The 261,284-nt window shown below is 42.9% G+C and overlaps 5 protein-coding genes, 2 long non-coding RNA genes, 7 other non-coding genes and 2 pseudogenes across 48 annotated transcripts; 8 read left to right on the forward strand and 8 right to left on the reverse strand.

Annotated features, from left to right (window-relative positions):
* Positions 1-3,431: 3,431 nt before the first annotated feature.
* On the reverse strand, positions 3,432-8,529 carry RAB42 (RAB42, member RAS oncogene family). The gene is made up of 2 exons (XM_015093644.4): positions 8,252-8,529; positions 3,432-7,607 (listed from the first exon to the last, which is right to left on the reverse strand). The coding sequence occupies exons 1-2, from the start codon at positions 8,488-8,490 to the stop codon at positions 7,184-7,186; spliced, it is 663 nt and encodes a 220-aa protein (XP_014949130.2). The 5' UTR covers positions 8,491-8,529; the 3' UTR covers positions 3,432-7,183.
* A 5,528-nt stretch (positions 8,530-14,057) lies between these two features.
* On the forward strand, positions 14,058-16,906 carry LOC101102543 (uncharacterized). Its single transcript, XR_001034198.4, has 6 exons — positions 14,058-14,362; positions 14,802-14,846; positions 15,412-15,487; positions 15,771-15,855; positions 16,185-16,233; positions 16,795-16,906. It is a non-coding gene; the product is annotated as an uncharacterized LOC101102543 (long non-coding RNA).
* LOC114113387 (small nucleolar RNA SNORA16B/SNORA16A family) lies at positions 14,928-15,062 on the forward strand. The gene has a single exon (XR_003588424.1). It is a non-coding gene; the product is annotated as a small nucleolar RNA SNORA16B/SNORA16A family (small nucleolar RNA).
* LOC114113394 (small nucleolar RNA SNORA44) lies at positions 15,535-15,665 on the forward strand. Its single transcript, XR_003588431.1, has one exon. It is a non-coding gene; the product is annotated as a small nucleolar RNA SNORA44 (small nucleolar RNA).
* LOC114113403 (small nucleolar RNA SNORA61) lies at positions 15,883-16,008 on the forward strand. The gene has a single exon (XR_003588439.1). It is a non-coding gene; the product is annotated as a small nucleolar RNA SNORA61 (small nucleolar RNA).
* On the forward strand, positions 16,649-16,722 carry LOC114113420 (small nucleolar RNA SNORD99). The gene has a single exon (XR_003588455.1). It is a non-coding gene; the product is annotated as a small nucleolar RNA SNORD99 (small nucleolar RNA).
* A 1,396-nt stretch (positions 16,907-18,302) lies between the features above and the next one.
* Positions 18,303-40,232, reverse strand: TRNAU1AP (tRNA selenocysteine 1 associated protein 1). 5 transcript variants are annotated; one of them, XM_004005063.5, is made up of 9 exons: positions 40,108-40,232; positions 39,375-39,472; positions 33,294-33,393; positions 32,630-32,682; positions 30,227-30,358; positions 28,615-28,734; positions 25,556-25,718; positions 25,319-25,352; positions 18,303-18,578 (listed from the first exon to the last, which is right to left on the reverse strand). In XM_004005063.5, the coding sequence occupies exons 1-9, from the start codon at positions 40,132-40,134 to the stop codon at positions 18,442-18,444; spliced, it is 864 nt and encodes a 287-aa protein (XP_004005112.2). In that variant the 5' UTR covers positions 40,135-40,232; the 3' UTR covers positions 18,303-18,441. The 5 variants fall into 5 exon arrangements, with proteins under 5 accessions (XP_004005112.2, XP_027821218.2, XP_060266596.1 ...); XM_027965417.2 differs by lacking the exon at positions 28,615-28,734; XM_060410613.1 differs by having other exon boundaries at positions 18,303-25,352.
* A 3,914-nt stretch (positions 40,233-44,146) lies between these two features.
* On the reverse strand, positions 44,147-75,498 carry RCC1 (regulator of chromosome condensation 1). 17 transcript variants are annotated; one of them, XM_060410628.1, is made up of 14 exons: positions 75,459-75,498; positions 74,654-74,690; positions 63,421-73,801; positions 58,492-58,642; positions 52,949-53,030; positions 52,304-52,411; positions 50,872-51,059; positions 50,514-50,693; positions 49,605-49,701; positions 49,369-49,491; positions 48,068-48,223; positions 47,650-47,769; positions 47,291-47,443; positions 44,147-46,129 (listed from the first exon to the last, which is right to left on the reverse strand). In XM_060410628.1, exons 5-14 carry the CDS (start codon positions 53,019-53,021, stop codon positions 45,951-45,953), a joined length of 1,377 nt encoding a protein of 458 aa, XP_060266611.1. In that variant the 5' UTR covers positions 53,022-53,030; positions 58,492-58,642; positions 63,421-73,801; positions 74,654-74,690; positions 75,459-75,498; the 3' UTR covers positions 44,147-45,950. The 17 variants fall into 17 exon arrangements, with proteins under 17 accessions (XP_060266611.1, XP_042100991.1, XP_060266614.1 ...); XM_042245057.2 differs by having other exon boundaries at positions 75,406-75,498; XM_060410631.1 differs by lacking the exon at positions 52,304-52,411 and having other exon boundaries at positions 75,406-75,498.
* Positions 59,178-59,250, reverse strand: TRNAG-UCC (transfer RNA glycine (anticodon UCC)). The gene has a single exon. It is a non-coding gene; the product is annotated as a tRNA-Gly (tRNA).
* Positions 73,879-74,082, reverse strand: LOC114113367 (small nucleolar RNA SNORA73 family). The gene has a single exon (XR_003588408.1). It is a non-coding gene; the product is annotated as a small nucleolar RNA SNORA73 family (small nucleolar RNA).
* On the reverse strand, positions 74,771-74,974 carry LOC114113368 (small nucleolar RNA SNORA73 family). The gene has a single exon (XR_003588409.1). It is a non-coding gene; the product is annotated as a small nucleolar RNA SNORA73 family (small nucleolar RNA).
* A 177-nt stretch (positions 75,499-75,675) lies between the features above and the next one.
* On the forward strand, positions 75,676-97,246 carry LOC121818836 (uncharacterized). Its single transcript, XR_006058984.2, has 3 exons — positions 75,676-75,719; positions 79,302-79,352; positions 89,818-97,246. It is a non-coding gene; the product is annotated as an uncharacterized LOC121818836 (long non-coding RNA).
* On the reverse strand, positions 80,318-185,739 carry PHACTR4 (phosphatase and actin regulator 4). Of its 13 annotated transcripts, none has more exons than XM_060410624.1 (16): positions 185,680-185,739; positions 161,647-161,700; positions 157,100-157,204; positions 115,115-115,142; positions 114,047-114,217; positions 112,951-113,031; positions 107,861-108,025; positions 106,756-107,151; positions 102,593-103,187; positions 101,052-101,239; positions 100,125-100,278; positions 90,385-90,440; positions 89,876-89,937; positions 88,439-88,576; positions 87,781-87,857; positions 80,318-82,599 (listed from the first exon to the last, which is right to left on the reverse strand). In XM_060410624.1, exons 3-16 carry the CDS (start codon positions 157,199-157,201, stop codon positions 82,584-82,586), a joined length of 2,229 nt encoding a protein of 742 aa, XP_060266607.1. In that variant the 5' UTR covers positions 157,202-157,204; positions 161,647-161,700; positions 185,680-185,739; the 3' UTR covers positions 80,318-82,583. The 13 variants fall into 13 exon arrangements, with proteins under 13 accessions (XP_060266607.1, XP_060266606.1, XP_042101003.1 ...); XM_060410623.1 differs by having other exon boundaries at positions 185,623-185,739; XM_042245069.1 differs by lacking the exon at positions 157,100-157,204 and adding an exon at positions 173,468-173,642 and having other exon boundaries at positions 115,119-115,142; positions 185,623-185,739.
* A 12,673-nt stretch (positions 185,740-198,412) lies between these two features.
* LOC101110400 (large ribosomal subunit protein eL20-like) lies at positions 198,413-199,008 on the forward strand (annotated as a pseudogene).
* A 16,910-nt stretch (positions 199,009-215,918) lies between these two features.
* Positions 215,919-216,028, forward strand: LOC114113413 (small nucleolar RNA SNORA40; annotated as a pseudogene).
* A 5,509-nt stretch (positions 216,029-221,537) lies between these two features.
* Positions 221,538-227,590, reverse strand: MED18 (mediator complex subunit 18). 3 transcript variants are annotated; one of them, XM_015093651.4, is made up of 3 exons: positions 227,443-227,590; positions 226,513-226,591; positions 221,538-223,546 (listed from the first exon to the last, which is right to left on the reverse strand). In XM_015093651.4, the coding sequence occupies exons 2-3, from the start codon at positions 226,583-226,585 to the stop codon at positions 222,993-222,995; spliced, it is 627 nt and encodes a 208-aa protein (XP_014949137.1). In that variant the 5' UTR covers positions 226,586-226,591; positions 227,443-227,590; the 3' UTR covers positions 221,538-222,992. The 3 variants fall into 3 exon arrangements, with proteins under 3 accessions (XP_014949137.1, XP_004005118.1, XP_012006137.1); XM_004005069.6 differs by having other exon boundaries at positions 226,513-226,656; XM_012150747.5 differs by having other exon boundaries at positions 226,513-226,656; positions 227,432-227,590.
* Between the last annotated feature and the right edge of the window lie 33,694 nt (positions 227,591-261,284).

The following is a 261,284-nucleotide window of genomic DNA, read 5'->3' on the forward strand; positions in this document are numbered from 1 at the left end:
GCCTGGCAGAGACCTTTGTGGATCATGAAGTTTCCAGGAGCTTCAGGGAGCGTGGCTGCCCACCCAGGGGCCACCAGCATGGACACATCCCCCTTGCCATGCTTTGGGTCTCTGCCTTCTGAGACTTGGTCTGTGGTGGGACCCTGCTTTTCACTCCCTCCCACCTTGAGTTTGGCCCCATGACCCCTCTCTTTACAGCTTATAGATCTCCTGAGTGAGCAGCTTAAAGTCTGTGCCGGATGTCACCGTTGCTTTTGCCTGAGGTCTCAACATAATAAACACCCAAAGAGGCAGCCAGCTTCTCGCCTTCCTCCATCACTTGTCGCTCAGTCATCACTCTTGTGGCCTCCCACCAGGCAGAGGATGTTGAAGGGTTGTGCTTTCTCCAGAATCTCCTGATGCTGCTGGGGGACACTCAAAGGATGTTCTGTTGGTGATTACCAAGCTACAAAAAGCCTTCCACCAAGTTCCTGCAGTAGGAGCGAGTCACTGGCCTCGGCAGCCAAGAAGGAATCCAGAATTAGTTTTGAATCTTCCATTGAGGACAGCAGAGGGTAGGGAATCCAGGCAGTTTAATGGCAAGAGCTGGGCTGAATCAGAAGACCTCAGTTCTTGATCAGCTGCGTGACAGGTGAGTGCATTCCTCCAGCTGAGACATCTTGTCCTGTGTGCTTCCTGAGAGGCTTGTTCATCCAGTAAGTGTTTATCAACTGTGCCCCTGCCTATGCCAGCCATAGCCAACGGTGATGAATGAACACAGGGAGCGTTCCTTCCACCAAGGGAAAGGGAACCTGCCTCTGTGACGAGAACAACAAAGCAGAGGTTCCCAGGGTCAGGGGAGAGCGTCTGAGCAGCTGAGCTGTAATCTAAGGGATCCATGGGAAGGCAGGGCCACTTTAAAGGAGAGAGCGCTGCACATTTGCCAACCACAGTGCAGTGTGAAGTGAGATGGGCCAGGTCATGTGGTGTCTTGTAGGCCTCAGAAAAGTGGGCTTTACCCAGAAAGCAGGAACCATTGAAGGATTTTAGGCAGAAAATGGTCAGATTGGTATTTTGAAAAGATCACTCTGGCCAGACAGTGGAGGGGATAAGAAAACATTTGTAGAAGCAGAGGTTCATAAGAATGTTGTTGCCTGGACTGAGGTGGCTGTAACAAAGTGGAGAGAAGGGAGATTTGACAGCTGTTTTAAGTGGTGCACGCGTGGGCCTTGGTGACTGGACGTGGGGAGAGAGGTGTCACCAGGTATCTATAAGGGATCTCCTAACTCGGTGTCTGGGGCAGCTTAGCCTGGGTGCAAGGCCTTCCACCGCACTAGCTAAGTAACCAGGCCCGTCTGATTCCCAGAGCCCTGCACACTGCGCACACAGATGACTTCACACGTGCTGAGCAGCCCAGGGAGTGGGGAGCAGGGCTGACGAATTTGAGAGCTCCAGAGAGAACTTGGGTGCCACGTGCTGTGCCGAGCACCTTCTGTGAATAGGCTTGTTTCCCCAACAAGCATGAAGAAAGTGTTAAGCACTTTGCAATAATCTCATTTAACCCCATTGTTCAATGAGGCAACTGAACTTTAGAGAGTTTAAGTAATCTGCTCAAGATCACACAAGTGGTGGTGATGGTGCTAAGGTTTCAACCAGGTCCCTCTTGACTCCAGAACCTGCTCCCCTGACTGTGCCCTAAACTCTCTCCCCAAGTCCTAGTGGGGGACAGAGAGGGGAGCGACAGCACATGCAAAGGCCTGGAGGTGTGAAGAAGTCACCTTGTCAGCGTGGCTGAAGCATAAGGTGCTATGTCAGGAGAGAATGGTCAGAGGTGAGCAGAGTAAGCCTGGGGGTGGACAGCCCTCAGGCCTAGTGGTGGGGTCCAGTGCCCGTGTTTGGAGTCTGCCATGTGTGTGTCTTACAGGGGTTTGGGAGGGTGTGGGGAGTCCAGCTGGCTGACCCTGAGCTTCCCACCCCTCTTCAGCCTGAGCATCATCTCTGTCAGCTGTGGAGCATTTTAGGGCTGTGGGAAAGATCCCATCTGACAAGATTCTGATGCTAGTGAAAGTCGCTCAGTCGTGCCTGACTCTGCGACCCCATGGACTTGTCCAGAATCCTGGAGAATACTGTTCCCTTCTCTAGGGGATCTTCCCGACCCAGAGATTGAACCCAGGTCTCCCACATTACAGGCAGATTCTTCACCAGCTGAGCCACCAGGGAAGCCCTCTGATGATAACTTCAGGCATATAAACAAAAAGTTTGAATCAACCAAAAGGCAGCTGTAGGGGGTGGTCACAAAAATGGGTGAGTTTTGAGGACCTAGAAGGCACCATTTGGGATCAAGCAGCCATCCTGGAGAGGGTCCCTCCTGCATGGGGTCAAGCAGGGAGGAGGAGGGCAGCACTGGACTGAGGTGTCACAGTTCCCTATAGTTGGGAAAGTTCCCCACAGTCCCCCAGTTTTTTAGTCCTTTGTTTTCCAGGTAAAGGCCCCTTCCCTTCCTCTTTGTTTAAAAAAAATCTGGCTGTGCTGGGTCTTTGTTGAGGCACATGGGCTTCTCTAGATGTGCCACGCGGGCTTAGTTGCCCGTGGCCTGTGGGATCTTAGTTTCCCAGCCAGGGATCGAATCCTGCTTTGGAAGGCAGATTCTTAATCACGGGACCACCAGGGGAGTTCCACCCCTTCCCTTTCTGATGGGTGGACTCTCCCCTCAAGGGTGGGTGGTACAGAAGGCAGAGCAGGGGCTGAGCCCAGGACCTTTCCTGGCCAGCTAGACCCCTAGGCTCTGCCTCCACAAAACTCTCAAGAGAAGGCCACCTCCACTGCTTGGGTGATGCCCTTGGCAAAGATGCCCTCCCTGCAGGCCCCATGTACTGACCCCTTTCTGCCCTCTGCTGACCTGAGTCCCAGAGCACTCAGGTCTATGCAGGCTGTGGTGTGAGGCTTACCTCTCTCAACGCTGGGACTCCTGCGGGACACGTCCCTGCCAGGGGTCCTAGAGAGATCCTCCCATATCTGTCACCCACCAGGGCCAGGATCTAAGAATAACTTTCATAGAGAAAAGAGGAAAACAGGATGGGCTTGGTGCTATTTGTTGAAGCTGAGTTATGAGTACAAGAAGTTCTTCACACTACTTGATACTAGTTTCTTTATTCTTGGTTATGTTTCATATTTTCCCGAATGGTTTTTGAAAGCCCAGTGTTCCCCTGCCGGAGAGCTTCCTCAAGGGAATCAGCCCGGTCTTGAAGAGCTGCCCTCTAGTGGGCCAAAAAGGTACAGCAGAGCCTGAAATCTGCCAAGAGGAGAGCCGTTCCAGTAAGTGCCCTGAAGGCTCAGGGAAAGAAATAGGTTAGGTTGGACTAAGCTTTGGTGGGTGAACGGAGTTTTGTCAGAGATGGAGGAGGGACATTCCAAGCAAGGGAATCACACACGAAAGACCCAGAGGGGGCTTGTTGGCCGAAGTAAGCTAACATTTATTAAGTGTTAAGTAACCTAACACTTAATCCATGTCATAATTAATCCTCTAACAAAACTGTGAGGTTAAGAATCATTCTCATTTTACCATGAAGAAACTGAGGCTCAGAGGTAGAGGAAAGATCTCCCCAGAAGGCTCCAGTTCCAGCCTGTGCAGAGTGGGTCGGACAAACCTTCCCTCTTCATCCGCCAGGTTTCAGTGGGTCCCAGAATAGGCAGGGTCTTCAGAAAGGGTCTCCTGGGTGGCAGACCTTCGGTTCTGTTCCTTCTGAAGGGCACAGGGGATTCAGGCCTGGGCTGCAAGGTTTTCAGATGAGGAAGCAACTCATGGAAAGGCTTGGAGGCCAAGTAGCCTGTGGGTAGCCCAACCCATCTCTCTGCAAGGGATCAGGACCTTTAAGAACTTTGTTAGCATCTGGAATTCTTATTTCCCTAAAGTATGTACTTCGGCAGTCTCTGTTCCCTAATAGTCACAAGAGCAAAACCCTTAGGGGAAGAAGCGGGCTTCCACCTTCTGAACTCCTAGTGCCTAGTGAGGAGCACTGCCTTTGAGTTGTTATTTGATCCTTTCTAGAACTTGTTAGTATTGTCCCCATCTTACAGATGAGTCCACTGAGGCTTAGATGAAATGAGTTCCCCAGGGTCCCACAATTGTATATAGCAGAGCTAAGATTCAAACCCAGGTTTGACCAAAAGCCTGCCCTATTTTTGGCAGCTGGGATAATGCAATGGTTAAGAGGAGGCCATATTATTCTGAGTGTTGCAGGCTGATCAGATAACACAAGGAGGGAGGAAAGTGCTAGGGTCTTCCAAGCAAAGGGAACAGCATGTGCAAACCCCAGGGCTGTAGGTGGTTGGGAAGCTGGGCAAAGCAGGCAAAGCAGGTGGAGATGCCGTAGGACCAGATTAGATTGGACTTGGGGGAAAGGGTTTGGATTTTACCCTGCAGGCAATGGGGAGCCAGGGAAGGATTCTAGGAGAGAAGCAGCCAGGTCAAATCTGTATTTTAAAAAGATCCCCTGGGGCAATGTGGATGCTAAGTCACACCCAACAGGTCTGAGACCCTCAAGATGGGTGATACAATCTGCACTAAGATTGGGGCTGGGGTTGCTGCACTGAGATAGCAACGGCAAACTGCCTGGCAAATGGTACTTAGGAAGTGCCCAGTCAGAGCTGGACACTGTTCGTTCTGCCTAGATCTCTGCTTTTAGCTTGGTTCTTCCTCCTCATCTAGGTTCTCAAATCAAAGGCCATCTCCTGAGAGAGGCCTTCCTGACCATGTGCTCTAAAGGAGCCGCCATCACCCTCAGGCCTGTCTCCCAGACCTGTGGTCTTTACAGCACTTAGAGCTAGGACTCATTTAGTCCCACTTACTAGTCTTTTCTCTTCCACGAGAATGTCAGCCCGAGAACTGCTTTTCTGTCCTGTTCACTGCTGTATCCCTGGAGCCCAGATCAGAATAGATGCTCATTTTAAGACATTTTTGATGAAGGAATGATAATAACTCTAAAGTAAATAATTTCCCTCTCCTGCCTACCCTTTCTTATCTGCGAAATGAGGATAGTCATGCCAACCTTGCAAGATGTTCAGAAGAATGAGTGATGTTTTAAAAAGAGAAGGCAGGGAGGAAGTAGAGCGCAGAGAGGGCCCTCCTGGCCCAGGTGCCATGGCGAGGAAGCTAAAAATCACCCCAAGTAAAAACTTCCCAAAACCCCTAGGAAAGAGGGGTTTTCAGTGACAGGTTACTGAGGAGGAATCTGAGACTCAATGAGGTAGAGTAACTGGCCCCAGGTCACAAAGTGAGTAAGGTGGCTGTGCTATTTTTGCTATGGCAACTGCCCTGCCCTGCCCATGCCCGCTGGCACAATGAGACCTCCCAGATATCCCCTTTACACCTGCTCTGTTGCCTGTTCAGTTGCCATGTCCAATTCATTGCGACCCCATGGACTGCAGCACATCAGGCTTCCCTGTCCGTCACTGTCTCCCGGAGCTTGCCCAAGTTCGTGTCCATTGAGTCAGTGATACCATCCAGCCATCTCACCCTCTGTCACCCTCTTCTGCCTTCAGTGACGTGTAAAGATTCCTCTCTCCATAAAGCCTTCCTTCATTGCCACTGGATATTTTGTGCCTAGCAGCTTCTGTGGCAGGTTAAGTTCCCCAGCAGCCAGATTCTGAGAACAAAATCAGTGTGCAGACTTTTATTTTTTTTAGTATTTGTTTGGCTGCACCGGGTCTTAGTTGCAGCAGGCAGGATCTTCAGTCTTCATTGCAGCATGTGAGATCTTTAGTTCCAGCATGAGGGTAATTGTTCCCTGAGCAGGGATTGAACCCAGGCCCCCTGCACTGGGCACCCAGTCTTGGCCCCTGGACCATGAAAGAAGTCCCCTAGACTTTTATATATAATTTTTTTTCCACGCCATGCAGACTGTGGGATCTCAGTTCCCCAACCAGGGATTGAACCTGGGCTCTTGGCTTTGAGATCACAGAATATTAACCACTGGACCACCAGGGAATTCCAAGGGTGCAGACTTCCCCCCCCCGCCTTGTATTTTTGTGCAGACCTTTATTAGGAAATTCTTTCTTAAAAAAAATATTTACTTGGCTGCACCAAGTCTTAACTGTGGCACTCAGGATCTTCGATCTTTATTGCAGCATGTGGGATCTAGTTCCCTGAGCAGGGATCGAAACCAGAAGCTCAGAAGCTCAGAAGCTCAACGTCTTAGCCACTGAACCACCAGGGAAGTCCCTATTAGGAGATTCTTGAGATCAATACCTACTTGTGGGGGAGGAAGGGAAGAAAGCAGGATTGAGCAGGAGGATTTAGCTGTGATGCTGTCCTAACAGTGGCCTCGACCCCATGGAGAATGATGAAGATGGGGGTTTCCTTCAGAGTTGAGGCAAGAAGGCCAGGTCTTTGAACACTCCCCACCCCCCCCCACCCCTAAACAGAGCTGATACATTGATGCTGGACTGTGGGCTGCCCCAGATGAGCAGGCAGTTCCCAGAGAGAGCAGCCTGGGCTTCGCCACCTCATAGCACTTCCAGCAGCTAGGAGCTTTGATGGGGAGGAGGGTATGGGTTCTTCAGCCCTGAGGGGAGATTTTGGTGGCTAACCAACACTGTCCACCATGCGCCCAGCCAGAGAGCTGTTCATATTCATCCCTCTCTGATCCGTGGCCTTGGAGTAGGAGCACTGGGCAGCAATCCGAGTTTTAGGACGCACTTTCTCATCCAAGCCTGAAGACCTGGCTCAGCCTGAAAGCCCCTGCCCCCCTCCTCGCCTGTGTAGCAGCGTCCACACGCTGAGCAGCTCGGCGTCTGAGCCCAGGGACACTACCTGAAATGGCCGCATCCTAGCTAAGAGAGGAAAGACCAGCAGTGACGACAGTTCTTGCTATTCGATTCTCACCGTGTGGGAGGCTCTGGCTCTGGCTGAGCACAGCGCATCCATGATCTCAGTCATGCCCACAACCCCCCGTGAGTGGGGTCTCTTATGAGCGCCTCTGCCCACAGAGCAAACAGGCTCCAGGACAGGAAGCTGCACACCTGGCCTCTTAGACCTTTCTGGTGGAAAAGGGGCTGAGCTCTGAGACCCCAAAATCCAGGAGGCATGACTGTGCCAGGATATGGTTTGTAATAACTGTCTGAATAGATTCTGCCATTTGGCCTCCAGAGAGATACGAACACTCCCCACCCCACCAGCACTGCTTTAACCCTTTCCCTCCTAGAGTCAGCACCTGCACGGGCCCGGGTGCTGCATTCTGCTGGGCTGCCTGGAGACCTGGGTGTTCTGGATGAGCCGCACACCCCCCCAGTCCTCCTCCAGTTTGATGGCCCCCTGCCACAAGGCCTGCTGGATGGTGTTGGCAAGGGTGTCGAAGGCCAGGTCCACATTGCAGTTACTTTTGGTGGAGGTCTCCATAAAGCCCATGCCCAAGGAGGCAGCCAGCTCCTCCGCCTCCTGGGTTGAGACACAACGGGCACTCTGCAGGTCACTCTTGTGGCCAACCAGCAGGAAGATCGCCTTGTCCGGGCCCTGAGTGGCCATGACCTCCTGATGCCAGTCTCGAATGTGTTCAAAGGACTTCCTGTTTGTCACATCAAAGACCAGCAGGACACCCACCACATTCCGGTAAAAGGACCTGGTGATGCACCTAATGGTGAAGGGAGTAAGGTGGGAGAGGGTTATGCCTTCAACACACCCGGTCCTGCGTCCTCCTCCATCCAGGGACTGCCTCACACCCCCATTTCAGCTCATTTCACACCACTCTCTGCTTCGCTTTTCCCTGGTCTGTGTCTCTCCCAAGTTACTGTGTGTCCTCAGTCAGGGAGCAGGTTGATTCCCATACTCTCCTGACCATTCCTGGAGAAAACCTGATGTTTTCCTGACCGCAGGTTTCACCATTTCTCTCCCTGGCAAACTCCTACGCATCCGTCACAGCCAACACAAATTTCTCTTCTTTCCACCTCTCCCTGACACCTCCCTCTGTGCTTCTGTGGGCCCTCTCAGCAAGCACCCAGGTCATTCATCCCTCTAGGTTTCAATGTCGAATATTCCACCGGCCGGGCCAGGTCTCAGGCATCCAGCTCAGGGGCTCAGTCCCCCAGCTGTTATTTGTAGGATGAATGACTCAAGCGTGAAGGACCCGGGCCCAGGGCAGGGACCCCCAGATCTCTACTTGGGCCACTGAGGGCGGCGACTCTGAAGGATCCCCATGGTCACCCCGCCCCAACCAGAGACCCCTCACCCCAAACCCTTCTCGTCCCTCCCCCGGCGCACCTTCCACCCACCGCGCACCTGAAGCGCTCCTGGCCCGCCGTGTCCCAGAGCTGCAGCTTGACGCGCGGCCCAGCCTGAAGCTGCACAGTGCGGGTGTAGAACTCGACGCCCACCGTGGGCGCCGACTCGAGCTCCAGCTCGGGCTCGGGGATCCCGGGCGCGCCCCTCATGTAGCACCGCAGCAGCGATGTCTTGCCCACGGCCGCGTCCCCCAGCAGCGCGATCCGAAACTGGTAGCGGCAGACCCCCGCCTCCATGGCCAGCGTCTCGCCTCCCGAGGCCGGGCGGCCAACTGTGCGACCCCGCCCCCGCCCCGCAGCCACGCCCCCGCCCCGTCTCTGGGCCCCGCCCCCTGCCTCCAGGCGGCCCCAGAAACGCCCAGACCTGGGCCTGGAGAACCTGGGGCGTCTTCAGCAACGCCGAACCGGACGCCGAGGAAGCCACCCGGCCCGGTGGAAACATCTGGACAGGTCACTTACTCGCTCCGAGCCTCAGTTTTCTCCTCTGTAAAACGGAGATAGTAATCTACTTCAAGGAAGAAGAGATTAAACTAGATAATGTGGGGAGGAGGGCTACTGAGGACCGATCACCACACCCAACGTGCACTGGCCTGAGGCTAACAGCGCCAGAGCAACCACTTCGTTCACTCTTTGGGGTGGTTTCCCTCTGCAGCCCCAACTCTCTTTTAGTCCCCCCATTGCGCCCATGCTGCTGGACCTGGAGAAAGTTGACGGTTTATAGATGCACTTTTCTCACCCAGATGCCCCTTCCCTGGAGCCCTACTGGCCCTGGCCTAGCGCTTCCGGCTCAGTGTTCAGGTTCAACGGTTCAGCAGGCCCCACTGCTTCCCCGCTGCCTGCCTGTACTGGGCCCCATGGTCCAGAGAGAGACTTGGACACAGTCAGGTAGACGGGACAGGGTAGTCAGATAACTGCAATTCCAGGCTTTTGGACTGGACAGCTAATGTTTATGAGGTGAGATGGTCAGTTTCTTATGCTTTGGGACAGCAACCCTCTGAGAAGGCTATAGTGTGCCCATTTTAGGGCTGAGGAGACCGAGGCTCAGATGTGTGGCTTGTCACACAACTGACATGTGTGGCTTACGCTTGATGCCACAGAAGGGGACTGGAAAGCAAGTTCCCAAAGGACCAGGACAAAGTGGGTTAGGGGCAAGGGTAAGGCAGATACTCCGGCATCCAAGAGCTCCACTCTTTCCAGTCTGGTCTTGAGAACACCCAGGACATCAAGACTCAAGGTTGGTCCCAAATAGCTTGTCTGCTGGTTTAATCCCACTAACCCACCGTGGGTGGATGCTGCAGTTTAACAGGTTGGCAGTAGGAAACAGTTCTCACTAAGGCAAACCATCGTATCATCACATTTCCTCCTTACACAACCTTGTGAGTGGAGGTTAGTCTGCCTGGCTTTTTACAGATGAGTAACAAAGTTAAGTAAGCAGCCCAAGATCACCCAGCACAGAAGACAGAGTAGCGGCCGAATTTGTTTCTGGCTGGACAATCTGGGGACCTGGGAAGGCCCAGGTTTCCTAAATAAATCAGTGAGAAGCCATTTTGTTAAGCCTCCTAGTAATTCTGCCCTTCAGTCACTGCACTAGCCTGAAGGGGCCCAAGTCTCTGCTCACCCCGACTCCAGGAGAGAAAGGAAAATTAGGTAGGGTGTGTGTGTTGGAGGAATCCTCCCTGCCAGTTCTGTCCAAACCAGGAGAGTCTGCCCCAGTGCCACCTGCCCCTCTGAGGTTTCCATTAGGATGTTCTCATCACCTTGCCCTGTTCAACTGGAAAAACAATTTCTGCATCAGGCCTGTGCAGAACGGTCTCCCCCCATTCCACCCTCTCCCTTCTTTACCCACCACTGTTGATCCAGCCACGCGGAACATCTTTCCTCTTATCAGCCCAATGCCAAGAATACTCCCCTTCTGTTCTTCAAAGGGTAACTAACCCCAATTTTAGGCCTCAGGTTAGATCTATGTCTTCAAGAAGCCCCTCATTGACTGGGTAGTGAGGTCACAGGCCCTTTTGTCCTTTGTGATGTCTGTCTCCCTTCTAGGCTCAGGCCCCTTGAGGAGAAGGACCAGTGGCTGTATCCTCAGTGCTTGGCTAGTAAATATTTATGGTTGTATGAATGAATAAAAGTAGATGTGCTATTCATTTATTCATTCACTCATTATTCACTCAAATACCACAACAGAGTTGGACTCAGGGAGCCATGGGGTCAGAAAAGACCTCTTGGAAAAGCTGAAGCTGAAGCTGGATCTCCAAGAATAGTGGGAGCTGGGGAGGTAAGCGAGGAAGGGTACTCAGGCAGGGGCAGTGGGTGAAGGCAGAGAGGCATGGAACGGCTTGAAAGGGAGTTTGAAACCGGACATCCCAGAAGCCTTTGTAGTCAGCATGTGGGCAGAGTGCACTGTCAGCATCAGACTCCTGACCTTCCTCTCCTAGAAGTGCCTGCTGTGGGCTGGAGTCACATGTCTGCCCCTGACTGCACCTGGCACTGGAATCCAGTTGTCAGCTGACTTTGTCATAGACTGCCTATGTGACTCCCCAAGGGGCGAGTCGTTTCTCCTCCCCAGCCCTGCTTCCCTTCTGCAAAGTGAGACAAATCATGGCGTCCACCTCACAGGGTAGTTCTGGGGTAACTGTGTGTCACTGCTGCTGCTGCTGCTGCTAAGTCACTTCAGTCGTGTCCGACTCTGTCCGACCCCACAAATGGCAGCCTACTAGGCTCCTCTGTCTCTGGGATTCTCCAGGCAAGAACACTGGAGTGGGTTGCCATTTCCTTCTCCAATGCATGAAAGTGAAAAGTGAAAGTGAAGTCGTTCAGTCGTGCCCGACTCTTAGCGACCCCATGGACTGCAGCCTTCCAGGTTCCTCCGTCCATGGGATTTTCCAGGCAAGAGAATTAGAGTGGGGTGCCATCGCCTTCTCCACTGTGTGTCACAGCAGGTGCATATTTGCATTAGACAGATCTTAGTGTTTTCTTCTTCCTTTGTTTTATTTTGTAATGAATGAATCTTCTTATTGGAATATACTTGCTTGACAATGTTGTGTTTCTGCTGTAGAGCACAGCGCATCAGCTCTGTGCACACATCTATCCCCGCCTCCCCATCTCACCCTTTAGGTCATCACAGAGCAACCGTCTGAGCTCCCTGTGCTACACAGCAGGTTCCCAGTGGCTCTCAGATCTCAGTTTTATTTCTTTAATTTTTAAAATTTATTTATTTATTGGCTGCTCTGGGTCTTTGTTGCTGCTTGGGCATTCTCTGGTTTCTGGGAGCGGGGGCTACTCTTCATTGCAGTGTGCGGGCTTCTCATTGGAGTGGCTTCTCTTGTTGTTCACCATGGGTGCTAGGACATGTGGACTTCAGCGGTTGTGCCACGGGGGATGCCACTAGCATCTAGCTGCCACTAGCTGCTCTGCTGCGTGTGGGATCCTCCTAGACCAGGGATCAGGTAATGAAAGCAAAGAGGAGGAGGAGCCAAATCACCTGTGGCTTCAGAGGCCACTGTAAGGGCTGAGCTTTATTCCAAATGTGTTGAGAAGTCAGTGATTGTGAGGCAAGTGAATTACATGATCTGAACTTTCTCTTGCTTACTTTTTTGTTTTTAGCATCTTTCTTAAAATGTAATTGATACAGAGTAAACTGCACATATTAAAAATGTACAATATTCATTTGACATAAGCGTACATCCTCAAAGCCACAACTGAGATAATGAATATCTATTATTCTCAAACGTTTCTCCATGTCCTTCTTTAATTCTTGTCTCCTGACCTCCTCTCCCAGACAACCATCAATCTGCTTTCTGCCACTAAAGATTCGTTTGTATTTTCTAGAATTTTTATCATACAGCATATAGTCTGGCTTCTTTCACTCAACATGATATATTTCACTGGATTAATATACCACAATTTGTTTATCCAATCCCTGTTGAAGGACATCTGTGTCATGTTCAGTCTTTGGCTATTAGAAATACAACTGCTATGAACATTCATATTCAAGTCTTTGTGTGGATGTATGCTTTTCATTTCTCGTGGGAAATACCTCGTACGGCAACCGTTGGGTCAGATAGTAGGTGCATTTTTACTTATTTAAAAACTGCAAAATCGTTTTCCAAAGTGGTTGCACCATTTTACAGTCCTGAATATTGTATGAAATTTCCACGTGCTCTACTTTTCCGTCATTGCTTGATATTGTCAATCATTGTAACTTTTAGCCCTTCCACGTGTTTGTAGTGTTTTGATATTGAGTGTCATTCATGTGTTTATTTGCCATCTGTTTATCTTCTCTGGTGAGGTGTCTTTCAAATTTTGTGCCCCCCCCCCTTTTCCCCCTTTTAAAAAATGGAGTGATTTTACTTTTTACTGTTGAGTTTTAAGAGCCATTTATTTACTTATAGGTTTCTCATTGCGGTGACTTAGCTTGCTGCACAGCACAGGTTCCAGCTCAGGCTTCAGTAGCTGCAGCACATGGGTTCCATAGGTGTGGCTCACACAGGTTTCAGAGCCCAGGCTCAGTAGTTGTGGCCCACAGGCCTAGCTTTCCAGCGTCATGGGGGATCGTCCTGGACCAGGGACGGAATCCGTGCTCCCCGCACTGGCAGGCAGATTCCTAACCACTGGACCACCAGGGTAGTTCCTTCAGCGTTCTTTCTGTTCTAGATGCAAGGCCCCTATTCAGGGCATGTTTTGCAACTCTCCCAATTTATCTCTTATTAAAATATATTTGAAATTAAAAAAAAATTTATTTGGCTGCCTGAATCTTGGGCTTCTCAGGTGGCTCAGTGCTAAAGAACCCATTTGCCAATGCAGGAGATGCAGGAGACAGGGGTTCAACCCTGGAGGAGCAAATAGCAACCCACTCTAGTATTCGTGCCTGGAAAACCCCATGGACAGAGGAGCCTGGGTCAGAGCTGGCTGAGTGTGGACGCCTGGGTATTAGCTGCCACAGGTGGGATCTTTAGTTGCAGCATGTGGGATCTAGTTCCTTGACCAGGGATGGAAACTGGGGCCCCTGCATTGAGACCTCAGAGTCCCACTAATTTTTGTTGTTGTTGTTGTTGATGCTTATTCATTCTATGGATAAAACCTGTACATGGTCCAGTGATTATACGAGTGTGGGCGTATGAGGTGAACTTCCACATTTCAGGTCTTAACTCGCTTGCTATCTGCGTAAGCCATTTCTGTTTTCTCATCTGTGAAAGAGGCATAATTGTAATTCCCATACACAGGGTTATTTTTAAAACTAGCTGAGATAATCGAGCATAATGTACTTAGTAAGCACTCGGTAGTTTTTTTTTTTTTTTTTAATCTATTAGCCGAAGAGAGAAGCCCAAACAAAGAATGCATTCTTCTGATGAATTCTGTAATCAGTCACCTCTTCCTTTCGGAAAGGAAGCCCGCCCTCAGATCCCTCCGCCGAAGTCCTGCTCAGTCTTTGTTCCTCGACGTGCTCTCAGGCGGTCTGAACCAAAGCCCTGGCTCAGCTCACTGGGTTAAAGGTTAACTTCCCGATTTTGAAAGTCGGTGATATTTATGAGCTCCGTCCTGGGTTACTGGATGTTCACTGAGTGCTGAATGATGGCGGAGGAATCTCTTCGGATCCTGAAGAAACCACTTACACAAGCTTCCTCCAACCAAGTGAAAACGGTCTCACACAGCACACGATTGGGACTGCGAATCAGACACCCGGCCGCTCGCCAGAGGCGAACGAACTACAACTCCCCTCCTTCCGCGCGGCGCGCTGCGCCAATCGTCAGGCACAGCTGCGAGGGGCGGGGCCTATATAAACCCCGTCCCGGCTCAGAAGCGTCCTTTTACCCGGCAGCCGCGCGTCGGTCGTGTAGTGTGTCTTGGGTTCTCTGTCTGCGGTGGTCCACTCCCATCCTCCGCCATACCCGGCCTTAGCCTGGCTGCCACGGGGGCCGCACCTGCCGGGGCTGCCTCTAGAGGCGGCGGGATGTTGAGCACGGCATGGAGGATCCAGGCCTACTGGCCTAGTCGGGCCGAGATCTGGAAGGCCGCGTGGTTCTCAGGCGCAGTGGAAGAAGCCGGACCCTGTATGGGCCACGCCCTGCTCCTGCCGCGGCCCTCGCGGCCGTGTTCTCCGGTGTGACGGGTGAGTAACTGGGGCAGTTACTCATGGGCAGTCGGGTGTACGGCGTTTCTGGGACTGAAGTGGCTTAAGTTAGGGTAGACCACGTGCTGGGGTCAGCCAGACCTTGAATAGGCCTGTGACAGTTGCTCCGTGACCGTGGGCATGTTAACTTGCCTACCTTCTCCTAAATTATCTGGCTGCACAACATGATAAGGAAGTCACCCTGATGGGTATAAGGACAAGGTCTTCTGGAGGACGGGCTATAGTCATTCAGATCCTATTTCGAATCCCAAGGTTGTCACTTTCTCCACTGATACAGAACTTTGGCAAGTAAGCAGTCTAAATCTGATGTAAGACGGGGTTGATAAAACGATCCTGTGAAGATAAAATGAGACAAACCACTGGCACATAGTAAAAGAAGGTGGTGATCACAACCTATAGGATGTCTGTTCTCTTTTAGTTTCCAGAATGTTCCAGTAGATGAGTCCTGACGCACAGGATTTAGGTGAGTCTGAGGGCTGCAGTGTTGGGTCTGCCCTGTGACCTAGATCCCCGCGGGCCACCACCCCCAACCCCCTCCCCGCGCCATGGCCCTTATCGAAGCTGCAGCTGCTTCCATATAGCTGCTGTGGTCAAAAAGGAGCCCAAAGTGACAGTTTTCCTTGACGGTCGCCGTTCTGTTTGCTGTAACTGATCTGCAACATTTCAGGAAAAGACAGTTCCCATTGTACTTGGCATTTCTCAGGTACAACCAGAGACCTTTATTGGAACTGACAACGTTTTCAGAGGCCACCAGAAATGTTCCATTGATGGGTTCTAACATGCAAGAATAAGGCTTTTGAGAAGTGGCTTGCAGAGGCCAAGAACCAGTATGGAGATGCAGATATGGGTGGGTTAGATACCTATGCTGGGGAAATCCCGGGGCAAGTGGTGCAGATTGTGGCCGTGCTTTGGGTCTTTACCCTGAAAAGCTTAAGGCATCAGTCCAAAGGCGAGTCAAAAACCTTGGTTCTGAAAACCAGATGAATGGAACAAATAGGTCATTCAGGACAATGCCGTTCTCATTTTAGTTGCGCCAGAAGATTCTAGGATTGACCTTCCTGGTGAGTGAAAAGGACAGTGATGGAACACAAGCCTCAGGACCTGGTAGGTTCTCTAAAGATGTAGCTTGGGAGCCACCTGGTGGGTCAGTACAGCATGTTTCCAAGGGCTGTGGCTTGTCGTGGCCATGGGATCTCCAACTGCATGCGAGAGCAACGTGGAGAGACTTTGACAGCACAGGTTAGCATAATACCTGCAGCTGCCACTCGCCTCTCCTATAATCTCTCAGGATTTTGGCTGGAAGTCTTCCACTTGAATCCGTGTGTTTCCATCAAAAATCACATTCTGTGTAGAGGATTTTGGTTAGAGCTTCCACACTCTTTTGCAGGTTGCCCCATTTTTTAACTGGCAGTGCCTGATACTGAAGTAACTGAAAATACCAGCTTGTTGCTGGAGCCGTGCTTTAGAATAAGGTAAAGTTGGGTATTGGAGACAGCCTGACCCTCCAGTTCCCTTTCCCATCGGATCTAAACCCTGGTCCTGGTGGTCGTAAGAGGAGGAATAGTAGTACTGAAACTGGGCTCGTAGTGTGTGCTGTATAGCATGTGGGCTAGTTTCAGACAAGGTTGAATTCTCTTGGAACTTGTTTTCTCCACCCCTTAAAATGGGATAATCTTGGGCTTAAGGGGAGACTATGTGAAACTGGCAGTTGGTATAGTAAATGCTGGCTAATATTTTTGTATTTGGGAGGGATATACCAATAGCTTTCTTGCCTCCTGATTGATATTTTTCTCCCCCTAAGACCTGTTGCCAGTAAAGCTATCTTCATCTGTGTGGATCTACAGAGTTGGGTGAGTTGAATGGCTAACTGAAGCTTTATCACAACTTCCCATTTGTACTTAGCTTGTTGAGACTCTAAGCAGTGTGGCCAATAGCTAGATACTCAGTGTGTAAAAGTCCTGTATTTATAATGTATCATTTACGTCTGGCTTTCCTTGGAAGCTGTATTTATTGGCTATTCATAACCAGATGACAAAAAATGTTTGTGACTCGGGACTGCTAGACTTTGCCTGCACTAAGGCCAAGAGCACATCCAGAGTACAGTGTAGCAGCTCGAAGTCTTCACGTTAACACTTGAGGGCTGACTGCTGCTTAATGCTCAGTGGTTTTGGGTGACCATGGAGTCACCCACCCCTGCTTTGAGAGGGGGAGACGACTGGGAAGAAACAGGCAGTTCTGTCTAGCTTGATATTTTTTCACGCTGTGACTGGTCTAGGATGACACCTAATCTGAGTGGACATCTGTGGATGATAAATGCGGATATGGGACTGAGACCAGCTCTTAGGAAAACCTGGAGGGGCACTGATTCATTACGGCGTTAACTAACACACTGGCTTATACTTCCTTTTCAGGAGAGAAAAAGGCAAATGAAGACAAGGGGGCGCTTTCAGGTGGAAACCGGTTTTGTTTTTGGTGATGCTGCTACCTGGCATATAAATGACCAATAAAAGACTCACAGATGGATGTTTGTGTCCGTCTCCTGATTTCAATTTATTGCTTATTCTCATTTAAATATTGCATAAGACCCAGGATGAATTAAGAGTCTCAATCTCTGAAGATTGATTTCAGAAAGTGATAAAATGGATCAGTTTATAACTGCAATTATATTCCTCTTGCTGAGTGAGAATTCAGGCTGAGCCCAAGACTGCTGCTTAATGATCTTTGAAGGGTACATACTTTGCCACCCCTCAGGTCTACACAAAACTAGGGAAGTGATTCTTGGCATAATTCCAGGCATTTCAGGAGGGCCCTGGTAAATGGGATTTCCTATTTGGAAAATACATCAAGATCTGGTTTGGTGATGGTTGATAATCTCATTGGCTAGCTTTCTGAATTACCATTTCCTATATGTAAATAAGACTCATGCATTTAGTTTAATATAGTTTATGCACTTACTTTAGTTTTAACATTTTCTTAAGAGGTGGGATTGGCACATACATGGCACCATCTTGTACCTGAAACAGTCTAGGCCTTTTTGGTCTAGAATAAGCTGGCTGGGAACTGGTTTGCTCAGACAGTAAAGCATCCGCCTACAGTGCCAGAGACCTGGGTTTGATCCCTGAGTCAGGAAGATCCCTTGGAGACGGAAATGGCAACCCACTCCAGTATTCTGGCCTGTAGCCTACCAGGCTCCTCAGTCTCAGTCCATGGGGTCCCTAAGAGCTGGACAGGACTGAGCGACTTAACACTTCTACCTTCGCAGGTGGCACAGTGGTAAGAGAATCTGCCTGCTAATACCAGAGGTGCTTTGATGTCTGGGTGGGGCAAATCCCGAAAGAGGAAATGGCAATCTGTTCCTGTACTGCCTGAATTTTCATGGACAGAGAAGCATGAACACTTTGACTGTTCAATTGAAAACTGAAATTGGAAGTCGCCTGTGGACTGGCCTGCCAGGCCCCACTGTCTATGGGATTTCCCAGGCAAGAGTACTGGAGTGGGTTGCCATTTTGTTCTCTTAGATCTTCGCAACCCAGGGATCGAACCCGGGTCTCCAGCATTGCAGGCAGTCACTTTACTGTCTGAGCCACCATTCAACCATACAATGGGCCCTGAAATTTACCCCCCAATTCAAATAATGAATTCCTAGACACCAGGTTTGAAGCAAATTTTTAGGGGGAAAGGAAACCTGAAAAGTAACTGCCCACCATGTGACACTATCCCAGCAGGTAACCACAACCTTAAATGTGAAACTTCCTAAGAAGTTGGCTTAGTAACTTAGGACCCACCTTTGTTCTTAATCATTATATCCAGGAGTGTAGGTGACATTATCTGGATAAATGAGATTACTGTTCAAAGATGAACCTCATTCAACCCTCTTCTAACTGGTCTCTGGGTTTTCAAACTCAAATGAAGGCAGCAGTGTTAGAGGAAAAATATAATTGCAGGAACAGCTGATTACTAAAATCTTTATGAAACATTTCAAAAAAGTCTTGCGGCAACTTTAAAAAAGGAGTCTCTTCTCTCCGCACAAGTCCATTCTGGCTTGTCCCTTGTCCTGGCTATATCATGGCAGGGATCTCTGAAGACACTGTGTCCAGAGGCTGCCAATGACAGTCCATCAGCGCATCGTACAGCTCCTCGCTCTGCCCCATGAACTCCTTGTTGGCCTCGGTCACATCCAGCTGCGGCATGGGGTCTGGAAGAGAAGCAAGGGTGGCTTCAGGGGCGCAGCACTCAGCAGACACGGGACTCGGTGCCCTTCTCCCCTCTTCCTTGCTGGGGCTGCCAGCCCTGCTGCCTCTGCAGGGTTTGTGAGGATGAGAGCAGGGCAGGGGACAGTCCACCCTCAAACAGCACAGGGTCCATTTGCTTGTGGAGGCTTTCAGGAGTAAATGCTACAGCACCCCATGATTCATCCATGGCTGGCTGAATCCAAGGAGGTGAAGGAATGGAAGGTAGAGAAGGCTGACTACAGGTTACATGTGGATTTATGACTGAGGCTGCGCAGGAGGCCCTAAGCCCTAGTTAATCAAGAAAAGAAAGTAGAAAGTGAAGTCATGTCCGACTCTTTGTGATCCCATGGACTGTAGCCTGCCAGGCTCCTCCGTGGGATCTCCCAGGCAAGAACACTGGAGTGGGTTGCCATTTCCTTCTCCAGGGGATCTTCCCGACCCAGGGATCGAACCCAGGTCTCCCGCACTGCAGGGAGACTCCTATGGGATTACTTGGTGGCTCCAATGGTAAAGTTAATCAAGGGTCTAACTCTAACTTTACAGAATGTAACATGTAATTAGTACTCAAGTAGTTTTGGCTGTCATTCCATGTTTATTAAACACTACACATACCTGTAACTGTCACATGTCTCAGACTTTCTGGTGTGGTCCTTTTCTGAAATTTGGGTTTGGGAAACCTGATCAAGATTACTAAATCAAGAACAATGAATGTCTAATGAAAGAGCTAGAGTCAAGTACACAAGCTGAAACACCAAGTTCTGTATTGAAAAAAAAAATTTTTTTTCTTGATTGCAATAGTGGTATTTGTTCACCAGAAATCATGACAAAATACCTAACAGCTTCCTTTTAAACCCCTAACAAGTAAACTATTCTTAGAAGGGAGTATTACTGAGCACTGAAAATGAACCTCGGTTGCATCCAACTTGGATGAATCTCACAAATAAAATACTGAATGAAAGAAGCAAGACAGTATACACAGCACAGCATTAAAATTCAAAAACAGGCAAAACTAAACCCTGCTATTTAGGGGTGTATAGCTATGTGATAAACCTATAAAGAGAAGGAAGTTTTGTCACTACAAAACTCAGAACAGTAGGGACTTCCCTGGTGGTCCAGTGGGTAAGACTGCACTCCCAAGCCTTTGATTGTGTAGATTACAACAAACAGGAAAATTCTTCAAGAGATGGGAATACCAGACCACCTGACCTGCCTGAGAAATCTGTATGCAGGTTCAGGAAGCAAGAGTTAGAACTGGACATGGAGCAGACTGGTTCCAAATTGGGAAAGAAGTACGTCAAGGCTGTATATTGTCACCCTGCTTATTTAACTTCTAAAGCACAAGCTGGAATCAAGATTGCCGGGACAAATATCGATAACCTCAGATATGCAGATGACACCACCCTTATGGCAGAAAGTGAAGAGGAACTAAAAAGCCTCTTGATGAAAATGAAAGAGGAGAGTGAAAAAGTTGGCTTAAAACACAACAATCAAGAAACTAAGAGCATGGCATCTGGTCCCATCACTTCATGGCAAATAGATGGGGAAACAATGGAAGCAGTGACAGACTTTCTTTTCTGGGCTCCAAAATCACTGCAGATGGTGACTGCAGCCAGGAAATCAAAAGACGCTTGCTCCTTGGAAGAAAGGCTATGACCAACCTACACAATCTATTAAAAGGCAGAGACATTACTTTGCTGACAAAGGCCCATCTAGTCAAAGCTATGGTTTTTCCAGTATGGCTCAGATGGTAAAGCGTCTGTCTACAATGCGGGAGACCTGGGTTCAATCCCTGGGTTGGGAAGATCCCCTGGAGAAGGAAATGGCAATCCACTCCAGTACTATTGCCTGGAAAATCCTGTGGACAGAGGAGCCTGGTAGGCTACAGTCCATGGGGTCACAAAGAGTCGGACACAACTGAGCGAATTCACTATGTATGGATGTGAGAGTTGGACTATAAAGAAAGCTGAACACCGAAGAATTGATGCTTTTAAACTGTGGTGCTGGAGAAGACTCAAGACTCCTTTGGACTGCAAGGAGATCAAACCAGTCAGTCCTAAAGGAAATCAGTCCTGAACATTCACTGGAAGGACTGATGCTGAAGCTCTAATACTTCAGCCACCTGATGCGAAGAACTGCCTCACTGGAAAAGACCCTGATGCTGGGCAAGACTGAAGGCAGGAGAAGGGGACAACAGAGGATGAGATGGTTGGATGGCATCACCAACTCAATGGACACGAGTTTGAGCAAGCTCTGGGAGTTGGTGAAGGACAGAGAAGCCTGGCATGCTGCAGTCTGTGGGGTCACAAAGAGTTGGACACAACTGAGCGACTGAACTGAACTCCCAATGCAGGGGGCCCTGGTTCGATCCCTGGTCAGGGAACCAGATTCCACATGGCACAACTAAAGACTGTGCATGCTGCAACTGCCACCACTAAAAGCTGGTGCAGCCAAATAAATAAGACCCCATGAACTGCAGCACCCCAGGCTTCCCTGTCCTTCACCATCCCCCTCAGATTGCTCAAGCTCATGTCCATTGAGTTGGTGATGCCAACCAACCATCTCATCCTCGGCTGCCCACTTCTGCTCTCAATATTTCCCAGCATCAGGGTCTTTTTCAATGTGTTGGCTCTTATTAGGTGGCTAAAGTACTGGAGCTTCAACATCAGTCCTTCCAATGAGTATTTAGGGCTGATTTCCTTTAGGACTGACTGGTTTGATTTCCTGGCTGTCTAAGGGACTCTCAATAGTCTTATCCAGCACCATAGTTTGAAAATATCAATTCTTTGGCATTCTGCCTTCTTTATGGTCCAACTCTCACATTCGTCCATGACTACTGGAAAAACCATGGCTTTGACTATATAGACCTTTGTCAGCAAAGTGCCACCTTTGCTTTTTAACACACTGCGTAGGTTTGTCATAGCTTTCCTTCCAAGAAGCAATCATCTAATTTCATGGCTGTGGTCACCATCCGCAGTGATTTTAGAGCCAAAGAGGAAATCTGTCACTGATTCCTTTTTCCCCTTCTATTTGCCATGAAGTGGCAATCTGCTATCAAAGCCACTATGATAGCCAAAATGACAAATTGTAACTGTTGGTGAGGATGTGGAGAAACGGAAATGCTCCAAGCATTTTTGGACAGGTCTGGCCATTTCTCAAATGGTTAAACAGAGTTTACTATATGATCCAGCAATACACTCCCAGGTATACAGTGAAGAGTACTGAAAAGTTGTCCCTGAAAACTTTTCTACGTCCACACAAAAACTTACACACGTATGTTCATAACATTATTTATAACAATGAAAGTGGACACAATCCGAATGTCCATCAACTAAATGGATATCCAGAGAATGGAATATTATTCAGCCATAAAAAGAAAGGAATGACACATGATATAACAGAGGAATCGGAAGTCAAGTCACAGAGGTCATTCACCAAAGACCACATCTCATACATGACTCCATTTATTTAGAATGTTCAGGATACATAAATCCAAAGGAGGTGAGTGGTTGCCAGGGACAGGATATTGGAGTGACTGCTAGTGGTTTCACGGTATTCTTCACTGGAATTAAACAGGGGTAATGGCTGCACAACTTTGTGGCTATTTTTATTTTATTTATTTTTTTTTTTTGTGGCTATTTTTAAAAACTACTGTACACTTTAAAAGGGTGAATTTTATGTTATGTGAGTTACACCCTCCAAAATAAAAACCAAAAAACCTAGCCGAATTCTTACTGTACATCCTATTGTATTTCAGGAATTTTTTCATTGAGAAATCTTTCTATATCAATATTCTTAGAAAAAGACATGATTTAATAAAACAAAAAATCTAATTAAAATCTTACCAATATTTAATAAATCTATCATTAGATATTGATCTGTATTGATATCACTGTGGGATAAAATCTTTCAGGTGAAATTGATTTCATGCATATGAACATTTTAAGAATTCTTTGTAGAAAGATAGTATATTTTAATTTGTATTTAAGTACTAGTATTAGCAGTATGATGGTTACATTTTGTGTCAGCTTGGTCAGGGTAGTGGTGACCAGTTGTTTGGTGAAACACTAGTCTAGATATTCTGTAGATGTGATTCACATCTACAAATCAGTTGACTTTAAGTAAAGGTGATTATTCTCAATAATGTGGGTGGGCCTTAGCCAATCAATTAAAGGCCTTAAACTGAGGATTCTCAAAGTAGGCATTCTACCTCTAGGTGCTAATATAGAAATCCTGCCTGAGCCTCCAGCTTGCTGAAGCACATCACAGAGCAATCGGCTCTATTGCTCTGGAGAATCTTGACTAACACAAATAGTATATGCTTAAATTATTTTCTCTTGTGGTTTATAGGCCATTTGAGCTTCTTTTGTAAACTGTTTCCAACTTTCTCAGGTACTCGATAGAATCAGCCAGTTGGTGCTGAATCAACCAATCAGAGGTGAATCTTTTCACATAAGTACTGTGCCCATTCCTGCAACCAGAGGAATCTCTCTTGTAATTCTAATCTAAATTATGAGTTGAAGTTTTGAGCATGTACAGCAGCTCCATATGGGAACTCTAGGAAAGCAGAGCATGACCTGTCTGGCCACTCCATTCAGTGTTGGTAATGGCATATGGGAACAGATTAGCAAAAGGCTCCAGCAAGGGCAAGCATTTTTGCTGCTGCTGTGTTTTGTTTTGGGTGTTTCTGGCCGAGCCACACAGCTCTAGGGATCTCAGTTGACCAGGGACTGAACCCGGGCCATGGTGGTGAAGCACCCGGCACTGGACCGCCAGGGAATTCCCAAGGACAGGTATTTGGGTGTGTAGAAGTGTATGGACGCATGGACAGTATAGCACCCTTCCTCACTTGGATGACAGGGCCTGGAAGATGGCCTGCTGAACCCAAGGTACAGATGAAGAATGACAATCCCTCCTGGGCCCTGTCTCTGTGTGGCGATTAGGTTAAAATGGGAGGCATTAGAGACTTCCCTGGTGGTCCAGTGGTTAGGACTCTATGCTTTCACTGCCAAAGGTGTGGGCTCAATCCCCGATTGGGGAACTAAGATCTGACCACCAAAAAAAAAAAAAAGAGGGAGGCATTATAACTGTGGTAAAGAGCCTGAAGTCTAGGGCAAGACTGCAGGATTCTAAGACAGTCTACCTCTTGCTACGATGTTGCAACTAAGCTGACCTTGAACACAAAATTTAATTTGTTTCCTCTCCTGTAAAATCAAGATAATTATGGTACTTACCTCAAAACCATTGTGAACACCAAGTGAGTTAATACCTGTATACGTGCTTAGTGTATACTCACATAGTGAAACTTGTTGGCTGTTAACTATTTAAGCTTCAGTTTTCTTTTCTGTAGAATGGGATTTATAAAAATACCTATTCATCGAAGTGTTGATAGGCAGCAGTGCCTGCAAAACTATTATAGCAGTGTTGGCTGTAATAACAGATGATGAAGAAATAAAAAACTCTAAGGAGTCACACACAAATATGGTTATAATCAGGATAATTTCTCTAAAAAGGAGGCAAAAAAGGGCAAGAGACTAAAGCTAGAAAGACAGGGACTCCAGGTTGAGCCTTGCTCCTAACTCACTGTGTGATGAGAAGACCACGTGGACCTCCAGCTCACCATCCCTCTACTGGAGCTGTGTCTGCCCAGCCCACCCCTACGCTCGCTGCTGCCAGAATCAGATGACAACACAGTCAGTGTAGTGCTTTAAAACGCTATGAAGTTTGTTCCATGGCTACGGATGATGTTTCCTTTAAAGGATATTTTGCTTACAGATGACATTTTCCCTATGACCTTCTCTTGAAGAATAATTCTTAAAACAGACTTAAGTTTTTAAACTTGGAGTCTTTCTGTACCTTAAAATAAAGCTTTATTTGCTTAGAAATCGATGTTTATTTTACTTCTTTAAACCTTAAACCTAACATTCTGTTCAGAAATATGTTGAAAAAAATTTTTTAAAAATTTTTAATAATTTTTTCAAACCTTAGACTCCTTTAAAAGTATAAATATCTCATTTGAAAAAATATTTGTCTGAAGGTCAGCAATTACTTTGGTTTTACTTTTTCTCTGTTAAATTCAATTAAAAAATCACAACAAATTTTTAATTTTAAATAAGCAATAATGGCTATTACCATGTAGCAAAACCGGGAGGTGATTTTAGTTTCTTCCTTATACTTTACTGTATTTGCCAAACTTTCAATCATAACTATTACTTGAAAGTGAGGAAAATAGGTAATTTAAGATACATGGGGGGAGCTCCTTGGCAGTCCAGTGGTTAAGAATCTGCCTTCTAATGTAGGGGTCTCTGGTTCAGTCCCTGGTCAGGGAACTAGGATTCCGTATGCTGCAGGGCTCCTAAGCCCGCAGGTGACAAACAGCAAGCCTGCACGCTCCAGAGCCTGTGCCCTGCAACTAGAGAAAGACTGCTGGGCTCAGCAACAAAGACTCAGCGTAGCCCATAAAAAGTATGGAAAAAAATTAAAACGTGAAATTAAAAATTATTTTACAGGAATCTGACAACCTGTGCAACAAATATAAGGCAATGGAGTCTTTGGTTCAGACCTACATCTTGGGGTAGACCACCGCAAGTCCAGGGAACCTCGGGAGCCCTCCTCCGTCTGTTGCTCCCTGGCGTGATTTGGGATCCGCACTCCCCACTCAGGTAACATTCACATCTTACACTGAGTGAAGGGAGTCCTTTCTTACCTTCCAATGCATCATCTCCGACTTCTTCATACGTCTGCCAAGAGACCAGAGAGGTGGGTGAGAAGCACGGTGAAAGCCTGGCCCGTGACTAGGATGGCTTGTTTTTAACAAGAGGAATTCCCTCTTCATCTTTCCCTGTCTTTCTGAAGCGCAAGCTCCTGTCCTTAACCACCCCACCCTGGAGACTCACCCAAGTCTCTAGAGGATGTGGGGCCAGACTGGCCAAGTCATGGTTACCTGCATGGTGCTCTGGGTGTAGCCGTACTGGGGATAACTGTAGCTGTAGCTGCCTGTGTTCTGGTCATAGCCCCACTGGGCGTAGTAGTTCTGGTACTGCTGGTAATACTGGTTGTAGCTGTAACTGTACATTTGACTATATTCCACTGGCTTCACACGGCTCCTTAAAGGAAGAAGGAAAAATAAACAAACAAATGAGCAAACATTTCCATAACACTATATGACCGGGACTGTTCTAAGTGCTTTACACAGACTAACTCATTTAATCCCCACAATGGTGCTATACAGTAAATATATAATTAATCCTATTTCACAGATGAGAAAACTGAGGTACAGAGAGATTACATCATTTGTCCAAAGTCACATAGTGAGTAAGAGATTCAAACCCAGGCAGTCTGATCCCAGAACCCAGCTTTAAAGATAGGAGCTTTGGGGAATTCCCTGGTGGTCCAGTGTTTGGGACTCTGCACTTTAAGTTCCATGGGCCCAGGTTCAATCCCTGATCGGGGCACTGGGATCCTGTGGGCCACACAGCATGGCCAAATTAAAAAAAAAAAAAAGGCACTTCCAATGGTTAGGTTTGTCTCCCTTACAAACTTTATTAGTACTGACTTTTCCCCTTCTCAAGATCTTGGAGGGCTGTTCTTCTGCCAGCCACAAAGGCTCAGATTAACATGGCCTGGATAATCTGGATTTAGAATGATCCAAGGAGCATTTTCAAATTACAAAATATCTTATCACCTTTTCCCTGCAAAAAACATAAGGTAAGTGTTTCAGGAGCCTGGAACTGTAGTCAGAGACATCATTTGTGGAGTAGGTACTTGGGATTTGTGCCCATTCTTTTTTACATATGGTCTCCTTCTTTAAGTCCCGTACTGTTCTACGACAGAACTATTATTTATTATTTCCTCTGTAAATATGAGAACATAGCCTCTGAACGGTTAAGTGATTCACCCAAGACTACACAGAGGACTGGAGCCAAACTTTAACTCCAAGGCTTGCACCCCAACCACAACACGGTTCATTAGGCACCTGCCCTGCAGACTCAAGTCTCCTATCTGTCTCCCCCTTCCTGCATTCACCAACCAGGGCTGAGGCCCAAGGTCAACAGAAAGCTTTCTTCTCTGATTCCACAGCTACCCCAGTCACTGCTAACCAAAGACAGAATGTCAAGCCTGCAAAAGATCCACTGCTTTCAAAACCTTAAAAAACCACAGGTGATGAGCTCTTCCCAGGTTCCTCGTGTGCTCAGTGTTGGCTTGGTGAGGACTCAGCCTGAGCAGTTAGGCCGCATCTGACTGCCTTAGCATCACCTCCCGATTGGGCGGCTCGATGAAGTCTGATGGCAGAGATTTCCTCTCCCTGCCCACTGCCAGGCTGAAAACTGCTCATGTTTGCCTCTGTGACCCTACCCTCCTGACCCAGGCATCCAAGGAGTCTACCACCCTCACGACATGCTCAGGTCACTGAAGGCACAGGGTCTGGGTCTACACATTTCTGTTTCTCCACACTTGGCTTACAAGTCTGACTCTCCAAGGAAACAGATTACTCAATTCTTAGTGCATGAGGGCACCTCCCCAGAGGCAGGCATCAATGCTGACAACAATGCTCAATGAAGAAACAGATGTAACAATATAACGGCTCTGCAGAAGGGACTTTGTTTTTCTTGTTTATAGCTACAACTTCAAAGTCTAGGGCGGGGATGTGGTTGCAGGGACTCAGTTATCATTGACTGAATAAATGATGACACAGCAGAAACCACCAAAAGAGTAAACATCTGAAGAACTGCCAGACAGAATATGCAATCAAAAGAATATTCCGCAGCTATTAAAAATGTTGTAATGATGACAATTATGCAACTATATGGCAAAGTGAGTGTGTATACTGAGTAAACTGGGGAAGAAGAGTGAACATTGTTACTGTAATTAAAAATGAAGAAGCAACGAATCTACCACATGTAAACTGACCCGTAAGCACGCGGTGTGTGTGCGTCTACATCAATATCTACGTTTATACAGAACAGAAGCTTATGGAAAAGCCTGAAAAGGAACCCAGAACTTATAAGCAGTCATCTAGAGTAATAAGGAACTTCTTTCTTTTCAATGTTTTCTTTAATGTTTTTACATATACTGTAGAGTTTAGAACAAATAACATTTGGAGGGGAGAATCGCTGAGGCTAAACTGCAAAGAGCCTCCAAATTTTTTGCTGTCTTAAAAAACACGGCCATTTGGAAGTTCTGCCCAAAGAGTGTAACCACTTATATACTTTAACACGAAGTTTCTCAGCCTTTGTAAAATTGACTTTTGGGTGGCAGAGGAGAGCATTCTTTGTTCCGGGAGCTGTCCTGTGCACTGCAGGATGTTTAGTAGCATACCTGGCCTGTGCTCATTAGATTCCAGAGGCTCCCCTCTCTCAGTATGGGATGTGACAATCAAATTTATCTTTAGGTGTTGCCAATGTCCTCAAGTTGAGAACCACTGCTTGGGCCAAAGGATGGAGAATTCTATGCAGAGAAAAACTGTCTTATATCTGAGTATAAAACATGCTTGGATATGCACGGGATGAAGGGTTTTCTGCCCAGAGTGACAGGTACAATAGTGATATATATAATATTCTATCCTGCTTATATCATTATTTTTCTTTTGGCCACAAGGCGTGGCTTGTGGCAATTTCCTGTATCATATTCCCTACATCATTAATTCTTAGCCACTCCCATAGCAAGGGGCACTCATAAGAGGTTTGTATGTTTCAACAGCAGCTCTACTGGGCAAAGAGCACACAAACTAAGTTTGCAGAGCCCAGCTGCTTTTCCAGCATCGCTATGGCGATTCTGAACGTGCCTGCCTCCCCGAGTCATAGCTCTCTCCTCAGCTGTAAGCTTCTGCAGGGGCAACAGTGATGCTGGCTCATCTCCAGCACCCAGCCTGGCAAATACTGGGCACTCATTACTTGTGGCCTGCACTGAGTCTCCTGGCAGCCTCCCAATCAGCAAGCGGATGCCCTGATTATCAGCAACCGACAAGGCATGTCTCGGTTCCCACGCCAGCGCAGGACTCACGCTTTGGGGATGGCCACGCTCAGCCGCACTGGTTTAGACCCCAGTCCTATGGCTCCCTGGCACTCTGTCAGGGCTCGCTTCTGTTCCAGCTCATCTGTGAATTTCACAAAACCATAACCCCTGCAGGAAAAAGACACACACGCACTATTTAGATCACAAATGTGATGCAGGTAAAACCAAAGAACGGAAAAGAAGCTGAGAAGGGAGAGAGCACCCATCAAACCACATGGGCAGGCCTGAGCGCCCCATGAAACAGAGGGTTGTCACAGAGCAGTGTGAGACCCCAGCACTGGAGGATCCCACTTTCAGTTCACCAGCCTCCTCCATGCCATCCTGATGTGGCTTCTCCCTAAACAGGAGCTTCCTTCCCAATCTACTGGGAAGTATTATTATTATTATTATAGTAGACGCAATAGTAGTAACAGTCACAGAAGGCCAAATATTTACGGAGCCTGCCCTGCATGCCAGGTGCTACCCAAGGCACTGGGACTCAGCAGTCACAAGCAGACAAGGTTCCTGCTTTCCTGAACTCATATCCCACTTGGGGATAAATGAATGACAGTTAACATTTAATGACCATTCATTATTTCCCAGGCACTATGCTGAGTATTTTCCCAGTTATCTCAATAAACTGTCCAACAACTTGAAGGGATTATCCACATCTTATTGAAGGCAAAACCAAACTTCAAAGACATTTAATGACTTGCCCGAAGTCATACCAGAAGCAGAATTCAAAGTCCAAGCCCATAACTACTACTCAGATCAAAAAGGAATCTTTCCTGCCATGTATGGTATGATCTCACTTATGTGTGGAATCTAAAGTATGATATAAATGAACTTATTTACAAAACAGAGACTCACAGACACAGGAAACATGGTTATCAAAGGTGCAAGAGGGTAGAAAAGGGCTAAATTAGGAGGAGTTTGAGATTAGCAGATATAAACTACTACAGATAAATGAGGTCCTACTGTATAGCATGCTGCTGCTAAGTTGCTTCAGTCATGTCCGACTCTGTGCGACCCCAGAGACAGCAGCCCACTAGGCTCCTCTGTCCCTAGGATTCTCCAGGCAAGAATACTGGAGTGGGTTGCCATTTCCTTCTCCAATGCATGAAAGTGAAGTCGCTCAGTCGTTGCCGACTCTTAGCGACCCCATGGACTGTAGCCTACCAGGCTCCTCCATCCATGGGATTTTCCAGGCAAGAGTACTGGAATGGGTTGCATATGGAACCATATATATTCAATATCCTGTAATAAATGATAACGGAGAAAAAAAATATATATATAAACCCTTAAGGTCTTTCCACTTTTAAAGTAAAAATAATACATAAAAAAGGAAATACCTATAAAGCATTCTCTATTGATTTAATACATCATTTCATCCTCACACCAACTCCCATAAGATGCAGATACCATTCCACAGATGAGGAAACAGGCGCAGAGGTTCAGGTAACTTGTCTGCTGCATAATCCCTGGGCAGTACTGAGGCTGGGATTTGCACCAGGCGGTTTGGCTCCAGAGCCTGAGCCTTCACCACCTCGTTATCACACCCTCAGCTATGAGATGCATGCTGCAGCCAACAGGGTAGGCATCAAGAAGAGTAAGGCCTTACTTAGACACGCCTGTCTGGTCCAAAACCACCTTGCCTCCCCGGCAGGAGGGGTAGACTTTGACGAAGAACTCATACAGCATGCCATCGTCCACATCTGGGGTCAGATCCCCCACAAAGAGGGAGTATTCAGGGCTGAGAAGAGAGAACGAGATTCAGACACAAAGGAGAAAACTTCTGTTCTTGTGAGCTCTCTTGGCCCATTCTAGGTAAACCTCTTCTGTGCCGCGTCAGAGAACACCACATCTGATGGGTCCTTAACCTAGTCCTAATTTGTTTCCTCTGGCAGTCCTGGCAGAAGAGTTTCGGAAGGAGTCTCCTGCCCCAAGCCCCTCACCCACTGAATAAAGCCTATCTGGCTTCCAGCTTCACATGCGTGCAGACCAGGGGCCAAGTCAGAGATGCTCAAAAGATAAAGCCAGAGATCCTGCAGTCACTGCGTACTTTTAATCCAAACGGTGAAAAGCACAGGAGCATGAGAACTGAACCTTCTCCCCTGGAGATGGGCTAACATGAAATCCCTCAGCTTTCAGGACAGGGCCAGCAAAATCTTCTGTGAGGCCGCACAGTAGCTATTGGAGGCTCTGGGGCACCTCTCATTTCTGTTGTCTTTTGTCTGTTTCCACAATCCTTAAAAAATGCAAGGGGGGCCAGGGGGCCTTCCCTGGTGGCCCAGTAGTTAAGTCACTTAAGTAGTTAAGGTAGTCCACTTTCATTGCAGGGGGCATAGAATCGATTCCTGGTCAGGAAGCTAAGACCCCACAAGCAGAGCAGCATGGCCAAGTAAACAAATGAATAGTTTAAAATATAGAGCAAATTTCCTGGCGGTCCAGTGGTTATGACTCTGTACTCTTACTGCCGACGGCCTGGGTTTAATCCTGGTTGGGTAACTAGGATCCTGCAAACCGTGAGGCACCGCCAAAAAAAGAAAGTAAAAAAACATTTTTAGCTTTCAGGTAATGACAAAATTAGGTCAGTTTGCCAACCCCCGTAATGGAACAATAAACTCATTATTATTTTATTTCGGGTATGATACATATTCCTTGCCTAAGATCAGAATATATAAAAGGACAAAGAAAAATAAAATACCAATAACCCAACTCAAAGGGAATCACCATGAACACCTTGATATGCATTTTTGTTGTTTTGCTTTAGCTTCTTCCTTTGAATTTATAAAAACTGGATACAACTCATTTATTTTGTTTCCAGCATTTTTTTCACTTACAGGATCTCACCAACATCTTGACATGTGAGTATTCTGCTACAACATGACACCTGAACGGATTCACAATATTCCAAAAAATGGACATATTGTAACTCAACAATATGTCCCACTTTCCTATTATTAGATTACTTGGATTTTCCCCCAATTTTGCCCATTATATGTAGTATCTCAATGAACATTTTCTTTTTTAAAAAAACTTTTACTGTAGTTGATACACAATGCTGTGCTAACTTCAGGTGTACAGCAAAGTGAATCAGTTTATACAGACACACATATGCATTCTTCAATATTCTTTTCCCATATAAGCCATTACAGGGTCTCAAGTAGGGCTCCCTATGCTATACAGTAGGTCCTAATTAGTTACCTATTTCATATACACTAGTGTGTACAAGTCACTCCCAACTTCCCAATTTATTCACTGCGTCCCCTTATCCCCTGGTAACCATGATTTTGTTTTCTACATCTGTGGCTCTATTTCTGTTTTATAAGTAAGTTCTTTTTTATGATTCCACATATAAGTGATATTACACGATATCAAGGCTAATCTTTACACATGCGTGCTAGGTCACTTCAGTCGTGTCTGACTCTGTGTGATTCTATGGACTGTGTAGCCCACCAGGCTTCTCTGTCCATGGGATTCTCCAGGCAAGAATATTGGAGTGGGTTGCCACGCCCTCCTCCAGATCTTCCCAACCCAGGGATCAAACCTACGTCTCTTATGTCTCCTGCATTGGCAGGCAGGTTCCTTACCACTAGTGCCACTTAGGAATAATCTTTACACATATCCATGAATAAATACTGAAAAGCAGAATTATGGGTTCAAAGGGTATAAATCTATCTAAAGCTTTTGATACATTGTTCTCCAGCTTTCAAAGCAATCTGAAATGCTTGATACATTTATGTTGCTACAGCAATTCTTACTGAATGAAATGTCATTACCATGGGCAGTCACGGGACTAGGAGAGGGAGCAAATACAGAGAAGACAGGGGCCTTGACATGAGCAAACTGGAAGCATCCCCAACAGGGATGGGAGGGCTTGGCCTTCAGGAGGGAAGCAAACTGGGGCCAAACTCAGCTCCCCATCCTCCTCTCTGGAAGTGACCAGCACAGTGAACACATCTTGTCTCTATTTAGACATTTCCCAGGACTTGAAGCTACCTGGTGGCTACTCTCTACTTACCTGTTATCTGGCTGTTTCCCATAAGTGGCGTAATTCAGTTTAAAACGCTTTGCCTGAAAATTTAAAAAGAAACAAACTAAAACAGAGAAAGGTGTTTCAAGAATCAACAATTTTTGGAAAAAAACTGAAATAAATTACCTTGGCCAAAACATCTCCCCCTCTCTAAGCCTCAGCCTTTTCTCTTGTTTAAAAGGAGGGGGATGCACGGATGACCGCTAAGGGCACTGCCAGCTCCATGGTTCTATGAGCCCAGGTGTGCCAGCGTGGTGCAGCTGTAAGCTAAGTAACTGTGGGAAGAGCAGAATGCAACTCTCTTGAAACGTGTCCTCACAGCTGCCAGCCTGTTCTACTTTGTCAATCAAGCAAGAGGTCTAGAGGTTCAAGTCTTCTGTGAAGGGAGGCAGCAGTGCAGAGCGGAAAGGGCACGGGTTTTAGAGGCAACCAATCTTCGGTCTGCATCCTGGCTCTGCCACTTACTATCTGTGTTGCCTTGGGCAAGTTATTCCATCTCCCTGAGCTTCAGTTTCCTGGTCTGTCAAAGATAACAATGTCTACTGTTTAGGGTTGTTATAGGATTAAATAAAATATATGGTAGGGATTCAACAAATGACAGTTATCCATGGTAACAAAAATGGCAACATTATCATTATCTAAGTGTGCTTACAGGTGTGGCTCCTGGAAGGGGCTTCCCGTTGATTTTATGCAAACACTTCTCAGCTGTGGCCAAATCTGCGAATTCTACAAAGCAGTAGCCAGCCGGGATCCTGGAGAGAAAACAGAAAAAGGGAATGGTTAAAGATCTGATACCCAGGACTTTGACAGTGATTGTGTGGCTAAGACTCTGAGCTCCCAATGCAGGGGACCTGGGTTCCATCCCTGGTCAGAGAGCTAGATCCTATATGCCACAACTAAGTATTTGTATGCAGCAACTGAAACCAGGTACAGCCAAATAAATAAATATTTTTAAAAAAGGAGGGGTATGGGAAAGTTCAAGAGGGAGGAGAGATAGGATATATGTTTAATTATGGTTGATTCAAGTTGTTGTACGGCAGAAACCAACACAACACTGTAAAGCAATTTTCCTCCTATTAAAAAATTAGAAAAAAGAGTAATTCAAGCTTTCACACACAGACAGACACACACGCACACACAAGATGTGATACCTAGATGAGAGACTGAGTCTGAGCTGGAGGGCAGGAAAAAATGTTTTTCTCATGACAGCCCATATTATTTTTGTTCCATGCTATACTCCAGTTCAGAATTTATAGACCTGAGTATAAGTACTGCCAATCCAGGCCAGTACCAGACTCATTTAGTAAGTCATTTATTCATGTACTGTATCGCCTATGAAGAACTCTTGCCAAAGAGGTTTCCTGGGACTTCCCTGGTGGTCCAGGGGCTAAGACTCCAAGCTCCCAAGCAGGGGGCGTGGGTTCCATCCCTAGTCAGGGAACTAGATCCCACCTGCCGCAACTAAGAGTTCGAATGCCACAACTAAAGATCCTGCACAATTGAAGACTGAAGATCTCGTGTGCCCTAACTAAGTCCTGGCACAGCCGAAAAAAAATATTCCTATGCAACCCAAGCAAACTTTCAGATCTAATGTCCAGCTTACAGGAAATCTTAGGAACAGAACAAATAAAACACTATGACAAGGAAACAAATAAATCAAGAATGTAGGACCAGAATCCAGAATGTAGAACCTAATGTAAGACAATCTTACCTCTTCAAAAAGTCGTCATTCTGAGAAAAGAAAGAAGTGGGCATTTCTACATTAAAAAGAGACAAATGCAATACAGGATCTGATCTCTGACTGGATCCTAATTCATTAAAAAACAATACTCAAATATTTAGAATGTCATAATCCCTATAATTTACTTCCATCTGGTTCAGCAAAAAGAAAACATCAATCTACTTAAATCTCTACAGACACTTGGATAAGGAGAATATAGCAACATATTAACAATTTTTGAAATTAGGTGGTGGTTACATGAGCGTACATTGTACTCTTTGTAAATTTAAATTTTTCGTAATTTATAGTTTTTTTGATAAACTACCACCAGCCAGGCAGATAGAGTTGAAGAACATGGCACCTGACCTTAAGAAACTTAAAATCTAGTTGGACAAAGTAAATCCACGGACCAGACCTAATTGTGGGGATATGTGTGAGATTCTTGGTGGTCTACTTTTAAAGCATTACTAAGGGACAGAAGGGACTTTATTTTTCTGGGCTCCAAAAATCACTGCAAATGGTGACTGTAGCCATGAAAGTAAAAGACGCTTACTCCTTGGAAGGAAAGTTACGACCAACCTAGACAGCATATTAAAAAGCACAGACATTAATTTGTCAACAAAGGTCCATCTAGTCAAGGCTATGGTTTTTCCAGTAGTCATGTATGGACGTGAAAGTTAGACTATAAAGAAAGCTGAGTGCCGAAAAATTGATGCTTTTGAACTGTGGTGTTAGACAAGACTTTGGAGAGTCCCTTGAACTTCAAGGAGATGCAACCAGTCCATCCTAAAGGAGATTGGTCCTGGGTGTTCATTGGAAGCACTGATGTTGAAGCTGAAACTCCAATACTCTGGCCACCTGATGCAGAGAGCTGACTCATTTGAAAAGATCCTGATGCTGGGAAAGATTGAGGGCAGGAGGAGAAGGGGATGACAGAGGATGAGATGGCTGGATGGCATCACAGACTCAATGGACATGGGTTTGGGTCAACTCCGAGAGTTGGTGATGGACAGGGAGGCCTGGCATGCTGCGGTTCATGGGGTCGCAAAGAGTCAGACACGACTGAGAGACTGAACTGAAATGAAGGGACATAAGTAGGTAGATGTGGCTAGATCCTCTGATATTCCTTCCTTCTAAGAGATTTATACTGAAAACAGTTTTCCTTAACAGCATTCTTAAATCTATCACCAGTGAAAGAAATCAGACTTTTCTGGAACTATGATACTCAATTCAAATAACCTTATGGACACCAAGCCAAAAGGTATGGGCAAGGGAAGTACCAGAGCCCAGGGATCTAAGAACACAGTCTATGAGCTCCATAAATGTTACTGCTTAGAAGAACGGTGGGGCAAATCTGTGTTTTCTGTCTTGTGTGTGCTAGAATTTAAGCCAATGTAAAGACCACCACCAGTAAGAGCTGACTGTTACTGAGCAGTCACTACAGGCCAAGCACTGTGCTCGCCAATTCACATGCACCACCTCATCTAATTCTCACAGAAAAACTCCATGAGGGAAGCAAACTACTGCTCCCATTTAGATACGGAGACTGAGACTCAGGATTATACAAGATGCCTTAAACTACACAGCTGGTATTTGCCAACGGCTGGACTTGAGTTCAGGATAATCTGACTATATTCCTTCCCCAGCAGTTTATTATGAAAAATTCCGAACATAATAATTAAAAGAGCTGCCACAGCAAACACCTTTATATATATATATATATACACACACACACCCCTACCACTTTTAAAAAAATATTTACTTAAAAAAAAAAATTTACTTTACCAAGTGATAATCCATCCATCCACATCCTTACCCATTTATCATCCTTTTCTGTTTTTGTTGATTTTTTTTAAATAATGAAAGTATAACATTTACAGGAGATGGAAAATACAGGTATCATCCTTATTTTCTGATACATTTCAAAGTAAGTTGCAGATATTGGTACATTTTTCTCAATTATTTTAACATGCTTATTATTAACTAGAGTTCAATTACTGTGTACAGTTTTTTCCTTTTAAGTTACACGCAATGAAATGCACAAATTCTGCTAGATGCTGAGTTATTTCCACCACAGATTAATTTTGTGTATTTTAGAACTGACTCAGTGGAAAGATCTTGATGCTGGCAAAGAATAAAGGCAAAAGGAAAAGAGGGTGGCACAGGATAAGATGGCTAGATAGCATCACCAACTCAAACAACATGAACTTAACCAAATTCTGGAAATTGTATGCCATATACTGTATACGTATACCATACATATACATAAACTGTATGTGTATGTATACCAGTCATATACTATATGACTATACAAGTATTCATATATTTACCTATTCAGATACCTGGACTGCAGTTTGGGGCCAACATGCTATGGGGCTTCCCAGGTGGCACAGTGGTAAAGAATCCACCTGCCAATGCAGGAGATGCAAGAGATGCAGGTTCAATCCTGGGCCCGGAAGATCCCCTCAAGTAGGAAATGGCAACCCACTCCTGTATTCTTGTCGGGAAAATACCGTAGGCTGAGAAGCCACCAAGAGCTGGACACAACTGAGGGACTGAGCTCGTAGGCATGCACGCGCACGCACACACCACACAAGATGTGCTATACGTATTCAAGTCCTTTTCATGGTAGTTACACACTTTCATTTCTCTTGAGTAAATACCTAGGACTAGACTTGCTAAGGAAAAGGCAGTGGCACCCCACTCCAGTACTCTTGCCTGGAAAATCCCATGGATGGAGGAGCCTGGTGGGTTGCAGTCCATAGGGTCGCTAAGAGTCGGACACGACTGAGTGACTTCCCTTTCACTTTTCATTTTCATGCATTGGAGAAAGGAAATGGCAACCCACTCCAGTGTTCTTGCCTGGAGAATCCCAGGGATGGGGGAGCCTGGTGGGCTGCAGTCTATGGGGTCGCACAGAGTCGGACACGACTGAAGGGACTTAGCAGCAGCAGCAGCAGCAGCAGAGTTGCTAAGGCAGATGTATTGAAGATGTATGGACTTTCCTGGTGGTCCAGTGGTTAAGAATCCACCTACCGATGCAGGGGACACGGGTTCCATCCCTGTTCAGGGAAGATCCCACGTGCCTCAGAGCAATTAAGCCCATGTGCCACAACTACTGAAACCCACTTGAGCAGAGCCCCTGCTCTGCAACGAGAAGCCACTGCAATGAGAAGCCTGCGCGCTAGAGAGCAGCCCCCACCCACAGCAACTAGAGAAAGCCCGTGCTCAGCAACAAAGACCCAGCGCAGCCAAATATCAAGGTTTTTTTTTTTTTTTTGAAAGGAAAAAAATTAAAAAGATACTGCCAGATACTTGTCCCCAGTGGTTGTAACATTTTCTAGTCCCACCAGTGATGGAAGAGATGTGGTTACTCCACATGCAACTGTATTCTTTTTCTTCTTTGCTGAATTAAAAAAATTGTTGTTAAGGATTACATTACATGGAAAAGGTTATGGCAACTCACTCTAGTATTCTTCCCTGGAGAATCCCACAGACAGAGGAGACTGGTGGGCTAGTCCATGGGATTGTAGAGTCAGGCACGGCTGAGCACACACAGTTACATAAAATGTTATCATTTTAACCATTTTTTAACTGTACAGTTCTGTGGTATTAAGTATTTTGCAACCAATCACTACATTCTTAAGCACTATGCTTTACTGTGCATTACTTTTTCTTGGGTCTTACTCTTTCCCTGTATTTTGTTCCTTGTTTTAAATTCACATTTATTTATCTTACAGTATTCTCATAAAGCACTTCAAAGTCTTTGTCATATGAGGCAGAGTGCACATGTAATATGTATGTCGGTGCCACCATAAAAAACAGCTAGGGTTTAGTAATCAGTGGTGGCTATTTCTTGTTTAGTCGCTAAGTCATGTCCTACTCTTTTGTGACCCCATGGATTATAGCTCCCCAGGCTCTTTTGTTCATGGGATTTCCCAGGCATATGGGAGTTGGTTGCCATTTCCTATTCCAGGGGATATTCCTGACCCGGGGATTGAAGCCAAGTCTCCTGCATTGGCAGGAAGATTCTTTACCACCCAGTCATCAGGGAAGCCCAATGGCAGGAAAGGATGATTCCAATTCTTAATAAAGATTAAAATGTGAGAACCTATGTCAGTGTTTTGGAAAGTATTACAGAATGTATTTTCATGCCAGTAGCTGATTTATCAGGGTTTTCTGTCTATAAGAAAGTACCTGTTTACCAAACAGCCAAAGACTAGGCCGCACTTCATATCTCCCATCATTTTTCAACTGACTGATGCTTTAGCAAGCTGCTTTAGTACTCCGCACAGAGTAGATACTCACTAAACACTGTCTTTTTTTTTTTCTCTATGTGAAAGTATTCTTCACATTTTGTTTTGTGTAAGTATTTACTGTCTCATTCCTCTATTAGAATGTAGTAAAATCCATGAGAAGAGGGACTATTTCTGGGTTATTTCAGCCATGTGTCCAGGAAATCTAGAACAGTAGCACATAGGTAGTGTTTCACATGAGAGTTAAGGGTACTCATGAACTTGGAGAACACAGCTGAATTAGAGTCCTGGCTTCTCATTTAAAAGCTGTGTATATTTAAGACAGCTATTAAGCTTCTTTAATAACAATACTTAGCTCAGAGGTTTTTGTGATTTTAAAGTGCTTATTACCTAGCAGATCATAATCTATTTATATTTACCAAGCATATACCATATGCCAGACATTGTGGTAAACCTTGACCATGAATTAATGGCACTTAATCCTCACCAGGGCTCTATGAGGTAGGTGCTTTCATTATGCCTATTTTTACAGACAAGAGGGAGAGATTAAGTCAATTGCTCAAAGTCACACAGAGCACACAAGAGCTTTCAAACCCAGACTGGCTCAAGTCATCTGTACACCACCAAATGTTAACATCATTATGGCAACTATTACTAGGGGTCAAAGCCCTGACCCTCCACGATGTTAACCTTCTCTTGAATGACACACGCAGCGCGATCTATAAAGCAGAACGAGGACTAAAGTAAGAGGACAAACCCAGTGAGGCGGTTTCGGATAATTTTGACGCTCATCACTGTCTCCCCCATGGTAGCAAAGGCTCTGGAGATGAAGTTCTCATCCATGTAGGGCTCCAGCTGCGTAAACACAAGAGCAGAGCGGGTCGGGCCACATCCAGACTCCTCGTTTTCCGGATCCGGAGCCCCTCCGCCCTCAGCCCGGGGTGGGCTGCACGCTGCTGGCGGGCGGGAGTGGGGTTGGGGGTGTGGGGGAAGAGGTTTCCATGCGCAGAATGACCTGAACCCCCGCGTTCCCCGTCCCTCGCCTTCTTTAAATGTGCTCCTTTGTCGAAGCCGCCCCCCTGGGATGGAGGAATCCATCCCTCCAGTCCCAGAACCAGGGGCGCTCTTCAACCCTTAGGATTCCTCCCATTCTATCCGCCCCCAAACCCTCTTTTCCCCTCCGCGAACCCAGGCGGGGCCCCCAAGACCCCTCCCCCTCCGAGTCAGCCCCCTTCACCAACACGCTGGGACTCACTTGGGCGTCACCTAAGAGAACTGCCCCTCTCCAAGCACTTTGAGGACCCGTCCCCTCAGTCTTGGCCCCCCGGCACCTAAATACCTGGGACTCGCGCCAGCGTCGCCTAAAAGAACTCCCCTCCCCATTCACGTCCACCCTGTTGGAGATTCGAGGGCCCTCCCCACTCGGCCCCTTTCTTCCTCGCGACGCTAACATTCCTGCGCCACAGACCCGGGAAGCCGCCCTCACTCACGTCGCCCATCCACAGGCTGGCCGCCATGCCCGCGGCCCCGCAGGGACTCTGTGGGCCCCCGGAGCTGGCGCGGACGCGGGAGCCGCGGAACCGGGAGCCGCGGAACCGGGACCTCCACGGAGCATGCGCCTCAACCGCCTTCTGCGCATGCTCCGCAGCTCGGCGCACCGGACCGCGCCCGCGTGCCGCTCCGGGTCTTTCCGGCTCCCGGCGGGCAGGTCCCAAGACTGGAGCCCGCGGGAGGGGGCGGGGCAGACCCTGCCCTGCGCTGGGCTGTGGGTGGAGCTGGTGCCTAGCTTTCTCGGGTTTCTATTTAAACTCACACGTACAGATAAAATTACAGAATTTTACGCTCCTTGTGAAAAAAAAAAAGCAAATATAAAAACTTTTTTTTTTCCCTTCAAGTAAAAGATCTCCTTTGGGAGTCTGGGCGATTCAGTTCCACTCACTCAGGCAAATTACTGACTGGTCCGCTCCAGCTACCCCTTCACACTGCATTTCCCAGTTTGCAAGAGATTTCTGTTGACTGCTGCGCTGGGATTCTTCCATCATTCCCTGGGGAGCAGGGAGGGCAGAATTACAGCGAGTGTAAATTGGGGCAACTGTGTCATCTCAAACCAATCAGTCTCAAGTCTTGTCACTTTCTGGCGTCTCACTTCTACACTAATCCAAACCACCAGTTCTAACCTGTCCCCAAACAGTGACCTGCCACAGAAGGCTCTCAGCAAACACCATTTCTAGATAATCCTGACAATTTGACTTCTAATCTGAGTGTCCCAGGCCTTCACCTCAGTTTAATACCCATTTCCTAGAATGTGAAACTTCTATGAGAATTGTCATCTCCAGGTGTGAAAATCACTCCAAGTGCTTGAGGACCCATTTCTGAGGCTCCTTCTGGGCTGATGGGCCACTTCAGCCCTTCCTTGACAGTATACAAATCCCAAACTTGGGGTGTTTGGACCCAAAGACAAGCACTGGTGGATCCAGCCTTAGATCCAATCACAAGTTGCCAAATTTCCAGTTTTATTCTGTTCACTTCCACAGTAGTGTAGTGTTTAGGTGCTCTGACTATAGATTTGAACAAATAGAGCCCAAATCCCAGCCCTCCTCACTATTTTGGGAAACAGCAGCACTTGGTTCCCCTGCTGGCTCAGTGGTAAGGAATCCACTGGCCAGTGCAGGAGACACAGGTTCCATCTGTATATGCGGAAGATTCCCTGGAGAAGGAAATGGCAACCCTCTCCAGTGTTCTTGCCTGGGAAATAACCACGGAAGGAGGAACCTGGCGGGCTATAGTCCAAAGGGTCGAAGAGTCAAACTCGAGTTAGCAACTAACCACAACAACAAATAGCAGTGCTTACCTTGTGGCAACCCACTCCAGTACTCTTGCCTGGAAAATCCCACGGACTGAGGAGCCTGGTAGGCTATAGTCTATGGGGTCGCAAAGAGTCGGACCCGACTTGAGACTTCACTTCACTTCACCTTGTGCCATGTTTTGCTTGGGCAAGCAGTGTGGCATGTGGGATCTCAATTCCCAGACCAGGGATCAGACCCATGGCCCCTGCATTGGAATCGTCTTCACCACTGGCCCACCCGCGAAGTCCCAAACTGTGTTTGTTGTGAGGAGAAAATGACAAGTTGGAAAAACATTTGGCCTAATGCCTGGCTTCTAATAAGTCCTCCAACACGGCAGTTGGAGGCCTTTGAATTATAACTGATAAATAGTACTATCTGCCAAACCCTGTGCTTTTTGCTTACTATTTTTAAATTTCATTTTACATGTGGAAAATTTTTACATATTCATTTTTAATTTAGAATGTTAAGTTTTATCAGATAGGATTCCTTCTTTGCTGTTTCTAATCAAATTTCCACGAGAATGTTGGGGATATGTTAGACATCTTTGTTGGCAAAGTAATGTCTCTGCTTTTTAATATGCTGTCTAGGTTGGTCATAGCTTTTCTTCCAAGGAGCAAGTGTCTTTTAATTTCACCAACAAAGGTCCATATAGTTAAAACTCTGGTTTTTCCAGTAGTCATGTATGGATGAGTTGGACCATAAGGCTAAGTGCCGAAGAATCAATGCTTTTGAACTGTGGTGCTGGAGAAGACTCTTAAGAGTCCCTTGGACGGCAAGATCAAACCAGTCAGTCCTAAAGGAAATCAGTCCTGAATATTCATTGCAAGGACTGATGCACCTGATGCAAAGAACTGACTCATTGGAAAAGACCGTGATGCTAGGAAAGCTTGAAGGCAGAAGGGGACAGAGGATGAGATGGTTGGATGGCATCAAGGACTTGATGGACATGAATTTGAGCAAGCTCCAGGGGTTGGTAATAGACAGGGAAGCCTGGTGTGCTGCAGTCCATACGGTTGCAGTCAGACACAACTGAGCGACTGAACTGAGACAACGGAAAAAAAATTAATTTTATGTCAAATAGACAGCTGTCCCTTACCCTACCTATCCCTTATCCCAACCTTTTCCCTAAAATATGTGTATTTCTGAATAATGTACTTTCAAAGATGATTTGATTTTTGATTGTCCTGGGTCCTCAGTGCTGCGCCGGCTTTCCTCTAGTTGCGGAGTGGAGGCTACGCTCTAGTTGCAGCACACAGGCTTCTCCCTGTGGCAGCTTCTCTTGCTGTGGAGCACAGGCCCTACCTGGGGCACGAGGGCTTCAGTAGTTGGGGCCACTAGACTCTAGAGCACAGGCCTGATAGTTGTGGTGGGGGCTTAGTTGCTCTGCAATATGAGGGATCAAACCGGTGTCTCCTGCATTGGCAGGCAGGTTCTTTACCACTGAGCCACCAGGGAAGCCCTCAATAATATAATTTCTATTCATTTGTAGTTTCAGATATTTCAGGGACGTCCCCTCAGACATACACTTTTCTGTCTTCTGATTACAATTTGTTAAACCATTGAACAGCTACATTATTATGACTGTAAATAGTATTTACAGCTGAGCCATATGTGGTGATTATATTTGTTTTGGGGTAACCAATCCAGGTTGGAGGAGGATAGGGGAAAAGGTAAAACTTAAGAGTACTTGACATGTTTGAACGTAAAAAAGGAGATTCAAAAAAAAAAAAGAGAGATTGACACTTCCGATAGACTATGACATTGAATTATTGAACAATATTTATACCAAAAAAGTGAGCATGTGAAAAACAAGGCAATTATGAACCACGAGGAGTTTTGAAATGTGCAACAGTTGTAATAGCAAAGGCTTGTGGGGCCTTTACTTTGTGCCTGATACTTTTCTAATATACATAAAGCACCTACAGAGAGCTTTATAACTGTTACATACAATACATATCAGGGCTTCCCTGATAGCTCAGTTGATAAAGCATCCACCTGCAATGCAGGATACCCCAGCTCAATTCCTGGGTTGGGAAGATCTGATGCAGAAGGGATAGGCTACCCACTCCAGTATTCTTGGGCTTCCCTTGTGGCTCAGCTGATAAAGAATCCACCTGCAATGTGGGAAAACTGGGTTTGATCCCTGGGTTGGGAAGATCCCCTGGAGAAGGGAAAGGCTACCCACTCCAGTATTCTGGCCTGGAGAATCCCATAGACTGTATTGCCTGTGGGGTTGCAAAGAGTCGGAGACTGAGTGACTTCCACTACAATACAAGGAAAAGAAAGGCAGCTAGATCTCCAATTAGTCTCTTGAACTCCCAGGGACATTTTCCTGAGGGACAGCAATTCCAACTTCACAAGGCTGATGTGAGGATGAAATGAGCTCTTATTGTATGCAACGTGCTCAGTACAGTGCCTGGCCCATTTAAGTCTCAACCCACAAGAGTTGTTTTTAAGGAGAGAGTACTTTCAATCTGCTGTATGTCAAAAGGGAAAGCTTCAATAAATCTAATGGACTTTTCTGGGGGGCAGGGGAGGGAAGAGCAGACACACTCTGCCTCTTTACAATGAAAATATTAAAGTCGAAAGTTGTGATTTTTTCCCTTCTAAGAAGTCAATTTCTAATCAGGATAGGACCTGCATTGAAACTAAAAGTTTGAGGAAAAAACAATCACAGAAAACATTTTAAGTTATTTCATATCATATTCATTTTTCCAAGAATAGCTGACATCAAGAATCCTCCTGGTATTAATAAAACTTCCCTGCTGTACATATATAGATTTCCTATATTAGCATTGTCCACTGTGACTTTCTGCAATTATAGAAATGTTCTATAAATTTTGGTATTTGCATAGCCCCCAAACCATAGGCACTAGCTGCTTTTGACTACTGAGGACTTGCAATGTGGCTAGTAAAATTGAGGAAGTTCATTTTACACTTTTACAAATTTAAATTAAATCTAAATAGCCACAAGTAGCTACTGACCACCATACTGGACAGGTCAGCTTTATGTGATTTGGTTGCTCAAATGCCTGTGAAAATCTACATCATTATGCATAAGTTGTTACTGTGCAATTAATCATTTTTATTCAGTTACACTAGCTTTTGAAATGATACATCATTAAACTTAGTGTATTTCTAGAGATGTATTGTACTCAAAAATCTTGGTTTCAAATTAGGATATTAAAAAGATCCATTCCATGTCTCACATACTGTACAATATAATTTTGTAAAAATCCAGTGATTCTTGAAACATAAATATCTAACAAAAACCAATCGACTCATTTTGATTTGTCTAGAACAGACATTGTTCCATACAAAAAACAAAAACAAAACAACAAATAACAAAAAATGAACAGCTGGCACATACCAGGACTTCTTGACATCACTGAAGTCCTAGTCTTCCCCAGGTCTACAGGCATGGGGTCATTCTGCCCTTCCCAACACAGCAGGTGCTCCCTTAAAAAAGCAGGGAGTGTGTAGAAAATAAGTGGCCTGTTTTATAAAACTCTAAATTTATTCAAAGTATTAAAAGACTTCACTCTCCCCTCCAAAATACTTTACATTAAAAAAAAAAGAAAATCAAAACCCTTTCCTGTTTTTTCAGCCACTGTACAAGCTGCTGTTTCCCTTTCTGGGGACCAGACTCTACTCCTCCAACCCTCTTCCCCTCCCTCCTTTCACTCTCAATATTGCTGTTTGTTTATAAAGCCCTCCTTTCCCTTTCCCCGAAAGTCCTGCCCTGCAGGCACAGCTGCCTTTCCGGATTTCAGGCCCTTGGCTGCAGGTGAGGCAGGATGAATGGGGGAGACTACAGACAAGGCCTGAAGGACAGAATGCTTTGTGCTTCTGGGAGAAAGGCGGATTAGCTTTTTTCTTGATCAAGCGGAGGAGCCCTGTTTTTCTTCTTGCCCCATGGGCACCTGTTCAGGGCCAAATATTTGGCCTGGGGTTGCCCACGGCTGGGTAGCCCTGCCCCTTCTCCAGTTTCCCCCAGGCATAAGTCCATGACAGCTGGGTCTGACGACTGTACCATGTGTCCGCCTGTGGGTTGTGAAGGACGGGAAGAGTGGCACAGGACTAGAGCGGGGCTTGATGGAGCCCGACTTCTCAGCGTATATGGGCACCAAACACGCAGGGGAGGAAGTTTTGGTTTTGGAGAGGCAAAACCAGGGTCAGCCAGTACCATGGGAAGTAGGGATGAGGGGGAAGGTCTGACCATATGGCTGTGGGATGAGCAATGTTCCTTCTGATAAAAACCCCTCCCCTCTCTTCCATCTATCCCACCCTCATCCTGTAAGTCCCAGGATGATTCCAGAAAAGAAGGGGACACAAAAGGGAGAAGGGTTCTGTTCTGCTGATGAGGAAAAGGCAGGAGGTGACAGAGTACTCAGGGCTGGGAGAGGCCTGCTGGAACACGTAGTCATCACGGCTTCCCTGTTCCAAGAGGGAGGTTGTGGGGGCCAGGAACCAGGCCCTCAGAGGCTTCACCAGCTCTGTTCCTTGTCCTTGACTAGTAAGACTGTGTGCTGGCCCCCGCTGGACACAGTTAAGACCACACGGTTCTCCAGCTGTTTGCCTGTCATCTCCACGGGGCTCCAGGCGTCTTCGTCCTGTCCCGTGCCCAGTTGGTAGTTGGTGCCCATGCCCCAGGCAAAAACACGACCTACAGGGGAGAGAAACAAGGGAGATCCTGTCTCGAGGATCCCCAGCCCCAGCTTTCTGCAGGGTGAGAAGCCTGGCACATGGGGGTACCTTCTGGGGTTGGCCTGAGGCAGCCTGGCAATGTCCCAGCCTCCGGGGAGTTCAGAGAAGCTAGGAGGAGGCTAGGAGATGATAGACAAAAAAGAGCTTTGTCAACCAGAGACCGCAGCCCTTATGCATTGACAAAGACTTCTCCCTGCTCCCAGGCAGAGCTTTCAAGGCCTGACAATGACTGGTGGGTCATTCCCCAAACCCCTACATCACCTCCATTCCCTGAACCACCTGCCTTTGAGACTATTCTGGATGTTCTCCTTTTCTTACCATCAAGGACTAAACCTTCAAGGTGCAGTACACCCCACTTCCTCAGGAACTCTTTCCAGACAGTCCCGGATCAAGCACCTCTGCCAGCCTGCTTTCTCAAGGCCTCCAAGTCTGCTCCCTCAGGCTTTGGCGACCACTTGTCCACACCATCCTCTGCTGTGCCTGCCAGGACCCCAACTACTGAGCTTTCTTTCTCCTGATGATATTTTAAGTACAACTCCCTGGGAAGCCGGCAGTTACTAGTTTGTATAAAAAAGGGTCACCGAGGTATAAATGTAAAGGCATGCCTGTGTTAGGAGTCTGGAGACCAGGGTTTCAGTCCTTCTCCCTGTCCTTCCCTGTGTGTTCAGCTGTATCTGACTCTTCGTGACTCCATGGACTGTGACCGCCAGGCTCCTCTGTCCATGGGATTTTCCAGGCAAGAATACTGGAGTACATTGCCATTTCCTCCTCCAGGGGATCTTCCCAACCCAGGGATCAAACCCACGACTCCTGTATCTCCTGCACTGGCAGGTAGATTCTTTATCACTGGGCCACCTGGGAAGCCTTGCCTATCTGGGCCTCAGTAATTGATATATCCCCTTGGCTCAAACACATTAAAATAATTTTAATGATGTGTTTACCCACTTTATGTCATCGAAGCCAGAACTTCTAACAATCAGGACAAAAATAACGTCATCACAAATACTGCTCTCCACATCTCAGTTCCACAGAATGGTGGGCAACAGAACCTGCTAGGCACTCTGGTAAGAATCATGACCCCCAGACCCCAACTGGACTGACTGTGGGCAGTCCCACTCACCATCCTTGGTCACAGCATACCCTACGGAGGCACCACAAGCCACTGAGGAGACCGTGGGCAGCCTGGAAATCAGGGTGGGTACGCTCTTCTCCTCAGCACCTTCCCCAAGGCCCAGCCGCCCATACTCAGCCCGGCCCAGGCTGTATGCTTTTCCTGTGGGAGGAAGGAGAAAGACGAAGAATAGCAGGCCCCCACTGAACTCCCAGGTGCTGGCAGGTGGGGTGACCCTCATGGACCCACAGTTAGCCCAATCCATGGAGCAGGCCCAGGTTTCAAGCACTGTTGTTTACAGAGTAGGGCCAGGCCTGTGTCCAGGGAACACTCCACCCCCACCCCAGAGATAGGTCTAGACCCCCTACCTTCTGAATCCATGCAGACTGTGTGGTGCTGGCCCCCAGAGAAGCCTACCCAGGACTTGGTGGAGTTCTTGAAGGATGTTAGGTTCTGAGGTATAAAACAGGATTCTGTGCCTTGGGTTCCTGGGAGGGGCGGGGGGAAGGTCAGGATGGGGCTGTCAGGGGTGACACTGTCCAAGGAATTGCCTTCTTCATCCCTTCCCTCATCATATCCACTCATCACAACTACAGAAAGCCGCAGTGCAGCAACGAAGACTCAGCACAACCAAAAATAAATAAAGAAATATTCAAAACAACAACAACTGAGGCTCTGAGAGGTTAGGTGAGCCCCGTACAGAGGGGGCACAATGAATGAGTGGTGGAGGCAGGACTGCAACCCAAGTCGCTCTGGGCTACGCTGGATGATGGGCTTGGGGCTCACCAAGTTGATGGTAGTTGGAGAGGCCGAAGCCATATACATGGCCCTCGGAGGAGATGGCGAAGGTGAAGTAGGCACCGCAGAAGGCATCCTGGAATCTGACATGGCCCCGGCTTCCCCTGGATTTCAGCATCACACACTTGGGGACCAGGAGTCGTTCTGCAGGCAGAGAGAAGGTCAGGGCCAGCGGCACACACACGGCCTCTCCTCTCTGCCCCACTGTGTCTCCTTTACTGCTGAAGCCCTCACAGGGAGCCTACGCAGGGACTCTTTTCCGTAGAATACAGAAGAGGAGACTGAGGCAAACAGAGGCCAGGTGCCTCACTCAGACCCCCAAGCCACAGAGGCAGCATTTATACGGAACTTGCTGTGTGTCAGACAGCCTTCTATATGAACTCTGTTCACTTCACAACAACCCAGTGAGGCAGGTAGTTTAGAGATGAGGAAACTGTCTGGGGGCCCATGGCCAGGAAGGGGTAGAGCCAAGATTCAACTCTGAGGTAGTCTGGGGATTCCTTAACTATCACTGCAGGTCCACCCGATGCAAGCCTGAACACAAGAGAATCCCTTCTGCCTTTGACCTTCAGCAGGGGGTGGCTTGCCAACTTGTCCCACCACAGGAACCTAAGCTACCTACTGTCAGGGAAATTAAAATGGAGGTAGTCTTGTTCAGGCTTCAGAAGCAGGAGAGCAGGCCTCTGACTGACATCTGACCTTGCCTGGACCCTGCTTGGACTACATGCCTACTTGTGAACACACCAACTGTTACCAGTAAGTCAAGTGGCACTTAAGAAAGGGAGTGGGTCTTGGAATTTCTTAAGCCCCTGGAAGTCTAGCCAACGCCCTGAGGTCAGATGAAATCTTATGACACACAGGTGAAACCAACAGCATTTTGTTTGTGTGTGATGAGTGGTTTCTTTTGTTAACAAATCCTTTGAACCTAAACTGAAACTAAATCATCAAAACACCTACCAAGGGGCTTCCCTGGTGGCTCAGTGGTAAAGAATCTGCCTGCCAGTACAGGAAGCTTGGATTCAAAAGATCCCACAGGCTGTAAGCTCATGAGCCACAACTATTGAGCCTGTGGTCTAGAGCCTGGGAGCCACTGAGCCCATGAGCTATGACTACTGAAGCCTGTGTGCCCTAGACCCTGTGCTCTGCAACGAGAGAAGCCACTGTAATGAGAAGCTGGGTACCACGACTAGAGAGTGGCCCCCGCTTGCCACAAGTAGAGAAAAGCCCATGTGGCAATCAAGACCTAGCACAGACAAAAATAAATTAAAAACAAACAAACAAACACCTACCAAGGCCCTGACGGCCACCACGATTGGCAAATAATTCAGGTACGCGGCCCAGTTGGCCCTGCTCCCCGGAGCCCAAAGTATAGAGGTCGCCATCAACTGTCAGCATCACCAAGTGGTCGTTTCCTGAGGGTGAGAGGAAAGCAGGGGATGCAGGGCTTGTCTGTAAGGCCCAAGGCTGGGCCAGACCCAGAAAAAGGTCCTCCCAACTCCTGCCCAGAGTGAGAACCCAGACTCACCTGAGGCCACCTTCATGACGGGCATACTCAGCTGCACCTGCACGGGCACCATGCTCTTTTTCATGGGTTCCAAGAGCCCGATCACACCATTATTGTCCTGGAAGGGAGGGGCGGGTCAGTTTTCAGCCAGCTCTGCCTGTCTCATACCAGCCAGATCCAGCTTTGTAGGCACCCCCAGAGCTATGTGGTGAAGGGCACTGGTGCCAGGTGAGGATAGAGAGGTGGACAGGAGCCAGGCCACACAGTGAAATACTCATGAGTGAAATCATATGTGCTCTGTGATTTGCATTAAAATATAATAAAGGAGTTGGGGAATGGAAGGAAGTAAAAGTCGAACAAGTTTGGTCATAAGCTGATAATTGTTCAGGCAAGTAAATAAAAGTTCAAAATAGCATTCTGATTACTCTTACATGTTTGAAATTCTCCATCAAAAAGTGTTAAAAGAGCTCCAATGAGGAAATATCAGATTCCTTTATTTCTGACATTTCAAAATAAACTGAATAACAAAGTGCCAAAACAATTTTAATGCTGAATCTGCTATTTAAACCACACTCTCCAGTCTTGAAAATTCTGAGATATGCCTAGGAGAAGTGTGGAAGGAGACTGGGATGGGGAGGGGGGAGGTTAAAAGGGAGGAGATGGGTCAGCAGGCTTCTTGGCTCAGCCGAGACCAAAGGTATCCCTGAGCCACTCCTTTTCCATGACACACAAAATCATAACATCAGATTCACAGGGGCAGTCAGTAGTGTGCACAGGCCTGATGAAGAACCAGAAATCTGGGTCTGGGTCCAAGCTCTTCCCAGGGTCTCAATCTCTCCACAAGTACAACATGGGCATGGAGATGGGGCCCCACCAGCTGTACTTAATTCTGCTCACAGCTCCACAGCCATCCTCCAGACCCAGTCTTACCCGGAAGGAGCCCCAGAGGAAGACACGGCCATCCTCGGTGAGGGCTGCTGTGTGACTGTCTCCTGCTGACACCTGTACCACCTTCTCTTGCAGGTCCACTTTCCCAGGGACCATCTCTGAGCCCTCCACTGATGTATCCCTTCCCAGAGCACCCTCGTCATTGCAGCCGAAGGAGTAGACCTGTGCAGAGGATGCCCCCCGTTAGTGCGAGGTCTGTCCTCTCAGTATGTTCTAGTCTAGGCCACTCCCTGCTTATCTAGCCAGCTTCATCTCTACAGGGTAGTGCATATGGTTCAGAGCTCCTTCCCCAAGGACCCCAGTCCCAGGTCCTGTCCCATCTGGTGCCACCCTGACCTACCTGGCCACTTTTGCTTAGGCACACAGTGTGCATGCCCCCAGCCTCAGCCTGCACGATGTCTTCTGGAATGGACACTAGGGCCGGCTTCTTCCTCTCCATCACATTCTCGCCCAGCCCCAGCTGGCCCACGTCGCCCTGGCCCAGTGTCAGCACCATACCTGGTTCTGTGCCGTGGGACCTATGGGAGACTGAGGGGTAAAGAAGATAGCCCCTGAGCGTGCAGGATGACAAGAGAGAGGAGAGGTCGCTGCGCAGGCTGTGGGATAACACAGACCTGGGTTCAAATCCGTGCCCAGCCACAAAACATTAGTCAGACCTCTCCAAGCCTAAACATCATCATCTGTGAAACGAGGGTAAGAGAAGTACCTATCTCATACAATGTTTGTGAAGATTAAAAACTGAGCACATTAGGGACTTCCCTGGTGGTCCAGTGGTTAAGACTTTGCCTTCCAATAGAGGGGTGTGTAGGTTCAATCCCTGGAGGGGGAACTAAGATCCAACGTGCCTCATACCCAAAAATCCAAAACACAAAACAAGCAATGCTGAAACTAATTCAATGAAGACTTTAAAATATGACTCACATGAAAAGAATTTTAATTTTAAATTAAAAACCAAAAAACTCCAGCACATTTTTTTTTTTAAAATCTGTATTTACTTATTTATTTGGCTATGCTCAGTCCTAGTGCAACACGCAGGCTCCTTAGTTATGGCCTGTGGGATCTAGTTCCCTGATCAGGAATGGAGCACGGAGTCTTAGCCACTGGACTACCAGGAAAGTGCCCACCTAAGCACATTATTAATGTGAGTGGAAGGAAATGGCAATAATATACTTGATACAGAGAAGAAAATTCAGGTGGGGAGGAGAAATGGGGCACAAGATAGCTTTTCTGATTGGGTGTTCTTGGTCAGGAACCAACTAACAGAGAGGGCATAACAACATCTAACACTGCTTATTCTATGAATGTTAAATTGACTTGCAGCCCCCCACATTATGCTATAGGTCTTCCATTTCAGGCTCCCATTGTATAGAAAAGGAGAACAGAGCCTCAGAGAGTGTCATAAGAGCTAATAACGAGTAAAGTTTGCAGCGAAACCAAATCGAGGAGGCCTACACGGTCAGAGCATAGTCCCTAGTCTCCATCCTCAGGCTGTGACTTAACCACTGGACATGGGCACACTGACCCCCTCTCCACTTCTTTTGGGGAGCAGATACGCAGCCGAAGAGGAAAGGGAGGAGTAAGAGACCGCACAGGCATTTGCAAAGAGGTAAGCGCCAATCAGAGTGCTGCGCTAGGCCATCTGCTGGGCAATGGGGGGTGGGGCCGCCAAGGCCCCGGAGAGCCAATGGCGTCCAGCCCCTCCCCCCGGGGGTGTGGCCACGGCTGCCAGGACTGCTGCGGCTGCGCAGAGGGCACTCTGGGCAGGCAGCCACCTGGTCGGGCCTTCTGGTCAGGAGGGCACAGCCCACAGGCACCTTGGCAGGAGCGGGCGCCTGGAACACGGCGGGAGGCAACGGCCCTCACTGCCTGGTTACGAGGGTCTGCAAAAGACAGACACTGTCTGAGTGTGGGTCCACACTCCCCCCACCCTCCCAGACTGGGGGGGCTCTCCTCCCTGACTCCCTCTAGGGTCCCCGCAGGGAGGAGACCAAACGCACTTCTCTCAAGTGCTAACCAGGAAATGAGCTCATTTTCCCCATGGCAGCCCGGTGAGGTTGCCCGTTTTATGAACGGGGTAGTCTAAGTTCAGTGAGGTTAGCGATCTGCCACAGCTATACAGCTAGAAAGTGGCAGAGCGAGGATGTGAACCAGTCTGGAGGTCAATGGTCTTAACTAGGCATTACTGCCTAGGGCAAAGCCGTAGGGTCTAGTTTTTCACCTGTATCTGAGGGCTTTTAAGCAAGTCTCTGCCCCTTTATCATTCCCAGAGGGTGGGAATCAGTGAGCTACAGGAGACCCTCCAGCTGGGTGGAGTTCCTGGGCTTCCTGGCCCCTTGGCTTCAAATCTCAGGGAGGAAGGAGCCTGGTACCAGATTCTGGGGATGCCAAGAGGCCATCCATACTGAGGGCCAACTTACCTTTCACCTTCTTGCTTTTGGGGAGGGCATCTTCTGGGGGAGACCTTCTCTTAGCTACACGCTTGGGTGGCATCTTCCTGTCCTGAAAAACCCAGGCAAAGACTCCATGTCAGAAATGGCTCTATTCAGGCAATATTTATCAAACACCCTAAAAAAAGTGAAAAGAAATGCCTAGCAATTCCACTTCTCGGAATTTACCTGAGAAGAACCAAATAATAAATAAACCCAAAGATTAAGTTCCACTAATATTCTCTACTGTATTCTTCGTAACATTAAAAAAACAAAAACAACAAAAAATGGAGCAACCCATGTACTTAGGAGTAGGGGATTGGCTAAACAATACGTGGCATACTGATAATAAAACAGTATGAAGCCATTAAAAGTGATGTTTTCAGAGATTTATTTACTGAATCATTGCCAAGTAACATAAGCAGATTGAAAAACAGGCCATCATCCTACTTGTGGAAAAGAAAAAGCATACATATATAAAAATATGTGGAAGGAAATACATTCAATATTAATAATGGTAACCTCCGGCAAATGTGATTATGGACAAATTTTACTTCTTTATATCTTAATCTAAGATACAAACAGCATGACATGTATTTTTAAATTTTATTATTAAAAAATTAATGTAAAGTAATTAACCTCCAATTAAAATAAATAAATTTATATTTAAAAATTAAAAATAAATAATTAAAACACTGAAGAACATTCAATGAACATCACAACTACTCCCAACCCCAACATAACCATAGTAACTCTGGTGATACATTACTGTTATAATCAGACCACACAAACACACATTCACAGTTATTTTCATTAAATAAAACCAAACCACACCATTTTCTCAACCTCAGTCCAGTCGTTAGGAATCTACCTACCAATGCAGGGGACACAGGTTCGATCCCCGGTCCGGGAAGACTCCACATGCTGTGAGGCAACTAAGCCATGCGCCACAACTACTCTGCCTGTATGCCCTACAGCCCACACTCACAACGAGAAGCCACTGCAATAAGCCCATGCAGCGCAACAGCGTAGCCCAGACTCACTGCAACTAGAGAAAGCCTGTAAGCAGTAATGAAAACCCAGCATAGCCAAAATTTAAATAAATTAAAAAAAAAAACCATTTTGTGCCCTTTGATCCAAAATGCCACCACTCCTAGGAGGAATCTGGCTTTCCTTTAAACCCATCCAACAAGAGATAAACACTGTATATACACTCATACTAACAGAAACACCCGGTATTACAAAGCGGGAAAGGAAATCACCTCTGGGTGACATGAAGGGTTGTGGCAGCTCGCACGATCCAGGGCAGCTGAGCCGTCAGTGCTGACTGCCTCCTTACTTCAACTAACTGCTGTTGCCTTCTCAAGGCCACTGAGAACAGACACTCTGCCCTAGTGTCTCAATTTCAACCCAGCCCAAATTGGGTCAAAAGCCCTTTTTCCTCCACATAAGCAGTTTCTGAAATAAACCTTTATTGAGCCCTGGTTTTTAAGGTTATGAAAGACGGCTGTCTAAGCCTTAAGGCTCCCAAACTCTGTGATCCCTCTGGAATAGAGAGCAGGGCCCAGGCAATTTGCAGCTATCCAGATGCAAAAGCGGTAGAGCAAGTAGTGGTTAAGAGGAGCCAGGCTATGTACTCAGCTACTTTCTGGCTGTTTGACCTTGGACAAAGTTACTTAGTCTCTTCACCATTCAGTTTCCTCCTCAGTAAAATGGGGATAGTAATTACTCAAAATCGCTATGGATGGTGAGTGCTGCCATGAAATAAAAGATCCTGATGCTGAGAAAGATTGAAAGTAAAAGGAGAAGGGGGTGGCAGAGGATGAGATGGTTAGATAGCATCACTGACTCAGTTCAATTCAGTCGCTCAGCTGTGTCCAACTCTTTACAACCCCATGGACTGCAGCACGCCAGGCTTCCCTGTCTATCACCAACTCCTGGAGCTTACTCAAACTCACGTCCATCAAGTCAGTGATGCCATCCAACCAACCATCTCACCCTCTGTCATCCCCTTCTCCTCCCGCATACAATCTTTCCCAGTGTACAGTCTTTCCCAGCACCAGGGTCTTTTCAAATGAGTCAGCTCTTCACATCAGGTGGCCAAAGTATTAAGAGTTTCAGCTTTAACATCAGTCCTCCCAATGAATATTCAGGACTGATTTCCTTTAGGATGGACTGGCTGGATCTCCTTGCAGTCTAAGGGACTCTCAAGAGTCATCTCCAACACCACAGTTCAAAAGTATCAACTCTTCGGCGATCAGCTTTCTTTACAGTCCAACTCTCAATCCATATGTGACTACTGGAAAAACCATAGCCTTGACTAGACGGACCTTTGTTGGCAAAGTAATGTCTCTGCTTTTTAATATGCTGTCTAGGTTGGTCATAACTTTTCTTCCAAGGAGTGTCTTTTAATTTCATGGCTGCAGTCACCATCTGCAATGATTTTGGAGCCCCCAAAAATAAAGTCTGCCACTGTTTCCACATCTATTTGCCATGAAGTGATGGGACCAAATGCCATGATCTTAGTTTTTCTGAATGTTGAGCTTTAAGCCAACTTTTTCACTCTCCTCTTTCACTTTCATCAAGAGGTTCTTTAGTTCTTCTTCGCTTTCTGCCATAAGGGTGGTGTCACTGACTCAAAGGACATGAATTTCAGCAAAGTCCAAGAGATAGTGGAGGACAGAGGAGCCTGGCGTGCTGCAGTCCATGGGGCTGCAAAGAGACATGACTGAGCAACTGAACAACAATAGTATCTACACATTGTTATGACTATGACTAAATGAGCTAATACTGTAAAAGTAATTACAGGGTGGTTTGATCTCTAGGTCAGGAAGATCACCTGGAGGACAGCGTGGCAACCCACTCCAGTATTCTGGCCTGGAGAATCCCATGGACAGAGGAGCCTGGCAGGCTACAGTCCATAGGGTCGCAAAGAGTCAGACATGACTGAAGCGACTTAGCATGCACACATACAATTACACGGTAGGGTAAGGGCTCAATAAATCAATGCTGGTGTTTAAACATCTAGGGTCTGTTCCAGGTAATGCTTAGGCACAGCTAATCTAATCTAACCACCTTTCCTCCATTTTATAGAAAAGGGATAAAGACTTTAACCAAGGCTATAAATGGCAAGAGAATTCTAAGAACCCTTCTCTGGAGCCTCTCTAGCTCCCTGTTCCGAGGTATATGTACATGAGGTCAACGGCCTGGAACCTCCAGGCACATTTCTGCTGGCTGACCTGGGGGAGGAGAACAAAGTGCCGAAGACAAGGAAGCAGCCAAAGGCCTAGAATGCCCCACGGCTGTGTGGGCTGAGCCTCTGCAGGCTGAGCTTCTACAGGCTGAGACTGGCCCAGTTTTGACTTTGTTGAGGTGGCAGTTCTGTGTTTCACCCAACTTTTATTCTCCCAGGGTGGCACTCCTCCCCTCCAACCAGCCTCTGAGACCCCTCTTCCCTCACTAGAAATGCGCCTTCACTGGGATCAGTTCAGTTGCGCAGTTGTGTCCAACTCTTTGTGACCCCATGGACTGCAGCATGCCAGGCTTCCCTGTCCATCACCAACTCCCAGAGCTTACTCAAACTCATGTCCATCGAGTCAGTGATGCCATCCAACCATCTCATTCTTTGTCATCCCCTTCTCCTGCCCTCAGTCTTTCCTAGCATGAGGGTCTTTTCCAACAAGTCAGTTCTTTGCATCAGGGATAAGAGCTGTGGTTTGCTCAACCCTGCTTGTGCGACCATGTTTGGCCTCTCTGGCTGTTCTAGCCTCTCTGAATTGTGTGTATCCTCATGTAAAGGGATGTAATGACCACTTCGAGGGCCGCTGTCCAGACGGAATGAAATGTCTGTGAAGGGTTTTACAGTGCCAAGCACATGGTACGTAGCAGCATGGACTCAATCCTTCCATGAATGCTTATTACCACTGCTTGGCTCTGGACCAGGGGTAGCAAGGAAAAAGGCAACTAACCTTCTCCCTGCTCTCATGGAGCTTACAGACAGAAATACATACACACGCAGAGAGAGTATTATTACAGATAGTGTGGTGTGATGAATAGGCAAGGTGATATAGTAGGAATATGCTAGGGACACAACAATGTAAATGTATTTAATGCCACTGAACCATGTACAGTTAAAAAAGGCTACAATGGTAAATTTTGTTATGTATAGTTTATCACACACACAAAAAAAGAGAGTAACTGGGATAGGGGAGGAGATATAGGTCAGATAGGTGACATCTGGGCTAAGACTTGAAATACTACGCAGAGAAAGCCAGCAGGGGAAGGCCTGGACAAAAGCATGTGACGTGCTCAGGAACCTGGGGAGGCCAGCAGGGCTGCAGCTGGACAGTGATGGATCAGAGGCACATGGGGAGCAGGGGCTGGGTCGTACAAGGCCTAGTAGGGAAAACAGACAAGCCTTAAGAAGACTATCTCATTAACAATTGTTCTGGAAGGGAATGGAAGAGGAGGCAATTGCAAGCATCCAAATGAGAGAAGCTGGTGACATGATTTGGTCTGAGGCAACAAAGAAAAATACACAATTTAGGAGATAGGCTTGCTTTGCCAGTGGATTAGATGTAGGGAATGAGGGTGGGGGAGGAACCAGATTGACTATTTCATCCTAAAAAATCCAGGGGATCCTGGGCAGGGCCCCTTTAATCCCCCTATGAACTTGGTCCAACACAAGGACTCCTAGCCTTTGGCGTAAGTAACTAGGTAGATGGTAGACTTCCACTTACCAAGAAGACTGGGGGACAAACAGGGAGGAGAGACTGAGTGGTTTTTGTCAAGTGTGAAGTGTGCAGGAACCGATCAAGAAGGGGTATTAAGGTGGCAGAGCTGGATGGGTTAAGGAGTGTGGGATACACCAGGGACCCATTCGTTCCAGTAAACAGCTCATAACCCTTGGCCAGGTTGGCACTGGTTCACTGGGTCTGGGGCCCTGTCCCGCCAAAGGCATATTTCCCCGTCAGCTCATCAGAATGACCTGCAGCTGTCAGCTCTGCTGGGGAGGGAGACTGAGAAGGAGCTCGGAAAAGTACTCACAACAAGAAGCGGAAAACACAAACAAACAGGAAACAGAATGGTATCAGCACATCGGTGCTGCTATTGGGTTGATCTATGGGAAAGGCCTGGAGTGGAGATCAGAAAAACAAAGGCTATAGGAGGTATGCAGTGTCCTGGATCATTAACTCAAAAAAAATGATTCGACCACTCATGATCTTTTCAAAAAGACCTCCAGGGTCTGGTACTGACACAACTTCTGGGTTCATCTTATCGGTCACACCCTCCCTTCTCACACTCTTAGACTGCTCACTCTTCTCTCCATACCAGTGCATCTCCATCCCACACCAGCCCTATCCTACTGCAAGAACTTCTATCCAAAGTCGCCTCCATTGGTACACTACCTCGGATCCCTCTCTCAATCCTAAAGGAATCATCCTCTCCAAGAAATGAGGACAGAGTTTGGATCATAATTATTTAACCAATCTGCTCCTTCAGATGAGTCTCTTTGGGGCACTGGCCACACCTACCTTCTAACAACCTTTAACTTCTCACAACAAGCTGAAGACAGCTCTGTCACTCTTATTTAACAGGTGAGGGAACTGGGGCGCAGAGAAGTAGATTTACTTGCTTAAGTTGGCACAGCCGGAAAGGAGAGCCAGGAATGGAATCCAGGTATATCTGAAAATTAAAAGCAAAAGAACGGTTGGCTAAAGGCGGGTCATGATCCAGGCAGCGATCACGGCAGCCTGGACAGGGCTCCCCAGGATCCCCTGTGAACCTGGCCAAAGGCAAGGAGCAGAGGGTGGGAGCCTGCTGAAAGGGACAAAACGGTGGGTGAGCACCAAGGGGAGACACGGAAGCAGTGAGGGCCTGGGAGAGTGGGCCGGAAGGGCAACAGATCTGCTGAAGCACGCGTGGAAGGACCACAAGCACAGCTCCAAGCCACGGTACAGAGCGCACTGGCTTTTAAGTCCAGCCCACCTGAGTCCCCTTTGAACTTGAGAGTCTTCATCTCTCAAAGGGAGGACTCCAGGCACTGCAGTGTCTATGAACCATCCCGGAGGCAATGCGGGGAATGAGAGGGCACCTTCTAAAAGGTGGAGCCCTGCACCCATGACCCACATGCATGTTTTCTACCGCACAAATCAGCCCTTTGGACAGACTTCGTCTCTAACCACTCTAGGTTTTATTTATTTATTTTAATTTCTCTTAGTTCCTTGACCAGGGATTGAACCTGTGTCCTCTACAGTGGAAATGTGGTGTCTTAACCACTGGACCACCAGGGAAGTCCCTGGGTGTGTTTTCTTAAGTAGACATCGAGAGTCTGGGCTGGGTATAGGTCCTAGTCTTTTGTCACCACCCCTCACTCCCCAACAGACAAACACAGCTTCCATCTTCAAGGAGTTCAGTCTGGAAGAAAACTGAGATACAATCTCAATAAGTCAGATACAGAGTCAACTTCCACTAACAGGCTCCTAAGGTGAAGAACTGATGCTTTCCAATTATGGTGCTGAAGAAGACCCTCGAGAGTCCTGTGGACTGCAAGGAAATCAAACCAGTCAATCCTAAAGGAGATCAACCCTGAATATTCATTGGAAGGACTGATGCTGAAGCTGAAGCTCCGATACTTTGGGCACCGATACAAAGAGCCAGCTCACTGGAAAAGACTCTTGGGAGAGACTGGGAAAGACTGAAGGCAAAAGGAGAAGGGGGCAGCAGGGGATGAGATGGTTAGAGAGCAACACCAACACAATGGAAATGAATGTGAGCAACCTCTGGGAGATGGCAGAGGACAGAGGAGCTTGGCATGCTGCAATCCATGGAGTTACAGAGTCGGACATGACTTAGCGACTGAACAACAACATGTGCCAGTCAATCCTGGAATACTCGCATCCTGCCCTCAGAGGTGTGATCATCCTGGTATTCTCAGGGGAAGGGGGCCCAGGCCACACAGAAGTGGGGTGACAGCCCAGGTCTGCTGACCACGCCCCACCAGGACCAGAGCATCCCCCATCCCCACGTCTCCCTGGGCCTGTTTTTCCATTTGGTAGACTAGACAGTCTACCAGGGCCCTCGTGTTCCTGCTATGACCCCCTGTGACCTCATCTCTGCAAAGGGAGACAGAGCCCTCTCCAACCACAGCAGCTGTCCCCACCCAGCCACCCCAGTGTCAGGAGGCAAACACTTGCCAGACAGATGCAAGGGCTGAAGAATCTCTTTGTGAGGGAAGGGAGGAGAGAGGCTCTGTTTGTCTGTCAACAAACACTGGGGGAGCAACTCCTTCCTGCCTGATGTCAGGCATTGAGCTGGTACACCTCACCCAAGAGCTCCTTACCAGGATCCCCCATCAATACAGAGGGGGTGGTGGTGGTTTAAGTCGCTAAGTCGTGTCAGACTCTTGGTGACCCCATGGACTGTAGCCTGCCAGACTCCTCTGTCCATGGGATTTTCCAGGCAAGAATACTGGAGTGGGTTGCCGTTTCCTTCTCCAGGGGATCTTGCCCATCCAGGGATCAAACCTGGGTCTCCTCCATCACAGGCAGATTCTTAACCAACGGAGCTACCAAGGAAGCCCAAAAATACAGAGGGGAGCCTAGGCTTAAGTGCATTCATTTTCCCCAGCAGAATGAGGCTACACCTTACCCCAGGTGTTAGAACCACAGCTTTACAGGATATTAGTAACTCTCTTATCTTCATCTTACAGGTAAGGACAAGGCCCAGGGGGATTAGATGGATGGCCCAGGGGTAGCCAACTAGGCAGTTGCAAAGCTGAACAGGATTCCTGTTCTTGGGATGGCTTCCCAACAAGAGCATGGAGAAATCCTAGTTTACCTTTCCAGACTCCACTCTGATGCCCTTCTTGGGTAAAACTGTCTCTGCCTTCTCCGCCCCACCCAGCACTTGCTCTCCAGACCTTTGGAGACCCAGCCCCTGCTCGATCATCTTGCTCTTCCTCTCCTGGTACCCTGTGTGCCAATCAGACTTAAACACCGTGGTACCTCTGATGACAACACTCACCCACACCTTCCTGCATTTGCACGTGCTGTGTTCCCTGCCTGGATCGCCAGAAACCCTCCACCCTCGGTCAGCCTGAATAACTCCTCTGTTCTTTCAAAACCCTGGCCAAGAGTCACCTCGGCTGGAAAGCCATCACTCATCCTCCTGCCCAGGCTTGGGTGAACATCCGAGATCCCCACCCACACTCCCTACACTCGACTTCTGCTATAGGCACTCAAGTCACACTTGGAGCACCTTGGTTAATATCCGCCAGGAGTAGCGAGCGTCCCGGCTCCATGGGCACACCTTGGGGATCACCCTGGACAGTAATTGTGGCCCCACATGGGCCTCCCCAGGGGAGGCAGGGAGCTCGATCAAGGCCACCCGGGGCCCTTTCACCATTTTCCCCAGCCCTGCACGCGCGGCACGGAGGAGACTGCCAGCGATTAATCTGCTGACAGATGAGTTGATGTGGAGTTCCCGGCACACCTCTCCTACTGGTCAACAGTCGTGGCGGTGCCTGTTGACGCTGAGATTTCACTCCCTACGCAGACCCTCGGCAGCCTACTCTCGAGCTCCTCGAGCCGACCCTTGCCGGGCGGGATTCCCACCCCGCTCCGCAAACCGCACTCTCCAAACCAGTGCTGGACTTTTAAAAATCACTTTCCCGCTCCGGAAATGCTGCACCGCCGGGGCGGCCGCCCCGGTCCGGGAGGCGCGCGGCTCTACGCATCGCGGGCGCCGAGGTCACCGCGGCCGCGCGCAAAACCCCAGCCGGCCGCGCTCGGGCCGTTTGAATCTCCCGCCCCCGCGGGCGGCGCGGGCCGGGCACGCGAGGCGCGGCGGCGGAGGGGCCGCGCGGCCCTCTCTCCGGCGAGGCGGGGCCCGGGCGGGCGGGCTGGCTCCCCGGCGCCCCACGGGGCCGCAGACCCGCGCGCCCGCACCCGCGCCTCCCAGCCGCGCTGGCTTCACGTGGGGCCGGCGCCGCGCCACACGGACGCGCGCGGGCAACCGCCCCGGCCCGTCGCCGCCCGCCGGCGCTCCCGGGCTGCGCCCGCCCCGCGCGCCGCCCTCCGCCCAGACCCTCCGTGCGTGAGTGGCGCGACCTACCTCGCTGCAGGTCTGCCACAAGGAACTCCTCCGCTCGCCCGCCCGGCCGCGAACTGCCCCAGAGCATGCGCTCTGCGGGCCTCCGGCCCCGACCCCGGGCCAGAAAAGAAAACAAAGAGCCCGGCGCCCCCTGGCGGCCGCCCCGGGAGGTGCCGGTGGCGCGACCCGGCTAGGGCGCTCGCCACCAGGCTCTTTCCGCACCGGCCCGGGGTTACAGAACGGGTGTGTGTCTTGAAGGCCCTAAATTGGAACGAGTGGACTGACAACCAGAAAGACTGCTTGAAATCAGGGTTTGCCTGGGGAAAAAATATGGTATGGAAGGGACTGTACGGATAAAAGAGACACTGATCGTCCCTGCTCTCAAGGGGCTTTCCGTCAGAGAAAGATGAGAAGTCAGACTGTCAGCAACTACTCAGGGCTGTGACAAGGGCTGTTGTGACAAGGGTGCGCACAGGGTCATCTAGCTCAGCCGGGACTTAAGGAAGGTTTTCCAGGTTAAGCCCAAGAGGGTAGGGCATCCTAGGAGAATCATCCTTGCGAGGACAGGGAGCGATAAAAGCCTCTGGTGGGTTGGGGAAACTGCCCAAGTCCGACTGGGGGCACAGGGTGCCGTGGGAGGGACTTAGCGGTTTAGTCTAAGGAGACCGCCTCTATCCTGGGGAAATGGGGAACTCTGGAAGGGATCTGAGCACATGAGTGACAGATTTTTGTTTAGAGAATAGGCTTTGGTGGAGGGGAAACCAAGAGTGAGGCAGGGAGGCCAGATAAGAAAGAAGAGGCTGTGAACTGAGGTTGGGAGCTAGCTAGGTAAGCTAGCTGCCTACCCTTCTCTTGTTAACATGCTCCTTGTTCAGGATGGATTCAGGCAGTTCTTCAGTATTTCAAGTTTCCTGTGGTCACCTTTCAGGCCTTTTCATTGTGTCTGGGGGTCTCCCAGGTCAAAGGAGTGACCTCTGCAGAAGGGTGTTTTCTCCATTTCATGTACTCTTGACTCTGAAAGTCATGCTATCATTCCTGAACTCTAGATGGACACTTTTGATGAGTGTTTGAAGTAAAAGTGTTAGTCGCTCAGTTGTGTCCAACTCTTGGTGACCCCATGAACTGTAGTCCACCAGGCTCCTCTGTCCCTGGGATTTCTCAGGCAAGAATACTGGAGTGGGTTGCCATTTCCTCCTCCAGGGTATCTTCCCAACCCAGGGATTGAACCCAGGTCTCCTACATTGCAGGCAGATGATTTATTTTTTTTTACCATCTGAACCACCAGGGAAGCTCCGGATGAGTCTTTACCAGCTGAATTTCTTCCATACTGAGTCCACCCCAAAGCACGCCCCATTTTCAAGGTTTCTTACCTCCTCAAGTTTACTTCTGCCTCCATCACGGACTCCCCTTTTGGATGATATGCTGTGAAATTCCTCCAAGTTTTAGCCCTGGGATCTCTGTCTCTGCTGTCTTCCTCCAAGATCTTATTCATTCACATAGCTTGATGTAATTATAAAGATAAGTATTGTTACCTATTTTGTAAAACCTCTAACTTGAACTTCAGACACACATCCATCCATTTGTTCCTCACAAAACTCTTGACAGTTGGAAAATGAAAAAAAATGCGGTTCAAAGACGTTAAACAAGTTGTCTGGGGTCATGATACAAGTGGATGGACTTCAGAAATCTTGTTCGGGGCTGAGCCACCACCTTTTAACTGAGAGGACAGCCCATCTGGTCTGGTACTGACCTCTGCGCTGGGTTTTAGTCTTATGGCTCTACGCAGAAGACTCAATATACCAAATAAGACTCATTTTCCATGGATCAAGATCCCCCACCCTCACCCTTCATCCTTCAAGCCAAGGTTAAAAGTTTCTCAAACTTCAATATCTTTTCTGGTTCTTCCCTCTCCTCTCCATGTTTTATTTTTGCCCCTCTGGTCTAAAGCAGCACCTCCTGGCCTTCATTTCATTCCATCAAGATCCCCAAGTTAGTCTCCCTAAATCATGACTATAAGACTTTGACTTGCTTAAAAATCTGTAGAGATTCACATATTTCTTTTTTTCTTAACTTTTTATTTTGTATTAGAATATAGCTGATTAACAATGTTTGACAGTTTCAAGTGAACAGGGAGGGGACTCAGCCATATATATACATGTATCCATTCTCCCCCAAACTCCATAACACTCTCCCCATAACACTGAGTTATGTGGCAGATTCCCTGTGCTACACAGGAGGACCTTGTTGGTTACCCATCTTAAATATAGCAGTGTGTACATGTTCATCCCAGACTTCCTAGCTATCCTTTCCCCCCATCCTTCTCCCCAGCATCCATAAGCTCATTTTCTAAGTCTGAAGACTGACATATCTCTTCAGTGCTGTGCTAGGAGCACCAAATGCCCCAAGCTGTTGTTTTCCCATCTCCCCCTTGGCTTCTGCACTGTCCTCTCAACGTGCCCATGCTCACTCCTGCTTTCTCACCTTTCTCACCTTTTCTACCAGTGCTTTCTTTCCTGTCTAGCTGAATTCTTTTTACATATATATCAAATATATATATTTAAGGCTAAATTTTATTTGCCATCTCCGTGAAGCCTTCTTTGGCCCCATTTATCTTCTTTGAACATAAATATTAATTTTTCACTCTATTATTGTTGTATTTTATTTACTGAACATAAACCATAGTAAGGAGGACAGTCGATTGAATCTGACTTAGAAATGACATAGATGATAGAATTAGAAGTGAATATTAAAAGTTATTCTAACTGTATTCCATATGTCCAAAAGTTAAGTAGTGACATGGAAGATATAAAAAGATCCAAAGTGAACTTCTTGATAATATCTAAGATGATAAATATAGTGGATGGCATTAATAATAGATTAGATACTGGAAAAGCAGTGATTAGTGAACCTCATGCATAGCAAAAGAAACTATCCAAAATGAAACAGAAAAAATTTTAAGTGAAAAGAGTATGAGTGAACTATGGAATAACTTTAATAAGTGGCCTGCTCTGCAGGTAACTGGAGACCCTGAAAATAAGGAGGAACTGGGAATAGAAAATATGTGAAGAAGGGACTTCCCTGGTGGTCCAGTGGCTGGAATTCCATGCTCCCATTGCAGGAGGCCAGGGTTCAATCCCTGGTCAGGAAACTAAGATCCCTCATGCCACAACTAAGAACCCACACAGCCAAATAAATAAAATGCTTTTTGTTTCTTAAAATATATGAAGAAATAATGGCTAAAAAACTGTTAGAAATATAAACCTATAAACTATAAGGCAACAGATGTGTGATAAAAAATAAACATGGTCTGGAGGCTTCCCTGGTGGTCCAGTGGTTAAGAATCCACCTTGCAATGCGAGGGATGGCGGTTCGATCCCTGGTCCGGGAAGATCCCACATGCAGTGGAGCAACTTAGCCTGTGCACCACAGCTACTAAGCCTGTGCTCTAGAGCCCACGAGCCTCGACTACTGAAGCCTATGTGCCCCAGAGCCTGTGCCCCACGAGAGAAGCCACCGCAACGAGAAGCCCTCGAGCTGCAGCAAAAAGTAGCCCCCGCTAGCCGCAACTAGAAAAAGGCTGAGTGCAGCAATAAAGAGCCACCACAGACAGAATGAACTAAAATAAAAATGAACATGGTTTGAACACTCCAAATACAAGACAGAGACTGTCATAATGAATAGGAAAAGCGAGACCCAACCACACACTGCCTGCAAGAAATACACATTCAACAGAAACACAGCTGACCCTTGAACAACAGTTTTGAACTGCACAGGTCCACTTACACTCAGACTTTTTTCAATAAATATGAACTATGTACTACAGTACCACACAATCAGAGGTTGGTTAAACTCCAAGTTGCAGAATCACAGATATGGAGGGCCAATACAGGAGCACCCCATTGTTGTTCAAGGGTCAACTCTACACAAATAGCAGAGTAAAAAGACAGAAAAAGAGACTCTGGTAACACTAGGCAAAAAAAAAGCTGGAGCAGCTATATTAATAGCAAAGTAAATTTCAGAGCAGAGTATTATTGAAATAAAGAAAGTATCTGAGTCAGTTGTAGTGAGGTGGATGAACCTAGAGTCTGTTATACAGAGTGAAGTAAGTCAGAGAAAAACAAGTATCGTATTTAAATGCATATATATGGAATCTGGAAAAGTGATACTGGTGAACCTATCTGCAGGGCAGGAATAGAGGTGCAGACATAGAGACTAGACTTGGGGACACAGCGGGGGAGGGAGGGGGAGGAACTGAGAGAGGAGCATTGAAACCTATACATTGTTGTTGTTGTTTAGTTGCCAAGACTTTTGCAACTCCATGGACTGTAGCCTGCCAGGCTCCTCTGGCCATGGGACTTCCCAGGCAAGAATACTAGAGTGGGTTGCCATTTCCTCCTCCAGGGGATCTTCCCAACCCAGGGATAGAACCTACATCTCTTCCTTCTCCTGCACTGGCAGGCGGATTCTTTATCATTTCTATTACTTGGGAATTACCACATGTAAAATAGATAGCTAGTGGGAAGTTGCTGTATAACACAGGGAGCTCAACCTGGTTCTCTGTGACAACTTAGAGGGGTGGGCTTGGGTGAGGGCGGGGCATGAGAGGGAGGTTCAAGAGAGCAGGGACATATGTATACTTATAGCTGATTCACGTTGTTGTATGACAAACCAACTCAACGCTGTAAAGCAATTATCCTCCAATTAAAAATTTTAAAAAAGAAGGTGCTTTCACTATGGTAAAGGAGAAAATTAAAATGCACAATCCTAAATATATGCAACTAATAACAGAGGTCCCAAATATGTGTAGCAAAAACTGATAGAACTTCTAGAGGAAATAGACAAATCCACAAAGACAGGTGGACATTTCAGTACCTTACTCTCAATATTACTGATAGGTAGGAAGAAAATCAGCCAGGATAGACTTGAACAACACTTTCAATGGATTTGAACTGATTGACATTTACAGAATACGTCATCTTTCACATTCCACCTTGATTTCTTCAGACAGTAACATACATGCCTTCTGAGTGCACGTGAAACAATTCCCAATATACTGGGTTATAGAAAAAGTCTTGTTAAATTTAAAAAGATTCAATCACACAAAGTATATAATCAGGCTACAATGGAAAGTAGAAACCAATAAATGAAAGATCTTTGAAAAACTCCCAATTATTTAAAAATACACTTTGGGAATTCCCTGGGGTCTAGTGGTTAGGACTCAGCATTTTCACCGCCATGGCCTGGGTTCAGTCCCTGGTGGGAAATTGCAAGCCCTGTGGTATGGCCTGAATAAACAAAAATATAAACAATAAACATGTACTTTTAAGTAGCCCACAGATCAAAGAAGAAATCAAAACAGAATTTGAGAGTATTTTGAACTGAATTAAATGAAAAGAGAACTTAGCAGAACTTGCGGGATGCTGCTTTTGTTTTTCACTTATGGGATGTTGTCAGAGCAGGATTAGGGAAACTCATAGCTCTAAACGCCTGTCCTAGAAAAAAAGGAAAGGTCTTAAATTAATTACCTCAGCTTCTACCTTAGGAAACTAGGAAACAGAAGAAAGACCATAATAAAGATAAAAACAGAAACCAATAAAATAGAACACAGAAAAACAAAGTCATCAACCAGTGTTTGCTATGTGCCAAACATCCCATTCTTTGAGGATAACTCAACTGGTAGGTTTGGATAAGGAAATGGCAACCCACTCCAGTGTTCCAGGTTAGATGGACATCAAGTAAAAAGTAATCACATTAGAATGATAATAATGTTATCATGATGTAATGCTCAAGGTGCCCACCCTCCCTTCAAGAGAGGCTGTTCTGGGTCCTTAGGGGAAAGGGAGGTAAGGATGGTGGTTGAGTTCAGACTCCAAAGATGCAAACCTTTATCTAAAGATGTGTGACTTTGGGCAACTAATCTAGCCTTGATTATCTTCCTTTTCTATACATGGACATAAAAAAGAGTCCTTGCATGTATAGGGCTGTTTTAAGGCTTAGAGAATGCCTAGCACTTGGCAAATCATCATCAAATGTCAGAAATCTTCATAAAGATACAGGTTCTGGGACTTCCTTGGCAGTACAGTGGCTAAGGCTCCACCCTTCCACTCCATGGGGGCCTGGATTTGATCCCTGGTTGGGGAACTAAGATCCCATCCATCAGAGGGAAAGATGTACACAAAGACAGAAAGTGGTGAAAGACAGAGGTTAATAGCCAGGAAAGGCTCTTACTCCCTAGCAAACTGCACTCATGTCTGTCTCAGTTCAGTTCAGTTGCTCAGTGTCCGACTCTTTGTGACCCCATGGATTGCAGTACATCAGGCCTCCCTGTTCATTGACAACTCCTGGAGTTTACTCAAACTCATGTCCATTGAGTTGATGTCATCCAACCATCTCATCCTCTGTCATCCGCTTCTCCTCCTGCCTTCAATCTTTCCCAGCATCAGGGTCTTTTCAAATGAGTCAGTTCTTCACATCAGGTGGCCAAAGTATTGGACTTTCAGCTTCAGCATCAATCCTTCCAATGAATATTCAGGACTGATTTCCTTTAGGATGGATTGGTTGGCTCTCCTTGCAGTCCAAGGGACTCTCAAGAGTCTTCTCCAACACCACAGTTCAAAATATCAATTCTTCAGCTCTCCGCTTTCTTTATGGTCCAACTCTCACATCCACACGACTGCTGGAAAAACCACAGCTTTGACTAGACGGACCTTTGTTGGCAAAGTAATGTCTATCTAAGTATTGATATTTTTCAGAGTCAAGTAGACCCAGGCACATGGCAGATTTATACCTCATTACAACTGAGACATTTAATGGTGTAGTGGGTACTAATTAGCTGAATACAAAGGGTGAAAACAGCTAAAATTTCCAAAGGCATGGTATGATGTAGTTTGAGTACAGGTTCTGCAGTCAACTTTCTTGCTCAGATGCATGCTTTGCCACTTACTGGCTATGTAAGTTGGGCAAGTTCCTCAACTCCAAGTTCAGTCTCCACTGCAAAATGGGCAAACACTGTACCTACTTTACAGGGGTGCCTGGAGTATTAGATGAAGTAATGCACATACCTTACCACACTGCCTTGTTCAAAGTTAGTAGTATACCTTGATACAGTTTTGGAGATGGGTTTAAACCCTGGCTCTGCTATTTCCTAGTTAGCTGATCTTGGAGGGTACTAATCCCCCTTTCTCTCCTGGATAGGTAGGGTTCCAAGCAAAACAAGAACTTGATTTAGTAGGTAATTTACCTTTGGTGCTAAGACTTTATTCAATAAAACTGAATGGATCAACTGGTGTGGTCACTCACATAGAGCCAGACATCCTGCAGTGTGAAGTCAAGTTGGGCCTTGTGAAGTGAAGTCGCTCAGTCGTGTCCGACTCTTTGCGACCCCATGGACTGTAGCCTACCAGGCTCCTCTGTCCATGGGATTTTCCAGGCAATAGTACTGGAGTGAATTGCCATTTCCTTCTCCAGGGGATCTTCCCAACCCAGGGATGAAACCCGGGTCTCCCACATTGTAGACAGACGCTTAACCATCTGAGCCACCAGGGAAATCCTAAGGAAGTTGGGCCTTGGGAAGCATTACTATGAACAAAGCTAGAGGAGATGATGGAATTCCAGCTGAGCTATTTCAAATCCTTCAAGATTATGCTGTTAAAGTGCTGCACTCAAACAGCACTTCAGAGCACTTTATGAAGTCCCTAGTTGTTTGAAGTCAGAGAATTTTCCTGCAGGCTCATTGTACTTAGCAGACTAAGTTTTCTACAAACATTAACACTAATTCTCCTTACAAATCCAAGAAGTCGGTACTTTTAGTGTCCCCATGATTCCCAGGTGGTGCAGTTGGTAAAGAATCCGCCTGTCAACGTAGGAGACATGGGTTTGAGCTCTGGGTTGGAAGATCCCCTGGAGAAGGAAATGGCAACCCACTTCAGTATTCTTGCTTGGGAAATTTGACGGACAATAGAGCTGCTTGGCGGGGTACAGCCCATGCGGTCAGTCAGATACAATTGAGCATGTATGCATACATTCTATGTAAGAGCACATGGATTGAGGCAGAAAGAAGCAGCTTGCCCAAGGTCACAGGGACTACAAGTGGTATCAGGATTCAAATTCAGGCACTCAGTTTAGCAACAACTGATATGACTATCAAGGCCTATATGCAGAAAAAAGCCAGAAGAACCTGTTTTAGTCTACGGGTAGGTGTGTTGCAACCTGAAGTTTAGCAGAAAGGGTGTGACCTAGAATACTTCTGACAGGTTTGCTTGAGTGAAAAGCCCCTAATGTTGGGAAAGACTGAAGGCAGAAGGGGATGACAGAGGATGACGACTCAACAGACAGGAAGTTTGAGCAAGCTCCAGATGGTAAAGTGCAGGGAAGCTTGGTGTGCTGCAGTCCATGGGATTGCAGAGTTGGACTCAACTGAGAGACTGATTTGACACTTGGATACTGGAAGAAATCCCACCTAGAACCCTACCCTACCCTGAGAATTTATACTAAAAACACCATTCAGATTTATTGCGCATCTACCATTCAAAAGCATTTATGTGGGAACGAGGCCTATATGCAGGTCAGGAAGCAAGTTAGAACTGGACATGGAACACAGACTGGTTCCAAATAGGAAAAGGAGTATGTCAAGGCTGCATATTGTCACTGCTTATTTAACTTAGATGCAGAGTACATCATGAGAAACACTGGGCTGGAAGAAGCACAAGGTGGAATCAAGATTGATGGAAGAAATATCACCTCAGATATGCAGATGACACCACCCCTATGGCAGAAAGTGAAGAGGAACTAAAAAGCCTCTTGATGAAAGTGAAAGAGAGTGAAAAAGTTGGCTTAAAGCTCAACATTCAGAAAATGAAGATCTGGTCCCATCACTTCATGGCAAACAGATGAGGAAACAATGGAAACAGTATAAGACTTATTTTTCTGGGCTCCAAAATCACTGCAGATGGTGATTGCAGCCATGAATTAAAAGACGCTTACTCCTTGGAGGGAAAGTTAAGACCAACCTAGATAGTATATTCAAAAGCAGAGACATTACTCTTTGCCACCAAAGGCCCATCTAGTCAAGGCTATGGTTTTTCCAGTGGTCATGTATGGATACGAGAGTTGGGACTATGAAGAAAGCTGAGCGCTGAAAAATTCTTTTGAACTGTGGTGTTGGAGAAGACTCTTGAGAGTCCCTTGGACTGCAAGGAGATCCAACCAGTCCATTCTAAATATCAGTCCTGGGTGTTCTTTGGAAGGACTGATGCTAAAGCTGAAACTCCAATACTTTGGCCACCTCATGCGAAGAGGTGCCTTCCCTGGTGGCTCAGAGGTTGAAGCGTCTGCCTCCAATGCAGACCTGGGTTGGATCCCTGGGTCGGGAAGATCCCCTGGAGAAGGAAATGGCAACCCACTCCAGTATTCTTGCCTGGAGAATCCCATGGACAGAGGAGCCTGGTAGGCTACAGTCCACGGGGTCACAGAGTCGGACATAACTGAGCTACTTCAGCTTTCACCTTGGGAGGCATTGGGGGCAGAAGGGGAGAGGATGAGATGGCATCACCAACTAGATGGACATGAGTTTGAGTGAACTCCGGGAGTTGGTGACAGACAGAGAGGCCTGGCTGCAATTCATGGGGTTGCAAAGTCGGAAACTGAGCGACTGAACTGAACTCAGCCAAAGTGTGAACTGGACACAGGGCCAACCCTGGGGAAACAGGACCAGTCTACTTCCTAGTTGTAGATTTAGGCAATTATTTCCCTCTTCCTGAGTTCCCCCATAAAAGCAGTCAGATTAATACCCACCCCCTGGGGCTGTGATTAACATATGCCAAGTACTTACTGTCTGATCCACTACAGCTAGCCATAAAGCAACCCAACAGGCTGAGGATGAGTTGGCTAGACAGCATCACCAATTTAATGGACAATAACTTGAGCCAATGGAAGACAGTGGACAGAGGAACCTAGGGAGGCAGTCCCAGACAGGACCTATTCTTTTAACCTCTTGAATCTGAATATTTGTGCCACAGCCCACCAAGTTAAAAAAATTCCCTTATACCTGACCCAATGGCTTCTAAACAAGGTAATCCACCTCCCCATCTTGTAAAATTCCCTATTTATGGCCGCACTGAAGATAGACTCTACCTTCCAAATGGCTGCCCAATAGTCCCCATCCTTCAGGGTCTCATGACTTTCCCATAATGCTGCAGCCTGTAAAAGGGCTTGACAAAGTTCTATTGTGACTTAAGCACACCCCTTTGACAAAGGAGCAGACCTCTCAACACCTGTAAATTTAGAAAAGTATAAATCTATAAAACTTACAGACAGGTTAAACACTGTGTGCTTCCCAGGTGCCAAGGTGGTAAAGAATCTGCTTGCCAATGTAGGAGACACAAGAGACATTAGTTCTATCCCTGGGTTAAGATCCACTGAATAGGAAATGGTAACCTCTTTTCCTGCCTGGATAACTAGATGGGCTGAGGGGCCCAGCAGGCTACTGTCCATAGGGTAGTGAAGAGTCCACAACTTAGTGACAGAGCACCACCTTTGAATTCTCAACCCAGTAAAAAAAAAAGAGACCAACTCAAGCTTTTATCGAGGTCCACGTTGTCAAAGCCAGTTTTTCCAGTATTCACGTAAACCATAAAAAAGGTTGATGCCTTCAAACTGTGGTCCTGCAGATGAGAGAGTCCCTTGGCCAGCAAGATCAAACCAGTCAATGTTACAGGTTATCAACTCTGAATATTCATTTGAAAGACTGCTGCTGAAGCTCCAATACAGTAGCCAGATGGAAAAAAACCTTGATGCTGGCAAAGACTGAAGGCAGAGATCAAATGGTTAGATAGCATCACTGACACAATGGACCTAAGTCTGAGCAAACTCTGGGAGACAGTGGAGGACAGAGGAAGCCTTGTGTGCTACAGTCCACGGGGGTCCTAAAGAATTAGACAGGACTTGCTAACTGAACAATGAATGCATTTCCCAATAGTCGTCGTACACAAATGCCAAAATTTAACACAAGAGCTTCAGACCTTCAGCTACAGCAAAACCTACCAGGATTGACGGAACACTCACACAGAATTCCCTGGCTGCTTTCACTGCAGGGAATCTGGGTTTGATCCTTAGTTAAGGGACTAAAATTCTACCATCAGAATGATGTGACAAAAACAACAAAACACCCAAAAGACCACACAAATACATAGTCATCTTTATTTAAGTTCACAATTCCATTAGAAATTGATGGATTTCTTTAAGACATGCAGATTCTCATGGGCACCTACTTTCCAGTTTTAAGACCAATAAAGAGGTCAATATCTTAGTGTCGTAACATCAAGTTTTCACCAGATAGGAAACCTGAAAAGGTCTCCTTCCAGGTCACTATACTTCCAGGTCACCTGCCCATACGGTCTCTGACATTTCTTGTAAATTTCAGTAAGTGCCTGGGCAACAAGAACACTTGAACTCATGGGTTTTAAGGTGCAGTTCCAGGGGTTAAATACCGTTACCTATACACTTCCAAATCTCCCAGGCTTATGTTCAATGAATATATTACTCATTTTACTTGGTGTTTCAGAAGGTAAAGAATCTACCTGCAATGCAGTAGGATCTAGGTTCAATCCCTGGGTCAAGAAGATTCCCATGGATAAAGAAATGGGTTCCACTCCAGTAGTTTTGCCTGGAGAATTTTTACTTTACTAATTTCCCTGTCAAAGAAAGACTCCAAAGCATTGCTAACTGCAAAGCTGGTAAGGCTCCTCTTCTCTCCTGAAAATGATATTAAAAGAAAAAAGGATTAGATTCATTTGTACAATCTTAGTTCCCCTCTAAAATTTTTGTATACTGGATGTTTCCTGCATGGTTTGTCTCCTCAGTCATTGTCCAGAGGACTCTGAGAAGCTGTAGGAATATGCAGGCGCAGACTCAAGGCCCAGCTTCATCTCCAACGTTGTGGAAAGGGACTGTACATCACCGGGCAGAGCCCTATGCTCCCGTACGCCACCTGGACAGAGCCCGGGGAGAGTGACCTCCCGGGGTATCCACGTTGGAATATCTGAACAGTGTCAGAATACTAAACCCAAGTTAGCCTATGCACTCAGCTAACACAATGTGCTATACAGTACCATGAAATTGGTTATATTGTAATGCCATGTAATAAGTCTACAAGGCTTCTCGCAGAAAGGTTGGTAGCAGACTTACTGTACCACTATTGAAGAGATTACACTTCCCTTCATCTTCATCCCTTCACACCTACACTTCAACCAAGTCAAAGTCCACAGGATTATAAACTGCTTCACACAAACTCCAAGTTCTTGTTAGCTATTGACTGTTTTATGCTTTATCTATTAGTTACTTTCATAAGTATGCTGTAGTATATGCCCAATTTCATTTCTAATATCATAGACCCGAATCCTTAGTTCTCCCAGTCTGAGCAGATACACATATTACACAGCTCACGCATGAAAACTTTGCGGACCTTGGTTTAATCACTTAGTCAAAATTAGTCCATTTGTAATATAAAAATTTCCTCTATCACGAATATTAAGACGTGAAAATCAATTTCGTGGAACAAAATTAGCAAACACCGATAAGTCAAAAGCAATCCGTAGATCTCCTCACCTCAAATCCAGTTGTATTCGGAATCCCAAACGAAATGCTGCAAAAGAAGGAAAACCTTAACCCAACTCTGCACAGCAAAACAGGTTAAAACAAAGATCCAGACAGATTGCTCTACAGAGCTGTTTCCTGCATGGTTTTTCTCCCCAGTCATTGTCCAGAGGACTCTGAGAAGACGTAGGAATATGCAGGCGCAGACTCAAGGCCCGGCTTTATCTCCAACGTTGTGGAAAGGGACTGTACATCACCGGGCAGAGCCCTATGCTCCCGTACGCCACCTGGACAGAGCCCGGGGAGAGTGACCTCCCGGGTTATCCACGTTGGCCTAAATACTTTTTAAGTAGCAAATGCAAGCAATTAAGGACCAATAAGTCTATCATACAAAATTATACAAAATTAAACATTACCCCCAAAGAAAAAATAAGTGGCAGCTAAGCCGCTTCTAAATTAGTGAATCAAACAAAATGCCCTATCTGCAACTCTAGTTGAAGACGCTGACACTCCAGGAGGCGGCATAATGGCGCATTAGGAAATAAGGGCGCCGCGCACTTAAGCTTTTCGGCGTGGAGGACGGCAGTCCTACAGGCCCTCGAGTTCCGTCGCCAGCACTCCTTATTAGCTACGGCCAAGAACGGAGGCGCGCGAGGCCTCTCCGACCCACCCCACGCCATTTTTTGCGAGTTGTAGTTGGCACGAACGCCGAGAATTCGGAATCATTCTAAATAGTACGGTTCCCACAGAAAAGGCAGACTGACCGGATCCCATAGCAGATGAAACGCCCACGAAGCAGGGAGTTGGTCCCACTGACCTGGAAACAGGAACGCAGGACGAGAGTCTCTCCCGAAAGGACCCCAGCGACGGAAGGCATCGGTATTTATAGCTCCTGGAGCCAGCGGAAGTCAAGAAATGTCTATTGCGCCTGCGCCGCGACATGCGCACTTAGGGAATTAGATTTTCGCTAAGGGTTCTGGGAACCTACTGCAGGTTAACGCCCCTAACGTGTCTCAGGGGCATCTCGCGATACTAGAGTCTTCCGCAGTACCTTGAAGGAGCGTGCATGTTACAGCAAGTGAGTGTATCTGCCATAAGGGTTTAGGCGGATAGTTAGTAGTAGTAGGTCAGTCGCTCAGTCGTGTACAACTCTTTGCGACCCCATGGACTGCAGGACACCAGGCTTCCTTGTCCATCACGAGCTCCCGGAGCTTACTCAAATTTATGTCCATCTCATCGATGATGCCATCCAACCATCTCATCCTCTATCCTCCTCTTCTCCTCCTGCCTTCAGTCTTTCCCAGCATCAGGGTCTTTTCCCAGTGAGTCAGTTCTTCACATCAGGTGACCAAAGTATTGGAACTTCATCTTCAGCATCAGTCCTTCCAATGGATATTCAGGGTTGATTTCCTTTAGGATTGACAGGTTTGATCTCCTTGCAGTCCAAGGGACTCTCTAGAGCCTTCTCGAACACCACAGTCCAAAAGCATCAATTCTTCAGCGGTCAGCTTTCTTTATGGTCCAACTCTCATACCTATACATGATTACTGGAAAAGCCGTAACTTTGCCTGGAGGGGCCTTTGTCCGCAAGATAATGTCTCTGCTTTTTAATATGCCGTCTATGTTTGTCATAGCTTTTCTTACAAGGAGCAAGCTTCTTTTAATTTCATGGCTGCAGTCACCATCCGCAGTAATTTTGGAGCCCAAGAAAATAAAGTCTGTCACTGTTTCCATTTTTCTTCCTCTGTTTGCCATGCAGAGATGGGACTGGATGCCATGATCTTTGTTTTTTGAATGTCGAGTTTTAAGCCAACTTTTTTCACTCTTCTCTTTCACTTTTATCAAGAGGCTCTTAGTCCCTCTGCTTTCTGCCATAAGGGTGTTGTCATATGCATATGACATATATGCATATGAGTTTATTGATATTTCTTCTGGCAATCTTGATTCCAGCTTGTGCTTCATCCAGCCTGGCATTTCTTATGATGTACTCTGCATATAAGTTAAAGAAGCAGGGTGACAATATGCATCCTTGACTTACTCCTTTCTCAATTTGGAACCAGTGTGTTGTTCCCTGTCTGGTTCTAACTGTTGCTTCTTGACCTGCATACAGATTTCTCAGGAGGCAGGTAAGTGAGTGAAAATCGATCAGCCGTGTCTGACTTTTTGTGATCCCATGGACTATAGAGTTCATGGAATTCTCCAGGCCAGAATACTGGAGTAGCCTTTTCCTTCTCCACGGGATCTTCCCAACCCAGGGATTGAACCCAGGTCTCCCACATTGCAGGTGAATTCTTGACTAGCTGAGCCACCAGGGAACCCCACTCTTGAAGAATTTTCCACAGTTTGTTGTGATCCACACAGTCAAAGGTTTAGTGTAGTCAGCGAAGCAGATCTTTTTTTTTTTTTTCTGGAAGTCTCTAGCTTTTTCTATAATCCAGTGGATGTTGGCTATTTGATTTCTGGTTCGTCTGCCTTTTCTAAATCATCTGAAAGTTCACATACTGTTGAAGCTTAGCTTGGAGAATTTTGAGCATTACTTTGTAAAACAATGCCACTCTTCTCTATTTTTTAAAATAGTTATTTTTAATACAAATATATTATCAATTAATGTAATGGATTATTATTTTGAAATGTATCATAAATATTTTAAAATTTTCTCAGTTTTTAGTACAGTAAGTATCAATAGATATCACCTATAGATACAACAGTTCTTTGGGGTTTTGAGTTAATGTTGTAAATTATGAAGGGGTCACAAAACAAAAAGGTTTGAGAACTAGTAGTTTAGAGGAAGAAAGACAAATAATTCGACTTTTCTGGTGATGATATGAGTATTCAGTTGCCTTTCAATCACTCGTTCAATATTTCCATAGTGAGTATGACAATTTGCTAGACATTGTGCTAGACACTGGATATTGAGATGAACCACTTTTTCTGTCCTTGAGAACTCAGAGTGGAGGAAACAGACATGACAGCAAATTATCCTACTACTTGATAAGTGATGTATGGCATAAATACGGTATTCTGAGGATAGAGCAATTGAAAAATTGGGTAAAGGCTGAGAGGGTTTTCCTGGGGAGTTAAAATTTGAGCTAAAACTGGAAGGAATAGTAGAAGAATGTGTTAAGTCACTCAGTCATGTTCAGCTCTTTGCGACCCCATGGACTGTAGCCTGCCAGGCTGCTCTGTCCGTGGAATTCTCAGGCAAGGATACTGGAGTGGATTGGTATTCCCTTCTCTGGGGGATCTTCCCGACCCAGGGACTGAACCCAGGTCTCCTGCATTGCAGGCCTACTCTTTACCATCTGAGCCATTCTTTACCAGCTGAGGGCTTCCTTAGTGGTTCAGCTGCTCAAGAATCTGCCTGCAATGTGAGAGACCTGGGTCTGATCCCTGGGTTGGAAGATCCCCTGAAGAAGGGAAAGGCTATCCACTCCAGTATTCTGGCCTGGAGAATTCCATGGATGGTATAGTCCATGGGGTTGCAAAGAGTCAGACACGACTGAGTGATTTTCACGTCACTTCACTTCACTTACCAGCTGAGCCACAAGGGAAGCCCAGAAATACTGGAGTGGGTAGCCTATCCCTTCTCCAGCAGATCTTCTCTTCTTAGGAATTGAACTAGGGTCTCCTCCATTGCAGGCAGATTCTTAGTAGAAGAATAGAAGGTTGTAGAACAGTAGAAGGGTGAAGGGCGAATAATGACAGCATTTTTGGCTGAGGAACTGGCGGGTCTGTGGTCTCCCAGGAAGGGTAAGGGGTCAGCTTCATTAGGAACTTCGAAAGGAGAACTGCCTGGCCTTCTCATAAGCATGAGTAGTCAAGAGCTGAATACAAAATATCTTGTAGTCCAAGCAAAGTTTAAATTTTATCCTGTAGGTATCTAAAGGGCAGTAAGGTTTTTTTGTTTTTGTTTTTTTTACAAAAATTTTCTGACTGTGCTGGGTCTTCATTGTTGGGCTCAGGCTTTCTCTACTTGGGTGAGCAGGGGCCACTCTCTAGTTGTGGTGCACAGGTTCTAGGGTGCTCAGGCTTCAGTAGTTGTGGCGCACGGGCTTAGTTGTTCCCAGGTAGGCAGAATCTTCCTGGACCACGGATTGAACCCATGTTCCTTGCACTGGCAGGCTGAATCGTAACCACTGGACCACCAGGGAAGTCCTAGGGGCTAATAAGTTTTGAAATAAAAGGATTGCTATGACTCTCTTTGCCTTTTAGAACGGTAACTCTAGTGGCAATATTGGAGGATGGATTGGAAGTTATAAAGTCCCGTTAAATTATCCTGGCTTCCAACTTGAGTGGTAAATAAGGCAAGAGGAGATAAAGGAACTGAGACATTTCTGGGGTAGAGAATTCTGCAAGGTAAGAGAGAAACTTGCAAATATAGTAATACCAAAGTTTCACATTTGGGATGCTGCACATATTATGATCTCTAATTCTGATAATTGATAAAGTAGGCAAGGTCCACACACGAGGTGCATGTTTTTGTTAACCTCATTTTTTATGGAGTTGTGAACTGCTACAAACACTTCTAGAGACAACACATGACTTCAAGAAGGTAATGGCAGTTTGAGGTCTCTTTGGAGGTCTAGTAGAAGGAAGATATGGGAGCAGGTGGAGCCCAATGACTCGAGCAGTTCTGACTCATGGTTTCTCTTAACCCTAGGTAAAGGGTGGTATGCTAATCAAGACCAGCCTCTGAAGTGAAAAGTACAAAGTGAGTCATTGGTGGGGCCACCTGGATTGAAACTGGGCTGCTTGCCAGAGTGGAATACATGAGCTACAAACTGTCGTATTTTTGTGATGTCAGCTTAAGGCCTAATTATATCTGGTCCATATACAGTAAGTCCCTTTAGGGACAATTGGTCAGAATGCACTTGCTCTTCCTTGAATATATGTAAAGGATGATTACATAATTTGCTTTGACTTTGGGGAGGTAACTTCACCTCTGAAGTTCTTTACTGGTTAAATGAGTGTATTTTTACTTACCTCCCAGACTAGGTGGAATTAATAACACCTAGAGGTACATAGTGTAGAGTTCACAGTTGGCTTTCAACTCCGAAGCTTTTTCCTTTTCTACAGTTTATACAGACATTCACAAACATTACTGACCTTCATCTCTGGCTGTGTTTAATATTCTTACTATAACTTTTCTCCCTCATTTACTTCTCATTTAGGATGTTGAAAAAGCAATGGCAACCCACTCCAGTACTCTTGCCTGGAAAATCCCATGGGCAGAGGAGCCTGGTAGGCTGCGGTCCATGGGGTCGCTAAAAGTTGGACACGACTGAGCGACTTCCCTTTTACTTTTCACTTTCATGCATTGGAGAAGGAAATGGCAACCCACTCCACTGTTCTTGCCTGGAGAATCCCAGGGACGGGGGAGCCTGCAGGGCTGCTGTCTATGGGGTCGCACAGAGTCGGACACGACTGAAGCGACTTAGCAGCAGCAGCAGCAGCAGCAGTATTTTAGGGATTTCCCTCCCCCCCTTTTCAGCTGTGCTGTGCAGCATGCAGGATCTTAGTTCCTTGAGCAGGATCAAACCTGTGCCCCTGCTTTGGGAGCATGGAAGTCTACACCATTAGACTGCCAGGGAAGTCTCTGAGGAATCATTTTTAACCTACCTTAAAACTTCTGGAATGAGGTAGAACATAAAAAAGAAATACTACATACCAAAATAATACCATTTGTCCTTTTTAATTCTAAAATACATTAATAATTAATATTGATAGGAAGACTGATATACAATGCAATTATTTATTTTACAAGGAGCTTCTGTACATCAGGGAAGCATCTTGAAGTACATACAATACAACAGATTTCTATTTCTTCTTTACATTATGATTGTGAATTGTTACTTACATGGAAGGAGAACATAAAATCCACTTTATATATATATATATATAAACACCTGAAAGGACTTGACTCCCAAAGTATCTTGTTTCAAAAGAACATGAGTGAGATGAAAGATGAATTAGATTCCTTGGTGGCACATAGAAAGCAAACAAGTAGCTCAGGAAATCTAATCCTGTTTCAAGCTTGGCACATTAAGGGAAAGGAAGGGAGTGAATGGGGTGTGAAAAGTGTCATTTGAAGCCACAGAGGATGCTGGCAAAAGTCAAGTAGTCTCCAAACCAACAAGATAGAAAGGTTAGAAGAAGTTAACGCTTCATATGTGGTCACCTTATATACAGACCTCTAACAACTTCATAGAATCATCTCTTTATCTTCCCTCAGTCATCCCAAATGTCAAGGAGCTCCAGGAGATGTAAACCCAGTGTATCTCCATAGCCATAAAGCACTTGACAGTTACTGAGAAATCCAAACACCTCCCTATTCCCCATACAGAGAGAAGATACTACCTTTTAAGGTCACTTTAGCTTTGTTTTGACCTGATATTCTGATTCTTCAGCAAACCTTACATGGATGCAAAAGGAGGAACAGAGAAAAATCTACTGAAAGAGCACGGACAGGACAAGGACTGGCAGAAAAAGTCAGAAGAAATCTATAAAACAGCCACAATTTTCTGAACATGCAGGGGAAAAAGCCACATTCATCAGTTTAATAGAAACTTTTTTTCCCTTCTACTTAGAATGGGTAGGAATTAGAGGGACATAGTAAGGCATGTGGTTTTCAACAAAAATTCAAAGAAAGCAACTGAATCGTCTGCTTCAGGAAATCATATTAATATATATTACACATATAAAAGGGTGTGGGGGCTGAGCCAATGCCCAGGCACCAACTGCACTGGCTGCAGCTTGGAAGAGGAGGGCTGAGTGAGGTGGAAGGTGCCAGACAGGGTGAGCAGGAGGGTCAGTGTTGGGAGTTAAGAGGAAGAGCACGGCAGAAGAGGGCGAACAGTACTGAGGAACAGAGAGGAGCAGTGGGTCATGATTTCGCCCCTCCCACCTGCTTCTCCAAGGACCTTTTTTTGTCTAGTCCCCACACCCCCACACCTTGTTGTGATTCTGGCTGGAATTGTGGGGGCTGACAGCACACGAGTGCTCCCACAGAGTTGCAACTCTGCTTTAGGGGAGAGAATGCATCTGTTGGTTAGAATGATTTAGAGTTATCATCTGGTACAACAAAAATACAACAGTCTAAACAACTCGCGCCATGAGTCAGTTTTCTACCAAGTTGGCCTTAATGTAAAGGCCCTTTTTGTTTTGTTTTGTTTTTATATATAGAAAATATATATGCTGTCTCATTTTCCCAACTTGGAATCTAGTTGCAGCTCAAGACTGTTTAACAGATAGGAAAACTGTTAAGCTCCCATCATTTCTTCATGATTAAAAAAAAAAAAAAAAAATCAGAATGACTTGTGCCAAAAGAAGAACATGTCAGATCCTGAGCTTCTCCCGGGCTGGGTTGCCTGAAGAGGACTGTATTGCTGTGTTACCAAAAGTACAGTGCAGTGCTTTTAGCTGACCTGCCAGTGTAAAATGAAGGCTTCTCCCTGGAGATGGGGGCCCCTTTTCCTAGAAGGTTGGGGGCGTCCAGCAGGTTTCCCCCCTCACCGTCTGGATGTGATGGCTAGAATTTAGCATCTATACAGGTGGGTCTCACAATAGGACAGGGCTGGTAAGGCCAATGGTGCAAACTGTGCCTTAGCACGGGCAGTCATCTGGGTGAGGTTCAGCCAGTAAAACTTGGAACCTGCAAGTGACCCAGAACATTGAGGCTGGTGAGGGAAGACCCCTCAGGTATGCTGCAATATTACAAGGTTCAAAAGCACTGACGAAGTGTTCAGTTTTGCCCAAGGCAGCACATAAGAATCCATTCCAGTGAAATGCTACATTCATCGAAGTGCTGTTCACCCCAGAACTGTAGCCCAGAGGACTCAGTTCTGGCTGTACTGGGAAGTGCTGAAGTTCCCTCCATGTCTCTCTGCACATTGAAGCAGCCCTGTGTTGGGGGGTTGGTTAGATCCTCTCTCAGACTTCAGCATCACGGACGGTGGTAGCTAAAACAAATGATCAGAAAGAGCCAAGTTACCAGATGCTGTAGACTGCTTTGCCATGACAGTTGACTCTTGAACAACAGGGTCTAACAACTGCACAAGTCCAGTCTTATGTACATTTTTTTCAGTAGTAAATACCACAGAACTATATGGTCGAACAGGATGTAGAGGAAATGGAACCATGGATACAGAGGAGCCACGTACAGGGAGGGCAGCTACAAATCATATGTGGATTTTCAGCTGAACTGCTTAGAGGGTGGTGGGCACCCCAACTTCTGCACTGTTCACAGGTCAACTGTATTATCTTAAAAGTAATGAAATGCTATGTTCGAATTTTAAAAAAACTGCCTCTCCTCCACTCTAACCCTACCTGACATTTCTGTAGCATCTAATACTCCTGACCATCTTCTTTCCTTCTTGAAACTTCTTTTGACTTCTGTAACACTATTGTTTTCCCTAGTTTTCCTTCTTTTTCAATTGCTTTTCCTCAATCTGCTTTCCTGATTCATTTTCTTCTGTCCATTATTTACATATAAAGCACTGTTCTCCTTAAGAACCACTATCTTTTCTCATAAATTTGAATCTTTATATCTTCTTTTTCTCCCTGGACTCTAGGCTGAATAGCCAACTGTTTTCTAGGCAGCTCCCTTCAATGTGTCACAGGCTCAACATATATCATTGACTTTCTAGTTTGTTCACTGTCTGTCTTCTTCTTTTAGAATAAAAGCTCCTTAAGGACAGGGACTTTACCTTATTCTCTGCTAGATCCCAAGCATCTAGCACTGTATCTATCATGTAGTGGGTGCTGAATATTTTCTGAATAAATGTCCTAAACTGTTCACTGAATTTCTTATAGACTAACTAGTCCTCAAAAGTCATGTTAGAAATCAAAGAGTCATTTCAATTACTTTCTTTAAATTTGTCCCTGGAATCAACAGAGTGCCAAATCTGGTTGATTCTATGCGTGAAATGTCTTTCAAATTTATCTTCCCTGGTTTGCACTAGCAGCATGCTCAGTCTATTTCAGTTGCTTCCTAACTGGTCTCCTTGCTGCTGGTCTTTTCATTCTTCCAAATCTGCTTCCAAACTTCCACCAGGGTTTGTTCCCAAATACATGAACCCCAGAAATTCCAACATCCTCACATAAGAGTCAAAACTCTCCAGAACCTGACCGTAACCCATCTTGCTGGTCTCACCTTTACCATGGTGCCCCCATCTGTCCTCTGCTCCAGCTCCATGTTCTGTTACAAAGAGCACACATTTTCCTGCCTCTCAAAGTCCCACTATAGCTGGCAGGTTTGCTTACAATCTTCCTTCCTTCCTTCCTTTTAATAAAACATTTATGGTGGGGCTAGGACTTCATTGCTGTGCATGGGCTTTCTCTAGTTGTGGTCAGCAGGGGGCTTACTGCAGTGCCTTCTACTATTGCAGAACACAGGCTCTAAGAGCTTGGGCTTAGTGGCTGTGGCACCAGGCTTGGTTGCCCTGGCGGCACATAAAATCTTCCAAGACTGGGGATCAAACCTGGATCCCCTATATTGGCAGGTGGATGCTTAACAACTGGACCACCAGGGAAGTCCCCTTCCTTACTTCTGGTGCAAATAAATTCTCTTACATAATGTAAGATGTAGCCTAAACGTCACCTTCTTTATGACTTTCTTGCTCACTATGGTACTTCAAAACTCACTATGGTACTTTACTACTACTAAAAATAGCTAATACTGACAAGACCTTCTAGAACTAACACCCAAAAAAGATGTCCTTTTCATTATAGGGAACTGGAATGCAAAAGTAGGAAGTCAAGAAACACCTGGAGTAACAGGCAAATTTGGCCTTGGAGTACAGAATGAAGCAGGGTAAGGCTAATAGAGTTCTGCCAAGAGAACGCACTGGTCATAGCAAACACCCTCTTCCAACACAAGAGAAGACTCTACACATGGATATCACCAGATGGTCGAAACCAAAATCAGATTGATTATATTCTTTGCAGCCAAAGATGGAGAAGCTCTATACAGTCAGCAAAAACAAGACCAGGAGCTGACTGTGGCTCAGATCATGAACTCCTTATTGCCAAATTCAGACTTAAATTGAAGAAAGTGGGGAAAACCACTAGACCATTCAGGTATGACCTAAACCAAATCCCTTATGATTATACAGTGGAAGTGAGAAATAGATTTAAGGGACTAGACCTGATAGACAGAGTGCCTGATAAACTATGGATGGAGGTTCGTTGACATTGTACAGGAGACAGGGATCAAGACCATCCCCATGGAAAAGAAATGCAAAAAAGCAAAATGGCTGTCTGAGGAGGCCTTACAAATAGCTGTGAAAAGAAGGGAAGCAAAAAGCAAAGGAGAAAAGGAAAGATATACCCATTTAAATGCAGAGTTCCAAAGAATAGCAAGGAGAGATAAGAATGCCTTCCTCAGCGATCAATGCAAAGAAAGAGAGAACAACAGAATGGGAAAGGCTAGAGATCTCTTCAAGGAAATTAGAGATACCAAGGGAACATTTCATGCAAAGATGGGCTCAATAAAGGACAGAAATGGTAGGGATCTAACAGAAGCAGAAGATATTAAGAAGAGGTGGCAAGAATACACAGAAGAACAGTACAAAAAGATCTTCACGACCCAGATAATCACAATGGTGTGATCACTCACCTAGAGCCAGACATCCTGGTATGTGAAGTCAAGTGGGCCTTAGGAAGCGTCACTAAGAACAAAGCTAGTGGAGGTGATGGAATTCCTATTGAGCTATTTCAAATCCTGAAAGATGATGCTGTGAAAGTGCTGCACTCAATATGCCAGCAAATTTGGAAAACTCAGCAGTGGCCACAGGACTGGAAAAGGTCCGTTTTCATTCCAATCCCAAAGAAAGGCAATGACAAAGAATGTTCAAACTACCACACAATTGCACTCATCTCACATGCTAGTAAAGTAATGCTCAAAATTCTCCAAGTCAGGCTTCAGCAATACGTGAACCGTGAACTTCCAGATGTTCAAGCTGGTTTTAGAAAAGGCAGAGGAACCAGAGATCAAATTGCTAACATCCGCTCGATCACTGAAAAAGCAAAAGAGAGCCAGAAAAACATCTACTTCTGCTTTATTGACTATGCCAAAGCCTTTGACTGTGTGGATCACAATCAACTGTGGAAAATTCTGAAAGAGATGGGAATACAGACCACCTGACCTGCCTCTTGAGAAATCTGTATGCAGGTCAGGAAGCAACAGTTAGAACTGGACATGGAATGACAGACTGGTTCCAAATAGGAAAAAGGAGTATGTTAAGGTTGTATATTGTCACCCTGCTTATTTAACTTTAGATGCAGAGTACATCATGAGAAATGCTGGGCTGGAAGAAGCACAAGCTGGAATCAAGATTGCTGGGAGAAATATCAATAACCTCAGATATGCAGATGACACCACCCTTTTGGCAGAAAATGAAGAACTGAAAAGCCTCTTGATGAAAGTGAAAGTGGAGAGTGAAAAAGTTGGCTTAAAGCTCAACATGCAGAAAACTAAGATCGTGGCATCCGGTCCCATCACTGCATGGGAAATAGACGGGGCAATGGTGGAAACAGTGTCAGACTTTATTTTTTTGGCCTCCAAAATCACTGCGGATGGTGACTGCAGCCATGAAATTAAAAGACGCTTGCTCCTTGGAAGCAAAGTTATGTCCAACCTAGATAGCATACTGAAAAGCAGAGACATTACTTTGTCAACAGAGGTCTGTCTAGTCAAGGCTATGGTTTTTCCAGTGGTCATGTATGCATGTGAGAGTTGGACTGTGAAGAAGGCTGAGTGCCGCAGAATTGATGCTTTTGAACTGTGGTGTTGGAGAAGACTCTTGAGAATCCCTTGGACTGCGAGGAGATCCAACCAGTCCATCTAAAGGAGATCACTCCTGGGTGTTCACTGGAAGGACTGATGTTGAAGCTGAAACTCCAATACTTTGGCCACCTGATGCGAAGAGCTGATTCATCTGAAAAGACCCTGATGCTGGGAAAGATTGAGGGCAGGAGGAGAAGGGGATGACAGAGGTTGAGATGGTTGGATGGCATCACCGACTCAATGGACATGGGTTTGGGTGGACTCTGGGAGTTGGTGATGGACAGGGAGGCCTGGCGTGCTGCGGTTTACAGGGTCACAAAGAGTCAGACACGACTGAGTGACTGAACTGAACTGAACTGAATACTGACACAGGCAGGAAATGGTGGAGCTGGGACATGAAACCCGACAGATTCAGCCCTCAGAATGGCTAAGGCATTTATCATATTGACTGTACAGAGTGGTACACAGATCTCTTCCCAGCTTAGACTATAATCTCCTTACTGACAAGTATGGCTTGTTATTGAGGTCATATTACAGTGCCCTGAATGGCACAACTGTTATTCAAAGAAACTGCCTTCTCTAATTCTGTACAAAAAAATTATGTAGTTAAAACAACCATTTGTTCTGTATTTTGATTGAAAAATGTTTAATATTTTGTCTCCCAACTTTGCTTGTTCCTTCTTTTTATAGCAAACTGTAATTGTCATCATACCTTCTTTCATTTAGCCTCTGCTTATAAGTGTTTTGAGTCACCTAGATACTTCTACAGATTCCATTCGTGGCTACCTGAGTCTTTAGGTATGGGCTGGGGCCTTAATCACAACAGTAATTCCAAATCAAAATGCTTCTTGGCTGCTTTGTGGTTTTTATCATGATGTTTATACACTAAACTGGTAAGATCAACTGTGCTAGAAAAGACTGAAACCAGAGGGGGCAGGTTCCTTTCCAGCTTAGCAACCATTCCATATCCATAACCTGGGACAGTGAGGCGCAGAAAAGAGAGCACCCAACTGCTTTTAGTCATTCATTGCCTTTCCCACATCCTGGTCGTGCAAGTCAAGCACCTTACTTAACCCTTTTGAGTCTTATTTCCTCATTAATAAAATGGGGATATGAACACACCTGGTATGTTTACCGCAAGTAATAAGTAAGATATAAAATACATAAAACACCATATGCCGTAAGGCATGAACTATGCCTCTTAGTTCTCATCTCTTTCTCTTAATATAGTCTGTGCAATTAACACCGAGTGTTGTTCTTTTAACTATGTCTTTAGAATCCTTTCAAGGTGAACAACTCTGCCTCATTTGCTTTTTGGTGGAGTTCTGCTTAGCTTCCAGTATTTAGGTCTTACCGTGTGAAATGTTTACTCTCCTCATGAACTTCCATCTCTGAGCTTTTAAACTCATTCAATTCTTTCCTTATGGCAGCCTGTAGAGTAGAAACAAAAATGTTTCAGCATCTTCTGCCTGCTACAACAGCAACAGCATGCTTTGTCATCTGATCTCTACTGTGCTTAACTCTGACCAGGCAACCCAGAAGGGAGGGAGGAAGTCAGGTGATGTGGCTCTGAGTCTGATGCACGTTGCCTTCCTGACAACCTTTGTCTCATAATAAACCTGAAATCTCCAGTTAAATCCCTTGAAAAGCTCAAAAGAGAGACTGTAGCTTTTACAGTTTCTGCAGCATGTAAAAATGCTTTCCCTGTTATAAAAGTGAAATATGGATAATTACTAAAATATACCACCCAAACTCCCTCCAATGAAACATAACTCCTGTTAAAAAATATGCTTTATTTCCTTGCAGCTTTTTGTACCCTGCAATACAGCAGGGATTTTCTCTTCTCTAAGTTTTGGTAAAGAAGTCCATGTTTTAGTTTGTACTTCTTGGTATTTTGTATCATAATTAGATATTTAACACTATACAAGAAGTAGAAATTTTGTTTATGGTTCCCCGTTCTAGTTGATGTCTTGTATCCTTGAGATAAAGAGAGACAGACAAATGACAGATACCTTGTCAGCAGGGGTCAGTTTGGTCCAAGGTTTGTCAGCTCGCCGGTCATAGTCGTGAGCATCTGTTACTTCCACGTATTCATTAAACCTCAGAATCTTCCTGGCAAGTAGTTCAGCCACAGTTGGCCTTTGACTGAGCTGAAAGAAATGGAGGCCCTCAGTTCACTATGCCAGGAGTCAGGCATCAATCATGCATTCAAACTGCCTCTAATCCAGAGCTTCAACTTTCATTCTACAACAGAATCACCTTGGGACCTTTAAACACTACTGATCTCTGGGTTCATCCTCAGATTCTGGGTATCAGGAATTTGTTTTTTTTAAACTCCATGATGCACAGCCAAGATTGAGAACAAAGAATTGCTATTAAACCAGTATAGCCAGTGCTTCTCAAACTTTAACAGGCATACAAACCATCTGGGGATGTGGTTAAAGTGTAGATTCTGACTAAGCAGATTTGGGGTGGGGCCTGAGATTCTGTAGCTCTTGCAAATCCCAGGTGATGCCAATGCTGCTGGTCCGTGGACCACATGTTGGGTAGCAAAAGGGTCCAGGCTACAAATTCATACCTAATACACTAGAAGGTGAACACACTGAATATGAAAGCAATATCTATTAATGATTGACATTAAGGGTGAATTTCCTTTTAACATGAGTAATGCCCAAGATACCAGATTCTGCAACAAATTAAGATTTAAGGGTGAACAATCAGTTAACCTGCTCAATCTGAAGCCTTTAAATCCTGTGATGGCCTTTAGCCACCCGCAATCTATCAAGGATAATTCGTCTGGTCCTGGGGAAAGGGAGAAATAGGAAAAATCAGGAGGAGAATGTCTAGTTCCCTCGCTTTCCTGAGGATTCCTGTACATTTTAAAAAATATCTACAGAACTCAGGCCAAGTCTAAGAATCTACAGGAGGTAATTACCAACTGATACTGAGGGAGGCAAAGGAAAAATGGCTTACTCGCAGAGTTTAAGGGCTAAACAAGCCTGCAAGAGAAATGGTTCTACCCTGACTGATTTGGGACCAGTGAGAAATCTTACTCGGTTTTTCACACTTTTCAGGTGTAACTAAGGGTCAATTCAGCTGTTTCTCTCATTAGAATATGACCAGTTTGCCTTGAAAAATCACACTACACACTCTTCCTGTTACTGTTTACATACTCCCACAGGTTTTAGTTGATACCAAAATTCCAGGTCTACTAAAGAAAAGGTCAAAACGTGTGCAAATATTTACTGAACACCTTCCTGTGCCAGGCTTTCTTTAAACAGTTAAAATGAAAAAAAGTTCTTATAATGCTGTATTGTTTTCTAGATTTTCATCATGTGCTCTACTTTCACAGAAATCTATGGCAATTCAAGTCAAATTCATTTCTTTCCAGTCAAACAGGTCATTCACATACCAGACACAGACTGAAACTGAAGACTCGGGGGGCATACCTTTCTGGTGAGCCGACGCTTAATTTCTCGTTTTTCTGCCTGACGATCAGCTTCATTTTTAGCTACAGTTGATAGCCAGAAACAAAGAATATTACTTCAGAATGGCAATCGGCATATCAAACTTTTCAGTGATTACACACAGATAATTCTTACAGGCTCCTAGTCAGAATAAATACTAACTTTGGGACTCAAGACAATTTTTTTGTCAACTGGTGTAGTCAAGCATTGGGTCGGCCAAATGCCCAAGGCAGGTGCAGGATACTATGAGAATATTAAAATATAGTTTTCTGGAGCATTCCAGTACATAAAACAATATCATAATGATTTTCTGTAAAGGAAGCTTGGGGAACTATGTTCCTTCAGGGGAAAAAATTATGAATACTCCTTCCTTGGCTGGAATACTCTCTGCTCTGCCCTTGTTGAAAAATGCTTCTCTTCTCTGTTATGTATATTAAGTCAGAAATACACAAAGAAAATCTACACAACTTCACTCCCATATCTGGACTCACGCTGTAGTATGTTCCGTTGTTCTAGTTCTTCTGGTGTTGGTCTCTGACTCAGTCGTCTAAAAAGGAGATAAATAAGTTTTGTCTATGTTAAACCACCCAATCCTGTTTATACAGATCTGTTTTGGTCTTAGTTTATGTTAGCCCCTACACTAGAAAGAAATCAAAAAATTTTCAGAGTCTTGATATTTCATTTGGTTAACTGATTGTTTATGAAAATTTTTTCACACTGAAAGTGTTAATACATACATTACAATGTAAAAAGGGACTGTACCAGCAAACAGGAGACTAGTTTTGATGCCAGCAAGTTCTGTCACCACAAAAAAGCTTAGTTAGACTCTGAGTGTACGCATGTATAAAATGAACATTTGGACTGCTTTTGTGACTCCCAAACAGGTCTGCTCCTTCAGCACATGGGTTAACACAGATCCTCAAAGATATTAATAAAGATTCTGATTTTGAGGACTGAGATTTTATATGAGTATGTATGTACATATATAAATATTTTTAATGCTTCCCATATGACTCTGATTCCCCTCTTTTTACTTATTTAAACTTTTACTTTTTGGCCATCCCTTGTAGCATGTGGGATTTTAGTTCCCCAACCAGGACCCAAACCTGTATCCCTTGCACTGGTAGCATGGAGTCTTAACCACTGGATCACCAGGGAAGCCCCTCTCTTTTTTAAATTTTTATTTTGAAGCACTACTTTTTATTATTTATTTCCTTTTGCCTGTGCTGGGTCTTCATTGCTGTGGGCAGGGGCTTCTCACTGTGGTGGTTTCTCTTGCTGGGGAGTATGGGCTCTAGGACGCAAAGGCTCAGTAGATGTGGCCCATGGGCTTAGCTGCCCTGAGGCATGTGAGACCTTAATTCCCTGACCGGTGAACCTGTGTACCCTCCACTGGCAGGAAGATTCTTATCAATTGGTCCACCAGGGAAGTCTTTCTTTTGATTTTTAAACCAGTGGTTTAGGAACCACTGGAATTTAAACTTGTCTCTTTTGGAGTTATATTCTGTAAAACCTATGATTTCAATTTTGGTCCTCTCGGAAATATTGATGAAATTTCTTATTTCATTCCCAGATCTGAGATGTTATTCACCAATGAAAACTTGTCACTTCTAGAATCAGAAAGTTCTTCAATTCTTACTCTTAATGTATAATTCTCAACAGTATCTAATTATGTGCTGCTGCTGCTAACTCACTTCAGTTGTGTCTGACTCTGTGTAAGCCCACAGACGGCAGCCCACCAGGCTCCCCCGTCCCTGGGATTCTCCAGGCAAGAACACTGGAGTGGGTTGCCATTTCCTTCTCCAATGCATGAAAGTGAAAAGTGAAAGTGAAGTTGCTCAGTCGTGTCCGACTCTTCATGACCCCATGGACTGCAGCCTACCAGGCTCCTCCGTCCATGGGATTTTCTAGGCAAGGGTACTGGAGTGGGGTGCCATTGCCTTCTCTGAATTATGTGCTAGTAATGGTATGGACCTAACAGAAGCAGAAGATATTAAGAAGAGGTGGCAAGAATACACAGAAGAACTGTACAAAAAAGATCTTCATGACCCAGATAATCATGATGATGTGATCACTAATCCAGAGCCAGACATCCTGGAACGTGAAGTCAAGTGGGCCTTAGAAAGCATCACTACGAACAACAGCTAGTGGAGGTGATGGAATTCCTATTGAGCTGTTTCCAATCCTGAAAGATGATGCTGTGAAAGTGCTGCACTCAAAATGCCAGCAAATTTGGAAAACTCAGCAGTGGCCCCAGGACTGGAAAAGGTCTGTTTTCATTCCAATCCCAAAGAAAGGCAATGACAAAGAATGTTCAAACTATCACACAATTGCACTCATCTCACATGCTAGTAAAGTAATGCTCAAAATTCTCCAAGCCAGGCTTCAGCAATACGTGAACTGTGAACTTCCTGATGTTCAAGCTGGTTTTAGAAAAGGCAGAGGAACCAGAGATCAAATTGCCAACATCTGCTGGATCATGGAAAAAGCAAGAGAGTTCCAGAAAAACATCTACTTCTGCTTTATTGACTATGCCAAAGCCTTTGACTGTGTGGATCACAATCAACTATGGAAAATTCTGAAAGAGATGGGAATACCAGACCACCTGACCTGCCTCTTGAGAAATCTGTATGCAGGTCAGGAAACAACAATTAGAACTGGACATGGAACAACAGACTGATTTCAAATAGGAAAAGGAGTATGCCAAGGCTGTATATTGTCACCCTGCTTATTTAACTTATAGGCAGAGTACATCATGAGAAACGCTGGACTGGAAGAAGCACAAGCTGGAATCAAGATTGCTGGGAGAAATATCAATAACCTCAGATATGCAGATGACACCACCCTTATGGCAGAAAGTGAAGAGGAACTAAAAAGCCTCTTGATGAAAGTGAAAGTGGAGAGTGAAAAAGTTGGACTAAAGCTCAACATTCAGAAAACGAAGATCATGGCATCCAGTCCCATCACTCTGTGGGAAATAGATGGGGAAACAGGGGAAACAGTGTCAGACTTTATTTTTTGGGGCTCCAAAATCACTGCGGATGGTGACTGCAGACATGAAATTAAAAGACGCTTGCTCCTTGGAAGGAAAGTTATGACCAACCTAGATAGCATGTTCAAAAGCAGAGACATTACTTTGCCGACTAAGGTCTGTCTAGTCAAGGCTATGGTTTTTCCTGTGGTCATGTATGGATATGAGAGTTGGACTGTGAAGAAGGCTGAGCACCGAAGAATTGATGCTTTTGAACTGTGGTGTTGGAGAAGACTCTTGAGAGTCCCTTGGACTCCAAGGAGATCCAACCAATCCATTCTCAAGGAGATCAGCCCTGGAATTTCTTTGGAAGGAATGATGCTAAAGCTGAAACTCCAGTACTTTGGCCACCTCATGCAAAGAGTTGCCTCATTGGAAAAGACTCTGATGCTGGGAGGGATTGGGGGCAGGAGGAGAAGGGGACTACAGAGGATGAGATGGCTCGATGGCATCACTGACTCAATGGACGTGTCTCAGTGAACTCCGGGAGTTGGTGATAGACAGGGAGGCCTGGCGTGCTGTGACTCATGGGGTTGCAAAGAGTCGGAGACGACTGAGAGACTGAACTGAACTGAACTCTTCAGTTGCATAGAAAACTCCCAGGCCCATTTTTTATACAATTTACAATTATCTGTATTTCAGAGTTTTTCTTGTCTCTGAACAAGACATCTTTTTTCAACATGTATTAAAAGACACAACATCACAGCTTTATTAAGGTATAAATGACATACAATAAATTGCATGATTTGATATCCTGACATATGTATGTACCTGTAATCTCATCACTACAATCAAGGGAAGGAACACAGCCATCATCCTTGGAATGATTTCCAGGGCTGCTGTAACAAGTCACCACAGAGTGGATGGCTTATAACAGGTGCTCACTCTCTCCCAGCTCTGGAGGCCAGAGCCCAGAGCCCAGGCGTCGTCAGGCTGGCTCCTTCCGCAGGCTCCCTGCCCCTCTCCCGGCTCTGGAGGCCAGAGCCCAGGCGTGGTCAGGCTGGCCCCCTCCGCAGGCTCCCTGCCTCTCTCCCAGCTCTGGAGGCCGGAGCCCAGAGCCCAGGCATGGTCAGGCTGGCCCCCTCCGCAGGCTCCCTGCCACTCCCCCGGCTCTGGGGCTCTTCGGCTTTCAGATGCATCGCCCTAGCTTCTGCGCTAGTCTCCTCGCATTCGCCCTAGCATTCGCCCTACGTGTGTCTGAGTCTCTGCGTCCCAATTTCCCTCCCCTTATGAGGACAAGAGTCACTGGATCAGAGCCTACCCTAACTAATCTAGGATGTTGTTATTTTTCACTTGCTAAGTCATGTCCAACTGTATGCAACCCCATGGACGGCAGCATGCCAGGCTCCGCTGTATTTCACTTTCTTCCCAGAGTTTGCCCAAATTCCTGTCCACTGAGTTGGTGATGCTTTCTATCCATTTCATCCTCTGTCGCCCCCTTCTCGGGCCTTCAATCTTTCCCAGCATCAGGATCTTTTCCAGTGAGTTGGCTCTTCACATCAGATGGCCAATGTACTGGAGCTTCAGCTTCAGCATCAGTCCTTCCAATGAGTATTCAGGGTTGATTTCCTTTAGGATTGACCTGGTTTGATCTTGTAGCCCAAGAGACTCTAGAGAGTCTCAATTCAAAATCATCCATTCTTCAGTGCTCAGCCTTCTGTATGGTGCACTCTTATTGTGTACATGATCATTGTTTAAAACCATAGCTTTGACTATACGGACACTTTGTTGTCAGTAAAGTGATGTCTCTGCTTTTTAATGTGCTGTCTAGGTTTGTCAGCTTTCCTTCCAAAGAGCAAGCATCTTTTAATTTCATGGCTGCAGTCACCACCCACAGTGATTTTGGAGACCAAGAAAACCAGTATGACTTCAACTTAAATTGATTATATCTACATAGACCCCCTATCCAAATAAGGTCACATTCACAGGTACCATCTTTCCAGGCAGAGCAGTGGTAAAGAATCATCTGCAATGAAGGAGTCATGGAGTCATGGGTTTGATCTCTGGGTTGGGAAGATCCTCTAGAGGAGGAAATGGCACCCCACTCCAGTACTCTTGCTTGGAAAATCCCATGGACAGGGGGAGCCTGGTGGGCTACAGTCCATGGGGTGGCAAAGAGTCAGACACAACAGAGCAGGTATGTACCACACGTACCAGAGATCAGGATTCATTTTGGGAGGTACAACTCTACCTACTATGACCTTCCTGACAAAGTCTCATTTCCTTTGTAATCACTACCTCCCTGCCTCCAGGCAAACACTCATCTGCTCTATTTACTCTCAACCCTTCTGCCCCCAGGCGAACAATGACCTGTTTTATGTATAGTTTCCATTTTCTAAAATTTTATATAAAACCATAGAGTATGTACTCTTTTTGTCTATTTTTTTCACTCAGGATAATTACTGAGATCCATATAAGCAAAGGCATTATTAGTAGTTCATTCCTATTTACTGCACTGTAGTATTCCATCATTCCTTTCCATTTCACATTACGCTCAAAATCCTTCAAGCTAGGCTTCAGCAGTACATGAACCAGGATTTAGAAAAGGCAGAAGAACCAGAGCTCAAACTGCCAGCATTCGCTGAATCATAGATAAAGCAAGGGAGTTCCACAAAAACATCCACTTCTTCACAGGGGCTTCCCTGGTGGCTCAGGCGGTAAAGACTCTGCCTCACATGCTGGGAGACCCGGGTTTAATCCCTGGGTCGGGAAGATCCCCTGGGAAAGAAAATGGCAACACACTCCAGTATTCTTGCCTGGAGAATCCTATGGACAGAGGAGCCTGGTGGGCTACAGTCCATGGGGTTGCAAAGAGCCAAACACGACTGAGTGACTGACACTTTTCTACTTCACTGACTAGGCTAAAGCCTCTGACTGTGTGGATCATAACAAATTGGAAAATTCTTAGAGATGGGAATACCAGACTACCTTACCTATCTCTTGAGAAACCAGTATGCGAGTTAAAAAGCAACAGAACCAGACATGGAACAACTGACTGGTTCAAAATTGGGAAAGGGGTACGTTAAGGCTGTATATTATCACCCTGCTTATATAACTTACAAGCAGAGTACATCATATGAAATGCTGGACTTGATGTATCATAAGCTGGAATCAGTACTGCTGGGAGAAATACCAAAAACTTCTGATATGCAGATGATACGATTCTAATGGCAGAAGGTGAAGAGGCACTGAACAGCCTCTTGATGAGGGTGAAAGAGGAGAGCGAAAAAGCTGGTTTAAAACTCAACATTCAAAAAACTAAGATCAAAGCATCTAGTCCCATCACTTCATGGCAAATAGAAGGGGAAAAAGTGGAAATAGTGACAGATTTTATTTTCTTAGGCTCCAAAATCACTGTGGACGGTGACTGCAGCCATGAAATTAAAAGATGCTTGCTCCTTGGAAGGAAATCTATGAGAAACCTAGAGACTGTATTAAAAAGCAGAGACATTACGTTGCTGACAAAGATCCATCTAGTGAAAGCTATGGTTTTTCTAGTAATCATATACTGATGTGAGAGCTGGGCCATAAAGAAGGCTGAGCACTGAAGAACTGATCCTTTTGAACTGTGGTGCTGTAGAAGACATCTTTTTTTTTTTCAGCATTTTCATTTATTTGGCTGCTGCTGCTGCTAAGTCGCTTCAGTCGTGTCCGACTCTGTGCGACCCCATCAACGGCAGCCCACCAAGCTTCCTCGTCCCTGGGATTCTCCAGGCAAGAGCACTGGTGTGGGTTGCCATTTCCTTCTCAGGGATCTAGTTCTCTGACCAGGGATCAAAGCCAGGCCCCCTGCTCTGGGAGCAGAGAATTTTAGCGACTGGACCACCAGGGAGGTCCCTGGAGCACACTTTTGAGAGTCCCTTGGGCTGCAAGGAGATCAATCTAGTCCATCCTAAAGGAAATCAATCCTGAATATTCACTGGAAGGAGTAATGCTAAAGCTGAAGCTCCAATACTTTGGCTACCTGATATCAAGAGCTGACTCACTGGAAAAGACCCTGATGCTGGGAAAGACTGAAGGCAGGAGGAGCAGGGGCTGACGCAGGATGGGATGGTTGGATGGCATCACTGACTCAATGGATGTGAGTTTGAGCAAAGTCCAGGAGATAGTGGAGGACAGGGAAGCCTGGTGTGCCAAGGGGTCACAAAGAGTCAGACACAACTGAGCGACCAAACAACAAATGACTAATGATGTTGAACATCTTTCCATATTCTTACTTGTCATCTGTGTATCTTTTTTCATGATGTGTCTTTTAAAGTCTTCTGCTTCCCCCACCTTTCTGTTTCTAAATTTAAAAAAATATATTCTTATTTATTTTTGGCTGAGCTGGGTCTTTGTTGCTGCATGTGGGCTTTCTCTAGTTGTGGTGAGTGGGGACTGCTCTCTAGTTGTGGTATGCAAACTTCTCGTTGCTGTGACTTCTCTTGTTGTGGAGCACGGGCTCTAGGGTTTGTGGGCTCTGTAGCTGTGTTGCACGGACTTAGTTCCCCTGGGGCATGTGGAAAAAGTAGCTTTCAGAGAACAAAAAATTTTGATGAAGTGCAATTTATCAATGTTTTTGTCTTAAGAATTATGCTTGAGATCATATCTAAGAAAATTTTGTCTAAACCATATTCTTCTATATGAGTGAGTCTCTTCCTGGGCTCCCTCTTCTGTTCCATTGATTTCTTTGTTCATCCTCCTTATGTCAATTTCATAGTGTTTAGGTAACTTTAGCTTTATAATATGTCTTAAAATAAGACAGTGTTAGTCCTCCAATCCTGTTCTTTTGCATAGTTGCTTTATATTTCTGACAACTGTAGAATCAGTTTGTCAGTTAAAGTCCACTAAGGGGCATTTTGATTAGAACTGCATTAAATCTGATGTCTTGATAATACTGAGACTTGTGATCCATGAAAATGTTATTTCTCTCCATATATTTAGGTTTTCTTTACTTTCTTTACCATTATTTTATATTTTACAATACACAGGTCTTATATAATCTTTCATCAGGTTTATCCACAATATTTAAAGGTTTTTTTTATGGTATTGTAAATTGTTATTATAAATGTTAGTCTCTCATATTTCTGCATTTCAATTTCAGACTATTCATGGCCAATGTTCAACAAGCTCTTCTAAAACTATTACGACCTGGGAAAAAACACTCAATGATGAGCAATGTAATAAAGCAAAAAGGAATCTATTATCAAAGATTGCCATTTTTGGATAAAATGTACAATGTGTCAGGAATATAGTCAATAATAATGTAACATCTTTGTATTGAGACAGATGGTAACTAGATTCATTGTAGTGAGCATTTTGCGATGTACAGAAATATTAAACCACTATGCTGTGTACCAGGAACTAACATAGTATTGTTATTGGAGAAGGAAATGGCAACCCACTCCAGTGTTCTTGCCTGGAGAATCCCAGGGACGGGGGAGCCTGGTGGGCTGCCGTCTATGGGGTCGCGTAGAGTCGGACACGACTGAAGCGACTTAGCATGCTGTGTACCAGGAACTAACATAGTATTGTAGGTCAACTATACTTCCAAAACCAAACAAATTCATGGAAAAAGAGATCAGATTTGTGGTTACCAGAGGCAGGGGGTGGGAGAGAGGGAAGGAACTGGATGAAGGTGGTCAAAAGGTATAAACTTTTAGTTATAAAATAAATACTAGGGAGGTAATATACAATGTGATTAATTAATATCTGTTATATATATATATCAAAATCATTAAGAGAGTAAGTCCTAAGAGTTCTCATCACAAGGAAAAAATACTTTTTCCTATTTCTTTTATTGTGTATCTATAGGAGATGATGGATGTTCATTAAACTTATTGTGATAATCATTTTATGATATATGTAAGTCAAATCATTATGCTCATTAACATAAATCATTATGTTAAACTTATATAGTTTGTATGCCAAATATGTCTCAATAAAATTAAAAAGAAAAAAATCCCCATTTTTAACTAATTGCTAATCTTGATGACCTCCTGGTAATACTCAGAGAGCCACAGGTCTGGATTAAGATTGCCATCTTGGCCAACAGCAGAGGCTGGTGTCTGAGGTAGGAGAGGAGAATGTATTTTAATGAACAGGCATCCTTATTTAAATATTTTTAAGGACTATGCCAAGAGTTCCACCTTTTTTTCCTTACTCTACCTAGAGAAACATCTGAGGTGGGCAAACACTTGTCTGTCTACCTGGGCTCTACTTGTAGTACATATGCAGGAAGCTGGCTTGCATTCAGTTTCTCTATGCTTTTGGTTCCAGCGACTTGAAAAATACATTAATACTAACACTTTGAAAGGAGGCAGTTACATGGAACATGTGAAATAGATACAATGGAAATTGTGGGTGTGATATTTAACTGGGCTGGGACCTCAGGGCTGAACAACAGGATAAATGCCAGAAAAGGCTAGTTGTCCTAGGAACCACCTTAATTCTTAGAAACTAAAATTTAAGAAAAAACACTTATGTCTATCTTGGGGCTTCCCTGGTGGCTGAGTAAAGAAGCCACCTGTCAATGCAGAAGATGTGGATTCCATCCCTGAGTCAGGAAGATCCGTTGGAGAAGGAAACGGCAACCCACTCCGGTATTCCTGCCTGGGAAATCCATGGACAGAGGAGTCTGGCAGGCTACAATCCACGAGGTCACAAAGGAGTCGGACGTGACTCAGTGACTAAACAACAGCAGCAGCATGTCTATCTTATGGTGTAAAGCTATGGCAGCCATCTAGTTCCTTAATTTCCAAATTCATTGAAGATACCCATCTGTGTACAACATGTATTTTTTTTTTAACTATGCTTTTTTTTTTTAACTAACTTAAAAAAAAAAACTGTTTCTAAAATTTTAAAAAAAAAAGGATATATGAATGCTCCACCACCAAGTAAGTCTCTAAGACATTCTCCAGGCCAGAATACTGGATTGGTTAGCCTTTCCCTTCTCCAGGGGATCTTCTGAACCCAGGGATCGAACCCAGGTCTCCCAGGTTGCCTGGGTTGCAGGCAGATTCTTTACCAGCTGAGCCACAAGGAAAGTGCAAGAATACTGGAGTGGGTAGCCCAGTCCTTCTCTAGGGGATCTTCCCCACTCAGGAACTGAACCGGTGTCTCCTGCATTGCAGGCAGATTCTTTACCAACTGAGCTATCAGGGAAGCCCATATATACTGGCATAATCAAGTCAAATCAATATATTCTAAGAAAAGGCCTACCTGATCAGTGTGTTCCCAATCTGGTGCCGGATTTCATTCCACTCCTCTTTGCTTTTTCGAGGCCAAGAATTCATGTTTATTTCTGGTTCACTAGGTTTGTGGTTCAACTTCATGGCCAGCGTGTCTTTCCTCTTCACTTTGTTGGCCAGAGCACCTTTGCACAAGAGAAAGAAAAACATGTAGAAGTTTCAGGCTCAACCTTACCTGGAGCTAGGTAAGGATCTGAACAAACATTATCAGAATCCCAGATTTCTAATTGGCCTCCAATGAGTCACCTAACATAGAGGTGGGGGTAAAGCTAACGATATCTGAAAATCTTTGCAGCAGATGGACTCACATGGGTTAACTATACCTTTTCCCTTCTACTAGTTCTCTCTCTACATTTTCTTCTTAGTAAGAGTTGCTCGAGGAGGGATGATCTAAGCAGGGGACAGCCTCTGAATTACAACAGAGAGGCATTCGAACTAACACACCTCAGATGGTTCTCCTCCTAAAATTGCTTTCCATTTTCAGGAATCAGGATTCTATTATTTGCAGATGGGTATATTTGAACATTTTTTTTTTCCTTTGCCTCATGAACATAGTTAAGTTTATAAGGCTGAAGGGGAGTATCACTTTTGTCTTTTCCACAAAGCCCAAACACCAACTTTCCTTTACTCCACATTCTTTAATACCATCAAGATAAACATTTTTAAAATCAAAACTAAACACATAAAAACCTGATTGATTCAATCTATTGGGCTTCCTCTCACTGGCTTGTATCATGGGAACAGCAAGGACAAGTGTCTTTCCCAGAGGCTTCCAACAGCAGTCAGCCAGACGACTGGATGGGAGAGGGTGTCTGCATCTATGCATCTCACAATTGCTAAGACCACACATAGCTGTATCTGTAAGACAGCCTCCTTTCTCTTTCTCTCCCCTTCTTACTATGATGGCTTTCATCTTCATCCTCTTCATCTCGGTACTGAATGGGACCTTCTGAATCAGAGTCACTCTCTTTCCCTTCTTCTTCCTCCTGCAGACACTGTGGTAGTTTAGGAACGACTGAGGTAGATGCTACATCTTCATCGAATGCAAATATGTGGCTTTGCTCCTCCTCTTCTTCATCGTCTGGACTAACAAATTAACATAATTACATTTCCCTTTCAGAGACATAGAGAGTAACTGATTTGCAAGTCAAAGTATTAAATAAGTGAAAAAGTTCATGAATGAAATAATTTATAGTTCTTTTCCTTATTTTTTCCAATTTGCTAAGAAACTTTTTAGCAGCTATTAATCTGAAGGGCTCTGGGTTCAAATCCCAGAGCTACAACTTATTTACTAGATTGTACGTGACCTAATTTTTCTGTAAATGGGGATGATACCTACCTTGTTGGCTTGTTGTGAGAATGAAACAGACAAATTCTGGAATGCACTAGTGTCTGGCACACAGGGCCTCGATGATCTATATATAAGAGGCAAGTCTGCTTTGGTCTGATTAAATGAGAAGACTGCACAGCATCTAACACAGTACTTGGCTCATGGAAGATGCTCAATAAAAATACTGAACCCATTTCTTAAACCAAGGAAGCAAAGAGAAGTAAAGATGAAAACTGACTTTTCCCTTTACATTCTGGAGGCATAAAACTATGACTTAACCTACTTCAAATTCCTAAACTGTCTCTTTCCAGGATATGAAATAAATAAGACCAGGAAGAATAAGAAATTATGGCAGAACAAATAAAAAGGAGGATACTGAAACAGCTCTACAACAATTCTTTTAGTAAGGCAAGTTTCCAGCTTGCCAAGAAATGTTACTCTTCAGTCACAATTTGTCTGAATTTTAAAAAGACAGACAAAGTAGGAATAAGTACCGATGCTACTTAGAACAGACTGGGTGGGGACAGATGAACCAGAGAAAAGATGAGCGGTTCCAGTCTATGGAGCTGGACTACTGAGCCATCTTTCAGAGCTCCCTTCTTTTTCTTTAGGTTTCTCTCTGCCCTCTCTACCAAGATTATATGCCAGGCACTCGAGCTTTCAGATTTGCCTAACTGCATTCTCACAAGCTTATGAGGGGGGTATTATTCCTGTTTACAGGTTGGACAACTCAAGAGCAGGAAGGTAAAGTGACACACACTACTGTGAGCTCGTAATAAGAGGCAGAGCTGGGATGGGAACCCAGAGCTATCCTGCTCCAGGGCCAGTGTTCTTCAGCACCATGTTACACTACTTCCTCTATAGGACAGAAAAGTGCACAGTGGCTTTAATTTTGAAGTAGAGAAGTTTGTAATTTCTGTATCATGGAAATGTCTGCCATGGAAACAATGTTATAGCAATCAGGAGGGTAAAAGTCCAAATTCAAGAACATGTCTTATTTGTTGAGTACTCTTCTTAAGTTTGTTCACATTTTCTCTATAAGTAATTTTTTCCAACAAAGGCTAGCTAGAGTAAAGAGGGAACAAGAAGCAAGCTTGAAAGGCACTCACACTTTCAGCATTTCAATAGTGATGGGAAGTGACCTGGTCCGACCCAGGGTACTGCTGTCCTCAGAAAAGTTGTCACTGTTCTCGAAGAGCAACGAATGAGCTCTATGAGAGCCCTCCAAGGGAGGAGTCATGGGAAGTGGGCTGGTCAGGGCCTGCTGGATTCGGATGTGCAACGGGACTGGGGGCAGCCTAGGGGGTACCTGGGGCTCCCCGAAGCTGTGGTCCAACATCCTCTTGGGTACTTCCCTTTTCTGGCTTTCCTGCTGGGGAATCTCTTGGGGTAGGTCTAAGGAAGGTGGAAACTCAATTTCTGGTACAACTTGAAAAGTCTTAGCAGGGAATGGAGGGGACCGAGGGGGTTCTGGAGGTATATGAGTAGGCAGTGGGGATGAGGCGGAGGGAGTCAGCAGGGGTTCAGAGCCCACAGAGCATACGCTCTTCTCTCTCTGATCGCTCGGTGCTTTTGTGGCGGTAGTGGCGGCAGCAGCAGACTCTGAGGTGGGTACCAAGGCTGATGGAATGCCTCTCTTCGGTGGTAAAGGTGGGGATGGCTTTGATAACAACGTACCACTGTTTATTGCTTGGGACAGTTCAGCTGGAAGAGAGAAAGCAGTACCTCAATTTAAGATGGTCTTACAGTGCTTTGAGAGGCCAGCCCAGGACCTAGAATTAGAGCTGAGTTCAGTCTTCATCTTCCATGCTAATTATATCATTTTATGGCTTTGCCATTCTCTACCTCATCATGAAACAAAAAATTAATATTTAAATATGTAGAAGATCCAATAGACATATAGAGGTGTAAGAAGACCACTACCTTAATACTCTAATGAGAAATTTCTCACTTTTTTAATAGCAGACATGACAACTTTTTATGACTTGATCTTGGTGTAGATAAAGTTAATACAAAAAGAAACAACAACAACAAAAAGTGGCTAATAAGTTCTTTTGTCTAACAACACTTCATATTCTTATACAAGAGATTATCTTTACCATCTTACAGAAGAAAAAACTGTGGCCCCAAAAGTTAGGTGGCTTGCCCAAGATCACACTACAAACTGGTAAGGACTCAGCTAGTTCCCAGGACTCAGTCTTAGGAGGTTCCATCCTCTGGGTTCCCTGACTTTGTTTTCCACTAGTAGCCACACCTCTTCCTGTCCTTTGCATCCAATCTGCTGTCTCCACTTTTCAGTACACACGGGGTCCTTGACGACAGGCCATGCCTTGTCTCCATCAGTATATTCACAGGGGCACAGTGCCTGGCACACAGTGGTCCTCAACACATGTTTATTAGATGAGAGGCCCCTCCCCTGTACCATGGCAGTATATATCCTTATGTGACCCCCCCAAGCCCACATGTCTCAGGTGTCAATTGAGCGAAGTCCGTTTTAGAACTCCAAATGGGTTTTAAGAAGTGGATCGTCACGTCACAAAAGGTCAACCTGGCAGAATAATTTAATAGCAGTTCTCTCTCTCTTTTTTAACTTTCTAAACAGTAGTTCTCTTGGTCACCAACCTCCGACCCTTGACCCAAACCCCTCACTTTGGTCTCACCAATTGTTTACAAAGGTTTTATATGTCTTACCTAGACAGCAACACCTCAAGTTTCCCTAAAATAAAAAAATTTAATTGCTCTAAATCCCATTCCATTGGCAGCATTCAAAGTAAAAGTCTAGCTAATATGATAATGTTTTAATGTTATTCTTCATAAGTAAAATTTTAAAAGGTATTTCTAGAAAAATACTATATATACTTATAAAAAAGGATTCAAAAAATGGAAATTTCAGGATCAATGAAAGAGATATATTCTGGTAGATTGGATTTTTGCTGGCTGGCTAAAAATTGTTGCTGTTCAGTTGCTGGAAATGGCTAAAAACATTGGTTAGCTATTCCATCTACAACAAAATCCAACCCTGGCAAGATCAAATCTGAGTATTTTAACAACTGAATTGATAAAGTAAGTTACCTTTAGTGATTTAAGGGAAACACTTACCTAAAAAGGAAAGGACCTCTGGTACACACACTGTGATAATGGCATTTGGCATGGGAAAGCTGCAAAATGTTCACTGGAGGGGTTACAACTCCCTTCATCAGCTATTTATGGAGGTCCTTCCTTAGTCTCAATACTCCTAACCACTCCTTAGTCCTAATTCTATCATGCCTGTTAGTAGACACAGCAATATCTAAATACTGGTTTCCAAATGTTTGTTTCATGGACCAACATTATTAAAAGGACATTCTCAACCAATCTCAGGTTGTTAATCTTTACATTTTAATTATTTTCAACCAAGGGTTTTTTTGGCCATGCTGCATTGCTTTTGAGATCTTAGTTCCCCGACCAGGGATTGAACCCAGGCCCCCAGCAGTGGAAGCATGGACCTAATCACTAGACCATAAGGGAATTCCCTCAACTAAGCCTTGATATTCAGTAAACCACTCATTAGTATAACCCTTTCATGAAAGACGTGGCCTTTTAACACCAAAGAATCAAGAAGATCCATAATTTCAGAATAAAGGGTAAATTTTTTTTTTTTTTGGGCCATGTCCTGCAGTCCGTAGGATCTCAGTTTCTTGACCATGAATTGAACCCATGCCATAGCAGTGAAAGCCTGGAATCTTAACCATTAGGCCAACAGGGAACTCCCTAAAGAACAGTTCTTTAAATCTATTTAACTTTAATAAAAACTCTGTGAACTATCCTATTTTTCTCTTTCACCTGAGGACTGCTCATGGACTGCTGGACTCATGGACCCTCAGTCACAGGGCCTATTGCTTTGGGCTATTCACCTGAGGCCAAGAGTGGCCTCTATAGTTTAGCCCAGGATACAGTACAGACAGCAGTGGTTCCTGATGTGCGCTTCCCATATACAGAGCATCAGCAGCATCTGTGAACTCATCAGAAATGTAAATTCTCAGGCACTACCCCACACTTACTGAATCAGAAACTCTAAGGGCGGAGCCCAGCACTCTGTGTTTTAACAAGCCCTCCAGGTGACCACAATGAGAACCCCTATATAAACAACAGTTTGAAAACACAAATGTACAGAGGCCTGTACTCCAGAGTTGAAAGGCCTGTATTTGGTTTCTATCTCTCACTAACTGCAACCCTGAGTCAATCACAACTTCTTCACTTTCTTATTGCCCTAACTGTACACTAGATAAAATAGATAAAACTTCATATGGAGGTTTTGAAAGTAAGTGTATGAAAGTTCCTTGATCCTCAGAGATAAGTTAACATGGCACTATCCATCCTAGGTGGTGATAATAATAATAACCTCCATCCTGTTTTTCTCAAGCTACTCCAACCTGTTATACTGGCAATGAATTCTAAGCCCGTTTTTCAAGGTTCTAGTCACTCCACCTAATTTGGTTAATTAGCCATTTAATGAGCATACTTTTTATTTCTTCATTCAATCATTAACAAAAACTTTAAGCAGTACTAAACCTAATATCATTTTTCTTGAGAAACTACTTTTTTCTTCTCCTCCCTTTCTTGAAAATTCCTCTAAATTTATATAAGGAAAGCCAATCTAAATATAATTCCTGTACATATAAAAAGCTTACTAAACCAATAAAAAGTTACTATCTTCCCTGCTTTAATTCTTCTACCACTCATTTTATTACGAGTAGCATCCTTAACTCTCCCAAGACAAAACGTGATTTTATCAGGACAGTTCAAGTAGCTTTGCAGTTCCCCACGAACATGCTATGCTAGATTCTGAACCACAAGCTACACAGGCACCTCTACAATCGTCATTTTATCTACTGGGTTTATGTTGAAGGAAGGCATGCACTGGCAGTTGAAAGTGGGTTAAAAAACACACAAAAAACAAACCCTCTCACCATGTAGGTCAAACCCACTGCGGTCTGTTCATATGTCTAGTCCCCCAACTATAAACAGCAGTTCAGAAACACTGCTTTAGGAAAAATAAATATTAATCTCCTAAACCTTGAACCTAATTTCAGTGATATCTGACCCCACTCTGTTTCCATTCATAGCTATCTGTCTCATTTTCAAGACTTTTTTCTATATTGAGGGCATTCAAAGGGACAAGCTATGGAGAACTCTCTCACAGACCAAATCAATATTGTACCAATTATCCAATAAGACCACCATCTAAAACCAAACCAAACCCCAAACTTTGGGAAGCTAAAGACTTACGTACCAATGACAGGGTTGCTGTTTCTGTGAGTCGGTTTCGGGGGTGGAATCGGGGGCTGCTTGGCAGGGCCGGTGTGAGTAAGGCTCAGGGTAGCAGTGGTGTGAGTGCTGGCAGGAGCAGCGGGCAGAGTCCTGGGTGCTTGGGAAGGGGGGCCAGAGGAATGGACAGTTTTTGCTGGGTTCGTGGCAGCCATGGTAGCAGCAGGTGTTGTGGTGATGGCAGAGGTGGAGGTGGACGAGCTGGGTCTTGCCGAGCTGCCCGAGGAAGTGGCATCCTTTGCTTGCCCTTCATTTGCTTCTTGAGAAGAGGACAAGTGTCTTTTAGGGGGAAGTAAAGGCTGTTTGGGTATACTCTCAGGAACGAACTCTGCTTCAGAATGAGGCTGGCTTCCACTGGAGCCTGTGAAATAATAGATGGGATTTAAAAGGAAAGAGAGTTACAAGACAGGCTGAAAAAGGTAACACACCTACCGCTTGTGGTCAACTCCATCTATTATTTAATGTACAGGTTGGTTTACAAAGTTTCCCAACCTCACACACTTTAGGTATGTAACACTTTCTCAATCAGTAAGAGAGGCTTGTTATGATAGTGATTTTTCACACGAGAGCCAGGCAACTGGACACAGAGTCTGTTGGGTGAAGGAGGAGGGATGTTTAGCCTGAAAAATCCCACACACATCTGATATTTAATAGCCTCTTCCCAGCTGGCTCAGACGGTAAAGAATCTGCTGCAATATGGGAGACCTGGGTTTGATCTCTGGGTCAGGAAGGTCCTCTGGAGAAGGAAATGGCAACCCACTCCAGTATTCTTGCCTGGAGAAATCCATGGACAGAGGAGCCTGGCAGGCTACGGACCATGGGGTTGCAAAGAGTTTGATATGACTGAACAACTAACACACCTCAGTCCTTGAGAATCACAAATTTAGGTATTTTGTAAATATAAGAATGAGGGGAGAAATTCTATTTCAAGCACTAACTAGTTGAAGAATTGCTAGAGGGAAACAGAAGTCCCTCTGGGTTTTACTTCTCCCCTGGCTCCTGCAATCCCCTGAGATAAATGAGAATGACTGGTTCATGGCTCTTAAACTAAAAAATTCAGAGTTAATTACCTAGTCGCTTCTTCGGCTCCTCTTCTGGAACAGGCTTCCTAAGACTTGCTATTCTTCCCGACTCTTCCTCTACCTGGACTGGGCTAGAAGACCTGGTGCTCCCTATAAGGGTGGTATGGCCATTCTTTAATGTGGCATGGCTCAGCTTCCCTGGATCCTCACCACCTGCAAGGTCCAAAGAAAGAGCAAACTGGTGGACTGGTGTCGTCAGGCAGGGAGAAGAGTCGGCAATTTCTAACCTTTCTTACCCCCTTTATCCAACCCTCTTCCTGTTTCAGCTTATTATCGAGATCTAAATTATTTGGATTTATAGTAGTAATGAAAATAAGTAATTCCTTTCTCCAATAAACATCTGATTGTCTATTATGCGCTTTGCTACATGAATAAGACAGATTCATTGTACACAGGTAATCACTAGGTTAAATGTTAAGAGCTATAATGAATAAAGAAGGTAGGAATGAAGAAACAATTCTCCTGGGGGTGGCAATGGGGTTAGAAAAGCTCCACAGAAAGTGGTAGCTAAACTGGGTCTTAAAGGGGGAGCAGTAGCCTACCACTCGATGACAAGATAAGGAAAGACATGTAGGAAGAAAGAACAGCATGTATGAAGGTATGAGATTATCTGACATGTTTGGGAACTGACAACTAGTTTGGCCTGGTAGGAGAACAGCTGCCCAGAAGAAAACGTTAACAGGAATGAAAACACAAGCAAGAACAGAGAATGGAAAAGTAAGCAAGAGCCAGGCTATGAAGGGTACCAAACACCAGGTAAAGGAGTCTGGACTGAATCCTGTAGATAACAGGAAGCCAAAGAATTCAAGTAGGAGAGAGAGATAATCTGCTCTGTCTTCTAGAAGATTAACCCTGAGAAGGATGAGAAGGATGCATTAGGCAGTGATTGGAATGGGAAAGCTAATAATGAGCAGAAGCCAGGTGAGAAATAGCAGAGGTGCCTGAGGGCATCAGGAGTGGACAGCAAGAGGGAGAACTGATAGACAGATCAAAGGTAAACATAACATACATGACGGATTCCCATAAGCTAAATGGCAGGAATGATCACCAGGCTGCAGGCTTTGCGATGACCACTCATTGCTATTACACTTGTAGGTTAAGAACTTTTCATGGAACAATTACACAAATGTTCCCGGTTACTGCTGAGGTTACCTAGACTCCTTTGGATGAGAGAACTGAAAAACTGAGGTTGGAGTCTGAAAACTGTCTCACCTCCTAGTGTCATGGGAACTGGAACTAATTACTCTCCAGTTAACTCTCTTCATTTTTCATAGGGGGATACTCCTTGTAGATTCCTGCACCCCAACCCAGCATTTCCTACTAAGAAATTAGATAGTATCATTCTTTACATAGTCTCAATAACAGGTGGAGCTTGGGTTAAAAATAGTGAAAAAAAAGTCAAATGAGTACTGAATGAAAATGTACTTCTAAAGTGAAAGTATTCTGACAAGTTTTTTTTTTTAAATTTTACAACAGAGGAGGGGGCAAGATGACAACAGCTATGCAAATATAGTAAGTTACTACTCATGTTAATACAGCTCAGCTTTAACAAAAAACAGGGCTTTCTAGAATGTAAAGCAATGAATCACTTCAAAGCCTACAAAGACCCCTACTTTTGAAAAACACGTAGTCAAAGTTTAAGACACATTATTAACTAGTTTCTACTCAGCACATACCAGCAAAAGTGATCAGTCATTTCTCAAGTTACTTAATCAGGACTGTCTACTTTGAAGTAAAATTTCTTATATTTAATGCAAAGGGTCTGTGCTGAATGCTAATGGAGTAGAATAGAAATATTAATAGAATCTGGCCTGAACATCTATGAGTGCTTTGCAACCCCCAACTCAGAAAGTCCATGATATATTTTATAATACAGTCAAGTCAGAGCCATAATCAAGCCAAAAGCCATTTCTGAGTATGAAAAGAATTGCAAGGTTCAAATACTGCTTTTAACCTAAACTGGAGATCCATAAGCAGGCTGTAAGGCCCATCTCAGTTTCTTCTTACAGAATAAAGCTTAGGTCAGTTCTCTGGTTAGCATAGGGGCATCTTGTCCAATGGTTACAATTCCCTTATCAATTAGACCTTCAAGCTTGCTTCTAGGCTGAAAATAACTTAGATCAAAAGCCAGTAGGAAGCATATAGCAAAATTGACTGAATAAAGGTGAAAAACAAGAAGGAAGTAATGTATGGGGTTTGGCGAGTGAGCAAGAAAGGTGAGAGACAGGAGAGGGCATGGGGTAAGGAATAGTTATTATCAAAAAAGCAATGGCCAAAGGTGCTGTAAAAGAGGCATTATAATTGTAGTTACCCACCTAAATACCTAGAAGATTTTGTGTCCTACTGTAAAAAACAAATAGACTCATGAAAAAACAAGTTATACATGCTCATTACTCACCATGCAGAAAATTTAGAAAAACAGAAAGAAAAAATCTTTTATACTCCCATTCTAACATCCAGAAATAACTAATGCTAATAATATTTTAGTATATTTCCTTCAAGTTTGTTTTCTCTCCTTAGTTTTTATATAGTTGAGATAATAAATACATAATTTAATTAAAATTTGCAAATAAGCAACACAATCGCATGGTTCAAAACCTAGAGTATAATATTCCATCAGTTTGGTTCCTTTCTCCCACCAACCAATGAATATGATATATTTTTAAAACTTCGCTTTCAGATTTTGTCTTTCCCAAAGTAGCTCTAATGAAGAGAAATGAAATGCAACCAGTGTATTATAGTGTTTTCTGATAAGCTGCTTCATATAAGTCACACATTGGAGAAAGTTCTGACATTATTAAGCCAGCAGTGAGTGTTGAAATACCAAAGCATGATCTTCATGACAGACTAACAAGAAAGATTAGGGCAGCAGCAGGGGCGTGGAGATGTAGTTGATAAAAAAAAGAAAAGAAAATGACACAGCTCTATAGCTAGCACAAAGCTGAGGATGTACAAACACAAAGAGAATGCTTGCCCCAAGGATCCTTCACCAACCACTAAACTGCAATCCCAGAGTTAAAGACCACAGCCAGATAAGGAAGGCACTTTGGAGGGAAGATTGAAGGAAGTTTGTCCCCCCCGCCCCACCCCGCCGCCTTCAGTAAGAAAATAGACTTTAATATAGAAAATTAGGAGGTAATTATTGGAAGAAATAAAATCATTTTACGTTTACCCCTTAAGTTGAGATTCTTAAAAAAAAAATCAATTATCCTTTTTATGGTTTATTTAATATTTTTTCTTCATTAGATGTTTTCATTCCCACAAAAAATATATGCCCACTTATTTGCAATAACAGAGAAGGCAATGGCACCTCACTCCAGTACTCTTGCCTGGAAAATCCCATGGACTGAGTAGCCTGGTAGGCTGCAGTCCATGACATCGCTAAGAGTCGAACAGGACTGAGGGACTTCACTTTCACTTTTCACTTTCATGCACTGGAGGAGGAAATGGCAACCCACTCCAGTGTTCTTGCCTGGAGAATCCCAGGGACAGAGGAGCCTGGTAGGAGGTCGTCTCTGGGGTCGCACAGAGTCGGACACAACTGAAGCGACTTAGCAGCAGCATGTGCAGTAAAGGGGTGTGGAGTGGGAGGTACAATTGTGGGTATAAGATAGGCTCAAGCATATATTGTACAACAAGGGGGATATAGCCAGTATTTTGAAATAACTCTAAACCTTTAAAATTATATTCAAAAAGGTTTCTTTAAATAAATAAAATATAGATGGTATGGCATTGAATTTTACAGAAATATCTTAATCATTGTTTAGTATTTTTCATTGTCAAGTTTAACACCAGTAGAGAAAACGGTACAAAATAGAAATGTAAATTTCAAAAACATATTACCAGGAAAACACTTGAGTGAGCATCATGGACATTAAGAAATATTATAAAATGTTTCTCCTTGCCCCACAAAACAATTACTCTTCTAACTCTTAGATAATCCTTTCTTTGTGTTTTTATTATAGTTTAACCATATAATCATATATTTTCAAACACTGTTCTTTCTTTATACTTACAGAAATAATACAATATATATTCTTTCATGACTGACTTCAATTGCTCAGTATTACTGATGAAATTCACATTAAAGGAAGTAGGTATAGTTTGTATTGCCATATAATATTTCATCTTATCAATGTATATCCCAAGTTACTTATATATTTTACTACTGAGGACATTTGGCTTGTTTCCAGTTTTGCTCTGTTAATAAACATTGCGGCTATGAGCATATTTATACATATTTCCTGATACACGTGTATACATATGTTTTTGTTCCATATATACCAAAGACTGTACATAGGTTTTGGAGAAAGCAACGGCAACCCACTCCAGCACTCTTGCCTGGCAAATCCCATGGACTGAGGAGCCTGGTAGGCTGCAGTCCATGGGGTTGCTAAGAGTCGGACACGGCTGAGCAACTTCACTTTCACTTTTCACTTCCATGCACTGGAGAAGGAAATGGCAACCCACTCGTGTTCTTGCCTGGAGAATCCGAGGGACGGGGGAGCCTGGTGGGCTGCCGTCTATGAGGTCGCACAGAGTCGGACACGACTGAAGTGACTTAGCAGCAGCAGCAGTACATAGGTTTACATATTTCCAGCTTTGGTAGATTACGTTAAACTATTTTTCAATGTGATCATTCCACTTTAACACTTACTTATAACAATAGTTGTATGTAAATTCCACTTATTTCATACCCTCATCAGTTCTTGTTCTTGGTCATTTGGTTAATTTTAGGTTTTCTAGTTTATGCGTAGAGCTCTTTTATTTTGGTTTTAATTTGCATCTCTTAATTACTAATGAAGTAAGAAACCCACCTTTTTCTCTGTTTATTGGGCATCTGTATGTACTCTTCAGTGAACTGTCTGTTCAGTGCTTTTGCTGACTTTCCTACTGAATGCCTTTTCTTTTTTAATCAAAGTTTTAAAAATATATATGCTAGATGATGGAAGTTTTTTAAAGTCCCCTCCCCTCTCAACAACAGCAATAATAAAGAAAGAAAATTCAAATGCCTAGTCAGAACTAAAGACCAAGTGTACAGAGACAGGCATATGCTATTTGAGTGTATGCATACTTACTCTGCTCAGAGTCTTCCAACAGAACCCCTCTTTTAACCAGCTCTTCTCTCGGTTTTCGCATAGATATTTTTCTCTCTAAAACTAACATTAAATTAGAAAACAATACTCAGAAATGTGCGGACAAAAGTCAACATCTTAGGTAAAAGGATACAGTGGTTCAATTTCTATTCTTAGGAAAGAAAAGAATACAAAACCAACCTTCAAATTTTAAAACTTAATTTCTCTGGCATCCTGAGCTATTGGGAAAGTATCATTTCCAAAAGGAACTACACAAGTTCAGCTTTACAACACCGCCCCCCCCGCCCCGCCTTTTTTTCATGCCATGAGGCTTATGGAACCTTAGTTCCCTGACCAAGGATTGAACTCTGGCCTTTGGCAGTGAGGGGGAGGAATCCTAACCACTGGACTGCCAGGGAATGCTTTCCTTTTTTTTAAGAATTATTTGTTTATTTGGCTACACAGGGCTCAGTTGCTCTGTGGCAAGTGGGATCTTAATTCCCCAACCAGGGATGGAACCCAAGTCCTCTGCATTCCTTCCTTTTTTATGGAAATTTCAATAATGAGATATTATGGACGAACTTTTTCTGGGAGGAAGTAGCCAGAATAGGAAAAAAGAAGCATCTTAGGGCTTTGCTGGTGGTCCAGTGGTTAAGAATCTGTCTGCCAATGCAGGAAAAATGGGTTTGATTCCTGGTCTGGGAAGATCCCACATGCCACAAGGCAACTAAGTGCGTGTGCCACCGCTGAGACCAGGCTCTGGAGGCTATGCTCCCCAACAGGAGAAGCCGCTGCAGTGAGAAGCCTGCGCATGGCAACTAGAGAAACCCCACAAACAGCAATGAAGACCCAGTGCGGCCAAAAAAAAAAAGCATCTTAGACTTGCTGTAGTTCAGGAGCTCCATTCACCACTCAATTGATAAACATTAATCCCATCAAAATACTCAGTGAGTGACTACTTGGTTTTTTAATTCTAAAAGATTCAATTTCCTATTCAAATAGGGGGTTAGAGAAAATTGGGAAAGAGAATGAAAAAGTTAGGTACTTCCAGTGGAGAACTCTTTGACTCAGAACACATACATCAGTTTTACCATCTCACCTTCTGACGTCTCTTTGAATTTATCACTTCTTTTTTTCCGCCATTTCCAGGGCTTGAAGATCTTGCCAAAGCCCGAGAACTTGCTCTTCCTTTTGGTAGGAGGCGTTATGTCTCCTGCTTCCACGCAGTCCATGACCATGCCTAGGTCTGCACTGGGCTGACCTATTTCTTCTGTTGCATGAGAGGGAGAGAGGGAAGACAACAGCCAATTTATTATTTCAACATAATCTTGAAAATGTCCCTTCCCCTCTCTTCCTGTGGTAGTTGGAAAGGATCAGAGCAATGATGAACAATCATGCAGACAGACTCCTTGACATCACATGGACACCAGACATCAAAATCCATAACAGATAAATTACTAAGGGGAAAAAACCAAATGGAGCTGACACATCATCTTTGGACAAAAATTCAATGAGATGATCATAATCAGCTCAGATGTCTTAAAGGCACATGCACACACCAATGTGAATCTCTTCCTAATATGCAGATCTTGCCTCATTGTAGGCTTCTTGGCATGGGGGAAGGCCAGTTAACAATACTATCTCTTGTGTCACTGAAGCAGAGAATTCCACCATCGGTGAGTGAGTCATTTTCTCTGTTAAACACTGCCCTCTCCCTGCTCTCCTTTCTCAGGACATAAACAGTCAGGGAGGGGATATGTGTATGTTATCAGATTATTTTCTCCCTTTGCAAAAAAGACCTTAGGCCATTTGGGAGTACTAGAAGGGACTTTCGGGGTGGGACAGGGGTGTTAGAGATGCTTCAAAACAAAGGAAAAATTTTAAGTAGAGATGAGAGTTCAGTTTGCTTATCATAAGGTTGCTTTAGGGACAAAACTGATTCTAAAGATTTGACAAGAAACATAACTGACATGATAAATGTGCAGGACTGAAATGAAAGGCCATGAGTCCCTCATAATGACCATACATGCAGGGTTTAGTGAGTGAGCTTTAGTGGCAGAGAAAGAAGCAGCCAAGACTGGGCCAAGAATAATAATAATAATAAAAAGCAGGAAGGCAACAACAAAAAAAAAGCAGGAAGGCAACACAATACAACTTTGCACTCCACCTACGGTCCCAGGGCTCTTTGGAGAAGTCTAGAGGAGAAGAAAAAAAAGAGTCATGTGGAATAACAATCCTGGAATTCAAGTGGGGCCTTGACTTTGCAGAAATACATCAAGGGCCACATACTATATAGTCACATGTAATAAGTTAACATATTTATTGCAAATAACCTCACATTTCAAGCAAATAATGCATTTGGAGGTGGGGAGAAACAAAGGAGCATAATATAGGTACTAAAAAACCACTTAATAGATATTTTTTCACAAGAGAAAACACACAATCAACCAAGCATTAACTTTTTTTAAGAAACACATGCCAATTCAATCTTTTTTCAGTTGGTAGGTGTTGAGTCTAGGGAAGTCTGTTGATAAAGGTCAGATTTACACAATCGTAATTAGAATGACTGCAGTGATGGCTGCTGTTACATTATTTTGCCTAAAATGACAAGGGCAAAACAGGGGCCCGGTTCCTGAAGTGCAAGAGATGCAAAGGACACCACTGACGTCTTTACTTGAGGGCATCTTGGGTCTCGACTATTCTAATTCTTTACATGAAATGCAATAGAATATAACACTGGATCATATTTTTTCAAGGTTGGTTGCTCCTGTCCTGGGACAGACCACCAAGAGTAGCACTAGCGTGAACACGCGGTACTGCTTTTAAGAGTGAGTGCTTTAACTAAGACAGTATTCTATCAATTACGGAATGTCAGTGAGACCTGAAGACACTGCAGAGCATCCATTATATAATATTTAACATATGTTTATGATAACACTTTCAGGGATGGGGCTAAGTAAAATAAGCTGTTCTTTCTCAAATACTAGCCTTCCTTACTGAGGCAGGGATAGACTGAAACTTTAAATCTCTTGCTAACCCACCCAATGATTGAACTTCACTCAGTTCCAAAAGACACACAGGAAAATGCCTGTTTGGTTAAAAGTAATAGAGAAGATAATATAAAAAAACAAAAACCATGCCAAGACAAACAAAAAACCCTCAAACTAACAATGTGAAAGTAAAAATTCTAAGTGCTATGTGATGCTTTTACAAAGAAAAATAGCCAAAAAACTTTATAGAAATCTTAGGCAGTAACAAAATCACAGAAAGTTGTCTGTAAAGTCTTAAAATGAAAATACATCCAGTGTAGCCTGCTTCCACTATCTTTTTGATACCTCACCACCTTCTTGGCAAACAGATGGGGGAAAATGGCAGATTTTATTTTCTTGAGCTCCAAAATCACTGCAGATGGTGACTGCAATCATGAAATGAAAAGATGCTTATTCCTTGGAAGAAAGGCCATGACAAACCTTAACAGCATATTAAAAAGCAGAGACATCACTTTGTGACAAAGGTCAGTATAGTCAAAGCTATGGTTTTTCCAGAAGTCATATATGGGTGTGAGAGTTGGACCATAAAGAAGGCTGAGCACCAAAGAATTGATGCTTTTGAACTGTGGTGTTGAAAAGACTTTTGAGAGTCCCTTGGACAGCAAGGAGATCCAACCAGTCCATCCTAAAGGAAATCAACCCTGAATATTATTGGAAGGACTGATGCTGAAGCTCCAATACTTTGAACACCTGATGCGAAGAGTCAGCGCATTGGAAAAGATCCTGATGCCGGGAAAGATTGTACGTGGGAAGAGAAGGAGGTGACAGAGGATGAGATGGTGGGATGGCATCACTGGCTCAATGGCCATGAGTTTGAGCAAATTCTAGGAGATAAAGGACAGGGAAGCCTGGCGTGCTGCAGTCCAAGGGGTGACAGAGTCAGACACAACAACTGGACAACAAGAAATCGCCTTCTAAAGTAGGACTTAGTTTATCTGTTTTAGTTCTTCATTACATTGAACAATATGTATCCCTTTTCTTATACATTCAAAACAACAAAATCATGATATCCTTTCAAACATATTTATGCCTGCTAACATATGAGCTCAAAGTAAGTTCCATTTATATTAAGTCACAGTGTATCTGGAAAATACCAACAGCTTATGATAGAAAGGAATGCATCTGCCATCCAGTCACTGAATACAAAAAGCAAAGACAGCAGTTTTTCCTTTGATGCTTTATGCAAATGTGCTTAATCTTTACATCCATAAAACTTTCAGAAGCGGGTATGCCTCTTGCATCATGCAGTGAGCCTCAGCCACACCCAGTCCTAACCCAGTTATTATTACCCCCAATTCATTCATATTCTCACATTCTCCTTTCCATATTTTCACATTCTCCCTTCTCTCCTCCTCACTGTCATGACAAACAGAACATTATTTCCGTGACTCCCAAAGCTGTTCAAATACTTGGAATCAGTTCAGTTGCCTTTTCAAAACATGGAATCTGCAGGAGGTGGGCCCTAGAAATCTGTTTTCAAAAAACTTCCCAGGTGATTCTTAAGATCAGTCAGGTTGCTAAATTTAAATCCAGATACTATCTGGAAAGCTTTTGCATGTTAAGAGAGACAGAGGCAGACATTATCTGCACGCAACCTAATTCTTTGTTGAAGAAAAATAAACCAGAAAATCATGTCACCATTCTAGAGTTTCCGACTCAGGTAAATCATTCCTACAGAAGAATTGGGAGGATCTTCCCTGCGAGTTTCCTGGACTCAGACAGAATTTAAATTATAAATAAATAAAAAGTTTACATTAAGTTTTCCCCTAGATTTTAAAGAGAATTAGTCATTTATTATAAATTTTTTTAGAGACTAGCCACTTATTATTGTTTTTTTTTCCTTTTTCTTCTCTAGATTTATAACATACTATGTTCCATGTGTACTTGGGAATATAGTGTATTAGTGTATCAGTTAGTGACTGTAGTGGTCTATATAAGCCAGTTATGTCAGGTTGGTTTATCATGTTATACAAATCATTAATAAATATTCCTTTTGATATGTTGTCAGCTTGTTCTATCAGTTACTGAGAGAGGTATGTTGTTATTTATACCTATGAAAGTGGATCTGTCTCTTTACTTTTATTAATTCTTGCTTTATATACTTTAAAGCTGTATCTTCCTGTTGAATTGACCCTTTTATCATTATGAAATTCTCTAAATTGCTCTAATAACATCCTTGCTTTGTTTTTCTCTCTAGTTTAAAACTGTTGTCTTTTAGAGTGTTCAGTCCATTTATACCTAATGCTTTTACACACAGCTGGCAGTTAGAGGTCTACCATTTTGCTGTTTATTTTCCATTTGTCTCATTTGTTCTGTGCATCCTTGACTTGCAGTCTACATTTAAGTTAGTACTTTCACAGCATATAAAACAAGGCAAGAACTTTACATTTCAACTCCATTATTCGTGTTGTCATATTTTACTTATACATACATATAACAATCAGCCACAGAACACATTTTTGTGGTTTTAACAAATACTGTTCTTTTGTACTTCCTGCATACTTGCTTTTTCAGATATTCTTCATTTCTTCCTGCAATTCTCCGCTTCCAAGTAGAATAATTTTATTCCATTTATTTTGAAGGATATTTTCACTGGGTATAGTAGTTTCAGTTGGGGACTGAGTTTTTAAATTTATTTCAGGACTTTATACATGTAATTTCATTGGTTTTCTCTCCCCCCTCCCCCCCACCATTGGACTGCTTTTTGTTGTATGTTTCATTCTTTGGATACTTTCTATCAAAATATATAAAGGGTACAAATAGTAAAGCTAGGTATCTTATTAGAGCTTCCTTATAAACTAATTCGAGCTTCCCAGGTGGCTCAGTGGTAAAGAATCCTCCTGCTAATGCAGGAGATGCAGGAGGCTTTGGTTTGATACTTGGGTTGGGAAGATCCCCTGGAGGAGGAAATGGCAACCCACTCCAGTATTCCTGCTGGGATAATCTCATAGACAGAGGAGGCTGGTGGGCTACAGTCCAGGGGGTTGCAAGGAATCGGACACAACTGAGAGGCTTAGCACATAAACTAACTTGCCACCCACTTACGATGACTTCAAATTTCAACAGGAACCTTATCAGTCCTTTGTTCATTTCTGTTAGAAGTCATTACTTTGGCAGCATTATTACAATAGCCAGGACATGGAAGCAACCTAGATGTCCATCAACAGATGAATGGATAAAGAAAAACAAGAATGGATAAAGAAAAACAAATATCGTATATTAATGTGTATATATGGAATCTAGAAAAATGGTACTGATGAAACTATCTGCAGGGAAGGAATTAAGATGCACGTAGAGAACAGACTTGTGGACAGAGAAGGAGAAGGCGGGACGAACTGAGAAGGTCGCACTGACACATATATACTATCATATGTAAAACAGACAGCTGGGGGGAAGTTGCTATATAACACAGGGAAACCAGCCCGATGCTCTGTGATGACCTAGAGGGGTGGGATGGTTGGAAGAGAGAGAGGTTCAAGAGGTTCGATCAAAACTAACGATTTGCATTAGTTTTATGGCAAAAACCAACACAACATTGTAAAGCAATTTTCCTCCAATTAAAAAATCAATTTTAAAAATGAACTTATTCCTTTGTACTTAAATTGGATATAGCAATCAATTTTTATGATTTAGATCATTATTGTACACTATTTTTACATTGGATTATAGATTTTTCTTTCTTATTTATGAATCATATCCTGTGTTTGGAGTCTTCACTGACTGTTGTGCATCTTATTTCTTTACATCTTGTTTCAGGACTTTCCTGGCAATCCAGTAGTTAAGACTCTGCGCTTCCAGGGAAGGGGGTGTGGGTTTGAACCCTGATAGGGGAACTAAGATCCCACGTGCCACTGTGGCACAGCTGAAAAAAAAAAAAGATTCTGCTTCAAGCTGAAACAGATTCTTCATGTTGTTGATAAGATACGTGGGAGAGAGGACTCTGAAGTCACACTCTTAGGCATTTCTAGAGGAGACTAGTTTGAGAGTGCTCTAGAAACTCAACTTTTAGCCATTATTCAAAAGTAACACCTATAACTGATTAAAATGAAGTATTGATAAAGTTATTCCCATGTACTCTTTGCCTGCTGAAAGAAATAATTCTGAATCAAGGGAATCTTTCTCATGCATGAAAGATTTCAGAAAAAGAAGAAAGAGAAGCAGATTAATCATTCTTAACGAAAAGGGAAAGGGGTAAATCATCTCTTTTCCCCCAAAGTCAACTATACTGACACCAAAGGGAATTCACAAAAACTTCATTCCATCAAATGTCCTACATATGAAGAGTAGGATCTTTAAGTAATTAAATGGTAGTAAGAGGTAGCCCGGAGAAGGCAATGACACCCCACTCCAGTCCTCTTGCCTGGAAAATCCCATGGATGGAGGAGCCTGGTAGGCTGCAGTCCATGGGGTTGCTAAGAGTCGGACACAACTGAGCGACTTCACTTTCACTTTTCACTTTCATGCATTGGAGAAGGAAATGGCAACGTACTCCAGGGTTCTTGCCTGGAGAATCCCAGGGACGGGGGAGCCTGATGGGCTGCCATCTATGAGGTTGCACAGAGTTGAACACGACTGAAGTGACTTAGCAGCAGCAGCAGCAAGAGATAGCCAGTCAAGCCTTCCCTACTTACATTCAAGAATATTCCCAAGAAGGGAAGGTAGCTGACTGAAAGTAGACTTATAATAACATTCTTTGGAAAGACCTACTCAGCCATCTGCCTAAATCCAACTTTGAAGAGTATGAAACAGGTATTAGCCTCCCATTATTAAACTCCATTTGGGCATATATTCTTCTTTAAAAAACAAAAACAAAAACTAACAAAGTATTATTTAGAACTAGAGGGACCAGGGTCAAAAAGCTTAAGTTCTCATTAACATTCACACAAAAATCTAGTAGACTCAGCTTTGGAAGATGGAAGCTGCCTAAAGATATTATTTCTGACAGTGTTATTTAGAGTGGTATATAACTGTGAATATCTTAATGTATAACAATGGGTATATAAATAAACTTAAAATTTTATATAAAACTACATAATTATTAAAACTAGGTTTCTAGAGTAATTAATAATTCAAGGTTAACAATGGTATATATTTATTTACATTTACATTATTTACATATTACATTCTCTAAACTATACTACACATTAAAAAGGAGAATGGAGGGAACTAGTCTAAAATGTAACCATCATTTGATGGTAGGATTATGGGATATTTGTTTTTCTCCTTTCTAGCTTCTTATATTTTTTTTGTGTGTGTTTTCCTTTACAATGAACATGGATGGCTTTTATAATTGGAACAAAAACAAATTCACTTTGAAAGTGGGAGCTCATGACAGTTAATAAAGTCCAGCATATACATAAATACACAATGGAAAACAACTCTTCCTAAACAATGAAAGTGAAGTTGCTCAGTCATGTCTGACTCTTTGTGACCCCATGGACTGTAGCCTACCAGGCTCTTCTGTCCATGGGATTTTCCAGGCAATAGTACTGGAGTGGATTGCCATTTCCTTCTCCAGGGGATCTTCCCGACCCAGAGATTGAACCCAGGTCTCCTGCATTGTAGACAGATGTTTTACTGTCTGAGCCACCAGGGAAGTCCTAAAAAGCTTTATATTTTTGTGTTATTAATGTTATGCTACATCAATCATGTTAATATAATTTTCATTAATTCACTTCAATTAAAAACCAACTGTCTACAGAAAACTAGGTTCCTATAAAAATGAATTATTTCCCACGTAAAAATCACAGTCTGAACTATTAAGCAAATTAAACCACTCAAGGCCATTTTCTTTGGTATCTGGAATAGTGATACATGAAGCTAGAGAACAAAGTTAATGGTAATCTAAATTCACCAGGTGTAAGCTTTTCAGCTGTGGAATGAAGCATTTTAAAGTATGCACAAATCCTTGATGGGGGTGGTTGATTAGAGCTAATTGAAGCCACTAATCTCCGTAGCATTCTTGAATCCATTAAAACTGTTCAGGTTTCTTACTATGAATTTTTGTCTGACATGAAGAAAATTCAATTGCACCACTTAGAAAACTACAAAAGAGAGAAAGAAAAACTAATGGATGAATAAATGATACAACAAAAAGTATAATTCAGATGTCTAGAAACCATTTTTAAAAATTTTAATGATACAATTACACCTCAAATATTGTTTCTGTACTCCTAAATAAAGGACTTAGAGCGCGAGTTTGAAACCACTCATAAGCAAATTCGCACATCAACCAAACATTTGTTCTCAACAACTCTGATTTTACAACCGTCTCCCTCCTATTGTCAATTTCACAGAAGAAATACAGGAGTCACATTCGGGTATCTCATTGTTTAAATTAATTACGGAACTTAAAATGTATTTATGGTCTCATTCTGTTTTCCATGAGAGCCAAAAGAAGGTGGTTTCCCTCCTTGTTTCCCTTTGTTTGCCAGAAAACAGGGTGTAGAATGCTGCTTATAGTTTTATGGTTGTGTGTTCCAAAGAAGTCACGTTAATGCAGGCCACTAGGAAAGCTGTGGAGGTCCTGGTGCTTTCTAGAGCGGGTGGAGGTTAGGAGTGCAAGATACCTAACTAAATTACAGTCTGGAGTTTGAAGCTTCAGTAGTATCTTGAAACTGTGCCCCAGTGTTTAAACTACTTACTTCCTCCTTCAAGTTGTAGTACCTCACATTTCATCGACTTCTTTTTGTAAATTTAACTAATTAAATTATGCATTCTCTTTGGCTGTGCTAGGTCTTTGTTGCTGCGTGCTAGCTTTCTCTAGGTGCGGTGAGTGGGGGCTACTCTCTAGTTGCTGTACACTGTGGGCTTTTTCACTGCAGCGGCTTCTCCTGTTGTGGAGCACAAGCTCTAGGTGCATGAGCTTCAGGAGTTGTAGCCAACGGGCTCAGCAGTTGAGGCTCGCGGGCCCTAGAGCGTGCAGGCTTCAGTAGTTGTGGCGCACAGGCTTAGCTGCTCTATAGCACGTGGGATCCTCTCGGATCAGGGATTGAATCTGTGTCCCCTACACTGCAAAGCACCTTCTTAACCAATGGGCCACGAGGGAAGTCCTAGACTTATTTCTTATGTATTATGTAGAGTTCTAGCAGTTTCCTTTTCAATCCTCAGTTTTTTCCTGGTTGGTATTTAACTCAATGTTTTTAGTTCAGGCTCAGTTGATCCAGGTGAATTTCTGAGGTGATTTTTAAATAAATGTATAGTAGTATTAAAAAATTACTTAGTACTTTTCATCTTCAGATAAAGTATTCATTGACTAGTTGCTGTGGATACATATTATACCTACATTACTTGCTAGAGGTAAAGGATAAAACAGGGTTAAACAGTAAGCCTAGTTCATTTTAGAATTGGATTTACAACCAATTCTTGGTCATCCAAGTTGGAAGCCAAGTTAAGGCACAGGCAACTGCAGTTGACAGATAACTTGGTTTTCAAGACAGTCTTCTTTATTCACTAGGTTTAGTAATAAGCAACAAACTTACTGGGACTGTCTTAGTTCGAGCTCTATTTCTTATACCTTATTGAGTTTTAAAAAATGTATAGAATTTAAAGTGTATAAAATTCTCCTTTTACCCACAAAGCTTTTAATAATCAGTTATTGTCCAAAACTTAAAAATACATAGCTTTGTGCAATGAGATACACATACTCCATTATCACGAGGCACCAATTATCTTTTTTTTAAGTTCAAGGAATACAGCATAATGATCTGATTTACATATATAGTGACCAATTACTTTTATAATCTCATGATTCTGTTTAATTTCCTTTTATGCCCATCTAACAGCATTTTAACAGCATTAGAACTCTGTAAATGGAGAACACTAATTTATGGTACTTACACTATTGTACTTGCTTTTGCCTTCGAAAAGAGGATTATTATTGGATTTAAAAAACTGTTTTAGAAAACTGCAACAAAATTACAGAAGGCAAAACTTGCCACTAATGAACAAAGCAGGCTTTGTCTGCAACAGGTCCATAACTTCCCTTGGAAATACTGCATAGTTCTGACCTTTGGGAAAGAGAATTGGGAAAGCACTCAAGAAGACAGCTCTTTTCTGTACCTGCAGGTAAATTAGGTCTGAGATTCCAGCTCTAGGAAAACAGTTCTTTGACCATAATTGCACCAAGAAATTATGGTGCTTTACTCTGGCAAATTGGATGTGTATAGTTTTTTGATAAAAGTTGCAAGTTGAAAGTTTTTATAGTGAGGTGCAAGATAATATATTCTCTCATGGAAAAAAACTTTAAACCTCTCAAAATTAACCAGCAAGTAGAAAGAAGGAATACATTATTGTGACAATGGGCCATTCAGAAAATAATTTTTGATTGGTATTCTACATTCAATAACAACAGAAAATCCTTTAAGGAGTTCATGACAGACCCCTACACTTTCTCCTGATTCTTGCATCACATGAAGAAAGTAATCCTGTTCCTTCTTTCTCAGAAGCATTTATTTTTAGGTCTAGATAGGTATGAGAGACGTCTGATAATTCTGATGACCAAGTAGTGACAAGTGTTCTTTCAAGTCTCATGAAGAAGTTTATTTTTAATTAGTCCATCTATTATTCATTTCTATGTTAATACTGTTATATAACTATATTAAAATTTGTCTATCCACCAATCTCCTGACATTGCTTCCAAATAATGTATTATTTCTAAAGCACCTTTCCCCAAACCACTCCTATTTTCATGTCTAAGAACCAACAACAACAAATTTAAGAGCAAAATGAATCAAATACTGATGGAAAAGGAATGAAGGGAAAATATGACAATATAATATCTTTTGATTCAGCATATCCTTATACATCAATAACCTCAGATATGCAGATGACACCACCCTTATGGCAGAAAGTGAAGAGGAACGAAAAAAGCCTCTTGATGAAAGTGAAAGAGGAGAGTCAAAAAGTTGGCTTAAAGCTCAACATTCAGAAAACGAAGATCATGGCATCTGGTCCCATCACTTCATGGGAAATAGATGGGGAAACAGTGTCAGTTCCTTTATTTTTGGGGGCTCCAAAATCACTGCAGATGGTGACTGCAGCCATGAAATTAAAAGACACTTACTCCTTGGAAGGAAAGTTATGACCAACCTAGATAGCATATTGAAAAGCAGAGACATTACTTTGCCAACAAAGGTCCGTCTAGTCAAGGCTATGGTTTTTCCAGTAGTCATGTATGGATGTGGAGTTGGACTGTGAAGAAAGCTGAGCGCGGAAGAATTGATGCTTTTGAACTGTGGTGTTGGAGAAGACTCTTGCGAGTCCCTTGGACTGCAAGGAGATCCAACCAGACCATTCTGAAGGAGTTCAGCCCTGGGATTTCTTTGGAGGGAGTAATGCTGAAGCTGAAACTCTGGTACTTTGGCCACCTCATGAGAAGAGTTGACTCACTGGAAAAGACTCTGATGCTGGGAGGGATTGGGGGCAGAAGGAGAAGGGGACGACGGAGGATGAGATGGCTGGATGGCATCACTGACTTGATGGACACGAGTCTGAGTGAACTCTGGGAGTTGGTGATGGATGGGAGGCCTGGCATGCTGCGATTCATGGGATTGCAAAGAGTCAGACACTACTGACTGAACTGAACTGAACTGATCCTTATACAGAGGAAAAGTAGCAAGGGGGAGAGGGCAATTAGTGACTGAAAGATACATGTTGGGGCCAAAAAAAAAAAAAAAAGAGCTAGACAGGGGGAATGGAAAGGCAAAAAGAGAAGGGCAGCTCTAGACTAAATGGCTGGGTAGAATTTATTAAAATTCTTTCTGCCTAATTTAGGGATATGTGATAATTAGCTGTTTATTTTAATATGATAACATAGTAAAGGATTCCAGTGAACACAGAAATAGCTTTTACATTGATTGAGAATTACAGAGTATTATTTGAAAGTTTTATCTCAGTAATTTTTATTTTTGGCCACAGAGCATGGCTCACAGGATCTTAGTTCCTTAACCAGTGATCGAATCCACGCCTACCCTGCAGTGGGAGCATGGAGTCTTAACCACTGGACTGCCAGGAAAGCCCCTATCTCAGTAAACCTACAGACCTCTCCTATAGATATATTTCATTTTAGGATTTTTTTTTTAATATGAACTGCTGAGGAAAACTATTTCCTTGAATGGACATCACAGCATAAATTCTTACACTGCAGAGTAAGAATTCAAATTCTCTACTGGCTCACCTGTTGTTAGAGAGAACCTACAGTAAAAATACTTGTTTTTACATAACATCTCATAAATTTGCATGTGAGTTCTCCTGCAAAGTTATTTATTTGAAAGCAGACTCTTCTTGGTTAACACCTCGATACTTCCATTATAAGCCATGGGTGGCTAACAACTTTAAAAAATGGAATATGTCTTAGACAAATTTTAAAATATGTAAAGCTTTTACTTTTAATATTCTGCATTCTTTTAAGATTTACTTGTTTGTTTGTTTTTGGCTGTGCTGGGTCTTTGTTGCTGCGCAGGCTTTTCTCCCATTGCAGCAAGCAGGGCCCACTCTAGCTGTGGTACTTGAGGTACTTGGGCTTCTCATTGTGGTGGCTTTTCTTGCTGGGGAGCATGGGGGCTCTAGGCGCTCGAGCTTCAGAAACTGCTGCTCCTGGGCTCTACAGCGCAGGCTCAACAGTTGTGGTGCATGGGCTTAGTTGCTCCACGGAATGTGGGGTCTTCCTGGATCAGGGATTGAAGCTGTGTTTCCTGCATCGGCAGGCAGATTCTTTACCAATGAGCCACCAGGGAAGCCCAATATTATAAATTCTTAACTAGAAAGTAAACTTCTTAAAGGCACAGACAGGAATTATACCCATAGAGTCTGCCACATTCACAGTGCCTTGAAAATAATAAGATATCAATACATTCATCTGTTTATTTTTGCATCATTTGGCTTGCCAAACCCAGTACCATCAAGTTTGAAGCTTAAAACTAACTACTGTCTTACAGGCCGAGAACTTTGAACAAATGACTTAGCTCTTAATTTACTTTCTACATTTATCTTTCCAAAGATTCTGGTAAAATATTCTTACCAGACACCTACCCATTGAAATGCTTTTAAAATTTCATGAAGAAACTGTTTGGTAAAAGACTTTATAGTAATGGTATACTCCTCAAAGTCATCAATGTTGAGCCTTCAAGACCTGGTCCTGATTTGCTCAAATAGAATACATCCTGAATTCTAAATGATAGAATTATAAATGATAAAATTAAGTCTGTCCATGAAAATAGCTTATCGTTACCTTTGAATTACATAGATAATAGGAAATAAAATCCAAAAATTAAACTCAGAATATAAAAGCCTTAGTTAGGTACCCGAGTGATCGCTATTTCTTCTTCATAGGTCTTTTTTTTTTTTTTTTTCCAGCCGCACTGTGCGTCTTATAGGATCTCAGTTCAAGAACCAGGGATTAAACCCAGATCATAGCAGTGAAAACTCAGAACCGTAGCCACTAGGCCACCAGGGAAATCCCTACTTCAGAAATCTTTTATTAGGGTTGTTGGTAGGCAGAAAAACTGATGAATGATGAGTCCTACTTTTTTTATAGGCAGAAAAGATTATGAATTTTATCTACTGAGATGAAATTTTTTGTCTAGTATTAGATGTTAAATGAGCATTCTGCATAAATATCACCACTCATTAGTAAGTAGTACCTGCTTACCCATCTTGCTTTTCAAAGACCTTTCATTTCCATCTCATAGATAAATGCCTAGCATGATTTACATCCTGACTTATTAACAAAGAACTATCTTTGTAGTAGAAACCACAGGAAAATTTAGTGGCCCAAAAGGGAATTGACTAAATTCTGGAGAGTGGTTACCTCTGGGAGCAAAGAAGCAAAATGCTATCATAAGGGAATGTGGGCATAGAGAGAGGGGATGGGGGAAATATCTCCATTTTTAATTTTATCTCTTAAGATAAGTAGAAGCCCCAGAGGGTCTTTTATATTTTCCTCTATACCCTTTTCTACCTATAAAATATTTCACTAAGAAAAAAAAGTGAGCTACTGAATTGATATGGATTCAGCCCTGGTGATCAAAGTAAAGTCAGTCAAGTTCTGATCTCAGTTCTAAAAATCTGTGGCTGAATCACTTACTTTGCAACTGATGTACCCAAGTTTCAATAAAACATGAAAATTATTTTGTAGGAATTTCATCTGGCAAGTTCTTAGGGGAAAACACACCTCTAGAAATGAAATTACATTAAATCACAAGACATATTTGCGAGTGTTACCTGTGTTCCCACACTTCATGGCTTTCTTTAAAGTCACTAACATTTTTTATTTCTGGGGGAAAAAAAAGTAGCCTGGGACTGAACATATTTTATGGTGCTTCATAAATCAAAGAGAAGGTATAAGAAGGTATAAACCTTTTTTTAAAAAAGTATAATGTCAAGAAATGATTCACAGGTTTTCCCCCACTCTGTTTATAGTTAACAACCCTTTAATGAATATCCACTTAAATCTATTTTTTTCACCTTTCCATCTTCATCTTATACAAAACTGCACAATGTTAGGAAAACGAGTCTCAGTGACAGTGAACTTCCATTTCACTTACATTCTTTGTAACTCTGGCTACACTTACAATGATCAGCCTGGTCTCCAGCTATTTCTGAGACAATAACACTTCAAATGCATAGCACTGACTTCAGAAATATTTATACCAAGTGTTGCCTTATGAGAAACGGAAACACCAGCACAATGGAAGAAGCTTGAGACTTATCTGGAAAATGTACAACTGAGTCTCAAACATTAACTTAAATCTTAAAAATGGTCCTGTTGGGAATTCCCCAGCAGTCCAGTGATTAGGATTCTGTGCTTCCACTGTAGGGGGCACAGTGGAACTGGTTCGGGAACTAAGATCCCTCATGCCATGGCCAGAAAAACAAATCAAACCAAAACAAAACATGTCCTGTTTACAGAAGTCAACAACTCTAGTTCTATACCACTGTATATATCAACAGTTCAAGTCCTGTAAAACAGCAGTAAAATACCACTGATTTCTAAACAACCATGAGTTCTTATAGCACTTATTTTCTGCAAGGGTAAGAAATTAACAGATGGTTTCCTAGCAATATTATCTTAAAAGTCCAAAAGGATCAAGTAAAACAAAACTATGAGTTGTAAATTAATATAACTGAATGAAAAATTAACATATTTTTCTTCATTTATTCTTCACAAAGTGATTAAACATCCTAAAGTTAAAAACATCAAAATCCTCACACTCAAATTCCTATAAAATATTCAACTTCACCTGTAAACCTGCCTTGCCTCTGTCAAGAGTTTGTTTTATTGCCTTCTATTACTCACCAACTCCATCTGGATTTACCGGTCTGGAGATGTCAGCTTGCCCCATGATTATGTTGTCTGAAGTGTCTCACAACAGCAAATTGTCCCGGACCAAAGCAAACTTTTCTTAAATGATAAATCCACATAAGGAGGGGTCGTGCACTCCTCTCTCAGTGTCACCGCCAGACATCAGAACACGGCACCAGGTCAGTTAATCTACGGGAGTTTCTGTTTCCCTGTATCCCGCCCGGACCAGGCACTGGTGGTTCTCACAAATATGTCTTCACCCTGGCTCTCTTCACACAGGAATGCCTGTCATTCCAGAGTGCACACTGTGAAGAGCTCCAGGGCAGGAAGGGGAGGAGACTGCCAACATTCTAGTTGCTGAGAGGCACAGCCCTGAAAGTCCACACCTACTTTTTCTGACACTGAGCTGGGTTACAACTTTCCAGACTCCCAGTCACGAAGCGAGACTACCAAAGACTTCAATTTAATTTTAATTTAATCACACAAAAAACATCAGGGTTATGCATAAGCAGGCTGATGGGAGCAGAAGTCCGTTCAAAGGTATGTTCTAGACAGGCTTGCCTCAAAATCAGACCATTCTGACTCTTCACTGCTTGCCCTAAAACTGTATCTCCTATCTGTGAGAGCACACTCAGAGCAGAATGAGATTTGCGTACTGGGAATTAATAACATTAGAGATAATATTTTAGAACTAAATAGACTTTTTCTAAAAATAAAAAGAAATATATCCGAAAATCTGGCTCACTAAAATAGTAAAACTGAAATAAACATTTGTAAGATATTATGTAATACTTCAGGTTTCCCTAGTGACTCAATGGTGAAGAATCCACCTGTCAATGCAGAAGATGTGGGTTTGATCTCTGGGTTGAGAAGATCTCTTGGAGAAGGCAACTCACTCCAGTATTCTTGCCTAGGGAATCCCAGGACAGAGGAGCCTGGAGGGCTTAAAGTTCATGGGGTCACAAAAGAGTCAGACATGACTTAGCAACTGAACAACAACAACAACTTGTAGTACTTTTCTTCCTGTTTAAATTCAATAATAATATTGAGGAATCAAGATTGCTGGGAGAAATATCAATAACCTCAGATATGCAGATGACACCACCCTTATGGCAGAAAGTGAAGAGGAACTAAAAGCCTCTTGATGAAAGTGAAAGAGGAGAGTCAAAAAGTTGGCTTAAAAGCTCAACATTCAGAAAACGAAGATCATGGCATCTGGTCCCATCACTTCATGGGAAATAGATGGGGAAACAGTGGAAACAGCGTCAGTGTCTTTATTTTTTGGGGCTCCAAAATCACTGCAGATGGTGACTGCAGCCATGAAATTAAAAGACGCTTACTCCTTGGAAGGAAAGTTATGACCAATCTAGATAGCATATTAAAAAGCAGAGACATTACTTTGCCAACAAAGGTCCATCTAGTCAAGACTATGGTTTTTCCAGTGGTCATGTATGGGTGTGAGAGTTGGATTGCGAAGAAAGCTGAGCGCCAAAGAATCGATGCTTTTGAACTGTGGTGTTGGTGAAGACTCTTGCGAGTCCCTTGGACTGCAAGGAGATCCAACCAGTCCATTCTAAAGGAGATCAGCCCTGGGATTTCTTTTGGAAGGAATGATGCTAAAGCTGAAACTCCAGTACTTTGACCACCTCATGCAAAGAGCTGACTCACTGGAAAAGACTCTGATGCTGGGAGGGATTGAAGGTGGAGGAGAAGGGGACGACAGAGGATGAGATGGCTGGATGGCATCACTGACTCGATGGATATGAGTTTGAGTAAACTCTGGAAGTTGGTGATGGACAGGGAGGCCTGGCGTGCTGCGATTCATGGGGTCACAAAGAGTCGGACATGACTGAGTGACTGAACTGAATAATTTTGAGCACTATATTAAGGAGCTTTACCTGTCTATATCCTTTAATTATCACCACAACTAAATAGGAATTGTGAAGAATATATTATTTATCTTATTATCAGATAAGAATACTAAAGCTAGTGAGGTCAAATCCTGTGTTTGTCAAAGCCCTAATATTCCTTTAACAAAAGACAGCTACCCCTGAAAATGAGCTTTTAGCTTAAATCTTTGTTCTGCAAACTCAGATTCCAGGAAGATTTCTAGTATTTGGATTTTTCCCTTTGCCTTTCATTAGCACTGCTCTTCTTTCCCCATTATCTTATCGCTATTATCTGTTGTTGTTTTTTTTTAATTTTGTGGCCATGCTTCCTAGCATGAGGATCTTAGTCCCCCCACCAGGGATTGAACCTATGCCCCCGTGGTGGAAATGTGGTGTCTTAACCACTGGACCTTCAAGAAATTCCCTCTATTATCTGCTCTTGATTAAACAGCAAAGGTAAGGAATAAGAGGCTGCCCTCATAGCTCAATTGGTAAAAGAATCTGCCTGCAATGCAGGAGACCTGGGTTTGATTCCTGGGTTAGAGAAGATCTCCTGGAGAAGGATATGACAACCCACTCCAGTATTCTTGCCTGGAGAATCCCATGAACAGAGGAGTCTGGCAGACTACAGTCCCTGGGGTTGCAAGAGTTGGACACAACTCAGTGACTAAACCACCACCAAGGAATAAGAAAATGACAATGCTAAGGCATCAGTAAGAAAAAAATGTGTACACTTGGACAAAAACTAGTTGTTAGTAATAGTAGTAAAAAAAATATGATATTGACCTTTAAAATTGGGAAGAATTAAAGGAAAAATACATTGAAATTTTACATTGAAAGAATGCTCCAACCTAAGAAATGTCAAATACCTTCAAAGCTGGCCCTTACATTTACTAGCCTAAAAGAACACCATGTGCAATAGCACCTCTGACTACTGGAAAATGCAGAAGGAAAAGGTGGGAAAGACATTCCCCAGCACCTAGTAGACACTCAACATATCATAGTTATCATCATCATGAAGAAAACACAGTATATAGTTTAAGAAGATGAACTTTGGAGGCAGACTACCATTTTAATTCCAGCTCTATTACAGGGTGTGAACACTAGGCAAGTTACTTCATCTTCCTGGGCCTCAGTTACCTAATCTGTAAAGTGGGCATAACAATACTTAGCAGTACAAGGCAGTAGTAAGGATTAAATGACACAAACAGAAATAAAGCACTTTATAATGTGTCTGGCTCATGGGAAGCTCTCAGTAAATGCAAGCAATACTCATCATTGTTGTTACAGTGAAAAAAAAAGTCAAAAAAGGAGAGCTTAGGCCCGAAAACCCAACCATTACCAAAAAGTTAGTCAGAAACGGAAGACGATGACATTTCTGTACCATGAATCCAGAGAGCAAACTGGAAGAAGCAGGCCAAGGAGGAAGTCTGAACACAATCAGGGTTGGTGCACAGAAACATTAAGCAGATGGAACAGCCCAGACGTGTGGACTATCATGAATTAGTTCAAAACAAGCACATTAAACACACACACACACATACACAGAGCCTGGAAACTACTACAGAATCTAGTTCATGCTGACAGAACCATACAAGAACAGAACAGACAGGGAGTTTCTAAATGGCCCAGTGATTAAGAATCTACCTGGCAATGCAGGGGACATGGGCTCAATCCCTGGGTCAGGGAAGATCTCACATGCCACAGAGCAACAAAGCCCGCAGGCTGCAAATACTAAATTTGTGCTCTAGGGCTCCACAAGAGAAGCCGCTGCAGTGAGGAGCCTACACACCTCAGGAAGAGTAGCCCTTGCCCACCTCAACTAGAGAAATCCTGTATGCAGCAACAAAAACCCAGCATAGCCAAAAATAATTTTTTTAAAAAAGAGTAGAACAGATAGATTTAAGGATCCTTATCTCATATGGCTACTGTTTACCATCTGCCAAATTTAAATGCCCAGCTTGACTTGGCTCACTGCTAATCTTGGGTATTTGAAAATAGTAATAAATCCAAGGCCTCCAAGGTGGCTCAGAGATCAAGAATCTGCCTGCCAGTGCCGGAGCTTCAGGAGACTCGGATTTGATTCCTGGATTGGGAAGATCTCCTAGAGGAGGAAATGGCAACCCACTCCAGTATTCTTGTGGGGATAACCCCATGGACAGAGGAGACTGGAGGGCTACATTCCACGGGGTCGCCAAGAGTCAGACATGACTGAGTGACTGAGCATGCATGCACAATAAACAAAAGATTAAATAAAGAATCTTAGTGATCATCTGGCTCAATCTCCTACTCTCTATAAAAGAAAGACTGAAGGTTCAAGAAGTTAAATGCTTTGCTCAAAAAAAAAAAATAAATAAAATAAAATAAAATAAAAATAAATGCTTTGCTCAGAGACAGCACTAAAACCCAAGTCTCCTGATTCTAACTCCAGGACTCACTTTGGTTCTTGTAAAAATGGCTAAAGATATATTTATTTCCTAAAGATAGAGTCATTTCCCAGGGAAATCCATACTCTACAACAATCACAAATCTCTCAGAAATTCTAATTCTGTCACCTATGTACCAAACCAGACTGGGAAAGGAGTATGTCAAAGCTGTATATTGTCACCCTGCTTATTTAACTTATATGTAGAGTACATCATGCAAAATGCCGGGCTGGATGAAGCACAAGCTGGAATCAAGATTGCCAGCAGAAATATCAATAACTTCAGATATGCAGATGACACCACCCTTAAGGCAGAAAGCAAAGAGGAACTAAAGAATCTACTGATGAAAGTGAAAGGAGAGTGAAAAAGTTGGCTTAAAACTCAACATTCAAAAAGCAAAGATGATGGCATCTGCTCCCATCACTTCATGGCAAATAGATGGGGAAACAATGGAAGCAGTGACAGACTTTATTTTCTTGGGCTCCAAAATCACTATGGATGGTGACTGCAGCCATGAAAGTAAAAGACGCTTGCTCCTTGGGAGAAAAGCTATGAAAAACCTAGACAGCATATTAAAAAGCAGAGACATTACTTTGCCAACAAAGGTCTGTCTAGTCAAAGGTATGGTATGGTTTTTCCAGTAGTCATGTATGGATATGAGAGTTGGACCATAAAGAAAGCCGAGTACCAAAGAAATGATGTTTTTGAAATGTGGTGTTGGAGAAGACTCTTGAGAGTCCCTTGGACAGCAAGGAGATCAAACCAGTCCATCCTAAAGGAAATAAACCCTGAATATTCATTGGTAGGACTGATGCCCAAGCTGATACTCCAGTACTTTGGCCACCTGATGGGAAGAACTGACTTACTGGAAAAGACCCTGATGCTAGGAAAGGTTGAAGGCAGGAGGAGAAGGGGACAACAGAGGATGAGATGGTTGGATGGCATCACTGACTCACTGGACACGAGTTTGAGCAAGCTCCGGGAGTTGGTGATGCACAGGGAAGCCTGGCCTGCTGCAGTCTGTGATGTTGCAAAGAGTCGAACACAACTGAGCGACTGTACTGAACTGATGTACCAAACCAACAAATGTTCCCTAACCAGCATGTCTCAGTTTCATTCTAACAATCAATATTTATGTTAAGGTTTTTTTTTTTTTTTAATGTGGACCCTTTTTAAAGTCTTTATTGAATTTGTTACAATATTGATTTTACGCTTTGGTTTTGTGGTGGTGAGGCATGTGGGATCCCAGCTCCCTGACCAGGGATCAAACCTGTACCCCTTGCATTGGAAAGCAAAGTCTTAATCCCTAGAGAGCTAGAGAGTCTTCAATATTTACTCTGTAACAACAAAAGTAGACAAGTGGGGAAAGGGGAAGATATTGGCCCCCTGATGGCTTTAAAACTTAACAATAAGGCCTTGAGTTCATTCTAGCTTTCCATGCGTTATATTTTAGAAATACAAAGGCAACTCTCACTTCAACTTTGTAGAAGTAGACAACTTGCTCTTAAGAGTCACCTAATAAGCTTCTCTTGTAGGTCAGTTGGTAAAGAATCTGCCTGCAGTGCAGGAGACCTGGGTTCGATCCCTGCATTGGGAAGATCTCCTGGAGAAGGAAATAGCAACCCATTCAAGTATCCTTGCATGGAAAATTTTCATGGACAGAGGAGCCTGGTGGGCTGCAGTCCATGGGGTTGCAAAGAGTCGGCTACGACTGAGCGACTAACACTTACTTACTTAATAAGATACTTTTAGAATACTTTTCTTCCACAGATTATTGCCTCAAGGAATGGGACAGGTTGTTGACTTAAATTTGTGAATCTCTTCCAATTTTACTTAGGGAAAGAGCAAAAGAGGCCTTATGAAGTTTAGTACACAAAGGAATCTCAGCTACAGTTTAGATTTGAGTGTGTGCGCGCTGTCACTCAGTCGTATCCAACTCTTTGCAATCCCATGGACTGTCGCCCTCAGTTCCTCTGCCCATGAGATTTCCCAGGCAAGAATACTGGAGTGGGCTGCCATTTCCTCCTCCAGGGAATCTTCCTGATCCAGAAATAGAACCTGTGTCTCCTGCATTGTCAGGCAGATTCTTTACCACTGAGCCACCTCGGAAACCCCACAGCTTAGATTTACAGAGAAACTGAAGCCCTCTAACCAGTCTCACTTTATTGAAGAACTGTTTCTAAGCAAACAAGGGTGAGCACTCAAAACCTTTAGTGACGTTTACAACAGGTTCAATTCCTGCTGGCCAGCACATCAGACAATAATGTGACAACATGCTTTATATTTTCAACAGTTTACAAGATCAATCAAAAAGGTGTAATGCTTCCATATAAATTCGATTACCTAGGAGAGTGAGCTTTTCACTATTTCAATCACATTTCCCTCAGCTTAATTCAGTATACCACTTTCTTAAGTTTGAGATGTCTCAAGAAGGAACTTTAGTGAGAGACTGGGAAGAAAATCACTTTCCTCTGGGAAAGGTTCACGGAGAGAAATTAACAGCTCAAACAGACACATATTCAAATGAAAGACTAATTTTCAACTTCTGGATATATAATTGAGGGAGGGAGCAGCTTTCTATTCTTATTCCACCACCTAATTCTATCTACTCTGGCTGGCTCTGAACAGGACATCAGTTCAGTTCAGTTGCTCAGTCATGTCCAACTCTTCGAGACCCCATGGACTGCAGCACGCCAGGCCTCCCTGTCCATCACCAGCTGCAGGAGTTTACCCAAACCTATGTCCACTGGGTCGATGATTCCATCCAACCACCTCATCCTCTGTCGTCCCCTTCTCTCGCCTTCAATCTTTCCCACCATCAGGGTCTTTTCAAATGAGTCAGCTCTTCACATCAGGTGGCCAAAGTATTGGAGTTTCAGCTTCAAACATCAGTCTGAACAGGAGATAACATCCTACAATAACCTATATCTCAAATTCCAAGTGGAAATTAGAAAGCTCTGCGAGTTACTTGTAAACTTGTTTCATTGTCTCATCTATTTGTATAAACCTCTCCCTTGGTTTGGAATTTCTTTTCCTTATCCACCTAGGGAGCCCCTACTCATCCTTTAAGAATTGGTTCAAATGTTGCTTCCACTATTACAAGCCTTTTCTTAGTTACTCAAGCAGAATTCAAACAAAGACTTACTGATCACTGATTATGTGCCCAGCAATGTGTTGGAACTAAAAACAATAGTTTTTTGTCCTTAAGGTGCTTACAGTTCAAAGAAATAGGATCTACAATAGAGCATGATAAGTACCTAGGTGCTACACAAACCCATACTAGTGGATGTGGAGGTATCTAATTTCTCCTCAGTGAACAGAGAAAATATCGTGAATTAAGTGACTTCTAAAATCTGAGTCAGTCATAGAAGTAACAGAGGTGAGAAAAATATCAAGGCAGTAAGAGATAACACTGGAAGAGTAAAGAGCCAACTACGACTGATCATGCCAGGTATATCACCCTAAATTTGCCAACAAAGGTCTGTATAGTCAAAACTATGGTTTTCCCAGTTGTCATGTATGGATGTGAGAGTTGGACCATAAAGAAGGCTGAGTGCCAAAGAATTGATGCTTTCTAAGTGTGGTGCTGAAGAAGACTCTTGAGTCCCTTGGATAGCAAGGAGATCAAACCAGTCAATCCTAAAGGAAATCAACCCTGAATATTCACTGGAAGGACTGATGCTGAAGCTAAAGCTCCAATACTCTGGCCACCTGACCTGAAGAGCTGACTCACTGGAAAAGATCCTGATGCTGGTAAAGACTGAGGGCAGGAGGAAAAGGGGTTGACAGAGGATGAGATGGCTGGATGGTTTCACCAACTCAATGGACATAGTTTGAGCAAATTCCAGGAGGTAGTGAAGGACAGGGAAGCCTGGTATGCTGCAGTCCATGAGGTTGCAAAGAATGAGAAACAACTTAGCAACTGAACAACAACTACCACAAAAAACAAACTGCAATGATCTTCAGACTTCTCTACTGAGCAGGAACCATGATGTATTTATACTGAAACCCTCAATGCCTGGCACAACTTAGTGCACAGTAGACATGCAAAAAGTATTTATTAATCTTCAGTACAATGGAAGAAACAGCATTCCTCAACTTTAAGCTTTGCTCATTGAATGAAAAGTTCATTAGGTCTTTTCCATACGATGGCTCTGCTGCTGCTGCTGCTAATTCGCTTCAGTCGTGTCCGACTCTGTGTGACCCCATAGACGGCAGCCCACCAGGCTCCCCGGTCCCTGGGATTCTCCAGGCAAGTACACTGGAGTGGGCTGCCATTTCCTTCTCCAATGCATGAAAGTGAAAAGTGGAAGTGAAGTCGCTCAGTCCTGTCCGACTCCTAGCGACCCCATGGACTGCAGCCCACCAGGCTCCTCCGTCCATGGGATTTTCCAGGCAAGAGTACTGGAGTAGGGGTGCCATTGCCTTCTCCGAGATGGCTCTAGTAGCACTCAATTGTCTTTAACTTCATTGGAAACAATTTTGTTGGCTTGCACTGTGACAGCTGTTAAATCAGTATGCATTAAAAAAAATCAGAATTGGTGAATTTTTGTGTAGCCATTTTAATATTAAAAATGGAATAAAAAACAATATTTTAACATATTACACTTTATTATTTCAAGAAAGGTAAAAATGTAACTGAAATGCAAAAAGAGATTTATGCAGTGTATGTAGAAAGTGCTGTGACTGACTGAATGTGTCAAAAGTGGTTTGGGAAGTTTTGTGCTGGAGATTTCTACTTGGACAATGTTCCAAGGTCAGGTAGACGAGTTGAAGTTGTCAGCAATCAAACTGAGATGTGACTTGAGAACAATTAATGCTATACCAGGTGAAGGATACCTGACATACTCAAACTATCCAAATCAAGCACTGAAAAGTCATTTGCACCAGCTTGATTATGTCAATCAATTTGACATTTGGGTTCCACAGAAGTTAAACAAACAAAAAAAAACCTTCTTGATTGTATTTTGGCATGTGATTATCCACTTAAATGTAATGAAAATGTTCCCTTTTTAAAACAAATGAGGAGGGGTGATGAAAAGTGAACACTGCACAATAACGTAGAATGGAAGAGATTGTGAGGCAAGTGAAATGAACCACCATCACCCACACTGAAGGCTGGTCTTTTTCCAAAGAAGGTGATGCTGCGTATATAATGAGATTGACAGGGAGTCCTCTATTATGAGCTCCTTCCGGAAGACCAAACAATTAACTACGACAAGTACTGCTCCCAATCAGATCAAATGAAAGTAGCACTCGATGAAAAGCATCTGGAATTAAATCAACAGAAAACGCACAATCTTCCATCAGAATAACACAAGACCATGTTTCTTTGATGACTAGGCAAAAATTGTTACAGCTTAGCTGGGAAGTTCTGATTTATCTAGACACTGCACCTTCGGACATCCATTTATATCAATCTTTACAAAATTCTCTAAATGGAAAAAATTTCAGTTCCCTGGAAGACTGTAAAAGGCACCTAGAAAAGTTCTTTGCTCAGAAAGACAAAAAGTTTTGAGAAGATGGAATTATAAGGTTGCCTGAAAAATAGTAGAAGGCAGTGGAACAAAATGGTGAACATGTTGTTCAATAAAGTTCTTGGTGAAAATGAGAAATGTGTCTTTTAGTTTCACCTTAAAACCAAAGGAACTTTTTGGCCAACCCCATAGTAACAAAAGGCAGTTAAGGTGAAAAGTATCACAGATGTAGTATGAAATAAACATAAAGACCACAGACTAATCCATCATTCTAAACAATCTTGAGAATTGCTATGAAACTCTCAATTCCATGGGGAAGGAAAATGGCATCTTAGGATGGTTTTTGAGAATTTACTGCTTTGCAAGTGGTAACAACTTTCAAAGAAGACAAACGTGTCAGGTAATGTTTACATAGATCCTCATATAATCACAACTGCTAGGCTCACGCAGAAAGCACATCTACTTCAAGTGAACTAACTGAAAGAACAGGCTGAAAGACATAGGCTAAAGTTAAGGGGTACTGCCATCCTTGACTCCCAGTAACACTGCTTTCTTTCTGTGGCTCACTCATTGGAGGCAAAAAATGAACACCCCGGCCACCTATTCTACATCAAATATGGCAACTGTTGTCCCTTGCCTGCCCCCACTTCCAGAAGGCTGCATGGCTTACCAGAGAGAAAAGCAAGGTTTTGGAATTACATATATGTAACTGTGGAAAATTTCAGCTTTTCCATTTACTGATTAAGAGACTCTGAACAAGTTACTCAACTTATACGATATAGAGATAATTACGCAGAGTTTTTGTGAGGATTAAATAAGAGAAATTTCTAAATTATAGTCTGATGATTGAAGGTGCTTAATATATTTGGCTTCTTCTTGCCTCACTTAAGATTCTTTACATATTTCAATGACCCCACAATGTTTACATTTAAGCATCACAGTTTCTTATAAAATGGGAGAGGTTCTGACGTGCTTCTACATCACCAAGGCTATATATATGACGTGAAGAAATGTAATGTTTACAAGCCTGTAATGTTACAGTATGTTGGACTGTGTTTATGGGAAAAAGAAACTGAAATTATGCCAGCAGGACTGCTTTCAGATCCATGGAACAAAAGACCTCAGGCTAGGGAATGGGAGCTATTGAAATTCTTTGTTTTCTCTTAAAGCTTTTTTTTTTTTTCAAAGACAGTAAGTACTTAAGGGTGCCCTAGTGGTCAGAAGATGTTTCTAGATTTGAGGAGTTAGTTATAAAAATTATAGTGAACAGAAAGTTTCAGTTAAGAAAGACAAAGGGTTTCTCTCTGCCTAGGTAGACTAGGTAGGTCTTCATAGCACAGTAGAGTCAGCGGGAAAGGTAAGCCTAGATGAAAATGAGAATTAGCTGAATGGAAATGAGCGGATGTGGAAAAAAATAATTGAGCAAAAAGATTCACAGGTTGTGTGGATGAGGGAAAAAGGGAAATGAGAAGAGGATAAAAATGACATTGATGAAACTTTAACCCACTATGTGACATCAGGTATTTGGATCAAATTATTGCCAAGCTTCCTTCGAGTTCTGAAATTCTACAGCAGAGTTAAAAGTGACTTAACCAATTCAGTGTTCTGTTTCAAATAACGGTCCCAAGAAATGTTTTATTACAAAGAACAGTGGCCATGGTGCACTGAATATAGCTAACTCAACTCAATGCTTGCCACAGAATACAAAGTAAGTGCTTAATGAATTGGGGAATTATTATTGGGAAGCCACAAGCCTCATTTCTTCATCCCACAAATATTTCCTGAGCACCTCTAAAGTATTAGGTATTGTTCTAGGTGTTGGAAACACTGCACTAGATATAACGAGGGAAAAATCCATGCCTTCTTTCTAGTGTGTTAGATGGTGATAACAGCTATAAAAAAAATTATTCCAGGAAAGGAAATAGGACGGGCTGAGAGAGAGGGAATAAATTATAAACAGTGCAAGCAGAAGGGCCTCATTGGGAAGATGATATGTAAACAGAGACCTTTGCAACACATTCTTCAATTAATGTACTAAAAATAAATATTAATTGCAGCTATGGTTTTTCCAGTGGTCATGTATGGATGTGAGAGTTGGACTGTAAAGAAAGCTGAGCACCAAAGAACTGATGCTTTTGAACTGTGGTGTTGGAGAAGACTCTTGAGAGTCCCTTGGACTGCAAGGAGATCCAATCAGTCCATCGTAAAGGAGATCAGTCCTGGGTGTTCATTGGAAGGACTGATGTTGAAGCTGAAACTCCAATACACTGGCCACCTGATGTGAAGAACTGACTCATTTGAAAAGACTCTGACGCTGGGAAAGATTGGGGGCAGGAGGAGAAGGGGACAACAGAGGATGAGATGGTTGGATGGCATCATCGACTCAATGGACATGGGTTTGGGTGAACTCCGGGAGTTGGTGATGGACAGGGAGGCCTGGCGTGCTGCAGTTCATGGGGTTGCAAAGAGTCGGACACGACCAAGCAACTGAACTGAACTGAACTGAATGACTGGTCAGTGAAGCAAGGGTTATCAAATGGGCTGGTCAGTTCTCAAATACTTAAAAGATGTGCTAACACTGCAGTCCCTCTTACATATGATTATTTATCTACATTAATATTAATACATTTATATTAAACACAATTTGCAGTTCAGTTTCTCAACTGTATTACCCACATTTCACACACGGCTACCACACTGGCCAGTGCAGATCTAGAACATTTCTATCACTGCACAAAGTTCTATCAGACAGGGTGAACCCAAAGGATTTTTATAGCACACTTATAAGTCTTCCACTAACACCCAAACAGAGTATTTCATCAGCATGTGGTATCTATTTTCCATGCCACCAACTACTAAACATCAAGTACTAAAGGCAGTATACACTGAAGAAACATTGACAGTTTTAAAAAGTTTCCTTTTATTCAGTTACAAACTACTGAGCTATTTATACTCACAGTCTTTGATACTCTTCCTTTAACAGCTGAATTACTGTTTCCTTTCCTAGTAACACACAAGTGAAGCCTTTGACTATTAATAACAACTTAAAGCCTAAAGAAGGATGGTTTTATCTCAGTGTAAAGATCTATGTAGAATTATATCCATTTGCTATTGCTTGAAAATCAGCAACCTCCATCTTACTGAACATCCATTTAATATTCTTTCTACTCCAAATAGTACTTTTTTCATGTAGTTATAGTGAAAGTGATTGAGAAATCTCATCTTAAAGACAAAAATACTTCATAAAACCACATAAAATCCATAAAAACTAAGTCCCAAATGGCCTCCACTAAGGAACCTGGAGGTATCAATGATGTGTAGAAACTAACCAGTCAGAAATTAAGGAGCTGCCCATCACAGGGTTTTTGACACACTGGATGTTCTCCAGTAAAGTGGCATTCATTGCTGATGACTCAGAGAGATGACTCTGAGCCAGTATCACTTCTCTCCTTCCTTCTCTCTCTTTCATAACTCTAACTTCTTTGGCCTTCAGTTTCATTTTAAGGCAGTAAGAGAGAAACCTAATTACCAATACTCAGCCACATATCCAGTGGAAATATAATTCATGCCTAATGATAGCTATAACATTAGTAACAGTTATTCAGAAATTTCCAACAGGAAATCTCCTTAAACATTCTTTTCCGGTACATGTGCAGGAGAATACATACTTCATCTTCTACTAAATAAAAATTCTGAGTAATGAACACCTGGTTACACCATGAGTCAACAGTAATTCCACAAAAGAACCAAGGGTGACTACACAAATGGTGTTTCTATCAAACTTGCTCCATCCAGTAATTCAGTGTACTTTATTTGTTTTCTATGTTAAGAGATATCCATCTCTTTTATACCATTCTCTTCCCTCAAAACTCTCAAACTTTAACAACCACAGAACCTAGGAGGTGAGGCACTGGAGGAAAAATTGGTTATATTTATAATTTCTAAATTCAAAGAGAAGAAGTGTTTTGGATTACACATACCTTTGCTTCTAAATCTTATTTTTTTTAAAGTAACAGTGAAACATATTAACACTTTAGGGAAACAATGCATGAAGTCAGAGGAAGTAGGAACAAACTAAACTGTCCCTTCCCTCATCAGACAAAGCAATGAGACCAACCCTAGTTTTGTAGTTGTTAACTTGCTAAGTCACGTTTGACTCCCTGCAGACCCCACGGACTGCAGCACGCCTGGCTTCCCTAATCCTTCACTGTCTTCTGCAATTTGCTCAAACTCATGCTCATTGAGTTGGTGATGCCATCCAACCATGTCATCATCTGTTGCCTCCTTTTCTTCCTGCTCTGGATCTTTCCCAGCATCAAGGTCTTTTCCAGTAAGTCAGCTCTTCACATCAGGTGGCCAAACTACTGAAGCCTCAGCTTCAGCATCAGTCCTTCCAATGAATATTCAGGGTTGATTTCCTTTAGGATTGACTGGTTTGATCTCTTTGCTGTCCAAGAGACTTTCAAGGTTATTCTTCAGCACCACACTTCAAAAGCATCAGTTTTTCAGCACTCAGCCTTCTTTATGGTCCAACTCTCAAATCCATACATGACTACTGGAAAAACTACAGCTTTGACTATATGGACCTTTGTCAGCAAAGTGATTTCTCTGCTTTTTAATACACTCTCTAGGATAGCTTTTCTCCCAAGGAGTAAGTGTCTTTTAATTTCATGGCTGCAGTCACTGTCCACAGTGATTCTGGAGCCCAAGAAAACAAAATCCACCAGTTTCCACTTCTCCCCCATCTATTTGCCATGAATTGATATGACGGGATGCCATGATCTTCATTTTTTGAATGTTGAATTTTAAGCCAACTTTTTTACTCTCCTTTTTCACCCTCATCAAAAGGCTCTTTAGTTCCTCTTTGCTTTCTCTCTTTAGAGCAGTATCATCTGCATATCTGAGTCTGTTCATATTTTTCTTGGCAATCTTAATTCTAGCTTGTGATTCATCTAGCCTGGCATTTCTCACGATGTATTCTGCATATAAGTTAAATAAGCAGGGGGACAATATATAGCCTTGTCACACTCCTTTCCCAATTTCAAACCAGTCTGTTGTTCCATGTCCAGTTCTAACTGCTGCTTCTTGTCCTGCATACAGGTGTCTCAGCAGACAGGTCAGGTGGCCTGGTATTCCCATCTCTTTAAGAATTTTCCACAGTTTGTTGTAACCCACACAGTCAAAGGCTTCTGCACAGTCAGTGAAGCAGATGTTTTTCTTTAGAATTCCCTTGCTTTTTCTATGATCCAGTGGATGTTAGCAATTTGATCTCTGGTTCCTCTGCCTTTTCTAAAACCAGCTTGAACATCTGGAAGTTCATGGTTCACGTATTGTTGAAGCCTGGCTTGGAGAATTTTGAGCATTACTTTACTAGCATGTGAGATGAGTGCAATTGTGCGGTAGTTTGAGCATTCTTTGGCATTGCTTTTCTTTGGGATTGGAATGAAAACTGACCTTTTCCAGTCCTGTGGCCACTGCTGAGTTTTTCAAATTTTTTGGCATATTGAGTGCAGCACTTTCACAGCATCATCTTTCAGGATTTGAAATAGCTCAACTGGAATTCCATCACCTGCACTAGCTTTGTTTGTAGTAATGCTTCCTAAGTTCCACTTGACTTCACACTCCAGGATGTCTGGCTCTAGGCGAGTGACCACACCACTGTGGTTATCTGGGTCATTAAGACCTTTTTTGTACAATTCTTCTGTGTATTCTTGCCAATCTCTTCTGATTCTGTTAGGTCCTTGTCATTTCTCTCCTTGGTTGTGCCCATCTTTGCATGAAATGTTCCTTTGGTATCTCTAATTTTCTTGAAGAGATCTCTAGTCTTTCCCATTCTTTTGTTCTCCTCTGTTTCTTTGCATTGTTCACTTAGGAAGGCTTTCTTATCTCTCCTGGATATTCTCTGGAACTCTGCATTCAGTTGAGCATATCTCTCCCTTTCTTCTTGGCCTTTCACTTCTCTTCTTTTCTCAGCTATTTGTAAGGCCTCCTCAGACAACCACTTTGGATTCTTGTTTAACCTTTCCTAGTTTAACCTTTCTGAAAAGCTAATCTTTATTAGGGCTACTACCAAGTCTATAAAAATGAAGTCACCAAATAAAATCTTTCAAGAGGCAAATTTGATTATTGTTTTTCATCCTAAAAATAAAATAATGTCTTTTGTTGAAAAAGCCCTAAATCAAACAAGATCCAATTAGTTGTTGGATCTATAAGTACTTTACTCATTTTCACCTTGTTCCCAGACCTAGGCACCAAGAGCCTTCAGAATACCACCTATCCTAAAACCCAATTGCCGATAACCAAATCTGCTGTGTTAATTTGTATCGAATGAAAAAGAAAAAAGATAAAATGATTCTTCTGGGATTTATTCACTTGGGCCAAAGATCTTCTATATCCTTAAAAAAATCTTACAAATCTTCCCAGTCTGGCAGAATTTGTGGATCACAGGGTTCGAAAGTGACATCTTTTATGTGTGTTTGGGACACTAATAATTTCCCTCTTACCTGCCTCAGTTTTATCCCATTCTGATCTAGTCTCAACAGCGGTGCCACCATGACCTTTATAAAAACACAAATCTGATAGGGTTCTTCACAGTTCATAAACAATACTCTGATGCCTGGCCCAATGCCTTTCCTTTTAGATTATATATTGGTCTTTCTCTGTCTTACTTGCCTCAGTATGAAAATCTCCAGGTCCGTCCACGTTGCTGCCCCAGCGTCTCATCTTTCTACCTAAGCTTTTCTCTCACCGCTCTCCTATGGCTGCTGTTGTTAACCCTGTTCCAAACCATGTGGAATTCCTAAACTATGACATATTTGCCCAGGTCTTCCTACCCATGCATTTGCTGTTCTAGCTGCCTAAAATGTCCTTTCCATCTGTTTCTTGATCTGGCTAACTCCCACTCCTACCAAATTCAGCTTATGTACCACTTCTTCTAGGAAGCCTTCCATGAACATCTACCTTTCTGTACTTTAGATTGAATTATGCACCATAATTCAAAGTCACTTTGTGCTTCAAAGTCACTTTGTATACACTTCTACATACAGGGGTAGGGATAAATCATTTTTGTTATAATTATCCACATATTTGTCTTACATTCTCTGAAAGCAGAAATTGTCTATATATTCTCAGCAAGTAACATACTTCTCAGGACACAGCAGGCATTCGATAAATATATATTTTTTAATGGAGGGGTCAAAAGGAAAAGTAAGATCTTTCACTAGGTTAGCCTCTAAGTGTCCCTTTCAGGTTATGGATTATTTGTGTTGGGAAACATGCCAGGCCTGTAGGTTCTGAACATATAATAATCACTGAACAGTTTCATGACAAACAGAAAAGAAAAAGACATAATTGAGATTATCTTGCAAGCTTGGTTATACATTACATGTTATTATAAATTCACTTCCATAGACACAGCAACACAATCTTTTCATTATTGTTGCTTTTAGATGTATAAAAAACATTTTTTAAAAAAGCTCAGCTTTTCTTCTAGTTCCTAAGAGAAACACAAGAACTAAAGTAGCCATGCCGTGCCCTGCTAAGTCGCTTCAGTCATGTGACCCTGTGGACTGTAGCCTGCCAGGTTCCTCTGTCCATGGGATTCACCAGGCAAGAATACTGGAGTGGGCTGAAAGAAGCACTACCAGCTTCTAATCACTCAAAGCCGATTTCTGGTCTTTGCTTCTTCTCCCCTTCATTCCTGTTCCCTGGTTTCTGATCATTTCACTAAATGGGGCTTCCCAGGTGGTGCTAGTGGTAGAGAATCTGCCTGGGAATGCAGGAGATGCAAGCGACATGGGTTTGACCCCTGGGTGGGGAACAAACAGCAACCCCCTGAGCACATCTGGCTTCCTGACCTCTGTGCTTTTTGGCTGTGCTCACTGCTGCTGCTCAGATAGTAGACGTTTCCATCAAAAAAAAAAAAAATCAAAACATAAATTATACTACACAAAATGGTGAACATATGAACATCTCTAACAAAAGATTTGATGAAAAAGAAAGCTAAAACTCAGGGAAGATAAATTAAGTTCAACTTCTTTGCATTCCTTCTCCCCATCCTCTCAGAATAACAACTAGCATTAATTGAGCATGTATTATAATGCCAGGGACTATTCTAAGCACTGAGTTTTGTCTAACTCTTACGACAAGCCTATAAGAAGGATAACATTTATTATCCCCATTTAATAGTTGAGGAAACTGAGTCACCCAGGGGTAAACTTGTCCAAGGAGTTCAAAGCTAAAAAATGGCAAAGCTAGGCTTCATATCTAAGTAATCTTCATTACTAAACAGACTTTGAATTCACACAATACCTCCTAGGTGTCAGATAAGAACATTTATTTTTAACCTTAGAAAAACTTTAGGAGGTAGTACTTTAACAAAAGTAAAATTCAGATACAGAAGAGTTATATCAATTGCCCAAAATGACAATGTTAAATTTAAAAACACCAAAAATTAATTCCCTCAGCTTATTTCCGATATTTTCCAGTATGACACCAACAAGAATAATGTTTCATATTTCAAAATCAATTTTAAAGGGATTTCTTAGAAAATAAGTGAAAGGTCTACAATAAAGAAAAGTTGATTACATGGGAAAGAACCATTTCTACTACTCCTCAAACCAAATCTAGAACAAAAATACTTCAGTCCTAGTATTTCATGAGAAGCACAAACTTTATCACCATGTACTGTCTACCCATACTACCTAACATACTTAGGAAGCCCCTAGTTTTTCCAATTTTGCCATGTTCACCAATTTTTCCTGTTAGATTCAAGACAAAACCAACAAGACAAACTCTCCTTAAAACTCTCATCACTTCTAAAGTGTCCAAAGAACACAGGTATAGAAAAGGCAATGTTAATGCTATAAAGCAAGTTTTGTTTTAACAATTTCCTTAAGTACAAGTTGAAAAATGTGGCATGAAATTTCAATAACAATTATTTTTATCTATATAAAAACATTCATGCATTCTGTGTAGCATTAATAGTTTTAATCTCTTTGAGTGCTGAAACTGTATTTTATTGTTTTTTTCTCCCCCTTCATGGCAGCTAGGGTAATGTGTCTAAGAAAATTTATTAAATGAATTAATGAATCATTCAGCCAAGCAATCAACCATCCATCTACTTTTTCTCCTTTTGATTGGCTAGGGTATGTTGTAAGTATGACAATAAATCATCAAGCAAAACTAAGTGGATGTCATTGTTAAACATTAAGCTACTGGCCCTGGATGCATTATGAGGTTATATCTAGAAGTAACAAGCACACCCCAAAGTGCTTCACCCCAGCCGAGAATGTCCCTCCTTTGCTGCCACTTTTCTCTTTTACTATTAAGACATAATTCTTAAGGGTTCTTGCTACTCAAGCGCTTTGATTATTAAGCTCTGGACTGAAAAGGGAAAGGATGGGGTGGGGATTGAAGGTGCGGCAAAATGGACAAAACGAAGCAGGCAGATCCATCTGCTTTACAGCATTTAAGTTCTTTTCAGAGATCAAAGAAGAAAAACAAAATATATAATCATCAAAAGAAACCTGAATATGAAGTTTTAAGATGTTTAAACAGTCAAGTAAAATGTAGTATTTATTTAATCTTATGCAGTGAAACAAAGGAAAGCTATAGCTACAGACTGAAATCTGATATGATGTCACCCTGGCCAGCAATGCATACACACTAGTATGATGAGGAAAAAACAAAACACCAGTCTTCAATGAGGAATTTAAGGCCATTAACACCATCCACAAGACAGTCCATTATACTACTACCCCCTTCTTTTAATGAAGCCTCTGATCGGGGTGTGTATGTGTGTGCACATGTGTGTGCGTTCTGGACTCCAATGATGCTTCAAATTGCAGTCTTGTAAAACCTATCCTGTCTTTGAGTCAAGTCAAGGCTCTATCACGAAAGGCCATTTTTAATATGATAGAACTCTAGAGGCCCAAGAAGCCAACCATTGAGGTTGTTTTGAAACTAATGGTCCCCTGCCTAATGTGAAATGTTCATACTAGCTTTACTTTCAACTTTTAAATCTCACTGATCATATGTAATCTGAATTTGAAGTAAAGTTGAGATTTTTTTTTTGCCATGCCATGTAGCTTGTGGAATCTTAGTATGCAATCGTGGATTAAACCCATGCCCCCTGCAGTGGAAGCATGGAGTCTTAACCACTAGACCCCCAGGAAAGTCCCATTTATCACTGACTATTAAACCATAAAAATGTCAAGAACTTTAAAGTTTTCTTTAATAAAAGTAATACACACTTTTAAATGGAAATATGCTAATACACTGTGCTGTGCACACTGCTCTTTATCAAAGTAAATAGTTAAGGAGAATAAGGAATATTCTCTTAGATCTTAAAATGACTATGATAATAAATACAATGTAGAACTGGTGTAAAAACTGACAGATAGTTCAACAGAACAGACTATATGATCCAAAAAACACACTTGAGACCTTTTAAAACTTAGCTTGAGCAAAATGGCATCATAAATCAATAAAAAGGGCAGACTAACACTATTTCTTATTAAGATCATTCATAGGTATTTTATAATTTTAGTTGTAAATACTTTCAAATCCCCTTGGTTTTTAAGATATTTATTCTACATACATGAAAAAATTTTAATGATTCATTTTTGAACGTTTAAGTTGCATTTAGTCAGCCATTTTACTGAACTTTTTTTCAGTTGATTCTTTTGGGACTGTTTTTCTAAAGGGAGAATAATATTAGCCAGTAAGTATATACTTATTCTGTTCATTACTGGAACCACATCTCTAATGACTGCTCATCTTACTGTACCAAGAACCCCCAAAATAATGTTAAACAAAGTAACAGTGGGCGTTCTTTTCTTGTTCTTGCTCTAGCAGACATTTCTTCAGTATTTCATGGTAACTGCAGTAGTGTCTCTTGGTTTCACATAGCTGTTCTTTATTAAAGGGTTATATAAGCATATTGTAAAAGAAAAAATGAACTAAAAGGATATATACAACATTTATGTTATAGGTCGTCACTGAACTGTAGTGGTAAAAGGAGATTCGATCTAATTTTTATAAAACATGTCCTAATGTGAAACAACGGTTAGAATTGGACATGGAACAACAGACTGGTTCCAAATAGGAAAAGGAGTATGTCAAGGCTGTATACTGTCACCCTGCTTATTTAACTTATATGCAGAGTACATCATGAGAAACACTGGACTGGAAGAAGCACAAGCTGGAATCAAGATTGCCAGGAGAAGTATCAATCACCTCAGATATGCAGATGACACCACCCTTATGGCAGAAAGTGAAGAGGAACTAAAAGCCTCTGATGAAAGTGAAAGAGGAGAGTGAAAAAGTTGGCTTAAAGCTCAACATTGAGAAAACGAAGATCATGGCATCTGGTCCCATCACTTCATGGGAAGTAGATGGAGAAACAGTGGAAACAGTGTCAAACTTTATTTTTTGGGGCTCCAAAATCACTGCAGATGGTGACTGCAGCCATGAAATTAAGACGCTTACTCCTTGGAAGGAAAGTTATGACCAACCTAGATAACATATTAGAGAGCAGGGACATTACTTTGCTAACAAAGGTCCATCTAATCAAGGCTATGGTTTTTCCAGTGGTAGTGCATGGATGTGAAAGTTGGACTGTGAAGAAAGCTGAGCGCGGAAGAATTGATGCTTTTGAACTGTGGTGTTGGAGAAGACTCTTGCAAGTCCCTTGGACTGCAAGGAGATCCAACCAGTCCATTCTGAAGGAGATCAGTCCTGGGTGTTCATTGGAAGGACTGATGCTGAAGCTGAAACTCCAATACTTTGGCCACCTCATGCAAAGAGTTGACTCACTGGAAAAGACCCTGATGCTGGGAGGGACTGGGGGCAGGAGGAGAAGGGGACGACAGAGGATGAGATGGCTGGATGGAATCACTGACTTGATGGACATGAGTTTGAGTGAACTCCGGGAGTTGGTGATGGACAGGGAGGCCTGGCATGCCGTGATTCATGGGGTTGCAGAGTTGGACACAACTGAGCGAATGAACTGAACTGAATGTTACCAATTTTAAAATCAATTGAGTAAAAAAAAAAGAAAAAGGAAAAAATTGAGTAAAAAATGTGCTTGCTATTTTTTAAAAATTTTATTTCTTTGTTTAGCTGTGCCAGGTCTTAGTTGCTGTGTGTGGGAGCTTTCCCTGCAGCATGTGGGATCCAGTTCCCCAGCCAGGGATCGAACCTGTGCACTGGGAGCATGGAGTCTTAACCACTGGGCCACCAGCAAAGTCCCTAAAGGGGTGTATGATCTATCTTCTTCTCTACTGTGGTTGATATAGCATTATAACTATCTGCTTCTTCAAAATATGAATGAAACTGTCCATGAAACCCACTGTGTTTTACCTTTTTTATCATGCCTATTAGTCTATATGGGATTTTCAAATATTGAGTCACTTTGGCAAATTGTATTTCCCTAGAAAATTACCTATTTCATCAGGAATTTATTAATAACGATGTCAAAGTATTCAGGGGACAATGAAGAGTATTTTCAACTTCACACCATATCCAAAAATTAACTCAAAAAGAACCATTGACCTAAATGTAAAACCCGAAACTATAAAACATTTTGAAGGAAAAACAAAAATACCTTTCTAATCTTGAGTTAAATAAAGATTTCTTAGAAGACAAGGAATAGTAACCTTAAAAAAACCCAGAAAACTGGACTTCATCAAAGTAAAACATCTGTTAATAAGAGAAACCACAGGCTGGGAAAAAATATTTGTAATAACACTTATAAAGAATTTATATGTGAGCCATGTAAAAAACATTCACAACTCAAAAAAACAAGCCAATTTTTAAAAAGACCAAAATTTGAACAGATATTTCATCAAAGAAAAGATATGAATGGCAAATAAATATATGAAAAGTTACTCAATATTATTACTCATGAGGGAACTGCATATTAAAATCACAATGAGATACCACTATACACCTATTAATTATTAGACTGGCCAAAATCCAAAACATTGACAGCACCAAATGCTGGTAAAGGTGTGGCGCAACAGGAACTCTCATTCACTGCTGATGGGAATGCCAAATGGTACAGCCACTCAGGAAGACAATATGGGGTATTATATTTATTTATTTTGGTGGTGCTGGGTCTTTGTTGCTGCGCACAGGCTTTCTCTAGATCTGGCAACCATAGGCTACTCTCTAATTGCAGTGCACAGGCTTACATAGTGCTGGCTTCTCTTACTGAGGGACACAGGCTCTGCGGTGCGGGGGCTTCAGCAGTTGTGACACATCGGTTTAGTTATCCCATGGCACATGGAATCTTCCCGGACCAGGGATTGAACCCCTGTCCCCTGCACTGGCAGGTGGATTCTTTACCACTGGCCTACCACGGAAGTCCTGGGAGTTTCTTTAAAAAGCTAAACATACTCTTACACATTTTAAGTACGGTACCTCTTGGTATTTACCCAAAGAACTGAAAACTAATGTCCATACAAACCTACACACAGATGTTTATACCAACTTTATTCATAACTGCCGTAACTTGGAAGCAAAGTGATGCTCTTCAGTAGGTAAAAGGATAAATAAGTCACAATACATCCAAACAAAGGAATATTTTTTAGTGCTAAAAAGGAAAGAGCTACCAAGTCACGAAAAGACACTGGAGGAGCCATAAACGCATACCACTAGACGCCAGAAGTCAATCTGAGACACCATGTATGAAAAAGCTACTGCATGATTCCGGTGTTATCACATTCTGGAAAAGGTATGAAAGGAATGAACCACTGATACACGCAACAGTATCTATGAATCTTGACAGCTTTATGCTAAGCGGGAACACCAGACAAAAGCTGCATATTGTATAATTCTGATTATAAAAGGTAAGCAGGGGACTTTCGGCAGTGAAGGAAATACTCTACATCTTGATTGTGGTGGTAGTTACACGATTTTATATGTTTGTCAAACAGCACTATTACATACCTTAAAAGGTAATTTTACTGCATATAAAATTTATTCTCTTTGTTTTATATATCTTAATTTTTAACAGAGAAATATAAAGAAGGAACTAAAATGCCAATAACCCTTCAATCCAGGTAAAATCCTTTTCTATGTTAAAAAACAAGATACATTCGCAAACCATACAGGAATATACAAAATGTTAACTGAAAACCATCCATCCTTCCCATCCTCCCCCCTCTTTTTTTTTTTTTGCCATGCTGCGTAGTCTGGGGGAATCTTAGTGCCCTGATCACGGACTGAACCCCAGCCCATGGTAGTGAAAGCTCTAAGTCTTAACCACTGGACGCTGGGTAATTCCCACTATCCCTCCCTTTTAATTTTCATTCTTATAATCATTGCCTATGTAGTACCCAAGACACACTGATAAAGTGCTCAGAATGCAGAAATAAATTCAGATGGAAAATCACCTACACGTTCAGTCCTCCTACTACACTTTCTATACTTTTCTAGGGAGTAAGCGGTGGCCAGAAGTGATGAAAAGTGGTGAGAGGATATGGGAGGTGGTCCAGAAAGTCAGCATCACTACTTTTTGGCTGGCCTTACTACAGAGATGGCTCTTTTTCTACTGACAGAAAAAATAGGGCATCTATGTTATTAACATCCATAGTGTTCTACTACAAACTTAGGTTCTCCGTACTCCATTTCCCTTAAGTTCATCAAATCTATTTCATGCTGAAAATTTAAAACCAATATAAGAAATACAGATAAATATTATTACGCAGTGGGATAGAACAGTAAAAAGATCTCGCCCTCCATAAGTTTATACTCTTATCAGGAAATAATATGACAGAAGATATTTAATTTTACAATAATGCTATATTAAATTTCTACTGAACACCACAGGAGGAAAAAAAAACAGAATTAATGTCATTTTTGGCGTTGTTTAATTCCAGAGGCATTTACCTCCTACACCTTAAGAATATCAAAACTAATTAAGTTCGTATTTTGTCCTTCATTCTTAAAGAGAAGGGAGGAAAGGACTGTGTTATTAGCACATTTTGAGCTCCAAGTGGTAACAACATGATATTACAAAAAATGTTCCCATTAACTTAAGTGAAACGCATTAGTCTTGAGCATGGCTCCACAACAAATGTCCTTGAAAGGTTAGGAATACCCCCTTTAAAACATAATAATAATTTATAAATTCAGATTTAGAATAGGAATAACTGACTTTAAGTTTGTTTAGGATATGGCTTCTGTTTTCTGCTTCAAAAAACTGATTCTCATATTTCCTATATGATACAAATTCTAATCAAAAGGAGCTGCTGCTGCTAAGTCACTTTAGTCGTGTCTGACTCTGTGGGACCCCACAGACGGCAGCCCACCAGGCTCCCCCATCCCTGGGATTCTCCAGGCAAGAACACTGGAGTGGGTTGCCATTTCCTTCTCCAATGCATGAAAGTAAAAAGTGAAAGTGAAGTTGCTCAGTCGTGTCCGACTCTTAGCGACCCCATGGACTGCAGCCTTCCAGGCTCCTCCATCCATGGGATTTTCCAGGCAAGAGTACTGGAGTGGGGTGCCATTGCCTTCTCTAATCAAAAGGAGCTATTACCTTGTAAATCTGTTCAATCTGTTCCCTGAATAACATACACATGAATGAAAGCTTTTGAAACTAGCTTTAAACTCAGGCTTCACACCAACAATCTTTCTCATTAAATAATTATTTCATCAAACACAACCCAAAACTTTTTTCAACGAACTGTGCTCACTTCTGTGGAAGGGAGGGTATACAGAAACTTAATGAAGTTGTTAGAAAATTTAAAACATTTTGAGAAGTCAATTTAGTATACACAGTTCCTCTCCTCCTGAGTCTGCTATTAGAAGAATGACTGCTAACCCATAAACATTTGCAAAGGGAGGAAGAAAGAAAGCAGAAGCAGGAATAAGCCATTTTAAAAAAGCAGTGGGGTAAGAAGCATCACATTAGCTCAAACTATACACATGTCTTCTCTGGACTCTTCCTTCCCCCAGCACTTATATATAGTATAGCCCTTACTTAAAAAAAAAAAAAACTCTAGTAGCTTAAACCAATATAAGTTGACAGTTAATACTTTCACTGTATTCTACCACAGGTCCCTTTGAAAGAAAAGGGAATAAAATAAGGAGATTTAGGGTAAAAGCTGTTTGATTCCTTTATCACCTTCCCCATTCCATGATCCTGAATGTCTGTCCCATATGAATTCTGGCAGAACTCTGGAGACTTGTTTTCTGGAAGGGATAAAACTAAATGGTCTCTGGACTGGGGGACTCAAAAGGTGGTTGATGATGGGAACAGAGCATGGAAAACACAGGGCAATTGGGCGAACATAATGAATACTGATTGCAGCAACCCTCCCAGTCACCCCTCACCATTCAGTGCTGAGAGGACTCCACCCCCGAACCGTTTTACTGATAAAAAGAGATATTCTTCAACAATCAACTGAGCTAGATAGCTCAGCTGGTAAAGAATCCGCCTGCAATGCAGGAGATCCCAGTTGGATTCCTGAGAAGGGAAGATCCGCTACAGAAGGGAAAGGCTACCCACTCCAGTATTCTGGCCTGGAGAATTTCATGGACTGTACAGTTCATGGGGTTGCAAAGAGTTGGACACAACTGAGTGATTTTCATTTTCACTTTCTTCAACAATAGGGACAAGAAGCTCACCCTACAGTAAGGCCCAAAGGCGACCAGCCTATGCACTTAGAGCTAATTTAAAGCTCACTCACCACTCTTAATCATAAGCATACAGCTAATTATTACTGGACGTCAGAAGAAAACTCCTACATGAGATCAAAACAAAGGAAAGGAAATTTGGAGGAAAAGAACCTGTGCAGAGCAAAGTAAATCTGTTGAAAACAATAAAGAATATTATGACAGAAATATTCAGAGCATAAAAGAAATCTCCTAGAAATTAAAAACATAATAGTATAAAAGAAAAATTTAATAGAATATAAAGATGAAGAAATCTTACAAGAGCTAGAGAAAAAAAGACATGAAAACTAGAGAACTATTTCATGAGGTCCATCACCGAGCAGTTACTGGCAATCAATAAAGAGGAAGACATGGGATTTAGGAAACAAAAGAGTCAATACAGGAAAGAAACAGAGTTCCCAGGTGAATAAGGATACCCCAGGATGACAGCTGTGTACCACACACAGGGACACACGTCCATATTGGAGCAGTGTGCCCCAACAGACATACTGAAGGCTGTCATACCAACATCTCTGCTGCCATTTATTCTCCTTTGTAAAGAAGATAATGCTCAGGTGAGCTGGTCTTGACTAAATGCTGGTGAATTTCTTCTCAAAATACTGAGCTTCCTGATGAGATCAGAAGACTCATTTCATCCTATACAAGTATTCTTTAACCTATTCCTAAAAGCTGCAGGTCGCAGAAGGAAATGGCAAGCCAGTATTCTTGCCTGGAGAATCCCAGGGATGGAGGAGCCTGGTGGGCTGCCATCTGTGGGATAGCAGAGTTGGACATGACTGAAGCAACTTAGCAGCAGCAGCACCAAAAGCTGTAGGCAGGTGCAGGTCATGATCAACTTAGGAGAGACCACAGAGTTGCTCACTCCCTCTGACCATTATTCTTCTGCCACGTGTCCAAGATTGAAACCCTGCCCAAAACAATTTCCAGGATTAAGTCTTGACTCTGTCCATGACTTCCACAGAAGGGACACTGTGAAAGTTAGGAATCTGAAGCAAGTGTGGCCCACTGATGCCTGGGGGTCCCCAAGATCCTTTTAGGACCCAAGAGGTACAACGATCTACTTAATAATACTAAAGAATGAGTTGCATTTTTCACCGTGCTGACACTTGTACTGAGGGTACAAAAGCAAAAGCAAGCAAAACTGCTGGTACCTTCACACAAATCAAGGCAGTGGCACCAAACTCTAGTAGGATGCAGAATCTTCACCACTGTATAGTTATAGTTAAAAATAATGAAAATTTAAGAAATAAAATCCTTGATAGTTTGTAAAAGCTATTATTAGTTTTCCTGAGACGGCAATGGCACTCCACTCCAGTACACTTGCCTGGAAAATCCCATGGGCGGAGGAGCCTGGTGGGCTGCGGTCCATGGCGTTGCAAGGAGTCAGACACAACTGAGTGACTTCACTTTCACTTTTCACTTTCATGCCCTGGAGAAGGAAATGGCAACCCACTCCAGTGTTCTTGCCTGGAGAATCCCAGGGACGGGGGAGCCTGGTAGGCTGCCGTCTATAGGGTCGCACAGAGTCGGACACAACTAAAGTGACTTAGCAGTATTATTAGTTTTAATAAATCTCAAGCCTTCTATATGTCTTTTCACTGCTTTGCATGATGAAATGATAAATACAATGGTCACCTTCACAAAAGGCACTTGTATAATTGAATTTCAAGCCGAACTAGTCATTTTTTTCATGAAATACCATTTTTATTGGAAAGATTACATGAAAAACTATGTTGTTCAAGCTTAGATGCTGCACAGATATTTTCTTAAAAATGAATGAAATCTGTCACTCTAAGTAAAACTGACAGTACTTGTTGCCAGTGAGATACATCAAGCTTTCAAGAGAAAATTTGAATTTTGGAAAACATACCTACTAGAGTGAGCTTGCCAACTTCTCAATACCTAAAGACTTTGCACGGAGACCAGTGGTGGTAGTAACAAATGTAATTTTAAAATATAATAAACTGTGTAAACATCTATCCATGTAAGTAAAAAATGTCCTAGAGGCCTTAGGTCTGTCCCACTAAATCTCTCACTTTAATTTTCAGAATGCAACAAATAATTCTTTTTCAATGTATCTACATAACTGTTAGTTAATCTAACTGTGACAAAATTCTCAACCATCTTTTAAAGGCTCCATCTTCTTAGAAACAAACTCATTTTGCATTCAGAATTCTTATTCTCTATTAATGGCACTGAGTAGACCGTAACCAGTAAACCAAATTCTTATCATATGTACATTTTGTGAGCAATTAAAAAACCCTACAAACTATTCTATAAAAATAAGCTCAAGGATATACTGTACAATGCAGGGAACATAACCAAATTAAATTTAAAAAAAAAACAAAAAATAAAAGGGGAAAAAAATCCTCTCACTAGCACAGAAGACAAACCTTTTCTCATATTAGTGATCAAAAGCACATATTAATTTATATTTCAACTGACTAGTAGCCAACTATAACTTTCATAGCAACTTCCCCTTTGGAATTCTCTAGTAAATTTAAGTTATTGTTGTTTAGTCGCTAAGCCATGTCTGACTCTTTTGTGACCTCCATGGACTATAGGCGCCTCTCTCCAGGGGATTTCCCAGGCAAGAATACTGGAGTGGATTGCCATTTCCTTCACCAGGGGATCTTCCTGACCCAGGAATTGAACCTGTGTCTCCTGCATTGGCAGGCGGAGTCTTTACTGATAAGTCACCAAGGGAGCCCAAATTTAAGCTACATTTAATTTTAAGTTGAATTTAATTAGCTTAATAGTAAGTTTACTCAGATTAAAGTCTATTTACGATATGCTTAAATTAGGTGAGGTAAAGAGGTCACTTAAAGAGAAAAAAAATATTCCCCATAAAAGCCTTTGGAATTGTCATATGTTACACTAGTTTATCATATGGACATGTTCTTTAGGATTTGTCACCAGGCAACTATTAACATATCAACTCAATTTACCAAACTGTTCATAAATAACGCCCCAGAAGCTACAAATTTATGAATAAAATACTAACTAACTGCCCTCTAGAGTTCAAACTAAGAATTTCACCGATGAGCTACATGCAATGTACACTCCAGAGTGAAAAAAAGCCAAAGCCCTAAAGAAGCCATTTAGGGTCGTTAAAATCAGAGGAGAAATTCTGATCTGACAAGGTTTAAAACAGCAGTCTTTTCAAAACAAGACAACAGCTATTAATCTGAGCAGTCTGATTACTTAATTGCACCAGGAGCCCAAAGAGCCTAATTTCAGTCATCTATGGTAACTGTGGGCTTCCCTGGTGGCCCCGAGGTAAAGAACCCACCTGCCAATGCAGAGCACGCAGGGTTGGGAAGAGCCCCTGGAGAAGGAAATGGCAACCCACTCCGGTATTCTCACCAGGGAAATCCCATGGACAGAGGAGCCTACAGTCCATGGGGTTGCAAAAGAGTCAGATACAACAGTGAAGTTTTGCTTCACTATGTGTGAACAGAATAGAAACTTGGAACACTTTAACTATACTATTTCAAGTTATGTGCTTCCCAGATGGTGCTAGTGGTAAAGAATCCGCCTGGCAATGCAGGAGACATAAGAGATGCAGGTTCAATCCCTGGGTTGGGAAGATCCCCTGGAGGAGGGCATGGCATCCCATTCTGGTATTCCTGCCTAGAGAATTCCCATGGACAGAGGAGCCTGCTGGGTTACAGTCCATGGGTCGAAAAGAGTCGGACACGACTGAAGTTAACTGAGCACACACTTCAAAAGTTACTCTGCCATTAAATGAGACTCAGATTTTTCCCATTTGGTGAAGAATCACAAAATGTTCAAATCAAAACCTGCCTCTAGCAGGCTGAGGTTAATCAAGGAAAACTGTCTCTGGTTGCTTTTTGTTCTGCTGATGAGTATTTTATTTTAATTTATTTTTTATTATTTACCGTCGGGTGTACTGGCTCTTAGTTGCAGTCTCGGGCTCCTGGTTGTGGTGTGTGGGCTCCAGAGCGCGAGGGCTCAGTAGCTGCAGTGTGCAGGCTTAATTGTAAGCTTCCAGGCACAAAGGATCTTAGTTCCCCAAGGACCAGGGATCAAATCCAAGTCGCCTGCATTGGAAGCCAGATTCTTAACCACTGACTACCAGTGGTGCATATTTTAAGTGGAAAGCACTTCCTAACTAGTCTTCCCAGTGTATAGTTTGGATTTGTTTTTTTTCTTTTTTGGCTGTTATACTTTTAATGGAGGGAGGTATAATATTCATCGGTGTACAAGAATGTTTTACATACTCATCAGCATACTGAGTAATGTAAATTTAGGGATATACAATGTGTTAAACCCAAAAAACTGTATCTGCACTCTGTAACTACGGAGCCCGTGCACCACAACCAAGATCCCACTCGCTCACCGCAACTAAGACCCAATGCAGGCAAATAAATAAATAAAATAAAACTACAAAGTTGCCTGAAACCTAAGATAATGGAAAGGCTCTTTTTACAGTTTTTACCCATCATCTTTACTTTTAAATTTCTCAACGGTATCTGGGAGAAGTAAAAAGGAATAGAAGGCTTATTTCAGCTATGCCTCAAGAATTCTAATGAAGCTGTATGGCAATGACACTGGAACTATGACATTTCCCCCAAAGGGCTTTCTAGATGACCACATCACAAACTTCTAAAAGTATTTCCAGTAGCATGTAGGCAAGTGGTGGCTTAATATTTAAAAGCCTGGAAAACAGCTAAGGTGTCCCATCCTAGAGAATTATAAAGCATGGTAGTAATACCATTTCTCCCCTACAGAGACACTTTTTAAACCAGGGAGGTAACCTTAAGGATACTAAAGAGACATCAATAGTTCTCCTAAAGCTTAAATAAACACCCCAAGGCACAAATGTTCCAAATGGTCCACTAATTATCCCAGACAGTACCTCTCTTTGTTTTCAATAGGAAAACAGATTTGAGTACACAGTGACTGACCTTTTAATCAAAAAGGTAAATATAAAACCTTTGTGTATCTAGATTTATACGCTCTTAGGTGGTGCTAGTGGTAAAGAACCCACCTTGCAATGCAGGAAACTTAAAAGACGCGGGTTTGATCCCTGGGTGGGAAAGATCCCCTGGAGAAGGGCATGGCAACCCACTCCAGTATTCTTGCCTACAGAATCCTATGGAAAGAGGAACCCGGTGGGCTACAGTTCATAGAACTGCAAAGAGTTGGATACGATTGAAGTGATTTGGCTAGTCCCTAGTTGCTAGTTACAGAATTTAAAACTTATTTTAACTTGTCAAATGGTTCTTTGCTTTATTTGAAGTAACTAACATTCTAGGGCACCTAGATCTCAAAGTCTGAGTGCCTCACAGCAATGTCAGAATTATTTTTTATAATACAAAAATGTTATATGCCTTTTCACTCTCATTAGCTCCAAACTGTACAGTCAGTTCTCCAAACTCTGCCGGGTATGTGACAACAAAATAGATTAGATGCAGGAAGCCAATACATGAATTCAGCTGTCTTCTATTAAACTAGACACTAAAGAGATTTGCAAGAATATAAAACAATGCCACTCTTCTTGTTAATCTTTTTTATTTGGGGGGCTATTTTTCATTAAGATTTTTTATTTATGTAACATATGAATGGTTTATTAATGTTATTTTTAAATGAATTAATATTCTAAAAAGTCTCTTTTAATTTTTAATATAGTAAATATCAATAGATATATGTTATACAAACAAAACTCTTTGGGGTCCTCAATTATACATAAGAGTATAAACGGATGCTGAGGTCAAAAAGTTTGAGAACTGATAGAGAGTTTAGCACAATAAACATGAAAAAAAATCAATTTACTCTCAAAGCTTTAATGGAGGTAAGGATAAAACACAAATGTCATTTACTAAGAAAAATGCAGGTGATACTTACCAAATGGATCTTCCATGCCACTATTAACAAGTTTAGGAAGGTGACAAATAGTTTCTAAAGAGAGAAAAAGGCAAATGATATACTTAAAACATAATATCCATCACCTTTTATATTCCTTAAAAAATAAACCCAATTAAGTTACACTGATTATAGTTTAAACTGGGATTTAGTTTAAGGGAGTTGAGGTACACACATATAAAAATATCATAAAACATTCAAGGCTAATTTTCATTGAAAAATATACATCATCCTCAGTTTCCTCAAATAAGTTCCCTTTCCAATCTCCATCCTGAATATTACCAGAGTGTAAGGGAAAAAGGCAAGTTAAGAAAAAATTTTTAGGAAGGGGGACAAAGAGAAAAAGGGAGGGGTGAGAAGTGGGAGAAGGAAGAGAGGGAGGAATAGAGAGCAGCGGGAAAAGGCCAAGCTTCTTTTTAAAGATTATTCATTTATTTGTGTCTGCTTGATGAGCTTCTCTCTAGTTGCGGTGTGCGGGCTTCTCACTGCGGTGGCTTCTCTAGTAGCAGAGCCCAGGCTTTAGAGTGTAGGCTCCATAGTTGCAGTACACAAGCTTAGTACCCTCGCGGCACATGGAATCCTCCAGGTCCCCTGCACTTGCAGGCAGACTCTCAACCACTCCACAACCAGGGAAGTCCAAAAGTAAAGCGTTTTATGCAAAAAACAAACAAACAAATAAACCCCACAGAACTCACATAAATATCTGGGAAAGAATATGAGGATATCGTAGAACAAAGGAATTGGTTTTGCCTGAAGAAAGTAGAAAGTAGTTTAGTAAGTTAAGAATGCTCAAATTTGAAAACAAAACAAAAAAAGTTTTGAAAAAAGTTGAGTAAGTATAGATATTCAACATCCCTCACCCTTAATCAAAACAAGGACCAAATCTGCTCAATCTTGCTTTTTATCTCTTTCCTAGCTTTGATCCCAAGAGTACTTATTAGTTAACAATTTGAATACTACAGTCTGCTTTTAAGTGAATACAACTAACAGCTGGGGCCAGCAGTGATCTGAGAAAATTAGGAGTGTGACAGGGTTTTGGAGTTGAATCACTCACAGACTAGCTGGCACTGAGGACCCACTCAGTGGTAGGTGTAACAGAAATAATCCCTTGCACAAGGTGCTGGTCCAGTTAAACTTTCACTAGTGGTGAAGACTGATGATCTATCTGTGGACAGAATGCTCTAGTTGATTGGATTTATGAGGCACCTGAAGAGTAAGGGGGAAATAATAATTATAATGATAATGTAATTGAATTGCCGACAAAGGTCCATCTAGTCAAACCTATGGTTTTTCCAATAGTCATGTACAGACGTGAGAGTTGGACCATAAAGAAAGCTGAGTACCGAAGAACTGATGCTTTTGAACTGTGGTGTTGGAGAAGACTCTTGAGAGTCCCTTGGACTGCAAGGAGATCAAACCAGTTAATCCTAAAGGAAAGCAACCCCGAATATTCACTGGAAGGACTGATGCTGAAGCTCCAATACTTCACCCACCTGATGCAAGGAACTGACTCATTTGAAAAGACCTTGATGCTGGGAAAGACTAAAGGCAGGAGGAGAAGGGGATGATAGAGGATGAGGTGGTTGGATGGCATCACCAACTTGATGGACATGAGCTCAAACAAGCTCCGGGAGTTGGTGATGGACAGGGAGGCCTGGTGTGCTGCAGGCCATGGGTTCGCAAAGAGTTGGACATGACTGAGCGACTAACTGCACTAAACTAAATCGAATGGCTATTGCTAAACTCTACTGATGCTCTAGAAAAAGACAACAAAAAGCTGAGTGATTAACGGTCAATTGAAAGTCAAATATGGGGAATTCACTGGTGGTCTAGCTCAGCCGATAAACAATCTGCCTGCAATGCGAGAGACCTGGGTTCAATCCCTAGGTTGGGAAGATCCCTGGAGAAAGGAATGACTACCCGTTCCAGTCTGAGAATTCCACAGACAGAGGAGCGACTTTCACTTTCCAGCACGGCCTTGGTTCAAGTCCTGGTTGGGGAGCTAAACTCCCATAAGTCCTGTTCAGTTCAATTCAGTTCAGTCGCTCAGTTGTGTCCAACTCTTTGCGACTCCATGCACTGCAGCACGCCAGGCCTCCCTGTCCATCACCAACTCCCAGAGTTTACCCAAAGTCCTGTGGTGTTCCCTAAATAAAGAAATAAGTAAGCAAAAAGAAATAAGAAAATCAAATATGAAGGCCACAGGACCTTTCACAAAGAAGCTCTTTGCTGTGGCAGCAGGAGGAGAGAAGCAGCTAGAAACCAGGCCCAGGAGTTAGTCAACTGGTGCTGTGTAGCCCAGCACCACAGAAGGTTAACTCTCGGCCAAGGGAGGTATGCTATGCCAACATCAGGGTCCTGATTGGGAACGAATGAGACTCTAACACAAGAGATGGAGACAGTGGAGTTGATCCCCCTCCAAAATTTTGAATGTGAAAGTGTCCCCAGAAAGAAAAGGCGCCCATCATCCCTGTATGATCTGCTCCTCTCCCCTCACCGGAAGATAACGCAGAGGCCTTCCCACCCTGCCCAGTAAACAATGTCTCCTCAGCACCTGCCACCTCCATGCCTCCTAAGTAGGAGGCCTTTAACTTGCAGTAGGTCACGACGTAACCGAGTCCAGATGTGCTATGCCTGATAAGGTCTGAAAGGAACTATAACCCAAGGGCGATGCAAGACTTAGCCAGCTGGTACCCAACAGGGGCCAGGTGAGAGTGAATGTGAATTCTGAGGGGGCTTAAACATGAGAACCAGAACATAAGGTTCCTGATCACTCTCCGAAGATAGAAGATCTAACACCCTGGCAAAAATCTCAGAATATGGTATGAACTTACCACTAGGATGGTTCCTAAAAGCTGGAAAAGCCATGGTCCATGATAAATAGCAATGTCAAAACTGCACAGGCAGACAGAGGAGGAAGGGATTAAAAGGCTCACATAGTGAAGCTGGCTTGCTGAAATGGTCAGAAAATCCATCCAAGTATTATGTTACTTGAAGTTTCAAAGCTGTTCTCTGTAAGAGTTTGGTACAAAACTAATACCACTGATAGCAATGGTGATGACACGATCCTAAAACAAAGGAGACCAGGCTGTGGTACTTAATGTTTGAAGCCAGGTGGACACAATTACTATAAAGATCACCAAAGTCAGGGTGGCAGTCAAAGGGATCTGACTCACAGATTTATGGAGATAGTTAATAAAGCCCGATATCACTTGAAGCAAAACAGACTAGCAGCTAATAAGAGTACTTCTCTATCTGTCACGTCAAAAGAAATCAGGGATGGAAGATCAGGATGCTGAGGGCAGTTGCCTCAATTAAAAAAAAAAAAAAAATCAGAATCAGTGCCCAATTGCTGAACCTGAACCAGTTTCAGATTCTGACCCCTATGACTGAAGCAGGCCAGGTACCCAAGAGAAAAGAACTTGTAACACCAAAGCAAGTATAAAAATTTCCTAAGAAACCTATGGCCTAAGAGTAGTGTTAGTCGCTCAGTTGTGTCCAACTCTTTGTGAACCCACAGAATGTAGCCTGTCAGGCTCTGTCCATGGGATTCTCCAGGCAAGACTACTGGAGGGAGTTGCCATTCCCTTCTCCAATGGCCTAAGAGACCCATATGCTATAGGTCTCAGGGACTCCACTCAGGAGGTTTCTACATTTGAAGTTTAACGCTCTGCAGTCACTGTGTTGGCTTTCCTGATAGCTCCGTTGGTAAAGAATCCGCCTGCAATGCAGGAGACGCTGGTTCGATTCCTGGGTTGGGAAGATCCGCTGGAGAAGGGACAAGCTACCCACTCCAGTATTGTGGCCTGGAGAATTCCATGGACTGTATAGTCCATGGGGTTGCAAAGAGTCAGACATGACTGAGTGACTTTGGATCTTCCCTGTAGCTCAGATGATAAAGAATCTGCCTGCAATGCAGGAGACCCGGGTTTGATCCCTGAGTTGGAAGATCCTCTGGAGAAGGGAATGGCAATCCACTTCAGTATTCTTGCCTGGAGAATCTCATGAACAGAGCAGCCTGCTGGGCTACAGTCCGTGGGGTCACAAAGAGTTGGACACAACTGACTGACTAACACACTTTGTCACTGTCTTAAAATCCTTAATAATTTTATCTATGAATTTCGGTTCCATAGTGAAATCTGATAGTGAAAATGAAGCATGTGCTCAGTTCACACTCAGTCCACCTCTTCGTGTCTTTCCAGGAGGGGTCTCTTGGCCCCTCCCTCTGGCCCCACCTGGCCATCCTTTCCCTGCTCAGGCTAGGAGTGCTATGGCACTTCTGATGGGCAGTTTCTCTTGACCATTCTCAATCCAGGAGTACCCAGCACACAAATAATGCTGTCAGCTCTGTCTATGGTGATTTACTCAGGCAATTGTAAACTGCATAAACAGGAATGCTAACTTTCTAAGGAAAGGCTGACATCAACATCTGGGGTCTGGAAGTATCATCACGCACTTAACGAGGACCAGGAAATAAACGAGTCCTGCCTAAGATCCAGTTCACAATGGGCCCGCAGGGTGTGTGGACCCCCTGGTGGTCATTTCCCTGGACCCCAAATGTATACTAAAATAGACACGCTTGGAAATTAGTTAGTCCTTGGTCTAAGGGGTAAGAGTTATTATACTGGGAAAGGTCAAGTGGAAGAAAGCCTCTAAAAGTGGGTGCCCCATCCCACTTTCCAAGATAATACATACAAAAGAAGACAAAATTGTATTCTGGGGGCAAGGGAGGGGAGATGACAGAAATTAGTGCTGTACTCCTACAGGATGCAGGATTTACCATGTGGGTTCTGCAGGAACCAGACACATCCTGCAGGAAGGTAGGAGATTATCACAAAATCTAATAGTAGGCACAACTGCAGCTGCCATGCCAGATGCGGTATTGTTGCTAGAGCCGACTAACACAGCCACAAGCAAAGTAAGTAGACAAACATGGAAGAATTAACTCTTTTTCTCTTACTCCTCCCAAGGAGGTAGGATCAAAAACAATTCACATGGAATGGATTACACCATACTTTTACAGGACTATGTCAATTTTGCCATCATCTCATATAGTCCGGTCCTATGATAATATGGACTTCCTAAAAAAAATCACACTGACCTACTATGTTAATGGTGGTGGTAGTTTAGTCGCTAAGTTGTGCCCGACGCTAAGTTGTGTGACCGCGTGGACTGTAGCCCATCAGGCTTCTCTGTCCATGGGATTTCCCAGGCAAAAATACTGGAGAGGGCTGCTATTTCCTTCTCCAGGGGATCCTCCTAACCGAGGGGTCAAACCTATGTCTCCTGCACCGGCAGGTGGATTCTTTACCTGCCGAGTCGATCAGCACAGAATGAGCTCTCAATGCATGAGAAGCTCTGTCCAGGCTGGGTGAAGTGGGGGCAGTGACTAGCAAAGCTGAGGCTCAGCCCTGCCTTCAGAATCCAGTTGTTCTGCAGGAGAGTTCATTAATCAGCAGATATAGAACACCTGGAGATGTGATACCAAGTTGACCATTCATCCAGAATCATCCGCCATGACCTAGATTCTATGAGATATACCAAGTTGTAAGGTTGGGTGGGTCCAGCCTTTAGGTAGGTGATACATCCAGTATCATGCACAAGAAGGACCAGAAGTCATGAGCATGAGCAGACAGCCAAACCCTGGTATCATCCACCACTGCTGCCAAGTGTCCCTGCCTTAGTATATACCTTTGGCCACTGGGGGGCCCTCATAGCCAGCTGACAAAGGAAAAGCTCTCCCCTTCACAGATGGCTGCAACAGAGTCCAAGTCAAAACTGGACAGTGGCTGCACTACAGTCTCATCAGGACGTGGCACTGAAAGGCAGTGCCCAATGGGCAGAGCTTTAGACAGCAGCTTTGCCAACGAAGGTCCATCTAGTCAAGGCTATGGTTTTTCCAGTGGTCACGTATGGATGTGAGAGTTGGACTATAAAGAAAGCTGAGTGTCAAAGAATTGATGCTTTTGAACTGTGGTGTTGGAGAAGACTCTTGAGAGTCCCTTGGACTGCAAGGAGATCCAACCAGTCCATCCTAAAGGAGATCAGTCCTGGGCGTTCATTGGAGGGACTGATGTTGAAGCTGAAACTCCAATCCTTTGGCCACCTGATGCAAAGAGCTGACTCATTTGAAAAGACCTTGATGCTGGGAAAGACTGAGGGCAGGAGGAGAAGGGGACGACAGAGGATGAGATGGTTGTATGGCATCACCGACTCAATGGACATGGGTTTGGGTGAACTCCAGGAGTTTGTGATGGACAAGGAGGCCTGGCGTGCTGCAGTGCATGGGGTTGCAAAGAGTTGGACACGACTGAGTGACTGAACTGAACTCTGGAAGAAACAGAGATATTTTCTGGGTGTACATTTGCCTTTCCTCCAATGAACACTACATGAGAGTTACTGAAATGTTTAATGTACCAGTAAGCATCATCCCAAGGCTTCCTTGGCTCAGTGGTAAAGAATTGTTTATTATCAAACCTTGTTTATTATCAAACCCCAAGACCCACCTGGGATCCCTGAAACTCTGAGTTCTGCAGAGTTAAAGATCTAGGTCATCAAAAAAAGGAATACTTCCACAGGAGACAAAAAGAGTCCCAAGAGGCTATAAGCTATGGCTATTGCCTGAGCATTGTGGAGTCCTTGCATCCAGGGATCACCAGGCAAGAAGAGGAACTACCATCTTGGCAGGGGTAACTAAACCTCCTTATCAGAAAGAAGGTTGCTATTCCACACCACAAAGGAGACAGTGAACGTATATTTAGAATCCAGATGATCCACTTGGGTGCCTACTGGTATTCCTTTCCCAATTCTGATAGTATGGTAAACAGACAAGCTGGAAAACTAATCTGAGAAAAGCATGTATGTAACCAGTGGTTCAGATTCCTCAGGAATGAGGGTTTGGGTCCTACCACCAAGTAAAGTCATTGAGACTGGCAGAGATGATAGCTGAGGGCAAGGGGAATCTGAAATGGAGAGTGGAAGGAAGTAAAAATTACCAGTTGTAACCCTGAGACAGTTGCAGCAGCAGGAGATAAAGTACTAACTTTTCTAAGTATTCCCCAGGAAGAGGCCCTCTAGCTACACTCCCAACATATACAAAGTAGATGAAATTAATGAAAATGAAAACACAAAATACCAAACTTTACGGGATACAGCTAGAGAGAGCAGTACTTTTGTTTGTGCGCTCAGTTGTTCAGTGCTTAGAGGGAAATTTATAGCTGTAGGAAGAAAACCAAAATAAACCAAAAGGAAGGAAATAATAAGAATTACAGTGGAAATCAGTGAAATAGAAAATACAAAAATTAGCTCAAAATAGAACGTCCCTGGTAGTCCAGTGGCTAAGACTCCAAGCTCCCAATGCAGGGAACCTGGGTTCAATTCCTGGTCAGGGAACAAGATCCCACATGCCACAACTAAAGATCCCACATACTGCAACAGAGATCAAAGATCCTGCATGACACACCTGAGACGAGGCACAGCCCAATAAATAAACATAATAAAACAGAAAAAACTGACCTGTGCCTATATATAGTAGGTACTTAATAACTGTTGAGCTAAGCAAGTGACTATTAAGAGCCAATTACATGCTAAGTACCACGCCAGATAGTATACAAAGGAGAGTAAATTTAACTTTAACCTTAAAAGCAATACCAGTAGAGAAAAACAGATGGTCAGATTAAGGAGAAAGTATTAATACAATATATGTGTAATAATGGAAATACAGGTAGCAAAGAAGAGAGTCTTCCCTTTCTAACCAGGTGAGAAATAGGGCTCTACTTCTACATAATGCTAAAGCTCACCTCACTCCTTGATTTTAGTTCCAAAACAAAACTCAAGGCAGATTTTAGCTAGCAAGAGGTCAAACTTGATCAAAATGAGTAGTATCTAAAAATAGTATCAAGATGATGAAACCACTATATATTAGCAGAGAAGGGACAATTTAAAATATTATTTCCATTTATTTCTTGGACTTGACTAAAAAGCTAACCATTAGAGGAATAAACAAGATTAAGAAACAGTGGCCTTTTCATGAAGATGGCGCCGAAGCCAAAGCAAAGGCTTTGAAGGCCAAGAGAGCAATGTCAAAAGGTGTCCACAGCCACACACACACACACACACACGAAAGATCCAGACCAAAACTCTGCGGCTCAGGAGGCAGCCCAAATATCCTCAGAAGAGCGCCCCTAGGAGAAACAAATTTGACCACTATGCCATCATCAGATTCCCCCTCACCACCGAGTCAGCCATGAAGAAAACAGAAGACAACACCACACTGGTGTTCGCTGTGGATGTCAGGGCCAACAAGCACCGAACTGAACAGCTGCGAGAAGCTCTATGACACTGACGTGGCTCAAGCCAGCACCCTGATCAGACCTGACGGAGGGAAGAAGGCGTACATTCAACTGGCTCCTGGCTATGATGCTTTGGATGTTGCCTATGAAACTGGGCTCATCTATCTAAACTGAGTCCAACTGGCTAATTCCAAATACAAAAGTTTTCACCATAAAAAAAAGAAACAGTGTATCAACTGCTCTTCTAGTCAGTCAGCCAGTCAGTTCAGTCTCCATCGTGTCCCACTCTTCGCCACCCCGTGAATCGCAGCACGCCAGGCCTCCCTGTCCATCACCAACTCCCGGAGTGATCTACAACTGTTCAGACAGACGCTACTACTTAACACAAGGAGTTAACACTGTAATCTACATGTACCTTTATTATCTGACACCACAGAATCTACCCTTTTGATTGGTAGACTTTTCGTTTCTTAAAATTACTTTCTTTGCTATTTCTCGATTATTCTTGTTAATACTACATAGAAATTTGGTAGCTACAAATAGTTCATAAGAACTTCATTTGTTTTTGCTTTTTTGGGAAAATGGAATGTTATAAAGAGATATAGATAAATTAAAAATGTAAATAGGATTTTGCAGAAATAAAAAATACTGAAAATTTTAAAATAGAGATTAACAATCACACTCTCAGTAAAACAATTTCACAAATGTCTTTTAAAAGGTCTGTTCAGGGACTTCCCTGGTAGTCCAGTGGTTAAGAATCTGCCTTGCAATCCAGAGGGCTTAGGTTCAGTCCCTGGTCGGGGAACTTCCACATGTCCGATGGTGTGGCCAAGAAAAAAAAAGATCCCACATGCCTTAGAGCAACTAAGCCTGCACGGCACAACAAGAGAGTCCATGAGCCACAACTAAAGATTCCATTTGCTGCAACTAAGACCCAACACAACCAAATAAAATAAATATTAAAAAAAGAATAAAATTAGAAGGTCTGTTTAGTAAAAGTTATACTTGTAAAAAGATTACTTAATTTTAAACACATATAATGAACATCTAACATTAATTAAGGGTAAAGACAAAAATGAAACTAATTTTCCATTTCAAGAAAAACTGTGACCTCCTCCTCCTGGTTAAACAGTCCTCTGTCACACTAAGCAGCATGAATCAGCTTTGAAATAGAGGTGCGGCCTACTGATAAGCAAAAGTACTCTCAAGAAATATATTAGTGAGTTATAAAGGACAGGCCTCAGCAAAGGCAATTCATCATCACTGATCATGACAAAATCTGCACCTAAAAAAATGTAGCATGGTTTCTTCCTGTCGTTTTATATATATATATATACTACATTATGAGAAAATCCCCCAGAACAAAACATATTTTTAAAAAGCTACAGTACTCAGTGACATGTCAAATCTTTCCAAAAAACAATTTTGGCAGTAAACATTAACTCTGATGAAAATACCACTTATAAAATCTCCAAAAATAATTTAACCCCAAACTAAACATGTAAAGAAATGAAATTCCATATTTGTTGTCAACTCAACCTTTTAAAACAGCTATGTGATTGACACACATGAACAGATAAATGGGAATGAAGAGAAGGAATTCACTGAAGAAATAAAAACGGTTAATAAAAATGAAAATATGTTCAGCCTGATTGCTAACAAGGAAAATGCCAATGTAAAGTGAGTTTTATTTTGGTTTTTCTTGCTTATCAGAATGGCTAAAAATTTGAGACTTCCTTGCTGATACAGTGGATAAGAATCCACCTAACAATGCAGGGGACATGGGTTTGATCCCTGGTCGGAAAGATTCTATGTGCTGAGGGGTAACTAAGCCCACATGCCACAGTTACTGAAGCCTGCACACCCCAGGGCCTGAGAGCCACAAGCAATGAGCCCCCTGTACTGAAGCCCAAGGGCCCAGAGCCTGTGTACTGCAACCAGAGAAAGCCTGCACGTAGCAACAAAGACCCAGTGCAGCCACAAATAAATAAATGAATAAAAAAACAGAATAAAATATTTAGTTTCGGGGGAAGAGAAAGGAGAAGAGGAAAGGCACTGATGAAAGGGTATAAGATGAGTATGTTCTGGAGACCTAAAGTACAGCCTGATGACTATAGTTAATAACAAAGTTCTGCATACTTGAAATCTGCTAAGAGTAGATCTGTGAAGCACTACTTATTTTTAAATATCATATATTAATGGACATATAGGGAATTTAGAAAAACGGTACCAACAATACTACGTGCAGGGCAGCAAAGGAGACAGAGACAGAAAGAACAGGCTTTTGAACTCAGTGGGAGAAGGAGAGGGTGGAATGATTTGAGAGAACAGCACTGAAACATATTCACTGCCATATATAAAACAGACAGCTGCTGCTGAGTCGCTTCAGTCGTGTCCAACTCTGTGTGACCCCACAGACAGCAGCCCACCAGGCTCCCCCATCCCTGGGATTCTCCAGGAAAGAACACTGGAGTGGGTTGCCATTGCCTTCTCCAATGCATGAAAGTGAAAAGTGAAAGTGAAGTCGCTCAGTCGTGTCCGACTCTTAGCAACCCCATGGACTGCAGCCTACCAGGCTCCTCTGTCCATGGGATTTTCCAGGCAAGATTATATATGATGCAGGGAACCCAAAGTCGGTGCTCTGTGACAATCTGGAGGGATGTGGTGGGGAGGGAGGTGAGAGGAGGTTTCAGGAGGGAGGGGACACACGTATGCCTATGGCCAATTCATGTTGCTGTATGGCAAAAACCATCACAATATTGTAATTATCCTCTAATTAAAATAAATAAATAAAATTAAGGAGTTCCCTGCTGGCCCAGTAGTTAGAATTCCAGACTTTCACTGCTGTGGCCTGGTTTCAATGCCTGGCGGGAAAACTACCACAAACTGTGCAGCACAGCCAAAAAAAGGAAATTAAAAAAATTTTAAACAACGAAGCTCTATATAAATGTTCATATCTGCTGATCCAGTGATTTCATTCTTTTTTTACATTTATTTTTATTGCAGTATAGTTGAATTACAATGCTGTATTACTGCTATACAGCAAAGTGACTCAGCTATATATACATACATACACATACATTATTTTTCATATTCTTTTCCACTATGGTTTATCATAGGATACTGAATGTAACAGTAATTTCATTTTAAAAGAAGAAAGTAACGTGCAAAACCTGTGTGGCAGCATTAAGCCTAATGGTTAAATAATTTGAAACCAACAACAAAGGAATCCTTAGCTCAGTTGTTAACTTTGGGGGAGGCGGGGGCATGACACATGGCTTGCAGGACCTTAGTTTCCCCACCAGGGATAGAACCTGGGCTGATAGCAGTGAAAGTGCCAAGTCCTAATCACTAGACCACCAGGGAATCCCCCTTAGTTCAGTTTATTTTCATAAACAGTCACTGTTCAGTGGGGAGAATAAAGAGGTAAATAAGCTACAGAGGGAAAAGTGCCCTGCGGAGACATGGACAAAGTGCTTTGGGATCACTCAAGGTAAAGATGAATCATTAACCTTTTCTGCCAATTTCTGACACTGTATTTCCAACCTAAGTACAAAGAAGAGAGTAGGCAGCTGGGTAGACAGAATCCAGTATTTTGGTTATCTGCTAGATGAGACTTGCAGGGTCATGGTGGGCTAAGACAGTTCTCTATAAGAGATGATGTTGAGTTCCATCAGAATCAGCCATCTACAAAGGAAACAAACAAACTAAGCAATGTAAGTTCTGTCAGATAATCATAAAATTGCTATTTATCCTTCAAACACAGTCAAGGGTTATTTTAAAAATACTCCTGGAAATGTGGCTAACAAGCTCACATCTGAGAGAATACATACAGAGAATATTTAACAATGGAGGCTGTTTTATTAAGTCACAGATTTGATTCAAAATAAAATTTGATTTTAAATGTACACTTGAAAAAGATCCAGTAACATCACATACTACAAATAAATTTCTAAATTCAATGCACTGACAGTACGTACCCTGAGAGGTTTGTCTTACCACTAGTACCCTGGAACTGAAGGATGCCCTCTAAACCAGAGTTCACTCCCTTGTACAGCACTGATCACAGTATTAATCCTTTTCCTTGCCAGGTCTAATCATATCTTTTCTCATATTTACTAAACACTCTACAGTTTTACAAAGACCTCTCACATACATCATCCTGATACTTTTGAAGAAATGGTTACTAGCTCCATTTTATAAATGAGGAAACTAAAGCTTAGCTGACTTGGATATTCACATCTAGGAAGTGATGGAGCTGAAATTAGGATCCAGGTTTTCAGACTCCAAAGGTAGTAAATACATTACTTTGAATAAATGTCAGGACTTTCAGACTGTAAAAACAAGCATCTGGTACTTTAAATATAACAGAGAAGTTAAACTGAAAACTAAGCTTGAATCTGAAAGCTGTGTGGTTTCAACCACTTCTTCCCTAAAAAAAAAAAAAATCAATCACTAGACACACTTCCTCTCTTAAAACTCCTCGGAACACCATAGAAGTCCTAGAATTTGAGAAATCAACTAACCCAGACCCTTACAGAGATGAGAAAATTGAAGCACAAGACATGTGACTTGCTCTGAGTCTCCCATTACAACATAGTGTGTCTTCTTCTCAGGCCCACACCAACAGAATTCAAAAACATCTGAGAATTGGTGGAGACAGAATGGATAGCTGACTGGGTAATCTGTCCAACCTCAGTAGGGCCCTGAGGTTCGACGGCCCTTTTGCTCATCTGCTCATCTCTGGTGGCTCCCTTACTTTTTCCATGACTGCTACTCCAAACTTTTTACACTCTTTGGAGTGGCTTGCTTCAGGGTCAGAGGCACTGACTGCAGGAACGCATGTAGGAGACCTTTTGAAGGAGGTCGCCATTATCTTCATTACCTCCACCACAGTTTGGCCTCAGGTCAAGCAATAGAGAAATAACACAGCTTCGCCCATCAACAGAAAATCGGATTAAAGATTTACTGAACATGGCCCCGCGCATCAGAACAAGACCCGGTTTCCCTCTCAGTCAGTCTCTCCCATCAGGAAGCTTCCATAAGCCTCTTACCCTTCTCCATCAGAGGGAAGACAGAATGAAAACCACAATCACAGAAAACTAACCAATCTGATCACATGGACCACAGCCTGGTCTAGCTCAAAGAAACTATGAGCTATGCTGTATAGGGCCACCCAAGACAGACAGGTTATAGCAGAGAGTTCTGACAAAACATGGTCTACTGGAGAAGGGAATGGCAAACCACTTCAGTATTCTTGTCTTGAGAACCCCATGAACAGAATGAAAAGGCAAAAAGGTATGACACTGAAAGATGAACTCCCCAGGTTGGTAGGTGCCCAATACTCAAGAAGAGTGGAGAAATAACTCCAGAAACAGTGAAGAGACGGAGCCAAAGCAAAACCAACATCCAGCTGTGGATGTGATTGGTGATGGAAGTAAAGTCTGATGCTGTAAAAAGCAATACTGCATAGGAACCTGGAATGTTAGGTCCATGAATCAAGGCGAATTGGAAATGGTCAAACAGGAGATGGCAAGAGTGAACGTCGACATTCTAGTAATCAGTGAACTAAAATGGACTGGAATGGGTGAATTTAACTCAGATGACCATTATATCTACTACTGTGGGCAGGAATCCCTTAGAAGAAATGGAGTAGCCATCACAGTCAACAACTGTCCAAAATGCAGTACTTGGATGCAATCTCAAAAACGACAGAATGATCTCTGTTCATTTCCAAGGCAAACCATTCAATATCACCGTAATCCAAGTCTATGCCCTGAACAGTAATGCTGAAGAAGCTGAGGTTGAATGGTTCTATGAAGACCCACAAGACCTTCTAGAACTAACATCCAAAAAAGATGTCCTCCTCATTATAGGGGAATGGAATGCAAAAGTAGGAAGTCAAGAGCTACCTGGAGTAACAGGCAAATTTGGCCTTGGAGTACAAGATGAAGCAGGTCAAAGGCTAACAGAGTTTTGCCAAGAGAATGCACTGGTCATAGCAAACACTCTCTCCCAACAACACAAGAGAAGACTCTACACATGGACATCACCAGATGGTCAATACCAAATCAGATTGTTTATATTCTTTGCAGCCAAAGATGGAGAAGCTCTATATAGTCAGAAAAAAAAGACCAGGAACTGACTGTGGCTCATATCATGAACTCCTTACTGCTAAATTCAGACTTAAATTGAAGAAAGTAGGGAAAACCACTAGACCATTCAGGTATGACCTAAATCAAATCCTTTACAATTATACAGTGGAAGTGAGAAATAGATTCAAGGGATTAGATCTGATAGACAGAGTGTCTGAAGAACTATAGATGGAAGTTCGTGACACTGTACAGGAGGCAGTGATCAAGACCATCCCCAAGAAAAAGAAATGCAAAAAGGCAAAGTGGTTGTCTGACAAGGCCTTACAAATAGCTGAGAAAAGAAAAGAAGCTAAAGGCAAAGGAGAAAAGGAAAGATACACCTATTTGAATGCAGAGTTCCAAAGAACAGCAAGGAGAGATAAGAAAGCCCTCCTCAGTGATCAATGCAAAGAAACAGAGGAAAATAATAGAATGGGAAAGACTAGAGATCTCTTCAAGAAAGTTAGAGATACCAAGGGAACAGTTCATGCAAAATTGAGCACAATAGAGGACAGAAATTGGTGTGGACTTAACAGAAGCAGATTTTAAGGTGGCAAGAATACACAGAAGAACTATCCAAAAACAACTTCATGACCCAGATAACCACAATGGTGTGATCACTCACCTAGAGCCAGACATCCTGGAATGTGAAGTCAAACGGGCCTTAGGAAGCATTACTATGAACAAAGCTAGTGGAGGTGATGGAGTTCCAGTTGAGCTATTTCAAATCCTAAAAGATAATGCTATTAAAGTGCTGCACTCAATAAGCCAGCAAATCTGGAAAACTCAGCAGTGGCCACAGGACTAGAAAAGGTCAGTTTTCATTCCAATCCCAAAGAAAGGCAATGCCAAAGAATGCTCAAACTACCACACAATTGCACTCATCTCACAAGCTAGCAAACTAATGCTCAAAATTCTCCAAGCCAGGCTTCAACAGTGTAAACCGTGAACTTCCAGCAGTACGTGAACTATGAACTTCCAGATGCTCAAGCTGGATTCAGAAAAGGCAGAGGAACCAGAGATCAAACTCCTAACATCCACTGGATCATAGAAACAGCAAGAGAGTTTCAGAAAAACATCTACTTTTACTTTATTGACTATACCAAAGCCTTAGACTGTGTGGATCACAACAAACTGGAAAATTCTGAAAGAGATGGGAATACCAGCCCACCTGATCTGCCTCCTGAGAAATCTGTATGCAGGTCAAGAAGCAACTTAGAACTGGACATGGAACAAAAGACTGGTTCCAAATCAGGAAAGGACTACGTCAAGGCTGTATACTGTCACTCTGCTTATTTAACTTATATGCAGAGTACATCATGCAAAATGCCAGGCTGGATGAAGCGCAAGCTGGAATCAAGATTGCCAGAAGAAATACCAATAACCTCAGATACGTAGATGACACCACCCTCATGGCAGAAAGTGAAGAGCTAAAGAGCCTCTTGATGAAAGTGAAAGAAGAGAGTGGAAAAGTTGGCTTAAAGCTCAACATTCAGAAAACTAAGATCATGGCATCCAGTCCCATCACTTCATGGCAAATAGATGGGGAAACAATGGAAACAGTGACAGACTTTATTTTGGGGGGCTCCAAAATCACTGCAGATGGTGACTGCAGCCATGAAATTAAAAGACGCTTGCTCCTTGGAAGAAAAGCTATGACCAACCTAAACAGAGTGTTAAAAAGCAGAGACATTACTTTGCTGACAAAGGTCCGTCTAGTCAAAACTATAGTTTTCCCAGGAGTCATGTATGGACGTGAGAGTTGAACCATAAAGAAGGCTGAGCATCGAAGAATTGATGCTTTTGAACTGTGGTGTTGGAGAAGACCCTTGAGAGTCCCTTGGACTGCAAGGAGATCCAACCAGTCCATCCTAAAGGAAATCAATCCTGAATATTCATTGGAAGGACTGATGCTGAAGCTGAAACTCCAATACTTTGGCCACCTGATGCAAAGAAAAGACTCTGATGCTGGGAAAGATTGAAAGTGGGAGGAGAAGGGGACGACAGAGGATGAGATAGTTGGATGGCATCACCAACTTGATGGACGTTTGTTTGAGTGGCTCCAAGAGTTAGTGATGGACAGGGAAGCCTTGCGTGCTGCAGTCCATGGGGTCACAAAAAGCTGGACACAACTGAGTGACTGAACTGAACTGGAGTCCTCTAGCCCACTCTATCCTTTGATCATTCTCCAGATAACTTAACTCATTCATTCAAAAAGGAAAATATTAAAAAATAAAAAATCATAAAGCATTAACAGACCCTATAAAGGTAGAAATTATTAAACTTTGAAGTCAAATATATATCTAGGTTCCAGATTTCTTCAGTTCCATAAAGATGTCTTGGGAAATTTAATCTCTCTGAGCCATAGCTCCCTTCAGCTGTCAAATGGGAATATCGAACCAAGCTATGGGCTTCCCAGATGGCGCCTGTGGGAAAGAACCCACCTGTCAATGCAGGAGACACAAGAGACATGTGCTCCATCTCTGAGTCAGGAAGATCCCTTGGAGGAGAGCATGACAACCTACTCTAGTATTCTTGCCTGGAGAATCCCATGGACAGAGGAGCCTGGAGGGCTACAGTCCACATGGTCACAAAGAGTCAGACGTGACTTAGCACTCAGGCAAGCAATAGAATTTTTGTAAAATTAAATGTAATAGCACACAGAAAAGTACCTAGATCACTGTCTGGGAACAAAACAGGCTGATGGGAAGACTTTCCTGGCAGTCCAGTGGTTAAGACTTTTTCTTCCAGTGTAGGGAGTCCAGGTTCAATCCCTGGTTGGGGAGAGGAGATCCCAGGTGTCTCTCAGCCAAAAAACAAAAAAGAACCAAAAAGAGAAACAATTTTGTAATGAATTAAAAATCAGCTGTTGGTAACTTACTCCAAATTCAACTTCCACCTTGATGATTTCCAAATAGATCTTCTTCCATCCCTTCTTCATGTTTCCTTTTCAAGGATCACCTCTCTATGAGCTTTGATTTTATCTCCTCCCAAGGTTTCTCTATTCTCTTCCTTTTCTTGTGTGTAGAACTTCAATACCTGCTTCTCTGCTGGCTCCTTTTCCTTTCTTTAAACATGTCAAGTCTCTCTCATCCTTTAAAATCAAAACAAAACAAACAAAAAAAATAAAAGCCCTCAATCCTACCTCCTATTTAGCACTTATTCTAAATATACTCCTAAACCCTCTAACCTATCCTGAAAATAGCAAACAATTACCTGTCAAAACAGATCAGATTATATGAATTTCCTGCCAATAAACTTTTGATGGTTTTCAGTTCAGTTCAGTCGCTCAGTCGTGTCCGACTCTTTGCAACCCCATGAATCGCAGCACACCAGGCCTCCCTGTCCATCACCATCTCCCGGAGTTCACTCAGACTCACGTCCATCGAGTCCGTGATGCCATCCAGCCATCTCATCCTCTGTCGTCCCCTTCTCCTCCTGCCCCCAATCCCTCCCAGCATCAGAGTCTTTTCCAATGAGTCAACTCTTCGCATGAGTTGGCCAAAGTACTGGAGCTTCAGCTTTAGCATCATTCCTTCCAAAGAAATCCCAGGGTTGATATCCTTCAGAATGGACTGGTTGGACCTCCTTTGATGGTTTAGCAATTCCTTAATCATAAAGGCTAGTGTCATTTTTTGGCCAAGCCTTTGCATGATTTGCAGGATCTTAGTTCCCTGACTAGAGATTGAACCCAGGTCACAGCACTGAAAGTGCTAAACCCTAATCACTGAGCTTCCAGGGAACTCCCATAGCCTGAAGTCTTCAACAAGCATTCAGAATCTTTCTCAGCATCCAGCCATCAACTGTTCCTTTCACCAGCCATTGCACTTTTCAGCTGCTCAGTCCCACTGGTCCAGAGATCCCTAAGAACTGCCTAACTTTCTAGAATGATGTGCATATGCTTGCTCATATGCATTTTTCTGGGATGAAAAATCTATTGCTATTCTCAAATTTTCTAGACGGGGACGGGTACCTGAATCAAAAAAAAAAAAAAAAGTAAAAACCAACTGTAATTACCTTTAGGCATATCAGACACACACCTTATACTTTAGCATCTCCATTCCTATGCTCAAACTGCCCCCTCTGGCTGGAATGACTTTAACAGTAACTGTTATTAATCCCTCCAGAACAAGTGCAAAAAAAAAAAAAAAAGAAAAATTACTTCCTCTCTAATGCCTTCTTTCACTGTCTAGCAGAACAAAATCATTCAGTTCCTTATCTTATCAATATAGGGCTTCCCTCGTGGCTCACCCCTATTTAACACTCACCGGACTATTAGGTGTTGTAATGCTGTAAGCTTTAGGCAGAAGCTGTATACCTTCACATCTTTGTTCAGCCAGAACATAACCTCAGTCCAAGCACATGATGGGCAAAACAAAAATATCTGCCGAGTAAAAGATCCATTTTGGCACTCAACTGTTGTCTATTTTTGTTACTCATTCACTCATTCACCAAACATTTATGAAGTTCCAATGCAATACCTAAGCTGTGTGCTAAGCAGTAAGGATGCAGACTAGGGCATGGCACCTGACGTTAAGACAGCTATTATTAACTGTAACAATACAGAGTAATAATGGTCTTATTTGATAGTGCTGTTTAAAAAGGCCTACATGAAGGGTTATGGTAGCCCTGTGTGAAGATGTGTCTAACAGCCACAGAAGGTTTACCAATGGGACATCAGGTTCTCTCAGAACAGAGAATCAGCCATTCTGTCTTTTCTTTACAAACAACTTTCCCCCAGTGTTCCTTTTCCTTTTCTAATAGTAGTTAACAATAACTTACCACAGGAATGTGGAAAGGTGCAATGTAACCAAATTTTTATCCTACTTGATTCTGGAAACAATTCAAGCTAGGTAGAATAGGAATCATTACACCTATGGTAAAGATGAGAAAACTAAAGATCAAAGAGCTTACTGCTCAAAACTGCACACTAAATAAGAGAGGATTTATTTAATATTTATTTACAGTCTTACTACGACATTCTCACCACCACCACCACCACACCCCCGCCCAATCCACCCGCAATCAGCTTGTAAGCCCCAAAGAAAAAAGATTTTTTTGTTTGTTTGTTTTTGTTTTTTTAGAAAAAAGATTTTTGTTCTCTTTGCTTTCTTCTCAGGCACTACAAAAAAGCTTAAAACACAACAGGCTCTCAATAAATATTCATTGACTGAATTGATTTGAAACAGAGTAGACCAACAACAAAAAACACAAGGTAAAAAACTCCTTTCCATTATGATGGTTTAATAAAAGAGATTTAAAACAGGCTTCTACTAGTTAGAAAGGCTAGACTAACTGTATTGACTCAATTCCACTGGCATGTAATGCATTTTATCTAAGAAGAATTTAAGGAGGTGAAGTAGGTTTCTATTTCTGATGTCACATTCATGGCATGTACTGACATAAACCCAAGGCTTAAACTGCAAGTCTGAAACTGATCAAAAGTTTTTATTAAGAGCAAGAACTAAGAAAGCACTTTCTTGAGTCCTGACTCTTTGACTAGAAAAATATCTGAATGTCAGTCTTTCTTCAATAGCCAAAGCTGCTGTAAATATGTTCTCCAACATACTTAATATGTCTTTAAGCAAAGATTAGTCAAAACCTTTTAGTAAATAAAACTTTGAATAACCATTAGTCAAAACCACAGCTCAATAACTCACCATCCTTCCCCAACTCCAGGGCCCCATAAAACTGCCATTCTGCCTAGGCACAAGGATGCCATTGTGATTCTAGAAACTCCAGCTCCTTATCAGGTGCTCCAATTGAAAATATTTCCATTATTTTTCTCCAATATTTAAATTTCAGCAAATCACAAGCTGTCAGTGGTGTTATGATAAATAACTGCAGTAAGTGTGAGGTAATGCTAAAGAATGCTCAAACTACCGCACAATTGCACTCATCTCACACGCTAGTGAAGTAATGCTCAAAATTCTCCAAGCCAGGCTTCAGCAATATGTGAACTGTGAACTTCCTGATGTTCAAGCTGGTTTTAAAAAAGGCAGAGGAACCAGAGATCAAATTGCCAACATCTGCTGGATCATCAAAAAAGCAAGAGAGTTCCAGAAAAACATGTATTTCTGCTTTATTGACTATGCCAAAGCCTTTGACTGTGTGGATCACAATAAACTATGGAAAATTCTGAAAGAGATGGGAATACCAGACCACCTGACCGGCCTCTTGAGAAATCTGTATGCAGGTCAGGAAGCAACAGTTAGAACTGGACATGGAACAACAGACTGGTGGTTCCAAATAGGAAAAGGAGTACATCAAGGCTGTATACTGTCACTCTGCCTTTTTAACTTCTATGCAGAGTACATCATGAGAAACGCTGGGCTGGAAGAAGCATGGGCTGGAAGAAGCACAAGCTGGGATCAAGATTGCCAGCAGAAATATCAATAACCTCAGATATGCAGATGACACCACCCTTATGGCAGAAAGTGAAGAACTAAAGAGCCTCTTGATGAAAGTGAAAGAAGAGAGTGAAAAAGTTGGCTTAAAGCTCAACATTCAGAAAACTAAGATCATGGCATCTGGTCCCATCACTTCATGGGAAATAGATGGGGAAACAGTGGAAAAACTGTGGCTGACTTTATTTTTCTGGGCTCCAAAATCACTGCAGATGGTGATTACAGCCATGAAATTAAAAGACATTTGTTCCTTGGAAGGAAAGTTATGACTAACCTAGACAGCATATTAAAAAGCAGAGACATTACTTTGCCAACAAAGGCCCGTCTAGTCAAGGCTATGGTTTTTCCAGTGGTCATGTATGGGTGTGAGAGTTGGACTGCGAAGAAAGCTGAGCGCCGAAGAATTGATGCTTTTGAACTGTGGTGTTGGAGAAGACTCTTGAGAGTCCCTTGGACTGCAAGGAGATCCAACCAGTCCATCCTAAAGGAGATCAGCCGTGGGTGTTAATTGGTGGGACTAATGTTGAAGCTGAAACTCCAATACTTTGGCCACCTGATGCGGAGAGCTGACTCATATCTGAAAAGACCCTGATGCTGGGAAAGATTGAGGGCAGGAGGAGAAGGGGACGACAGAGGATGAGATGGTTGGATGGCATCACCTACACAATGGACATGGGTTTGGGTGGACTCTGGGAGTTGGTGATGGACAAGGAGGCCTGGCATAGTGCGGTTCATGGGATTGCAAAGAGTCAGACACGACTGAGTGACTGAACTGAACTGAATGTATGACAGAGTACTGGATCTGGAGTAAAGTTCACTCAACTGTATCCTACCCAGATTAACTGTGTGACCTCCAGCAAGTCACTTAATGTTTCAGAGGCTGTAAACTTAACACTTTATAGCTATAAAATGAGAGAACCACCATCTTGAAGTGAGAATTCAATCATATAATGTAGGTTTTTCCTGGTGGTACAGTTGATAAGAATCTGCCTGCCAACACAAGGGACACGGGTTCAATCCCTGGTCTGGGAAGATTCTATATAACTCGGAGCAACAAAGCCTACAACCCATGCTCTGCAACAAGAAAAGCCACTGCAATGAGAAACCGTCACATTGTAACGAAGAATAGCCCCTGCAGCACAGCTAAAAAACAAAAAAATACATATATATATATAATGTATATGAACTGCTTTTAAAAAACAGCACTGTATGAATTCCCTGGCAATCCCCTCATTAGGACTCTGTACTTCCACTGCAGGGGGCATAGGTTTGAGCCCTGGTGAAGTGAAGTGAAGTCGCTCAGTCGTGTCCGACTCTTTGCGACCCCATGGACTGTAGCCTACCAGGCTCCTCTGTCCATGGGATTTTCCAGGCAATAGTCCTGGAGTGGATTGCCATTTCCTTCTCCAAGGGATCTTCCCAACCCAGGAATTGAACCCGGGTCTCCCAAATTGTAGACAGACGCTTTACCGTCTGAGCCACCAGCAGCCCTGGTAGGGGAATTAATCTTGCAAGCCAGGTGGCAGAGGCTTCAAAAAAGACACTGATAGCACTGTCATGTTTGAACAAATAATTAACAGTCACGTTCTAGAGTAATTCTGTGGATGCTTCTTCAAAGCAGAGTCAGAAAAACACAATCCCCACTCATTGACAGATTACAAATCGAACATTTCCTATTTCCAGTAGTCAGGTATGGATGAGTTGGGCCATAAAGAAGGTTGAGCTCGGAAGAATTCATGCTTTCAAACTGGGGTGCTGGAGGAGACTACTGAGAGTACCTTGGACAGCAAGGAGATCAAACCAATCAATCTTAAAGGAAATCAACCCTGAATATTCATTGGCAGGACTGATGCTGAAGATGAAGATGCAATACTCTGGCCACCTGATGCGAAGAGCCAACTCATTGGAAAAGACCCTGACGCTGGGAAAGACTGAAGGCAGGAGGAGAAGGGGACGACAGAGGATGAGATGGTTGGATAACACCACCAACTCAATGGACATGAATTTGAGCAAACTCCGGAAAATAGTAAAGGACAGGAAAGCCTGGCGTGCTGCAGTCCAAGGGGTCGCGAAGAGTCCAACCAACTGGATTTAGCGACTGAACAACAAACCCCTACACAATATCAGTAACACAATTTGGGATTCTCAGCGGTAAATCACTTCTATTGTAAGAGTTAGCTTTCTAGAAGCCACTAGGTTTTTGGTTTCTCTATAAAGCAAGTCCTTCTACTAATGGACGTCTGCTTTCAACTTTTGTTTTAAGCAGAAGTAAAACATGGATTTGAGGGGAATAGGGGGCGATTGGATGAACTACTGTAGACATTTTTTTTGCGTGCTGTGATGAAGAGGCTGCTCGTTGCCCTAGAAATCACTTTCTCTTCTCCGAGATTCTAGAGGTATGTGAACTACCATTCTGGCCATTCGCATAGATTCTGTAATTTCCTCGATCACAGCCGCGACCCATACAGACAGAGCAGCAAATCCGATCCTTTCCCGGTTTCTCTGGGAGCGGGGCTCGCTTCTTTCCCATAGGCCCATCCCCCTATCGAGAAAAATGCCTGGAGGAGATTAGTGTCGTGAAGCCACCCGGGGCTGACGTTTAAGAGTTGGACAATAAACTCGAGGTTTTCGGCAGAAACTCCGTCTGCCTCGCCTGTGCTCCGAAGCCTTCGAGCTGCTCAGCTGGGATGCAGAAGTATGAGGGAGGGCAGGTTTGAAAAATGGACTTCGACCCGATCTGGTTACAGTGACCGGATTCCCAGGGACCGGCCCCCGTCAGGGAATGGCCCGGCGGGCTCCCCCGAGGAGGTGACTCCACGCCCGGGCACAAAGGGGCGCAAAGTTGCCGAGACAAAAGGGCCCCGCCAAGTCGGTGGGCGGAGAGGGCAAGCCCGCGCCGGGCGCGCCGCAGGCGGAGAAGCCACAGGGAACGGTTGTGGGAGGGCGGAGGAGGAGGCGGCGGCCATCGCCCGCCCCGCCCTGGCTCGAAGCGACCCCAGCCCGGCCGTTACCCTGGCCCGCACCGCAAGCCCCTCGCGGAGCCGAGAGCGCGGCCCGAGCCTACCGGGCACCCGCAGGGCGACCCTGCGCACTTCCCGCTCACTTTCCTTTACTCGCCGAACTCACCCGGGGCGCCGCCGCCGCCTCCTCAGCCTCCACAGCAGTTTCCCCCGGAAATCCTACCTGGCCTGCCGGCCGCCAGGCTGCAGCCACAGGCTTCGGCCCCCAGGAGGGGGGAAAGGCAGCGGGCGGGACAGCGAGGGGTAGGAAGTGCCGCCGCGGGGGCTCATGGGACTTGTAGTCTCCGAGAGGAGCCGGCCACGGCGGGGGCCGGACAAAATGGCGGGAACCTCTCTCTCACCTCTGGGCTGGTCGTTCCCGCACGGCGTCTCGCAGCTTGCCCCGCACTTCTCCTGGTCCGGAGGAGGACATAGGTATTTGGACTTGGAAGGAGAGTTCAATACTGGGCTCCAGGGAGTGCTCAGGGTGCAGGTGTGCTGTTAGAGAAATCTGTGTCCAGCCTCGGTCCGGCCGAATTTCAATTATGAAGTGAAGTCGCCAACTCTGCGACCCCATGGACTGTAGCCTACCAGGTTCCTCCTTCCATGGGATTTTCCAGGCAGGAATAATCCTCCCATAGTGGTGGCGCGGGGTGAGGGGTGGGGGGGCGCCTGTGAAGCAAAACTATTGAGGGTCAATTTGAAATGCAGTACACTTAAAAGCAAGTTATCCTCAATTTTTGTGCATAAGGAAGAAACCCAGGATTCATTTTTATTATCTCCTTCAGCCGCTTAAGTCCAGTCATCCCAGTTCCTTATCAGTTTTCCCACTACTATCTCGGGAACGCACCAGCACCTTTCCAAATGTCTTTAGTTTCAGGCCTCCAGGCAGTCGACACCCTTCAAACACCTTCCTTCCCACTGCCAGAGGATCTTTCTAAATGCCAAACACATTGTGTCACAAATAAGTTAGACCTAAATGTAAAACTCTGAGCTACAAAACTTCTAGGAGAAAATTCGTGTGACTTTCAAACACACAATAAAGGAGACAAACTGATAACTACACATCATCAGAATTAACACTTATGCTCTTTAAAACACGGTTATGAAAATGAAAAGGCAAGCCAAAGACCTGGGTAAAATGGTAGCAAAACCTATACCTAACAAAGGACTAGTATCTACAACACACAAAGAACTCTTTCAACTCAAGACAAACAGCCTAGTTAAAAACAGAAAAAAAAGATTTGACAGAGACACTTTATCAAAGATGATAAATGGATGGCAGATAAATGCATAAAAGATGTTAAGGAAATGCAAATTAAAACCACAGTAAGGTAACATTACACACCCACTGAAATGGCTAACATTAAAAAAACTGGCAGTTATCAAGTGTTAGCAAGACTGTAGCACAACAGGAATTCTCATTCATTGCTGGTGGGATTGTAAGATGATACAGCCACTCTGAGAAACAGTCTGGCAGTTTCTTTAAAAATTAAATATACATCTACCATATGGCCCAACCATTTACCTACGTTAGGTATTTACGCAAGAAAATGAAAGCGTACATCTGCAGAAAGACTTGCAGGTGAATGTTCACAGCAGCTTTATTTGTAACTAGCCAAAGACTGGAAACAACTCAAATGTCCTACAGAAGGTAAATGGAAGGACTTCCCTGGTGGTCCAGTGGCTAAGACTCCATGCACCCAGTGCAGAGGGTCCTGGTTCAATCCCCAGTCAGGGGACTAGATCTAACATGTTATAGCTAAGAGTTCTCATCTGCAACTGAAAGATCCTGAGTGCCACAACTAAGACGAGGCACAGCCAAGTAAATACATGTATATTTTAAAGTAAATGGGCATTTCCCCGATGGTACAGTGAATAAGAATCTCCCTGCCAATGCAGGGGAAAGAGGTTCGATCCCTGGTCTGGGAAGATTCCATATGCTGCAGAGCAACTAAACCTGGATGCCACAACTACTGAGCCTTCATCCTGCAGCTACTGAAGTCTGGGCCTAGAGCCTGCTCGCAGCAACAAGAGACAGCCTTGTAATGCGAAGCCCTCGCACTGTAACTGGAGAGTACTTCGCTTTTCTGCAACAGAGAAAAGCCAGCACAGCAACAGACTCAGCACAACCAAAACGTAAATAAATAAATTTACAATAAAAAAGTAAATGAATATTTATACAAAGGAATACTCTTCAGTAATAAAAAGGAATGAGCTACTAATACATATGATTTAATGATGAATCAATTACTGAGTGAAAGAAGTCAGACATAAAAGAGTATATCTGATATGGTTACAATTACATAAATTCTAGGAATTATCCTGAAAAAAAGCAGAATAAGTGGTTGCCTGGGGTCAAAGAAGCAGGTGCACAACAGGGTGGGATAATAAAGGAATTGAGGAAACTTCTGGGGTGACAGGTGTTGACGGAAAAAAATTGCCCAACATAAAAGTTGACAGTAATGTTTTATTTGGTGGATAAAAAACTGAAGACTTAACCCTGCGACACAATATCTCAGATAACTCTGAGAGACTGTTCTGAAGCGGCAAGGAGGGAGCCAGGATATGCAGAAGTTTTTGCAACAAAGACAGAGTAGTGGGAACATCAAAAGGTTCAGTTCAGTTCAATTCAGTTTAGTCGCTCAGTTGTGCCCAACTCTTTGCAACCCCATGGGCTGCAGCACCCCAGGCTTCCCTGTCCATCACCAACTCCTGGAGCTTACTCAAACTCATGTCCATCGAGTCAGTGATGCCATCCAACCATCTCATCGTCTGTTGTCCCCTTCTCCTCCTGCCTTCAATCTTTTCCAGCATCAGGGTCTTTTCTAATAAGTCAGTTCTTCGCATCAGGTGGTCAAAGTATTGGAGCTTCAGCTTCAGCCCTTCCAATGAATATTCAGGACTGATTTCTTTTAGGATTGACTGGTTTGATCTCCTTGCTGTCCAAATGACTCTCAAGAGTCTTCTGCAACACCACAGGTCAAAAGCATCAATTCTCCCATGCTCTGCTTTCTTTATGGTTCAACTTTCACATCCATACATGACTACGGTAAAAAACATAGCTTTGACTAGATGAACCTTTGTTGGCAGAGTAATGTCTCTGCTTTTTAGTATGCTATCTAGGTTGGTCATAACTTTTCTTCCAGGGAGCAAGAGTCTTTTAATTTCATGCCAGCAGTCACCATCTGCAGTAATTTTGGAGCCCAAGGAAAGAAAGTCTATCACTGTTTCCATTGTTTCCCCATCTATTTGCCATGAAGTGATAGGAATGGGTGCCATGATCTTAGTTTTCTGAATGTTGAGTTTTAAGCCATCTTTTTCACTCTCCTCTTTCACTTTCATCAAGAGGCTCTTTAGTTCCTCTGCTTTCTGCCATAAGGGTAGTGTCATCTGCATATCTGAGGTTATTGATATTTCTCCTGGCAATCTTGATTCCAGCTTGTGCTTCATCCAGTCCAGCATTTCGCATGATTTACTCTGCATATAAGTTAAATAAGTAAGGTGACAATATACAGCCTTGACGTACTCCTTTCCCAATTGCAACCGGTCCGTTATTCCATGTCCCGTTCCGTTGCTTCTTGACCTGCGTACAGATTTCTCAGGAGGCTGGTCAGGTGGTCTGGTATTCCCATCTCCTTAAAAATTTTTCACAGTTTGTGGTGATCCACACAGTCAAAGGCTTTATCGTAGTCAAGGAAATAATCAAGATTACTGTTAATTAAAGAAAACCAGATGTCCCAGGGAATTTAGTGGCTTTCAGCATATGAGAAGATGAAAGAGTTTGGGCCTACTGAAATCATTTCTTTGATCAGCACTTCAGGTTTCTAGGTCTAGCATCCTATGCTTTCTCATCCCGAGTTGCCTCAGGGTGCTAGATGGCTGGCGGGCATCCTTTCTCTATCTTGTGTTCCCTCGGGGCTCACCATCCAGGAGACTTGATGGCAGCAACATCCTTTGCTTACTGATATGGCAGGCAATAGTTTTCATTCACACAGGTGTGTTAACTTTCTTGATTGTGGTTATGGTTTCAAAGGTATATGATGAATTTTAAATAAACCAAAACTGGGAATTCTGACTCTGGGGCTTTCACTGTCTAGGGTGCAGGTTCAATCACTGGTGAAGAAGCTGAGATCCTGTAAGCCTCACAGTGTTGGGGGGTGGGGGCAGTGATAAAACAACTCATCAAACTGCGTGCTTTAAATATGTGCTGTTTATTGTTTGCCAATTATATGCCATTAAACCTGAAAAATAATATAATAAAAAATTGTTTTAAAAAAAGGAAAACTTCAGTGGCTTCCCAGTACCCTAGGACAAAAGCAAAAGTCAGGAGATGTGGATTCAATCCCTAGGTTGGAAGATCCCCTGGAGAAGGAAATGGCAACCCACTCTAGTATTCTTGCCTGGGAAATCCCGTGGACAGAGGAGCCTAGCTGGCTACAGTCCGTGGGATTGACTAAGCGTACATAATAATGGTGGTAACAGTAATAGTAATAATGAAACTGCTACTTTTTCTTGAACATCTGCCAAGAACCAGCTATTTTACGTATGTCTTAATTAGAATTTCCCCTAGAAAACCGAACCCAAGACAACGGCTAGTTGCTGATAATTTAATTGGAACATGACCTCAAGGATTTAATGTAAAAATAAACAGTAAAATAGGGAAAGAAGAAAAGTCAACACAAAAATTGATTACCAAGATGTTCACTGCTGTGGGTGCCTGGGGCTAGATCCTACGAATGTCATCTGAGGATTTCCTAGAAAGCTTCTCAGTGTAGTCAACCTGAGCACTGTCACAAAGAAGCATTTATCCATTGACTCCCATCCCCCTTTGGTTAGGATGGCCCAAGGGCATCAGCTTTCCTCCCACTTCCAGGTAGGCTCCCACCAGTGTCTTATGTCCTGGTTTAGGGAAAGTTCCAGAACAGATTGCAGAAGGAGCCAGGAGAGTTGAAGCCCCTGCCCAACTGTTTTCTGCAGTTTCAGCTAGAATCTAAGGTCAGACTGAGATGACAGGAGGCAAAAGAGGTCCCACACCATCTGTTGCAAGACTCAGATTTGCCCATTCTCTACATTCTAATCCATTGTATCATCTCATCTTCAGTCATAGCTGGCTACAATCTCACTGATGCTCATAATTCTTTGCAAAATGTACATTGTTCCATATGCCTTTTGTGCCCTTTAACACACTATACTCAACTATATGGATGACTCTCACAAATAATATTAAATGAAAGAAGCCAGGCCAAGTAGTGTATACTTGTACAATTTCACAAATAAAAAACAAAGCAGGCAAAAATGGTCTGTTGAAAGCTGGGATAGCAGCTACCTTTCCAAATGGAAAGGAGAGAGGATTTTCTAAATGCTGATGATATTCTGGGTTTTGATCTGTGTGCTGGTTACATGTGTATATTCAGTTTATCAAAATTAATCAATAGGATGTATATGCTTTTCTGCATACATATACTTCTGATAAAATTTTTAAGTGGGAGGTGGCCCAAGCAAGTCCTCTCTTGTCTTCTGAGTGATGAACTAACAGTAAAGACTATTTCCAACTATTAGCATTTCTGGATTTGGGGCTTTGGGACACTATTGGAGCATAATATTAATTTAACGGCACAACTTTGGCAACAGAGAGCTGTTGCATCACTTTCTATTTGGGTGCCATTGGCCAAGTTATTTAAACCTAGAAAGATTCAATCTCTACACTCCTGTTTCTATTCAGATCAAATAAATTTTTTAAAAAAGAATTCAGTTTCCTCATTTAAACATAATACTAACAGTACCTAATATATAGGTTGGTGTGATAATTAAAGTAACATATATAAGGTACTCAGCACAATACCTGGTTAAAATAATAATATCTATTTATTATTACACAGTACCAGCTCAAAAAAAAAAAGTTATGATGAGTAATATTAGTTTTCATCTTTTTATTTTTTTTAAGCTTCCAATTTTTCAGCAGGGAACACTGACTCAGGCTGCAGGTACAAGCTTGATCATTGTAGCACTGTTAGAAATAAAGAAAAAATGTGGAGACAATCTAAATATCCGTCTACCTGGAGAATGGGCAAGTTAGTTGTGATCTATTTGTAATCCAGAATACATCAAAACAGTTAAAATGAATAATCTAAAGCCAGTGGTTATCAATATGGATAAAACAAAATATTGAGGGGGAAAAAAACTATTGATACCTTGTGTATAAAATTTTTAAATGTGCCAAACAACATTGTGTATTGTTTGTGTTCACATATACATTGTCAAAATACAAAATTGTGTGTATAAATAAAATATTCAGGTAAGTGATTATTTTTTTAAACCCTGTTCTACCACCTTAAAAATTTTTTTTATTCATTTATTTTTGGCTGTGCTGGGTCTTCGTTGATTGAATGGGCTCTCTCTAGTTTCGCAGAGCAGGGGCTACTCTCTAGTTGCAGTACTCAAGCCTCTCGTTCTCTTCAGAGGACGGGCTATAGAGCACGTAGCCATTCACAGTTCCGGCACATGGGACGTCGTTGTGATGCGTGGGCTTAGCAGCCCTGAGGCATGTGGGGTCTTCCCAGACCAGGGACTGAACCTATGTCCCCTGCATTGGCAGGCAGATTCTTAACCGCTGGACCTCCAGAGAAGCCCTGGAAAGTGATAACTTCTTGATAAGAAAGGAAAGAGGGAGGTGAAAGGAAGGATACTTTGGGGCTTAAAACATGTCTCTGATTTTTTTTTTTTCCCTTGGAAAAACTGCAAGGAAATAAGGCAAAACGCTGAAATTTAACAAAGTTGATGAAGGGTACTTGAGTGTTACATAAAAGGCTGATGTTTCAGCCTGCCTGAAATATTTCTCTATTAAAAAAAAAAAAGCTCAACCATTCAAAAGAATGAAATAATGGCATTTGAAGCAACATGGATGGATCCAGAGATTATTATCTTGAGTGAAGCCAGTCAGTCACAATATCATGTGATGTTGCGTACGTATGGAATCTTAAAAAAAAGAAACAGACTCAGAGACTTAAGAGAATGAATTTATGGTTACAAGAGGGGAAGGAGGGCAGAGAGGGAGAGATTAGGAGTTTAGGCTTGACGTGTCACACACTGCTATCTTTAAAATAGGTAACTGGGGAATTCCCTGGTGGTCCAGTGAACTCCAAGCTTCCACTGCAGGAGGTGCACATTCAATCCCTGGTTGGAGAACTAAGCTCCTGCAAACTCCCACAAAGGCGCAGCCAAAAATAATAAATAAATACTACATACATATAGAGAGATACACACACACACATACATATATACATGTTGTGTCCGACTCTTCGTGACCCCATGGACTGCAGCACGCCAGGTTTCCCTATCCCTCACCTCTCAGAGTTTGCCCAAGTTCATGCCCATTAAATCAGTGGTGCCATCCAGCCATTTCATCCTGTTGCCTCTTCTCCGCCTGCCTTCAATTTTTCCCAGCATCATAGTTGGCTCTTTGCATCAGGTGGCCAAAGTATTGGAGTTTCAGCCTCAGCATCAGTCCTTCCAATGAGTGTTCAAGGTTGATTTTCTTTAGGATTGACTGATTTGATCTCCTTGCTGTCCAAGGAGATCCATATATACATATATACATAAAACAGATAACCAACAAAGACTGATGGTATAGCTATTTACAAAAAAGCTGTTAATTAAAACAAAAACAAAAAAACATGGACTTCCTGCGTGGTTCAGTGGAAGACTGTGCTCCCAATGCAGAGGGCCTGGGTTCAGTTCCTGGTTGGGGAACTAGATCCCACATGCTGCAACTAAGACCAAGTGCAATCAAATAAAAATAAATAAATTTAATTATTTTTTAGAAAAGAAACAAGGGAGCAGATGACTGTGCAAAATACTTTTAAAAAACATTGCTGGTAAGGAAAAACAATTTATTTATATCAATAAGTGCTGTTATGTCCACTTGAAATCAATGACTTTGGTGAGGAGGTGAAGTACGAGGTTTTGTCTTGTTTCGTTCTTTCAGTTCAGTTCAGTTCAGTCTCAGTCATGTCTGACTCTTTGCGACCCCATGAATTGCAGCACGCCAGGCCTCCCTGTCCATCACCAACTCCCAGAGTTCACTCAAACTCACGTCCATCAAGTCGGTGATGCCATCCAGCCATCTCATCCTCTCTCGTCCCCTTCTCCTCCTGCCCTCAATCCCTCCCAGCATCAGAGTCTTTTCCAGTAAGTCAACTCTTCGCATGTGGTGGCCAAAGTATTGGAGTTTCAGCTTTAGCATCAGTCCTTCCAAAGAACACCCAGGGCTGATCTCCTTTAGAATGGACTGGTTGGATCTCCTTGCAGTCCAAGGGACTCTCAAGAGTCTTCTCCAACGTCACAGTTCAAAAGCATCAATTCTTCAGCACTCACTTTCTTCACAGTCCAACTTTCACATCCATGCACTACCACTGGAAAAACCATAGCCTTGACTAGACAGACCTTTGTTGGCAAAGTAATGTCTCTGCTTTTGAATATGCTATCTAGGTTGGTCATAACTTTCCTTCCAAGGAGTAAGCGTCTTTTAATTTCATGGCTGCAGTCACCATCTGCAGTGATTTTGGAGCCCAGAAAAATAAGTCTGACACTGTTTCCACTGTTTCCCCATCTATTTCCCATGAAGTGTTGGGACCAGATGCCATGATCTTAGTTTTCTGAATGTTGAGCTTTAAGCCAACTTTTTCACTCTCCTCGTTCGCTTTCATCAAGAGGCTCTTTAGTTCCTCTTCACTTTCTGCCATAAGAGTGGTGTCATCTGCATATCTGAGGTTATTGATATTTCTGCCGGCACTCTGGATTCCAGCTTGTGCTTCTTCCAGCCCAGCGTTTCTCATGATGTACTCTGCATATAAGTTAAATACGCAGGGTGACAATATACAGCCTTGGCATACTCCTTTTCCTATTTGGAACCAGTCTGTTGTTCCATGTCCAGTTCTAACTGTTGCTTCCTGACCTGCATACAGGTTTCTCAAGAGGCAGGTCAGGTGGTCTGGTATTCCCATCTCTTTCAGAATTTTCCACAGTTTATTGTGATCCACCAGTCAAAGGCTTTGGCATAGTCAATAAAGCAGAAATAGATGTTTTTCTGGAACTCTCTTGCTTTTTCCATGATCCAGCGGATGTTGGCAATTTGATCTCTGGTTCCTCTGCCTTTTCTAAAACCAGCTTGAATATCTGGAAGTTGATGGTTCACGTATTGTTGAAGTCTGGCTTGGAGAATTTTGAGCATCACTTTACTAGCATGTGAGATGAGTGCAATTGTGCGGTAGTTTGAGCATTCTTTGGCATTGCCTTTCTTTGGAATTGGAATGAAAACTGACCTTTTCCAGTCCTGTGGCCACTGCTGAGTTTTCCAAATTTGCTGGCATATTGAGTGCAGCATTTTCACAGCATCATCTTTCAGGATTTGAAATAGCTCAACTGGAATTCCATCACCTCCACTAGCTTTGTTTGGAGTGATGCTTTCTAAGGCCCACTTGACTTCACATTCCAGGATGTCTGGCTCTAGGTGAGTGATCACACCATCATGATTATCTTGGTCATGAAGATCTTTTTTGTACAGTTCTGTGTATTCTTGCCACCTCTTCTTAATATCTTCTGCTTCTGTTAGGTCCATACCATTTCTGTCCTTTATTGAGCCCATCTTTGCATGAAATGTTCCCTTGGTATCTCTGATTCTCTTGAAGAGATCTCTAGTCTTTCCCATTCTGTTGTTTTCCTCTATTTCTTTGCATTGATCGCTGAGGAAGGCTTTGTTTAAAAACATACAATAAATTTCATGCACTTCGGTGTTCAGCTCTATGAGTCAAACACATATTTCTGTGTTTCCACTACCATAATAATCTAATTATAAACTGTCTGTCACCCTAAAAGTTTCCTTTGTGCTGTCTTTTTGGTCAACACCTTCTTCTCACCGAGCCTGTGGCATCTATTGATTTGTTTCCTGTTCCTATGATTTGGGTTTTCCAGAAAAGATTCTCTGAGGTGGGAAAATAGTGTGATTTGAATGTGATAGAGAAACTGACTCAATCTATAACGTGTACTCTTTTGTGCTATTGAATTTTTCCTTAAATGTACACATTACTATGCCTTAAAAATAGCAGCAAGATAAGATTTTTGTAAAAGAAAAAGCTAAGATCTCAGAAGGGGATGACAGAGGATGAGATGGTTGGATGGCATCACCAACTCAATGGATGTGAGTTTGAGTAAGCTCCGGGAGTTGGTGATGGACAGGGAAGCCTGGTGTGCTGCAGTGCACGGGGTCGCCAAGAGTTGGACACGACTGAGCGACTGAACCTAACTGAACTGAAGATCTCAGAAAGTGTTGGGGACCACTGAAACCAGCTCCACCTAACACAGTTTAAACTCCCCACGGGGCAGAATGACTTCAGCTTAGTTTCACATCCTGAGATCTTTTCCTTCACAAACTATGAAAGGCTCCCAAAGCCTGGTAGTTCTTAATGGGCTGAGAACCAAGTCCAATTAATTGGCAAAGAATTTACTGGGCCAATCAGAGAATAATATGCAAATGAATGAAAACTATAAAACCTCACCTTTGCTTTGGACATTGCAGAATTGAGGCTGTGAATGTTGCTGCCCCCTACCGGCCACATCTCTCAACAGCAGGTTCATGGAACTAACTCATATGATCCCACTTCAATTAAGACCTCTGTGGGACTCTGGATTAGAGAAACAGGACTTATAATAATTTTTTTTTTTTTTTGAGAAACAGGACTTATAATAAATTTACTCTTTGCTGGTCAGATCACTATTCTGCCACAAACATAAGCTGGTAATTATTGTTGTTCAGTCACTAAGTCGTGTCCAACTCTTTGCGACCCACCGGACTGCAGCATGCCAGGCTTCCCTGTTCTTTTTCACTGTCTCCCAGAGTTTTCCCAAACTCATGTCCATTGAGTTGGTCATGCCATCCAATTGTTCATCCTCTGTTGTCCCATTCTCCTGCTTCCCTTAATCTGTCAAAGTATCAGGATCTTTTCCAATGAGTCAGCTCTTCACATCAGGTGGCCAAATTTATAGGAGCTTCAGCTTCAGCATCAGTCCTTCCAACGAATATTCAGGGTTGATTTCCTTTAGGACTGACTGATTTGATCTCCCTACTGTCCATTATATCTACTACTGTGGGCAAGAATCCATTAGAAGAAATGGAGTAGCCCTCATAGTCAACAAAAGCATCCGAAATGCAGTACTTAAAGATGACAGAATGATCTCAGTTCGTTTCCAAGGCAAACCATTCAATATCTCAGCAACCGAAGTCTATGTCCCAATCACTAATGTTGACAAAGTTGAAGATGAAAGATTCTATGAAGACCTACAAGATCTTTTAGAACTAACACTAAAAAAATAAAGATGTCGTTTTCATCACAGGGGACTGGAATGCAAAAGTAGGAAGTCAAGAGCTACCTGAAATAACAGGCAAGTTTGACCTTGGAGTACAAAATGAAGCAGGGCAAAGACTAACAAGAGTTTTGCCAAGAGAATGCACTGGTCGTAGAAAACACCCTCTTCCAACAACACAAGAGCCTACTCTACACATGGACATCCGCAGATAGTCAATACCAAAATCAGATTGATTATATTCTTTGCAGCCAAAGATGGAGAAGCTCTATACAGTCAGCAAAAACAAGACCAGGAGCTGACTGTGGCTCAGATCATAAACTCCTTATTGCCAAATTCAGACTTATATTGAAGAAAGTATGGAAAACAACTAGACCATTCAGGTATGACCTAAATCAAATCCCTTATGATTATACAGTGGAAGTGAGAAATAGATTCAAGGGATTAGATCTGATAGACACAGTACCTGAAGAACTTTGGAGGTTTGAAACATTGTTCAGGAGGTGGTGATCAAAACCATCCGCAAGAAAAAGAGATGCGAAAGGCAGAAGAGTTTTCTGAGGAGGCCTTAAAAATAGCTGAGAAAAGAAGACAAACTAAAGGCAAAGGAAAAAAGGAAAGATATGCCCATCTGAGTGCAGAGTTCCAAAGAATAGCAAGGAGAGATACGACAGCCTTCCTCAGTGACCAATGCAAAGAAATAGAGGAAAACAATAGAATGGGAAAGGCTAGAGATCTCTTCAAGAAAATTAGAGATACCAAGGGAACATTTCATGCAAAGATGGGTACAATAAAGGACAGAAATGGTATGGACCTAACAGAAGCAGAAGATATTAAGAGGAGGTGGCAAGAATACACAGAAGAACTATACAAAAAGGATCTTCACAACCCAGATAACAATGATGGTGCTACTGTTATTGTCACCTAGAGCCAGACATCTGACTTCTTGGAGTGTGAAGTCAAAAGGGCCTTAGCAAGCATGAGTGCCAACAAAGCTAGTGGAGGTGATGGAATTTCAGCTGAACTATTTCAAATCCTAAAAGATGATGCTGTGAAAGTGCTACACTCAATATGCCAGCAAATTTAAAAAACTCAGCAGTGGCCAAAGGACTGGAAAAGGTCAGTTTTCATTCCAATCCCAAAGAATGTTGAAACTGTCACACAGTTGCACTCATTTCACGTGCTAGTTAAGTAATGCTTAAAACTCCAAGCAAGGCTTCAACATTATGTGAACCGAGAACTTCAAGATGTTCAAACTGGATTTAGAAAAGGCAGAGGAATCAGAGATCAAATTGCTAACATCTATTGGATCATTGAAAAAGCAAGAGAATTCCAGAAAAAACATCTACTTCTGCTTTATTGACTACACCAAAGCCTTTGACTGTGTGGATCACAACAAACTGTGGAAAATTCTGAAAAAGATGGGAATACCAGACCACCTGACCTGCCTCTTGAGAAACCTGTATGCAGGTCAGGAAGCAACAGTTAGAACCAGACATGGAACACCATATTGGTTCAAAATTGAGAAAGGAGCCTTTTTGATGGTTGCCGCGGTTGTGGGTAGAGCGCCATGAAGGTCTCAGGGACGCTTCGAGAGCATAAGGTGGTGGGGTGCTGTCTGCTGACCCCCAAATGCCGCATGCTTCCCTTCTATGGCATGAGAATTTTTGTGCCTAATCATGTTGTTGCCAACTCCCGCTTCTGGTACTTTGTTCTCAGTTGAAGAAGATGAAGAAATCCTCTAGGGAAATCGTCTACTGTGGACAGGTGTTCGAGAAATCTCCTCTGCAAGTGAAGAACTTCGGCATCTGGCTACTCTATGACTCCCGCAGCGGCACCCACAACATGTACCGGCAGTACCGGGCCTTGACCACCGCCGGCGCCGGCCCAGCACCGAGCCCGGCCCTGCACCGAGCCCGGCCCACTCAATCCAGATCATGAAGGTGGAGGAGATCGAAGCCGGCAAGCGCCGCCGACCAGCGGTCAAGCAGCTCCACGACTCCAACATCAAGTTCCCAGCGCCCCACTGCGTCCTCCGTCGCCAGCACAAGCCACGCTTCACCACCAAGAGGCCCAACACCTTCTTTTAGGTGCAGGCCCTCTGTCCCCGGGGCTGCCCCAATAAAACTTAGTGGGAAAACCGAAAAAAAAAAAAAAATGGGAAAAGAGTACATCAAGGCTGTATATTGTCACTCTGCTTATTTAACTTAGATGCAGAGTACATCATGTGAAGTGAAAGGCTGGATGAAGCACAAGCTGGAATCAAGATTGCCAGGTGAAGTATCAATAACCTCAGATATGCAGATGACACCATCCTTATGGCAGAAAGCGAAGAGGAACTAAAGAGCCTCTTGATGAAAGTGAAAGAGGAGAGTGAAAAAGCTGGCTTAAAACTCAACAGTCAAAAACGAAGATCATGGCATCCAGTCCCATCACTTCATGGCAAATAGATGGGGAAAAAGTGGAAACAGTGGCTGACTTTATTTTTCTGGGCTCCAAAATCACTGCAGATGGTGACTGCAGCCATGAAATTAAAAGATGCTTGCTCCTTGGATGAAAAGCTATGACCAACCTAAACAGAGTATTAAAAAGCAGAGACATTTCTTTGCCGACAAAGGTCCGTCTAGTCAAAACTATGGTTTTTCCAGTAGTCACGTATGGATGTGAGAGTTGAACCATAAAGAAGGCTGAGCATCAAAAAACTGATGCTTTTGAACTGTGGTGTTGGAGAAGACTCTTGAGAGTCCTTTGGACTGCAAGGAAATCAAACCTGTCAATCTAAAGGAAATCAACCCTGAATATTCATTGGAAGGACTGATGCTGAAACTGAAGCTCCAATACTTTGGCCACCTGATGCAAATAGCCAACTCATTAGAAAAGACCCTGATGCTAGGAAAGATTGAAGGCAGGAGAAGAAGGGGATGGCAGAGGATGAGATGGTTGGATGGTATCACTGACTCAATGGACATGAGTTTGAGCAAGCTCCAGGAGATGGTAAAGTACAGGGAAGCCTGGCATGCTGCAGTCCATGGGGTCGCAAAGAGCTGGACATGGCTGAGCAATTGAACAACAACAGCAAAGCACAATGCCTGGCGCATAGTGAGCATGCAGCCAATATTAATAGCTGTTAGGCAAATCTTCAGGCTTCCTACATGGCAACAGTGGTAAAGAACATGCCTGCCAATGCACGAGACACAAGAAACCCAGCTTCCATCCCTTGGTCAGGGAGATCCCATGGAGAAGGGCCTGGCAACCCCACTCCAGTATTCTTGCCTGGAAAAACCCGTTGACAGAGGAGCTTGGAGGGCTGCAGTCCAGGGGGTCACAAGGAGTCAACTTAGCACACATGCAGGCAAGCCTTCAGAAGCCTCTCCCGTTCTAAACTGACAAATTGTCCATCACACACTGTAGTGCAGTGAAAAGACTTTTAACACTTGGCTCCACCGCTTATGTCCTTGAGCAAAAGTATCTTAACCTCTTTGAACTCTGTTGACCTCACAAGTGGTTTCGAATGTTACCTGACATCATTTATGCAAAGCACCAACCACAGTACCTGGCATGCAGTAAACAGTGGTAATTAACACAGGGAGAATTACCAAGTACAGCCAGAGGTTGAACAGCTCTTGTTGCAAGCAAGCAGGTCACAGGTGGTCACTATTCTGTATATATTTTGAGCTGGCCCTCAGTGTTTTACAATTTTTAAGTTATTTGCCAGCATTAGAAACAGAAATTTCACATGTAAGCCCAGATTCTTCTATTTTTTTAATGTGAAGCTCTGACTAGGTGTCACACCAGATCTATAAGGAAGATGACAAATAGCAGTTGTTGTTCAGTCGCTCAGTTATGTCAGTTATGCTCAGTTATGACTCTTTGCTACCCCATGGACTGCAGCGCAACAGTCTTCCCTGCCCTTCACCATCTCCATGTAGCATATAGCAGAGAAACCTAATTTCCTGCAAAGGAGCCAAGTAATCGCTGAAGAAGTGATGTTAAAGCTGAGACATGAAAGTTAAGTAGGAGTTAACTTGATAAAGACAGTGGGGACGATGTTCCCAGGAAAGGGACTGGCAGGTCTAAAGACCCTGATTCAGGGACATTAGTGCCTCCAGGACACTTCAGGGAAGCCTGGCTGGAGCACAGAGGAGGGGAAGATGGGAAGATGAGACTCCAGTTGACACTTTATGGATTTTGGACTTTATTGTGGGGTTGAATATAGTTCAAGGCTGGAAGCTGGGCAGTAGCCAATCGGTGTAACACACTGATGGGGCTAGACAAGGTCAGAATGGATTAGAGTCAAGGGTCGAGACTGAGCAGATGAGAAAGCAGAGCAGTATGAGGAGCCCCATCTAGAAACTCTGGGCAGACACAGGATAGCCTGTTAGGTGTGGTCTTGCAAAGGGCAGACTTTACAAGGACCAAGCTAAGCTGGACACCAGGGTGAATTTCCCATGTTCATTTTCAAAGTGAAAAAAATGAGAAAAATAAAGATTTGGACAAGGACATATAACAAATGAGATACAGAACTAGATTCACAACGCCTACCTCTGACTTGCTGCTTATCTCACTGTATTAATTTTCTCAAGGTGAATAATCTCAGTACCAAGACTGTGTTGTTGATAATAATATAGGTCCTTTATCAAGAGCTTGCTAAATGGTAGGCTCTGTGTTTATGTGCATTATCATTCTCATTATTTGATTTAGTTAGCAGCTATAGTCCACCCAAAACAGTATGTACCAGGGACTGTTGGGCACTGGAGACACAGGAATGAATGAGACAGACACATGCCTATCCTGTGGGAGTTCACCATCCGGAAAGGAGCTGAGTAGTTGAGGTAATAACAAAGGGTAATTGGCAGGCATTGTAGGGAGAGTCTAACAGTGAGCCTGTCCTACCATGGGCAGCTGGGAAGGCTTTCTGGGAGAAGTGACAGTTGAGCTGAAAAGGCAGGAGTGAAACTCAGAGGAAGATTGTTCCAGGAACAGAGAACAGCACATGGAAGTCACTATTCTCACCATAACCTGATAAGACAAGTGCTGTGGTTATCCCCTTCTCACAGATGAAGAAACTGAGGTTCTAAGAGAGATGAAGTAACTGCCCCATTAGACAGTGCTGGAGCCAGGGTATAAGCCTGGATCTGCCTGGATCAAGGCTCATTCTCTTCGCTGCTAAACTGGATATTTCTCTTAGTTGGTCTGTTCCTTCTAAGGGTCATGTGAGTGAAGTGGAATATTAACTGAGGTGCCTGCAATACAAGAAGTTGAAATCATGGCTTACAAACTATGCAAGCATGTCTGTGTCAGGGTTGGCTGGCTGTTTGGGAATGACAGCTATTCAGTGACACAGCTCCTGTGCTAACATCTGAATAGATGTTCAGTTCAGCTGAATATGATTCAACAGCCATTTATTGAGTGCCTACTATGTGCTAGGAAGGGTGCCAGGCATTGTCAGAGTTACAGAGATGATGAGAAAAGTGCCCAGGTGCTAGGCTAAAGATCATGTCTGTTGTTGAGTCGCTAAGTCATGTCCGACTCTTTTATGATCGCATGTTAATCACTAACAGATTTTAAAAGTTAAACAACAAAGCCATAAATAACCCTGGCAGCTAAAAACCATAGATAATGTCATAATAGCTACCAAATTTTGAGACCTTAATGAAAATAAAACTGATCATGAAATCGTAGCTAAAAACTAAAAGCCCATTCCGTGAGATTAGGTTGAGGACTTGGCATGTATATCTCCCTTAACCCATGTTCATTCTGTAAAGTTAATATCATACTGTCAATGGTACTAATATGACCCATTTTATAGATGAGGAAACTGAGCTTCAGAGGTTTTTTCTTGAGATTGCAGGGCTTCCCAGATGGCATACTGTTAAAAGACTCTGCCTGCTAATGCAAGAGACACAAGAGATAAGAGTTCAATCCCTGGGTTAGGAAGATCCCCTGGAGAAGGAAATGACAACCCATGCCAGTAATCTTGCTTGGAAAATTCCATGGACAGAGGAGCCTGGCACTATAGTCCATGGGGTTGCAAAGAGCTAGTAAATAGAAGAACTATAATTCAAACCCAGGTCTGCCTGACTCCAAAACTTGGACTCTAGAGCACCACACCATCTTTGCAAGAAGAGTCAGTTAGTGAAAACCCAGGGGAATGTATGATCTGCATTTGGCCAGGCACACATCCAGACAGGAGAAATAAATATCAGTGCTCTAAAAACCCTCCAGGGGAGTAAAGAACCAGAGGGAAAAAATAAAACAAGATGTCTAATCATTTAAAGACTAGTTAATCCACCTAAATGGAGAAGGCAATGGCAACCCACTCCAGTGTTCTTGCCTGGAGAATCCCAGGGATGGAGGAGCCTGGTGGGCTGCCGTCTATGGGGTAGCAAAGAGTCTGACACGACTGAAACGACTTAGCAGCCACAGTAATCCCTAAATGGAGAGCCCACCTCAAATATTTATACTGTCCTTTTTGTCACTTAATTCTACTTAAACTGGCCTCTAGAAGTATCTTTAATTAGTAGCAAAAGCCTAGAATTTTTGGTATCAAGATATACCTCTTTGAGTTTTTTTAAAATTAATTATTTAATGAATTAATTTGGCTCTGCCTGGTCACAGTTGGGGCTCTCAAGATCTTCAATATTCTTTGTCGCATGAGGGGTCTAGTTCCCTAACCAGGGATCAAACCCAGGCCTCTTGCATTTGGAGCTTGGAGTCTCAGCCAATGGACCACTAGGAAAGTCACACCTCCTTTAATTCTTGTTTTACATTTATATGGGAAAGAAAAGAAACTATTTCATAAAAATCAGTATTAAGCAAATAAGAGAACCTCATTAATGGCGAGCTAGATGACTCACAATCTGGAATCAAGATTGCCAGGAGAAATGTCAACAACCTCAGATATGCAGATGATAACTCTTTAATGGCAGAAAGTGAAGAGGGACTAAAGAGCCTCTTGATGAAGAGTGAGTGTTAGCTGCTCAGTCATGTCCAACTCTTTTGAGTTCCCATGGATTGTAGCCCACCAGGCTCCTCTGTCCATGGAATTCTCCAGGCAAGAATTCCAGAGTGGATTGCCATTCCCTTCTCCAGCAGATCTTCCTGACCCATGGATCAAACTTGTGTCTCCTGCATTGCAAGCAGATTCTTTGCTGTCTGAGCTGAAGAGGAAAAGAGATGAGTGCAAAAGATGGCTTAAAACTCAACATTCAAAAAATGAAGATCATGGCATTCAGTTCCATCAGTTCATGGCAAATAGGGAAACAATGGAAACAGTGACAGATTTTATTTTCATGGGCTCCAAAAATCACTGTGAACAGTGACTTCAGCTACAAAATTAAAAGATGCTTGCTCCTTGGAAGAAAAGCTCTAACAAATCTGCTGCTGCTAAGTCACTTCAGTCATGTCCGACTCTGTGCGACCCCATAGACAGCAGCCCACCAGGCTCCCCCGTCCCTGGGATTTTCCAGGCAAGAGTATTGGAGTGGAGTGCCATTGCCTTCTCCGCTAACAAATCTAGACAGTGTATTAAAAAGCAAAGACATCATTTTGCCGACAAAGATCCATCTCTTCAAAGCTATGGTTTTTCCAATAGTCATGTACGGATGTGAGAGATGGACCGTAAAGAAGGCTGAGCACCAAAGAATTGATGCTTTCAAACTTTGGTGCCTGAGAAGACTCTTGAGAGTCTCTTGGACCAGTCAATCCTAAAGGAAATCAACCCTGAATATTCATTGGAAGGACTGATGCTGAAGCTGGAGCTCCAATACTTTGGCCGCCTGGTGTGAAGGGCTGACTCATTGGAAAAGACCCTGATGCTGGGAAAGATTGAAGGTAGGAGGAGAAGGGGCCAACAGAGGATGAGATGGTTGGATGGCATCATCAATTCAATGGGCATGAGTTTGAGCAAACTCCGGGAGATGGTGAAGGACAGGGAAGCCTGGTGAGTCGGACATGACTGAAAATAACAATAGTTAAGGATGTGGGTACAAACTGTGCTATGCTTTGCAAACTAGGGGAAGAATGTCCCTTGCAGTAGGCAGCCATCCGTCATGGGACATGAACATCCTGTCTCTGTGATTATCTGTGGCTGTGGGCAGGGAGGTATCCAGCCTCATTCCAGATGTTCAGATACTGCCAGAAGTGAAATCTATGTAGCTAAGGAAGTGCCCAGAATTGCCTCTGTGACACATGGATCAGGAAGATCATTGTTGTGTTCAAACATATGACGTTTACCCTGTTGTGTTCAAACATATGGATGCTTGCATTCCTGTCTGCTTATTTACCCTTTGTCCTAACATAAAAAAGGCGTGAAATAAAACTAATGCTTACTTTATGCCACTTTGAATATGCTATGTTATTGTCTCTTTAACAGTTCATTTAATACTGTAAAATGAGTTCAAAGAGGTAGAACACACAACAGCCTCTATCACAGCAACTGTAACAAGTTACTTATTACAACTATTGTGTTAGTAAAAAAGTAAAATGAGAGCTTCCATTTATTGAGTGCACACTATGTGCCAGGCACTGTACAGAGCACTTCTCATAATTGTCTTTTTTTAAGCATAAAGTATTTTTATTTGATTTTAAATATTAATTGAAATATAGCTGATTTACAATGCTGTGTGAGTTTCTGCTGTACAACAAAGTGAATCATATATATATGTATTAATATCAACATTTTGTTTTAGATTCTTTCCCCATATATATAGGTCATTACAGAGTATCGAATAGAGTTCCCTGTGCTATACAGTAGGTCCTTATTTGTTATCTGTTTTATATATAATAGTATGTATATGTCATTCCCAATTTCCCAGCTTATCCCTCCCCCTCCCTTACCCTCTGGTATCTGTATTTTTATATCTGTAACTGTTTCTGTTTTGTATTTAAGTTCATTTGTACCCTCTTTTAGATTTCATGTATATTATATGATATTTGTCTTTCTCTGACTGACTTACTTCACTCAGTATGAGAATTTCTAAGTCCACCCATGTTGCTGCAAATGGCATTATTTTGTTCTTTTTATGGCTAAGTAATATTCCATTGTGTACTTTATCTGTTGTCTTCTCTATCCATTCATCTGTCAATGGACATTTACGTGGCGTCCATGTCTTGGCTATTGTAAATAGTGCTTTTATGAACACTGGGGTGCAAGTATCTTTTGCAATTATGGTTTTCTCTGGATATATGTCCAGGAGTGGGATTGCTGGATCATTGTGTGTGTGTGTTAGTCACTCAGTCATGTCCAACTCTTTGCAGCTTCCTGGACTGTAATCCACCAGCCTCCTCTATCCATGGAATTCTCCAGGCAAGAATATTGGAGTGGGTAGTCATTTCCTTCTTCAGGAGATCTTCCCCACCCAGGGATAGAGCCTGGTTCTCCTGCATTGCAGGCAGATTCTTTACTGTCTGAACCACCAGGGAAGCCCTTGCTGGATCATATCGTAGCTCTGTTTTTAGTTTTTTAAGGAACCTCCATACTGTTCTCCATAGTGGCTGCACTAATTTACATTCCCAGAGTTCTCTTTTCTCCACACCCTCTCCAGCATTTAGTGTTTGTAGATTTTTTTATAATGGCCATTTACAGCAGTGTGAGGTGATACCTCATTGTAGTTTTGATTTGCATTTCTCTAAAAATTAGTGAAGCTATGACAACCCTAGACAGTGTATTAAAAAGCAGAGACATTACTTTGCCAACAAAGGTCTATCTAGTCAAAGCTATGGTTTTTCCAGTAGTCATATACGGATGTGAGAGTTGGACCATAAAGAAAGCTGAGTGCCGAAGAATTGATGCTTTTGAACAGTGGTGTTGGAGGAGACTCTTGAGAGTCCCTTGGATCGCAAGGAGATCAAACCTGTCAATCCTAAAGGAAATCAACCCTGAATATTCATTGGCAGGACTGATGGTGAAGTTGAAACTCCAATACTTTGGCCACCTGATACGAAGAGCCAACTCATTGGAAAAGACCCTGATGCTGGGAGAGATTGAAGGCAGGAAGAGAAGGGCGTGACAGAGGATGAGATGGTTGGATGGTATCACCGACTCAATGGACATGAGTTTGAGCCAGCTCTGGGAGATGATGAAGGACAGGGAGGCCTGGTGTGCTACGAACCACTGGGTTTGCAAAGAGTCAGAAATGATTGAGCAACTGAACGACAGCGATTAGTGATGTTGAGCATCTTTTCATGTGTCTCTTGGCCATCTGTATGTCTTCTTTGGAAAAGTATATATTCAGATCAACTGCCCATTTTTTGATTGGGTTGTTTGTTTTTTTTAATTTTGTGTTGCATGAGATGTTTGTATATTTTGTAGATTAATCAATCCCTAATTGGTTCCTTTGTTTGCAAGTGTTTTCTCCCATTCTGAGAGTTCTCTTTTTGTTTTGCATATGGTTTTCTTTGTTATGCAAAAGCTTTTAAGTTTAAATAGGCCCCATTTATTTATTTTTGTTCTTATTTTCATTACTCTATGAGGTGGATCAAAAAAGATCATGTTGCCATTTATGTCAAAGAATGTTCTGCCTATGTTTTCCTCTAAGAGTTTTATAATATCTGGCCTTACATTTAGGTCTTTAATCTCACATTATTTCATGTAATCTTCAGAACAACCCTATGGTCTAAGAACTATCACCTATTTTACAGAAAAAGAAACAGACATTGAGGAGGTTAAGCAACTTCCCGAGGTCACACAGAGAACAAGTAGCCTCTGAGGCAGACAGGTCCTCAAGGCTCTCTGAGAGACTAATACCATATTTAGACATCAGGCTTCTCTTCCCCAGGCAAGCTTTTCTTTTTTTCCTCATCAATATGGACACCTGATTCCCCTCCCCAGTTGTGGTTGCTGTTCAATCACTAAGTCCTGTCTGACTCTTTGAGACCCCATGGACTGCAGCAAGCCAGGCTTCCCTGTCTCACTCTCTCCTGGAGTTTGCTCAAATTCATGTCCACTGAATCGATGATGCCATCCAACCATCTCATCCTCTGTTGCCCTCTTCTTCTCCTGCCCCCAATCTTTCCCAGCATTAGGGTCTTTTCCAGTGTGTTGGCTCTTCGCATCAGGTAGCCAAAGTATCGGAGCTTCAGCTTCAGCATCAGTCCATCCAGTGAACGTTTAGGGTTGATTTCCTTTAAGACTGACAGGTTTGATCTCCTTGCTGTCCAAGCAGCAAGAGAAAGTACCTTATAGCAACTGAGCCTTGAGAGGATATTTTTGCAGTCAAGCAGCCTAGGCTAAAATCCATTTTTACCTCTCACAGCTGTGACCTTGGCTGTATTTCTCCGTGAGCCCCAGTTTCCTTATCAGTAAAACAAGGATAATAATGTCTATCTCAGAAGATTGTTGAAGTGTTTAAGACATGACAGTTTTTAATTTTTTACTTTTTAAAAAATATTTTAAAAATTTATTTCTGTATTTATTTTTAAATGTTTTGGGCTGTTCTGAGACTTCATTGCCGCCCACAAGCTTTCTCTAGTTGTGGTTCTAAGGGGCTACTCTCTAGTTGCCAGGTTCGGGCTTCCCGCTGTGGTGATTTCTCTTGTCACAGAGTGAAGACTCAGTAGTTGTGGCCCATGGGCTTAGCTGCTCTGCAGCATGTGGAATCTTCCCTGATCAGAGATGGAGCTGGTGTTCCCTGCATTGCAAGGCAGAGTCCTAACCGCTGGACCACCAGGGAAGCCCCTTTCAAAAATATTTATTTATTTGGCTGCATTGGGTCTTAGTTGTCTTATGTGGGATCTTTCCTTGCTGTGCACGGATTCTCTAATTGCTGGCTTATTTGCTTTGTGGTATGTGGGATCTTAGTTCCCTAGCCAGCGACAGAACCTGAGTTCCTTGCATTGCAAGGCAGATTCTTAACCACTGGACAACCAAGGAAGTCCCTTGTAGGTTTTTAGTACAGAGATCAGAGCATAGTAATTGCTTAATAAACAGTAACTCTGATTATTACCTGTCAGCCACCAACCTTATCAGGTACATCTAATAAGGACTGAATTTCAGGAGTGGACCCAACTTAAGGTCAGACTGGGGCCCAAAACAATATTATGCCTGATTCTTTAAAAACATAGGATGCCTTATGTGTACAAATGAAAATTGTTAACTTCAAGTTGTCATCACCTTGGGGACAGTGTGCTTATTCCAGGGACACTTCCACTCTCCAAAACATTTTGGGGATACCCAGTTCAGAAATGGCTTCAGGTTCTATGACACATTCCTTTGAATATTGTCATCAATAGCAAATCTTTACCCTCTGTAAAGATAAATTCAATCTTTGAAATAGTCAGAAGTTGGTGAATAAGTAGGGTACAGGGGAAGATGAAGTAAGACTAATTTTCTAATATGGCTTTTACATGGATTTTGTCCTTTTATTTTATTTTTGGTCATGTGACTTGATGAATCTTAGTTTTTCTGCCAGAGACTGAACCTGAACCCTCAGCAGTGGAAGTGCAGAGTCCCAACCACTGGACAACCAGGGAATTCCCAAGGATTTTATCCATTTAAAATACACTAGTTTTTCTTATCCTTCAATTAAAAAATAAATTAATTTTAAAAAATAAAAAAATAGTTTTTCAAGGATAAAAGCAAATGAAGTCCAATTAAATTAAAACAAGAAAGAAAATTACCCTAAGCTTACAACACATGCATGTTAAGCTGATTCAGTTGTGTCTAATTCTTTGTGACCCCATGGACTGTAGTCTGCCAGGCTCCTCTGTTCATGGGATACTCCAGGCAAGAATACTGGAGTGGGTTGCCATGCTCTCCTCCAGGGCATCTTCCTGACCATCGATTGAACCCATATCTCTTAAGTTTCCTGCATTAGCAAGCAGATTCTTCACCACGAGTGCCACCTACAACTGCTATCATTTTGGTGCATTTTTTTATATCTTTCCTTAATACAAAATTTTAAAAATAGAAGTAAAAGTGTATATGCAATTTGTAAAATGCTAACCTGATTTAAATTATGTCATAAACATATTTTTATGTTGCTGTAGTCTTTGTAATATTTTTAACGGCTGCATAATATTTCATCAAATAGACATGGCAGAATTTACTTAACCACTTCTCTTCTGTTGAACAGGTAGGTTGTTGTTTCAAATGTTTTATTATGAAATATATGTAATTTCCCCCCAATTTTTTCTTATTTCTTTGGCTTAGATTACTGGAAGAGGGATGTTGGATCAAAGGGTATGAGAATTTAATGATTCTTTTGTTTTTTTTTTTAATTTATTTTTAATTGAAGGATAATTGCTTTACAATAGTGTGTTGATTTTTGCCATATATCAACATGAATCAGCATAGGTATGCATTTGTCCCCTTCCTCTTGGCCCTCCCTCCCACCTCCCAGCCCATGCCACACTCTAAGTTGTCACAGAGCACCTATTTGAGCTCCCTGAGTAATACAGCAAATTCCCACTGGCTATCTATTTTACATACCGTGGTGTATACGTTTCCCAGTGGCTCTTGATATTTACTTCCAAAGTGTTTTCCAATAGGTTTTCACTGGGGCTTCCTCGGTGGCTCAGCTGTAAAGAACCTACCTGCAATGCAAGAGACATGTGTTTGATCCATGTATCAGGAAGATCCCCTGGAGGAGGGCATGGAAACCTGCTCCAGTGTTCTTTCCTGAAGAATCCCATGGACAGAGGAGCCTGGTGGGCTGCATACAGTCCATAGGGTCACAAAGAGTTGGATGCTACTGAGCACGCATGCACACAGGATTTCTCTCATTTATAATGCCACTGGAAATATTAGAATATCCATTTCACTGCATCTAAAACAAGCACTTGGCAGCACAATTTTAGTAAATTAGGAACTAGAAAAATATTTCCTTGGGAACTAATTTTAAAGTCAGCTGCAGGGCTTCCCTGGCGATCCAGCAGTTAAGACTCTCCACTGTCGGTGCAGGGAGCACGAAACTAAGATCTCATATGCTGCATGGTGTGGCCAAATAAATAAATAAAAATAAAATTGGTTTGACCTCTCTCTCTCCCTCCCCAAATCAAAAAATATATATATTTGAAAAAAATTTACAAAAACACGTAAATAAGTGTGTAGTTTCTCAAAATTAGTACTTTGAAGGGAATCACTTGTTTAGATGTTTGTCTTCTGATATTTTTGTTTTTTGAAAAAATTAATCTCATTACTTCACATTCACACCCCCAAAGAAAAACACAGGAGCAATTATAGTCAACCTGACAAAAACACTGGTGTGATGACTCATATCCTGTCCACCTTGAGTTAGGCGCTGGTGCTATACTGCTGGGCCCGACACTGCTGGGAGCCTGCCATTGCCTAAAGGCTTCTGGGGGTGGGATCATCTCTGTTTTGAAAGAGGAGGGATCACCTTTTAAAGTGAGTGGAGAAGACTGGCTTCTTTACCCTCTTATAACAATTACACCAGCTAAAAAGGGCCCAGACAGGTGGAAAATTCCAGATACCCGTTGCTGCTGCTGCTGCTGCTGCTAAGACGATTCAGTCGTGTCCGATTCTGTGCGACCCCATAGATGGCTGCCCACAAGGCTCCCCTGTCCCTGGGATTCTCCAGGCAAGAACACTGGAGTGGGTTGCCATTTCCTTCTCCAATGCATGAAAGTGAAAAGTGAAAGTGAAGTCCCTCAGTCCCGTCCGACTCTTAGCGACCCCATGGACTGCAGCCCACCAGGCTCCTCCGTCCATGGGATTTTCCAGGCAAGAGTACTGGAGTGGGGTGCCATTGCCTTCTCTGCAGATACCCGTTACTCTCCTACTAAAGCAATGATCTTTTTGTTTTGTTTTTAATTATGATAACTTTTCAGTTACATAAGAAACCTACATTCATTGCAAATGTATAAATAAGACAGGCAAAAACAATAAAAAGTACAGCATATTTCCCAGTTCCGAGCGAAAACCATCCAGATTTTGATGTACCCTCACACCATCTTCTCTAAGGCACGTTTCATCAAAACCATCATGCCTCGTGTGCTCAGTCCCTCAGTCGTGCCCAGCTCTCTGCGACCCCACGGACTGTAGCCCGCCAGGCTCCTCTGTCCATGGAATTTTCCAGACAAGAATATCGGAGCGGTTTGCCATTTCCTTCTCCAGGGGATCTTCCTGACCCAGAGATCAAGCCTGTGGCTCTTGCTTCTCTTGCATTGGCAGGCAGGTTCTTGATCTCTGAGCCACCTGGAAAGCTTAAGGAGACTAAGGCAGAGAAGAAATTTGCCTATGGTCACAAAGTTTATAAGTTAACTAACTGGAATATTTTTTCCATGTTGTTAAGTTCATTTCCACACAACTTTTTGAATGGCTGCACGGTATCTCACTCTGTGGATGAAGTAGCATTTAATTGTTCCACTTCCTTTTATGAGACATCTAGATTATTTCCATTTTTCAGTGTTATACACATCACTAAGATACTTACTATGTGACCTTTGTGCACATCCTTGATTATTTCCTTTTAGGCTAAATGCCCGCAAGAAGAGTTGCGTTGATTTTTATTTCCCTCAAAGAGATGTTCCTTTCTCTATGTTTTTCATGATCTTAAATGTTGTAAATTTTAGCACTTTCGCCTACAGCAATATTTTAAAATTCATTTTACCAGTTCTGAGAAATGAATTCCAGTGCTAAAGGGTGAGTCATTTCTCCAAAGTAAAAGAGCCAGGGCCTCATATCTCCCCCCTTTCCATGCTGTCTTGCTTTTTACAGGTGCTGAACTTCATGGCTTATCCACTTGTTCACTGGCCAGGAATGAGGAGTGTTAACCTGGGACAAACCAATTTATGCAGGCAAGATTCTTTTGGTCTATGAGTCAGCATTCACTCATTCAGTAAATATTTGAATAGTTACTTCATGAGTAGTACTAAGCAGAGGTTATGGGGTTCACAGGAAAAAAAATTTAGAACATGCTAAACAAAACATTTAGCACATTATACACAATAATTGCTCGAGAAATCAATATTTATGCCAGGCACTGTGTTAATTGCCCAAGGAGTGTATTATCTCCTTTAATTCCTACACCAGCCTGCAGAATTGGGTTATTTTTTAATATTTATTTATTTTTTATTTATTTGGCTGCACTGGGTCTTAATTGTGGCATGTGGGATCTAGTTCCCTGACTGAGATTGAACCTGTGCCCCTTGTATTAGAAGTCATTCTTCACCACTGGACAGCCAGGAAATTCCTGGGGGTCTTTTATTATTCCCATTTTGCAGATAAGAAAACTGAGGCCTAGAGAGGTTTACCCATATTGAGCAACATGTATGTGGTGTTCAGATTTGAACTGAAGACTCCAGAGTCTGTGCTCTTAACTATTACGCTGTACTACAAAACACAATTTCTCCCCTTAAGACTCATGTAATCTTAACAATGCTAAAACTGAAAACAGCTAACTTACATGCCAAGCACTCTGCTAGGCCTTTATGCTTATCGATCATTTAATTGATATGACAGCTCTATGAAATAGATACTACTGTAATTATAATTGTTTTATAGATGAGAAGATAGACATTCTGAGAGTTTAAAGAACTTGCATGAGATACAAACAACCACTAAATGGTAGTACTAGAAGCCAAGATAGACCAAAGCATTTCTAGGGCTTGCCTAGTGGCTCAGTGGTAAAGAAGCAGCCCGCTGATATAGGAGACACAGGTTCGATTCCTGGCCCAGGAGGATCCTCTGTGCTGTGGAGCAACTAAACCTGTGCGCCACAACTACTGAGCTTGCGCGCTAGAGCCCAGGAACCACAACAAGAGAAGCCACCACAACCACAACACTCTGCACCACGGTGAAGCGTAACTAAACCCCTGCTAACTAGAAAGCCCGTGCAGCAACAAGCTGCCTCCCCCCAAAAAAACAACCCAAAGAATTACTGTATAGGGAATGTGATGAATGCAAATCAAGTGATGCTACTGAGCTGTCATCAAATGTCAGAAGTCACAGGAAGGAAACTTCATGACCTTCTTGTGTTCCAGGAATGATCACAGAACGACAGAAAGGGAAAATCCCGGCTGCTTGTGAGGCCTGGTGTTGAAAGCCTTCACACAGGTTATTTCATTATATCCTCTACGTGATGAAGATGTCAAATTTCCTCACTTTGACAGATGGGGAAATGGATTCGCTAGAAAGTGATGCAATATGTCCAAGGTCACACAGCTGGTAAATGGCAGGGCTAGAACTGGAACCTATTTTGTCTCTCAGGCCTGAGCCCTTAACCACTATGTTACCTGCTTTCTATTATTCGATCTTGCTTTTTGGTTGTGTGGGAGTCACATAGCCAGAGATGAATGGAAAAGTCAAAGGTAAATGGATATTAAGGAAGATAAGGTATAATCAAGAGTATTTAAGTACATTCAAGCAAAAGGAAGCAGATCTGCTTGGTCAGTGCTAAAGATTCATTTGTTTTGGGAAGGAGCCCCTTGTTTGCGTACCTTTGATGACTACATGAACTGTACAAATGTCTGTTTCTACCATTGTAATGGGAGCTATTAAAAACAGGGACTGTATCTTAGACACTGTAAGCCAGTGTCTAGCATTATTGCTTATTCACTAAGTCCTGTTCGACTCTTTTGTGACCCCATGGACTGTAGCCCACCAGGCTCCTCTGTCCATGGGACATTCCAGGCAAGAGTACTGGAGTGGGTTGCCATTTCCTTCTAAAGGGGATCTTCCCAGCCCAGGGATCAAACCCACGTCTCCTGTGTCTCCTACACTGGCAGGCAGATTTTGCCACCTGAATGGCAGGCAAACTTCTCTTGCCACAAGGCAAAGCCTAAGGCGTTTATCGAGAAAAACACTAAACGCTATTCAAGGATATAAGAAGACCTGGATCAATGTCATGATCCAGATAACCTCAGCTGTGTAAAGATTTCATTCATTTAACAAATATTCAGAGTGACTATCACAGGCCAGATATTGTTCTGGGTACTAGGGGTACAGCAGAGAACAAAAGAGAGCACCTATCTTCACGAATCTTATATTTTTAGTAGGGAAGCAGTGATTAGATAATCTAAAGATGGATAGTAATAAATGCTATGAAAATGATTAAATAAAAGAAAGAAGGGGTAATGGGTAGTGAGTGTGCTATTTAATTTAGGATGGTTGGGGGTGCTTATCAACGTTTTAGCAGAGACCTGAAAGAGATGAAGGGAGTCTGCCACATTGAATTCTGGCAAGAGAGCACCCCATGCAAATGTCAGTTCTCCTGCATGAGAGGAAAAAAAGTCTATGAAAGCTGAGTCTATTTTCAGAGGGAAATAAAAGTAGGGAGACCTGCTCTACTGGTAGAACTGGCTCCACCACGAAGCCACAGTAATAAAAATACTGTGTTGACACTGAAACTGAGAAAATTATCAATGGAATGGAATGGAGAGCCTAGGAATGGGAGCTTAACATGTGATAAAAGTGACATCATGAAACACTGGAACGATTGTTTTTTCCCTTGGTGATAGAAAAATGAATTTACTGTGTAGAGAAAAAAGCTGAATTTTTCCCTAAATGTGCAAATTAAAACTATAAAGCTATTATGACACAGTACAGGAAAATCTTTGTTACCCAGGTATAAATAAAGACTTCCAAAATAAGACTCCAAATTCTAAGGTCAAAATTTAGGACATCTACTAAATTAATGACATAACAAATTTGCATGAAGGTTGCAGACTGGGAGAAGGTATCTGCAGTGTTTAAACAAGGACGGACTTCCCTGGTAGTCCAGTGGTTAAGACACCACCCTCTCGATGCATGGGGCCCAGGTTCAGTCCCTGGTCAGAGAACTAGATCCTGCATGTGGCAGCAAAGATTGAAAATCCAGTGTGAGGCAGCTAAGACCCAGAGCAGCCAAATAAATAAATAAATGTTAATAAACAAGGAATAATGTCTAGAATATACAATCGCTACAAATCAACAAGACAAGAAATCAAATAGAAAAACAAGCAAGGGATATATAAATACCTTAGTATTTTTTCACATACTAAGCATACAGAAAAATGAAAGTGTAAACTTTAATTATAATCAGAGAATACAAATCAAAACAGCTAAGAACTCCCACTTTACCGCTACCAGACTAGCAAAAATCAATAGCACTTGTGCTGTTTTTTTTTGTTTGTTTAATCTGTGGACAAAGACAGGTGAGAAAAGAAATCCTCTTCTGCAGCCCAGAACTCTTTGTTTAGTATGAGTTTTGAGACAGATAAGAAGGATCATGATACCTGAAAGAGATTCAAGTGGTGGAAGTATTGATAAACACAAAGGTTGCTTCCAGGACTATAGATTCGATCATTTCAAAGCTTAAGATATGCAGGAAATTACCAACTACATTGATTTAGTACTCTAAATTTAATATTGACATGAAACAAAGATGGCTTCCTTTTTTAGGCTTTTATTTTGAGGGTATGAACTTTAAAAATGAATTACCATATGCCAGTGATCTGTACTAGTCTTTTTTTTAAAAAAAACTTTGTTTATTTATGTACTTTTGGCTGTGCCGGGTCTTTCTCTGGTTATGGAGAACAGGGCTTACTCTCTAGTTTCGGTGCCCGAGCTTCTCACTGCAGTGGCTTCTCTTGCTGCAGAGTACAAGCTCTAGGGCTCCAGGGCTTCAGTAGTTGGGGTCCCCGGGCTCTAGGGCACAGACTTAAAAGTTGAGGCACATGGGCTTAGTTGCTCTGCGGCATGTGGGATCTTTCTGGATCAGGGATTGAACTTGTGTATCCTGCATTGGCAGGCAGATTCTTTACCACTGAGCCATCAAGGAAGTCCCACCTGTACTGTTCTGAGGTGTGATAGCTTAAGAGTAATCTGATTTGAACTTAATGCATGTTTGCTGCTGCTGCTGCTGCTAAGTCGCTTCAGTCGTGTCCAACTCTGTGCGACCCCGTAGACGGCAGCCCACCAGGCTCCCGTGTCCCTGGGATTCTCCAGGCAAGAACACTGGAGTGGGTTGCCATTTCCTTCTCCAATGCATGAAAGTGAAAAGTGAAAGTGAAGTCGCTCAGTCCTGTTCGACTCTTAGCGACCCCATGGACTGCAGCCTACCAGGCTCCTCCGTCCATGGGATTTTCCAGGCAAGAATACTGGAGTGGGGTGCCACTGCCTTCTCCGAATGCATGTTTCAGTTCAGTTCAGTTCAGTTGCTCAGTCGTGTCCAACTCTTTGCGACCCCATGAATCGCAGCACGCCAGGCCTCCCTGTCCATCACCATCTCCCGGAGTTCACTCAGACTCACGTCCATCGAGTCTGTGATGCCATCCAGCCATCTCATCCTCTGTCGTCCCCTTCTCCTCCTGCCCCCAATCCCTCCTAGCATCAGAGTCTTTTCCAATGAGGCAACTCTTCGCATGAGGTGGCCAAAGTACTGGAGCTTCAGCTTTAGCATCATTCCCTCCAAAGAAATCCCAGGGCTGATCTTCAGAATGGACTGGTTGGATCTCCTTGCAGTCCAAGGGACTCTCAAGAGTCTTCTCCAACATCACAGTTCAAAAGCATCAATTCTTTGGCACTCAGCCTTCTTTACAGTCCAACTCTCACATCCATACATGACCACAGGAAAAACCGTAGCCTTGACTAGACGGACCTTAGTCGGCAAAGTAATGTCTCTGCTTTTGAATATACTCTCTAGGTTGGTCATAACTTTTCTTCCAAGGAGTAAGCATCTTTTAATTTCATGGCTGCAGTCACCATCTGCAGTGATTTTGGAGCCCCAAAAAATAAAGTCTGACACTGTTTCCACTGTTTCCCCATCTATTTGCCTTGAAGTGATGGGACCGGATGCCATGATCTTCGTTTTCTGAATGTTGAGGCTTAAGCCAACTTTTTCATTCTCCGCTTTTACTTTCATCAAGAGGCTCTTTAGCTCCTCTTCACTTTCTGCCATAAGGGTGGTGTCATCTGCATATCTGAGGTTATTGATATTTCTCCCAGCAGTCTTGATTCCAGCTTGTGTTTCTTCCAGTCCAGCGTTTCTCATGATGTACTCTGCATAGAAGTTAAATAAGCAGGGTGACAACATACAGCCTTGACGTACTCCTTTTCCTATTTGGAACCAGTCTGTTGTTCCATGTCCAGTTCTAACTGTTGCTTCCTGACCTGCATACAGATTTCTCAAGAGGCAGGTCAGGTGGTCTGTATTCCCATCTCTTTCAGAATTTTCCACAGTTTATTGTGATCCACCAGTCAAAGGCTTTGGCATAGTCAATAAAGCAGAAATAGATGTTTTTTCTGGAACTCTCTTGCTTTTTCCATGATCCAGCGGATGTTGGCAATTTGATCTCTGTTTCTTCTGCCTTTTCTAAAACCAGCTTGATGTCTAAAATTCAGAACCAGGCAGATCCATCTCCTCTGATCCTAAACATAGTCCATAGCTAATTGCTTGAGGAAATTGAATCTCCAAGACCACAGCTGGGGAATTTTGACGTGTGTCCCTATTTCACTGAATATCAAAGAAGCCCAACTGAAAAACTGTGGACTGAGCAAAAATTCTTTTTGAACGGGTTATCTTGAACAGTACGACTCAAATGGAGGAATTAAGGTGATTGGCATTGAAAAGGCATCAGAATGTAAAATTACTTAAAAATTTATTGATAAGTAATTTTGCTTGTTACATATTTTAAAAATCTTTACACTTAAATAAAATACTGGCAAAAGTTAGAAAAATGGTAACACTGAAGATTGGTGAGGATGTGGTTATTAAGATTTCTTGTGTACTGTGATAGTAATGTAAATAACACAGCATTCTGAAAAGCAACCTGATAATTTTTGGCAAAATTGAGCATTCCCAATTACATAGTGTAGGGGCATTACTCATGTCAATATACGAACTTGCTTATTTTTGCAATTTTAATAGAGACAGAGTGTTGACAGCAATCTAGGTTTCTATCATCAGAAGAGTCAACGAGTGCAAATGTGGTAGACGCACAGTACCTCTGTGCCTGGATTCTGAAGCTAGACTGTTCAAGTTCAAATGCAGGCTCCAACCTTACAGTGGAAGTAAAAATTTGAGTTATCTGCGCCTCATTCTTATCTACAAAATGGGAGCAAAAATATCATATGGTTGTTGGGAGAAGTGTATGATTTGAAACATTTAAAGCATCTGAAACATAGTGAAGCATTGTTGTTGTTCAGTCGCTAAGTCATGTCCAACTCTGCAACCCCACGGACTGCAGCACGCCAGGCTTCCCTGTCCTTCACTATCTCCCAGAGTTTGCTCAGATTCATGTCCATTGAGTAAGTGATGCTATCGAACCATCTCATCTTCTGCTCCCCTTCTTTTGCTGTCGCTCTTTCCCAGCATCAGGGTCTTTTCCAATGAGTTGGCTCTTCGCATCAGGTGGCCAAAATATCAGAAGCTTCAGCTTCATCATCAATCCTTCCAGTGAATATCCAGGGTTGATTTCCTTTAGGATTGACTAGTTTGATCTCCTTGCAGTCCAAGGGACTCTCAAGAGTCTTCTCCAGCACCAGAATTCGAAGGCATCAATTCTTCAGTGCTCAGCTTTCTTTATGGTCCAACTCACATCCATACATGACTACTAGAAAAACCATAGCTTTGACTATATGGACCTTTGTTGGCAAAGTTAAGCATTATTTAAATACTAATATTACTGGTAATATGAAAGCCTATGCAAGTTCAAAGTTGTAAGTTAGGTTTACATATAGCAACAAGAGAATATCACAAAAGCAATAATAACTTTAAAAAGAAGAGGAACATTTGTTGCACATCACTTATGTGAATATGCTTACATAACTACACAGTTTATAAGACAAGCATCAGAGACATACATTGAACATATATGAATGGGTGCCTATAATAAAGAGTTGAGTTTAGGAATAAAGTAGATGACTACAAAATAAGAAAGGGGCCTGCTTGAATTATCTTGCTAATATGTTATGAAAGGAGGAACAAGACTTACTCATGCAACTGAAGCAACAGTTAGAATTGGACATGGAACATGGCCTGGTTTCAAATTGGGAAAAGGGTACATCAAGGCTGTATATTGTCACTCTGCTTATTTAACTTATATGCAGAGTACATCATGTGGAATGCCAGGCTGGATGAAGCACAAGCTGGAATCAAGATTGCTGGGAAAAATATCAATTACCTCAGATATGCAGATGACACCACTCTTACGGCAGAAAGTGAAGAGGAACTGAAGAGCCTCTTGATGAAAGGGAAACAGGAGAGTGAAAAAATTGGCTTAAAACTCAACATTCAGAAAACTGAGACCATGACATCGGGTCCCATCACGTCATGGCAAATAGATGGAGAAACAATGGAAATAGTGAGAAACTTTATTTTCCTGGGCTCCAAAATCACTGCAGATGGTAACCGAAGTCATGAAATTATAAGATGTTTGCTCCTTGGAAGAAAAGCTATGACAAACCTAGACAGCATATTAAAAAGCAGAGACATTACTTTGCCAACAAAGGTCCATCTAGTCAAGGCTATGGTTTTTCCAGTAGTCATGTATGGATGTGAGAGTTGGACCATAAAGCAAGCTGAGGGCCAAAGAATTGATGCTTTTAAATTGTGGTTTTAGAGAAGACTCTTGAGAGTCCCCTGGACTGCAAGGAGATCAAACCTGTCAATCCTAAAGGAAATCAGTCCTGAATACTCATTGGAAGGACTGATGCTGAAGCTGAAGCTCCCAATACTTTGGCCTTCTGATGGGAAGAACTGACTCATTGGAAAATACCCTGATGCTGGGAGAGATTGAAGGCAGGAGAAGGGGACAACAGAGAGAGATGGTTGGATGGCATCACCAGCTTGATGAACATGAGTTTCAGAAAGCTCCAGGAGTTAGTGAAGGACAGGGAAGCCTGGCATGCTGCAGTCCCTGGGGTCGCAGAGTCAGACACAACTGAGCAACTGAACTGATAGAACTGAAGCCAGTAAAAGCTATGTTGAAAATATGCAAGGTTAAGTCAAGACGAGGATCCCAGTTCAGTTCAGTTCAGTTGCTCGGTCGTATCCGACTCTTTGCGACCCCATGAATCGCAGCACGCCAGGCCTCCCTGTCCATCATCAGCTTCCGGAGTTCACTCAGACTTGTGTCCATCGAGTCAGTGATGCCATCCAGCCATCTAATCCTCGGTCGTCCTTCTCCTCCTGTCCCCAATCCCTCCCAGCATCAGAGTCTTTTCCAATGAGTCAACTCTTCCCATGAGGTGGCCAAAGTACTGGAGTTTCAGCTTTAGCATCATTCCTTCCAAAGAAATCCCAGGGCTGATCTCCTTTAGAATGGACTGGTTGGATCTCCTTGCACCTGAGAAATAACCACCTAACCAACTTGGAAGTTATCCTATTCTTGATTTTACCCTTAAATCAGGTAATATCATCCTTACCATTTAAGTCAACTTTGGATAGGTTTTCTTGAGTATTCATATAATCTTTCAAGTGGTAAACTGAGGTCCAACGAGAATTATGATTTGTCAAATGTTGGTCAACTGGGGTGTTATCTAAGTGGAAGGTTCCAGAAGAAAATGAAAAGTTTGAGTGACCTACAATTTTTAGCAAGCCAAACTGTCTCCAGTGTATTAAAAACTCTACAGGGATTAAAATAACCCACATTTATCTCACTTAGAACTGTTTTAAAAAATTCATTAAGTCAAGTGATAAATGGAAAATTATATAAAAGCTCTTCACAAATAAAGATGAACAATGAAGAAAAGGAAATTCATGTAAGGAAAAAATGTCCAATAAACACAAAAATTTAAGTCTCACTGATCGTGGTTTTTTTTTTTTTTTTAATTAAAACCAGTCACCACTTCACATCAAACGGGAAAAATGTGTTATCGTGGTCACACCCAGTTTTGGCAGCTGTGTTGGAACCTCATTTACAACTGGTAGGAGTGAAAATTGAAACATTTCTGGAAGGCATTTGGCAATACATGGCAGAAGACTTAAAACAGTGCATACTCTCTGACCCAGCAGTTCCCTAGAATTTATCCTGAAGAATGATCACACATGACAAAAAATATCTAATTAAAAGTACTAGCGACACCGGATAGTTTATAAAAGCAAAAACATGGGATCTAACTAAAAATCCCAAAGTAGAGGAAACAGTTACGTTTTGGAAAATCCTAATGATAGGATACAAATAATGATTACAATTATCAACATTTAAATACAAGCTCTGCTCATTTGTAGCTGAATTGCTCAGGGAAAGCTAATTACTCTTTTTGCACCTCAGTTTCCCTGCAAAATACGGGTCGTTGTGAGGGTTAAGTTAATAAACATACCTAAAGCACTTAGGATAACACTGACACATAATAAGAACTCAATAGAAACTTTTTTTTTAAGCAGAGGAACACTGTAGCCTAATATCCTAGAAAAATGTTACTGATTTTAAAAAATGATTATAAGCCAGTACATACACAATATTTTTCTAAAATATACCTCATATATATACATTTCTAAAAATAAAGCCTAGAAGGATATAAAACAGAATAGAAACTGTACATCTCAGGACGTCCCTGGTGGTCCAGTGGTTAGGAAACTTCTACTACAGGGGGCGTGGGTTTGAGCCCTGGTTTGGGAACTAAGTTCCTGCATGCCATGCATGAGGCACACCAAAAAACACACAAAACCCAGCACATCTCTTTAAATAACAGGATTATACATTATCTTCCTTATTTGTGTCTGTATTTAATTTTTTTCCACAACAAACACGTGCTACCCGTACAAAAGGTAAAAGCTATCTATCATCTACCAAATTTAAACAAAACACTGTCATATATTTGCTCCAGTTGGTGATGAGTCCATCCCAAATTAGTAGGGTAGTACGGTAAAGAATCAGAATGGGAGACATTTCTCCTTACGCTTTTATTACTGCACAATACAAACTTGGTCTCTATTTTACAAACCTTATACATAAAAAGTTTTCTTCCCGAAAGCTACTTTAGTCCAATTTCCCTTCTTCCTGCAGAAGGATGATCTAGATTCTCCACGTTATTCTTAGCATTTAAGATAGAAAAAAAAAAAAAAAAATAAGATAGAAAGCCTGTCACAAAAGTGAACTGGCCATATGAGGAAATCAGTGCAAAAACAACTGAGTTCTCACTGGCTTCCATCCTGAGGGAAGAATGCATGGCTGGCAGTGGTGAAATGGGGCAATTATAACATCTTTTCTTGTAACAGCTGAGGGCAAGCCCCAGTGGACAGATTGTCTTAGTCACATGAGCCTTTTGGGGTCTATTTTCTCGAGGTGAACCAGAGGTTTCAGCTGCTCTGCAAAGTTCCTCATGTCATCAGAGACCATGTCCTGCCCAGCTGGTGCAACAACGCTTAGTTCCACGAGATAGGACAGTGACAAGGCCTCAGTGTTGTCTGTGTTCCCTGGCACCAGGATGCGGAAGATCTTGTATACCACGATCTTCATGATGCCTTTCCGGAACAAGTGTCCCCTGGCAACAAACTCGTGGTCCATGCGAAAGCCCATTTCCATGAGGAAGTCAGTGAGGTTCTCAGATGTTGCAATGTCTACGCAGTTACGCACCAGGGCATGGCGGTTCTTGTCTCCCATCTCTGGCTGTCCCAGGTAGCGAAGATGCCAGGGTGCCCCTGCCCTATCCAGAGAGCGTCGGGCCCTTAGAACAAATGGACTGGCCTGCTGGCCCTTAAGGAGGAATACCATCTCGTGGTCAACAAAAGTCTCGGGTTCCATGTTGTCACATAAACCACGAAGGCGGTGGATGAGGCTTTCCAAGCTGTGATCTAAAACACTTCCTGAAGAAGGAAAAAAGCACTATTGAGTTCCATCTTTCATTTTGGGTAATGGAATTAGCAAGAGACTGAAAAAACTTAAATGAAAAACCAAAATAATTTAGTGCAGTGTTTTGTAAACCATAGGCCCAATATATGAGATTGTAGGAGGTTACACTGCCAAGATATTATGTTAATCTCTTTTCAATTTTTTGTACTGTTTTATTTGGTACTAGAAGTTAGGCCTTGTTTAGTAATGCTAACCTCTAGCAGACTTTGGGGTTTAACAGGCAACAGTATCTACCTAGAATAATTATTTTATTCCATTCTATTATAAAATAATATATATTATTTTATATAAGACAAAAAATACTAAATAAAACAGCATGTGTGTGTGTTAGTTGCTCAGTCGTGTCTGACTCTGCAACCTCATGGACTGTAGCCTGCCAGGTTCCTCTGTCCATGGGATTTTGCAGGCAATACTAGAGTGGGTGGCCATTTTCTTCTCCAACAGAATAGTGTATTTCCCTGCAATCTCTTTTCACTTTCCCGCTTTATTTTTCTTTAGCTTATCACCTCAACTCTTTAGTCATCTTTTAACATATCAGTGTATTGACTTTTTAATAATTTTTCTTTCTCTACTGCTGATACTCCAATGTGAGAAACATATTCCTTTATTGACTAAATCTGTTAAAGTAAATAAAAATATACTACTATAACTACAGTAAATATTGGCAGTGGTATTCAAATGACTAAATTTTTGGAAAAGCAACAGAGTGGGTCCCAGTTATCAAAGGACAGAAGATCACAAGAGTAGGGAGTAGGTCCTACATTCAGAACAGTGTCAGCCATGTGTTTTTTCATTCTTCAAACATTTAAGGAGCTTTGTTAAGTGCTGGTTCATACACTTACACTTACTGAATGGCACCATGCTAAGAAGTAGGGGGCCTGGCCTGCCCAGAGATTATAGTTTAGTGGGGGAAATGAAAAAAATAAGTAAACCAATAAACAAGAGATAAACGGGGTGTTGAATAGAGAGCAACCAGTATGGGTGGAGAAGAGGAGACCTCTTTGAGGGCTTGGAATAGTCAGAGAAGATCTCTAAGGGAATGACAACTGAGTTGAGGCCTGAGGAATAAATATGAGATGGCTATGTGAAGGGCTGGAACAAAGTATAGACGCCGGGGGATCAGAGGTAGCAAAGAGCTTGGGGAATCCAAAGAAATGAAAGTGTGGCTGAAGTATGGTAAGCAAGATGGAAGATGATCATGAAATGAGCATTTGGGATGGGCCAAAGCAGGCAGGACTTATGTGTCGCCCATGCTAAAGGCTGTATTTTATTGTACGGCCACTGGGCAGTTATTAGCTCCACACTTTATTCTCCATGCAACAAGGAAAGATATGACTGGATTTACATTTTAAAAAGATCATTCTAGGAAAATTGGTATGGATGCTTCAACCAGACAGGGTCACATGAAAAAAAGTGGCAATGAGGGGAGGCGGGTCCAAGTTAAAAAAGGCTTAAGAGACACGGTTTTCATATGTAATGCATGAGATGATATTATGCCCTGGATCAAAACACAAGATGGAGGAAACTTCTGAATATGAATTATATATTAGATGATATCAGAAATATACTATGACTCTTTCAGGTAATAATGATAGTATTGGGGTTATTAAGGAAAATACGCTTGCTTTTTTAGAGATGAATACTGAAAGTGTTTGGGGGTAAAATGTTACGAGATCTGAATCTGTCTTCAAAAACGGCAAAAGGAAAAAGATAGAGCAAATATGGCAAAAGGTCAGAAACAGACATCTAGATGACTAGATCTAGAAATCTAGGCTGACTGTTCACAGGAATTCCCTGGTCATCCAGTGGTTAGGACTTGGTGCTCCCAATGCAGGGGACCCAGGTTTCATCCCTGGTTCAGGAGCTAAGATCCTGCATGCCATGCTGCTGCTGCTGCTAAGTCGCTTCAGTTGTGCCCGACTCTGTGCAACCCCATAGACTCTATTTTCTTTTCTCTGAGATTGATTCCTGAATGCATGGCTTAAGCAACTGATGACTGACAGCGGCACTTACTGAGATGGGAAAGGCTGAAGTAGAGGCAGATTGAGGAGTGCAATTAACAATTTTATTTTGTCCATTGTAAGTTACTAAACGGATGATCTGAATTAAAGTCTAAATTCTTCCACTAAAGATTAAATGACCTCCAGAAAATCATAACCCTCCCTGGTCTTGAGCTTTCTCATCTGGGAAAGTTACTTCACTTCTATTTCCTGATCTAGAAGATGGAACTAATAACAGTATCATAACATTACCATATGATCTATTAATCTCACTTCTGGGCATTCACTCCTAAAGAATCCAAAGCAGGATCTTGAAGAGGTATGTGCACACTCATGTTCACTGAGTATTATCTATGATAACAATTTGGGTAGAAGCAATCCAAATGTCTGACAGACAAACGAATAAAGAAAATATGGTATGTACATACAGTGGAACATTATTCAGATTTTTAAAAGGAGATTCTCTTACATGCGAAAGGGTTAATGTTGAGGATATTATACTAAGTGAAATAAGCCAGTCATAAAAAGACACATACTGAATGCTTCCACTCCTATGAGGTTATCTAACGTTGTCAAAATTAGAAACATCAAGTAGAAAGGTTGTTGCCAAGGCCTACGGCAAGGGGAAAGGAGGAATTAGTGTTTAACAGGAATAGAATTTCAATTCTGCAAGATGAAAAAGTTCTAGAGATTAGCTATACAACAATGTGAAATACTTAACATTACTGAACTGTATGCTTAAAAATGTTTAATATGGTAAACTTAATGTTATGTATTTGTGACCATAATTAAAAGTAAATTGGGGAATAAAAGGGTGCCAGAAATTATGCAGGTAGCTTTTATATAACAGCCTCTCATCTCCATGGAAAGCGGAACAGAAAACAGGAAAACAGGTAATTCAAGCTCCCTAGTTCACTTACCCTGCAGCAGGTACTCCATCATGTTAATGGTGCCCCCGGTGACAGGCATCATGGTGACTGGAGGTGCCTCCATGTTTATCTGTTTAAGTTGAAAACGACAGAACTAGATTTGGAATCCCCAGTCAGGTAACACACAGGATACACCTGGGGAAGAGTTATACTTGTTAATACATGGGAGAGGCAGAGAGAGACCAGATCTGCTTGGGTCATTGGCCTGGAGATGAAAATTCATTCATCCACCCATTCAAAACTTTAGTAACTGCTATAGGCCAGTTTCAGGTGATCCAGAAATACACAAAGGAGGCCTGATCATGGAGTTACAGCATAATCTTTCAGTCTCAAGGTCTGAAACCCTTCAATGGTTTTCTGTGCACCCTGGGACTCAATGTCTTTCTTCTAAAATGAGGCCATGATATTAACCCCCAAGTCTTTGTGGCTCAGATGACATAATGGACCTGCAACTAAAGACTGAAAAGTGACTTAAGGACTCTTGTATGCCCTTCAATTTACAGATGAGGATGTTGAGGCTTGGGGAGGAGCCTAAGGACACACAATAGGTGGGTGGCAGAACCTATACCAGACTAAAATCTAGGCGTTCCACCTCTCTAAAAACCTTTTAAAGAGATTGAAGCGAAAGCACGAAGTTCTTTCCACTGATGCTTTGTGTTAGTCGTTCAGTCGTGTCCGACTCTTTGTGACCCCATCGACTTAGGCCTGGCTTCTCTATCCATGGGGCTTTCCAGGCAAGGATACTGGAGTGGGTTGCCATTTCCTTCTCCGGGGGAATCTTCCCAATTCAGGGATCAAACCCGGGTCTCCTGCATTGCAGGCGGATGCTTTACCGTCTGAGTTTACTAGGGAAGCCCCAATGATGCTTTAGGGCCTCCTAAACCCAGCATCAAAACGTGCCCACTTATACCAAAAACACACCGCCAAGCGCGTTCCAGCCTCTTCCAGGAAAGCGGGGGACCGTATTCACCCGAGCACCTCGGAGCTTTCGAGCAACAATCACCACCCCCAGCCCTAAACTTGAAAACCCCTAGGCAGTGCAACAATTCTCTCGCCTCTTCCCACGTCTGACAAAAACCTTTCGTCGCGCAAACCTCGACACCGCCACTCTGCGACGTAAGGGTGCCGAGAGGACAAAAAAAGTCTCTTCCGCTGTACGGCAAGCAGGGGCGCATGCGCAAACTCCGATGCTGCACGGAAGATGGCGGCCTCCTTAGGAGGGGTCCTTTGGGAGATTCAGGCGGCATTGCAGTCATACGCCATCTTCCAGGAAAATATTTTTTTCAACTGTGAAGACCTGGACGTGTTTTTGTCCAGGAAATCTCTTGGACCTGAAAGGACAAAGAGACCCTGGGGAAGAGAGCTTCAGAAAAAGAGGAGAGATTGTCGTAAAACAGAAACTTATTTTGGGTGGGTATCTGATGATAGAACTTCCCAGTTGCTCAGCGGTAATGAATCTGCCTGCAGGAGACACAGAAGCCTCTGGTTGGATCCCTGGGTCGGGAGGATCCCCTGGAGGAGGGCACGGCCGGAGGTTCACTCAGAACAGCTCCCGCTCCTAAGGAAGAGCTGCGCTTGGAGACTTTTGGTCCTCATCTGGCCCCTCCCTCCGGCCGGCGTGCGCGGCCCCGCGGGGCTGGGGTGGGGCCCACCTGCGCCTCCTGGGGGGCGTGCAACCCGCCTCAGTGGGACTCAGTCTCCTAACCACCGCCGCCGCCACACCTTACATCAGTTTGGCTTCTGATGTTTTCATTTCCCTTGCTGAGGTGCTGCTTCTGGGTTAAAGTCATCTTATTGCCTGTCCATTTGTAGACAGGACAAGGTCGCTCGAATAGATCAGGAGTCGAGCTCAGAGTGGGCTTCCCTGGTGGCTCAGATGGTAAAGCGTCTGATCCCCTGGAGAAGGAAATGGCAACCCACTCCAGTACTTTTGCCTGGAAAATTCCATGGCCGGAGGAGCCTGGCAGGCTACAGTCTATGGGATCGCAAAGAGTCGGACACGACTGAGCAACTTCACTCACTCCGGCTCAGAGTAGGTCAAAAGTACACACATGTTGGGAGGAGTGGGAATCAAAACAGAAGGAGGGTTGCCAAGTACAGCCAGGACTAGGTGTTCACCATGTATGCTTAATAAAGGCCAGAATCTCATCTGTCTCTGGTGGGAGGGTCTGTTGGTTTCACTGGATCGAATTCAACCGATCCGAACCAGTTTCATGGAATAAAACACTGGACTTCGGTGGCCACTGTTCCCATCAAGAAAGGATGGTCGCGTTTGGAAGTAAACATGTTGGAGAGCTGTAAACACCACAAACCTAAATACAGGTCACAAGGCTGAAACTGGGTCTAATCAGACCTGAAACCAAGGAAAAGAATTCGGCTTTTCCAGCTGGCTCTCCTATGAACTTTTGATGGTTTACTGCAGCTGGATTACAGGCACTTCCGAAGGTAGTGAGTCCTGTGGTGGGTCTTCCAGGCAGTTCTGGATAAGAGGCACTTTCCAGACTTCAAGACCGCAGAAGAAAAGTGCAAGAGTCAACTTTGAGTCAAGCTCAAAGGTAGTAGATCCAGGGACTGACAGATTAACCTACAAAAGTGACAAGAACAGTGGGAAAAACTAGCTGTTCTGCCCCAGGGGTGAGGGAAAATGTCTCAAATTGCAAACACTTACATCTATGATGCCCCAACAGACTTTATTGATTTTCAGTCAAATCATGACAAAGACACCGAAGGCATAGATTCTTCATTTGAGAAGGCCAGTTGGAGGATAAGGTACTGAGAACTGTGGAAAAACACCCTTTATCCTTTGATTCGCTGAAGAAAACACCAGTTACAGGAAGAAGAGAGAAGAACTGCAGACAGGTGAGGTGCCCTTCAGGTTCAAGGTGCACCCATTGCCTTAATTTGTCATCATTAATCTGTCAGAGAAGAAGGTGAAGAATACAACCAAGCCTGAAGGCCCAGATTCAGAATCCACAGCTGGAGGAAGAACTGAAACAGCAGAAAGCAGCAGCTTGCTTCGAGGGTAGTCCAAACACCACCATCTACCTCAAGCCCTTTTGTAGGGAAAGAGTAAATTAGCCAAGATGGCATGGTCAGGCCCTCTCTCTCTTGCCCCACATTTTGTAAATAATGATTATGTAACATCTGAGCTCATTTATAGCACTGCTCATGGGCATCAGGAGGTACTCACTTGGCCAAGGGCTTCTGTTTTTCTCTAAGCATGTGTGAGCTTTACCTGGAAAGCCCTGGTGGGCTATGTTATGGGTATGTGACGTTATGGCTGTTACTACGGCTGCTGATCAGCCAGGAGAAAGACTGCATTATGTTACATTATGGCTGTGTTATGGCCACCTTCTGGTTAGGTTAGGTTATGTGATGTTATGGCTGCCGCTACGGCTGCTGTGTCAGCCAGGAGAGAATAAAGGTGTCTGCAGTTCCTACTGCTCCTTGCATCTTCTTCCAGCCTCTTAGCTCGTGTCTTGCCTACTCTGGATTCAAAGAATAGTGCGGCACAGTGAGACACAGGCTGTAGCTCACCAGGCTCCTCTATCCATGGAATTTTCCAGGCAAGAATACTGGAGGGGGTTGCCATTTCCTACTCTAGGGGATCTTTCTGACCCAGGAATTGAACTCCTGTCTCCTGTGTCTTTTATATTGGCAGGCAGATTCTTTACCACTGAGCCCACCTGGGAAGTCCCTGCTAACCGTCAGACTGCCAGGGAATTCCCTTTTTAAACATTTTTAATGACATTTACTCAAATTTTACCTGGCATTTCAGAAGCGGCATTGAAAAAAAAGAATGAGTAAGAAACGGGTGGACAATATGGTAAAACTTGGACAAAGGCTCAGGAGTTATAGGGATGGGTTTCTGTATAAGGATGTGAGGCCTGGCGCTTAGAAGGGAGCTTGCTTCTGTCTTCTGTCGCTACCCAGCTGTGCAACCTTGGGCAATTCACTTCCCCTCTCTGAGCCTCAGCTTCCTTTGTTATAAAATAGAGTTAAAAATAGTACTTTCTGAAGCGGGGGAGGTTGTAAAAATAAAATGAGATGTTTATGAAACACAACATAGAGCCTGGCTTATTGTAAGCAATCAATAAATGATAGCTATTATTATTACACTTTATATCTCTCATTTGAGCAAACACATTCTATCTTAATGAATATATTTTGTGCATGTCTCATCCCCCAAAGTCAGAGAAGGCAATGGCACCCCACTCCAGTACTCTTGCCTGGAAAATCCCATGGATGGAGGAGCCTGGTGGGCTGCAGTCCATGGGGTCGCACAGAGTTGGACACGACTAAAGTGGCTTAGCAACAGCAGCATCCCCCAAAGTAGATTATAAACATCTTGAAGGGAGGAATCATGCATTTCCTTTTATATGTTTGTGTCTTAGACAGCTCAGGCTGCTGTAACAAAATATAAATGAAATGGCTTAGGAACAACAGAAATTTATTTTACATAGTTCTGGAGGGTGGACATCTGAGCTTAGGGTTCCAACATGATTGGGTTCTGATGAGCGCCCTCTTAAGGTTGCAGCTTGCCATCCTCTCCTTGTAGCCTCACATGGTGAAGACCAGAGAAAACTCCCTCTGAACTCTCATTAAGGGCACTAATCCCATTCACAGGGGCCCCCTTTCCTCTTGACCTCTTCTAACCCTAGCCATTTCCCAAAGGCCCTTGCTCCTAATACTGTCACATTGGCAGTAGTATTTCACCAATACCAGAAGTATTTCATTGGTAGGAGGGTTTCACCATAAGGATTTGGTGAGGGGGGACACAAACATTCTGTCTACAACAGTGTACTTTATAGGTAGTGGGTGTTCAAAACTGTTGAACACATCAAAATGACTACCAGTTATTGAACAGTTGCTATATACAACTTTACACTGTATGTGTGTAACTATGTCAAATACCTCCCAAAGGTAGCTATTACCATCTCCATTTTACAGAGGAGGAAAAAGAGGTTCAGAGAGGTGAAGTGACTTGCCCAAAGCCGAATCACCAGCAAATGGCAGGACTCAGATTCAAAATCAGTTCTTTCACTTATAAACCTATCTCTTTAGCATGCCTCCCTCTGAATTCATGGGCTCTTTCTCCACAGTGAATTTCCTCAATTATTGCAATTAATGGCACCAAAGAAGGAGAAAACGTCATACATTAATGCTTCCTAGCCCATCACTAGACTGGGCTCCAAGGAGTAAGACTAGCTCTTGGCCAGTCTTCATCAGAACAGCAGACCATCAACATGGATTGCAGGGTACACTTACCCATACACAGTTCCTTCATCAATTTTCTAGAATAGCCTGATATAAATTGACAGATCTATCTCTCTGTTATCTGAAATGCTAGGATATCAACCTTAGTGTTACACACTAGTTAATTTCCCTAGGAAAAGCTGCTTCCTGTGCACAGTCCTCAGGGAAATGTATAACTGCTCTTTTCAGCCTAGTTGTTTTCCACCATCCTTATAAGTTCATGCCACTTCTCAGAGTAAAAACCAAAGTTCTCACTATGCCTACATGGTCTGCCCTCATCACCTGTTACCTCTCTGACCATTTCCATCTGTGTCTGCCCCCGCTCCATTCACTCAGCTCCAATCACACTGTTCTCACTGGTCTTACTTGAACATGTCATGGAGCCTCCCATCTTAACTGTGGTACAGTCAATCTGGAGCGCTGCTTTTCTACTGAACTGCAGGATTCACTCTCTTGTTTCCTTTTGGTCTCCTCTCACATCTTTACTAGGCATGCCTTCCCTGAGCACCCATTTCAAATTGTAATCCACTATCCACCCTGTATTCCCTCATACACTGTTGTATTTTTCTTCACAGGACATTTGACTAGGTGATATACTGCCTATTTACCAATTACTTGTTTATTTTCTCCCTCCCCATTAAAATCACAAGTTCCATGAAAGCAGAGTTTTATTTACTACAGTATTCCCAGCTCCCAGAATGATGCCTGGCATAGTGCATAAACTTAATAAATACTACTTTTTTTGAGAGAATGATTTGAAGAGAACAGAGGTTACTAGATGCTTTTCTTGGTCTCCTAAATTTAGTCCGCCCTGAATTCAGCAGGAGAACCTAAGTCCTTAAATTCCAAACGGGAAACACTGCATCTTTCTTCTAGGTATGTGTTGTCTAATATGACAACAGTGAACCACATGTGGTTATTAACCACTTGAAAAGTGCCTAGTTCAAATTGATTTAAGCTCCCAGTGTAAGATACACATTGGACTTTGAAGACTTAGTATGAACTATATCGATAATTTTATATATTGATTACATGTTGAAATTATATTTTGGATATTTAGTGTTTAATAAAATAAATGATTAAATTTAATTTCACTTGTTTCTCATTTTTTACAGTGTGGCTAGAATATTAAAAATTGCATATGTGACTCACATTCTATTCCTATTGGACAGCACTGCTGTAGGATCTAGATTTGAAGATATGGATTTAAAGCCTGACTGATCTAGGTTTGAATCTTGGCTACTGTTTACATGGCCTTAGGCAAGTTATTTACATTCCTAGGCCTTCAGCAGTGCCTGGCACATACTGTGTATTGTAGGTATGCAATGAATCAGAGCTATCATTAGGAGAATGGTTTAGGAACTGCGGAATGTTTAATTTGGAAAACACTTGAAAGGGTGGAAATAACATCTGTCCTCAAATATATAAAATTATAACTAATCTAGCAAGGAAAGAGTATAGAGAAAGAGGAAGGAAATAGCTTACTTTTACTGAGCATCAGATGCCAGATACTTTGTACCCATATATCTAATTTAAACCTCACAACAATGGTAATTTAATCCACTTAATAAATAAGTTAACAGAAACTAAGTTATTTGCTAATAACTGGTAGAGTCAAGGTTAAAACCCAGATCTGTCTGCCTTCAGATATTTTGCTTACTGTTCTGAGCCACTCTGCATCCTAAGAAAAATTTATTTTGTGTAGTTCCAGAGGAAAGGACTAGAAATGATGGGAAAAAATTATAGACAGATTTTGGCTCCATGTAAGGAACAATTGGTCACAGTGATGATGTCTAGTAATGAAGAGGACTGCTTGGATAAGTAAATTCCTTTCCAGTGGAAATATTGAAGCCGAGATTACGGTAGAAAGAATTCTTGCCCGGAGTGGGAGATTGAACGCTTACATTGCTTTGATTCTTGGACAATAGCCACTGTTAAGCCACAGCATTTACATAAAAAGTTTTAGGCAGTTGAGAAACACCTCCATAAACAAGCACATATGTATTAAAAGGCAAAGTCTGATAAACATGGACACAAAGTACATCTTAGAGTTGAAAAAATAAGGTAGTTGAAACTTATGATATCATAATTCATGGAGAACACCTAGCTTTAGTAATTCTTCGCCTCTGGATTTTTTTTCTATTATGAAAACACCGACATCATTATTAATAGTAACCATCATGAGCAAAACACCCAATGACAAATAATAAATAATACAATTCTGGCTCTAAAGGTGTTTGGTTTGCAGAGAGACAGGTAAAGCACCCCAGGTTATTTTGTGCCTAGTGTTCTTCATTGGCTGCTGACTCAAGAGTTCACCTTCTTACCCCACCCTCGTGTGACAGGCAGCATCAGCCAATTCAACCTCTTAATCTTAAGGCGGGGACCTAAGAAAGTCTGTTGCAGAAGAGTAATTGGCCTATTTACTTGCTGCTTTCCACTTAGCCCGGCCAACCCAACCCCAGCCTCTGGTTGACCAGGTGTCAAGGTGCCTCAGGGGATAGGCTATAATAGTTAATGTATTACACATATCCATAAAAGATTAAAGATTAGCTCTGTTTTAGCTGAACTGTAACTGTCTGTTTGGGTTTCCCCCCTCTTAGGTCTGTGTGGGGAAGTCAGTGTTGTTTTCTATCTGAGGATAATTAACCCACTGGGTCTCAGATTTCCTAGACAGAGGCCCCTTTAGTGTGGGCTTACTGTGTACTGTACCAGACTCTGGGGTAAGCACTTTCAGTGAATCCAGATCACTCATTTACTCCCCACACCCACCTTCTGAAGCAGGTGGTGTTCTTCCAGTCTTGTAACTGCAAGAATTGTGAGTCTGCCATGTGGTATCTTTGGAAGTAAGAGTTTGTTTCAGATCCCCTAAGATTTCATCGTCATTAACCCCTTCTTTGGGTTGGAGGATTATACACTATCAACTCAAACCATTCCTGTAGGACACTCTGCATATAGCCCAGAGGAGCTAAAGAAACCCAGGGGGGCTCCACGGAGAAGAAGAAGGGCCAGGGTCAACACACTAGTGCTTAGCACTTAAGATAGATCCTGAAGTCAAGCTACTTGGGTTAAAATTCTATCACTGTCTAGCCATGTAAGCTTGGGCCACTGGCTTTGCCTCTGTGAAGCTCATGTTCTCCTCTCTCCAGTGGCGACATGCTAGTGCTTCCCTTTAAGGTTGTTATGAGGACTGACTGATACATTTGGCACATAGCAAGTATCAATAGTAGTTTTAACTATTCTCATTTTGATTTCAGGAGTTGGATTCTATTAAATGTGGGTTAAAAACAAACAAACATGGGTCATATCTGGACCCAGTTGCATACTGGTGTGTGGCCTTGAACTGGTCACTTGATTTCTCTGAGTCTGTTTCTTAACCTGTAAAAAAGGGAAATGATACACTTGACAGGACTGCTATGAAGAGTACATTATGGGACATACAATGTGTTGAGCATGTAATAGGTGTTTGCAGAGAGTGCCTTCAAGTAGCTTGGTTGTGGAGGCAGGGCAAAAACATTAAAAAGAGAACAAATAAAAATAAAAATTTAAGGAGATCATATATGAATGCATATATGTGGAATCTGAAAAAAAGTGGTATAGATGATCTTATTTCCAAAGCAGAAATAGAGACACAGATGTAGAGAACAATCAATGGCTACCAAGGCGGGGAGGGGATGTGATGAACTGGGAGATTGGAATTGACTTGTACACACTATTGATAGCATGTATAAAATAGATAATGAATGAAAACCTAGGGTATATTGCAAGGAACTCAGCTCAGGGCTCTGTGGTGACCTGAATGAGAAGGCAATCCAAAACAAGAAAGGATATATATGTATGTATGACTGATTCACTCTGTTGTACAGTGGGAACTAACACAGCATTGTAAAGCAACTATACTGCAATTAAAATGTGTTTTAAAAGTTTTAAAAAATTTAAGGAGAATGACATGTCCTTATACAAATATAGCAAGGCAAGCTGTGGCATAAAGTTTAGTCAACATAAATTGTGTGCCTGCTTCAGGCCAAGCATTGTACTAGGCTCTTAAAATACAAGAATAAGCAAGACCAGCAGAAACTAACACAACATTAAAAAGCAACTATACCCCAATAAAGATTTTAAACAAAGAGTAAGACAACCTAAATCCCTTCCCTGACAGGCCTACATTTTAGAGATCAAACATTACATACCATTAAAATGGTTACAAAGGAAATAATGTGAAAAACGTATATGTCGATTTTAAAAAGCTGGAAAATCCTATGTATGATGTGATTTTAGCTATACAGCCTCCAAAGCATCTCTGCACAGAGGAAAAAAACCTCTAATACCAACAATAATTGATTTTGGTTAATGAGACCAGAGATTATTTTTCTTCTATTTGTCTCTGTTTTCCAAATTTTGATGAGCATGTTACCTAAAAAGCTTAAAGCAAGCCACATGTTCATCAAGAGGTAAATGGATAAACAAGATGGGATATATTTATCCAACACAATAGTATTCAGCAATAAAAAGAAGAACAGAGTACTGATATATGCAACAAGATCGGTTTGGTTCAATCGCTCAGTCCTGTCTCTTTGCGACCCCATGAATCGCAGCACGCCAGGCCTCCCTGTCCATCACCAACTCCCGGAGTTCACTCAGACTCATGTCCATCGAGTCAGTGATGCCATCCAGCCATCTCATCCTCTGTCATCCCCTTCTCCTCCTGCCCCCAATCCCTCCCAGCATCAGAGTCTTTTCCAATGATTTAACTCTTCTCATGAGGTGACCAAAGTACTGGAGCTTCAGCTTCAGCATCATTCCTTCCAAAGAAATCCCAGGGTTGATCTCCTTCAGAATGGACTGGTTGGATCTCCTTGCAGTCCAAGGGACTCTCAAGAGTCTTCTCCAATACCACAGTTCAAAAGCATCAATTCTTTGGCGCTCAGCTATCTTCACAGTCCAACTCTCACATCCACACATGACCACTGGAAAAACCATGGCCTTGACTAGATGGACCTTTGTGGGCAAACTAATGTCTCTGCTTTTGAATATACTCTCTAGGTTGGTCATAACTTTTCTTCCAAGGAGTAAGCATCTTTTAATTTCATGGCTGCAGTCACCATCTGCAGTGATTTTGGAGCCCCAAAAATAAAGTCTGACACTGTTTCCACTGTTTCCCCATCTACTTCCCATGAAGTGATGGGACCGGATGCCATGATCTTCATTTTCTGAATGTTGAGATTAAAGCCAACTTTTTCACTCTCCACTTTCACTTTCATCAAGAGGCTCTTTAGCTCCTCTTCACTTTCTGCCATAAGGGTGATGTCATCTGCATATCTGAGGTTATTGATATTTCTCCTGGCAATCTTGATTCCAGCTTGTGTTTCTTCCAGTCCAGCGTTTCTCATGATGTACTCTGCATAGAAGTTAAATAAGCAGGGTGACAATATACAGCCTTGACGTACTCCTTTTTCTATTTGGAATCAGTCTGTTGTTCCATGTCCAGTTCTAACTGTTGCTTCCTGACCTGCATACAGATTTCTCAAGAGGCAGGTCAGGTGGTCTGGTATTCCCATCTCTTTCAGAATTTTCCACAGCTTATTGTGATCCACACAGTCAAAGGCTTTGGCATAGTCGATAAAGCAGAAATAGATGTTTTTCTGGAACTCTCTTGCTTTTTCCATGATCCAGCGGATGTTGGCAATTTGATCTCTGGTTCTTCTGCCTTTTCTAAAACCAGCTTGAACATCAGGAAGTTCACGGTTCACATATTGCTAAAGCCTGGCTTGGAGAATTTTGAGCATTACTTTACTAGCATGTGAGATGAGTGCAATTGGTACATAATAAATACTGGTTAAAAAAAACAGTAAAGAGAGAATTAATGCCATGAGGAAGCTAGAAGAGTGAATAGAAGGTTAAAGCCAGTAAAAACTACAGAAATCCAGGAGAAGCCCTGTGGAAGATAAGGCCCTCAGAGTGGCATCTGTAAAGGACGTCCCTGAGATAGAAGGTCGGTCATTTAGTCCTCAGGGCAGTCTTTTGAGGCCTTGTAACCTTTCAGATGACGTCAGTGGCAAGACCAAGTTTGGATCATTTGGATCCAAACAGTTGTGTGACCTTTATGAGATCCCCACAGGTGGGAAGGAAGTGAGACTGGATATCAGAAGAGGTGAACTGATAAGGAATCATATTTCACTGCTCTTAGGGTTCTGGCCTCCCTTCCCTTGGGGGAAGGAGTGAGACTGTGGTGATGACGAAAATCACGGTGGAAGAGAAAAGCTGAAAATAAATGAAGGAGGTAGTTGGCACAGGGTTCTCAGTAATGACCAAGTCAACCAGGGAGCTAATTGTCTTTCCTGTGACTGGCCAGTATTGTTGATTGATTGATTGTCCTTTATGAATAGAATGGTATCAGTCAGCAATTACACACCAAGAACCCATAGAAAGTCCCACCTTGGCATTATTCGGGGATGCAAAATGGTGCAAGACTCAGGCCCCGCTCCCACCACAGTGGGAGTAAGATTACTAGTAAATGACTCCTTAAGTGAAGTTCACCAAGTGCTTTTCATTCATTTCAGTCCATTCTCCCACCATCAAGGATAAGAGGTAAGAGGAGGAGATGTGCGGCAAAGGACAAAGAGACAGACACACCCCACCCATGCTGAGATGTCAACTCCACCTCCTATAAGCCGGATGATCTCAGGTGGTGACATCCTCTCCTATGGGCATTGTGAGGATGAAAGGACATGTACATGACACACCTAGCACCGTGGTATGTAACCCAGTAACTGGGTTGCTGGTACTGCGGCCATCCCAATTTTATGGATGTGGACATGGCTCAGTGGAAGTCATAAGAAAAACAAAACGTAAGAAAGAGTTGAGACTTTCTGAGAAATCTCCAGGTTGGAAGAATCATTCACTACTGTTGCCCGCTCTTCCTCTAGAGTGGGCTGTTTAGGAAACAGAGACCATGCCCGAGGGGTGACTTAGGGAAAGACCTGTTGACGTGAAAGCACAGGACCATAGACTTAAAGATTATCAACTCTGGGAATTCCCTGGCTGGCCAGTCATTAGGATTTGATGCTTTCACTGCCAGGTCCCAGGTTCAATCCCTGGTTGGGGAACTATGGTCCTTCCTGCAAGCCACCAGTAGTAGACATGATCAACTCCCTCTCCCCCACCCCACAGAACAGACAGGGAAGCCAAGGCCCACAAGCAGAAGGGACTTGCCTAAATGACTCAGCATAGAATGGCAAGCCCTGAACCATGGCCAGACTTTACTCTTGCACCTTCCTCCTGAACCCAAGTTCTCTAGTCATACAGACTTGGGGTCGACTCTTGACCCTGTGTAAACTAGCTATGGGGTGTAACATCTCTGACGCTCAGTGTCTACATTGGTAAAATTAAACATCTCACTGGCTTACTATAAATATTAAATTACATGGTGCATGTGGAGTGTGCAACAATTTAAACATGTGTATATTTCCCATTTTACAGAGGAGGAAATGAGGCTTGTTGAAACTTCCCTTGGCTCAGGATTGTATCCACGGTCAAAGAGTGAGCCTAGAAGACATTGAGGAAATTTCTGGATGAGGACTGGATGGACACGGGGTGAGACAAGCTCTCTTGGCCCTGTCAGTGGGAACCACCTTTCTGCCCAGGACCTCAAGATGATGCTAGCCATCCACAGTGACCTTCTCTGCCTCTGTGGCCTCCGTGCATAAACAGGTTGTGAAACAACCTGGGTGGTGACTCAGCCTGGGGGCCTGCTCTGCTGGTCAGTGCAGGTAGGCTGGGGCTGTTTGGTCGAGCTCTGAAAGGACATCGCGTCTGACAAACATGTTGCTTGTCAAAGCCTTGATGGGAGTGCCAAGCACAGACTGTGAACTCTGGTCCCTGAGGCATCACAGATGACTGAACTGGGCTTCTTGAGATGTAGACAAGATCTCTGGGTTGTTATTCTGGTCTAACAACCACCCAGGGCCAATGTCATGAAGAGGGGAACATGTTAGAAGCTGGGGAGCCTCCATTTCTCAAGAGGCAGCTTGATGTAGTGGCTAGGGTCTGAGCTTTTGGTGTCCACATTATACAGAACTGAGTTCAGATTCTGATCCTGTTTGCTATCGTCCTCGTGACCTTGGGCAGGTGGCTTACCCATGCTAGGTTTCAATGTCCATATTCTGTATAAAGCCCACCTCGCAAAATTGTCTTTTCAAGATAAAAGATGTAAGTTTCCTGAAGCATAGAAAACTTTCTATACATTGTTATTAGAATCCTGTACCCAAATCTCTTTCTCCACTCTGGACTGGAATTGCCTCCCCATCCCCTCAGCTGGGGGTTTACATTATGGTGGTCCTTTCCCACTCAGATAGAAGTGGTGAAAAAGTCATCAGTGTCACTGTCACAGATACAGGCCCAAGGGCAGCGTACCATTGCCTCTGTATTGATTAATTACATGAAATTAAAAGATGCTTGCTCCTTGGAAGAAAAACTATGACAAACCTCAACAGCATATTAAAAAGCCAAGACATCACTTTGCTGACAAAGTCCATCTAGTCAAAGCTATGGTTTTTCCAGTAATCATGTACATATGTGAGAGTTCAACCATAAAGAGGGCTGAGCACTGAAGAATGGATGCTTCTGAATTGTGGTCCTGGAGAAGACTCTTGAGAGTCCCTTGGACAGCAAGGAGATCAAACCAGTCAGTCCTAAAGGAAATCAACCCTGAATATTCATTGGAAGGACTGATGCTGACGCTGAAGCTCCAATACTTTGGCCACCTGATGCGAAGAGCCAACTCATTGGAAAAGACCCTGATGCTGGGGAAGACTGGAGGCAGGAGGAGAAGGGGGTAATGGAGGATGAGACGATTGGATGGCATTACTAACTCAATGGACATGAGTGTGAGCACATTCCGGGAGATAGTGAAGGATAGGGAAGCCTGGTGTGCTGCAGTTCATTGAGTTGCAAAGAGTCACATATGACTTAGCAACTGAACAACAATTGATTACTGGATTTATTTCCTAATATTAGAAGAGAAAGAGACATTTTTAACCAAGGGATGTGGTGGGCTGAAAACTGTCCCCCAAACCTTCCAGATCCTGATCTCCGGAACCTGTGAATATTACCTCATATGGCCAAAGAGACTTTGTAGATGTAATTAAGTTAAGGATATTGAGATGGAGAGATTACCTAGGTATGCCTTAAATGTAATCACAGGTATCCTTAGAAGAGGGAGATAGCAGAATATTTGACTGCAGAAGAGGAGTAGGCAATGTGATGGCAAAAGCAGATAGGAGTATTGTGATAGCAAGTCAAAGAATGCAAGCTGCCACCAGAAGTCGAAAGAGGCAAGGAATGAATTCTTCCCTGCAGCCTCCAGGAGAAATCAGCTCTGCCAAACCTGGATTTTTGCCCTGAGCATGCGTGTGTGCTCAGTTGATTCAGTCGTGTCTCATTCTTTGCAGCCCATGGACTGTAGCCCACCAGGCTCCTCTGTCCATGGGATTCTCCAGGCAAGAACACTGGAGTGGGTTGCCATGCCCTCCTCCAGGGGATTTTCCTGATCCAGGGATCAAACATGCATCCCTTGTGTCTCTTGCATTGGCAGGCATGTTGTTTACCACCACCGCCACCTGGAAGGCCCCTTTTAGCCCCATAAGATTCATCATTTCTGCCTTCTGGCCCTCAGGACTGTAAGAGTATATTTCTGTTGTTTTAAGGTACTATGTTTCAGATCATTTGTTACAAAAGAAATAGAAAACTGATCCAAGGCTGTGATTGTCTTACTAATTATAAAAATCAATACTTGTGGCACTTGAATCTGCCTGTCAGTGCAGGAGACACAGGTTTGATTCCTGATCCAGGAAGATCCCACATGCCTCTGGGATCTAAGTCCGTGCTCTGCAACTACTGAGGCCGTGCTCTAGAGCCTGGGACTGCAACTACAGAAGCTCTTGTGCCCTAGAACCCATGCTCTGCACCAACAGAAGCCACCACAATGAGATGCCCGAGCACAGCGACTAGAGTGAAGCCCAGGCAGCAACAAAGATCCGAAAAATAAATAACATAATATTTTATAATTATATACAGAAAATAAAATATATAGATATATTGAAATAAATAAGTAAACTTTTTATTTAAAATAATTTTTTTAAATAAAAAGGAATAAAATATTGTCACATGCTACAATGTGAATCAACCTTGAAAACATGCTGAGTGAAGGAAGCGGATCACAAAAGGACTATGTATTATATGGTACCATTTGCATGAAATAAACAGAATAGACGCATTTAGAAGGACAAAAAGTATATCAGTAGTTGCCCAGGACTGGCAGGATATGAGGGTTGAGGGGTGATGGCTAAGAGATGATGCAGTGATTTTTTGGGGGGGGGGATGAAAATGTTCTAAAATTTATTGTGATGATGATTGCGCAACTGTGAACATGCTAAAAACTTTTGAATTGTACACTCATAGGGTATGTGAGGAGAAGGCAACGGCAGCCCACTCCAGTACTCTTGCCTGGAAAATCCCATGGGTGGAGGAGCCTGGTGGGCTGCAGTCCATGGGGTCACTAAGAGTTGGGCACAACTGAGCGACTTCCCTTTCGCTTTTCACTTTCATGCATTGGAGAAGGAAATGGCAACCCACTCCAGTGTTCTTGCCTGGAGAATCCCAGAGACAGAAGACCCTAGTGGGCTGCTGTCTATGGGGTCGCACAGAGTCAGACACGAGTGAAGCGACTTAGCAGCAGTAGCAGCAGCAGGGTATGTGAATTGTATCTCAATAAAGTTGTTCAAAATAATACTAAGAGGGGACTTCCCTGGCGGTCCAGTCATCGAGAATTTGCCTTCCAATGCAGGGAATGTGGATTTGAGCCCTGGTTGGAGAACTAAGATCCCACATGCCATGGTGAGAGAGCCCAGGTGCCACGACAAAGATCCAGAGCAGCCAAAACTAAAAAGGAAGATACCAAGAGCTTATGCTGAACTCTTGCCAGACACTGTGCTATAGTTTAGGAGCCTTCTCACGTAATACTGGAATAGTAATGATACAGTAAATAACCTTAGCACTGGCTATATGCCAGGCACTATTTTTAAAGCATTTTACAGAGATAAATGCCTTCAAACCTCGTTCAGTTCAGTTCAGTTCAGTCGCTTAGTTGTGTCCGACTCTTTGCGACCCCACTCGTTATCAACCCAATAAGGTAGATTACCCCATTCTGAGATAAGAAGACTGAGGTACTGAGAAGCTGAGTAATTTGCCCAAGGTCAAACTGCTTGTAAGTGGTAGAACCAGGATTTCATCCCAAGTCACAGACTCCTGAGCCGGAGATCTTAAAAGATTTTGTTTGCCTGCAATCATGCTGGCACCAGGGGACTGGTCCCTAGACTGGCTGATTGGATCTAAGGAACCTTACCATTTCTTAGCGCTAATCCTTTGCACTGATCAGCTATACTTCCTGTATCTTCATAACTGAGTCCCCGTTTTAGTTTAAAACTTAGCAGATTTCTGTTACTTACACTTGAAAGGACGCTGATTCAGAAAATGGCAAATTACACCCACACCAGGGCAGAGCAGGGGCTTCTTGTGAACTTGTGAGCCCAGAGCATGTTCTACAGACCCTGGCACCTGGGGGTCCCCAAAGACCACGTGCTGGAGAAGACAAAGTGCTTTAGCCCCTCCCAGCCCAGCAGCTCAGTAGCCTATGTGTTCCAATGTGTAAAGGTCCTGTGAATATTGTTTTTAATAAAAAAATAACGTATACTGTGTTTTTTTAATAGTGTATTTAATTTAGTGTATTACTAAAATTCATTTACAGGCAATAGAACAAGCATTATATTAAAATCCTGGCCTCCGAACTCTGGAAAAGAGTTTGCCAGTTTTTTAAAAACTAAGCACAAAACTATCATACAACCCAGCAATTAAAAACTTTTGTTTTTATCGCAGAAAAACAAAGACTTGTGTTAAGACAAAGCCCTGTACATGACTGTTTAGAGCAGCTTTATTAAGTGAGTGAAAGTTACTCAGTCGTGTCTAACTCTGCTACTCCATGGACTACACAGTCCATGGAATTCGCCAGGCCAGAATACTGGAGTAGGTAGCCGTTCCCTTCTTCAGGGGATCTTCCCAACCCAAGGATAGAAGGCGGGTCTCCCACATTGCAGGTGGATTCTTTACCAGCTGAGCTACCAGGAAAGCCCTCCAGTTTTATTTGTAGTAGCTAAAAACTGCAAACAACCCAGATGTCCTTAAATAGGTGAACAGTTAAACTATGTTGTATCTATGGAATACCACTCAGCTTAGAGGACTACTCAACAGTGAAAGGAAAAGAAGATACTGATACACGCAATGACCTTGATGGAATTTCAGAGAATTATGCTAAGCAGGGAAAAACTGATCTCAGAAGGTTACACTTGGTACAATTCATTTGTATAACATTCTTGAAATGACAAAATTATAGAAATGGACAGACTTCAGTGGTGGTCCAGCGTTTGAGACTCCAAGCTCCCAATGAGGACGTGGTTTCAATCTCCGGTCTGAAACTTTTTGGCCACCCACTAAGATCCTGCTTGGGTGGCCAAAAAAAAGTATAGAAATTAAGATCAGATTATTAATGCCAAGGGTTAAGGAGGGGATGGAGGCAAGAGGGAACTGGATGTGGCTATAAAAGGGCAATATGAGGAATCCCTGTGGTGATGGAATATTCTGTGTCTTGATTGTATCATCGTAGTGATAGTGTGCTATAGTTTTGCAAGATGTTACTATTGTGAGAAATTGGGTAAAGGGTACATAGAATCTTTTTGCATAGCTTAAAACTGCATGTCTATAATTGTCTGAAAATTAAACGTTTAATTTGATCTGGCTTTAAAAAAATATTTTTATTTATTTATTTGGCTTGGTTGTGGCATGTGGGATCTAGTTCTCTGACCAGGGATTGAACCTGGGCACTCTGCATGGGGAGCGTAGAGTCTTAGCCAATAGACTACCAGGGAAGTCCTTGTTTTGTCTTGTTTTTAAGAAAAGTTTTAATTAAAAAAATCCTGGGCGCTATATTCAAATCATGCCTCCACCCTTTATCAGCTCTGTCTTAGAGTACATTACTCTTCCTCTCTCACTTCAGTATTTACTTATTTTATAGATTTTTTTTTTTAGAAACAAATGATATTGTGCATGGAAAATGTTAAATACAGTACTGGTACACTATAAGAGCTTAAATAATTCCACTACTCTGACTCAATTTCAGTTTTCACCTGCAAGTGAATTTCTGTTTTTAGCAACATCGAGGGAGTATCATTTCAAATACACCAGAATGGCTGTAGTCAAATAAATAAATGAAAGCAAAAACAAAAACAAAAAGGGGGAGAAATAACAAGTACTGGTGAGAATGTGGAGAAATTGGAAACTCTCATACATTGCTGGTGGGACTGCAATGTGGTTCAGCCTCTGTGAGAAATAACCTGGCAGCTCCTCAAAAAGTGAAACATAGAATTACCACATGACCCTGAATTTCCACTCTTATATATATACCCCAAATAACTGAAAACAAACGTTCGAACAAGTGCATGTAGACATATGTTCATAGCAACATTCACGATAGCCAAAAGTGGAAACAGCCCAAATATTCATCAGTGAGTAACCGGATAAACAAATTATCATACTTCTGTGCAAAACAATGTTATTCAGCTGTAAAAAGGAATGAAGTAGCAATACATGCTACAGCATGAGTGAATCTCAAAAAGCATTACGCTACATGACCGATGGTCATATACTGACCAGACCCCAAATAATATATTGTATGATTCCATTTATAGGAAACACTCAGAATAGGTAAATCCACTGAGACAAAAAACAGATTGGTGCTTCCCAGGGGCTGAGGGAAGGAGGGAGGGCGGGTGAAACTGTTTATAGAGTGTAAAGGTGTTTTACTCTGGAGTGATGAGTATAGTTTGACATTGAAGGTGGTGGTTGTATAACATCGTGACTGTGCTAAATGCCACTGTGGCATGTAATGTGATTGAATTCAAGTCGTTAATTGTGTGTTATGTGAATTTCATCTCAAAAATTATCTTAAAAAATTCATGGGATGGTTTAAGAAAAATTTCTCTCTCGTATTATAAAGTCCTGAGGTAGAGAAGCTCTAGAATCATTTATTTCAGTGGTTCAAAGATTTCATCACAGACCCAAGTTCTTTCCATCTCTCAGTGTTTCCATTCTTAGCCTGTTGGCATTTTCTCTTTCATGGTTGAAATATGGTTGCCACAGTTCCAGGCACTGTATCTAGACACAATTGTCGTACAGTCGCTCAGTCGTGTCCGCCTCTTTGTGACCCCATGGACGGCAGCACTCCAGGCTTCCCCGTCCTTTGCCATCTCCTGGAGCTGGCTCAAACTCGTGTCCATTGAGTCAGTGATGTCATCCAACCATCTCATCCTCTGTCGTCCCCTCCTCCTCCTGCCTTCTGTCTTTTCCAGCATCATGAATGAGGTGGCCAAAGTATTGGAGCTTCAGCTTTAGCATTAGTCCTCCCAGTGAATATTCAGGGTTGATTTTCTTTAAGACTGGTTTGATCTCCTTATAGTCCAAGGGACTCAAGAGCCTCCAATCACAGTTCAAAAGCATCAGTTCTTCTGCCTTCAGCTTTCTTTATGGTCCAACTCTCACATCCATACATGACTAGTGGAAAACCCATAGCTTTGCCTATATAGACTTCTGTTGGTAAAGCAATGTCTCTGCTTTTTAATACGTGGTCTATGTTATAATACATGGCTTAGTTTATCATTTTCTATTTGTTTCTTATTATCGTTTGGTTGCACTGTGTCTTCGTTGCTTTGCACGGGCTTTCTCTAGATGTAGCAGGTGGGCTACTCTGTTGTGGTGCCTGGGTTTCTCACTGGGAGGGCTTCTCTTGTTGCAGAGCGTAGGCTCCATGAGCAGGGGCTTCAGTGCTTGCAGCACTTGGGCTTGATAGTTGTGGTGCATGGGCTTGGTTTCTCCATAGCGTGTGGGATCTTCCCGGACCCAGAGATCTAACCGGCATCCTTTGCACTGCAAGGCAGATTCTTAACCCCTTAAGCACTAGGTAAGCCCATAACATGATTTTAATGGTTGAATCTGCAACCTAACGAAGCCTTTCTAGTTTGTTTTGGCATGCTTAAAATCAGATTTACAGAAGCACATTAAGTGCTGACTCAGAGAGAAAGCAATGGATGATGGCAGACCAATTTCTTGGATTCCCTGTCTCCTTAACTCAAGGCAAGAACTCAGATGCCCTCTTTCAGTGAGAAGAGGCGTCTGGTAGGTACTCTCTTTCCTTTCCCTGCACTTTGAGGCTCTTCGCTCCTACGGAGCCTCCTTCAGTAGCTGTCTCATTGCCTTCCTTTACTGTCTTGCTGGTTGTTTTCTCCTCCCTTCCATAACTCTCTCGAGTCTATGTAGAATTCCTTAGAATATTTGAGACTTCTTATAATTGTATCAGTTAGAATTCTTCTAGTTGCAAGGGACCAAAAAACCAGCCCCCTGTAACTGAAGAGGATAGGTGAAGACGTCAGACATATCTGCATTTAGAGACTCACACACAAACCTAAAGAATTTCTCAGGACTTCCCTAGAGGTCCAGTGGTTAAGATTTCGCCTTCCAATGCAGGGAGTGTGGGTTTGATCCCTGGTTGGGGGAGCTAAAATCCCACATGACTCACCAAAAAACCAAAACATAAAGAAGAAGCAGTAGTGTAACAAATTCAATAAAGAATTTAGAAATGGTCCATCAAAAAAATCTTAAAAAAAGAGTTTCTCTCTCTCTCTCTCTGCCTCCCTCCCTCTCTCTCTCTCTGATTCTATCTCTGTGTCTATCTGTCTCTTCAATCTCTAAACTTGATTTTCCTTTCTCCTGGTTCCCTGGTGAAATACAGCTCCTTTCCCCCACTGAGTTCCAACAGATGTGCTGGAGAGCATTCTCATTGGCCCAGCTTGGGTTATATGTCCATCTTTGTAGCAGTCACTGTTGTGCTCTAATTGGTTAGATACATCAGACTTCATTGTGCACTCTCATCTAGAGAAATAAAGATGGAGTTGGGCCCACCAGAGCTTTATAGAATGAGAGTAGGATAAGTGAATCTCTAAAGTACAACAGGAGCATGCAGTTTCCAAAAGGTGTAAAGCAGGCTGTGTGGGTAAATGCCGACATTCTTTCCAGGATATTCAGCATGGTACACAGTTTGTCCCCAACAGTGTGTCTATGGGGGTTGTTTATAACTTGCTATCCATTCTGATCAGCTGATGCCTATCCCCTTCCAGTTTTTAACTGTTTTGAACATCACCTATGCCCATTTCCATCAAACAGTCTTACCCTAATTTATTAATGTTCTCAGCCAGGTCATCTGTTTCTGCCCCATCGGCACACATCCTATGGCCCAACCATACTTCTCAGGACCTCACTCTGAAGGAAGATTCTTGGCATCTACTTTGAAGCCTACTCATCTTCAAAGACCACCAGCTTAACTACCATTTCGTCTATGAAGTGTTCCTGGTGGCCCTCACCTGACCTCCACTTTGCCCTACTCCAACTGAATGCTCCTTACTACCACCTCTCTCGGGGGCTTTCCTGGTAGCTCAGCTGATAAAGAATCCACCTGCCATGCAGGAGACCTCGGTTCAATTCCTGGGTCAGGAAGATCCCCTGGAGACAGGATAGGCTACCCACTCCAGCATTCTAGACTGGAGAATTCCATGGACTGTATTATAGTCCATGGGGTTGCAGAGTCGGACACAACTGAGCGACTTTCATTTCAACACCTCTTTCCATGTCTCTTTGCTTGGAATTAGACTTTTACCCATCTTTACCTCCCTTATGAGACTCTAAGTTTCTTGAAGAAAATGACTACATCTTTTTCATCTTTCTGTTGCTGGAAAGCGGGACCCTTCCAGGGCCTGAGGGTGGGCTCTCGTCTAACACTTGGAAATAAATTGTGCAAGGAGATACATGTTATCAAAGCCAGAGTTTCTATTGGGAAGGGGTGTTCCATGAAAAGCCGTAGGGTAAGGGAACCCAGAAGAACTGCTCTGCCTGTGGCTCGCAGTCTCAGGTTTTCTGGTGATGGGATTAGTTTCCGGGTTGTCTCTGGCCAATCATTCTCATTCCAGGTCTTCCTGGTGGTACATACATCACTCAGCCAAGATGGGTTCCAGCAAGAAGGATTCTGGGAGGACACATGGACTTGTATCTTTCTGTGTCCTTTTGAACTTTCTTGAATTCTTCCGGTTGGTGGTGGCTAGTTAGTTCTGTGTTCCTTACCAGGATCTCCTGTCACAAAATAACTCATGCAAATGGTTACTGTGGTACCTGGCCAGGGTGGGTGGTTTCAGTCAGTGGTTCCCCTTACATTTCTATTTCCTAAAAGTCTGTCACAGCAGTCCTCTGCCACTTAATTTGTCCTGTGACATTAGATAAAGCCCTTCCTCTCTTTGAGCTTTGACTTATTCTTTTGTAAAATACGGAAGATGGTGGTCCTTACTTTCCAGCTTTTTGTGATACCTGAAACACTCGTACATAATTTATTGAACAGATATACCGTGCATATCATAATATGCCTTATAAAGGTCAAATACCTGATGCTGGCAGACCTGGGACTCAAAAATGCTTTTCTAAATAGGCTATGCTCCTAACCACTACTCCAAACAGCCTTCCGCATTGGAGAAAAACAGTTCCTGGAACACAGTAGGAGTGCAATGAATGTAGCCAAATGCTCGGCTCTGTTGAATTGACTCACATTCTGGTTTGGCTGCGCTTTCCCCTGGACTGTGGTTTGTGTCATCAGACCATGGGATCTTCCTGCTGACCTAGAATATGTCTTCCCAGCACTCCTGTAAACTGGGAGGAGCTCATGGACTGTAAATCCTGGATCTGGAACAGCCCAAAGGTCTTTGCACCAATCCAGAAAACAACTGGAACACCAGCCAAGGAAGACATTACCTGGCGGGGGAGGGGAAATGTGGGAGCTCTCTCCTCCTCCTCCTCAATAGAGGAGCCCAAAGTCCAAGGTCTCGGGTCTTCTATCTTGGACATATTCCTTACTTTTTGGTTTCGAAGGAATTTGTGGAGACAAAACCACTTCTTCATTGTGAGTCTCCTCAGTTCCTAACAACCTTGTAGCTAGATATTTAGGAAAGGGACCATGGGCAATTTGAATCTACCAAATTCATATTCCTGTTTCTGGAAATTTTTTTTTCCCTAAAGTTATTTGTTTTTCATTTATTGAGCAGTTGATATGTGCCAAGTGTTGTATTGTACACATTACGTACATTATTTCATTCAGAATCTCTCAGTCTTGAGACTGCTGATTTTTCTGGACTGGATGTGTTGCAAAGGACAGCCCTATGCCTTGTAGGGCAGCATGCCTGTTTTCTGTCTACCAGATGCTAGTAGCACCTGCCCACTTGTGACAACTGAAACACGTCTCCAGAGTTTGCCAAACATCCCGGGAGCAAAATCATTCCAGGATAAGAATGATTTGCTCGAATAGACGTCATGATACACTGAGGAAAGGGGGAAACAGATTGTAAAACAGACTGTTTTTAAAAAAGCAGCCTGTTTAATATGTTGCCATTTTGTTAGCATATTTAAACATAGAAGGATGATCTAGAAGACTGGTGTTGCTGCTCAGTTTCTCAGTTGTGTCTGACTCTTTGCGACCCCATGGACTGCAGCACGCCAGACTGTCCTTTACCGTCTCCTGGAGCTGGCTCAAACTCATGTCCATTGAGTCAGTGATGCCATCCAACCACCTCTGTCGTCCCCTTCTCCTCCTGCCTCCAGTCTTCCCCAGCATCAGGGTCTTTTCCAGTGAGTGAGCTCTGTGCCTCAGGTGGAGGTATTGGAGCTTCACCTTCAGCAACAGTCCTTCCAATGAATATTCAGGACTGATTTCCTTTAGGATTGACTGGTTTGATCTCCTTTCAGTCCAAGGGACTCTAAAGAGTCTTTTCCAACACCACAGTCAAAAGCATCAGGGTAAATCTAAAAGACAAATTCTGCAAAAAAAACCAAAATATAGTACTTTCTGAAAAAAAGTGAAAGTTAGTCACTCAGTCATATCTGACTCTGCGATCCCATGGGCTGTAGCCCACCAGGCTCCTCTGTCCATGGGATTCTCCAGGCAAGAATACTGGAATGGGTTGCCATTTCCTTCTCCAGGGGATCTTCCCGACCCAGGGATTGAACCTGGGTCTCCTGCATTGCAGATAGATTCTTTACTGTTTGAGCCACCAGAGAAGCCTGGTAGTACTCTCTAGGGGTGGATTACTAACAACTTCTATTTTCTTATATCTCTTTATCTGTATTTTCTGATTTTTCTAAAATGATCAGAAAACATTTCTTTGTCTTTTTCCTGTCTAACTTAATGAAGGAAGGGAGTTTACTTATAGGAAATATACATTATCAAATAGTGAACAATATATTATGTTTAGTCAATTGATTTTCATCAAAAGTAACAAGATAATTAAATGAAGAAAGGATAATCTTTTTAACAAATGGTGCTGGAACAACTGGATATTTGAAGGGAAAAAAATGAACTTCTACTATTACCTCACACTATACATAAAAACTAATATGAAATGAACAATAAATGTTAAGAATAACACTTTTGGGGGAATAAACACAGGAAAACACATCTGTGCTGTTGGGTTAGGCAAAGATCCCTTAGATAAAACACAAAAAGCACAAAATATAAAAAAGTTGATATATTGAATTCCATCAAAATTTAAGTCTTCCACTTTTATAGGGAATGAAAAGGCAAGCCATGAGCTGAAAGAAAATATGTGCAATTTATATATCTGAGAAAGGATAAATTTAGAATATCTAGAATATACAAATACTTAATAATAAGAAAATAACACAATAAAGAATATGACCGAAAGATTTTAAAAGACACTGCAACAGATACACAAGATATACAAAATGCCAGTAAGTACATCAAAGATGCTCAACATCCTTAGTCATCACAGAAACACAAATTAAAAACTCATGAGATACCAATACATACCTAGGAGAATGACTGAAGTGAAAGAGGTTGACAATACCAAGTGTTGACAAGGATGCAGAGCAATGAGAACCCTTCTATGTTGTTGATGGAATTAGCTCAGCTGGTAAAGAATCTGCCTGCAATGCAGGAGATCCCAGTTTGATTCCTGGGTTGGGAAGATCCGCTGGAGAAGGGAACTGCTATCCTCTCCAGTATCCTGGCCTGGAGAATTCCATGGACAGAGGAGCCTGGCAGGCTACAGTCCACGGGATCCCAGAGAATCAGACATGACTGAACAACTTTCACAGCCCCTTTGGAAAATGATTTGGAAATTCTTATAAAACCAATATACATTTACTATATGTCCACAAATTTTCACTCCTATGTTTTTACCTAAAAGAAATAAAAACCTATGCCCCCATAAATAGCAACTTTATTCATAAGAGCCAACATTACAAACAACTCAAATATCCATTAACTGGTGAGTGGGTAGACAAATTTCTATATATCCATGCAATAATATTCTATTTGGCAATAAAAAAGAATGAACTACTGATACACTCAACAACATGATGAGTCTCGAAAGCATTATGCTAAATAAGTCAGCCCCAAAAGATTACACCATGAACACTTACTCCATTTATATGAAATTCTAGAAAAATCAAAATTATAGTGACAAAGCTAACCAGTGGTACTTAGGGGACGGGACTGGAGGAAGGGACTGATGACAAGGAACTCAGGGAAAGTTTGAGGGGGATTAAAAATTTCCATATCAAGATTGTGGTGACTGTATAACTTGATAAGTAAGCTGGGGACTGACCAGATGTCTTCACACCTGTTTGATGTGATTAGAACAGTGAGAAGATAATCTTGTTTCCTTTCTTATATACTTTGGTGATTTTTCACACTTTAAATAGCATTTTTTTTTAAGAGTTGCTGTACTGCTCAGCCATAAAAACTAATGAAATAATGTCATTTTCAGCAACATGGATGGACCTAAAGATTATCACACTCAGTGAAGACAGGCAGAAAGAGAAAGACAAATACCGTAAGATATCACTTATATGTGGAATCTAGCGTGTGTGTGAAAGTCTCTCAGTCGTGTCCGACTCTTTGTGACTCCATGGACTATACAGTCCATGGAATTCTCCAGGCCAGAATACTGGAGTGGGTGGCCTTTCCTTTCTCCAGGAGATCTTCCCAACCCAGGGATCAAACCCAGGTCTCCCACATTGCAGGCAGATTCTTTACCATCTGAGTCACAGTGGAATCTAGAATATAACACAGATGAAAATCTACAAAACAGAAGCAGACTCACAGACATAGAGAACAGACTTGCGGTTGCCAAGGGGGAGGGGAGTGCAGGAGGGATGGATTGGGAGCTTGGGATTAGCAGAGGCAAGCTGGAAAGTATAAACAGCAAGGTCCTACTGTGTAGCACAGGGAACTAGGGTCAAAATCCTGTGATAAACCACAATGGAAAAGAATATGATAAACTGTATAAATATGTGTATAACTGAATCACTTTGCTGTACAGCAGAAATTAACAAAATATTGTAAATCAACTATACTTCAATAAAATAAATTTAAAAAAATAAAAAAATAGGGACTAACCTGGTGGTCTAATGGTTAAGAATCTGCCTTGCAATGCACAAGACGTGGGTTTGGTTGGGGAGCTGAGATTCTCAGATTCTGTGGGGCAAACTAAGCCCATGGCATAACTAGAGAGAAGCCCTCACATTGCAACGAAGATCCCATGTGCAGCAAATAAGACCTGAAGCAACCAAATAATTAAATAAATATATTTTTAAAATGTTTTTTAAAAAGAGTTGCTGTCAGTTGTGTGGTCATCTCTCCTCCGAGCGCCAATGTTCTAGTAACACCCCACCTTTGGCCTTTTGTTCTCCTGAGAGGTTGTAACTTCTTTCTACAGTCTTCAGTCTCTGGGTTACCTCAGCATCTTTTTTCAGCTTTATTCTCCTTTAAGCTATAATTATATGTCTAATTCCCCATATTAAATCTCATTTTTAAAAAGTTCCTATAGTTTAGCCCAATAACATGGGCCAGGTATTAAGGTTTATCACTACCTAAATTTAGAGTAAACACTTCTCCTGATGATTTACTTTCCCTTTGATATAATAACTGTCTTTCTATTCAATGAGAACTTGAAACAAAACTTTTATCGTTTCACCCCATTTCTTCCTTAAGTTGACATCTCTTTCAAATTTCAGAGTCATTCTTTTCCTTTTTTCTGACCACACCATGTGGCATGTGGAACTTCCCCAACCAAGGATGGAACCTACACCCCCTGCAGTGGAAGTGTGGAATCTTAACCACTGGACCACTAGGGAAGTCCCGGATTCACTCTTAATTTGTGTATCATGAAATTAAAGGAAGAGATCAGAAAAATTGGATAATGACTATTGCTCCCTAATTCTTTCTTTTAAAAATGACTTTAAAAATATTTAAATTAAATTTAAAATATTGCCTTATATGTAAGTAAGCATATCTGTACCTCTTGTAAATTTGTAGGCATAGTTTTAAATCAGTGCTCAACTTGTCTTCAGTAAATGGATAAATTATGATTATTGCTAATTCTTTTCTACCATTGAAAGTGCTAGCTGCACAGTCATATCCAACTTTTTGCGACCCCATGGACTGTAGCCCACCAGGCTCCTCTGTCCATGGAATTCTCCAGGCAAGAATACTGAAGTGGGTTGCCATTTCCTTCTCCAGGGAATCTTTCTGACTCAAGAATCGAACCTGGGTCTCCTGCATCACAGGCAGATTCTTTACCATCTGAGCCACCAGGGAAGCCGATTATCTAATGACTGCTATGTTCATTAGCAAATGCCTAGAATGAAAATATTGTCCTAAGCCTGGTGAAGTAATACTTTTTGTTGCATTTTCTTTTTTGTTCTAATTTTTGAATGCAAAACTTTGTGATTTACTAATAAAAAAAATGAGTGATTAACAACAACACAGATGCGCAAGTGGTTCACCACAGTTGCATGTCTTGAGTTGCAGTTCTTTACTGCTCCCTAATAAACCTGTTTTGCTGGTAAAAATAACTGTTTACCTGGCCAACCAACGTCCATCTAGTCAAGGCTATGGTTTTCCAGTAGTCATGTATGGATGTGAGAGTTGGACTATAGAGAAAGCTGAGTGGCAAAGAATTGATGCTTTTGAACTGTGGTGTTGGAGAAGACTCTTGAGAGCCCCTTGGACTGCAAGGAGATCCGACCAGTCCATCCTAAAGGAAATCAGTCCTGAATATTCATTGGAAGAACTGATGCTGAAGCTGAAACGCCAATACTTTGGCTACCAGATGTGAAGAACTGACTCGTTGGAAAAGACTCTGATGCTGGGAAAGATTGAGGGCAGGAGGAGAAGGGGACGACAGAGGATGAGATGGTTGGATGGCATCACCGACTCAATGGACATGGGTTTGGGTAAACTCTGGGAGTTGGTGAAGGACAGGGAGGCCTGGTGTGCTATGGTTCATGGGCCCACAAAGAGTCAGACATGACTGAGAGACCGAACGGAACTGAATTGAACTCACCTGACCTGTGTTTCAGGTCAACAAATTCTAGGTAAAAGTTTTGCATGTCGAAGTGATTGGGGTGCAGTGTTTCAATATTTGTAACTTATTTTTAAATTTATCAGAGATAAGTTGAATCAATAGCAGGATGGCTAGAGTATATGTGATTAAACAACTACAGCAAAATGTTCATTGTAGAATCTAGGTGGTGGGTATACAGTTTCACTGTAAATTCTTTCAGACTTTCAAAATGTTGCAAAATTTGCCGTAAAATGTTGGTGGGGGGAAAGAGTGTTAAAAAAAGAACAACAACAAACTAACCTGTAGTGGCAGAAAGCAGAGTAGATGTCTGGGGACACGAGAAAGGGGACTGGGGACTCACTGTACGGGGAGACAAGGGAATTTGGTTAGGGTTCAGTTCAGTTCAGTTCAGTCGCTCAGTCGTGTCCAGCTCTTTGTGACCCCATGCACTGCAGCACGCCAGGCCTCCCTGCCCATTACCAACTCCCGGAGTCCACCCAAACCCATGTCCATTGAGTTGGTGATGCCATCTAACCGTCTTATCCTCTGTTGTCCCCTTCTCCTCCTGCCCTCAATCTTTCCCACATCAGGGTCTTTTCCAGTGAGTCAGCTCTTCACATCAGGTGGCCAAAGTATTGGAGTTTCAGCCTCAACATCAGTCCTTCCAATGAACACCCAGGACTGATCTCCTTTAGGATGGACTGGTTGGATCTCCTTGTAGTCCAAGGGGCTCTCAAGAGTCTTCTCCAACACCACAGTTCAAAAGCATCAATTCTTCTGCACTCAGCTTTCTTTATAGTCCAACTCTCACATCCATAAAATGACCATTGGGTAAACCATAGTCTTGACTAGGTGGACCTTTGTTGGCAAAGTAATGTCTCTGCTTTTTAATATGCTGTCTAGGTTAGTCATAACTTTCCTTTAATTAAATTAATTAAATTAAATTTCTTTTAATTTTATTGCTGCAATCACCATCTGCAGTGATTTTGGAGCCCAGAAAAATAAACATTGTTTATTGACATTGTTTCCACTGTTTCCCCATCTATCTGCCATGAAGTGGGACCAGATGCCATGATCTTAGTTTTCTGAATGTTGAGCTTTAAGCCAGCTTTTTCACTCTCCTCTTTCACTTTCATCAAGAGGCTCTTTAGTTCTTCTTCACTTTCTGCCATAAGGGTGGTGTCATCTGCATATCTGAGGTTATTGATACTTCTCCCAGCAATCTTGATTCCAGCTTGTGCTTCTTCCAGCCCAGCGTTTCTCATGATGTACTCTGCATAGAAGTTAAATAAGCAGCGTGACAATATACAGCCTTGACATACTCCTTTTCCTATTTGGGTTAGTTATGTAGCATTTGATTAATTACACAGGTCTCAAAACTCATGGAACTGTGCATTTAGAACATATGCATTTTATTGCATGCAAATTATACTTCAGTGAGTTTTATTTGAAAGGAAAAATTTTAGAGAAGAAAGCCAACCTCAAAGGGGGAAAAGTAAAACTTAGAGAACCTGGCAAGCCTTGCTTTGGTTGGTCTGTGACTTCAACTCTGAGCTTCCCCCGCCCCTCCACCCAAATCTTACCTATCTTTAAGGCCTAGCTGAAATGTCACCACTTCCAGGAAAGTTCCCTGGCCTTTCCAGCCTACAATGATCCATTTTTGAAGTCAGTATTGATTCTGCATATTAATATAAAAAATACCCCATGAACAAGTATAGTGCTTCAGTTTATTACATGCTTTCAGCTCACTATCTCATCTGACTTTCACCTTAACCACTAGTTAGGGCAAGGATTCTTCTACCTTCTACCCATTGTAGAGTTGGGAAAACTAAGCCTCAGGAAGGGAATCTTAACCTAAATCTTACAGCTTCCAATTCCTGGGCTTCCAATTCTCCTTCTCCATTGGAAGGGTGGGTGGAGACACCACAGGTCAAAGAGTTAGAACTCCTGGTGATATGGTTGAGAAATTCCTGGGCAATATATTTTTTAAAATATTTATTTGGCTGTGGTGGGTCTTGGTTGTGGCATGCAGGATCTTTAGTTAGAGCATGTGAGATCTAGTTTCCTGACCAGGGATCAAACCCAGACCCCCCACACTGGGAACGTGGAGTGTTAGTCACTGGATCACCAGGGATATATATATTGCTAGACCTCAGCTTCCACAGCTGTAAAATGAATGAAATCCCTGCCCTGCTGATGTCTCAGGGCTGTGGTTAGGATTGCTGAGAACAGTCCCTGGTTGGTGAATAAGTAATCAATAGGTATTTAATGCAAGCAACATATATTTTTTGAGCATTTATGCTAGCACTGTCTGTGGCAGACAGTGGAGATACAACAGCGAGCAAGGAGGCAGGCAAGACACAATAAAGATTATGAAAGATGCTGAAGAGAAAAGGGGTGGAGTTAGGTTGAGAAACAGGGATCAGGTCAGACCTCTTGAAGAGATGATGTTAAAGGTGAGGACAGAAGGTTTAGAAGAAGCTAGCCCCACACAGGTCTGGGAGGGAAGCGTCCTAGGTCATGGGAATTCCATACCATCTTTCATTTCGCAACTTCCATTTCACAGATGAGGAAATAGAGGCAATTCATTTGAGAGAATGACATTGATCTAACCCCTGTCTTCCATGGAAGGGAGGAACTAAATGAACTAGACACGCACTCTGTGAACATTTTCTCTTTTGATCCTGACACTAATAATTTTTGATGGTAATATTCTTATTTTATAGATGATAAAATTAAATAAAGTTATCAAAGGCCATATAGGTAACTGGTTCTGTTTACTTATCTTCTGCCTCATTCCAGATGGACTTGCACTTGGGTTTCAGCCTCGTCTTCAGCGTTCCAAAGTCCAAGCTCTTTCCCTGACACCAGACTGACGCTGAGAGTCTGAGAGCTGGAGACGTAACAGACAAACACCCGGAGCCAAGGCCAAGTTCAAAACACGGGGAGGTTGTTATTTCTGGAACATTGCTGCCCAGAGCCAGCACTAGACCAGGCATACTAGACCAGGATGTGCTGCGCTCAGTCGCTCAGCTGTCTGACTCTTTGAAACCCCATGGACTGTAGCCTGCCAGGCTTCTCTGTCCATGGGATTCTCCAGGCCAGAATACTGGAGTGGGTAGCCATTCCCTTCTTCAGGGGATCTTCCCAACCCAGGGACTGAACCTAGGTCTCCACATTGCAGGTGGATTCTTTACCAGTTGAGCCCACCCTGCTGGATACAAACATGTATTCCACACCTATTTTATTTTTTTCGGTCCTGACCACATGCCAGGTCCTACTCTAGGCCCTGGATATCAAGCCGAAAACATGCTAGACAAATATCCTCTGCCTTCACAGGGCTTGTGGTCAAGTGGGGAGGTTACTGAGCCATGTCATGAATAATATTAGGAAAAAAATGCCTTCGAAAAACAGAAGCACTTGCTAAGTTTAGGTTCAAGGAGGAAGATGTATACTGAGGGTGGAGATGAGGAACCAGAGAAGCTTTTGACTCAGGGGACTTTTGAGTCTCATTTCCATCATGCATGATGTGCTAGATTGCATCAGCCATGTCCAGCTCTTGTGATCCTATGGACAGTAGCCCTCCAGGCTCCTCTGTCCATGGGATCCTCCAGGTAAGAATACTGGAGTGGGTTGCCATGCCCTCCTCCAGGGAATCTTCCCGACCCAGGGATCAAACCCGAGTCTCTCACATCTCCTGCCTGGGCAGGCGCGTTCTTTACCACTAGTGCCACCTGGAAAGCCTTCATTTCCATTACGTCCACCTGTAAAAGGAAGACAATACCAGGCTCTACTCTACGGGGCTGTGAGGAGAAAGAAATGAGGTCATGCTTGTGAATCACTGATGGAGGACCCAGCATGTAGGCAGTCCTAAGTCTCATGACCTTCTCTACTCCTTCTTCTAATAAAGGCCACCTATTGTTTTAATTCAGGCTGCTATCACAAAAATAACCTTAGACTGAGTGACGTAAACAACAGACACTGATTTTTCACAGTTTTGGAGGCTGGGAGGACGTGCTGCCATCCATGGGGTTGCAAAGAGTTGGACACGACTGAGTGACTGAACTGAACTGAACTGAGAGGCTAGGAAGTTCAAGGTCAAGGTACTAGCCAGACCAGTTGTTGATGAGAACCGTCGTCCTTGCTATGTCTTCACATAGTGGAGAGAGAGAGAGAAAGCAAGCTCCCTCCTGTCTCTTCTCATAAGGGCAGTAATCCCATCAAGAGGCATGACATAATTACCTCCCAAAGGCCCTATCTTCAGATAACATCACACTGGGATTTAGAGTTTCAACATATGAATTCGAGAGGGACACGAACATTCAGTCCACAGTGTCTATTTTGTCGTAAATAGCAAGATCTCTGAAGACTTCCCCTTGCCAATAGGATAAAGTTCAAAATTCTTAATATGACTGCCTGCCCTGGGCTTTCTCCTTACCTTCCCCTTCCTCATATTCTCTCTGCTCTCTCTGCCCCTGCCAGGCTGCCTTCCTGTTTTAAATCTTTCATGCCATTTCTCTGCCAGAAATCTTTTTTTTTTTTAATAAAGGAATACTTATTCATTTATTTGGCTGTGCCAGGTCTTAGTTGTGGCATGTGGAATCTTCTTCTTTGAGTCATGTGGGATCTTTTGCTATGGCTTGTGGAATCTAGTCCTCCAACCAGGGACTGAACCCTGGCCCTCTCTCTGCCTTGGGAATGCAGAGTCTTAGCCACTGGACCACCAGGGAAGTCCCAGCCAGAAATCGTTTTTGGTTCCACCCCCTTTCTCTCCTCTCATCCTTGACTGGTCCTTTCTCATCCTTCATGTCCAAAGTATTTCTCTGGGAACTCCCATCCTGAGTATGGACATTCCCCTGCTGCGTGTTCTCATGGCTCCCTGTGCATTTTGTTTTTTTTCTTCCCAGGACTCATCAAAGTACTTGTGGGATGTTCATCTTTAACACTGGGTTTTAAGGTCCTTGAGGGCTGGGACTGTGTCTGTCTCACTCACCACTATACCGCCACCATCCAGCAGTGTCTGCAACAGTGTAAGCACCTGATGATGTGGGCATGAACTTAGAAAAGGGGCTCCTCCTTAGGAGGTGAGTTTAGAAACTTGGAATTGGGACAGAAGCTCAAGGGTTCCCTGAATGGGAAGCAACATTGAGGTTAGAGGTGATTCAGAGAGAAGGGGAAAGAAGCTCTTCCAGCTGAGACATGGTTTTTCTCAGAACCAGGGCCATAACACGGGGTGGCTTAAGAGAAGGTAGGGCACTCAGGCAGTGAGTGTACTTAACATTCCCCTAGAGATGGCAAGTAACTTGTCCAAGGTCTCCAGCCTTGGCAGTGGGGATGGGAGAGAGGATCTTTTGTGGCCCTGTCAGCATTGCAGCTGTCGCCTCCAGCCTTGGGAAAAGAAAGCTGAGACAGGAAGCTGTAGGACTCTGACAGAGGGTGGTCACAAACTCTGAAGAGGATCTAAAGGTTCAGGCTTGTGAGACGGCAAGCAAGAAATTTCTCCCCTCTGGTCTTTACTTTCACCGTCTGCAATAAGTGTGTCTTAGGCTAAGTATCTTGGTGAGCAGACTCCGAGATGGAAAGTTGCACAGGTTTATTGGGGATTAGAATCAGATAGAGTTTGGACTGCAAGTGCAGCAGCAACATGGACCTCAGCTGATCACGAAGGCAGCAGTAGAGCTGGGGCAATCCTTGAGCTGTTTCAAATAGAGGCAAAGAGGTCAGACCTTCATATACTCCTCTCCCATCCACCAGGCCTTGGAGGCAGACTAGATTGCCTGGTGGGACATAACCATGAACTTGGTTGCTCCCTTTGACTCAGGGCAGTTCCCAGAAAGGCACTCAGCAATCCACTCTCCCAACAGAGTGTGGCGTGTAGGAAGGCATGCCTGCCACAGTCTGTGTTGCACACAATAGCATCCATTAGAGAAGAATGTAGGTTAGCAG

Source organism: Ovis aries, chromosome 2 (assembly GCF_016772045.2).
Source record: "Ovis aries strain OAR_USU_Benz2616 breed Rambouillet chromosome 2, ARS-UI_Ramb_v3.0, whole genome shotgun sequence".
Classification (NCBI taxonomy): Eukaryota; Metazoa; Chordata; class Mammalia; order Artiodactyla; family Bovidae; genus Ovis; species Ovis aries.

Bases quoted from the DNA above. Each gene is read 5' to 3' on its own strand.
- RAB42 (XM_015093644.4), bottom strand. From the start codon at position 8,490: ATGGAGGCGGGGGTCTGCCGCTACCAGTTTCGGATCGCGCTGCTGGGG. The intron at 7,608-8,251 runs GTGCGCGGTGGG...CTTCACCATTAG, and splicing joins GCGGGCCAGGAGCGCTTCAG to GTGCATCACCAGGTCCTTTT.
- PHACTR4 (XM_060410622.1), bottom strand. From the start codon at position 179,030: ATGAAGAAGGGATGGAAGAAGATCTATTTGGAAATCATCAAGGTGGAA. The intron at 114,218-115,114 runs GTGGAGTGCAAA...CTCATGCAACAG, and splicing joins AAAGAGCCCTGGGACCGTAG to AAGAAATAGGTCAGCCCAGT. The intron at 100,279-101,051 runs GTAAGAAGGGGA...TCTTGTGCAAAG, and splicing joins TGAAGATGAAAGCCATCATA to GTGCTCTGGCCAACAAAGTG.
- MED18 (XM_015093651.4), bottom strand. From the start codon at position 226,585: ATGGAGGCACCTCCAGTCACCATGATGCCTGTCACCGGGGGCACCATT. The intron at 223,547-226,512 runs GTAAGTGAACTA...TTCCTTCTTCAG, and splicing joins GATGGAGTACCTGCTGCAGG to GAAGTGTTTTAGATCACAGC.
- RCC1 (XM_042245053.2), bottom strand. From the start codon at position 53,880: ATGTGGAGTCTTCCCGGACCGGGGATCGAACCTGTGTCCCCTGCATTG. The intron at 49,702-50,513 runs GTAAGACTGGGT...CCTCCCTTCCAG, and splicing joins TCCTCTGGGGCTCCTTCCGG to GACAATAATGGTGTGATCGG. The intron at 48,224-49,368 runs GTAGGTGTTTGT...CTCTGCCTGCAG, and splicing joins TGGTGGCCGTCAGGGCCTTG to AACGACTCCTGGTCCCCAAG.
- TRNAU1AP (XM_060410613.1), bottom strand. From the start codon at position 40,134: ATGGCGGCCAGCCTGTGGATGGGCGAC. The intron at 30,359-32,629 runs GTAAGTAGAGAG...CTCTCTTCTCAG, and splicing joins GGGAAACAGCCAGATAACAG to CCCTGAATACTCCCTCTTTG. The intron at 25,353-25,555 runs GTAACCATGACT...GTCTCTTGGCAG, and splicing joins ACACCCAGAGCACCATGCAG to ACGTATGAAGAAGTCGGAGA.